Here is a 278,973-nt window from a genome sequence, read left to right as displayed (position 1 = left end):
GCTGGAGGGACTTGGTGGCCTTGGGCTCTACAGTAACCAGGAGCCCACCGAGAAGCCCCTTTCTCTGCTTGCGCCAACGTGCGTGGGTTTCTGCCCCCTGCAACTTCATCTATTAAGACTTTGCTCCAGAGCTTCCCACCTGCAGGGCCTCTCGCTGCCCCCAAAGAGTTGAGAGGCAATATCAGATGTGGAGCCCCACGTGTGCCCTTCCTCTCCCGCCACGGCAGACGACTCTCGGAGAGCCCCACGGTGAAGCTGTCAACCCAGAGGCGTCGCCGTCTTTCCTTTCCCTGGAGTTTCTTCTTCTGTGCGTACCAAAATGGTACCCCAGGATCTCCTGGATTCAATTTGTCATGGTGTCTGATGGCACATTGAGGCTCAGTGACGTTCTGGAGCTGCCGAATGGGTGTGGCAGGCACAAATGAGAAACTGGCCTTGGCTACTGAAGTCTAGTCCAAGCGTCTCCAATAAAAATAACTGGCGAATAAAAAATTGGTGGGAGGACAAGAGCCATCGGCCCAATGGCAACCACATTGGAATGAGTGAAGACGTGTGACCACGCGTGCCAGTCTGCTCTTCTGTAGAGCCGTGAGTGGCCCTTCCAGTCGCCCACCTTGGTTTCGAGAGAGCGCAGAGGGCTGGGGTGTCTCCCCGCCCCCCCCCCCCCCCCCCGGCCAGGCTGACCTTCACCGGGACCAGCAGGCGTTTTTCCTTGGTCTCAAACGCTCCATGATTTAGCATTTTCTTGGGCAGCAAACAGGATCCCTGGCTGGAATTTCCAAGAACACGGGTGGCCAGGCCCTTCCCTGGAGGACACGCAGGCAAAGAGCTCGGTCCTTTCCAACGCCGGACCTCCCAGGAGCCCTCGGAGCGCATGACACGCCACGTTATCCAAATGCAGATGTTATTGGGGCCGGTTTCAGGCACAGCTGGGTCCAGGGCCTCAGATGAGATGGCCCTCGCTCCCTCCCCTCCTGGCTCTGCCGGGCTCCCCTGTGACCACATGCCCTCCTGTTACTCCAAGAAGCAGAGAGCATGGCTTCTGGCCACTCGTGCAGCCCCTCCCGGCTCTGTGACCCATCTGGCCGGGCGCCTCCACCTGGCTGCAAACAGAGCCGCAGGCTCCCAGGGAGGATCTGGCTGGCACTGCCCGGCCCTCCTGCCCTCCTCACCCTCGTCTGCCCTGGCTCTCAGTGGCCGGCCCAGGCATTCCTTTGCCCGAGAGCTTCCTCTGGGCACGGAGCCCATGGCACACCAGGGACCGTATGGAGTTACACCCCCAGGTGCGGCCGTCAGCCAGGCTCTGCAGAGGCTCCAGCGCCTGAACGCCCCAGCTCCCTCCCCCCACTGTCCCCTGCCCCCACGTCCCCCGGGGCCTCGAGCTGCCCTCAGCAGGGGCTGGCCTCCTAGCCCACCCCTCTGACTCCCGCTCTTCCCGGCCTCGCTTCATCACTCTCCTACTGGAATTTTTGGGGATCATCTCCCAGATAAACTCCTCACACTCACATCCCTATCTTAGAGTCTGCTTTTGGGGGTACTCATGCCTAAATGGGGGAACACCTACCCATCGGATCAAGTCTGGGGTGTCCGGGGAGTGAGTCGGGATCACATGATTGAAGAGGGTGCCCCAGGGAAGGGGGGCTGAGCAGGGGGATGGCCAAAACCGAAGGCTCTGGAAGGAGGGCCCCGACCCGGGGCAGAGGGCAGCTGCTGCACAGCCTGGACGGGCGAAGCGGGGCGTGCAGGGGGCTGCAGGGCGGGAGCCTGCCGAGGGGCTTTGACCTGAGGGGAGAGCGACGAGGACTCCCCAGAAGGTGTGGGCAAGGGACGGGCACCTGAGGACGTCCAGTTCCAGCAGATCGTGGGGCGCCGCGGGGAGGAGCCAGGGGCACGGCTTTGGGGGCGCTCCTGGTCAGCCACATCCCCGAATCCACTGTTCCCTGAGCCCCCAGCGCCCAGGGACGGCCTCGCCCGCGGCTTCTCGCTGGGGGGCTTACCCGTCGGGGCAACGAGGTGGTCGGACGAGGCTACACTGTTGAATTCTTGGGTTAAAAAGCCCTGGGAAATGAGGGGAGGCCAGTGTGCTTTTAGCTTTTGCCACAGTCCTTGGGATGAAAAGGCTCTCATGGATTTGAAAAACAAACAATTATCCTGGAACAGTCACCACTCCTTCCTCCTAAGCCAAGAAGAGTGACGAGGCCGCCAAATCATCAATACCCAAAGTGACACGGTTTGGGGCCGCCTCGGGACCACAGTGCCAGCTTCTCAATTCCCCTCTCAGGGCTGGATCTTTTACCACCAAATTCTCCGGTGGCGGCACAGGCTGCTCAGCGACCCTCGTGATCGTTTTTCTCTCCTCTCCTTAGAGAATAAGAACCTGATTTCTAACTGAGGACACTGTCACTCAGCTAAAAGACTATTCCTAGCCTCCTTGCAATTTCTCTTGTCCACAGAAGTAAGTTTTAGCTAGTGAAACGTGAGTGCAAAAGTCGCCTGTGACTTCAAGGAAGTCTCCTTTAAGGGAGGGGGCATGCCGTTCATTGTTCTTCTTTCCTTCTTCCTGCCTAGAATGTGGGTAGGAGGGCTGGAGCATTGCAGCCATATTGGACAATGAGGTGCCTTGGGAACAGAAGCCATAGATGGTGGAGCACTAATTTAGAAGGCATCTCTGACATGATTGGCCTCTCTGCCACACCCCCTTCCTCTCCATTTGGGCCAGGGCTGGGGGTGGTGGTTTTGGCTACTCACAGTAACCAATCCCTACATAGCTTTAGTTTAAAAGTGAAAATGCATCTACTGTTAGAACAAAGGAAATATTTTCTCTCATTTCTTAGTTTTGTCTCCCTGAGGTCCTCTACCTGGCACCTGTTTATCCTCGCAGGAGTTGAGACAACGGAAGTGTGATGACACGTCAAGAAAGGGCGGGGGCGGGACGGTATTTCACCATTTTATTAGAGATGCCTTGCTCACACGGCTTTGTGATAAATAACCCCGGATGGCCAAAACCCGTATCTGAAATACACCTGGGAACCTGTCATCGCCGGGGCTTCCCGCCCCTTCTTGTCATCCGAGACCCAGTCACAGCTGTCAGACAGCGCCGTCACCGGGTGAGAAATTGCTCGGGAGCAGAACTTGGCTCCCTGCGTTCCACCCCGAGGACACTCGAGGCGGGCGAGCCCTGAGCGTTACGCCTGGGGGATGGTGTTTCAGGAAGAGCCCACACCTTTCCGGGGTCGGCCTGGGCAGAAGCCGAGCCTGCGGAGGCTGCTTGTGCTGTGGGTGTCTGCGGGTCAGACGCCCCATCAGCCTGGGGGCTGGGGCGAGGGGCGGGGCAGCCCGACCAAGGGACCCAGCAGGACACCCCCACCCCGTCAGGGCCAGGGGACCCTCATCACCCGGGCTTGGATCCTGGCTCCGCTGCTTTCTGGCTTGGGCCCCAGTGACTTTACATCTCTGCGCCTCAGTTTCCCTAGCTATGAAATGGGGACAATAAAGCCCACTTTATGATGCTGCCTCCAATGAGTTCACCCTGGAGGATTCTCAGCTGTGAGTACCAGCTCGTCTACCTCTGTCCTCCGTAAATACAGCCCCTGCCAAGCACAGTCCCCCGGGCACGGCCCTGTCACCCCAGCCCCTGGGAAAAATCAAACAAGGGCAGTTCCTGGTCAAAGTTTTGACGGAAAAGCATAAAATACGTGACGTGCTCAGGTGCATAGCAAATATTATTGTTACTAAGATTTTTAAAAGGGTTGGTGCCCCCTAGCACTCACCCAACGAGAGTGACACCATGACTGAGAGAGAGAATAACGGGGCTTGGGCAAGGCAACTTCTTGGCCACTTGGTGCTCGTGGCCGGGCTGGCACAGGAAGCTGTGCTGGTGGGGATGGGGGGAGGCCCCGGATGTCGCCCTGGAGAAGAGAGGATGCGAGCATCTACCCCCAGGTACCTGAGAGCTGGGCCACGGGGGAGGGGGCTCGAGGTTGGAACTGCCCGCCCCGCATCGAGCCCCTCTCCCACCCCTCCCCCAGTTCCAGAGGACAAGGTCGGAGCCCGTGGGGTGTGGACACCACGGCAGGGGCACGAGAGAAATGTCTGAAGCAGAGGCCGGTGCCAGGGCTGCCGTGGGAGGGAAGGGAGGCGTGGGGAGGGTCCCATAGAGCCCAGGCCACCAAGACCCTCCAGGACATGCAGCTGGTCCTGGAGAGGGGCCGGCCCTCTGCCTGAGCTCGCTGTCCCTCTCTCCCCTCTCTGCACGGGGGTCCCTTCCTCCTCTCGCAGCCAGGCCTTGCCCCCTCCCCTGGACAGGGCCATGCCCTTGGGGTTCACATCTGCTCTGTCCAGGGGCCAGCTCAGGCTGCGCCAAGGTCCTGGAGATAGACCCCGACTGGCCTGGTGGGAGCAGGCGCCCACCCCCGATCCAGTCAAGTAGACCGAGGGGGCATGGCCGGGCATTCGGGACGCGGTGGAGGAGCCGTGAACTGGGGGACACGCTCACAAGGCCACATGGAGGAGGGGATGGCGAGCAAAGCCCGAAAGAGACCTGGGGGGCCAGTGGGACAAGAGTGCTGGGTAAAGGACGCTACCTGTAGCCCTCACCCCTTCCCGTTGCTGTGCGCGCCACCCTGGCCTTCCACAGCCACACCTGCGTCTCGTCGGCGGGCTGCCCTCGACGTGGCCCGTGAGCCCCCCGGCCCCAAAGTGCCTGGGCTTTGCTGTCCCCTGGGTCAGCCCTTTGACAAGGGCTGACCGGGCGGGGCCGGGCACAGGTAGCCTGCGCTCTCGCTGGGTGAGGCTGCGCGGGTCGCAGGGTGTCCCACGAGAAGCCGGCGTGACGATGTCCGCTGGCCGCCTCCTTCCCTGCCCTGGGCCCCTAAGCCACCTCCTCCTGTGTTCCTCACACTTCTCAAATAAACCACATGCTCTCGAACCCTGGGCTTGGGGTGCGCCTCGAAGGAACCCAGCCAAGGCCAGGACCCCACGGGGGGCCCGGGAGTCACTGCCATTCACTTCAGCTGCCTGCGCCTTCCTCCCTTTAGCTGCTGAATGTCGGGGGAGCCTCTGTACACGCCGGTCAACGCGCTGGCAGATACAGCGAGAGAACACAGGGCCGGAGAAAGTGGCCAGAGCCATATAAAGAGAGGGGAGCCCTTCACGAGGAGATTCTGGGAAGCCAGAGGCTGCGCGGTGTCCTGTTTAGCGCTATAAAACTGTGACTCACTTAGCAAACGTGGACAGCAAATCCCAGAGTGGGCTGGAGAGGGGGTTGATGGCACATCCGAGGGGGCAACTCACTGATGGTGCGCAGCAAACGGAGCCACCACAAACAAACCCACGAGACGGACAGAGGCAGAAAACGCAGGGCGACTTTTCAAAATAAATTATAGCAGGGTCCTGAAACTGGGATTCATTTTTCACAGCAGTTGATGAAACTTCTTGAGGACTAGGCATGCTGGAAAAAAAAAAAAAGAGATGAGTAAGGAGGCAGGAAGCACAGCCTTTGATGGGGCAGACACTGCAACCCCACAGCCTTGTTTCACACGGAGTTATCCACATACGCAGACGTGGAATAAACAGGAAGGGGAAGGCTGTAACACTGCGAGCAACTCCAGCAGGGCTGGGGAGGGCTGTGTGGTCTTAGGAAACTCACTTTCACTCCTGCATTGCTATCCAGAATGTACCATGATGAGCTGGAAGTGAGCTGAGTTTCAGAAATTGTTGCTATGCCATGAATCCTTCCAGAGGATTCCCATTGCATTTTTCAAAACTTTATTATGTACATTTCATAATTGAAAATAGAAACAATAATTTAAAAAAACAACCACCATGGTTGAATTAAAACACATTTCTGAATAAATGTACTGGATATATAGAAATTCTTTTTTATCATACCTTATGATACACAATATATTTGAAGCATAATAACGCAATCACAGGGTATTTGTCCTTTTGTATCTGGCCTACTTCACTCCACATAATCTCTAGGCTCTTCCATGTTGTCATATACTTTACGCCTCATTTCTTCTTACGGCTGCGTACTATTCCATCTCGGGACTACACCGCACTTTGTGTATCCTTTCAGGTGATGGCATTCTGAGGCGGAATTTCTTCTTTTCTGGGAAACCTTGGTTTGAGCCCTTCAGGCCTTCAGCCGATGGGACGAGGCCCACCACGTGACCGAGGGCCAGCTCCTTTCCTCTAAGTCACCTGGCTGTAGATGCCAACCTGGTCCCCCAAAATACCTCCGCAGCCACACTTGGATTTGCGTTCGATTAAGTACCCGGGTGCCAACACCTAGCTGAGCCGATGCTCGCACTGGCCGTCTCGTGGTCCTTCTTTCTCACGCCCCCGCTTCCCTCTGGTACCCCTTTGGGCACCCCAGTCCTTAGGTCCTGGGGTGTCTTGTCGTGCCTGCTCACCACCGCAGAGCACAGGGGCTGCTGGCGGGGCACAGTGTCTTCTGCAGGAACCAGCCCCGTGAGGACGCACCCTCCCGCTCTTGGGTGCCAGCGCAGAGCAGGGTGTCACGGTGTGACTTGGCAGGGAGCACGGGGAGCCCCTCCGATTAGAAGTTTCAAAGGCGATTTCTCTTGCTCTGAGTGGATTTCTCTACTGACCTGCGCCCCTAGGCTTAGGGTGCCTAAGCGGGGAGCGCAGCGAGAGGAAGGTGCGAGCCCGGGGCTCCCTGTGCGGTCGGTGACAAGGGACACTCCCCGCCACCTCCTGTGACAATTTAATGGCATAATGGCTAGAGAGCCTCGGGGCGTGGGCTCGCCAGCCTCTTCACGGCCCCTCGAGTCCCCTTTCTCCACGCCGACAATGGGGTCTTCGGCTCGTGTGGCCGGGGTGCGCCGGGCAGAGACACCCTCCTGTGTCGCGCGCTGGTGGGAGCAGCCCTGATGTCACCTGGGGCGTCCCCGGAGGGCGCCGACCTGCGCCCGTTTTCGGGTTGCCACTCGCAGAGCTCGGGCCTCGGAGCTTTGCATCCCCCGACGGCCAGGCCTCGCCGGCGCCGGGCGCATCGCGAGCGCTCGACGAAACGACCCTTGTCTGGTCGCGCCGAGGACCCCGCGAGCGCCCCCTGCCCCGGCCTGCACTCGCGCCCGCGCCTCCTTCCGCGCGGACCGCCCACGGGGCGGGGCCTGGGCGGGGCCGGGGCGGCGCGGGCCTATCAGCGCCGCGGGGCGGGAGGGGGCGTGGCCTCCGCCCCCTCCCGGGCCTACAAGAGGCGGCGCGCGGGGCCCCCCCGACCCACTCGAGACCCGCTGGCCAGCGCTCGCTTCCCGCAGCGCCCCGAGGGTCCCGCGCCCCTGCGCAGCTGCCGCCACTCGACTCGGGAGACGCCGGCGACGGCGCGAGGGGAGCCGGGGTAAGCGCGCCGGGGGTCCCCGCCTGCGGGCGTCGCCTGCTCTGTGCAGGTCCCGACCCGCTTTGCAGGTCGCGATCCGCTTTCCGGGTCCCCTCTGCTCTCTGAGGGCGGCCGTCGGGGCAGAGGTAACCAGAGCAGTCCCCATTCCCCGGGCTTTACCGCGCGCGCCCCGGGACCGTGCCAACACCTCCGCGCCGCGCCGGGCGCCCCGGGACCCTGAGGCTCGCGGAGGACAAGGCGCAGCCGGCGACACGGGGCGGGCTGGGAGCCGCCTGCCCGCAGACGGGCTCCTGGGGGCCGGGCACGCGTGCGGTTGGCGCTCCTGGGTGCACGGCGGGCGTCACTCAGGGCCAGGCTGATGGCGTGGATGCGACAGGCGCCTGGGGCTTCTTCCCACGTGCGGAGGATGGGATGGTCACAGCAGCGCGTCTTTGCAAGGCCACGCCCCTTTATGCGTGTCCGCGACCAGCCTGCGGGGCAGCCTTCCCACCCCCAGGCTTTAGGTGAGGAAACCGAGGGCGAGGGAGGTGACGTCCAGGGGCGCAGCGGCTGGAACGGCCCTGCCTGACCCCAGAGCTCCAGGTGGAGGTGGCAGGGCGCTGGGGCATGTCAGAGGACCCCTGGGCTGGGGAAACGGGCTCCACCATCCCCTAGCCACCTGGGTGTCCTTGTCAACTCCTGTCGAGTGGGGAGGGGGTGCTGGGAGCTGAGGACTTGGCTCTGGGTCCCGGGGTGTCGCTGTGAGCCAGTCTACGTGGTGCCGACCCAGAAGCTCCCTCTCCAAGGCTGGGAGGGTCCAGCCGCGGGCTTAGCCGCCGCCTACTCACGGCAGCCTAGAAGCTCTTAAATTGGGTCTATTCAGCTCAAGGCCAAGTTGCTGCTCTGGCTGAGAAGCAGCCGGGAGTCTGCGCAAACACCCGGCGGCCTCCGCCCAGACCAGAGGTGTGAGTTTCCACCTCGAACCTTTGGTGGCCGGCCGGCCGGAACCGGGTGAGCCTACCTGCCCCACCTGGGTCAGAGGGGTGAGAGACGAGAGTCCTGCAGGAAAGACGGGGGCGGGGGGGTCATTTCCCCCAAAGGCAACGAGGGGGATCTGCCCCAGAGTCTGTGTGGCAGGCACCTGATTTCCTGCCCCTGCCCCTGATCTGGCTGTTACCACGTGGGGAGAGGAGCAGGAGGTGCGGGAGGCCACAGAGGCGGCGTGGCTGGCAGGGCAGGTGTGCCAGGAGCCACCCGCCTTATCTGCTTTATCGTCCCCGCCACACACCTGGGCAGAGGGCCTCTTGATCCCTATTTCACAGATGAGGAACCTGAGGCTAGAGAGGCATGCCCGCGGTAACACTGTGAGGCTGTCAAGCGCAGGTCGTCTGGCTCCCAGCCCCCCAGCCCGCCTCCTGGAAGACACTTCTCTGGCCAGCTGCTAACGCGGTCTCTGAACCTGACCTCCACATGGTGGTGTTTTGTCTGAGAGGGGCTGCAGATAAAACAGTTGGGCGATGCTCCCAGAGAGGGGAAATGAAGAGGGTGGTTGTGATTTGTGACGAGTCCTTTAAGTCAATCTTTATAATGCCAGCAGCTGGCATTTATCCCACACCCAGTTGGAGCTCGTTTACTCCTCTGTGAGGTGGGCACTGGACGACCCTCCTTTATTAGTCAGGGTTCTCTAGGGAAACAGAGTCAGCAAGAAATATCTGCCAATAGTATGCAATTCTATAAGAGTCTCTCATGCAGCCGTGGGGATGCATAAGTCCAGGTTCCACAGGCAGGCTGCAACAGGGGCTGCAGTGAAAGTCCAGGGAAGGTTCTCGATGAGTTCTGGGAGACGCTGGCTGTCCAAAGATGAGCTGGGAAATTCTCTCTCAATGCTGGAATCACTTCCCCTTTTAAGGCATTCAACTGATTGTGATAAGCATCACTCATTGCTGGTGGCAATCTCCCTGATGGATATAATTATGACCAGCTAGCTATGATTTACCACTGCAGTAAAGTCAATGGTGACTCAAGTCCATAAATGTCCTTGTATTACAGTTAGCCCAGGGCTTCCTTAACCAAACAACTGGGCACAGTTACCTGGCCGAGTTGACACAATAGCCTAACCATCACACCTCCTCTTAACAAAGGAGTAAATTGAGGCTCAGAGCCAAGGTGTCACAGCTAGCATGCCAGTAGAGCTGCCACCCCGCTGGGTTCTGGAAGGAGGTTCTCCTCCCAGGACTTCCCACGTGGCGGTCACAGCAGAGCTTGCTCCCAGCCAAGGTTCCTCGCGCACTGTGGGGGATTTCACGTTGGCAGGGACTGGGTGCTGGGCCAGGAGGGGGGGTGCTGACTCAGGCTCTTGAGGGCCACGCTGCGGGCAGGCACCCACGTCAGTGCACAGAGACCCAGACTCCAGGACCCCCATCCCCTCGGCTTGAGAGCTCTGCCTCCCACCTGAGGGCCTGGAGTCAAGTGGAAAGTACTGGAAGGAACGTGAGGTCTCTTAAACCCTCTCCCTCCATCCCTCAAAGACCCCAAATGGCATAGCTGGCCTTTGGCAGTTTCCATTTGGAAACTGGCTTTTAGCAGGACCCTGGGCACTGTCTGCTCTGGCCTTGCAGGAGCGGGGACGTTGCTTTTCTGTGTGTGAGGTGCTTCCGTGCCTGCCTGCTCCCCGCTCAAAGAAAAACTTTTCATGCAATTTAGGATCTCCTGGTTTTACTCATGAACGGGGCAGCATCCCAGCCAGAGAGTGGAAAGCTGCTCCATCGAGGGGGTGGAAAGGAGACGCTCACAGAGGGCGAAGGGGGAAGCAAGTGAGATGTTCTGCCTGGCCGGTGTTAAGCTTCTGTTTTCTTTGCGGGGGGGGGGGGGGGGGGGGGGGGTCTTGGCTTAGGAATGAGGAAGTCACCTGGAGATAACCGATGGGCAGCGCTTTGCAAATTGGGTTTTATGGGCAAACCAGGCCCAAGAAATAGAAACTATTTTGGGTTTTTGGCTCTGCTTATCTTTTTTTTCTTTGAAGAAAAGTTTTATTGGGGTAAAGTGCATATAAACATAAAAAACTTTAATCCATGTGTAAGCATATAATCCAGTGGCATTTACTACATTCTCAGTGTTTGTTGTGCAACCATCACGACTATCTAGTTCCGGAACATTTCTTCACCCCAAGGGAAAGCTCTGGGCCTGTTAATGGTCCCTCCCACCCCTCCCCCAGTCCCTGCAACCGCTGGTCTGCTTTCCGTCTTTATGGGTTTGCCTATGCTGGACGTGTCAGCACAGGGCCTCCTACAATATGGGGTCTTCTATGTCCAGCTTCTTTTATGCAGCATAAGGCCCTCAAGGTGTACCCGTATTGGAGCGTGTATCAGGCCTTCATTCCTTTTTTTGAGGTAATGGGGCTGGGGATTGAATCTGGGACCTTGTCTGTGGGAAGTGGGTGCTCAGCCACTGAGCCACATTGGCTCCCCAGGACTTCCTGCCTCTTGATGGTGGAATGCTCTGCCATCGTATGGAGGGACCACATTTTGTTTCTCCATTCAGGTGGACCAGGGGTAGTTTCCACCTTTTGGCTCTTGTGGCCATTGCTCCTATGATCATCAGTGACAAGAATGTTTGCGTGCCTGCCTTCATTTCTCTTGGCTATATTCCTACGAGTGGAATTGCCGGGTTATGGTAATTCTGCGTTTAACTTATTGGGGAACCCATGGCCTCTTTTCTTGATTTCCTTCTTAAAGAAGCATCACCCAGGTCGCTCATTCCAAAACACGCTGAGGTCCTTCTCCATGGGCACAGGGAGCTCCTGGCATCAGGGTGCTTGGTGGAAGGTGTTGGGTTTCCGCCCTGAGTCACGGCTGCCACTGGAATCCTGAGACCTTAGCCAGGTTTGTACCCTGCACTGTGTGATTGTGGGATTGCTGGACAGACGTGCCTCTTTGGAAAGGACAGAAGACTGTGTGGACAGGCGGATTGGCACAGTCTGGTCCAGGGAGATTTATCTTCTCTGATTGTCTCAAGTGCTGCATCAGCTTAGATCAAAACCACAGAGCCAGGAAAAAAGAAAAAGGGCCTCATCAGGGTTGTGCAACTTCTGGGCCATCATTTAAAAAAAAATAATATAAATTATGAAATCTCCCATGTTCGATCCAAATTTCTGGAACATGTCCTATACTGAGTGCCCAATGGCAAGATCCCAGAAGGAAAGAATGGGGCTTCCATTTGGCCTGCAGTCAAGTGGTCCCAGCATCGACCCTGCCTTAAGTGTTCTTTTGATTGGGAAGAACCACGTGCATTTCTTTTGGATTGTGACTCTGGAATGTAGCTGTCCCCTTCGGGTAAGGCCCCGAGCAGTTCTCCTAGAGCAGAGAGGAAGCATTTTGCAGGCAGGGAAGGGTGATGGTGGGTGAGTAGAGCGTTGGCATGAATGTATGGAGTCAAGGGACCATTTGTGTGCAAAAGCCTGGAGCTGGCCAAGCACCTGGGACCCTCAGAGAAGGGCAACGGGTTTGGCAGAGCTGGAGTCCCAGGGTGTGTGGAGGGGGCATGCTGACCCCACTGTGGTTTGTGCTGAGGGCGGAGGGGTGCCACCTGGCAGGGCGGCGGGGCACAGATTCACCCAGGACAGTAACGTGGCCGCGTTTGCACTTAGAACAGAGCACTCGGGAATAAGCAGTGTCCCCCCAAAGTGTGGTCCCCAAGGTACACAGACCCAGCAGCCAGTCCCCCCAAATCCAAGAGCTGTTCTTTTGATTCTCTCTTGGTCCTTCTGCATATGGCAAGTCTCAGGGGATGCCAGCCTGTCTAACTCCCCCCCCCTGCCCCGACACACACCCTCAACTCTTCACAGCAAAGAGAGAGAGGCTTTTCCACCAAAGGATTGGGGACTTTGGCAGGTAACGGCACCCAGCGGGGAGGTAAATTCCTGCTCTGTCTCCATCGTGTTTATTTTCACTCTCACCTTCTGCTGAGGGAAGAAGTAATCGGGTTCTCTGTGAGTGGAAGTGATACAAAGTTTCCTTTTAAATATAAATTCATTTGAGCCAAAAGAGTGTATCACTTAAATTATGAAATACGTATTAGTACAAGTAGGTGGTAGCAAGTAGGGCAAAAGTGGGGAAGGGGGTTATGGGAAGGGACGAAGTGTGGGAAGCAGAGTCTAAGGGACACCCAAGGGAGGCTGGAGAGGCTGTTCTCAAGTTGGGCCACAGCATCAGCATCATCTGGGAAGGTGTTAGAAACGCAGATTCTCGGGCCCTGCCCCAGACCCTCTGAATCGGAAGTTCTGGGCAGTGGACCCAGCAGTCTGTGTTTTAACAAGTCTTCCAGCACGTTCTGCTGCAGGCTTGCATGTAAGACCCGCTGCCCTAGGAAGCTGAGGAGGCTTGCCCCGGGGCCCTGGCTGGCTTGGAGGGGCGGGCTGGCCGGCTGGATGGGCAGCTGTGCAGAAGGCTCTGTTAACGGGGCCTGGCGGCCGGAAACAACTGGCCGCGCAGGGGTGGGTGTGAGCGGCTCGGGAGCTCAAATGATGGTCTCGCTCCAGAATCGAGCGGTTTCCTTTTCAAGGAGGCCCTTTGAGAACAAGGAGTGTGCGCGTTTATAAGCACGGGGAGACCGGCCTTTCTTCCAGAAGAATGCTCGGCTGGTTGGCCGCTCGGTGGTGAGGGCTGGGACTCCCCACGCTCTGGGGCCGGAGCACGTGTCCGGAAGATTCCAGCGTCTTCCCTCAGAACATGTTCAGGGCCCCGTGTGCCCGGGAGCCCGCTGGGTGTCTATTTATAACCCCTAAGCACCACCTCTGAAGGAATGAATTGTTTCCCCAGCTCCATTTAGGGTGGCTGTGAGAGTGTGGGTCATCTGCCCTCCCTCCTGCCAGCCCCAAACCAGCTCTCCCAACACAGCCGGTCTGTTCTCACTGGGAGGGAAGCACCCCTCCGCTGAAAACGCCGTTTATTCCTGGGAAGCTTCACGGCCTGGGCTTTGCCGGGTCGGGGAGGTATTTTCAGACGGGTTGGCGTGGCTGACGCGGTGCCTTTGGAGGAATTGGGTCCCGCCTGAGAGATGGGTGCGCTGGTCCCATGGGAGGCCTGGCCGGCGGCCAGACCCACCGGCCAGGTCCACCCGGAGGGGTTGTCTGAGACCAGGCTCCGGGCTGAGGCTCTCAAGGAGACCCTAGGGGCCTTTCTCCTGCAAAAACAGACAAATGGCATTTTTCTCCTGGCTCCCGCTTGTCCATTTCTCAAGTTGACTTCACACTTTTACTTTAAACTTGGCCTTGAGTAGAACGCACGAGAGAAGGGTGAGCACTCAGGGTACTGGCCTGAGTTTTTCCCAGGGGCACGTGTGGGGTCAGCCGGCTGCACGCAGAGCCCGAGCAGCCCCGAAGCCCCTTGTGCCCCTTCTAGGTGCCGCCCCACAGGGGTGACCGTTTCTGGGTGGCGGCGGCCGAGGGGGTTTGCCTGGTTTTGGACTCAGCCAGTGGGGCCAGCAGAGCGCACTCGGGGCCTCCTGCCTCTTTTGCCCCCAGTCGCGCCCGGGAGGCTCCTCTGCGCGGCCTGCTGCAGGGTTCCCAAAGTGGCGACTCACCCACCGCCCGCCTGCTGGTCTCCCCCCAGGCTCCCCTTTGCATCCGAAGTCAAACCGGTGCTCGCTGGCTCGGCCTTCAAGGCCCCTGGCCGCCCAGCCCTGCCCTGTGGCCTCCGCTGCCCAGTGGTGCCCTGGCTTCCCGCCGGCCCCTGGCCGCGCCCAGGCCACGGCCACCTGCGAGCCTTGGTCCTCGCTGTGCCTGCCTTCTGGAGTTCCTTCTCCTTGAGTGCCCAGCAGGACTGCCACAGTCCACCCCACCCGAGCAGCCCCATCTCCTACCCTGGGCCCACCCCCGCCCCGTCCCACCTTCCTGGTCCGTTTTCTTCACCCACTTTTGCTGTCTAAAGCTGTTTGCCTTGGCCTGTTTGCTGCGGCGTTTCTTCTCTGCCTCGCCCAGTTGCAGGGAGCAGACCCCGTCTGCCTTGGTCTCTGCATGGCCCAAGGACCCTCCGCCACCGAGGTTTGGGCCTGGGGTCGAAGCTCTGCAGCTGAGCGCCCCCCGTTTTCTTGAAGCTCATGCCTGTGCGTCTGGTTCAAAACCACGGCCGCACCTCGGCCTCGCTGCGTCCACCCCAGGCCAGGCAGGGAGGGTGTGCTGCTCGTGCAGGTGCCACCACCCTGGAGCTAGGGGCAGGAACCTGGTGGGACTCCTGAGCCCCCCAGGAGCAGAAGGACAGACGCGTGCACCCCACTCCCACTGCGTTCCTGGGACCCTGCTGCCGGGCTTCTCTGAACAGTGTCCCTCCTCCGGCCCCGGGAGAAATGCAGGCCCCACCGTGCGGGTGGGGGCCTGGAGGCCCCTGGAGGCCGAGGGGGCTTCTGGCCAGCACAGCTTTGAGCGATGGAGGCAAGATTCGCACCCAGGGCTGACCCCGACTTCCGTGCTTCCCCCACTCCTTTTGAGACGGCGCCTCCTCGCCATTTATCTAAACCTGGGCTAGCAACGTCATCTCCAGAGAAACATCTAAACATGGGCAAGAAGAGATACAGGGGCCCCCGGAGTTAGGTACCGGGTGTTTTAGGAAGATACTAATTTATCATCCGGTCACTTTAAAGTGGGTTTTCTTGTATAAGATCCTGGTTTACATTGAACAGACCTGGGTTTTAAGTAGATTAAATAAGTGTTTGTCAAGTGAGTTTTCTCCACTTACTGTCCAGAAATCTGTATATTCTTGGCATAGCATTAAAAAAACCAAATGGGCATGTATATCGTGCGTGTTATGTACAGTGTGTTGTCCTTGCTCAGATAAGAGCTGGTTGTGCTGTTTCCGCAATCTCCCACGCATGCTTTCTTTTTGCTGAGTGAGCAGGTGGAAAGCAGGCGCCCGCCAGGGGGGGACGCGGGGAGCCGCGGGGGCTGGCTGGCCGCACCTCGGCTGGGTAGAGAGCACTGGGCGAGGAGCAGCCTGTGCCCCGGTCGTCCCAGCTCTAATCCTGTCGGGAAGGGTTCAGGGAAAGCCGACCAGCTCCGCGGCCGCGGGGGAGACGGGCCGCCCCTGTCTGGTCTCGCCAGACGCTCCTGACGGGAGGCTCTGCCCGCGCTGGGCTGTCTCTCCTCCCAGCCACGACCTCATTCCTGGAATTTCTGGGTGGTTTGTGGGAACGGCTCTGAGCTCTCCTTGGCCTCTTGCTCCATTTCTGAGCCTCCGTTCTTCTGAGGAGGGGCAGAGCCGGGGAGCCCCCGGCTGGCAGGGCCGGCCGCCGTGGCGTGGCTGTGCGCCTGGGCCGACGCGGGCCTCCTGGCAGAACGCCCCTGGCGCTGGGACCCCTGTCTTCGGAAGTGCCGGCATGCTGAAATGGCTGGAGCCCGGTAAACAACCGGGCACTGTCCCCAGGCACTCTGCGTGACCAGGCGCAGGCTGGTTTCCCGGGCCTTGGTTTCCTCATCTGTAAATTGGGCTCATCATCGCAGTAACCCCAGCGTTTGTGGAAGGGATGATCTCCTCCGGGTGACAGGAATAAAGTGCCCGTCTCAGCTCCCACCGGGGGCAGCTCCTGCCTGTCACATGCCCTCGTCAAGTCACGGCCACGATATTGTTGACAAATGCTCGTGGAACAGTTTGTCATGCTGGGCTGTAAAGTGGAACGAGGCTCAGAACAGCCGGTGGGGGACTGGAGCCGGCCGGTACTGTTACATTTTTGGAAATTTTGCTAGCCAATGAAATACAGCCATCATGAAACATGAACTTCTAGAGAGACTCAGAATTAAATAAGTCGTGCTAAAAACAAAGGTGACAAATACTCCCAATTGTTTTACTGCGTCTCACTATGACTTCGTGGTTGCCTCTGTCTATTGAAGCTGCGCTGTTGCAGCTCTCGTCCCAGAAACCCCGGCGCCTCGGTGGGCTGAAATCGGCCATGCTGGGCGTATTATCCCGTGGAAATGGACAGAGGCTTCAAACCGGGGTTTCCTTCTTTTTGCTTCTGAGAGCTGGTTGTTAAGCACTTGCCAGCACACCACTGCCTCCGTCCTCGAGAAGCTGGTAGTCTGGTGGGCGAGGCACAGGCTGAGCAAACACAGCCCAGGGGGACGAGCGGGAGGGCAGGGGGATGCCCGCGGGCTGTCGGCGCAGCGGAGGTGGAACCCTGGCAGGCACCGGGCTTCTTTTTTTTTAAAGATTTATTTATTTATTTATTTCTCTCCCCTTCCCTCCCACCCCGGCTGTCTGTTCTTTGTGTCTATTTGCTGCATCTTCTTTGTCCTCTTCTGTTGTCAGCAGCATGGAAATCTGTGTCTCTTTTTGTTGCGTCATCTTGTTGTGTCAGCTCTCCGTGTGTGCGGCGCCATTCCCGGGCAGGCTGCACTTTCTTTCGCGCTGGGCGGCTCTCCTTACGGGGCGCACTCCTTGAACGTGGGGCTCCCCTATGCAGGGGACACACCTGTGTGGCAGAGCACTCCTTGCGTGCATCAGCACTGCACATGGGCCAGCTCCACACGGGTCAAGGAGGCCTGGGGTTTGAACCGCGGACCTCCCATGTGGTAGACAGATGCCCTAACCACTGGGCCAAGTCTGCTTCCCGGCACCGGGCTTCTTGATGGAAGTGGCATCTGGGGTGGCTAATTGTCGCTGGCGGGAATGACCAACTTCACTTGTATGAATGGCCCTTGGCACGGGGTCAACCCTGGCCTCCAGACCTGATGATGATGACATCTCAGAACCTCTGTTCTCAGAAAGCCAAGGCTCGAGGCACGTACCGAGTTAAAGTGCGTTTCAAATTTGGTGTCTTTTTCACTTAACATGAGACATTTAACAGGGTATTTTCTTTCAACTAGATTTTTTTCTCTAGGCAGAGGAGGGCTTTGAAATAACGTAGTGGAAGAGAATAGTCTCTTTGCTGTCGCTACATTCCATAGTCCTGATCTCAGGCTTCTAAAGTGCCTTCAGACAACACGTACGGGGAGCACTAAACAGGGAGCCCCGACGGAGTACCAGGCTTCTCTTCCTACCTGTCCGTCGCAGCCACAGGCCCTACAGTTTCCCGTGGATTCTCTGGGACCAGAGACTCCAAACGCTGTGCCAAGGCCGCAGTGTCAGGAATCGAGCCCTGGGCACCCATGCTAGAGTCCATAAAAAAGCCGCCAAAATCCTGTGTCGCCTTTACGTGGCGCTTCTGATCTAGCTGGCAGGAGGAGCGCCACATTGCCCAAGTGATTACGGAACCCCGAGTCGTGAGACCCGGGTGACTCTGCGGTGAGCAAGAGCGACAGGTTTCTGTGTGTGATTAAGCTCAGGAGGCTCCGGGAAGTGGTGACCCTTGAGCTGATTCTTAGCCCGTGAACAGGAACGAGTCTGCCTGGCGGGGGCCGGGGGAGAGGCGGGTCGGCGGCGGGGGATGAGCTGTGGGAACAGCATGTGCGGCGGCGCTGGCACCTCTCAGAGCCGCCGGCTGCAGGGCCTCTACGGGTCATCTTTCTGGCAGCCCTTCCCAAACACAAGGCAGATGCGGCCCAGGCGAGATGATGCAACCGGCTTACCCCGCGCGCTCGCGCCCCTGAGAGTCGAGCTGTTGGCAGATTCCCCCAGGAGGTAACCATCGGGAGACCCCCTTGCTAGATGGGGACGCCGCGGTTTGCCGGACCCCAGCTGTCCACAGAGTCTCTGCTGAGGTGTAGGCTGCAGGTCGGAGAGCGGATGCTGCAGCAGGGCTATGCTGAACGTCCCCCAAACGCCTGGAAAGCTGATCTCCAGTCTCCGTTCCATCTCAAACGGCCATGCAACCTTACAAATACCCATTGATGGTGACGGGACTCAGTTTTATTTTCTGTAAAATGGGTCTGAGAACCACTACTTCATTGGCAGAGTCAAAATACACTTGACTTCTCTGGGAAAGGCTGTAGAACTTGACTCCTCCTGCTTTCATGCGCCAGGCTTGGGTCTCACCACCCGCCCCGGGGCTTGACCGCGTGTCCGTTCCCATCCTCTTTCCCGCCTCGTGTCTCATCCGTTCTCATGAGATCTTAGAGCCCTTCCTTCCTTCCTTTCTTCCTTCCATCCTCCCTCCCTCCCTCCCTCCAAACTACTACGGTTCTATGGCCTTAAGGGCTTGGTTTTGCAACTCCAGGAAAGGAGAACAAGATCTTCCAGAAATCAGTTCTGCTCTGCTGTTCATTGAGACCTGGCCAGAGGCAATAGCGAGTCGAGGAGGGGTTTCCCCGGGCACGGTGCCTGGGTCTGCAGGGTGGGGAGCCTCGGGGAGCAGAGCTGATGACGGGGGCTTCGCTCGGCAGCTGGGGAGGTGGGCTTGGGTCGACCCACCGCAGGGTGACTCTTCCAAGATGTCAGGGAAGCAGTCGAGACCTCAGCAGCTGGGAACCGCCGCAGCGAGCATCCGTGGTCAGAGGTCAGGGCAAACGCGTCACCACTGAGTCCACGGTGCGGCGTCAGATGGGGGTTGGCTGCGTGCCAAGCCGGGGTGATGGGGCATGTTTGGGTGAAACGGCTCATCTCCCCCGGGCTGGCGCACTGGTGCGTTCTCGCCGACAGAGTCACTGACTGACCTGGGGGTCCGAAGCCTCAGGGCCACCGAAGCAGAGCTCTTAGTGCGAGGTGGGAGTGTCCTCTTTGTGGGGGTCCCCTCTCCCTGTGGATCTTGGTGCTCTGGGGTTTTTCTGGCCCAGAGGGAAGTCGGCTCCTGGGGGCGGCAGGGCGGCATTCGGAAGTGCCCCAGCCCCGGGTTTTCTGCTTGCCAGCTTGTATCCCGAGGCAGTTCCTGAAGCTCTGTGGGCTCAGTCTTCTCATCTGTAAAATGGAAACAGTGAACCCAAGGCAAAGTGCTCGTAGCACAAGCGGCCGGTCGTGGGCTTTCCTCCGCGCCAGGCCCCGTCTCCCTAAGTCTCCCTGCCCAGAGCCCCTTCTTGCCTCGGTAAGCCCCAGGCACCTTGGCCAGCCAAAAAGGGGCTGCTCTTCGGGTCAGTGGAAAAGGGGCAGGAGGGCTTTGGCCCCAGGTTCTGGTGGGGCCGTTGGGGCAGCAGGGCCGAGGGCACTGGACATTGTGCCCGTGAGGTGGGCCATGGCCGCCTGGCTTGTTCCTTTGGCCGGCAGCACTGACCGTCACCGCCCGGGTCCTGGCCGTGGCCTTGTCACCGGGATCCTTGCCTCACCTCCCAGCTGGTCTCGGTTTCCGTTTCCATACAGCGGCCGGCAGGGCGCCTGGAGCCCAGGCCCGTTCACCTCTTATGGTCTGATCCACTGGTTCTCTCTGTGCCAGGCTCGGAGCTGAGCTCCAAAACACAGACGTCCATTGTCTCCTACGACCCGACCTAGCCGGGCCTTGCCCCTCCCCAGCATCGCCCCCCCCCCCAGGTCCTTGAGCTCCAGCCAGGCCGGGCCACACGCAGGTGCAGCGTGCACCGCGGGAGCCGTCGGCACGCGCCGCCTACCGCTTGGCCGCCGTCGAGCCTGGCCCCCCTAGCAGTGACCCCCTGGAAGAGGGCATCAGGACAAGCTGCTCATCCCTGTCCCTGAGCTGTGGGGTCCTCTTTTGATGGGTTGACAGATGGTGGGTTGGGAAGTCCCTTTGATGCTCAGAAGGAAGGCAGCTTGTCGACTCTTCCAGAACAAGGTGGCACTTGCTCAGAACAGTGCCGGGGGAGGCTTTTGAACCAGCTTTTGTGTCCCTGTCCTTTCGTGCTTTGGCATTTTGTTTCATTTTATTAATTAATATTTGAGAAAACTGTAAAAATGGGCAAGTACAAAGGATGATATGCACCCACCATGTGAAGTGAAGAGATGTGGGCATTTCACTGACCTGTTACGATAGAAATAATAGAAAGATTAAGCCCTGAGTCCCTCCTGGTCTCCCCCCACTCCCCCCACCCCCCACCCCACCACAGAGTCAGCCACCGCCGTGAACTGAATTTGGTCCGGGTTCAGGTCCAGTTATTACACTTTGTACTTCTGCCATATACGTGTATGCCTGAACATTTGTGTTCGTGGTAGTTCTGTTCCATAAAGTGCTGGAAAACCCTGAGTTAGCGCATACGGAGCCTCGCCGCTTTGTGCCTGGGCACATCTGCCAATGACCCTGAAAGCACCGCGAGCATTTTCAGCAGACAGGCCAGTTCACAGCTATGCATGATCTGTGACTCATCAAGCGGCTATAAGATGCGTGCTGTGTATGACATACACGTACGCAAATAAGCATGTATCCAAGTAGAGTGTAGTATATCCATATGCTATACGAAGTATGGTTTACATGTTTTTAAATTTATTCTACAATTTGCTTTTTAAACTCAACATCATTCTTGAGATTTACTCCTGCTGACGCACACATGGATCTTGTTCATTTTTCCTGCCATCATCATATCCCACCCCGTGACCCTCCCCCAGTGTATTTCCATCCCCCTGGCGAGCCCCATCTGGATCGTGCCCGGCAGTGTCTTCAGTCAAGCCCGGGCTTTGCTCTAGCTGGCTCACGGCAGCGTCACAGACGTAATTCGTATTTCACGCCTGGGGATTCCCTGCCCCCCAGCTGCTTAAGAGCAGAGAAGAACAAACCCAGTGTCACTGAGACGCCGTGGCACGCCGCAGCGATGTCCCCTCCTGCTCTGCTCCATCTCGAGTCTCAGCCCATCATCCCATCTTTCGGCCTCTCCCCCGCCGCTGGGACATGCTCATATATGGTGCTGGGAGAAGCCGGAGAGGAACCAGGGGCTCTGAGAACTTCTGACGCTTGGTCTAGTTCCCAGCAGCGAACGAGGGAGCGCAGCGGTGCTTCCCGCCCCAAGGGACGCACCCTGAGAGCAGGGCGACCGCACCCAGCCCGCCGGGGGAAGCGCCCCTGGCCGTGGCTATTTTTATCTGAAGGGCAGCCTTGATCAGGACCCTGGACAGTTTCCAGGGGGTCGGGGATGGGAACCGCAGCGTTCCCAGAGCCCCTCGGCTCCCGCCTTCCGGGCCGGCGCTTCCCCACCCCACCCTCTGCCGCGCTCCGTGGGCGCCCGCCCTTGGCTGCCATTCTGCCATCCTGGCCAACCCGGGTGCTGAGACCCAGTTACTTGTCTTGAGTGAAGACCAGAGAAGACTTTGTGCTGAAGGACCGAGCCTCTGGGGGTGCTGGGTGGACCCGCGTTGATCCACGCCCCCGTCCAGGCAGGGGCCGGAGCCCTTCCCCCAGCACCCGTGCCCCTCGGCTCTCTGCGGTCACCCTCCTTCCCGCTGCTGGGCCCTGGGGTTCCTCGTTGTCTCCTGGACCGGTCTGGGAGCCCTGGAGGCCAGGGGGCAGACCTTCTCCCCGTTCCAGGGTCCTGCACAAATTAGGCACCCAGTCAATGTCCCTGGGCAACCGGCCAATTCTCCCTTGGGAGTCAAGAGTGTTGCTTCGTCCACGATGGGTGTATGGACACACACGGTCCGGCCCTACCTCGTCGCAGGGTCCTCGTCTCAGACCCTGCCCGTGTGTATATGGATAATCAGATGACTTTTAAGAGTTTTAGGTCTACAGAGGACCTGCAGAGAGCAGAGTTCCCACGTGCCCCCCCAGGTTCCCTGTTGGTAACCCCTGACATTGGCGCCGTGGTCTGCCTCGTGTCGCAGTGTCAGTGACGCTTGCTGCTCCCGATGGACCGGTATCGGCCCACTCCTGGTAACTGACGTCCACGGTCGCGTCAGGGCTCACTCCGTGTTGCCCGGGCCGGTGGGCTGGGACAGCGGCCTCATGTCATGGGCCCACCCTCACAGTGTCCTGGCCCCAAGGTGCCCGTGCCCCTGCCCAGCCCTCCCGCCCTGCCCCTGTTCTCATCGTTTTGCTGCAGACCATGTGTGTCCCAAGTGGCTGTGGTCTGTCACCCTGGAAGGGAGTGAGCCCACCGGCCTCCAGGGGGCTTGGCGCCGGGGTGGCGTGGGGGGCAAGGCCAGGCCTTTGGAACCCTCAGGCCTGGGTTTGGGGTGGCCTTGGCTCGTTTCACATCTAAGCCTCAGCTTCCCCATCTGTGAAATGGGCACGACGGGCCATCCTCCCGGGCTGTCGTGAGGCTTGGGAATAAGGTGGCAGCCCACGGGGAAGGTTTCCCAAAGGAATGAGAAAAGGTACGGCAGGAATTTGCCAGGTGACATTCCGGCCTTAAGGAAATGTTAACCTTCATAAAACCAAGGCAGCGTTTTCCTGAAACGCCTTCCGCGGAAGCTGCTTATTAAGAGGCAAAGGGCCTGGGACCTGAGGTCAGGGAAACAACTGGGTCGCACGACCGGGGAGGGTCTTTGCTAAGCCAGTGGCCCGCCGACTCTCACAGGGGAACCCGGAGGCGGCCCTGCCACCGGCGAGACCTTGGGTGGCGCCCGCTGCCCCACGGCCCCAGCAGTCTCCGGGTTAGGGGCCCCGGAACACGCTTTGGGAAGTGCAACTCCAAGGCGGGGAGGCCCAGGCCGCAGTCTTCCTGGGCCGTCCTGCTGTCGGCTTTATCACCCAAGGGTGACCTGGCCCAGTCTGCCAGATTAATCCTAACTGGGCACAGCCAGCCACAGGTGACCATCCAGAGGCGGTCCTGGGCCTCATCACCCACACAAGCCACCAACTTAGCAGCTGAAGGCTGAGCCCGGGCAGTGTCCGTAAGGGGCTCAGGTTGGACAGCGCTGCAGGGGGACGCATGTGGCCGGTTGGCTAATGGGCTCTCCAGGCCGAGGGGAGGGCGGTGCGGAAGCAGCCCTCGGAGGCTCTCTCCTCTTTCCACCGTCACTTTCTCCAAGGATCACATCAGCCATCAAGCCTTGCTCTGTGGGGCACACCATCTCGGGCTGGGAGCCAGACCTTCATGTGACAGTGTGTGACAAGCCAGCGGGAGGCCTGGGAGAGGCGGAACCTGGCCTTCTGCAATGGTGGAAGTGCTTCCGGGGGCTCCTTTTTGGTAAACTGAGTCTCACTTCTTGGGGATCAGTAAGTTTGTTATTGATGTCGGTCCATGCTGAATTCGTCTGTGATGGGAAACCCTTTTGGGGGTGTGTTACCAGACACGGCATAATTCATGCAGTAGACCCACCTGAGGCTTGTAGGAATAGCAATGCTGCTTCAAAATGAGAAGATACGGTCAAAAGAGACCTTGAGTCCAGGAGAAACAGCCCTCTTTGGAACTCTGAACGGCTTGTCTTGCTAGAAGCCCTTAGCTCATGTCCCAGCTCCGTGGCCTCCTGTCTGTGGGCTCGTGGAGGCTTGTGGAGCTCTGTGAGCCTCTGTCTCCGCGTCTGCAAAAGGGGGAGAATAACACCTGCTCTACCTGCAGCTCTAGCCGCCGCAGGAGCTGGCGAATCCTGACTCAACTTCTGCCCCCGTCCTCTGCTTCCTTTCAGAGCTCACCACCGTCCAGTACTGCCCCAGAAGCCAAAGACTTCCCGTCCCCCTCTCCAGGTGTGGAGCCATGAGCCGCGTCCGGGCCGGCGCCATCCCCTGGGGACTGCTCCTTCTTGTCCTCAGTGCCCAGGGCTTCCTGCTGCCCAATGCCACCCACCTGGAGAAGCTGCTCAGCAAGTACCAGCTGGACGAGCCTCACTCCCGGCTCCGGAGGGCCATCCCCGAGGCGGACAAGGAGGAGATCCTCCTGCTGCACAACAAGCTCCGGGGCCAGGTGCAGCCCCCCGCCTCCAACATGGAGTACATGGTGAGCCTGACTTCCGCTGCGAAGGCTGGCGTCGAGGGCTGGGGCTGCGGGGCTGCCCTCTTGGTTTGCTCCCTCAGGCAGTGGGCAATGGCCGGTTCGGGGGCTCTCTGGTCAGAGACACTCGTGAAACTCCCCGTCCAGCGGTGGCCTCTCGCTGCCAGTCCTCCGGGTTACCCCTTTGCCCCTCGACCCAAGGACCCAGACCTTGGCTACTTCCCCCCAGGCTCTCCAGGAGGCTGAGTAGGGTGTGAGGAGAGCCAGGCTTGCAGGTTCCTGTCCCGGCCTGCCACCTCTGGCTGTGTGACCTGGGCATCTCCTTAGCCAGGTGAGACTCGGCTTCCACCTGGAGAATGCCTTCCTCGAGTGGTTGTAGGGTAATGAGCAACTGCGCTCCCTGCTCGGGGACACTCATGCCTGGGCTCCTGTGTCACCACTGTGAGGATGTCAGCTTGGCTGTGGCTCTACCCCTGTGGCCTGGACTTCTTCTCTGAGTGGCCAGGGCAGCTGTGTCCAGAGGGTTGTCTATGGGAAAGGAGGAAGCAGGGATGGGGAGTGGATGGATCCCCCTGGCCCTGGAGAAACCCGGCATGTCAGAGCAGAGGGAAGCAGCCTCCCCAGCCTGGACCCCCAGCCTGCCGCCACTCTCCTAAATCCGGGGGTCCAGCGGGTCATCCACCTGGGTGCCCCGCGGTCGAAAGCCATGCTGACCTCAGAGCTTTCTGCGACGACAGAGAGTCCCACCAGCACGATTGCCACTATCCACACGTGCGACTGTGGCTGTTTAAAATTGCTTATTTACGTGGCCCTTGTCCCAGTAGCTACTATATTAACAGCGCGGCTCTACTGGGCCCAAGAGAAAGTGGTCCCACCCAAAAGTAATCTCCCCTTTTAACTCCCTGTTTCTGTCAGTACCATGTCCCGTATTTTTCCCATTTTGTAGATTTGGAAACTGAGGCCCAAGGTCAAAAACTAGAAGGGAAGAGTCAGATTCAAACCCACGTCTGCCTGGCTCCAGAGCCCGGGCTCTCTACCGACACTCTGTGCTCAATTTCCATCCCCCCTCCCCACCGCCAGGTGCCATGGACTCGTTCTCGTTCTCGTAGCATTCTCCATCCTCTCTTCCCACGCTGTCCCATCCCACCTTGATTAGCAGGGCAGCCTCTGCTCCGGGGAAATGACTGCCCCTCGTCTCTCCTGGCCCGTTCTGAATCCTGCCATCACAGCACGCGTCCTAAAGCTGCTTTCCCATCCAGCTGTTCAGGGCCCCTGATGGTCCCCCATGCCTGAGACGAGCCCGCATGCTCCTTGCCTGCCTGGAAACTTATGTCCCTCCCCGTGCACAGGGGTCTACTCGGTGTCCCCAGAAGGTACTCTGCAGGTGACAGCTGCTGAGCCCTCGTAAATGCTGGGGCCTCCCTGTGCCCCGCCCCTCCCCGTCGCTTTACCCAGCACCCCGCAGCCTCCATCCCAGCTCACGGGCCCTTTTCTCCTGTGGTCCCAGCTGGCACTTTCCACATTGCTGTCTGCTCTGACGTCCGTAGGCCCCGTGGTCGGGGACATCACCCCACGTGCCTGGGAGTCCCTCGTCGCTGCTCGTGTGTGCGCCCACGTTTTTCCGTCACCAACTAAGGGGTGAACGGCTCGTCCATCTGGCAGAGCCCAGAGTGAGGCTGTCCCTTGGAAATCGGTTTTGAAACCCTTTCTTTTCCCTCGAGAAAATTGTCCAGGCCTTTATTCCGAACGGGCCTTTCTAATTTTAGAAGGAAGTGCAGGCACTTTTCCAAAATGCTAATGCACTGGACAGCTGGTTGTAGTCATTTTTAGGGTTAAAATACAGAAAATGAGGGTGGACATCTTGGGGCTTGGGGGCAATGTCCCCTCCTCCCCCATCCTTCCCGGGACTGTGGTTGACGCTGGCGGGAGCCAGATGGGCCAGGGGCTGCCTGGTGGGGACCCACTCCCAGGGCCGGGGGCCAGCCCCTCGTGGCCGCCAGCTGCTCTAGTCGGTTCTTCGGCCTCCTCTGATCCCTGCCCTCGGCCAATGGGGAAGGAGCTAAGGAGCCCTGGGCGGCCTGCCCGGCCCTTGGGATGCCTTTCCTGTATGGCTGGGCAGTGCTGCCCCCTCCCTCCCCAGGCTCCAGGTAGAAGCTTCCTTCCCAGCTGGTGTTTCCGGGCCCCAGGGAGGCAGGTAGCAGCGCTCGGGCTGCTGCACGTGTTTACCTGTCGGCTCCAGGTAGCTTAAAAAGAGTCCATGTCTTTGCAGAGCCCGGGCATGTACCTCTTTGGGGATATAGTTAGGGAGAGTCCAAGAGGCTGTGTGCACACACGCATCTCTGGAACGGGCGCAGGCTCGCCAGCACCTTTAACATGATCGTCGTGTCCCTTTAGCCTGTGTCTCCCCCTTCTGGGAGCTGAGTTGACCTCTTGGTACCAGGTGCTGGGCTGAGCGTCCCCACCCGTGATGAAAGCGGTCAGCAGGGCTGAGCTCTGGGCATCTCTTCCCTATGAACTGCCCGAGAGGGTTGGAGTGTGGCCTCTTATTTGCCATTTACGTTGTCTACAATTTAATCCTGACAGTCATCCCCGGCAATGGAGAGTGTTAACCCCATTTTAAAGATGAGGAAACTGAGGCTCAGAGAGGTTAAAGGTCTGGCACCAATGGCATAGCTATAAATGGTGACGCTTTGGTTCATAGCAGCCCTCTTTGTCCCGAACAGCTGCACCTGGGCGGCACTTGATGAATATTAATAAATATTAATATACGTGGGTGGCTGCTTAATTCTTGTTTGGATTTGTTGCCTGCCTCCCTGTGTCTCCATAGGGCCTCCTCCCCGTGGGTGTCTGGGTGCAATAGTCCTTCCTCGTGTAAGGACGTGGTGAGATTGGGTTTAGGCCGCTCTAACCCAGGACCTTGTGTTACCCAATCCCACCTGCAGAGGCCCCGTTTCCAAGCGAGGCCCCATGGGGCAAGCCCTGGAGTTAGGGGTGAACCTACCTTGTTGGGGTGCACTATTCGACCCCCAGCAGCCGGGGTGTGGAGCCGGCATTTTATTTTCTAAGCAACAGGGTTTTGAGCAGCGAGGGTCTGCCGGTACTTGGAGTCAGCCCGTGGCGTGCGGGGCGGGGACGGGGCAGGGGAGGGGACAGGCCTGGCCGCCCACGGGAGGCGCAGGAAGCGGGCCGGGCGCTAGAAACCCGGGGGCGCCGCTCCCACCCGCCCCTCTCCCCTGCTTTGGTCCTCAAGCCGGGACGCCCACTGCCACGGCCGTGCCGGGGGCCCCTCTGCGGGGGCCGAGCCAGGCAGGATGCCCCGCTTCCCGGCCGCTCCTGCGGGGCCCGAGCGCACGCGCTCTCCTGACTGCTGGGTTTTTGGCCCTGAGTTCCTGCGCACAGACGGGCCTTGCTGGACGGTGCAAGAAGGAAAGGGAGAAAGGGCCGTGGGGGACAGACGAAACGTCCCGTCTGCCCAGACCCAGGGGCTTTGGCTTCAGTCGCTGCAGGCGAGGAGACCCTGCCCCCCTCCTACAGCAGGAATGTCCCTTGGCCGGGGCGCGGGGGTCCTCACGGGGCGCGAAGGCTCCCGCCTCCCCTGGGAACAGGCGGGTCTCTGCCGCGCTCCTCCTGGCTGAGCGCCGCCTTTCTAGGGGCTCCTGGAAGGTTTGTGCAAAGGAAAGGCGCTTACCCGGCCGAGGGGCTGGGCCATCGCTGGCCTTCTCGTCTTCCTGCTGAGTTATTTCAGCGTCTCTCAGGGCTGGACTCGGGGGTCCCTTGGCCTGAATGACCGCCCCCCCCCCACCCCGGGGCAGCTGAGCCTCAGATGTCGTCGGGCGCGTCGGCGTCCTCAGCCCGCTGCCCATCTGCTCTCGGGTCCATCCGAACGACCCTCACTCACAGAAGGTCTTGAAAGACAGCCCCAGCTCAGTGCTGCGGGCAGGGGTGTGGGCAGGGGTGGGGGCAAGGGTGCGGGCAGGGGTGTGGGCAGGGGTGTGGGCAGCGCTGCAGGCAGGGGTGCGGGCAGGGGTGCGGGCAGCACTGCGGGCAGGGGTGGGGGCAGGGGTGGGGACAGGGGTGCAGGCAGGGGTGGGGGCAGGGGTGCAGGCAGCACTGTGGGCAGGGGTGGGGGCAGGGGTGTGGGCAGCGCTGTGGGCAGGGGTGGGGGCAGGGGTGGGAACAGGGGTGCAGGCAGGGATGCAGGCAGGGGTGGGGCAGGGGTGCGGGCAGGGGTGCGGGCAGGGGTGGGGGCAGGGGTGGGGGCAGGGATGCGGGCAGGGGTGCGGGCAGGGGTGGGGGCAGGGGTGCAGGCAGGGATGCAGGCAGGGGTGGGGACAGGGGTGCGGGCAGGGGTGCGGCAGGTTCCTCCACGGTCCCTTCAGAGGGCTTCCGACTGGAAGGTAGATTTTAAAACTCCCAAGAGCCAAGGCCCCCCTCTGAGGTTTCGTGAGCACCGGGCTCTGCAGCAGCCCGCCAGCCCCCTGCTCGGCCCTCGCTGGCTGTGCCGCCTTGGGCAGATCACTTCCCTCTCTGGGTTTATGTTTCCTCATCTGCACAGTGGGGCCAAGAAAAGTCCTTTCCTTCCGGTGGTGTTGGGATGATGCCGTGAGATGACCTGAGAGGTGCTTTGTGATGTCGTGTTATCATTATTGCGAGCTTAGGTACTTCGGGTGGGACTGGCGCTTGGTGACAGCCCGTGGCGCGGGCAGGACCCGCTCAGCAGCCAAGCCGGCTTGTCGAAGTGTCGACTCCTCACTCCCTGGCTGTCTGCCTCAGGCCAGCTGCTTGCCCCCTCTGAGCCGCAAGTTTTTTGCTTTTTAATCTGCAACACTGGAAAAATAAAACACATCTCACGGGCTTGTGGGAATTAAATAAGAAAATGGCACCAACGTGCCTCAGACTTGCAAATGCAGGTGTCCAGATGATGGCAGGTCCGGGGGTAAAAGGCCCAGAGGTGCGCCAGGCACACAGTAGGTGCTCATGAAAGCTAGCCCACTGCCCCCCCTGGCTGGTTCACTGGCTCCTTCCTGCCGACCTGTGTGCGTCCTGGGGAGGCGGGAAGGGCTGGGGGACCCGCTTTCAGGTCCTTTGGCCCGAGCCCCCCGGAGAGGATGGGTGTGCGGGGAGGGGAGCGGGGCCGGGCGGGGGCAGGCGTTCTTGGTGCTGTCGTCGTTGTCGTCTTGTCCCGAAGGTCTTGGAAGCCGAAAGCTCCCCCCGCACGTGCACCGAGGGGCTGCCGGGATGAGGCGCTGCCCACCCCTGGGCCCTGGGCCGCACTCTCACGGGCCTCCATGAGAGCAAGGGGCAGGTCTGTCCACGTGCCGGTGCACAGGTGGGGAAACTGAGGCTCAGAGGGGGTGAAGACGGGCTGGGGTCCATGGCTGCACCCAGGCCTGCCCTCGGAGCCAGGGCCGGCGTCCCGCATCCCTGGCCTAGAAGGAGCATCGTGCCACCCACGTGGACGTGTGGCACTTCTCTTGGACGGAGGGCGGCCTCAGGTGCCTGCAGACCCGGTTCCACCCGTGGGGGCCCCGGGCACAGGCCGTGGCTCCTCCCAGCCTCGCTTTTCATGTCTGCAAAGTGGGGAAAAGGAGGTCTGCCCCGAGGGCCCGCTGTGAGAACGACCCGGAAGGCTGTGTAGGAGCCAGAAGGTTCCAGGCCTGCTAGCAAGAGTCCGTGAGGGCCACCCCTGGGTGTCCACCTCTTCTCCCACGCAGCCTTGTGACGTCACGCTTAGCGGCGCCCTAGGGCGGCATGACCGAGAAAGCAGAAGGGACCTGCCCAGGGGCCCCGGCTCCTGCACGACGGCGCGGGGCTGCGGGTCAGCCTTAGCGTTGGCCCTGCCGGCACCCACGTCCTTCCCTGGCCTGTGCTTCTGACCCGCCCGTTTGGGACCCCAGCCGCGATATGCACGGGACTCGGCGGCAGCGGGGGTGCTGCCCCATTTGGGGCTCTGAGACCCCCGCTTGGCCCTGACCTCCCGGCACCTGCTTTTCTCCCCCCGCAGACCTGGGATTACGAGCTGGAGAGGTCGGCGGCGGCGTGGGCGCACCAGTGCATCTGGGAGCACGGCCCCACGTCTCTGCTCGTGTCCATCGGGCAGAACCTGGCCGTCCACTGGGGCAGGTGAGTGCCCCCCACCCCGTGCTTCCTCGGCTCTGCCCCCATTTGCGAGCCGGCCGCCGTGCAAGCAGCTCCCGTGTGCCGGTATCACGTTTAGCCCTCGCTGTCACCGCTGAGAGGGACCACCCATCCCACGTACCAGTGGGGAAACTGAGGCTTGAGAGGTGTTGGAGGACTTTCGCAGGAACACATATGAGGAAGCGGCAAAATTGGGCTTTGAGCCTGGTGGGCCTGACTCCAGATACTGATTATTGGACTAGGGGGTATAGAGCCTGGGCTTGCCATTCCGTCTCTTCTAGAGAGTTCTGGAGCCCCCGTTGCTGCTGCCAGGAAGGATCTGGCTGGGTGAGCTGGGCAGAGTGGGAATGTTGGCTCTTCTGGTGTGCGCCATCTGCCTTCTCTGCCCCTAGCGTGCCTGGGCTCTGCCAAGCTAGGTCTCTTCCTCTGGGGACGGTGTCCCTCCCCTTCCCCTTGGGAACGCCTCTCAACGTCCCAGACTTCCTGCCCCCTTAGCCAGAGGAGGCACTTGACGGTGGCTGTCAGATGTCACGACCTGCCCTGCCCCCAAGTAACATGAGCTGCTCCCTGGACAGGGACCTGCCCCCAAGGAGGCTGGAGGTGGCTCCTCCCCGGGGGCTGAGGGCTGCTTTCATCTGAGGACGTGGAGAAAGGGCTTTGCCCCAGCCGGGATAAGGACTTAACGGCCAGCGGAAAGCTGGAGCTGAAGCCCTTCAGGTACCCGACCTGGCGGTCCGTCAGGACGTACGTAGCTGCAATCGTTTTGCCCTATTTGCGGAAAAGCTGGACTCGATTTTAAACATTCTCTCAAAATATGGGTTAGGGTTTGCTTTGCTTCAAACCCAGCTCTCCTCCAGCCTTTTAAGGTCTGGAATTTAACTGGCCACGAGCAGCGTGCTTAGCTGCAGAGCCACGTGTTCTCAGGACAAACCTGGGCAGGTGTTACGGCGGCGCTAAGTGCTGTGACTGCTTGGCAGCGAATCAATACGCTGTTTTCTCTTCTGTGAACTTTGCTTTTTAAGAAAGCGGTCTTACGACGATAACATTAAAGGAAAATGTCTGAAGGGGGAAAAAACCCATAATTCCACCACCCTGGTTCAGCTCTTCTCATTTTTCTGGGTTCTTTGTAGCACTGGGCTGTGTGCCGACATATTTTTACAGAGTTGTAACCGTAGCTTGGACAGATTTTAATTTTTTCCCCTTCTCATCCATTAGTAAGCATTTTTTTCTGTTACATAGTTGCCCTGATGATCGTTTTATAAAGGAGACTAGTGGCCTATCAGGATGACGGAGTGGAGATCCAGTCCACTCGCAGGGCTGGTTTTGTTGCGCACCTGGATTTTTCATTAGGATAACTTTGAGGGGTGGGATTGGTGGGTTAAAGGGCGTGAAGATTTCTTCCCGGTTCGAGGCACATTGCGCCCTGCTTCCCAAAGCGCTCCTGCGCCTGCGCCCACTAACTGCCCCGGCACCGGTTGTGTCGGGAGGCTGCGGCGGGGCTTGCGGCAGGGCGTGTGGCGGGGGCTTGCGGCAGCTGCGCGTGCCTCTTCGCCTCTTTGCCCAGCTGGCCCGGGAAGAGAGGGCGCTTCCGAGCAGCCGCAGCCGCTCCGGTGCCAGCAGTAATTGTTACAAGACCTCTAACTGCCTCGCTGGCCACACGCCGGAGGGCCGTGCCCCCGCGCTTCGCCTCTGTATCGAAACCACTCTGTTTACACTTGCTGGCTGCAGCCGGGCCTGCGTTTGCATCCCGTTTGTTTCCTTTCCTGTGATAATAATTGCTGGTGCCAGCCCGGCAGACGGGCCAAGCGAGGGTGGCTGGGGGGCCTCCCCAAAAGCATCCTGGGGACAGAGGAGATGTGGCGGCCACTGCCCCTGAGCGCCTGCCAGCCCCCCAGGTCTCCTCTGCCAGGCTGCTAAGGCAGATGGCATGCCGGGGGCTCACGTGACCCCGGGGATTTATCGGCCCACCTTTCGGAGGCTGGGAGGCTGGTGCCCCCCGCTTCCCCGGGGCCGTCGGCCTGCCGCGGTCCTTGGGGTGCCTGGGCCGTGGCGGTGTCCTGTGCTTTCTCTCCCGCCTTCCACTGACTTCCTTCTCGGCTGCGCCCCGTGGCTCCTCTCTGTGTCTCAGTAGCTTCTGCCCACGAGGGGCGCCGTAGCCTGGACGGGGAGCCGTGGCCGCGCCTTAAGCCAGACCCCGTGTTCCGTGGGCTCGCACCAGGGATGCCGTTGGGACCAAGGACCTGGCTAAACTGGGGGGTAGTCAATCCCCTGCACTTGAGGGGTCCCGGAGAGAAAATCTCAACAGGTGCTTCTTAAGCACTGCCCCCCGACTGCACAGCGCTGCCTCCCGGGGCTTCCGGGGCCTCGAGGGGGTCCGTGGCTCCCCCGAGCACCCGAGGGACGGAGCCAGGTACGACCTCACAGAGACGGCGGCGGGCACGCTCCGCCTGGCCCGTCGCCAGTGCTTCCCATCTTCAGACTCGCCCTGTCGCCACTGTGGCCAGTGTCTGCTTCGCCTTTTCAGTCACTTACTTAATGGCTTTCTCTAAATCGCCTTTAAAGGACCCACGTCTTAAACCAAGTGTGCCTGACACACGGGGTTATAACCTGAGCCCTGACACTCGGGGTTAGAACCTGAGCCCCGACACTGGGGTATCTCGGCTGCCTGTCCGTGTCCAAACGTGCAGCAAAATAAACCCGGAATGATGAAAACAAGAGACGTTCCTCGGGGACCAGCAAACAGTCTCTGGGGAGACGGTTCTGGAGCCCAGCGGCTCGTGGGGCATCAGGTGATCCGCTCGCCGCCCCTTGAGTGGGTGCTGGGTGGGGGTTGGGGGACGGGTGGCATGCGCGGTGTGACTGTCCCTGCAGGTACCGCTCGCCGGGATCCCACGTGCAGTCCTGGTACGACGAGGTGAAGGACTACACCTACCCCTACCCCCACGAGTGCAACCCCTGGTGTCCAGAGAGGTGCTCCGGGGCCATGTGCACCCACTACACACAGGTGAGGCTCGGCCCGGCGCCCCGACCCCGCCGCCCACCCGAAAGCCGCGTGGTCACCGCTGGGCCCGGGAGAGCCTGTGCCGGCGCTCCCTCACTCGGTTCTTTACGTTGGTGCGACTCAGAGCACAGCCGGGGCCGAGCGGCCCCAGGAAGAGAGGGCCAGGAAGTGGGAGTGAGCGCCGGAAACTTCCTCCTGCGGCGCGTTCGTGGTGTGTGGTCCTTCAGTTGTCGTGTTTGTTTTTACAAATCTGCAGGGGTCAAGGGAAGAAGTCTGGCCCTTCTCCCCTTCCCAGACAAGTCGAGAAACACTGCTTTAAGTCAATTCACTTTTTTCCCCCTCCTCTGAGATGGCTTCCTCTTGTCTGCTCGTTGCCTGCCGTCTTCTTTAGGAGGCACCCGGGTGGGAGCTGCTGTGTGGGAGGCAGGCACTCAACTGCCCGAGCCACATCTGCTCCCTCAATTCACTTTTTTTTTTTTTTAAGATTGATTTTATTTATTTCTCCCCACCCCCTTGTTGTTAGCACTTTCTGTGTGCCATGTCTTTAGGAGGCAATGGAACTGGACCCGGAACCTCTGATGTGTCGGGGAGGTGCCTAATGGCTTGAGCCACCTCTGTTCCCTGCTTTGTTGTGTCTCTCATTATGTTTTTCTTTCTGTGTCTCTTGTTGCGTTAGCTTGTTGTATCAACTTGCTGTGCCTGCCAGTGGTGCCAACTCCCTGTGTTCCTCAGGAGGCGCTGGGAACTGCGTCACGTACCTCCCGCGTAGGGAGGGATCTCAGTCGCCTGAGCCACATCCGCTTCCCTCAACTCACTTTTATTAAGAAGAGATTTATTTATGTATTTATCCAACTCCCCCCATTGTTTATTGTGCTTGCTGTCTGCTCTCTGTGCCCATTTGCTGTGTCTGCTTGTCTTCTCATAAGGTGGCTCTGAGAACTGATCCTGGGACCTTCTGGAGTGGCAGAGAGGTGTTCCATCTCTTGTGCCACCTCAGCTCCCTGGTCTGCTGCATCTTATTGTCTCTCCTCTGTGTCTCTTTTTGTTGTGTCGTCTTGCTGGGTCAGCTCTCTGTGTGGGCCAGCACTCTGCATGGACCGGCTTGCCTCACCAGGAGGCCCCGGGAATCGAACCCTGGACCTCCTATATGGTAGACGGGAGCCCAACCGCTTGAGCCAAATCCGCTTCCCTCCACTCGCTTTTAAACTTCAAAAAATGTCCTTGAAAAGGAAATTTTGTATCAGTTCCATAAAGGGCAAACCAATAGGGCTTGCTAGAAAGAAAAGTCTAATAAAAACAAAGCCAGGCTCAGCGTCGCTGGTTCCTGCTGCCTCCAGGACCTCTTAGCCTACCTCCTGTCTCACTGTCAACAAAGCCGCTCAGCCGCGGCTCGAGAGGCGCTCGACAGGAGTGGGACCAAGCAGAGGCTCCCCTGGGCGGGGCGGGCAGGACTGCGGCGCCTGGGAAGGGAGGCCTCTCGCCCTCCGTGTTGGCTAAGCCCTCCCAGGACCCCTGGGACCCTGCGTGTGCCCTCCCTTTGCCAGGGCCAGAGCCTCCCCGGGGGAGAAGGGACAGACAGAATCCTGGGGACATCAAGGACTGAGCCAGGAGGTAGCCGGGTCCCCCAGGCCAGACCTGGAGCAATGTTCTGGGGCCTCGACAGCAGGGGCTGGCTGCTTTGTCCCGGGTGTCCCTCTGTCCCCCCGTCCATGTGCCTCTCCTGCTGCCAGGCACCTGCTCGGCCTCCCTTCCGGCCGCTCTCCACCTTGGCTGCCCCTTGGCTCACCTGGGGGGCATTTAAAGGGGCCAGGGCAGCTGCTGCCCGGGCCAGCCGAGTCAGGCTTACTGGGCGGGGGGGAGCGGGCGCCAGCTTTAAACGCCCCCATTGGCTGAGGACCACAGTGACCCCCAGGGCGGCGGCCACCTCCTGGCCTTGCCCCCCCTCCCCCAGCCCGTCCCTCCGGGTCTCCCAGCCGCATCTACCTCCCTATCAGCCAGCGGAGCGGAGGGCACCACGCACGTGGCTCAGCTGCGCTGCTGGGGCCGCGGACTGGTGACGTCACAGGCCACAGAGGCTGTCCCGGGCGGGGCTGCGGGATGACGGCCACAGACTCCTTCTAGCCCTTGGAAAAGGCAGGGAAAGAAAGCAGAAGACATTTTTAAGGCGATGTTTTGCAACCATCCTCTGCTCGTTTGCTCTTCAGCGGGTTCTGGAGGGACTGTTGCCACTGCTTCAGCTCTCTGGGCCTCAGTTTCCCCCTCTGTAAAATGGGACCAAGGTGACAGGTGAATTCCTACCCCTTTCCTGTGTTAAAACAACTTGCTTTTTCAAAGATTTACTTATTTATTTCTCCCCCTATTGTCTGCTCTCTGTGTCCACTTGCTGTGTGTTCTTCTGTGCCTGCTTGTCTTCTCATTAGGCAGCTCCGGGAACCGATCCTGGGACCTTCTGGAGTGGGAGAGAGGCAATCATTCTGTTGTGCCACCTCAGCATCCTGGTCTGCTGTGTCTCTTATTGTCTCTCCTCTGTGTCTCTTTTTGTTGCATCGCCTTGCTGCGTCAGCTTTCCGCGTGGGCCAGCATGCCTGTGCGGGGCAGCACTCTGCATGGGCCAACTTGCCTTCAGCAGGAGGCCCTGGGTATCGAACCCCAGACCTCCTATTTGGTAGATGGGAGCCCAATTGCTTGAGCCACATCCGCTTCCCTACAGCTTTCCAAAGTAGTAGGTTAGATCAGCATCCCCTGGTGGGTTTTCCTAAAAATGTCAGCCCATTTCATCTCGTCTTTCACACCAGAGCCGACCATAGCGAAATGCTGGGTTTGGCCCTTTTCAGCGGCCCCCAACCCCTCCCTCCGGCTCTGCTTGACCTCCTGCCCCAGCATCAAGCTCCCTGTGAGAAGCTCCCCCAGCACCACGCGATGTGCTGAGTGTTTCCTGAGCTTGATCTTAGCGGGTTCCCTTTCACAACCGCCCTTGTCAGGCGAGCATCACGGGGAAGGCAAATAACCAGCCGAAGGTCCCACGCCCAGTGGGCAGCAGTGCTGGGGTTCGGGCCGGCCGTGTCCGGCCAGGAGCTGGGCCTCCTTCCCTGGCACGCCTCCTGTTTGCTCGTGGAGGCTGATACGGCAGGAGTGGGGAGGGTCGCAGAGAATGCTTGGACATCTCAGGTAGCGCCTCCCCCATTTCACAGCTCAGAGAGGGACCTGACTTGTCCCACGCAGCACAGCGAGCTAGCAGTGAAACCAGGGCACGAAAGAACTCTTGGGTTCCCAGGTGCAGTGCCAGTGTCTCCTAACCGGCCGACTCGATCGAGGGCAGCTGAAAGGACAAGTGATTTTAATCCCGGAGGAGTGGGTTGGTCGTGGTGGTTCTGGCAACGGCAGCTCTTGAGGGATGTTGCAGAGAGCACGAGGACCAGGAGCACAGGCTCAGCTGCCCGAGGCGTGTTCCGTCAGCACAGCCCCTCAGAGGGCCAGCCAGGTCCTCCCGTCCTGTGGTGGCTGTCACCTTGTTGTGGCTTGCCCCTTGCGCTCTGACACACGGTCTTGTCTTTTCAGATAGTTTGGGCCACCACCAATAAGGTCGGCTGTGCCGTGAACACCTGCCGGAGGATGAACGTCTGGGGAGACGTCTGGGAGAACGCAGTCTACCTCGTCTGCAATTACTCACCCAAGTGAGAACAAGGCGATGGGCTTGTATGGGTTGGGATGTGTGTGTGGGTTGGGACGTATTTGCTTGCCACGGAGGGCCCAACTAAACTGCCTTCCAGTGAAGTCTCTTTGTTCTCTCTCATAACAAAGAGTCTAGAGGAGGGTGCCCCCATGTTATCATAATAGCTCAGCAGTGTCAACGAAATCATAGGCCCTTTCTATGTTCCTGCTGTAACATCCCTCCTCATGGTGCCAATATGGCTGCAGAGCTCCAAACATTGTGTCCTCCCAAGCAGAAGGAAGGTGGACTGTAGAAAAGGGCTCTTTTCATAAGCCTTTCTCACCTGGGCACACTTTCCCCTTATGTTGGGGCCAGAACTAGACCCATTACAGACAAGGGGCAACGTGATCACCCCACTTGGCTTTGACCAAGAGACTTGCCACCTAAACCAAGTCAGAAGCTGAAACCAGCAGGCTGACCATAATGGTCTTTGTCTTTTCCCTGAAAACATGCGGCAGAGAACCTCCTAGAAAACGCGTTTTCATGCTAGGCTTGCTTCTTTTTTTTATTTTATTTTTTTGTTTTTTTAAAAAGATTTATTTATTTATTTATTTATCTCTCCCTCACCCCGGTTGTCTGTTCTGTGTCTATTTGCTGCGTCTTCTTTGTCCGCTTCTGTTGTTGTCAGCGGCACAGGAATCTGTGTTTCTCTTTGTTGCGTCATCTTGCTGCGTCAGCTCTCCGTGTGGGTGGCGCCATTCCTGGGCAGGCTGCACTTTCTTTCACGCTGGGCGGCTCTCCTTACAGGGCGCATTCCTTGTATGTGGGGCCCCCCTACATGGGGGATACCCGTGTGGCACAGCACTCCTTGCACACATCAGCACTGCGCGTGAACCAGCTCCACACGGGTCAGGAGGCCCTGGGTTCGAACTCTGAACCTCCCATGTGGTAGGCGGATGCCCTATCCATTGAGCCAAGTCCGCTTCCCCCAGCCTCTTTCTTAAAGAGGAAAGGGTGGGACCACCAGGCTGTGCAGGGGCTGGACCAGGCCCCGGGTGGGGGGAGCTGCCTTGAGGGGGCTCGGGGGCAGGTGCCTGGGCTCAGGTCCTTTAGGGCTCCCCCTCTGACCAGGAGCCTTCGCTCCTTGATGACCCAGCCCCTGTGGGGGGGATGGGGCGGTGCCCACTTCATGGGGCTGTTTGAGGAGCAAGGAGCACGCCCGTCTGTTAGGGCCTGGCACACAGCCGGCGCTCAATAAAGGCTAACCACGGGTATTGTTTTCCCAGGGGAGCAGAGGGGTGGTCCATCTAGGAGGAAATTCAGAACCCTAGATGTGAAGGAGAACTTGGCTGGGGGGGGGGGTAGATTTACCCACTGGGGGACCCAAACAGTCTGAAGAAATCCACTGAGCCCGGCGCCGGGACCCCCTGGCGAGCCCCGGGCCAGCCTGTAAACCTGAGCCGAGGTTGGCGCAGGAGGGGTTTTGTAGCGTGTTATTTTGCCAGCCAAGCTGTGGGAAGGTGAAAATGCCCGGTTTGAAGAAGGTCGTTTTTTATTTTCCAGTGGGCCTGCGGTGGGGGTGCGCTGCCGAGGAGAGCGGCACCTGCCAGTGCGCGGACTACCCCCTCCGGCTCCTCCCCACCCACCATCCTGGGGCTGGCACCCACGCACCCCATCGAGACGGTGCATGGAACAGAGTGTGTTTTCTGCCCTCTGTCTTCCAGCCAGTAGCCTCCCTGCAACGCTGTCAGAAAACGGCGCCCAGACAAGTTTATTTATTTGGCCAGAACTCACATAGTGTTTGGCCTTTACCAGGCACTGGTCTAAGCCTTCCCATGTTGTGACTCGTTTAATCCTCCCTGCCAGCCGGTGACCAGGTCCGATGGTCTTCCCGTTTTACAGAAAGAAGTGGGGCTCAGCTGGCTGAGCTGGGGTTCCACTCGGAGCATCGGCTCTTCCTGCCTGAGCGGCAAGGAGGCTGGCGTCCTGCTGGGCCCAGCAGCGGGGCCCAGGGCCTCTTCAGTGAATGAACAAGTAGCTGGATAGACAACCGTAAAGGAAGTTTCTAGAATGACTCATAGGGACTGGTCCCCAGTCACTTGTGGCACCAGCTCGTGCTTCCGAAGGCCCCGGCGCTGCAGAAAGGGCTTGGGAATCCCACCTGACACTTGCTTCTGGGCTTGGGAGAAATCGATGGAGCAGCCTCAGCTTCTCCTACCCTGGGAACTGCAGAGGGAGGTGCTGGCAGCCGAGACGCATGGCGTGACCTTGTCCCAGCCCCCAGAGCAGAGTAGTCTAAGGCTCTGAGCCCGTCAGCCTGGGTTCAAATCCTACCCATGCCCCATTCACTAGCTGTGTGACCTTGGACAAGCCGCTTCACCTCTCTGTGCCTGTTTCCTCCTATGCCAAAGCAGAGAGGATTCCAGCCCTGCCCTCCGTCCCTGCTGTGTGGTGAGGCCTCGGGCGCTGGTTGCTCTCCCTGCTCCTCTCTGCAGCACTCTGACGTGCACCCATTTGAGAAGCGGCTCAGAAGGGACCCTGCCAGCTTTTCTGTGCAAAGGCTTTGGGCTTGGGAGGGGCCGAGGGGCTTCTGGGGGCCACGGCGCTCCGTTGCCACGGGGTGAGGGCCCCAAGGAGGCTCCTCGTGGCCCCCACGGTTGGCCACGATTCTCCTGGGAGCCTCCAGGGTCTGCGAGTCCAGGAGGGCCCCTTATGTGGCCCACGCGTCCCTGACGGTGGGGCCTCTGCTCCGGGGCGCGGGGGGGCCGGGAAGCGGGCGGCGCCCCTGACGCGTGTTCCTGCTCCGTCCGCAGGGGGAACTGGATTGGGGAAGCCCCCTACAAGACCGGCCGGCCCTGCTCCGAGTGCCCCCCCAGCTACGGCGGCGGCTGCAGGAACAACCTGTGCTACCGAGGTAGGCGTGGCCCCAACGCCTGCGGGAGTGGGCTCTCCCCGCGGCCTCCGGGGCACGGGCTGATGGGACTCAGACAGGGTACGAGGCGTCCAGCCCCGCCCCTGCTGCCTCCCCCTGCCCCCCGCTGCCCCCCACTGCCCCCCACTGCCTTCCTCTCCTCCCCCTGCCTCCCCTCCCTCTCTCTACCCCCCACTGCCCCCCACTACCTCCCCCTGCCCCCTGCTGCCCCCACTGCCCCCCACTGCCTTCCTCTCCTCCCCCTGCCTCCCCTCCCTCTCTCTACCCCCCACTGCCCCCCACTACCTCCCCCTGCCCCCCGCTGCCTACCCCTGCCTCCCACTGCCCCCCACAGCCCCCCATTGCCTCCCTTGCCTCTCCTTGCCCCCACGGCCCCCCACTGCCCCCCATTGCCTCCACCTGCCTCCCCCTCCCCCCACTGCCTCCCCCTGCCCCCCACTGCTCCCCATTGTCCCCCATTGCCTCCCCCTGCCTCCCCTGCCTCCCCTTGCCTCCCCCTGCCTCCCTCTGCCTCCCCCAGCCTCCCCGCGCCCCCCCCCCCCCCCCCGCCGAGCAGGGCCAGCACAGAAAGCCTCGGCCCCAGGCACCTCAGCTCTGCTGACCCTGGGCCAGGCCGAGCTCCCCGGGTGCAGGTCGCAGCTGCCGGGACCAGGCCGGGCTGGTTTGCAGACAGACTTTGCAGACAGAGCACGGCGTGGCTGGGACGCTGGGGTCCTGGGGCGCCCCCTCCACGGGGCAGCTCCAGTTTCCCTGCCCCGAGCTGAGCTGGAACCCGGGACCTGGGGCCGGTGTCAAACCCAGGCGCCGTCCTCGCTCTCGAAAGCGCTCAGCGTGCTGCAAACAAGCACGGAAGTCACGAGTGGGCCTTTAACCAGAGCGCCTTCGAGGCCATTTCCAAATTCTTTCCTTGCCCATGCACTCTCCTCCTGACCACCCTGCCCCGGCAGCTTGCCGACGTTGTCGTCGGCCTGGCGCTGCCCCCTGCCCTCCGCGTCCCCTCCCGCCCGCATGCCAGCTGCTTACTGCGGGCCATCGCCGACGTGCCCGCTTTCCCAGCTCCCGGGATGAATGCGCGTCGCTCGGGCCGCAGCTTTCCTCCTATTTCGGATATTTCCCCCAGGCCCGGCCCAGAAGTGGCACAGCGGGCTCACAGGGGCTGGCCACGTTTCGTGGCTGAGGTTTGGTTTGTTTCACGTGGCGCTGGAAGGACCGGGAGGCTGGCCTCTCAGGAAGGCCGGGCGGCCGGGCAGGGGACAGCCGGGGGCTCTGGGTGACGACGCGGGGCCCATGTGGGCGTCCCAGCCCTTCCGAGCAGCCTGGGTGCTCCGCTCACCGCCGCTGCCGCCCACGGCCGAGCCACAGTCTGCTGCGCAGTTGGTCTGTGTAGAGGCCGTGTGTCCGGGCGGCTGTGTGTCCCTGGGGCAGAGGGGGCTGCACTGGAGCCTGGAGACGAGGCTTTGCATCCTGGGCGTGCAGAAAAGTCCCTGCAGGTTTTGGTTTGGGCGCACAAACCCCTGGACCTCCCTAGCCGCCAGCAAAATGGGCGCGGTAATGCCAGCCTTACCTGGCATGCCCCAGGGCTTGGAGGGGAGGGCGTGAGCTTTTGTGCCAGGATGGTGCCAGGTGAAGGTGACACCAGGGGGGCCGGACCACCGGGGCCCCACCCTCGCGAAACTGAGGTCTTGCCAGGTAACAGTGCATCTGCCAGGGGACGTTGTGGATGAGAGCAGGGACAGGTGTTTCCTGCAGGGGGATCTGCATGTGCAAAGGCTTGGAGGCATGAGGTAGCACGGTTGTGAGGGTGGACAGAGAGCCATGCCTGCACAGGCACACGGCTGTGCCTCCGGACAGACACCAGCTCTGTGCCCGCCTGGGCACACCTGCCACAGGCTGGGGCCTCGGCAGTGCGTGTTCCGTGGGGTTTCTCCCCATCGCCTGTGCCCGCTCCAGTGGCTCTTCTTGGTTTGCGCCGAGGCCGGGCTCTGCACCCCAGCTCTGGTGAAATCTCCCTGCACGTACCCCCAGTGCCTGACCGGGGACAAGCCTGGGCGTGGCGTCAGCGTTGCCCCTGCTGCAGGAATTGCAGCCCTGCCAGCTCGGGCCGCTCCGGGCCTCGGCCTTGTCCTCCCGGACGGGTGACGACGCCCGTCTCCCGGGGTCGGTGCAGGTCTAAAGGGGTAGGGCCGACGCTCCCCCCGCCGGTCCCTGCCCTGTGTTCTGGCCGCCCCCATCTGGGCCCTCGTCCCTGCCGTCGCGTCCCCCGGAGGAGTCAGATCCCCTGCCAGAGCCCGAGCGCTGACTCGGGGCGCGTAGGAGAGTGACGCCCCTGACGCCGCGGCCCGGCTGCCCCTGCTCTTTGTTCACATCGAATCGTGCCGCAGCGGAGCTTTCCGGGCGCGCCAGCCCCTCAGCGAGGGGTGCTCAGTATGTGTGCGTGCTAGATGGCGGAGAGGGTGGGGGCCTTGGAGTGGGCAGAGCGGGGTTGTCCCCCCACAGCGGGCTCTGTGTTCTTGGCACACTGCTCGCCCTCTCTGGGCCTCAGTTTCCCCAACTGTTACGGTGACAGTAACCTTCCTTACCGTAGAAGTGTTGCTGGGAGGGGGCGAGGAGGCCTCTGGCACAGCACATCGTGGGCGCCTGCGCACTGGCTCCTGGGAGAAGCGGGGGCGTGACCGCGCCTCCCCCTGGCATGGCGGTGCTTCGCCACCTGTGGGGCTGGCCGGCCCCCTGCCTGGAGGCCCTCTTCCATCCCAGGAACCTGACAGGTGCCTTCCCTTCCTTGGAAACCCAGCCCTGGCTCATGCCTCCTCCAGGGAGCCTTCCCTGCTTTGCTCGTCTTGCACCCAGACTCCCCTTGGGCCCTGGTCACCCTCTTGTTCCAGTGGCCAGTTCAGGCCAGGGCCTCGGGGGTGCGGACCAGGCGCGCGGTGCGTGTCCCCCAGTGTCCACGGAGGGTCCAGAGGACAATCGCCCACAAAGTGCCTGCTCTGTAGAGGAGCAGTTTACCCACCCAGCAAAGCCTCTGGGCTCGTTTCTTTATTTTTGGTGGAAAATACCCAACTTCACTTGGCAGGCTTCCCAGTGTTCGTAGTTAGCCATGCAGAACGTCTCCTCCAAAGCGGCTTACCCGCCTAAGCTACTTAGCAAGCCTTGTAAAGGCGTCCGGTGAGGCCTCGACTTACCATGGAGATGGGGCAGGAAAAAAGACGCTTCCTTCCCCACCCTTCCCGGGGTGTGGAGAAGCCTGTGAGACTCCCATCCTGCCTGCTTCCTGGCTGCGTGAGCTTGGGCAGGTGGCTTAGCCTCTCTGAGCCTCAGTTTCCCCACCTGTGAAATGGGGCCGATGGTGCCATGGGGGATTCTGGGAAAGGATGCCAGGGAAGGGGCGGGCCTTGTGTGTGACCATTTCACCTGCTCTCGGTGACCGTCACCTAGGAGCTCTGTCACCATGTCTAGAATGAGGGGGGTCCGCAGAGCCATAAACGGTGCCCCAAGACTCCCCGGCCTGAGCGACCCTGCAGCGAACTCCCGGAACTTCCCAGACTGGCACCAGTCACAGAGAGGATCGTAATTAGGACGCGCTCAAAGGCTGCTGGGTCAGCACTGCGCGTTTCCGCGTGTGGCCGAGGGCAAGGACCGTCTGCTGTTTTCTTAAACGGCAAGCACTCAAGTGCCGCAGCTGGCTTCCCCAGCACGTCAGGCTGAACAAAGCTGTGATTATGAGGTATGAAAGTCGTAACGACCAGTGGAAGAAAACCCGGCTTCTTTCAGAGACAGCTCCGGCTTTCAGTCAACAGCAAACCTGAATAGCCGCCTCCGAGGGCCGCAGGGACAGCGCTGGGCAGATGGCCGCAAACTCTGCGTCTTCGTAAGGTGCCGCCTGGAGCTTCAGGCTACAGCTGCTTTGAGGTCCCTCCTGTTGCTTTCAACTTTGTCACTGGGTCTCTGTATTTTTTCAGGTGACAGAATTCCTTGGGGACTTTGATTATTCATGCAGTGGATTTTATTGAGCAACTACTCTGTGCTGGGCGTACAGTGGGGCATGGAGCAGAGCTGGCTCCTGCCTCGTGGAGGTTACAGGCCTGCTGGGAAAGGCAGGCGTTGGTGAAGCCGTGGCCATGACCTACCACCGAGTGGCTGTGTGGTGACACGGGAGCACGTAGGAAAAGAGAACTGCCCCGAGCTTAGAGCCTGCCCGCCTCCTCGCGGTCGCCGGGACAGGGTAGCGCGGTGGTGGGGGAGGGGGTTGAGCCTGCCAGTGACTCAGACCCAGACTCTCACAGCCGCAAGAAGCAGGGAAGAAGCTCGTCTGGGGTTTGGTTTTGTGTTGACACAAGATGCCTGGTCTGCCCTTCAGAGAAGAGGGGCCTTGGCTGTGACGTGAGAACCGAGGAACGCGTGACGGGACGCACTTGAAATCCACAAGGAAGAGGCCTGGGCGATGCTGCATTCCTCCTCCTTGGGGCCACCACACGTGTATCAGCCGGGGGTCTCCCGAGGGGCAGAACGGACCGGAGGTGCACGTATCACGAGACGCTGCGGGAGCCGGCTCATGGCAGTGGCATCGGCGGGTCCACATTCTGCGGGCGAGCTGCAACTTGGGAACTCCAAAGAAGGTTTCGACAAATTCCCCAGGAGAAGCTGGCCGGCTGAAGTAGGCGTAGAAATTCTTTCTGACGGCTGAAATCCTCAGTTCCCCTCTACTATCTTGAGCTGATTGGATGAGAGCCCTCTCATTGCTGAGGGCGATCTCTTGTTGATAGTAGAGGCAATCAGCCATAGATGCCATCAACTGCCTAATGATTTAAATCCTCAAAATACCCCCGCAGTACTGGCCAGTGCCTGCCCAAACGACGGGATGCTATCACCAAGCCACGCCCTTAACCATCACAGCACCCGGCGCTCCGACCATCTTTTTCAAGGGCTTTCCCGCTGGCGTCCGCAGACCTCTGGGCTGGGGAGAGGGAAGGGCCGGCGGTGAATGTGCAGGGACTCCCAGCGCAGATGCACGCAGATGCAGCTTTCCTAAGGCCACTGGAGCAAACGAAATAGAGGTTTACGCCTTGGGACCTGGTGCTGTGATTACAGATTCTGGCAAGCAGTTGACAGTTGTCTTTCGTGATGGAAACCAGAAGGCAGAGCTTGTGCTTAGCAAATGTGATTTGCTCAGTTCATTAGAATAGTTCAAATCATGGGTCTGTGGCTGGAGGCATAACAAACGGTGTGCTTGGGGAAACTGGGACCCAGTGACTAAACTCTTCTTGTTTAACCAGGAGCTGAGCCTCTGGAGGTCCTACCAGATGGGTCCTAGTTCTCTGGAGAGCGATGCTCCAATGCAGAGAAAGGAAGTGAGCTGGTTAAAGGCTCCTCTGAGGGCAGAGTGGGGAGCAGGACTTGCTGGGCGGGGGGAGGGTGAGGTCAGCGGGTTCTTGGGGCAATCGCACGGGAAGGTTTGACTCCCCCCTGAAAAGTGTGGGGGCAGTGGGCCCCAGGGTGGCAGCTACCATTCAGGGCAGGTCACGGTGTGCAGGAGACGGTGGGCCAAGGGGTCGCCAGGCTACCCCGGCGTGGCGCTGGGGTCCTCTGGCCCCTGCTCGGCCCAGCCCCCCTTGGGCCCCGGGCAGACCCCGTGACCGGGAGGGCGGCCGGGGCACCTTGACCGCTGGAATTCCACCCGGCCGGGGTCTCTTAAACGCAGCTGTCTTTTTCTACCAACACGATTCCTTGCGGAGCCAAACCGAGGTTCGTTTTCAAATGGCTTTTTTTGCCTCAAGTGCGTTTTCGCTGAATCCCAGGGGTTGTTTTTCCTCTCTCCACCGTTAAGGAGAGTCCTACGGCCGGAAACCGGAAACTGACGAGATGAACGAGGTGGAGACGGCTCCGGTTCCTGAGGAAAGCCACGTCTGGGTGCGGCCCAGGGTGGACCGCCCCGCGACGCCCCGGAAGGCGCCGGCGGTCAGCTACATGAGTGAGTGGGCGCCGCCCCTGGGTGGGCGCGGGGGGCCGGTGGGTCGAGAGGGGTCCAGGTGGCACACAGCTGGCACAGGGCGGGGTGTCGGTCGCTCAAGTGCCACCCTAGGGCATCTTGGAAAATAAAGTCATTCCAAGCAGCAGGTTACAGGGGGTGCTCCTGGGGGTGCCCCTCCCCACCCCGGCAGGCATCTGAAGGGTGGACACTCCCCTGTCCTTTCAAAGGGGACTGGGGTGGGACGTGCGCCCCTTGTGCAAGGCCGTGGGGCAGCTCCCGTGTGCTCCTGCCCCACCCACGGGCCCTGAGACCTCGGGCCGGCTGCCTGGCTCTTTGGGACTCGGTTTGCTCAGCCCTGAAGAGGGGGCCGGAGGGCCTGCGCAGGGATGCGGCGAGGCGAGCTTGCAGGACCGCGGTCCCCCGTCAGCCGAGGCCGCCCCCGGCGCCCCGTGCCCGGTGCCTTCCCGCCGCCCGGCGCTGAGGGTCCCCCTGCCCCCCACCCCACCCCCTCACCTTCTAAGGGGCCTTCTGCCTGCCCTCCTTCCAATGGTCCCCAAGCAAGCTTTACTGGAGGCTTAGGGCTGGGACCGGATCAGGTGGAGGCTCTGTCCTCCCCTAAGCCTCAAAGTGCAAAACCAGCCCCCCCCACCCGGGGCAGGGGCACAGCCTGTGCTCACCCTTCGCTCTCATCCTCCTCCAAAACGCTCTTCTTTTTCAAACTTCTTCCCGTGTCCCCGTCGTTCTCTTCTCTTGTGCTTTCCATGATCTTCTTAACTTTCTGTTATTATTTTTTAAAAGATTTATTTTTATTTATTTGTTTATTTTATTTATTTGTTGTGCTCCCTGTCTGTTCTCTGTGTCCATTCGCTGTGTGTTTTCTGTGTCTGCTCATCTTCTCTTTAGGATGCACAGGGAACCGAACTCAGGACCTCCCAGGTGGGAGAGAGGCGCTCGATCACTGGAGCCACCTCCGCTCCCTGCTTTATTGTGTCTCTTGTGTTTCCTCTTTGTGTCTCCTTGTTGTGTCATCTCGTTGCATCAGCTCGCCGCTCCAGCCCGTCATGCCAGCCTATCACACCAGCTCTCTGTCTTGCTCATCTCTAGGAGGGAACTGAACCTGAGACCTACCATGTGGTAGACGGGGGCCCAAGTGCTTGAGCCACATCCGCCTCCCTTTCTACTGACTTTTAATCATTCTGTAGTTTTCTCTGACCAGGAGATATGCAGATGCTCTGTTCTATCCACAGGTTCAAAATAGTTCCTGTGAACAATACGAAATGATAACATACATCATTTTCCAAACAGTACCCTGAGATTCTGTGTCCCTCTGAAATAAACAAAAACATCAAACTTGGCAAAAATCTTCTTGGCTGGGGGCGGGGGGAGGCTCGGGTGAGCATGGCTGCACCCCAGGCCTGGGTCTGCTAAAGCGTCCCCCCTTCCCTCTCGTACGTCGTCCCTCCAGAAACCCTCTGTAGCTGGCGCCCTCTGCGTGGGGCTGCACGTCCCCAGGCTTGGTACGAGATGCCACTCGGCCCTCACACAACCCTCTAGAGACCCCCATATTCAAATGGGGAGACTGGGCCTCAGAGAGGGGAAGCGACTTGTCCGGGGTCACACAGCTGCTAACTGGGGCACCTGGGGTTGGAACCCCACAGCTGAGGCCTGCGGTGTTGTGGAATGTCCCGCTCTCCCCGTGGTGAGCATTCCAGAAGGCCTCGGGTCCCCAGCACGTCCCCCCGGTGGGTTTCTGGCTGTGATGTATTTTCCCACCTTTCTCTCCTAGCCCAGGTCATCAGGTGTGACACCAAGATGAAGGACAAGTGCAAGGGGTCCACGTGCAACAGGTAAGGTCTCGGCCGGACCCCGTCTTGCTGCTGCTCTTGGGGTCCTTTGAAGTGCCCGCTGGGGGGTTGTGATCCGTCGACTGCAACCCCAACCAAGCTGGGTGGAAAACACGGGAAAACGGTCTTCTCTCCCTTCCACACAAAAGGTGCTCCCGGCTTCACGGGGGGCCAAGTCGGTTTGCACCTGCCGTGGGTTCGGCCGGCCAGGCCCACCTGCGCTCCCTCGGCCTCCGCTTAGCAAGGGCGTGGCGCGGGGACCGTCGCTCCCGCCGTCCTCCAGCAGGGCCACGCGGCCTCAGCGCTCCTGACACCTGGGCTGGCTGACCGGCCGGTGGGGGCTGTTGTGTGCGTCGTGGGGCGCCGAGCAGCATCTCCCCACTAGATGACCGCAAATGTCTCCAGCCTTCGCCAAATGACACCAGAGTCACCCTCAGCCGAGCCCCACTGCCTTCGAGGGCCGAACCGCTTTTCCAGGAGGCGCGGCCTCCCTGCGGCAGACCTCACGGGCTAGCCCTGCGGTGCCTGCCCGGCCCGCGCCGCGACGTGGCTGACTCTCAGAAGAAAGGAACACACCCCAGCGACTGGCCTGCAGCATCTGCCAGTGCCCAGGGTGTAAGCGTGTGCGTCCCGGCCCACTTCAAGCCACGCACAGTGGCACTGCCAGCTTGCAGAGTTCCCGAATGTCTAACAAGCCGTGCATGCCAGCAGGAAGGAGCTGGCCCAGCACAGCCCTGGCTGTACATGAGCATCGTCTGGGGAGGGGCTTTTAAAAGGTCCCCACTCCAGGGCCCTGCACCCAGAGCTGCTGATTTAGTCTGGGAGGGGGTTCCAGCATCACCCCCTCCCCAGGTAGTTCTAACAGGCCCCCAGGGCTGCCAGTTCGAACCTGAGAACCTAGCAGAATCAGGTTGTGGGAAGTGGTTAGGTCGTCCATCTACCACATGGGAGGTCCGCGGTTCAAACCCCGGGCCTCCTTGACCCATGTGGAGCTGGCCCACGTGCAGTGCTGATGCGCGCAAGGAGTGCCGTGCCACGCAGGGGTGTCCCCCACGTAGGGGAGCCCCACGCACAAGGAGTGCACCCGTAAGGAGAGCCGCCCAGTGCGAAAGAAAGTGCAGCCTGCCCAGGAATGGTGCCGCCCACACGGAGAGCTGACACAACAAGATGACACAACAAAAAGAAACACAGATTCCCGTGCCACTGACAACAACAGAAGCGGACAAAGAAACAAGACGCAGCAAACAGACACAGAGAACAGACAACGGGGCGGGGGGGATTAAATAAATAAATCTTTAAGGGAAAAAAAAAAAGAAGAACCCACAGCGAATGGACACAGAGATGGACACAGAGAGCAGACAACTGGGGTGGGGGGAAGGGGAGAGAAAGAAATAAAAAATAAATCTTAAAAAAAAAAGACCATGTGTGCTGTAAGCATGACACCTGACCACATGTGTAAAGAGCACATGTGCTGTAAACATGACGCCTGACCTGAGAATGTGCTCGGGGACAGCCACCTTCCACGACTACATGAAGGACATCGGGGTACAGGGTGGCCCCGGGTTTCGTTCACGGCACGCCTAATGAGCGTTCGGGGCTGGGGAGATTGGGAGGAGGGCGTGTTTGCTGGCACTGCCGTGGCTGGCGACAGCCCCCCAGCCTGCTGTGGAGCAGAGCGCTGGGCCCCTCCGGGCGAACGAGCGTCCAAGCGTCCCCTCTGCTGAAGGAACCAGTCCAGCTGGCGGAATCTCTTCGTATTGTCCGCTCGGGTGTTGCAGATGCCTGCCACCAGGGAGTTTGGTTTTGGCAGCACGGCTGCTGCGTTGCTCTTTGGCAGCCAACGGCCAACAGGTGCGCCGCCTCGGACAGAGCCTCAGGTTCATGGTGGGGGGCCCGGGCCGTTCCCCGCCTTCCTGGGAATTCTGGCGTCCGCTCCTCTCAAGCTGGATCGAGGTGTTTAAAAGCACACGTTGGGAAGGGAAGGTGCCAGGTCCCGCCTCACACACCATGGGGATTTGTAGTTTGGCTTGCAGGAGCACCTGCCCTCCAGCTTCGGCAGGTGCGCTGTGAAATAGGCTGTGAACCTCCCGGGATGTGCGATGAGAATGTTCAGGGGGCCCCTACGCCACCCCTGGGAAGCCGGCGTTAGCTCGCCACGTACTGCAAAAGTGGGACCAGTTGCCTGAGGGTAAGATGAGCAGGACGTGGCCACGCTCGGCGGTGGGTGACTGTGCCCAGACTTCTCGGTCCCCTTGCACGGGGTCGAGGGACACGCTCAAGACTCTGTACCGGGGATTGGGAAGAAAGCAGACAGCGCCTGGCAGTGTCCACGCCACAGCTGAACAGGCCCGTGACTTTCTCTGGGGAGCTCAGGGGTTGCCTCCCGCGATGCCGTGCCTCCTACTCTAAGCTCCTGAGCTCGTCCCTCCCGTACCGGGTGGAGGGAAGTCAGCAAGCACCGGCAGCCCCTCTCCTCAGACGGCAGCGAGACAGGTTCAGAGCTGGGGCGGGGGGGATGTGCCCCGTGCCATGTGAGGGTGGAGGCGCCAAGGGGTGGCGCGGCTGCAAGCCCAGGATCACCGAAGATAGCTGGAAGAGGCCGGAGGCAGGTGCTGCCTGCAGGTTTCCGAGGAAGCCTGGCTTTGCCGCCAGCCTCATTGCAGGTTTATTGCTTCAGAATTGAAGGGCAATAAATAAGTGTTGTTTTAAAAATCAACTAACTTGTGGGACTTTGTTGTGGCAGCTGAGCAAACTAAGACATAGTCCATCGTTAGATTTTATCCTACTATGAAATCCTTGCAATTCAATGGAAAATGCGTCTTCTTGCAACTTGCACTGACTGTCGTTGGACTGCGTGTATGCCAGCGTGGGTGTTTGAAGCTGCTGGTATCTCTTCTGCCAGCTGTTTTTCATGTTTTGCCCTAGACGTCGGGCTTAAGCACGTGGGAACAGCCTGTGAGGAGGGCAAGGTGAACGTGTGGTTGTGTTCACGTGGACCTGGAGAAAGTAGAACACAGTCGATTCTAAGTAAACGAAGCCTTTTTATATTTAATCACTGGAAGTACGGAAGGAAAAAACCGACGAATTCGTGGTGAGATCTAATCGGCATGCTTAATGCTGAAAATGATTTTATCTCATCTCCCGCAGGTATCAGTGTCCAGCTGGCTGTGTGAGCAACAGGGCGAAGATTTTTGGAACTCTCTTCTATGAAAGCGTAAGTACGGCCCGTATTTCTTTACGTGGCTAGTGTGGCGTCCCGTAGTGTGTGTTTTTAAAAGGTCAGTGGTTTTCGTATGAAAAGGTGTTCTTTCCGCTTCTTAGTGAACCCTCCCGCTGGGAGAGCTGATCCGTGCGTCAAGGGCGCAAACTCACGAAGGCGTTGTCGGGAAACCAGGGCTGCCCCGCGCCGGGATCAGCCTCGCCTTTGGACTCTGGGGTTACATGCTCCGCTGCTCGGGGAGAAAGGGCCGCTTGTCCCTGTTGTTATTTGTAAAGCCACCCGGATGAGTGGTTGCAGATAAGCCACGGAGGGACAAAGCCGCGGTTACAGAGGTGTGGGGGCCGCGGTGGGGCCAGCCCCCGCCGTCCTCTCGGCTGCAGGCGGGTTGAACCCCTGACTGTTTCCGAGAATGACTAATGGCCCACGGGGTCCTGCAGAAGACGCTGACCCTCCTCCCTTCCCCCGCAGTCGTCCAGCATCTGCCGAGCCGCCATTCACTACGGGGTCATCGACGACAGGGGCGGGCTGGTGGACATCGTCCGCAACGGACGGGTGCCCTTCTTCGTGAAGTCGACGCGGCATGGCGTGGAGTCGCTGAGGTTAGTGCTCCGTGGCCAGGGCCACTTCCAACTTTTTTTTTCTGGTTGTGAAAGTATTGTCAAAATGTTGAAGATTGCCGAAAAATATAAAGCACGGGAAAAAAGAAATATACCCTTAATTCCCTAGTTCAGAAACGGGCCCCGCGGTCCTCGTAGCCTGTCGCACCCTTGCGGGTTTATTTCTGCGCGTGTGTGCTTTCAGTTTGGTGGAGGATCCCGCTCTTTTTCTCCTTCCTAGTGCCCTAGAACTCTTTAGATGCGTCACCGAAGGCGGCCGATGGATAATACCCATGAGTGTCTAGACTCGTTCCTCCCTAGCACGTGTCCTTACTTCTGGGACAGTGAGATTGTCACTTCTAAACATGCGTCCCTTCTGGCGAGGCGAGGGTTTCCACGTGCCGGGGGACGCGGGCAGGCCGGCCTCGCCGCTCTGCCTTCCTGCATCGTGGTGGACGAGGCCGCGGGGAGCCTCACGGGTCAGAGCTCTCGAGCGCCCTCGTCTGGGTTTCCTGTGAGCTCGGAAGGGCTGGTGGGTGGGGGCTGGTGGACCTCCCTGGGGGCTTGGGTCAGACCGGCCAGACCCCGCACTCACCTGACGTGGGACGTTGGACCAGTTGCTGCCCCTCCTCTGGTCAGCAGCGCCCGTGCCCGACGTCCAGGAGGTCTGCACGGGGACAGGGAGTTAATTGCTAAAAAATGGCAACACCCCACGGTGGTCAGAGCAGAGCTGTTTCCCCAAGTCCTCAGGCTGCCCCCTCACCCCACGCAGAAGCTTCTGCCCCCTTCTGGAAACCGGTGCCTGGCACGGCGGGGGGCGCTGGGGACCCTGCCCCAGCTCACAACCGGTAGCCAGCCTCTGGACTGGCCCGAGCCGGGGCCATCGTGGGTCCTGAGTGCTTGGAGCATCGCTGCTCATAGACCTTTTTCCTTGGGATCTACTTGTTCTCTGGGATATGGGCCTACAAGGGAAGTTCAGGGGGACACCCCACGCCCACCCCGCGTAAAATGCCCCACCCAGGGCTGGCACAAGGAAAACACTGAACAAAACCTGCTGTGACCGTTTCAAAGTGGCACATCCTGTCCGAAGCATGAGATCACTCAGAACGTTTCAAACACCAGAGGCTTACTTCCCCTTCAGGAAAGCCTACCTGTTCAGCTCATGCTTCTGCTCTTGTCGTGGACTTGGCACGCAGGGGTGCTAGTTAACAAAGAGGAAGGAGACTGAACGAAAACCTTGAGAAGCCTCGCTGAGCTACAGGCGTGGGGCTGCAGCGCCGGCTGGGAAAGCTTAGAAGCAGCGACGGCCAAGAACGCGTGTCTGCGCTGGTGGGCCGCTCGTGCGGGAGGCACTTCCGGTCCTGCCAACGGCCACCTTTGCAGAGCATGGGGTCTCTTCATGAGTCATTCAGGGGCCTGTGTCCTAAGAGCCTTCCGGCTGATGGGAAACAACTAGAAACATGTCACGTTGAGGCTGTGAATAAAATAAGTACAGGAGCGAGGAGACGCTGTCAGGAGCCATTCGGTGGTGGTGACGCGTCTCTCGTCTTTGCTTTACAGCAAATACAAGTCTTCCAGCTCCTTCACAGTGTCGACAGTAAAAGGTAAGCTGGCCTTTTATGTGACCATAATGCACGGGCTGTATTGGATTTCTCTGGGAAGTTCACCCCTTTAGCTACTGGTTTCAAGTCCCCGTGCCAGCATCGGGAAGGGGAGCCTTTCCAAGAGCTTCCCAAGGAGGCTGTTTCTTTACCCAGTTTCTGAACTTAGTCTTGGCCCTCGACTGCTGAGCTTGAAACACGGACTCAGGCTCCCAGCAGAGTGTGGGAATCTAACCGCCGGGTCTGGGTGGTCCCTGGGTTGTGTCAGGGTGTCTGTCTGCTGATGGGGTTACCTGGCACACGGAGCTGGGGAGGAGCCTGAGGCCTCAGGCTCAGCAGAAGGAAGCAGGGCTCGAGAGATTAGAAACGTCTGCCTCGCAGGAGAGGGAGACCTGGGTGGGCATGGCTGTGTCTGCCAGCTCCGGCCTCACTTCTATTAAATATATTGCGTAGAGTGTGCTCATCTGGGGGAGCGAGCTGTGGCCAGAAGGGGAGGCAGGGGCTGATTGCATCACCTCAGGCAGGCAGGGACGCAGCGGCCCTGGGCCCAGCACTCCCAGGACTGTGCCCACTGACCGCCTCTTTCCTTTGGGAAAGCAAGCCCTGGCATTCGCCCCAGCAACAAGAATATCTGGTCAGATGTCTTTATGAACATCTGTAATACATCACCTATTACAAAAATAATACCTGTTTATTCTGGGTCTTTTTAAAAATACAGAGGGGGAAAAAGACAAATTTTACCACTGTGAATATTTGGGGGCTATCTTACAACTGTTTTTTTCCTGTGCATTAAAAGTATATATGTTATTAGCGTTTACTTGATCTACCTTTAAAATTGAAATGGAATTAGTTTATGAACAGTTTAGTCACCTGATTTCTTTCCCAAATAACATTGTGTCAGGAATATACTTCTGTGCCTTTAAACGGTCTTCCGACTTGTACTTTAAATGACCTCCACAGTACTCTGTTGTGTAGCTACAGTAAGCCAACTCCCACTGTTGGAGAGGTGGGGAGAGCCATGAACGGCTGGCTGGGTAGCAAACTATGCCAGTGGGCCAAGTCCAGGCTGCCGCTAGTTTTTGTAAATGAGGTTTTATTGTACACAGCCACGCTCATTCACTTATGCGTTGTCTGCTTTGTGCGACAATGACAGAGCTGAGTAGTCACGACAAAAACCGGGTGGCCCACAAAGCCGAAAACATTTACTTTCTGGTCCATTAAGAAAAAGTTGCCAACTCCTGGACTAGAGGAAGAAACGCTATCGGTTACCACGAGTGGCCAGTTAGATACCTGTTTTCTTACATCTGTTTTTTAAACACAACATTTGACCTTCAAGAAGAGTCCCCTGTCCTTGGCAGGGATGAACGGGCGGTGAGTGGAAGTGGGTGGGAGGTGGGAGGGGGAAGGAGCTCTAGGCTGGGAGCCCCAAAGTGGAATCTCACCATGGGGTGCGAGGGCTCGAGGGGCTCGCTTAGGCCTTCTGAGCCTCAGTTTCCTCATCTACGTGATTAGAATAATGCCTGTCCTGAGGATGGAGTGGGATGAAGAAGGGACAGGCTGTAAAAGCAAAAAGCCAAATTCAAATAGGAAGCCCCTTGTCCAGGGAAGAAGCCCTGGGGGCCCTGGGTGAACCCCAGGAGCCTGGCACATGACACCTGCAGGGTTCTAGCCCCAGCTTTGCTCAAGTGTCCGGGGAGCCCGCCGGAGGCTGTGGCCCATTGCGCAGGTGGGCGGCACTGCCCCTCACCCGGCGTGTCTGTTCACAGAGCAGGACCTGGATTGCTACACCACCGTTGCTCAACTCTGTCCGTTTGAGAAGCCGGGGACTCACTGCCCGAGGTAAGGCAGGGGCTGGGGGGACCGCTGCCAAAGCTGGGTGGGCTCGGGGTCTCCACGAGGGGCCACTGCCGCTCACGGTGGGCCTGGCTTCCCACACGCGCCAAGAGAGAAGACGCTCTGCTGGGGGTGTCACCTCATGGTGGAGCAGGCACAGCCGTGGTCCTGGGCTGTGGCCCCCAGGCATGCACCCCAGCAGACGGCCGCTGCGTGCTCACAGGCGAGGACACGACGCCTCTCCTTAGACCAGTGGCTCGCAGCTCTGGCTGCACGCTGGAATCACTTGGGGAGCATCAAACCACCCCCACCCCCTGTAGTTAAACCTGATATAGGAATTCATTCCCTAGAAGCCTCTCGGTGATTCCAGTGGGCAGCTAGGACCCAGAATCTTGCTGAGAGAACTTAAAAGAGAAATTGACTTTGTCCCACCGGAAATTCCTGTGACTCACCTGAGAGAATCTTTTTGTTTACATAGACTTCATTGCTTCTGCACGCTTTTCCAACCCCTCGGGCCTCAAGATTTGTCCCTTAGGTCCGTGTGAGACTTTGAAAGCTGGGTTTGGCTTGTCCTCTTTCAGTTAGCGCATGGTTTCTTGGACCAGAAACCGTAACATTGCCTATGGGTCGTATCAGGAATCATTTTGTTGTTGATTTTGAAGAACAATTTGCATGCCATAAAATCCACCAATTTTAAGTAGATGATTTGGTGTGTTTGACAAAAGTAACTACCAGAAATTGTGATACAGAATGTTTTCATCACCCCAAAAAGTTTCCTTGTAGTCAGTCCCTCTCCCCCCACCCCTACCCAAACCCTTTGAATCAGTCATCTAAAGGGGTGATGATGCAAAATATCAGAAATCTGTTGGCTTTTATGAGGGCTATTTATTTGGGGTAGACGCTTACAGTTACCAGACCATAAAGCATAAGTTACTTCCCTCACCAAAGTCTCTTGCCACATGTTGGAGCAAGGTGGCTGCTAGTGTCTGCCAGGGTACAGCCTTCCTCTTCCTCTTTTTGGAATTTCATATAAATGGAGCTATCACAGCGTGGAGATGTCTGCATCTGGCTTCTCCTGCTCAGCACAAAGCTTTTGAGCTTCATCTGCATGCCCAGGGGACCAGTGGCTGCTTCTTTGTGCTGCTGAGTAGAGTTCTATTCTGTGGATAACAAGAACCAGGTTTTATGTGCACCTGCCAAGACCTTCTCAGTGGACTGATTCTTGGCAGGTGATGCATCACGCTAAAAAAGAAAGGGTAGCCTGGTGACATTTGTCTCTAAAGTATCTCTTAGATCATCTTGGATAGGGGAAAAAGAAAACTTTCTCCTTATCTGAATTGGCAGAGGGGCCTCCTTTGATTGAACAGGTTGTTAAGGCCCTTGGAATTACCCAATTGTCATGGAGAAATTTCTCAGCCTGCATAGAATACATCATAAATAAAGTTGCATTCAAGCAAAGCAAGCGTTCTGCCTTACCTCCACTGTCAAATTAGAAACACAGTGGATTTCCCTGGTACCCTACTTTGGAAAGTTCCCGGGATATAGATGGCCAACTGCGAGTCTGGGTGATGTAGCAGGCATCCCGTGGGCCCTTAACCTGGGCCCGGAGGCTTCTGGAATCTTTTAGGGAATGGCTGACCTTAAAAAGGTAGGTGGAAGCCCTGCGACCTGAGCAGAGGGCTGAGCTCTGGGAGGACGCCTCTGCCAGGGAGAGGAGGCTGGGCCGGCTTGCCCCGGGGCTGTGTGCCTGGCTCCCGCGGCCGACGCCTCCACGGTGCTGGTGCCCCTTGAACGTTCAAGTGGGGCAATGACCTTTCAGTGATTTTCCTGAATGTTAAAGAGAGGCAGAAGGAAATAACTTCAGAAGATACGACCAAAGGAAAGGAAAACTTGACATGGTACAAGTGTCCAATATGGAAGTTTCTGATGTGTCATTCCAGAAGTAGGAACATTCCTAGGCTCCCAAATCCACCTTAAAAAATTCACACACATGCCCAGCCAGCACTCTTTTCTCTCCTCGCCCCTCTCCCACCACAGGACTGCCCTCCTTCCCCTCCGGGAACCCTGCCTGTCTCAGAGCCGATGGCTGCCAGCCGCCATCTTGGTCTCTTGATCCCTGGGCTCTAGCCCCTGGTGTCCAGTTCCAGATAAACACAAAAGACCCTTTCTTGATGTAAAGCTCGTGTTTTCCCCTGGTGTGAACCTCTCAAACCTTCTAGGGGCCACCCGTTTCTGGTTTGGGGCGCTCTGCTCATCCTCTCTGGTGGTTTGGCAGGGCTGTGCTAACTGATGAAGCGGGTGATCTAACCTCTGGCTCGGGGTATCAGGGCCCCCTCCCGGGAATATTCTGTGACTCACTGAGGTGAGGCCCCTCCACCCCTTCCTCCCCCACACTAGGAAGTGGCCTTTAAAAAAGTCTATTGATCATAATCTCCTTAACGTACCCCATCAGCGTGAGCTGGCCAACACCCGAGAACGGGCCGCACCATGTTGCACAATTCCATGCTTTCCTCTCTTAGATTCTTATTCCCTCCTACCTTTTGGTTTGTGTGTTTTTGTATGGGGTTTTTACAATTCAATGTGCATTGTTTAAGAAAAGGAAAATATCTTTACCACTAGGGTGGGAGATAAACATTTTTTTCTTTTAGAGTAAAGCTGTACGGTAGTTGCTTCTCCCAGGGCCAAGGTCCTGAAATTCAGATAAAGAGAGCCAGCTCCTTCTCAGGGACTGCTGTCTTCTGCTGGTCATAACCACTGCGTGACTCCTTGTTTCCCAGAGTTCACTGTCCAGCGCACTGCAAAGATGAGCCGGCCTACTGGGCTCCCGTGTTCGGAACCAACATCTACGCAGACGTGAGTATGCTGGCGTTCTCCGTGACTACCTCGCAAAGCCCGTTCAGACCTCGGGAACCGTGTCCCAGAGTCTGGATGTGAGCCCCGAGTTCTCCTTGTGGCCCCTCCAGCTAAGTGCAGACCACACGTTTCTGCCCCCAGTTATTAGCTCTTCCACGCCTACGTGTGTGAATGCAAACGCAGGTGAGCCTCATCCCACCCAACCACGTTCAGAGTTTTACAAACTGAATTCTGTTTTTCCCTGGACGTGCAGTGACTATTTCAGAGGCTTTCGTGCTTTGCGGTGTTTGCTCCTCTATGGAATGATCTTTCCTGATGCATTCCTAGATCAAGTCCATCCTGCCCTCTGCATTTGGTTTTGGCTAGGAACAGCCTGGGCTAAGGGCACAGAAGAAAATACAGGGTACTCCTCCTTTACCCCCTGTTAGGGGAATTAGTGTCTGTTCTTCCGTTTTTCCTCCTAATTAGCAGGGACATTTGAGTCTGACTTTTCCTAAGTGACTCTCCAAGGCCTAGTCCATCCCCTCCAGGTTCCAGAAGCCGGGAACGTGCTCTCGGCTCTGCCAGCCGCTGTGCCCCTTGCCAAGTCGGTTGCTTCTCCATAGAGGATCCAAAGCTGGGGTTATCTAGTGCAGGGGCCCTGTGGGTCTAAAGGCCCGGGACGCGAGCAGCATCGTCATCTCCAGCTCACCTTTATTTCTGTGGTTCTCCCCGGCTCCCCGCTGCTGCCTTTGCCTCCGTGCACCTTGGTTCTTTTGGGTTTCCTATAAACACGGCTCGCAGAGGCTCTGACTTCCGCAGGGTCAAAGCAGCCTTCACGGATAAACTTTTTTTCCTTTCCTCTTAAGTGAGTCTTTTTTTCCTTCTTGAAAACTGTTCTGTCAAAATTTAGTTGTAAAAGTTTAATGGAGGGGTAATGTATATTAATTGTTACACTAAACACATGTAGAACATCATTTAAAAAACTTTTTTAAAGGGACGAGTAAAGCCGTTGTAGCCAAATACAAACAAACAAAGCAGGAGTGCCACTATTACAAGCTAATCAAGTGGAATTTAAAGTTAAAATGAACCGAATGGGACAAAATGATTCATTATGCATTGACACAAAAGGTACGATTTATGAAAAAGAAAGGCAAGTCAAACCTGTGTGCACCAAACCGCAGAGCAGCTAAATATATAAAACAACCCAAACGTTAGAAATGCAAGGAGAACTTGATAAAAACTTAATGATAATAAAACTACCTTCTAGTCAACTCCCATTACGTTTTAGGTTGGTTAAAAACACACCTTCGCCAGGTATTATCCCCATTTACGGAGGCAAAAACCGAGGCTCGGAGGAGGCGCGGCAAGTCACACACTGGCCTCGGCCCGGTTCCCTCCCGCCTCCGTGCTGCCGGGCTGGGATGTCCCTGCACTCCCGTGACGCTGACGTGAACGGGCACGTGGGGGCACGTGGGGGGACGTGCCGGAAGCGTCGGCTAAATTGCTCACCGGGGTTTGGAGCCTTTCAACCACAGTGCTCAAGAGAAGGCTTGGAGAACAGTAACTGCTCCAGGAACGGTAAATAAAGGTATTGCAGAATTCAGTGCCGGAATAGCTCTTCAAAATAAGGACGAGGAGAAGGAGAAGAAAGAGGAGGAGGAGGAGGAAGAGAAGGAGGAGAAAAAGAAGACAAGAAGGGAGGGAGAGGGAGGGAAGAAGGAAGGAAGGAAGGGGCAAGGCAACTCATTTCAGAGTTTCTCTTGGGCCCCGGTTTCTGGGTCGCTATCGTGGGCGGTGGCCGTGGCTTTTAGAGAACGTCTGTTTGTGAAGGATTTGTTTGGGAGAGTAATCCGGAGGTGCCCTCAGCCTCTGCCGCCCCACGAGGGGGGCTGCCTCAGCACCCCGCACGCTGGGGGGCGTCAGCTGAGGCCAAGTGCGGGGAGGCTCTCCCCCCAGGGGCACGGCTGCGGGACGCGGCAGCCTTTCCCTGCCTGCCTGTCCCGTTCCTCACCCGTCCTGCCTGTCTGGGGCATGCGGCGCTCCCCTGCGGGCTCGTCCCCGCGGGGCCCCGCCTCGCCGGCGCTTCTGATCCGCGGGTCTGGGCCAGCGCTGTGAACGCGGCATTTCTCCTGAGGTCCGGGTAACGCCGAGGCGGCTGCCCCAGTCCACGTGGTGAGGACCCCTGGGCTAGAGGAAGGGCCTCGAGGGCCTCTGACAGCGCTGGTGCGTCCGTGGGAGCCCGTGATCGTGTGCTGGTGTCCACACTGAGCACTGAGCGGTGAGTGTAGAGCCCTCCATCCACTGAGCCTTCGTGGTGGCCTTCGAGGGCCTAGGCCTGGCATCCACTCTGGAATACCGGATCGATGGCCGGCGCTGGGGCCGCCCTCCTGGCACCTTAGGCTCTTAAGAGGCACCAGTAATAACACCTCCCCCGCGGGACCCGTGGATTACGCAAGAAACAGAACAGGGCTTGGGATGGCGACTGTGCATTATTCTGATGCTTTCCACTTGACATTGAGAAACAGAGGCTGGAGGGGGCGGGGCAGTGGCTCAGCCAGGCCATCCCTGTCACAGGGCAGCAGGTGGTGGAGGCAGGACTGCTTCCCAGGCCATTGCTGCTCTGTTAATAAATATTTGGGTACTTTGCTGCATCAGGCCTGAGACTAGAAACAGACAGCTTGTACCTTGTCCAGAAGCACTAGGGAAGGAGTGGCCCAGGGAAGGGAGGAAGAGGAGGAAAAGCTTGCTGTGTTTTGACAGGCAGGCTCTATCAGATAAGAGGGAGCCTGCGGCCCTGCGCAGCAGCTGGGTGTCTCCACCAAGGTAACATCTCAAAGATGCGATCCGGGAAGCATCCCAGGATTCCTCCAGGGACGGTGGGCCAAGGGCTGTCCCCAAGGGTCGGCAGCTCTCCATCCCGGGACCCTCATCCCCAGTCTTGCCTGAAGAGCAGTAAGCATGCTTGTGCCCACCACGACACTCCCAAACTCCCTGCCCGCCGCGACTTCAGGGGGATTCTAAGGTGATCATAGCCCGCCGCCCCGCGTCTCTGAGATGGGTGCAATTCCATTGCTTCTTAACTTTTGGGGTGCACTGCTTCCTTTGAAAATCAGAAAGTCATGGACTCTTTCTCCAGGAAATAAAAACGCGTCTTTGTGCAGCTGTCCCTGCTGGTCCCTCGTGATGCGGGACTTTCAGTGGTGAAGCCGGGAAAGTTCTGGAAGGCCCTAGAGACAATCCCAGGCTTCTGGAGCCCACTTCAGACACGGGGAATGTCCTTGTCCATCTCATCTCGTTATTGAGGAGAACAAGATGTTTTCTTGTGGGGTTAAACTGGCCTTCAGTAAACCAGTCGTGGAAAGCAAGAAATCCAATCTGCAAGTTAAGTAAGAATTCATGGGCTGCCTTTATCGGCAGTGTCAGCCTTGCAGGGAAGAGGCGCGGGGCAGATCTTCCCTGCAGAGCGTTCTTCTTAGGCATGACCGGCGGCTCCGTCCTGGCTCCACCTGGCCGGCAGGTCCAGCCCCCCAAGAAGGAACACTGCGGTTTATGAACAGGTGCAGGCTCGGGCAACAGCGAGCACCTTCTCCAGGTGAATTCAGCTCCAAGTTTTCAGACTCTGTCTCAAACCCACCCCTCAGGTCAGGGGTCAGGAGCCTCCTAGCGGAGCTGCTTGTTCTCCTCCAGGGCAGTCCAAGGACACCTTCCCTGCAAAGTGTCCTCTCTCTGTAGATCCCGACACACTGGACCTCTTTAGTGTTAGAAATGCTTTGGGGGAAGTGGATTTGGCCCAGTGGTTAGGGCATCTGTCTACCACATGGGAGGTCCAGGGTTCAAACTCCGGGCCTCCTTGACCCATGTGGAGCTGGCCCATGTGCAGTGCTGATGCGCACAAGGAATGCCCTGTCACACAGGGGTGTCCCCCGCATAGGGGAGCCCCACGCGCAAGGAGTGCACCCCGTAAGGAGAGCTGCCCAGTGTGAAAAAAGTTCAGCCTGCCCAAGAGTGGAACCGCACACACGGAGAGCTGACGCAACAAGATGACGCAACAAAAAGAGATACAGATTCCTGGTGCTGCTGACAAGAACACAGGCAGACACAGAAGGACACACAACGAATGGACACAGAGAGCAGACAACTGGGCGGGGAAGGGGAGAGAAAGAAATAAAATAAATCTTAAAAAAAAAAAAAGGAAAAAAAAAGAAATGCTTCGAGGGTCCGCAGATGGCCTGGATGTAGACGTGGAAACAAACTTGGCGGCAGTGGCTGGAAACCGCAGCTGTGCTGACCAGAGCCCTCGAGGTTATGGATTCGGCGTGCTGATTGCTTCTGAAGCGTCTCCCTGGGCCGCGGTGGAACTCCGAGGCCTCTCCTGACCTCCCCGGAAGGCCCCGCAGGCTTGGCTAGCCGGCCCGCTGGGACTCGGTTCAAACACAGACGATTCCCGAGCCTGTGCGGAGGGGTCTAGAGACAGACCAGGCCCGGTGCTGCCCTCTCGCTGAACGTTGGGGTGCCTGGGCAGTGCCTTGTTGTCACACTCAGGCCATTGCTGACTGGTGGCCTCTGTCCTCCTCGGTCCTCTCCACGCCTCAGGAAGGGAGCGGAAAGCACAGTGGGTCCAGGCCCTGTCCCTCACTGCTCCCACCCTGGCCAGTGCCCGGGCCCTGGACCGAATCTGCACGTCCTTAGCTGGTGACTGAGGCAGGCCTGGAGGCCGGCTCCGCGTGCCGTAGTGGCAGGCTGCTGGACCCATCTCACCACTGGACCCGATTGGCAAGGGGTCCAAGCATCAGTAGGGCGATTCTCCCGGTGACTCCCTGTCCTGTGTAATTTCAAGTCATCAACTTTAAGGGGTCAAATAAATCCGCTTACTTACAGATAGGGATCTGAGTCCCCAGGCCCAGCCCCTGGATGGGGCATTTTTGTTATACAACAGTTTCCTGTTGCTGCTGTAACAAATGACTGCAAGCTTGGTGGCTAGCACAAATCCATCCTGGCACGGATCGGGAGGCCCGAAGCGCCACGTGGGTCCCCCAGGGCTGACGGGAAGGTGTCGGCAGGGCCGGCTCCTCTGGAGGCTGCAGGCAGAGTCTGCCCCGGCCTCATCCAGCTTCTAGAGGCCGCCATCCCCCTCGGCTGGTGGCGCCTTCCTCCATCCTCACAAGCAGCCACGGCCGACTGAGTTTCTCTCCTCCGTCGCTGGTAGTTTCTGCTGCCTCCTCTTCCACCCTGGTGGTTCCATCAGGCCACCAGATAGCCCAGGACAAGCTCCCGTCTCAAGATCCTTCACCAGCTCCCACTGAAAGTCCCTTTGGCCACGTAGGGCCTCGTGGTAAATGTTCGCCCTCAGCCGGACCTCAAGGCTCTACTCGGTGATTCGCTGCTGTGTGGCTGTGGCAGGCATTGAACCTCTCTGAGCCGGTGCTTTATGGCCCAATGGGAGGAGAGGAGCCACCGCCGTATCTGAAGAAGCCGTGGGATAAGAAGGGTGAGGCAGAGTCCTGCTCGCCCCGAGGAGACGGCTCAGCCCTGGAGGGAAGGCCGGCCGCGCCCGCAGCCCGAGCGGGGTTCCTGCGACCTCACCCCGCGCGGAGAATCCATCGGGGAGGGCTTGGGGACCGAGGCGTCACCACAGGAAGATTCCCTCGGAACTTTGGAGGCGCCGGAAGACCCGGGCCCGCAGCCGGGGACGGCGGTGGGTTTTAGCACAGGCGGATGCAGGGCCCCCCGGCGGGGACACGCGGTGCCTCTCAAGCCGGGTGGGTGTCACGCCCACCCGCCCTCGTCTGGCAGGTCGGGACGCCCCTTCAACAAGCACCACGGATGCCCTCCGCTTTGGAAAACGGGGATCCGCTATTCCCAGACCCCCCATCCTGCAGCCCCTCGTTCTAGCGGACAAGTTAAGGCCCCAGCGGAAAGTTTAACGCGCGGGTTTTATGCCCCAGGAAACCGATTACTTGATGACTTTAAAGAACAGCCCCCACCCCACCCTGTCCCTTGGACAGGAAAAGCTCACGCCTTCCCCAGGGCCTTTGCCCAGCTCTCCCCTCTGCCCGGAGTGGCTGCCTAGAGGATGCCCATGGCTGTGGCCGCTTCCTTTTGGCCTTGGGGGGTCACAGTGCAGCCTCCCCTGGCCAACCCTTCTCCAAAAAGCCCCCTCCACCCAGCCATGCTAGCTCACGATCTGGTTTTATTTTTACTTTCTTCCTAACACTTAGCAGCAGCGGCCGTCACCTCATTTGTCTGTTTCCTTGCTCAACTCCATGCGGGCAGGGTCTTTGTTTTCTTCCCTCTAGAATCCCCCCAGGCTGGGTACGGGGCCAGGTATGTGGCGGGTACTCAGGAAATATTGTTGAATGAATGGATGAGGCCAGGTGCTCTGGAGGGACTGTGGGGAATCAGGAAGGTGGCGATGGCTATTTACCGGGGGGCTGTGCCCGGCACCCACCAGCCAGGTGGCCCAGTGACAGCCGGCTCTGGAGGGGCTCGAGCCAGGAGCTGGGACCCGCTGGACACTGACTTCAACCTGTCCTGCTCTTTCAGACATCCAGCATCTGCAGGACAGCCGTGCACGCCGGGGCCATCAGCAACGAGAGCGGGGGCTACGTGGACGTGATGCCCGTGGACAAAAAGAAGACCTACGCGGGCTCGCTCAGGAACGGCGTGCAGTCGGAAAGGTAGGGCGGCCTCGCCGACTTGGCGCCCCTGAGGCCGCCTGCGGGGGGCTCCGGGCGCCTGGGAGGACCCTCGGCGACCTTTCCTTTACAGCCTTGCCCTCCTCCTTACCAGGACGCCCCGGGCCACGAGGTGCGCGCCTCTCTTCCTTTCTTTCTTTTAAACAAGAATTTTTTCTTTATATTCCTAATGCATGTAGAAAATTTGGAACGATAGATAAGCACAAAGAAATCCAGCCCTCCATAACTCATCACCCAGTGGAACGATGGCTGGATTTTTTTTTTTAAGATTTATTTATTTTTATTTCTTTCCCCTCCCCCCCCCCCCCCAGTTGTCTGCTCTCTGTGTCCATTCACTGTGTGCTCTTCTGTGTCTGCTTCTATTGCCAGTGGCACTGGGAATTTGTCTCTTTTTGTTGCGTCATCTTGTAGCGTCAGCTCTCCGTGTGTGTGGCCCCACTCCTGGGCAGGCTGTGTTTTTTTCACACTGGGCGACTCTCCTTACGGGGTGCAATCCTTGTGTGGGGGGCTCCCCTACATGGGGGACACCCCTGTGTGGCATGACACTCCTTATGTGCATCAGCACTACACATGGGCCAGCTGCACGTGGATCAAGGAGGCCCGGGGTTTGAACCCTGGACCTCCCACGTGGTAGGCGGATGCTCTATCCATTGAGCCACATCCGCTTCCCACAACTGCTAGATTTTTGCTGTGGATCCTTCTGGTCCTTTCTCTCCATCTATGTGGATGTGCATTTCTTTAAAAATCAGAGTGAATGGGATCAAATAAGAGTTACTACATAAGTAAGAACGGAGAGTCAGGAGACCCAGCCTCCCCTTCCTGCCAGCTGTGTAAACTTAAGCGACGTTTTAGTTTGCCAAAGGACTGCTGGTGCCAGAGAGATGTCGGGTGTTGTAAAGGGGATTTATTTGGGGGTAAAACCTTACAGTTCTGAGGCCATAAAATGTCCAAGTCAAGGCACCACCCAGGGTGCTTTCTTGACAAAGTCGGCTACTGTCGTCCTGTTGTCCAGTCACACGGCAAAACAAGGTGGCTGCCAGCCTCTGCCTTCCCTTCCGGAATGCCAGGGCTTGTCTCTTTCCGGGCCTCCTCCTCTCTCACTCTCGCTGCTCCGCTTTCTTCCCAACTTCAGCGGCAAGCCATCAGGCATACGGCTCTGCTCCCCAAAGGGCCTCAGCTCTTTGAGCCAATCGGGGGCTCCTCTCCTTGCAGTTCAGCTGTGGGTGACACGGGAGTCTCTTCTCTCACATGGCCAGGTCAGGTATGTGTCCCCATTTTCATCAGATGCACCAAGGGGCAGAGACTCAGTCTGAGTCACACCTCCCTGATGTGGTCAAATTGGAAGGGTCTCACACCCACAGGAATGGATTAATTCACAAACATACTTTCTCTTTTTGGGATTCATAAAACAATTTCAAACCGCCACAAGCGATGTCCCGGATTTCTTTGAGCCTCAGTTTTCTCATCTGTGGTGTGGGTGTGATAATAGTCCCTACCTCAGAGGGGTGTCAGGGGATTTTGGGGATACTCCTTCTCCAGTTAGCATGTGTGCAGTGAGGGCTAGGTTTATGAGTCTCTGTTTTCACTTCACAGATCATAAAGGTCCTCCCCTTGCTGTTAATCTACTCCCATAATGTCATTCTTAATGACTGCCTAGAATTACGTCAAATGAATGTTCCGTACTTCACTTAATTGCTGGACGTTTAGGTCCTTTTCCATCCTTTATTGGGTAAACCTTGCCATTTAGAACATCCTTTGCCCGCACACACCCATGATTGTTTCCTTAAATCCCTAGAAGTGTAGTTTCTGGGTAAACTTTGAGTATGACTTTCCAGAATGTTCTTCAGAGAGGGCCCCACCCTGGTTCGGGCTGCTGGCCCGTTTCCCAGCACACGCTGCGCATTCCCACACGTCTCAGTGTTGTCCATAGGAGCAAAAGTCCACCAAGAGGCCGCCTTCCGAGCCTCGGCCCCTCATCTGTGAAATGGGAATGGTTATCCCTCTCGCCCGGCAGATCCGGGATTAGCCCAGGCAGGGGAGAGTTCCACCTGCGGGGCCTGTCTTTTAAAAACAAGGAGCGTGAAATCAGAATTCCGAGGGCCCAGTCCCTGCAGTGGAGGCCCTGAAAGCTTCGGGCAGGGAGCAGCCCTGGGCCCCCTCCACCCTCCTGGGGTCGCTGCACCATGCGTGACCCCGAGAACCGAGTCGTGCGCGGCTGCCTCAGTTTCCCCCAAGGTGCCCTGCGGCAGCTCTGTGGCCCTCCTCGGACAGCTGGAGTTAACAGCTCGTGTGTGGTGCTCCTGGCAGGCTACAGAAAGCCTGAGGAAGGGAAATTCCATTGCTATCAGGGGAGGACGATGGAGCAGCGGATTCAGTGGAATTTCCTGGCTGTGCCGGAAAGAAATCCCAGGGCACCAATTTATGGGGCTCTTTGTACCCCCTTTAATAGGAAAACTGTTTTCCCGGGAAGTGCGCTCGGCCCGGTTTGCTCTCCTGTCCGCCCCATGGCCCCCTAGGGCCGGGGGACAGGGGCTCCATTGTGTGGCCATCACGGGCGGGTGTCTCGGGAGGGTGGGGGACCGAGGGGGGCCCCAAGGCTACTCCCCTCCCGCTACCACCCGTGGGACCCCATGCGCCTCATCATTCTAAGTGCCGCCCACATCTTGCAGGCGGCCTCACCCCGGGCGATTGTCAGAGGCTGGCTGCAGCCGAACTGGGAGAAGGTTCTAGCGCTTCTCCCCTAACCCGGCGTGAAGACGCGGCTTCCCTTCCTTCGTGGCTCTTTCTTCCTGAGTCCCGCGTGGGGAATGAAGGTCCCTCACTGAGGCATGGACGAGTGAATCCACCTTTCTTTGCCTCGATTTCCTTATCCATAAAGGCTAGTACCTGCCTCGTGGGGGCGCTGGTGAGGCTGTGGTTCTCAAAGTGGGGTCCCCGGACCCACAGCAGCCAAATCAACTGGGGACTTGTCAGAAATGCACATTCTCTGACCCCTGCCCCTGACCTCCAGCTGCGAAGGCTCTGGGGTGGGCTCAGCGGTCCGCCTGGACACACCCTCCCGGGGGTCCTGACGCCCCCTCAAGTAGCAGAGCTGTGATGGGAAGGGTGACACTAGGGGCCTCTGTATCTGCACAATATTTGGTTGTGACACTGTGTAGCTGAGTCCTTTGTTTCCTAAGTATGTGCAGCACCTCCCGTGAGCCAGGACTCAGGCTGGGACTCCTGGTACAGCGTCAAGCCCAAGTCCACACAAGAAGGGAAAACGGGCGAGCCCTTGAGCCCCACACGGGCTGGGCTGGGTGGGTCCTGGGAGCCGTCGGGGTGCAGGAGCCTGCCCCGCTGAGTGGCCTTGGGCAGGCCTGCTCTCTCGGAGCCTCGGCTGTTCCTCTGTCAAATGGGTGGCTCTAAGGAGTACATGAGATGCTGTGTCCAAAGCGCTTGCCCAGCGGCTCAGGGTACGTGTCGGTGGAGTCTGGTGGCCCTGGCTGCTGTGACAGAGCTTCTAAAGTCTGTTACAAACCTCAGGAGGCCAAGGTTCCTTTCAAAGAGGGTCAAGTGACTCCAGCGTACGAAATGGTCTGAATGAATGACGTTTCAGGACTAGGGACAAAGCCTCTTGCAGGAATTCCTTCCTCTGTCCCCGTATCCCTCGTACATTAGTGTCCTCTGGCCGTGAGCCCGGCCCCTGCCATCTTGCCATCCAGTGGGGCGACAGGCGGGGCAGACCTGAGGACCCCAGGAGTGGGGGTTATGGAGAGACGGGTTATGGAGGGAAGGGGCAGGGAGCTGGGAGAGCATCCAGCGGGGCCCAGTCTTACTATCAGGACCGGGCACGGTGACGTGGTTCCTTGCTGAGATGGGGCCTCGGCAAACCTCCCTGTGCCAGGCACTAGGCTAAGCAGTTCCCCCCCCTGCCTGCTGCCACTGGGGGCGGTGGGAACCGAGCGCTGGGGCCAGAGGGTGTCTCTGCCCCAAACCGATGCCGGGACCCTAGACGGACACAGCCAGCCCCGAGGGAGATGCGGGCGCTGCGTTCATGGCAAACCGCATTTTACATTAGGGAATCCTTCAGTCAAATTAACAAACCTAGTAGTAGTCTCTGCGTATGGGCCAAAGGTTGGTTCTGCTTCCAAAGTAGTTTTGGTTTAGCAACAATCTTTTTCAGAAAGAGGATTTCCTGCAGTTTCGAAAGGTGGCCATGCAGAATTGGGCAACATGAGACAACAGGCTGCAACTCTCTCTCACCCACCAAGGATGGCAAAGGGAGGACAAGGTGTCAGGAAGAGACTTGGTTGGGATTGGGGCTTGTCTAAGTATTCTCAGGAAAAAGCTGGACATCTGGGTGAATATCCATAAATACAGTATTACACAAGGACAATTTTTAAAGACAGATTTCATAAGGAGATTGGGAAATAGGTCAACAGTGACAGATAGCCTTCTTTGACAGATAACATTCCGGTCACTTGGTTTTAAAAAAAATGTTATCTATATTCAGAAGTATCTGTGGGTGGACTTTCATCTGAACAGGGAACTCATTCAGCTTGCATTAATGGACACTGTCCCACTTACTGGGGACACAGCAGGGAACAGAAGAGATAAAATTCCCTGTCTTCAGTAGAACTAGTCTGAGCCCCATGGAGTTTTGACGTGTCCAGTAGTCAAAGTAAAAGGGACAGAGAGGAAATTTTAGAATATATTTTTCTTTAACCCAGTATAACCAAGCTTTTATCATTTCCAAATATAATTAACGGAAAAAAATTTATAGGAATTTTACTTTTTAAAATTAAACCCTGAAGCTCTGGAGTGTATTTATACTACAGCACCTTCCAGTTTGGGCGAGCCCCATTTCAAGTGTTCGTTTGTCACCTGAGGCTGGTGGCTGCGGTACTGGACAGCCCAGCTCTGGGAACGGCAAGGGTTGGGTGTCTGGAAATCTCTCCATGCCCTTGCACTTCTGAGAAGCAGAAACTACTGTGCTCTCATTTCCAGACTGAATGGCTCTGTCCCGAGGTGGACTGACACAAAGCTGGGGTGGTATGTTCCCTCTCTGTGAGAGAAACCACTGATAGAAAATGACCTGTCTCCCTTCCTCCACCCACTTCCCCCTGTTGTAAGATCTGCACTCTTGTGGGTTCATCTAATCCCCACGACAGATCTGGGAGGGGGGACTATAATAACCCCTACTTTATTAGTAAGAAAAGGGAGGCACAGAGAGGTCAAGTGAGTCACTCAAGATCACCCAGCCAACAAGGGTCAGTGCTGGGACTTGAACCCTCGTCGCCTTTTCCAGCATCCATGCTCTCCTCTACCACACTCCAATCCTCACCCCAGGCAAATCGCTGTGCTTGGGGCACGGACCCCTTCCCGTGCATTGCCTTACAAGGCAAAGGTCCACTTGTTTCTCACTTTAAAAATACTCAATATAAAAGAAATAAACTCCTGTGGTTTAAATAAGAAGGCTAGAGAGTAGAAAATAAAAGAGTCCCCGGGTGCCCTGCCTGCTGGCTCGAGGTAGCCTCTGCTAATTGCTCTTTTATCTCTCTTCCAGACCTTCTCTTCCTGTGCACGTACAAACACATATAAAAATCAAAATCGAGCTCATATGATATGTGTTCTGCAACATTTTTTCCCTTGAAAACTACTGTATACGTCACGAAATGGGATGAAGGGGTTGGACAGCTCCCCAGGGCTTGGGATTTCGAGGGGATCATTCTTTCCTCTGTGTGCGCGTGCCCACGCGGGCTCTGGGCTGGTGCCAGAAAAGGGATTTCCGCCCCATGTCCTGGGGAGGGCAATGAGGCTCAGAGGAGCGCGGCTTCAAACTTCTAGGCCCTAACCATTGCGGGTGGCAGTGGTCGCAGCGTGGGTGCTGGGTGCTGTGCCAGATGCCCTCGCTTAGAGAAGCCCACTTACTTCCCACAAAGACCCTAAGAAGGAGGTACTTGATCAGCCCATTTTACATTGTGGAAACTGAGGCTGAGAGAAATGGATTAACCAGCCGCAGGTCCTAGAGCAGAGATCTGAACCCATGTTTGACTCTTGAATTTTCCTGCAAGTCTGGGTTGGAATCCCTTTTTAAAAAAGGATATAGAAGGAGCAGGTGTGACTCAAGTTGTTGAGCACCTGCTTCCCACATGGGAGGTCCCGGTTTGGTCTCCCGTGCCTCCTAAAAAAACCCAAACAACAACAAAAAGAGAATATATAGATATGCATGTATATGCATAATATATTTTTAATATATATGTAATAAAAATAAATTGCACTTTTTAAAAAGCCAGAAAATACGCAGATGTCCCTCTTCTGCTATTTTAGCGCTGGCCTCCAGGACTCCCGGCAACTTGCAGGAAACTCCTCTTCCCTCCGGCCCAGGTCAGAGCCGTGTTCCCTGAGATGGGTTAGCCTAGAGCTGGGCCGGAAATGTAAGGTCAACCCGGGGCCCTTGCCTGGAGGGCGGGGTCTCAAGAGGATGCCGGAGCATCAGCGGAGGGTCTGGGCTGGAAGAGACCAGACCCTATTTGCAGGTGGGGAAACTGAGGCATCAAGAGGGCCAGAGACATGCCCAAGGTGGTGCTGGGTCGGGGTGGCCTCTCCACCACCCCGGTTTTCTCCCTGACGGCGGGAGGCCCTGGGAGCCTCCCCGCTCCCTGTGGGAAGGAGGCCCACGGGCTCGGGGCGCTCCAGGCCCCCTTGTGTTTGGGCTGCATGGCTGGGTGCTACGCGGCCTCCCAGGGAAGGGGTGAGGCTTCGGGGCCTCCAGGAGCTGCCCTAGCTTGGGGGTGCCTGATGGGCCGTCCCTGAGCTCTGTGCTCTGGAGTGGGGAGCAGCTTCACCCCCAGGACTGGCCGGCCACAGTGGGGCCATTTGGGAGAACAGTTAGGAAGGCCCTGCCCAGAGCCGGGCCGCCTGGACACACGTCCCGGCTGTTCCCAGCGGCGCTGGGTGGTCGGGGCGAGCCCCCTCACCCCGGCGGTGTCCTTATCTGTAAGTGGGAAGAACGGCAAACCTCTCCCACGGTGACCGCGGCTTTTGCTATGACTCTGCAGTGAACATCTTTGCACAAGCCTGTCGCTTTCTTGACAGTGTCTTTAAACAACTTCCTTGCAGTGGAAAAGCCACAGAGGCCCCCCGCGGTCTTTCTTGCGCAGTGCAGTGGCCTCTCCTGTTTAGCACCCGCCCCCCCCACCTGCTTTCCACTGAATAAAACCCACCCTCCTTATCAGCAAGGCCACTGGCCCGCCCCACTTCCCCCTCCCCGGGGAGGGGGGCACTGCCCCCTCCTGGCCCTTCCTCCTTAGCCCTGCTCATTAGATCGAAATGCAAACACTGCCTCCGGGAGGAAGCTTCTCAGACCACCAAGTCCAAAGCCCTCCTGCCTGGACGTCTGCCCCAGCAGCCTGGGTTAGCTCTGAAATTGTTGCTTGTACATACTTAACCATTTTTCCGCCCCTCTGCCAGGCTGTAAGCGCCACAAAGGCACGGACGCGGCCGTGTGCTTAAAACCCCACGCCCTGCGCGGAGCCCAGGGCCCGGCACGAGGAGGGCCCAGTAAACGCTGGCTGAACGGCAGAAGAAAGGGCAGTCAAAGGCTTGGAGCTAGTGAGGGAGGTGTGAAACCTGTTTAGGATCCTTCATGCAGTCTGTTCAGTGCCCTTTCTGAAAATTGTTGAGTGCTTTGTATGGAATTGTCTGGAAATGCGATGCCAATTTATACTCCCATCAGACAAGTATGGAAATTACAGGCTAATCCAAAAAGAGTAATGGAGGGTAAGATTTGGAAAAAAGCGGTGAGAAGGTCATTTTAAAGTTTATCAAATCGCACTTCTTTAAAAAAAAAATAGTACTACTGTCAACTGGCCTAGAACGTAACTGGAGCTTAATAATAAATGCTTGAGGCATAAAGAAGCAGGGAGCCATCTGAAGGCCTTTTGAGCAACCCAGCCCTGCAGGACTTCTTCAGCGAGGCAGCAGGCGAGACCAGCGGCTGAGCTGACCGTGAGCGTCAGCGCCCTTGGCGTTGCCAGCCCGCTGATGTGCTAACGAAGAGGCACCCGGCGCTCAGCTCCCGGTGGACAGGCTGTGTAGTGGGGAGGCTTCCTGGGTCCAGGCAAGACGTCCACGTGCCTTGGAGTGGCAGGCCCCGCCTCGGGGGGCCGGCCCGGGGGACTCCCTGGTTCCTGGGTTGTTCGGGGTCCCTGTGGGTGGGAGAACCCCCAGCCCCATCCGCAGCACCTCCAGGCCCCTGGTGGGTCAGAGGAGACACAGTGACCAGGGCATCTCATGGCTCCGTGGGATTCTCCCGGGCTACACCTGGGCAGACCATCCAGGGAGGTCTCGCAGCCCCGCGGCCGGAGGAGGGTCCTGGGATCTGGGTTTCCAGAATCCAGCAGGGCAGCTGGGGCCCTGGGTGGACACTCTCTCCCCCCTGTTCGGCCCAGTGAGAAGCTGCTGACCAGGGCGGCCCCCGCGGCCGAGCGCCGTGCTCGTGGCTGGGCTCCTGGCTGGCCTCCATGGCGCCTTCTCTCCGTGAGCTCCCATCTGACACACGTTTCCGAAGGTCAATTCCAGTGTAGTCAAAAGCACGGAGCTGCCATGGGGAAAGGGAGAAAAGCAACCAGGAATTCCAAGCAGCCTGCTGTCAGAGGACGCCAGACTTACCAAGCGGTCAGCGAGGGTTCGAGTCATCTATCCAGCCAGGGTTTCCAATCTGGGGTCCCCGTTATCTGGGGAAAGGGGACACCCTAAAGGAAATTGTGGCTGGGCTGTTAAACCTATGCCCACATTCTTTCATAATAAGAGAAAGGCAAGTTGAAGTTACAGCGGGAGGACCTTGGCTGCCCTGGATCGGCTAAGAGCCCACTGGGTTGGCAAGCGTGTGAGGAACAGGCAGTTCATGCATCATGGACAAGGTGTTCAATGTCGGGGCGAGACAATTGGGACGTGGAGACCAGCGATTGCAGGCAAGGATTTACTGGGACGCTCTCCCGGTGCAGGGGGTCTGAAGAATAAACTCCAGCCCCCCCGCCAGCATCTATACAGTACGTGTATAGGTGAGAACATGCTGAGTCAGTGGGGGTGGGTTCGGGCTTAGGTGAGACCCGAGGGCCTATCGGGATGGCTGGGGGAGGTGGAAGGGGGGCAGAAAATTCTAGGGGTGTGGGAGGGGTTGGTGGGTCCTGTGGCTCCTTTGTCTATTCTTGCGAGGAAACGAGCTGTATCTGGATACGTCGGCTCGGGACGGGCTGTTCTGTCACGGGACGGGGCTCCCCCTGAGCAAGCGGCCGGTCACGCTTCCACAATGGGGCAGGTTAATAGAAAACTTGCAGCTCCTGCGAGTCGCGGCTGTTACGGGGGCTGGGGAGGGGGCCTAGTCCTGTCCTGCCTGGGTTTTGATTATAATAATAAAAAATAAAGCAGGTCCGGGAGTGGACAGCCAGGCTCGCACGAGAAGGGTGGAGGAGAGGGGGCGCTGGCCCCTTCTGGCTGCTTCCTGCTGTCGGGCGGAGGGGGCTTCCTTCCCGTGCGGCGCGGCTGGTGGGGTTTGCGTTCCGGGTGGTTACTGATCCTTGTTCTCGAAACAGGAAGGCCCCCTTGGCATGTTCTTGGGTGGTGGTTTGAGCAACTCGGCGGATGACTCCGGAGAGGAGCTGTAGGAGACCAGGGCCACGCATGAGAAGGAGAAAAATAATTAGTGGGCGTGTTAGGGGTGTTAGTATAGCTTTAGAGGTGAAGAAAATGATGAGAGCCATGTAAAAGCAAAAATATTGTGGGAGTTTTCATCTGGGGGGATTGTGGAAAAGGCCTCTTTGAGGTCTCTTACTGTGCAGTGTGTGGTTTGGGGAGGGGTATGTGGTAAGAGGCGTAGGCTCTGGGGACTGAGGGGCTATAGGCTGGGCTGCCTGGTTGACAGCTCTTAGGTCTTATACTAGACAATAACTGCCATCAGGTTTGTTTTTTAAAAGATTTATTTTATTTATTTCTCTCCCCTTCCCCGTCCAGTTGTCTGCTCTCTGTTTCCATTCCCTGTGTGTTCTTCTGTGTCCGCTTGTACTCCTGTCAACCACACCGGGAATCTGTGTTTCTTTTTGTCGTGTCATCTTGCTGTGTCAGCTCTCCGTGTGTGTGGCGCCATTCCTGGGCAGGCTGCACTTTCTTTCGGGCTGGGTGGCTCTCCTCATGGGGTGCACTCCTTGTGCGTGGGGCTCCCCTACGCGGGGGACACCCCCGCGTGGCACGGCACTCCTTGTGCGCATCAGCACTGCACGTGGGCCAGCTCCACACGAGTCAAGGAGGCCCGGGATTTGAAACGCGGACCTCCCATGTGGTAGACGGACGCCCTAACCACTGGGCCAAGTCCGCTTCCCACCAGCAGGTTTTTAACAGCTAGGATAGGTGTGTGGATGGAGAGTTGGTGGGACGTAACAGCCCTGCGGCACGAAGTATGTCAATGGTGTCCACACTTGGCACTGCAGGAGAGAGGACTGGGGATCGCTGATGAAAGGAGGGGCTGTCATCAGGGTGATTCTTACAGGGGAGAGGTGTGAGGCTACTGAGGGAGAGCCAGTGCTCCAGACTTGGGGGTTTCCTTCCTGTTGCAAGATAGGAGGGATGTGGTAGACGGGAAGCAGGAGTCCAGGCTGGGGCTGGGGAGGAAAGGAGAAGGAAGCTCGCCTGGGCAGAGGGTGGTGAGAAGGAGATGGAGGAGCGCAGCGTGGGTGGACTGTCTCTCCCTAAGAGCAGGGAGGGGCGTGATGTCTAACTAGGACCTGGGGTGAGAATGTGTGATTTTCTGTAGTGTAGGGAGGGGCTGTGTAATCAAGGAGAGGAAGGAATTCCATCAGCCCCACAGCAGAGACTGAGGCAGATGGTCAAGGTGCTGAATGTTCTGGAAGGACCAAAACGTGGCCCCTGTGTCAATGACAAAGGAGATGGACTCGCCTCCAGCCTTGATGGTAACCCTCAGTTTGGACTCACTGATGGAGACGCGGGGCCTCTCGCACCCGGGACCCGCCAGCCTTCTGCTGTGATTCCAGTGGGTCAGGAAGGGAAGGTGATCTAGGTTCTCGGCCTCTAAGGAATGTTGGAGGGACTTTCCCAGAAACTGGGTTTTCCAGACAATCCAACTCCAATGGCCTTTACGCCGGCACACTGGACAAGGCCCTGGCGGGGCTGGACTGGGGCGTGCGCGTGCCCAGTGTCCTTCCTTCCCACACGTCAAGCAGGGACCAGGCGGCGGCCGCAGGGGGAGGAGGGGTGGGGTTTTCGGGACTTGACTCTGAGGGCAGCAGCCAGGAGGGAGGCTTCAGCTTATCTCGGTTGTGCTTTTCTGATTTGGCTTCCTCTCTCTATTGTTAAAGACATTGAAGGCTGTTTAATCAGGTCTTTCTGAGGGGTTTGAGGGCCCCCCTCTGATTTCTGCAGTTTTTTCTGATATCTGGGTATGCCTGAGTGATAAAGTGGGTATGTAAGTATAGGCGTTCAGATTCAGAATCCAGGTCTAAATTAAAATATTTGAGGAGTGATTCAGTTAAGCTATTCATAAAGGCAGCAGGTTTTCATCTGATTTGGGGGAAATTTCTTTGGTTTTGTCATAATTTACTGCTTTGAGGGCTGCCTTTCCCATGCCTTCTGTTATGCAGGTTAGAAAGCGTGCCATGCGATCTCAGTCTCTGGGGCTGCCTGATATTCCCACGCAGGGGAGGCTGCGGGAGCTGTGTCAGTGCCAGGGGCGTGTCAGGAGGGTCCAGTGCGTGCAGGGAATCGGCCAAGGCAGTGGCCGCAGCCCAGATGCGGCTTTTTTCCAGGGGTGGTAGAAGAAGTGATCATGACATAGACACCCTGATATGTGAGATCGTAGGAGCGAGTGAGGGCTTGGAATTCCTTAATGTGCATAGCGGGGTTTTCTGAGGAGTCTAATGGTTCTTCTAAGATCTGAGAGTGAGAGAGTAACATGTGCTTGGATGATTCCTTCAGCTTCTGCCACTTCCCTAAGGGGAGGCAGGGGGGCTGAGAGGGGCTCAGTTTGTGGGGTGAGGGAGGCATTCCATGGGAACGAGTATGAGAAGGAGAAAAGAAGGTAGAAGCAGAGGGAGGGGACGAAGGTGGAGAGCCTGAGTCGGTGCGGTCAGAGGCTGGGAAGGGGACGCTGGCCGATGCTACAGGGGAGGGGGAGCGCGTTCAGATGGATCAAAACCGGAGGAGCCTTTAGGTGGGGGTGTCTTAGGAGAAGGTTTCTGATGGAGCAATAGGCCTTGGTAAGGGGACACAACTGACAGAGGGAAGGACGATTTTGGAGAAACGGGAAGGCCTGAGCGTAAGGGACCTCTCGCCACTTGCCATTGCATTGGATGGAGATTTCTAGACCTCTGTGGATCTGTGTGTCAAAGGTACCAGGTTCCAGCCATTGGCTTTCATGTTTCATTTGTACTGAGGCCAAATTGTAGTGGAGTAATAGGTAAGCCTCTTGGGTCTGGTGTGTCCTTCAGGATACGAGGTTTTCATGTCCTGAAGGAGGCAGCCCAGTGGTGTAGCTTTTGGAGGAGCCGAAGGAGTGTTTCCCACTGCCGGGAGCTGGGATGCGGTCAGGGCCTCTCAAAGGTGAACCGAGCCAGTTAACTCAGGCGCCCCCGAGTTAGTCAGAGAACCTTATCAGCAGGAGGCCCACACCCAGGACTCTGATTCCCGAGGGGCTCCTGTGGTCCCCAGAAACGGAGAGGATCACTGACCTAGCTAGGATTTGCCGAGTTGTCTGAAACAATGGGAGAACAGGATCCTCCAGAGGAGAACTCCCTCACCTCCCCCAGCTGGTAATGGCAGTCCGGTGTTGGACGGAGCTACAGCAGCGGCAAGGGAGGTCTCTCACCAATCTGCCGGTCCCAACGCAATCCCAAGTGTCTCTGGGGTTCGCTCAGGGGAGTTCTGGGATAGGGTGAAAAGGACCCAGAGTTGCACGATCAGGATCAAAGAGTAAGCCCGGGCGAGCTGCCGCTGCCCGTTGCTTCCTCTTTCCAAGATCAAGCAGCAAGCTCACCAGCCAGGATCTGGGAGTAAGCCCGAGCGAGCTGCTGCTGCTCACGGCTTCCCAGGTTGCAAGGTATGGTGGGGGGTGCCTCCTCTTCCCGGATCCCGGCTTTCCAGCACCATATGTTAGCTGCTGGGACACAGAGACCAGCGATTGCAGGCAAGGATTTATTGGGAAGCTCTCCCTACGGAGGGAATCTGAAGAATAAACTTCAGCCTCCCCGCCAGTGTGGCAGGGATCTGAAGAGAAACTTCAGCCCGCTTCTGGCAGAGCAGTTATGAATGTATACAGTCCATCTGTAGGCAGGAAACTGCTTTGAGTGAGACCTGAGGGCCTGTCAGGAGGGTGTATCAGTCAGGGTTCTCTAGGGAAACAGAATCAACATGGGATATCTATGGATAAGAGATTTATTAGAGTCTCTCACGCAGCCGTGGGGATGCACAAGTCCAGGTTCCGCAGGCAGGCCGCAGCCAGGGGCTCTGATTTCTGGGAGATGTTGGCTGTCCAAAGAAGAGCTGGGAAATTCTCTCCAATGCTGGAATCACTTCCCCTTTTCAGACATTCAACTGATTGGGTTAAGCGTCACTCATTGCTGATGGCAGTCTCCCTGACTGATGTAATTATAACCAGCTATCTATGATTTACCACTGTAGGAAAAGTCAATGGTGACTCAAGTCCATAAATGCCCTTGTATTACAATTAGCCCAGGGCTTGCTGGACCAAGCAACTGGGCACCATTACCTGGCCAAGCTGACACAATAGCCCGACCGTCACAGATGGCTGGGGGGTGGTGGGCTAGGGGCGGTGGATTGTAGGGGTGCAGGAGGGGTTGGTGGGTCCTGTGGCTCCTTTGTCTATTCTTGTGAGGAAACGAGCTGTATCTGGACACGTGGGCTCGGGACGGGCTGTTCTGTCACGGGGCGGGGCTCCCCCTGAGCAAGCGGCGGGTCGCGCTTCCACAATGGGGCAGGTTAATAGTAAACTTGCAGCTCCTGCGAGTCGCGGCTGGTGTGGGGGCTGGGGAGGGGGCAATTGGTATTTCCTTCTTGGAGGGCAGGCCAGCAAAGTTACAAATGCCTTTACCTTTGGTCCTGCAATTTCACTCCTAGGCACTGAGCCAGTGGTACTTTCATATACAGGAGAAAAGGCCCAAGGACAGGACAGGGGCATTCTTGGTAGCATTTTTGCAAGAGCAAAGATTAGAAACGACTAAATCTGCATCAATAGGGAACCAGTTGGATAGGTTATAGTACTTTTGCACAAGGGAACACTATGTAGCAGAATAAAAGAAGAAGCTCTTGATGTACAGAAAGGAAACGGATTCCAAGATATACTAGTAATGAAAAAAAAACAAGATGTGGAGTAGTGTATATATAGGACTTTTGTGAAAAATTGGTGGAGGAGAAAGGAAATGGAATTATTGAGATGCGCATAGAATACACCTGGTTGGAGAATTGGGTGAGGAAAGATAGGGATGAGTGGGGCAGCCTTCCCTCTACTGCCTTTTGTGCTTTTTAAATTTAGAACAGCAGGCAAGGGTTACCTTTATTAAAGGTGCAGAGACGATTATTTGCAGTTGTAATTTTGATTTAAAAAGAATGATCATAGCTGTACTTTTTTTATAGGAGGTGCTGGGAATTGAACCCGGGACCTCATACGTGGGAAGCAGGTGCTCAGCCATTGAGCTGCACCCATTCCCATAGCTGTACTTTCTGAATGCCTCCTTTGGTGTCTGGAAGGCACCGTGCTGCTCTCTTTCCTCACATTCTGGACCTCACCTGGAACATCCTCCTCGCACTCCCCCCATTCTGGGTGCTCCCCCCACACTTTGCACATCCAACAACACACTCAGGAAGGTGGTATTGTCATGCATGCCAGAAGACTTACGACTTACCCAAGGTCACACAGCTAGCAAGTGTTGGTGTAGGGGTTAAAAGCCAAATCAGAAAGAAATGCTCAAGAGGTGAGACTTCCAGAATGGTGAAGAGGGAAGCTTGGAAAATCCTCTTCCCAAAAACAATTGTCAAAACAGCTATTTCATGATTCTGGAAATACAACAAATTGCAAAAGCATACAACAAATTGAGATGCATTTACTCAAGAAAATCTATTGAAGCTCAGGTAAGAACAGAGGGACTCTCTGGTGCTTTAGCCTGGGGCTGCCCTAACCTTAACCACCTTCCCACCACCACTGCTCCATTGGCTGGTAGTTACACCAGGGCAGGGCGGGCTGACTTGATTTGGAACAGAACGTGGAAAAAACCTATACCCGGCCTTGCTAGAAACAATAGTGATCCTAGGGACAAACAGACAGGGAAGGCCGAACGTGGCAGATAGCCTGAGCTTGTGATTATCGTTTGGGGCCATCAGCAGACCAGAAGACGAGCTAGAAACGTATCGGGAGAACTAGGGAGTGAGACCGCCACGGTGGGCCTTGGTAAGCCACACATACATATCCCTGGTGGAGTGGAAGGCTGTGCGCGCGCAACGGCAAGAACGACGTTGGAGTACGTACACTTTCCCATTTCAAATGTCCTCTAGAGCTACAGAGATCAAGACAGTGCAGCCCTGGCATAAGGATAGGCAAACAGATTGCCCAGAAATAAACCCTCACATCTCCAGTCAATTGACTTTCAACGATGGTGCCAAGACCATTCAGTGGGGGAAAGAACAGTCTTTTTTTTAAATTTAAAAAAAATTTTTTAGATTATTTATTTATTTCTCACCCCTTCCTCCCCCCACCCTGGTTGTCTGTTCTCTGTGTCTGCTCACTGCGTCTTCTTTTGTCCACTTCTGTTGTTATCAGCAGCACGGGAATCTGTGTTTCTTTCTGTTGCGTCATCTTGTTGTGTCAGCTCTCTGTGTGTGCGGCGCCATTCCTGGGCAAGCTGCACCCTCCCTTGCGCTGGGTGGCTCTCCCTATGGGGCGCACTCCTTGCGCGTGGCGCTCCCCTATGCGGGGGACACCCCTGCGTGGCACGGCACTCCTTGCGTGCATCAGCACTGCGCATGGGCCAGACAGTCTTTTCAACAAATGGTGCTGGGACAACTGGATATCCACATTCAAAACTATGAAATTGGACCCTGACTTTGCACCATATACAAAAAGGAACTCGAAATGGATTAAAGACCTAAATGTAAGATCTAAAATGATAAAACTCTTCAAAGAAAACAGGTATAAATCATTGTGGGCTTGGATTGGACAATTGTTTCTTAGATATGACACCAAAAGCACAATCCATAAAAGAAAAAAAAAATTGATTAACTGGACTGTGTCAAATTTAAAAGTTTTGTGTTTCAAAAGACACCATGATGAAAGTGAATATTTACCCCACAAAATGGGAAAAAATATTTGCAGGTCATATATTTGATAAGAAGCTTCCTAAACTATACACATTTTTTAAAAACATTTTTTAAATTTTTAATTAATTTCTCTCCCCTTCTCCCCCGCCACCCCCCGCCCCCTGTTGTCTGCTCTCTGTGTCCATTTGCTCTGTATTCTTCTGTGTCCGCTTGTGTTCTTGTCAGTGGCACCCGGAATCTGTGTCTCTTTTTGTTGCATCATCTTGCTGTGTCAGTTCTCCGTGTGTGCAGCACCATTTCTGGGCCAGCTGCACTTCTTTTTTCACATTGGGCGGCTTTCCTTATGGGGCGCACTCCTTGCGCTTGGGGTTCCCCTATGTAGGGGACACCCCTGCGTGGCACAGCACTCCTTGTGCGCATCAGCACTGCGCGTGGGCCAGCTCACCACATGGGTCAGGACGCCTGGGGTTTGAACCTTGGACCTCCTGTGTGGTAGGTGGACGTTCTATCCATTGGACCAAATCTGCTTCCTCACACACAGTTTTTAAAGCTCTGCAACTCAGTAATAGGAAGACAAACAGCCTAATTAAAAACCAGGAAAAAGATCTGGATAGACTTTATACCTAATAAGCACATGAAAAGATGCTCAATGTCATTGATCGTTAAGGATATGCAAATTGAAACCACAATGAGATTCCACTTCACACCCACCGAATGGCTATAAGACAGACAATGGCAAACGTTGGAGGGTGTGGAGAAACTGGAAATCTCATACATTGCTGGCGTGGATATTAAATGGTACAGTCACTTTGGAATAGAGTTTGGCAGCTTTTAAAAAGTTGGACACAAGCTTAACGTATCATTAGCAATTCTGCTCCTGGGTATTTACCCAAAAGAAATGAAAACACATGTTCACACAAAGGCTTGTATGTGAGCATTCATAGTAGCATTATTTGTAATAGCCAAAAAAAGGAAAGAATCCCAATGTTCATCAACTGAGAAGTGGATGAACAGAATGTGGTCTATCGGTACAATGGAATCTTACTTGGCAGTGGAAGGAGTGAGGTTCTAATCTGTGCTACATCACGGGTGAACCCTGAGAACATGATGCTCAGGGAAAAAACCAGCTGTGGAAGGCCCCGCACTGGATGACTCCATTTATATGGAATGCCCAGAAAAGTCGTAACTATAGGGAGAGAATGTAGAGTAAACGTTGCAAGGGCTGAGGGGAGGGCAAGTGATTGTAGACGGGCAAGAGAGGTCTTTTAGGGGAGATGGAAATGATCTAAAACTGCAGATGGTTGCACCACCCTATAAAATGACCAAAACATCATTGAATTGTACCCTTGGAAAGGCTGAATTTCATGGTGTGCCTCAATAAAGCTATTCTTTTGTTAGTGTTCAGTTAGCAAATGATTTAGCTCTTATGGTGAGAGGGTAGATTTTCCTAGCTGTGTGACCTTGGTAAGTCGCTGAATTTCTCTATGCTTCTGTTTCCTCACCTGTAAGATTGGGATAATAGGGTAATAGCGGGCCCTACCTCAGGCGGAAGGTGAAAATGCAGACGGAAGATCTAGCATGGTGCTTGGCACATGATTCAAGCTCAGCCAATGCGTCCTGTTTTAATCGCAGCACCACATGCGTTTTCTCTGTAATACCGTGCTTATTAATGTATCCGCCAGATGGCCATGATTTGGATTGACAGGTGGTAGCAAAACCCAGGGAGAACTTTTGGAGGGTGAGTCAGCTTCAGACCGTCCCGGCCAGTAAATTCCAGAGTTAAAAGAAAATAACTGAATGGCGCTGACCTCAATTCCAGCCCGGGAGCTTTTGCAAAGACAACGGGGTTTGCCAGCGGGCTCGCCACGGCTCTTCAGCGGCCGGGGCTCAGGCCGGGCCCCCCAGCCCCGCCGGCCGCCCTTCCCAGGGAGAGGGGTCCCCGCGGAGGCCCACCCGCCCTCGCAGTCACACGCCCTCTCCTTCTCTTGCAGCCTGAGGACCCCTCGCGACGGGAAGGCCTTCCGGATCTTTGCCGTCGGGCAGTGACCTTCCAACGCCGGGGAGCAGGGGGCGTCCGAGGGGGGCTGCTGGGTTTTGCTTTTTGTTTTCACTTTGCCGTTTGGGGGGGTGGGGGTGGGAGGACGGCGCGTCCGGCAGCCTCCTCGGCGCGGTGCTCAGCGTCACGCCGGGACTCCCCGACGCGGCCTTCGGCGAGGACGGCGGCCCGGCTCGCCACGTGGAGGACGGCAGCCTCGGCCGCCCGCACAGCTGGTGGCACGTCCTGCCGAGGCCCGGGTCTCTCCACTCCGACGGGGACCCCTTCAGGGATCTGACCCATCTCTTAGCGGGAGCAGGTGCTCGCGGGCGTCCTCGCCCCGGTCCCTTTGCGGGCGGGGGGCGAAGGTGCCGAGCCCCCCGAGAGACCCCGACGCGGAGGCGCGGGCAGGGCCTGTGGGAAGAGCCACACCGAGCAAGGGGCGGGGAGTTTCAGGAAGGGAGTAGAAGGTAGTTATTTAAAAATTAAAAATACAGCCCGTCCTACCCAGGGAGAAAAATGGGGTCAGTGTTTGCTGGTCAAACGGGCAGGACCGGGGGGGCCGGGGCGGGGGCTCCTTATGTATACAGCAGTGCTGGTTTATTTAGAGTTCAGCAGTAACTCCAGAGATTTTTCTTGTCTCCGTCCTCCCCTTCGTTCCCGTGGCCCCTCCGTTCTCTGCCATGACTTTTGGTCCCGTCGTGGGACTAATGAACCAGGAGCCTTTTTTTGTCCCTCACCCCTCGCGGTCCCGCTGCCCTTGCCAGCCTCCCCAGCTGTTTATGTGCTGTGTTTCGCACCCAGCGCTCTGCTGGTTCTGTTTAAAGCATATGTTTTCCTCATCTTGGCTGGTTCCACGGCGACACCTGCGGCGCCGAGGCAAGGGCTACTTTGTCGCTGCCTCTTAAACCTGAGAGCTCAGCGGGCAGCCTCCCCGTCCACTGGACGACCTACTTTCTAGTGGCGGGAAGAACGGATTCCTCGGTGCATTTTTCCCGAGCTTGGCCGCCCCCCCCCCGGCTGTGGTCCTGCAACCCGCCCACGGCTGACCCTAGAAGGCTCGCTCTTCCTGTTTTTGTGGAACGCCTTTGGTGGAGCATTCCTGGGCCCGCGGGACTGGGGTGCGCTCTGGCTCCCCAGCTCTCTCTAAAGGTTCTTCAGGAGCCCAGACCAGAGACCCAGCGGTGAAGTGAAACGCCCTTTTGTCAATAATATTTCTTGGCAGAAGGAAAAATTCCATCCTCCTGCACCGGGCAGGCCAGTGTGTCACTTTTGGGAATGCCAAGTTCAAAGTTGATTTCACTTTCCGAGGGGAAATTTCTAAGGCCAAGGAACTAGCAGAAAGTAGAGAGCCGGGAGGCCGCGAGGGAGGAACGCTCCCTGGGGCTCGCGGGTGCGCTGTTGGGTCGCGTCCTGAGTGAAGGCGGCGTCGGGAGGCAAATCCCCCCCTCACCCTTCAAGAGTTTGTCAAAACCCTTAGCTTGACAGAAGCTGAAACGAGCAGAACGATTTTTTTAAGGGTTCATTGTGGGCTTTAGAAATTCGTAGGTGCTGACTATTCAGCCCCCCACGTCAGCCCTGATGGGTGTTGTCTCCAGTTAATGCCAATCATCGGAGCAGTTAGAACCTTCTGGATACTGCGGCTTGTGCTGCTGGACCGTTTGTGGCTGTGTTAAGACCGAATGGTAAATTGGATCCGCTAGTCAGGTTTCTAGAATTCGGCAACCCATTTCAGTGGGTTTTCTTTTGAAGCATCCCACCTAGCGGAAGAACCTGCGACCCCCACTGCGATTCACCCTGTGGCCTTAAAAGAAAGTTCCCAGGAAGCGCGATGCCTCCTTTACACTCCCTTCTAACACCGAAGAGAGGTCTAGCCCAGAACCGGATCTTGCAGGTGGTTTCATCGCCACGAACATTTCAAAAACTGGACCCGTTTTTCTTTTTGATCACTGGCCCTTAAAATGGAAACAAGACTACAAATTATAAGCCCTTCTCACCAGGCCCACCTCTAATACTGCGTGTTCAGCAAGGTCCGTTACCTCTCCTGCACTTACCAGTGCTTCATGACAAGATGCATGGAGCTGGGAGTGAGTTACTCGGGCCTCCTGCCCCCCGTGGAAAGTTCTGGCTTCTTTTGGATTTCTGCCCTGTCATGTGCTGAAGTATGTGCTGACTTTTCATAGTGTCTGTAGGCTTACTCAGCCCGCAGCTTCTGTGTGTGCTTTTTTCTATGAAAAATGATGTTACTACTTCCTCCGTGCAAAAGGTTATTGTAAATTTTTTGTGCTTTGCGTGAACAGGGGCCACATTGTTGCTGTTGGTTAAATAAAAAGAGTTTGATTTCTAAAGTGTTTCTGTAACATATCTTTTATGGACAGGTCTGAACAGTTTGTGAAATAAAACATTTAAAACCTCCTCACAGGCGTTTAGTGACTTTGTCGATGCCACTTCCACCAGGAAAGTTTGGTCTGCCCCAATATGCTAATTCTTCCTCCTTTTCCTGGAGCCTCCCCGAGACCTCCCCCAGCAAAGCACAAAGGGATGTGCAGTGAGTCACCTGGGGGCTTGTTAAAATGCAGGTTCTGGTTGGGCTGGGCTGGGCTGGGGCCTGAGACTCTGCATTCTAATGGGACCTCCCCCCCCAAGATGCTGGTTAACGCTCCTGGTCCCCCGGCCCCACTGTGAGTGGGGAGGGGGTCAAGTTAAGTCTGTCACCTCCTACCTGAGCATCAGCCCAGAAACAGCCCCTTTTCCCCGAGCTACTGAGCGAGCATCAGGTGTCTGCACATGGCCTGGGGCCCCTGGCTGCCCGGCTCAGTGCCCTCACGCTCAGTGCCCGACTCAACCTCCTACCTCCCTCTGTTTATGACAAGCCCTACTCTTCTCCATCTAAAGGGCCGAATTCATTTCCTCTTTCATAAAGGTATTTAAAGTTTTAAGCAGGGGTTATTTGAAAATATTAACCGCGGGCAGTGCCTCGAAAAGTTGAACACAGCATTATCATAGGGCCCAGCAATTCCACTCCAAAGGCTAACAGAGCTGACAGCAGGGATTGGAACAGACGGTGCGCTGCCCGTGCTCATGGCAGCGTCACGCACAGTCCTCAAAAGGTGGAGGCAACGCCAGTATCCATCAACGGACCAATGAGTAAACAACCCGTGGTCTCTCTGTGCAGTGGGATCTTAGTCGCAGAAAGCAATGACGTTGTGCCACCACAGGGGAGCCCTGAAGAGGGTATGCTCAGTGAAGGAGGCCAGAGCAAAAAGGACAAATACTGTGCATGTCCCCTTATAGGAAATATCTGGCATAAGCAAATCCATGCAAAGTGGGCTAGAGGTTAGCAGGATGGAGGGGAATGGGGGTGATTGCCTAACGTGTACAGAGTCTCCCTTTGGGTGATGGGGACGTTTCGGTAGTGGATTGTGGTGGTGGCAGCCCAGCCTTGTGACTATAATGCCACCGAACTGTACCTTCAAAATGGCTTAAATGGCAAATTTCATATTACGTATATTTTAGCACTATAAATTTTTTTGAAACAACTGAAAATGCATTTAGTAAGTAAATAACTGTGCAGGTGGGTAATAAGTTGGATAATAACGACGTGTTTGGGAAGTGCTATCAATCCCATAGAAAGACCACCCCAACCCATTGGCAGCAACCCAGGGTGCTGGGAAGCACCTCCTCACCCTCTGCTTCCCCCATCCTGCATCGTGACGTTCTCCTCTCCCAGGGACCAGCCACCCAGGGTCCCACTCTCCCCCCAAGACCTGCAGCAGGTGGAGGTAGTGGTGGCAGCTGCGGAGCGGAGGTGGGGAGAGGAAGGCGGTGCTTCCTCCTGCGGGCTGCCGCGGTTGCGTACCTCGGGGTTGAAAGCCGTAGCCCCTCACGGCCCAATCCGCCCTGGGGGCGCACCCGGCAGAGGGCCCGCCAACGCGAGCCTGTCAGCACGAGGGTGGCGGGCAAAGAGGCGGGAGTCCCTGGGTTGCCTCTAGCTCTTGCTGGCTGCGGGACCTCGGGCACGTCGTTTTACCTCCGAGAGCCTTGGGCTGCTCATCCACAAAATGGAAATTGATGGAAACCAGGTCACGTCACAGCAGAGAAGCAGGGTGGGTCCTTAATCCCGTTCCCAGAGGCCTTAGAGAGAAGCCACAGGGAGAGAGGCCACGGGAGAGAGGCCACAGGAGAGAGGCCACGGGAGAGAGGTCATGGGAGAGAGGCCACGGGGGAGAGGCCACAGGAGAGAGGCCACAGGATAGAGGTCATGGGGGAGAGGCCACGGGAGAGAGGCCACGGGAACAGCCGGAAGCCAGCAGGCAGAGAAAGGAGAAGATACCGCCATATGCATTGCCATGTGATGGAAAGGCCAAGGAACCCCAGAGATTGCTGATGCGCCAGACGATTCCCGCCCCAGCAGGGAGCCAGCCTTCCAGCCTCCAACACCGTGAGCCAATAAATTCCTGGGGGTAAGCCGACCTAGTGCCCATTGTATGGCGCTTGCTTTAGTAGCCAGGAAACTAATACAGGTGGTCTGGGGGCCCCAAGAAAGGAAAGCGAGAATCACCAAAGGCCAGCAGGGACCTCAAAAACCAGGGCATGGCGTAATCGCTTATCTGCTTTTCTTTTTTTAATAAGCAGAGTGACTTGAATTGATTCCACCAGATCTCTCAAAACCGCTTTGTACCGAGAGGCCAAGATGCACAGAGAATTAGGAAAATTTATCACTGGCTGTGACGCAAAACCGCTGGTTTGTGGATCAGTACCAGCCCAGAGAGCAGAGGGCTCTGTGCCTTGGCTCGGCGTGCTGACCTCTCCCAGCCCACGTTCTTATCAACCGCCCGGCCACTTTCATACACTCGTTCCCACTTCTGCTATGTTAGCTACAACTTGGGCCAGGGTTTTCCCTTAAATTGACTCACTTTAAAAAAAAAAACGTAAACAGGGTATATAAGAAGAAAATCCAGGCCTGAAGGACACCGGGTATCATCTGCCCTAAATTGAAGATGACTGTGGCAACAAACAAGACGAGCGCGTGGCTGCCACCCCAGCAGTCCACACCCGATGGCACCTCTCCTGATCTCCATTCTCCCTGGAGGCCTTTGTGCCTCCACTTGAGAACATGGAAAGGCTGCAGCTGAGATCAGACCAGGCCACGGGCTGCAGCCAAGCGGCCCCACTGGGAGAGGCGTGGGGGTGGAGGCTCTCACCAGCCACCACTGCCTAAAACCACCCCCACACCACCTGAGGTTTCTGTGCCTCTCTAGAGAGGGCGGCTCACTGAGTTTTCTCATGACCCAAAGCTGGGCACATTGCAGCCATTAATTGATACTGAACTTGAGATCCCAGAAAATGAGGGTGTGTTAAAAACATAGGCTCAAAAAAAAAAAAAAGATATTTCACTCATGTCTGCAAGGAAAACCAGATTGTTCTTTGGTTGTATTAATAGGAGTATAGTGACTAGAATAAAGGAGAAGTAGTTCATTCCTCTGGGCTGGCCCAGCTACACCTGAACAATGAATCCCTACCTTTCAAGATGGACATAGAGCAACTCGGGAACTTTCAGTAGAGAGGAAGCAATGGACTGAAAGCTCTAGAAATCCTGGCATAGGAGGAATTGGTGAAAGCACAGAAGGGTTTAGAGAAAGGGCACATGAGAGCTATCTTTAAGTATATAGAGCCCTTCCCTCAGAATCGGCAGCATGATGGAACGACTGAGAGCTGGGCTCAGTCCGTCCTGAGTTTGAATCCAGCTTGGCTACTCACCAGTGTCATGACCCTAGGTCAGTTACTTAACCTCTCTGACCATCAGTATCCTCATCGGAAAAGAGCAGCAATCACAGTTTCTCCTCCATGGGGCTGATTAGTAAGATTCTCTGGATCAGACACAGGGCCTTCTCAGCACCTGGTACACTCAACAGGCGCCACATATGGTTACTTCCGTATTCTGTGATATAGAACTAATTCTAATGGGCACATGCCATAGGGAATCTGATTTCAACCAAATGCCAGAAGGAATTTTCTAATTGGCAGAGTTGTCCCAAGATGAAACGGCCTGTGTGAAGAGGGAGTGAGCTCCCCATTCCTGGAAGCACACAAGCAGAAGCTAGAAGAACCTTTGGGCAATGGCAGAGTAGATGTGTTCTCAGATAGGTATGCCTTGGACTAGACTGACGCTAGGGCCCCTTTCCTGATTCTAATTCCCAGCTTAGACCCTCCTTTCTCTGCTCTGCCCCATCCAGAGTGCCCCGGGGAGCCAGTGAGGAAGTGAGGAGATGATAGGGGCCTGTGGAATCTTGGATCCTCAAATCATGGCAACTTCATTTTTAAATAGAAAAAAAAAACCTCTGCAGCTATGTGGGTGGTCCTGAAACCACTATGTTTTATTGGGTTGTTTTTTGTTATTGTTGTTTATCCACTTTCCTTTAAGTCTTTCACACCAAACCAAAACCTGTCCTAGACTGCTCCTGGGGCTTAAAAAAAGCTTCTAGAGCCTTAAAAAAATAAATTTGGTGCAGCAGTCACGGGTTTTGGAAACCTCACGACATTCCTTTCGCCCTTTCATCTCGGCCAACTGAACTGGTGGCAGCCTCCATCCAAGGCGCAGGGAGACAGGCCCTTACACCAGTCCCCTCTGTCAGCCCCTGGCGTGGCTCCGAGGTGGGAAACAAGGCTCCCTGTGTGCCCCTGGCTGCCCCCTCACTGCGGGGGAAGGGGTCGGGTTGTCAGCCAACAGCCCCAGACTGTCCTGCTTTCACCTTCTGAGAGCAGTGGTGGCTGCGGGCCAGAGGACGTGTCCTTTCCATCTCCCCATCTCCTGGAGTCCCAGGGCCTGGATCAAGAAGGCAGGGAAGGAATTCCCGTGGGCCACAGGCCTGCCGCACGCCAGGTAGTGAGGAGCCGGGCACTGCTGTCTCCTTCAATAAGCACATACCTCTCCCGACAACTTGCAGGTTCTCAGATGCTAATTCAATTAATCTCAGAATATCCATTAGGAATGCATTTGGCTGCACGTAACAGGAACCCAACCACGTGGCTTAGTCTTCTCACACAACAAGTCAAAGGTAGGCAGTCCAGGGCTGCAGAGCTCAGGGAAGTCATCAGCGACAGGTTCCTTTCCACCTCCTGCTCTGCCTTCCTCAGCACGTGGCATCTGCCCTCAGGGTACAAGATAACTGCCTCACCTCCAGCCCGCCATTTACACTCAGGGAAGGAAGAGGGCTGTGTTAGTCAACCAAAGGAGTGCTTATGCAAAATACCAGAAATTGGTTGGTTTTTCTAAAGGGTATTTATTTGGGGCAGGAGCTTACAGCTACCAGGCCCTGAAGCCTAAGTTACTTCCCTCAACAAAGTCTATTCTCACATGTCGAAGCAAGATGGCTGCCAACGTCTGCGAGGGTTCAGGCTTCCTGGGTTTTTCTGGGCTCAGCCCCTCTGTTTTCTCCACAAGGTCAGCTGTAGACTATGAGGCTCTCTAGGCCTTGCCTCTCTCCATAAGGCCAGCTGTAGACTACCAGGCAAATGGCTCTGTCTCTCTCCCCGGGACTCCAGCTTAAGACTTCAGCATCAAACTCCAACATCAAAACTCTAACATTAAAAGCCCCCTTTGCCATGCCTTTTATCTGTGAGTCTCCACCCACCAAGGGGCAGGGACTCAACATCCAACTGACATGGCCCAATCAAAGCCCTAATCATAACTCAGTCATACCCAGGTACAGACCAGATCACAAACATAGTCCAATATCTACTTTTGGAATTCATAACTATATCAAAGTGCTACAAGGGGGAAAAAGCATGTGCTAGCTAAGTCCATCTCTTCTATTTCAGATACATATTTTCCAATTCTAGAATGTCCACTTGGTTCTTTTTCTAGTTTCATAATTCCCTGTGAAATTTCCAGTTCGTTCATTTATTTTGAGCACCCTTTCCTTTATTACAGTGGCATAGATATAATAGGTAATTGCTCTATGTGGGCCAACAAGGGGTCAGTCGCCACTGGTTATCTTTTCTCTTGGGCAGGAACTGGTAAACGTTTTCTTAAAGTACCCAAGAGTAAATATTTTAGCATTGTGAGCCAGAAGGTCTCTGTTGCAACTACTTAACTCTACTTTTGTAGCATGAAAGCAGCCACAGACAACATGTAAGTGAATCGGTGTAACTGTCTTCCAATAAAACTGTTTATAAAACATCGACAACCTATGTGGGCCATAGTTTGCCAAACTCTGCTCTTGCCCCTTTATGTATCTAGTAATTTTAAGCTATATCATAGACATCGTAGTGTAAACTTCCAGCTGCTGTGGTAGCCTGACTCTGTCCTGTGGTTGTTCAAGAAAGCAGGTTCTGTTAGAGCTTTAGCCACCCTGCATGGCACTGATGTGGGTCTGTCTTCAGGGAAAAAACATTTAAAATCACAGGAAACTCACCCTGTGCTGCCCCTTTCTCCAAAGTTCAACTCTCCTGTGGTACCTGCCTGATGTTGGTTGCTCTCCAACACTGTCAGGTAGCTGTATTCTATATTTTGTCTAGAGTTATGGTTGTCATATGCAGAAGGGTTGGTCCAGTAGTAGTTACTCTGCCATTATTGGAAGCAGAACCCCTGAGTTGTATCTTTTAACCAGGAAACAGTGAAACAATAGCTTTCCCAGACACCTCAGCCAGTAAATTTCCACTCACACCTTGTTGGTTAGAACTGGGTCCCAACCAGTCCTAGCTGCAAGAGTGTGGAGACGTGAGTTTTCTTAACTGAGCGCATTGCAGATCCAACCAGAGTGGGGACATTCAGCAGGTAGTTGTACTTTTCTTGTGCACTTACCACAGGTGTATTGCTTTCCTTGGGCTGCTGTAACCAAATCCCACAAACTGGGAGGCTTAAGACAATAGACATTTGTTCTCTCACCGTTCTGGGGCCCACAAGTCTAAAGTCAAGGTATTGGCAGGAGGAGACTCCATCAGGAGGAGAACCTCTCCTTGCCTTTTCCAGCTTCTGGTGGCCCCAGGTGCCTCTTGGCTTTTGGCTACAGCACTCCAGTCTCTGCCTCCTCCTTCACATGGTCATCTCCTGGTGTGTCCATGTGTCGTCTCCTCTTCTCATAACACCAGTCATTGGATTTAGGGCTGTGTTAGTCAGCCAAAGGGGTGCTGATGCAAAGTACCAGAACTCTGTTGGCCTTTATAAAGAGTATTTATCTGGGGTAGACGCTTACAGTTGCAAAGCCCTAAAGAGTCCAACCCAGGGTACCATAAGAGGTGCTTGTTCACCAAAGTCATTGGCCACGTGTTGAAGCAAGATGGCGGGTGACATCTGAGAGGGTCCAGACGTCCTTCTTCCTCTTAAGGGCCCATAATCCCAGCTTCTTCCAATGTCAGCAGTAGGCTGGCATAGGGCTCGGCTCCCTCCACAGGGCTCATTTCTTTCTGGGCTCAGCTACTCTGTTCTTTTCACAAGGTCAGCTGTAGACCATCAGGCCTATCTCCCTTCCTGGGGCCTCTGCCCTGTCAAATGAGCTGTCTCTCTTCCTCTGCCCTGTCGTTTTCTGTGTGAGTGTCCACCCACCAAGGGGGTGGGGACTCAACGCCCTTCTGATGTGGCCCAATCAGAGCCCTAATCTTAATTTAATCAAGTAAACATAACCTTTGAATTCAATACATTTAAACTTCCACAAGGGCCCACCCTAAAATCTAGGATGATTTTATCTCCAGATCCTTAACTCAGTACATCTGCAAAGACCCTATTTCCAAATACGGCCACATCCTCAGGTTCTGGGTGGACATGATTTGGGGGGAACATTATTCAATCCAACAGGTGAACACCTACTCTGCAGGCTGTTGTGAGACCTTGGACAAATTATTCAGCTGCTCTGTGCCTCAGTTTCTTTGTATGTAAAATGGGGATAAGGATAGTGCCCACCTCAGGTTCACAGAGTTTTTCAAAGCATTCAGAAGGCTGGCACCTAATAAAAGCAACATACATGTCAGTTGCAACAGGTGTCATTATTGTAACAACAGGTTTTGGGGTCCCAGGAATCTCCTTTTTCCTCTAACACTGTCCCCGGGCAGCAACCCCAGCTGTTCTGGCTTCACCTCAGGGATGGTGGCCAGAGCAGAGGAACAAAAACAAAAAGGTTCATTTAGCTTTTGAGTTTTTAAACAGACTTTTTAATTTGTGTTTTAACTTTTTATTTTGCCCTAAGTTCAGGTTTGCAGAAGAGTTCCGAGAATAGTACAAAAAATTCCCTTCTACTCTTCCAGATTCCCCAGAGGTTAACGTTTTACGCATTTGCTCTATCATTTTCTTCCTCTCTCTAGTCTTCTCTACATGATTTAAGAGTAAATTGCACACATGGGACTGACCACTTTATCTCTAAATACTTCAGCATGCAGTTTCTAAGAAGAGGATACTCTCTTACTAAGAACGAGGCATTCTCTTACGTAACCACAGGGTACTTCCCTAAATCAGGAAATTGACTTTGATGCAATATTTTACCTAATCTGCAGACCTGATTCAGATTTTCCCAGTTGTCCTAATAATGTCTTTCATGGAGAAAGAAAACCCAACTCATGAGGCACACTTGGTTTTCAGGCCTCTTTAGTCTCCTGCAATCTGAAATAGTTCTTCTGTGTGTCTTTGCCCCAAAATGTCAACATTTTTAAAAGATTTTTGTAGAACGCCCTCAAATTGAGTTTGTCCACTGATTCCTCATTATTAGACCTCAGGGTATACCCTTTGGCAGGAACTCTTAGGAAATCACGTTGCACCCTTCTCTGTGCATCTGATCAGAGGGCACAGATAACTGTGCCCTCTCAGTCTGGGTGCTAGGACGCCTGCCGGATTCGCCAGTGTAAAGTAGCTTTTCTTTTGTACTGGATTCCTCTGTGGAGAGAGGTTGACTGTGGAAATAGCCTGCTCCTCGGAAAACCTTCCCCCAGCGTGATTCTTGCCTGGAACCAGTGTTTTATGATGACTGCTGTTAGAGAAAAATGGTGCTCCCTGGGACACGGAGACTGACTGCAGGCAGAAAGTCTATTGAGAAGCTCTCCCGGGGGGGGGGCCTGAAGAATAGACTTCAGCCCGCCCTTGGAAGGGGCGGTTAGGAATTTATACAGTGTTCCAGAAGGTGGGGGACTTGTTAGTTCACGAGGAGGGGTTTAGGAACCGAGCATAGCTCGGGGCCAATGAGGGACTGAAACAGCAAATTCCTCTTGCGTGGTTGCTGGGGTAGTGGGCTGGGAGTGACGGATTCTTGGACTGTAAGGGGGGCAGGAGGCAGTGGAGACTCTCCTCTCGCCCTGTTCTGTCGCCCTGTGGTTTCTTTGTCCGGATGGTTGGCTGTTTTCATGCACACCGAGGCCATGGTTTGCTCAGGCACGTGCTCCTGGGTGGGGCTGCCTTTCTTTGTGTCACAGTCTGTTAATCATACATTGTAAACCTTACAACAGGGAGCCCCTAACACCCGCCATTTGATAACTCTTTAAATTCTGCTGTTCCCTCCACAGTTTCTAGTTGGCAAGAGGTTTCTCTTCATCCCCATTTAGTTATTTGTTTATATGTGTGCCTGTATATATATATATATATATATATATATATATATATACTGATGTTAAAATATAAGCATATATATGGACATATAAATGTATATGTACACGTGTAATATATACGTAAAATCAGTTTGGACTTAGGAATTCTTGCTTTATGCACTGGGCTACAGCCCTCTCCCGTCCTTGTCTCTTTGGATGCTCAGATGGCCCCGGATCTGGCCCGGGGGAGCCCTTTCCAGCTGCCTTCTGTGCCCTTTGACCCGCCCCACCCTTTTCCGAGCACTTCCTTGAGTTTGGGCACAGGGTGTTCCAGGCTCATTTGTCCTTTCCTTGCCCAGTCCTGGAATCAGCCGTTTCTCCAAGGAGCGCTGGTTCTGATTAGTGGAGAAGGGTATCTAAATAGACTTGTAAAACTCCCTGGCAGAGAAAAGAGTTGGAGGGAAAGGATGCTGGACTCTCAGAAGCCAAATGTTACGGAACAAACAACAGATTGAGGAGAGCCTGCCTGCTCATCCCTTCCCCGACTTGAAGATGGGAGAGCAGAAGCATACAAGCAGGTGCGGGCGGTGGCCTGTGGGGACCTCAGGCCCCTGAGCACGGCCCCCTCCCCCTGCAGCCTTGGACAGATTCCCCGGAGAGGCCCTGTACAAGGAAGAGGCCTAGAACCTTCTCTCAGGGGAGCAGGAGCTGCTGGTAGGGAAATAGAGTTAGAGAAAAATCAGTAATAATTATAAACTATTGCATGGAATGTACCCTAAAATTATTTGTTGTTTACCTGAAATGTAAAGTTAACTGGGGGTCCTGTATTTTATCTGGCAACTCCAGGTGCCAGACTAACAGGAGGGCCAGGTCCCAGCCCCCTGGGGGAGCAGTTCCCAGGCTCAGCCGCCCCCTCTGCCAGTCCCCCTGGAACAGACCGTGGCGTGATCTCGGGGGTCGCTTCAGACAGCACAGCCCCCCGGGCTCCCCTGTGCTTCTGTGAGAACCTCAGCGTCCTTGCCCAAAAGCCCCTTTTTGTGAAACGAGCCAGGGTGCTGGGAAGGGCCTCCTGGCCCCAGCTCTCACCATGCTGAAAACCCAGACAGAGAAGCCCCAGGTCAGTCTGGAAAGTCTGAGAGGAGAAGGACCTCATGCCCTGCTCCCACCTGAACCTGCAGGACCCCCCAGGCCAGCAAGTCAAGGCGGCAGCCCAAGACAGGGGCCAGGAAGGGGTTCAGGCCAGAGCACGCCTGATGCGCCCCAATAGGCTGCGTCTTGGCGTGGCTTGAGGGCAGACAATGCATCTGGACCCCAAAAAGAGAGAGCCCAAAGGGGGATCTGGAACCAGCAGATGCCGTAGGGGAAATGGTATGGATGGAGACCCCAGCCCTGTCAGCAGATGCAGCATGGAGGCAAAACCATGCTCCTCAGCTGGCACTGTCATGGACAGATGGTACCCTACATGCCGGGTGTAACACATGCCCCACCCACCCACCCACCCTTCCACCCAACCCATCCGTCTATCATCCATCCATTCATCCGCTCACCCACCCACCCATCTGTCTAGCCACCCACCCATCCACCCATCATCCACTCATCCACCCATCCATATACCCACTCACCCATTCACCCACCTATCCGTCTATCTACCCACCCACCCATCCAATATTTAGTGAGCATCTACTCTGTCCCAAGTACTCTTCCAGGTCCTAGAGAAGAACAGGCATTAAAGCCTAGTGAGAGAGCAGGCAGTAGACAAGTGAGTGAGTGAAACATCCGCCAGGCGGTAAGAAGTGCTGTTGAGAGGAAAAAGCAAACAAACAGGGGAGGGGAGGGCTGTGCTAGTTTAGGTGGTCCTAGAGGGAGACGGGAGCTGTAGATGTCAGAGCCAGGGGAGTTCAGGCAGAGGAAGCAGCTAGAGCCGGGACGCTGGGTGGGCAAGTGCCTGGGCTGGGGGAGCCAAGGGCGTGGGGAGGACTTTGGTTTCTCCTCCAGGGAGGTGGGAGCCACAGGGGTCCTGAGCCAGGAGGCACAGTCCTTACCTTGGGTGTCAAGGTCAAAGGCCGAAGAGGGCAGAAGAACATCCGAATGGATGGATTTCACCCTAAAATAGCCTGCAAACTGGGGTTCTTCTCCCTGAGTGATGACACTGAGTGTGGTGGGGTGCAGGGGGCAGGACTCCAAATCCAGATGTCATTTCGTTATAGAAAAACAAAGCTGGGAAGTGGCTTTGACTCAACAGATAGAGCGTCCGCCTACCACATGGGAGGTCCAGGGTTCAAACCCAGGGCCTCCTGACCCATGTGGAGCTGGCCCATGCGCAGTGCTGATGCGCGCAAGGAGTGTCGTGCCATACAGGGGTGTCCCCCGTAGGGGAGCCCCATGTGCAAGGAGTGCACCCTGCAAGGAGAGCCACCCAGCGCGAAAGAAAGTGCAGCCTTCCCAGGAGGGGGGCCTCACACACGGAGAGCTGATGCAGCAAGATGATGCAACAAAAAGAGACACAGATTCCTGGTGCCGCTGCAAGAATCCAAGCGGACACAGAAGCACACACAGTAAATGGACACAGAGAGCAGGCAACGGCGGGTGGGGGGAGGGAGCGGGCAGAGGAGAGAGAAATAAAAATAAATTAATTAAAAAAAAGAAAAGAAAGAAAAAACTGCCCCTGCCTGTGTGCTTCACATACTCTGATCCTCACCAAGCTCCACGAGCAGGAGAGGAAACTGAGGCTCAGCAGGGCTAAGCAGTTTGCTCGAGGCCCAGTCACAGACCCTCACCCCAGCCCGAGTCGGCTCCCAGCTTGGCCTTCCTCGGGGACTGAGTGGGTCTCCAAGCTTCCATCCAGTCTGGTGGCCTCGAGCTGGCCTTTCACCTGTGTGGCTTTTAAACTCAAGACAGAGTTGCCAGTTTGAACGGCTTGCCCCGCCCCTGGCCTGCACCCTCCCCCTCCCCATGCATCTTGGCCTGGGAGCCCCCGTTCCAGCCAAGTGGGTCATTTGACATGGACACATTTGTTTATGGGCGTGCACCAGAGCTGACTTGGCTTTGCCAAAGAAACAAGTTGACCTTGTCACATGGGGTGGGTGGGGTGAGCACACATGAGCAAGGGCCATTTGAACGCCCCCGGGAGGCCCCAACTGGGGCCCTGCAAGTGCTGCCTTTCCTCCCTGGTGGGCCCAGAGCAGGCATGGCCTTCTAGAACAAACTTCTCCCCACTGCCAGGGCCTGGAGGTGATCTGCCAGGAGGCTGGCAGGGCCCCAAGATGCCAGGTCCCAAGTGGAAAGCTGAAACTGTGCTTCTCCATCACTGGCCAGCTGCCCCATGCTTCTCCATCATTGGCTAGCTGCCCCACACTTCTCCATCACTGACCAGCTGCCCCATATTTCTACATCACTGACCAGCTGCCCCATGCTTCTCCGTCACTGGCCAGCTGCCCCTGGACCAGGATGCATGAAGACAGCCTTGTGCCCGCCCTCCCGCCCCCTTCCTACCCTCCGCTCCTCCCCAGCTCACTTCAGGAGGGTCACAGACATGCAGGACATTGGAACGGAAGCGCCCTAACTGCCACTCCAGCGAATGGAGCCCGCTAAGGCATTGCATCTGTCTCCACCAGGAGCCCATGAGAACTAGTGTTATGTGCATTTCTCAACTGCAGAAACTGAGGCTGTGAATTAAATCATAAGGACGAGGTAATGCAGATACTATGGGGCAGAGCCCAGATCCCACCCGGCCCTTTCCCGTGAGCCCAGCCGCCCTTGAACGTGGCGATTATGCCCGGGGTGGCCGGCCCCGGCTCGCACGGCTGCCCACAGGTACCCTGCACCCCAGCCCAGCCCCTCTGGGAGCCCCGGTGGGATACCTGCCTTCCTCGAGGACTCGCCCAAGGCCACAGGACCAAGGTCCCGCGCCGTGGGGCTGCTCCGGCACCCTGCTTACCCCCCATCGCCCAGAGTCTCTGCACTTCCTCTTCTGAGGATGTCACAGGCCAGGCCACCGAGCGTGAGTCCTCAGGCCAGGCCGGAACACTTTGCCATCCCCAGCGCTGCCAGACGTTGAGGGTCTCGGCGCCGTCTCCTGGAGCTGTGTGGCCTTGGGAAAGGCAGCCACACTGAGCAGGGAGCCAGGCGCTGCCAGTGAGACTTCAAACCCCTCCCCTTCCCTGGCTCCAGGGGCTTTGGAAATCAATGGAGAAAATGCACTTGCGCTCTCGTGTTTCCTGTGTGTGTGTGTAAAGGGAACGGAAGTGGGGAGAGTCACGGCCCAATGTGGCATAACAGAGACACTGTGTCCCCATACCCCTAATTAGGGTGACTCAAGCTGGATCATCAAGATCTTAGCACTGAAACCAAACAGCCAGTTATTCCAAAAATGCCCCATTTTATATTTACCGGGCAATATTCTCAGCTCTTTACAAATATCACTCATTCACCCTTTAACCACCCGAGAGGTAAGTACAATGATTATCCGCAGTTTACAGACAAGAAAACTGAGGCAGAGAGAGGTGAAGTGACCTGCCTAAGCCCCACAGACGGTACGGAGCAGAGGCGGGATTTGAACCCGGGCAGTCAGGCTCAGAAGTGCCCTGAGGCCCACGAGTCGCCGCCACGCCGGGGCCTGGGCACGGCTGCCATGGGGCATTACGCTCCTAACACACTCGAGTCTCCAAACGTGGCCCACCAACGGCCCTTCACACTCACGTGTGAACAAGCAGCTCACTCTTCCAAGCTGCCAAGGGGACCGAGGAACGGGTCCCATCAAAGAAGGCCGAAGAGACGCGATAACCGGCGCAACTGGATCCTGGAGCCAGCGCGACTCTAAAGGGGTGACTGGAAGTGGCCTGAGGGTGAGATAACAGCACCTCAGTGTGCGGAGCGTACTGCAGCACACTTCCTGCACTGCACCCATGCAAGTACTGAGGGAGCGAGTGGGCTGGTGACCCGGCCCGCGGGTCAAAGGAACCGGCCCCTGAAAGAGGGAGCGGGGATTGGGGGACAAGAGGCGAGAGAAACGGAGACAAGACAGGATTCTGATCAAGTCTCCGTTTACTGAGGGTAGAGCATCAGAATGTATACTGAGGGGAGGGTATTAGCAGGGGGTGAGAGGCTGATGCAGCGGCTCTTCCGTATAAGGCAATAAAATGCTGTGACACCACTTGCTCTAGGTTGCGAGTCTTCAATGCTGGTCATGGCTTCAGCATCTTGTTGCGCAGGCGCGACACTTTTTGCCCAGGAAACGGGGGAAAGGGGAAGAAGAAGGCGGAAGCGCAGGGGTGGAGGAGGCGTACTTGTGAAAACCGCCGTGTTGCTGGAGAGCACAGATGCACGCCGCTCCGGGCGGCTCCCCTCAGGCTGGTGCCTGCGATTTACTCTCGAATTGTTCAGCACATACATGCCGAGATATGAGCATAAACACATAGAGAGTAAGAATGGGGAAGTGGATTTGACTCAACTGATAGAGCATCAGCCTACCACATGGGAGGCCCAGGTTCAAGCCCCGGGCCTCCTTGACCCGTGTGGAGCTGGCCCATGCGCAGTGCTGATGCGCGCAAGGAGTGCCGTGCCACGCAGGGGTGTCCCCCGCGTAGGGGAGCCCCACGCGCAAGGAGTGTGCCCCGTAAGGAGAGCCGCCCAGCGTGAAAAAAGTGCAGCCTGCCCATGAGTGGCACCGCACACACAGAGAGGTGACACAACAAGATGATGCAGCAAAAAAGAGACACAGTTTCCTAGTGCCGCTGACAAGAATACAAGTGGACACAGAAGAACACAGCGAGTGGACACAGAAGAACACAGCGAGTGGACACAGAGAGCAGACAACTGGGGGAGGGGGAAGGGTAAAGAAAAAGGAAAAAGGAAAAAGAGTAAGAATGACACAGCCAAGGAGACAAAGTGTAGACTAGTGGAGAATCTGGCTGAAGGGTTTACAGGAGTCCCTTACGTTATTCTTGGAATTTTTCTGTAAGTTTGAAATCATGCTGAAATTAAAAGGTACAAAAAATAACAACACGCCCATTTTAGTAACACCAATGCTATGACTTTACAAGCACAGCCTGGCCCACTTTCTCAGACCGTGGCCATTCCCGACGCTGAAACGCTCCCGGCCCTTCTCGCCACCCACCGCCTGCCAGGCCCGGCCCCTGCCGCCGTTTTGCCACTCGGGGACGGCCCATTGCCCCGACTGTCAGAGAGGCCGCAGCTGACCCAGAAATGCCCGCCTCTTCCTCCTCCGCTCCAGTGAGGACAGAAGCACCTACTGTGTGCCAGGCCCTGGCCTGGACCCCGATGGCCCAGCAGCCACTGGCAGAGCCCGCCCCCGCCCTCGTGGAGCTGACGAGCAGAGGGCAAGGGGAGCAGGGGACGGGAGCTGAGCTGCGGGCTGCGGAGGGACCCCTGGGCCTGGGTGGGTGGGGGCGGGAGGTTCTGGGAGGAAAGTGTCTTCACCTTGGCCCCAAGGAACAAAAGTAGCAAGGGAGAGAGGACGAGGGGGCAGGATGTTTCTCAACAGACCTGGAGGTAGGACGATTAGCCCTGTTGTACAGTTGGGGACACTGAGGTCCCAGGTGTGCACTGAGCTTGCCCACGGTCCCACGGCCAGGCTGTGACCGTGTTTGGCTTCAAGCCGGGACACGGCCACCCCCTGTAAGAAAGGATCGCTCATGACCAGGGTCCCCAGCCTTCACCTGCTCTTCTGCGCCTCTACCTGGGGTGCGGGCGGCGCCGCAGGTGCTGATGTGCAGGTGCAGCACGGCGCCTGTCAGCCCACGGGCCTTGGTCTAAGCCTCCCCCCACCGCGGGCCGCTGCAGGAGAGGCCCTAACACAGACACACGGCCAGCCCGCGGCGCTGCGCAGGTCAGCGCTGGATGCCCATCGTCCCAGCGGCCGTGTCAAAGCCGAAACGCTTCGTTCTCTCTCCTCCGGGCCCAGATGCTAAGGAATTAGGCCCAAACCTTAGCACTCAGCCAATCCCTCCCTCCAGACTGTGTGGGTTTATTTTTCCTCCTGTCGCTTTGCCAAAAGCAAGAGTCACAAACCTCACCACCAGCCACTTAGTAAGAGGAGAATTATTTTAACCGAAAGGACATGATGGCAACAGGAAAACCCTGAGGTGTGGGCAGGGATGGGTCCCGGCTTGGCGGGAGTCGAGGAAAGGGATTTGGAGGCTGGCTCAGAGGGGCGAGGTTTTCCTTTGGGGTGGATCTGGGGCCTCAGTTTACCTAGCCGGCCGTCGTTCAAAACGGCCCGGGAGCCCCTGCGTTGGAAGGTCTTCTCATGTGACACAGCGGCTTCTCCAAACGGCGGCAAGCAAGGGGGGAGGCGCGGTCGCCGCCGGCTGTGAGTCGGGGCGCTGAGAGCCCCGGGGTGGGCCGCCCCTCCCCGGGGCAGGGAGTCAGGGCGAGCAAAGGGGATGTGGGGGACGCGGCGCGGCGGGACTCCCGCGTTTGCTGAGCGATGCCCCGTCTGTCTTTGGACTAAGACCCGGGGCCGTTCCCCATAACGGCGCTGGAGGACTCACGCCATCCTCGCATCCGGGATCACAGACGCCCAAAGCCCTGAGTGTGCACTGAGGCACCACACCAGGGAACCCACACCCCAAATTCCAGCACAGAGCCACGGAGGAAGAGCCTCCGCCCGCGCCCAGCGCCGTCCCTCCTGCCGCCAGCTGCGGTTTAGGACACAGGCGCCCTGCTGAGCCCCGGGGGAGGGTGGTGGCCCTGGAGCACCAGGATTCCTGCTGTCCTGGGGTGCGCAGTTATGGGGGCTGGGCGGCAGGCAAAGTCACACAAGCAACTGGAAGATGACAGGTGGTGTGAGGTGCCACGCGATGGGAGGTTTAGTCCACGAAGGCAGGGAGGCTTCCTGGAGGAGGCATCTGTCTCGGGAACGCTGGGCCGCAGCCATGGAGAGGTTTTAATCCTGGATGTGATCAGGTTTGCATTTTGAAAGCTTGTTTTGGAGACAGGGTGGAAAACGGGCTGGTGGGGTCTTGGAAGTGAGGCCAGGCCAGAGGCTGTGTCCTGGTCCAGGTGAGGGGCAGCTTGGGCGGGGGTGGTGGCCCCGGGGTGGAGGGAAGCAGGGGGGTTAGGATGTTGTGGGAGCCAACCCTGAAAGCCTCAGGGAGACGGGGTGTCCGGCGCCCTGAAACTGGACAGACGGTGGCAACAGTCCCTCCAGGTCGGGGAAGGGGGTAGAAAGGAAAATGTTTGTCGTAGTAAGTTAAAAAAAAAAAAAAGGAATTTACCATAGGTTATCATTATTTAAAAATGTTCAGAAAAAAAAACTGAAAGGCAATTAACTAAAGATTAACAGAGGTTCTTTCTGAACGGGGGATTGTCTTCTTTCTACTTGTCTACGTTTCCAAAATTTCCATTAACGATCTGTGCTAACATTTAAGTAGGAAAACCACACAAAGGGTGTCTGAACGAGTCTGGGAAAATCCATGCTCCTAACGGAGGTAGTTTTTCAGCTTTTTCCAGAAACAGCTCTGGCTGGTGAGCAGGGCTCCGAGCGGGAAGGGGGATTCCCGGCCCTGGGCCTTGCTGACCCTTCCCTTTACCTCGCCCGTTTCCGCTAGGGAACGGAACAGTTCCACTCGTCCCTGAGACGTCTTTGAAAGAGATTTTTGCTCCTTTATTAAATCCTGATTTGTGTGTTATATTCTGAATTTTTAAAATCCATTGTAAAAAAATCTTTTTTTAACATTCAATGTTTTATTTTCTCCATTTCTCCAAAAGAGCCGTGCAAAGGGAGCTACAGCTAGATGCGGCTGACACTTCCCTGCAGTTCTTTGGTCTTCTAAAAAATCAGAGGCATTCCCTCCCCTGGTTTCCAAAAGGGCAGGGATGTTCTGTTTTGTTTCATTTCTAGCCCTGGAAAGATAGGCTGTGGGTGGGGAAGAAATGACTTTGAAGAAACCTCCACCGTAAATCCCAGCTGTCTGCTGGGACGGGCGAAGGACTGGCTGGCAGCCTCCAAAAACGTCAACCTGCGGGCCCAGCAGGGCGCCGCGGTGCCCGCCATGTGGGATCCATCAGGGAGAGAACGCAGACGCATTCCAGGGAGATAAACGAGCCCGGAGCGCCCTGCCTCCGAGCTGCTCGCGAAGGCGGGGGAAGCTGTCAGGCCTGGGGTGCTGGCCCGACCACGGAGCCCAAAGTGCGGGGTGCTTTAACTGGTTCCTGCTCCAATACCTCAGCGCAGTAGTGGGAGGAGAGGGGATGCTCCAGCCTGAAGAGGAGGTGGCTCGAGGGGTTAAGCGCCTGCTTCCCACACGGGAGGTCCTGGGTTCGGTGCCCAGCGCCTCCTAAGAACAAAACAAAAATAAAAAATAAAAACAAGGGAATGAACGAAAAATCCATGCAGGGGAGCCAATGTGGCTTGGTGGTTGAGCACCGGCTTCCTGCATACAAGGTCCTGGGGTCAATCCCCGGCCCCGGTACCTGAACATCAAAAAAAAGTGGCCAGGCCAGGATTCAGATCCACAGCTGTGTAATTGGGCCCCATCGCCAGGGACTTGGGTTCATTGAGCCCGGGTGGGGTGGGCTGGCTCTTCAAGCTCCCCAGGTGACTCCAGCATGCAGCCAGAGCTCAGCTCTCACCTTCGAGCATGCCTGCGAGGCCCCGAAAGGGCTTATAAACACGGAGTCAGCAGGCCTGGCGTGGGGCCCCCAAATCTACACTTCTAACAAGTTCCTGGTGACGCTGATGATGCTGGTCCAGGAACCCCACTTTGAGAACCATCGTGCTGCACCCACCTGTCCACGGCAGCAGAAAGCCTGTTCATGCAAGCGTTCATTCAACGAACATTTATTGAGCCCCTACTGTATGCCAGGCCCCATGCTAAGTGTTAGTGGGCGACCCAGCCAGACCCCCTTCCTTGCCCTTGTAGAGCTTAAATTCCCATCTTCTGCTCCCCTGTCCTCCACAACATAGAGCATTTGGGGGTGCTCAGGATAAAGTGGGGGGGGGCTAGGACAGGACGCTTGTGCTGGGGGCTGGAGGTGCCCCTCGGCCTGCAGCCCTGCCCAGTCTGGGGAACGCTCAGTTTGTTCTTGGCCTCTAAGCTAATCCTTCGTCCAAACTTCCTCCCTCCACACCGGTTATATAAGTGTTCCCTGAGGCCCGGAAACTTCCAGATGGCCCCACGGCCCACCCCGCCATCTGCTCTGGGAGGTCCGTGCCTTCTCTTCCCGGGCCCCGGAATTCCCAGAGCAGCTGCCGACACATCAGGGGGGCCCAGCATGCTGGTGTGACCCCCGCCCGGCGGCAGGCTCTGTGTCCCCGGCTCCCCAGAGGGCAGTGGGCCCACAGGACAGCCCCAGGGCTCCGGGGCCCACGACGGGGCCCCGGCACACACGCCACTGGCGACATGCTCCCTGCAGCCGGTGCGGTCTGGCCTGGGTCCCTCTCTCTGCTCGGGCGGATTTGGGTGCCTCTCGCTCGGCAGAATGTTCTCCCCGCTTCCGTGTCATCCTCACGGTGCGTCCAGGGAGCCGCCAGCTTCCCGACGGCACGGTACGTCAGGGTCGCCTGGAGAACACGCTTAGGCTGCCCCTCCGGGGACCCCAGAGTCTAATCCCACGGGAGCCCTTGTTCTTCACAAGGTTCCCAGGGGATTTGGACACAGCGGTTCCCCAGACCCCACTTTGGGAAACACTGATTCAGGTGCTACATCCTCGTTTTACGTGATTACACGGGAGGGCGGGTGGAGAGCTCGGCCTCACTTAGGTACTTCTCCGTACGCACACACGTGTGTATTCAGGAATCGAGACACTGGTACATAATCTATATCACAGGTGTGTGCGTGTGGACGGAGATCCCGGCAGACTGGCCTTCAAGCGAAAAGGACAGGAAAGAGGGGCTTGTGCCAGGGACACCGAGCGTGGCCCCCGAGAACCTGGGCCTCAGCTAAGCAGTTGGATTTGACCACAGCAAAGCAGTCAAACTGGATCTTTCCTTGCAGACCCCCGACTTTCCAGCTGACGTCACCTGTCTCCACTCACGCCTGGCTCCCCCCTTCTCCCCGGCTCTTTCCCAGGTCCCCTGTGACGGCCAGCCCTGGGTCTCCTGTCCTCCTGTCCTGCCCATCCTCTCTAGGAGAGCGGCCCCCGCCCCCTGCTTTAAATGCCACCCAGAGTGGGCAACGCCCTCCCACCCGCCTCGACTCTTGCCTCCCAGTTCAGAGCTCCAGACGCAGGGAGCCCTGGGGCCGCCGTCCGCCCCTGGGTGCCTTCCAGACGGCTGTGAAGGCAGCACACGTCCCAGCCTGTCTGAGCCCACGGCCCGGTCTATGGAACATGTGCCATCGTCACGGTGACCTCGGAGGCCCCCGCAACATGTGGTAAGACGCCTCGGAGAACCTGCACGGGGAGCGCAGGACCAGCTTACCATGCGGCAGGCAGAGTGCACCTGCCTCGCTGTGGTGAGCCCCCCGCCGGGTGGGGCGCCCAGGTAGGCCCCTCCATGTTCAAGGCCAGAGTTGACAATTTCTCTCCAAAGGCTCTTGGAAGCACCCTCCCTTCCTTCCCCCCGCGCATGAAGCTTAAGCCAAAGGCGCAAAGCCTCCCTGTCCTTCAGCGCTGAGCCAAGAGGTTTAAACGGAACTCTCCTCCCACCCCCACCCCCAGGAGAGAACCAAGACCTTGAACTTGCTCTTACTAAAGTGCAATTGGCTGCTTGCAGGTGCCAAGAGGAGGTTTTAGAAGTGAGGACCCTGTCCTGGAATCCAGAAAGCAGGTGACCTTTGCCCCACCCCAAGCTTCACTCAGCACTTAAGAGGTGAAGACCCCCCCCAAAGGAGACCCCCCGCTAGGGGGCAGCAGAGCACCAGGGACCAACACTCAAGTACAAATTGAGAGGTCCAGGGAAGACCTCAGCCCACCGTAAAACTCCCGGCCTCACCTGGGCAGCCCCTCTTCTCCTCTCCAGCCTCGGCGGACGTGCTCCACCCTGCGTCCTACGGGGATGCGGGTCGGGGGTCCAGGAGGGCCCGCGGGGAAGCAAGGACCTCGTTTCTCAGTTGGACCAGGCCGAGCTGGAAGCACTTTATCCAGAAGGTCCCCCGAGCCGCCGCGACACCGAGGGCGTCCCGGTGCCTCCAGATCGGAGGTTCTCCGGCGAGGTCCCCGAACCAGCAGCCTCAGCCTCACCTGAGGGCTTGTCAGAAATGCAGATTCTGGGGCCCCGGCCCAGACCTGCAGAATGGGGTCCCCGGGGCTTTCTGAACTCCCCAGGGGTTCTGGTCCAGGCCGAGGTGTCAGAACCACCGTTCTCAACAGACCTGGCACGACGAGAGTTTGGGCTCACGGGCACCCCTGACAGCTCCCCCGTCCCCAGGCCCGGGCAGCAGGGCGCCAAGTGCAGAGGCCTCCTCGGGCGCGGCTGCCCAGACTCACCTCCAAGAGGAAATGCCCCCAGCCTGTGCCAGAGTCAGCCCAGGAGGCGAAGGCTGGGGGAGCAAGACAGACGCGGAGGAGAAGGTGAGAGGGCGCGGACCGGGCCCCTGGCCTGAGCTTCCCGGGTGCCACAGGCCTGCTGCCACGTCCCCCCGTCACCTGCACACCGGCCTCTGGAGGCGGCCTCGGGCCCGTGGCGTGACCCTGGCCCACCTGCGCCCTTAGCCCAGGCCAAGCGCCCCACGCTCCATCAGACCCCGGGACCCGTGCGCAGGCTGTGTCCCCCGGGCTGGCCGTGCGCCCTCGGCCAGCCACTGCCCTCCGGGCCTCGTGCCCTCTCTTGTGAGGAGCCTCCTCCGGCTCTTTGTGAGGAGCCCCTGAGCCACAGCACAGGGGGCAGGCGTGGGCCCGCTGACCCCCGCCCTGCAGCCACCTGCCCAATGCCCTGCCAGCCTGGAGCCTCCCAACTGCGCCGCTCACTAGGCCTCCCGACCCTGCCGCAAGGTGACCGCGCACCTGGCAGCCCCGCTCCCCTGCTGCCCACCCCCGAAAGGCAGGGCTGGGTCTCGATCCCCTCGCACACCCCTCCAGCCGGGCCCCCCGGCCGACTCTGCGGAGGAGTTCCGTTTCCAAACAGTCTCCTTTGCCCCAGCCCACCGGTCCTCAAAGCCGCCGCCCGGAGGCAGGGGGCCTTTGGGGGGTGGAAACGGAGGCGCGGGCGCCGGGCTCCGGGCAGCCTTCTCCCCTCTTCGGCGTCACCGAGGCTCCAAGATGGCAGAGGAGGCCCGGCCGAGCAGTGAGCGGTGACGGGCACGGCCCACGCCTTTAAAGGAAGGCCCCCCACCCGGCCAGCGGGCCAGGTCGCAGCTCCTCGCGCCAGGAAGAACCTGCCCAGAGGGCCGGAGGCTGCTGAGTCACCGGGCCTGGCTCCCGAGCGGGGCCCGGGCAGGAGGGGCCGCCCCGCCCCCCCCCCGGCTCAGCTCCCGCCCCGCAGCCCCGGCTCGGTTTGTCGTCCCTTCCTGGGGAGGCCGAGGGCCACCCTTCTGGAAGAAAACGGGGACAAGCTGTTCAGGCCAGAGAGAGAAGCACTTGGGCTCTGCAGCCCGTTCCCGCCAAACGCCCAGGGACGGGCGACGGGGCAGACCAGAGACTTTGGTGCCAGACCAGACCTGGGTTCAAGTCCGACCCCTGGGCACCCGGCAGTGTGACCTTGGAAGGCTACTGGTCCTGTCCTTAGCTCTAAAAGGGGGGCGGGGGTGCGTAACCCTTGCCGTGTAACCATTCTGAAGGACGCCCATGAGGCTTAAAGGAGGTTGGAAAGTCCCTTCAAGTTTGAAAGCAAGCGTTTTAGGACAAATAAAAGTAAATTCAACTTTGAAAAAAATAAAAAAATTAAGGAGGTTGGAGGGCCCCTGGCAAAGGGCGCCCACAGGATAACCCCTCGGTGGCTGTCACTTATTTGTAAAAGGGCGACCGATTTGTAAAGTTCACGGGCGATCCTAAGGAAGAAGCAGAGCGAGAGAAAATCTACCTTTTCAGTGCGGCTGAGCCATGGGCACCCACCGGCAGAGGGGCCTGGCACGGGAGGGGGATCGGGGGGAGAAAGGCAGGAGGCCACGGGAGCCACAAGCCTGAGATGTTTTGGGGCGGGGAGAGCCTGGCCCGGCTGCACGAGCTGGTGGAGAGCAGAGGAGAGGGACGGGCGTGGGGACCGCACTGTGACGGCTGGCCTTGTCCACCCTGGTGACCTCTCCGTCCCCTGAGAGCAGCGAAGACCGGCTCCCTTGGGAAGTGCCAGCGCGGCTGGACGGTGTTTCCTGGAGGCCACCGCTTATCTGGGCGCCGTGTCACCGTCCCTGGCTGAGTCCCCGCCACGCCACCGCCACGTCCGCGCTTGCGGGAGGACGGGCCCGAGGGCCCCGGAAGCCTGGTCTAAGTCAGAGCTCAGGCCCCACACTCAGGCCCAGCCCGCGGGGCAGGCAGGAGCCCACGCTGGTTTCGACGCGTTTGCGAGTGGGAGGGACCCAACTGCGGTCAACGGGCCTGTTCGCTGCCCGCGGGAGCGCCCTGCTGCAGAGGGCTGCCCTGACGAGCCCCCGGGAACTGGGGGCTCATAGCAGCACCCCGTGCTGGAGGCCAAGGTGTTCCTCGGCAGGCGCTGGGGAGAAGCTACTTCCTTCATTCCCTGCTTCCAGAGGCCCCTGCGGTCCTCGGCTGGCTGCTTCCTCCAGCCTCAAAACCTTTGAGTCCTTCTCACTGCAAAGCTGGGGAGAGCTTCTCTCTGCTCTTAAGGACTCGTGAGATTAGACTGGGCCCGCTGGGAGAATCCGGGGAGAGCTGCACGATTCCTTTGGCCACGTCAGAAAACGTGATTAGCTTCTGGGGATGAGGATGGCGACGTCTTCGGGGACCGCCCATCTCCTGAGCACACCCCCATTCTCTGCACCTGCCCCGCGGGGGCAGCCAGCCTCCGGCCACTCTCCCCTTCTTCCTTTAATGATAGAATGCCTCGTTTTCATTGCACCTAGAACTGCCCAGGTGTGGGCTACATGTCCCAGCCTCCTTTGCAGTGAGGCATGAGCACATGACTCTGTTCTGACCAATGGAGCCTGAGGATGATATGTGCCTCTCCTAGGTTGTAGCCTTTAAGAAGAATGGGCATGGGTTTCTTTTGCCTTTTCCTCCTTCCCACTGTCTGGGATGTAGACATGATGGCAGGAGCTGAAGCAACCACTTTGGATCCAGAGATTAAAAACCAACCAACAAAGCTGTTGAAGCTAGCAGAGTTGCCCTATCAGCCCTAGACCACCCACCTCTTGACTGTGAAAGAGAAATGAGTGTCTATCTTATTTAAGCCAGCGTATTTGTTGCTGCAGCTGACACTGTGCCCTGAACGAGGCACCCCGGACTAGATGTCTCAGAGGTTGCCTTGTTCTTCACGCTGTCAGGGAACCCAGGGGCCTCCGCCTTTTCTCTCTTAATCCCGCTGAGCTTGTGGAAACTGCAGGCCAGGTCATCACGTTCTTCTGACTCACGCAGAGAGGGGAGGCTTGCCAAACGGGCGCGCTCTAGGCCCTGAACGCGGAGCTCTGGCCCTGCAGCAGCAGCACCTGGGAGCCCACTGGACCAGCAGAGGTTCCGGCTCAGACCCCCAAAAGCAGGCCCTGCCTTTTAACAAGCCCCCGGGGGGCTGCCGGAGACACTCTGGTCTCAGCTCTCCAGAGCTCCGCTCCTCTCCTTGGGCTACAGCTCCTCTCACTCCAAGCCCGTGGACTTCCCGCTGCCCCTGGACCCCTGGGGTTACCTCTGGACCCCGACGGAGGGGAGGGTGCTAGTGGGTCTAGTCTCTCCACCCCTGCTCTCAGGAAGGTGACACCACTTTTTGGTTGTCTTTAGAAGGTTGGGCATAAGACGATCTCGCTAGCACAGAGAAGGCTGGAGGCCCTGCTCCTGGGCTAGGTCACCTCCCTAATTTTGGGGGATGCTGGTGCACGCAGGGGGTGAGGCAGCAGAGGTGGCACTGCTGATGGGTCAGGAGCCCCAGCTCTCTCACACTGCCACACAGGACGTTCCCGATTCCCTTTGGAGGAGGCTATCTCCACGCATAAAAGTCCAGGAGTCTCGTTCCCAGGTGCCTTTGCGTAGTGAGACCATTATTTCTCTCGGCATTTTTTTTAGATAACCATCATTCATTTGCTTAGTAGATATTTAAGGGTCTACCAAGTGCCTGGAGACACAATGCTGATCAAAACCAACACCGTCCCTCATGGAGATTACATTTTAGTAAGTGCAATAGACAGTAAGCATAAGAAAGAAGCTATATGGATTGTTGAGTGCTGTGGGGGGAAACAAAACAAAGGGCGGGGGGGGGGGAGGAGAGGCGTGTCTTGGAGAAGAGGAGTAGCTGCGAGTGTCTGAGAAGGCCTCGTGGATACGGCCTCGTTTGAGACTTAAGCCATGTGGCTGTCTGGGGAAGAGATTGCCCGGCAATGGGGGAACAGCCAGTACAAAGGCCCTGGGGCTGAAGCTTGCCAGATGTGTTTTTGGAACATTCCGGATGGTGGCCAAGGTAGCTGGAGAGCCATGGTCCTGGAGGAAGAGGAGACAGGACGGTGGCAGGGAGGTGGGACAGAGGCGAGTTTATGGGAACGACTGGACCGGCAGCATCTGCGACCCCGCCCCTGTCCCCATAACTCGCCGTGTGGGTTTGTGCCAATGGCCCTGAGCTGCGGTGCTCGGCCCGAGGCCTCTCCCTGGCCCCAGGAGCAAGCTCGGCCTGCACGGGGCTGACAGGGGCCAGGGGCACGGTGGCCCCCTCCTCCAGGTTGGGCCAACCCTGCTGTCCCCAGAGCAGCCCTCGAGGGATGGACCAGCAGGGGTGGACAAAGCCTCAGCTCTGCCCCGCCTGGGACCCCGGTGTGGCATGTAGCGCCATGTCCCTGGGGTCCCCAGAGGACACGAGCCCGGGCCCCCACAGGTCTCCCGCTCAGCACCCTATGGACCTCCCTCTTTCCCGACTCTCCTCCGCCTCCCCCCACTCGGGCTTCGGGGAGCACGACCCCATAAACTATTTGCCCCAGAATCCTTGTCTCGGGCTCTGCTTCTGGGGGAGCCGACCTGGAATACAGGGGGTGGGGGAGACAGGCGGATATTGCGGGGGGACTGTCTCCCCTTTGAGCCATCCCTGACTTGTCAGGACTTGGGGGTCTCCCTGTTCCGGGGCCCCTCTGGGCCAGCGCTGAGTCCTAGCCGCGCATCAGAGCTCACATTATGGTCGGGGGGCCGGCGACGCAGGGCACGTCCCCAGAGCTTAGGTCACCCCAGATGCTCTGCCGTCACCAGCCACTCGGAAACCAAGCCGGCCCAGGTCACGGCCCTGTAGGACTGTCTGCGTCCTCAGGCGGCAGCCACGGCCTGCGTCACTGCTGGGAATGCCAGGCCGGGCGGCAGCTGCCCGCCCACTGCCGTGGCCGCTCAGCGGGTTGCGCCCACCCTGGCCGGCTGGCCGGGGCGGGGCCGACGGGCTGTCCTCATGGCTCCGGGTGGCGTCCAGGTGCTGGCCTGGCCTGCACTCGCTCGCTCTCCTCCTCCGGCTCCGCCGACGCTGACCTCAAATTGCCTCCTTGGCCTCCAGCTCCTGGCCTCTCTCTTGCCATTGCCACGGGCTGCCCAGACGTGTTGATGAACTTCCCAGGATGGCGTGAGCGCCCTGTCCTGGGCGCTGACCCAGCTGAGGCTGGGACCCGGCCGGCAGACTCGGCCCAGCGGGGCCGCCCCCAGCCAGCTGACCGGGGCCCTGGCCACGCGGTGCCACGCCCGGCCACCACTGCCGCTTGCCTCGGGAAATGGCACTGCTGGGCCCGCTCCAGAGAACGCAAGGACCGCGGCGAGGCAGCTGCGACCTGCCCTTCAGCAGCCCCCTCCCCACAGTCATGCCAAGTGTAAGCTTCCCCAGCAGGCAACGCTGACCCTGCAAGGAAACCCGCCCTGACCTCTAACTCCTACCTAACGAGCTTTCCGGAAAACCCTTTCTCAACACCCGAGTTCCATCCTGCCTCGTATCAGGTCACGGAAACTTTGCTCCTTCAAACAGCTTCACAGAATTGGTTAAAGGCTTTTTAAAATTTCTTTCTTTCTCTCTCTTTCTCTCTCTCTCGTTAAAGGCTTTCTTTCTTTTCTTTCTTTCTCTGTCTCTCTCTTTTTTTCTTCCTTTTTTTTTTTTATCACAGCCATAAAAGACTCCCTTGATTGTGAGGTTTACAAACTATTTCTTTCTCAAGTGGAGAGTTCCCTCTTCTTTTAGATGTAAAGATTCTTTTAGAATCAAAAAGCAACTTGGCCTTTAGTTATATCTGGGCCATTGAACAATTGAATGCCTTAGCCTTTTTTCTTTTTCTTTTTTTCTTGGAGGAGGTACCAGGGGTTGAACCCAGGCCCTCGTGCACAGGAAGCAGGTGCTCAACCACCGAGCCACTTCTGCAACCCGTCTTGATCCTTTCTTGAGCCTCAATTGTTTCATCTGTGTCAAGTCACTTCCTTGTCCAAATCTCTTATCATTTCCCTTTGGAGCCTCTGCAGTATGAACTGATTTATTAAGGAAAATGAAAACAGTCCTATCCCGTTCAGTGTTTCGGTTTTATGAGAATAACACCTGCTGCCCTCTCTAAGTGTATCTTGACCCATGCCCAATCTCAGTTAACCCTCAAACATCCTTATGATCTATCTCTGGTAGATAAAGACTCAGGGGCTCAGAAAGTTTAAGTAATTTGCCCAAGGGCACACAGCAGACTGGAATCTTGACCTCTCAGAGAGCCAGGGTTGCCGTGGGTGACTCATTCTGGAGTGTCTGAAGATTCCTCTTGGAATCAGCATTTATTTTGTCCTTCCATTTTCTTAGGGGCTTTGATTTTCAAATCAAAACCAGTCGTTTTTCCCTTGGTTGGGTCCCGGTAGGACCTCCCCAGAGTGGGGGCAGGTCCCTTTCCAGGGGGAATGGAATCTGTTTACACAATTGTTGTCAAATGCTTTAGCAGGAAATAAATCATATAGAATAAACACTTGAAAAGCCGAAAGGAGTCTGTGTGGGCAGCTGGGTTTAACCCCAAAATTGGTTCCAGCCTTTTCAAAACAATGTTTCAAAACAATGTTTGTTTGTTTCCTTTTGGTATTTTCCCCTTGTGCAAATGTTCCAGACCCAGCTTTCCCAGCGGTTGCTGATGGCTGCTCCTTCCGCCTCGCTCAATGCCGACAGGGGCCCCGGACTCACGATTATGGAACCGATTGTCTTCATTCAGGTGAAAGTCACCAAGGCGTGCGGGTGCGGGCGGGGTGGGGGCTCCCCAGGCTTCCCTTCCCAGCCTCCCATCGTCAGACAAGCCCCCCCTGTCAGGGCACCGGCCATGCCGCCTGAACCGGCCCCTGCCTTTTGACTCGTACCCCACTGAGACCCGCCGTTCTCCAAAGAAACCCAAGGCGAGGACCTACGGACCCCGATTCCCGAGAGCAAGGTGGGTCCTGGGGACGGCGGCTCAGGTCCGTGCCCCTGAGGGAAGAGTACCTTGGCGGGAGGTCGGACTCCAGCCACCCAGGCCAGTCCAGCCCCCCGGGCGGCCAGTCCAGTGCCGGACCCGGGGGACAGACTGCTGACGGCCTGCGACAGCTCAAGGGCCGCGGGGAAGCTCGGCCCCGACTTCCAAAGTCACCTGGACTTCGACAAGGGGCTGTTACTCATTTCTACTTCCCTTTCCACCCAAACAACAAAGACATATCAAGAAAGGTGAGGAATTCTGTGGCCCGCGGGTTCCTGGACCCACTGATATAAGGGGACACAGTGGAGACCACCCCTCGGCCAGGGCCTTCCCGAGAGCCACCAATGAACCCCCACTGCGCTTCTACCGCGGACGGGCAGACCCCACGGGAAGGAGACGGCCGTGGGCCTGCCCACCCCAGCACGAGGCGGTGAGACAGAGCCTGCGACCTATCACCCAACCCGGGGCTCGAGAGCCATGGGGACACTGGCAGGTTTGGGCGAACAGGGCTCTTTCCTGAGGCCCGAAGGCTGAGAAGGGGCTGGGGAGGCCCCGGGCTGGGTGGGCACTGCAGACGGGGGCTACCAACCAGGCAAGGCCCGGTGCCGGGGAGGGCCGCGGCCCACGTGAAGGAAACGGACCGCAGTGGTCAGGCGAGACGGCCGAACACGCGGCCGGTGCGCCACGTCGAAGGTTCCGGAAAGCCCTGCCCAGTGACCAGGCTTGACCATTCCTGGGCCTTCCGGCCTCCCCTCGGACAGGCCCGGGCGAGCGCGGCCTCTCGGCTAGTGGGGGCTGCCCCCCTCCTGGGCCCCCCAGAGCAGCGTCGCTGCCCCAGGCCTGAGGCGGTCGGAGGAGACTGGGCGACGGGGTAACGCTTTCCAGATGTGCGCGGCAAGCCCAGGCGCCGCCGCCAGGGCCTGCCGGCTTGGCTTTTCTGAAGTTTACAAACAGCGGGGTCGGGTCCCGCTCCTGCCGGGAAGACCCCCGTGAGGTGGTGAGCGCGAGGGGACCCCTGCCCGAGGGACACTGCCCGCCTGCAGGCCCGCGGTGCCTAGGGAGACTTGGGATTGTTCTGGAAGGATCCGGCGCCCTCTAGAGCTGCTCTCAGCCCGGGAGCCGAGGCGCAGGCACCCGGCGGCTTCCCCAGCGCGGGGCTGGGGGAGGGAGGTGACAGGGGGGTCTTTTGCCTCCGGCGTCCGCCCTCGGGGGTCCCTGAAGTGGGCCCGGGGCTGCTCACCGGGCCCCCCGGGGCACTGCCCCTGCCCTCGGTCTGTCCATGCACCCCTGAAATTACCCTCCCTGGAGGGGCCTGCCGGGACGTACCCGCACAGCCCCTTCCCTGAGAAGCGGCTGCGGCAATCGCGGGGCGTCCTCCCCCGAGCCACCGGGCTCCCTGCTCAGCTCCGGCGCGAGCCCAGGACCGGCCTTCGGATGTCACTGAAGCGCGCCCACTGCTGAGGTCCCCAAACCCAGCCATCTCCTTTAGGAGGGAACCTTCTAGAGTGTTGCAAAAGGTGTGTTATCAGAGGCTAAGCATGAAATAAAGAGAAGGGCCCGGGGTTTAAGGTCCACAGACCCCGCCCTGCCCTGATTACCCTGGTGGGGAAACTCTCAGGCCTCGGTTTCTTCCCCAGTAAAATGGGAAGAAGCGCTGTGACCCCGGAGGACTGTTTAGGTAAAGTGCAGGCACATCTGCATTATCCAAAATTCCTGCCTCCTGGAGGAATTTTCAGTTTCCCCCAATCACATTCTTTGTGTGTAAATGGTGCCTGGCACATCTCAATCCTCTCTTCTCCACCAGCACCTATTCCTTCTTCAAAATTGCACATGGGAACCGCTTATATTGTTTAATGTAATGTTTTTTGTGATCTATGTATCTTCAAAAAAAATGGAAGGAAGGAAGGGAGGGAGGGAGGGAGGAAGGAAGGACCTCAGGTCAGACTTCACCTCCAGGAAGGAAGGGAGGGAGGGAGAAGGGGAGGGGGGAGGGAGGGAGGGAGGGAGAGAGGACCGACCTCAGGTCAGATTTCACCTCCCCTAAATAAATAAGAACCCACGACTCCAGGCAGATGAAAAAGAAGGAAGGGGAGTGGAGGAAAGCACCTCCTCACGGCAGATGCCGGGGAACATGCATCAGGAAGAGCGCCGCGAGAAAATCATCAGTGTGCTAAGAACTAGTGAGTTACTATTTTTTTGAGCAACAAGCTATTTATACAGGCTTTTGATCATATACTTCTCACAAATTATTATTTACAAAGGAGCACATAATAACTTCCAAGTAGAGCAACCTGGCAGACACCACCTTAAACAAGGCATCAAAGTTAGCATCTTGTTGGAATAAACCAGTGGCATCGTGTGCCTCCTGATAAGTATGCTGAGAAGAGCACCGCTCCGCTTTTTTGTTATTCCTACCCAAAACTCATAACCTAAATGTAATCATGAGCAAATCCGACTCAAGGGCACACTATATAATAAGTGGCCCATAGGCTGCAAAAAAAGTCAGAATCACACACGCACAAATGGGCAAGAAACGATTCCAAATTAAAGGAGACTGACGAGACTTGACAACTAAATGCAAATACTTGATCCCGGATGGGATTTTAGACTAGGAAAAGAAAATACAGCTTATAAAATGCCTTCTTGGGACAATTGATGAAATCTGAATGGGAACTGTGGGTTAGACCTAGAGCTGTTATTTCCCTGGTTTTGATGGCTGTCCTGTGGTTATGCCTGCGGGAATCCACACTGAAGCATCTGTGGGTCAGGGGCCTGGTGGCTGCACCTGAGCTCAAGTGGCTTGGCAAGATACAGGTATATTTGCGCACATAGAGTCTGGGCTTGGAAGAGCTTGACTGAGGAAGCAAGTCAGGCAAAATCAAAGCAGTGACTCTGCATAAAGAGGCAGGACATTATATATCCTGCCATAACCCACTGAATGGACTGGGGGAGAATGTAAACTACAATGTAAGCTGTAATCCAGGCAGTGTAGCAGTACTCCAAAGTCTATTCATCAAATGCAATGAATGTGCCACACTGATGAAAGAGGTCGATGTGGCAGGAGTGGGGTGGGGTGGGGCATGGAGTATATGGGAACCTCTTATATTTTTTAAGTTAACATTTTGTGTGATCTATATATCTTGAAAACAAAAGACAATAAAAATAAAATATTTTAAAAAGAATTTATGGGATTCCAAGCATTATTCTTGCAACTTTTCTGTGAGTTTGAAACTAAATACAAATAAAAATTTACAAAGAAGAAAAACAAAACAAAAACCTTCGGCACTGGCCGCACCTAGCAAGCCTGTGGTCAAGGTGAACCCCCAGGCCACCAGGTTTCAGTATGTGGACTAGACTGCAAGCTCCACGAGGGCAGACCACGTCAGGGTCCGCCCCAAATCCCAGCGCGTGGGGCGGCATCTGGCCTCAAGTGGAAGCTCCCAACTAGTCCTGGGACAGAGAGAGTGAAACTGAAACAGGGGGGACAAAGAGGAGGCTCCCACAATAGTCCAGAGACTGGAATACAGGGAGTTGGAGCTCCCAGAATTCCTCCAGCTCCTGCCCCAGGGCCTTTGCACTTCCAGCTCCCTCGGCCTGGACTGCCCTCCCCAGGGCTCGCACTTCCTCACCTCCTCCTCAGGGAGCCCTTCCTGCCCTGGCCGCCCTGGCTAAGGTTCTGAGCACACTCCTCCTTATATGTGATATTTTCCTTGTTTATTTGTTTTCCTTGGCATTTTTCACTCACTTTTACTTTTATCACCCATCTCCCCATTAAAATGTAAGCACCACAAAGGCAGAATTGTTTTGTTCTTTTTATTCACTGCTGAATCCCCAGTGCTTATCAGAGTTTAGTAGAACAGAGTAGGTGTTTAATAGTTGGTGAAAGATAAAAGGAAAGAAAGAGGGAAGGAAAGGAAGTAAGAAAGCAAGAAAGAAAAGCAAACAAGAGAGAAAGGAAGCGAGGGAGAAGGACTCGCGCAACACGCCTCCCCTGGGCCGGGAGCGTCTAGATCGGCACCATCTGTGGCTCCTCAGGGCCCCGCTGACTTCCTAAGGCCACGTAGGAGTTCGTCTCCACTTCCGGTCAGGCCTCGAGGCTGCTGGCCAGTGAACGACGTGGCCCGTCCCCGTGGACTGTCTTCGTCTCGAAGCTAATGGACATTTCTACTTGAAAAGACCCCATCCAGCTCCCGAAGGCCTGCGCGTCCTTCCTGCCCGCTGCTTCCTCAGCTGTGGCCTGGACAGGGCCAGCTCGGGCTTTTCATCCTCCGTGTCCATTTAAGTAAGGGCCAGGCGCTTGCTCCGGCCCTTTTCAGCTGCCCCGGGCCTACCCGCATCTGCCCGTCCACTCCCCTCTGACCACCAGGAAGCCGAGCTGGAGGATGGGCTGCAGGGCAGATTTGGGGAGGGACCGGAAGAGCTGGGCGCAGTGCACGGGCTTGGCCAAAGGCTCACACTTGGTCCACCTCACCCCGACCGCGGTAACGCTGCAGACTGGCCCCCACACCAGCCAGCCAGAAGCTGACGGCCACGGGAGCCTTGCGTGGCGGCCGTGGATTTGGAGCGACCGCTGACGAGCCTCGTGCGTGCCATCCCCTGACACCCAGGGCAGGGCCAGCAGGCCAGCCCTTGGGTCGCCACCCTTTTACAAGAGAGGGGACGGAGGCACCCGGGGTCCTAGCCCGAGCTGAGCAAGGTGGCCCCGCGACGCCCTCGCCCGCCCCGCGCAGGACAAACTTGTCGAGATGTTTTCCTCCTCAAACACCCACGTGCCTGTCGTGTGGCCTGCGGGGACTCGTGGTGACCGCAGAGGTCCCCGCACACCCCATTGTAGCCTCGCGGCCCTGGGAGCTAACGACCCCCTGGGGGCCCCGAACCCTCGGCTGGAGGCTGCAGAGTCTGCGGGTCCAGCTCCTGGCCAGGGGCCTGCCCTCCCGAGGCCCGCGGGGCCAGGCCCCCCACCCCGCCCCGTGCCCCCCGGGGGCACTTCTGCAGCTGCTGCACACGAAGCTCTGGGGACCCCTGGGGACTGCCCCGGGGACGGCGGCCTAAGAGGCTGTGTGGTTTGGGTGCCCTGCTCCTGGCACGGGAGCACGTGATAGGCACCCCTGGTTTACCCCTGGTGGCCGGGCACTGTTCGAGGTGCTAAGGAGGTGTGTCCACGTGTGTGTGTGTCCCTCTGAGTCTCTCTGTGCGTGTCCATGTGTCTGTTTGGGTGTGTGTTTGACGTTTCCTCCAAGTGAGGAGCAGGTGGTGAGGGGCAGGCCTGGGGTCTGAGCCGAGTCTGCCCGGCCCACCTTTCACCCCTCCTGGCGGTGAGGACAACTGGGCTGCCACCTGGGTGGACAGTGTCCCCAGGCTGTCCCCCGGGACGAGCCTCTTTGGGCTGGGCCTTGCTCACAGCAGGCTGGGCTCTGGGGGCATCACAGAGGGGGACAAAGTGCTCCAAAAATGCGGGAGAGGCAGCTGGAAAACTCCTCCTGCCCTCAGCCTACTTGGAGGGGGCCAGAAGGCAGGCGTAGGGGCACGCTGGCAGAACATACCGGAACTTGTCCAGGAAGGACCAGGCCCGCTTCGGACGAGCCTGGGGGGCGGGGGTTGGGAGCAGGGCCTCTGGGCAGTGGGGATGCAGTGCCAGCCCCCCTCTGCTTTCCCTCACTCTGCGACCTCGGCACCTTCTGGAATCTTCCCAGGGCTCGTGCTCCTCACCTGGGAGATGGAGCCATCCTCACAGCTCCCTGCCTCGCAGGGGGCGGGGAGCGGGAGCGGACAGTGCCCTTCAGGCCACACGGCGCCCTGGGTGGAAACCTCTCGGCTGAGCCGAGCTGGCGCTTTGCACTTCTGGCCGTCCCGTAGGACAGAGGCCGGCAGAGCAACTCCAGGGCTGCGGAGAATCCAGGCCACTCGGGACGGTCGTGCTCACACGCCGTGGCACAGCCGGAAGGGTCCAGGCCACGGGCGGGTTGAGTGCCGCAGCCCCTGCCAGGGGCCACTGCTCAGGGCACAAACAGCACGAGGGCAGGGCCCGAAGCCCAGGCCATCCCCTCTTCCACTTAACAGATGCTCGCCAAGCTCCTGACGGACGTGCCACGCGCCGTGCCACGCACATCCGCTCAGGCAGGACGGCTGATAGGAACGCCCCGGGGCCCAGATCCACTGGCGATGCTGCGCGGAGGCCACGTGGGGACACTGTGACGCTCCCACCCCTGAGCCGTGCCTGCCAAGGTCATGGGAGAGGAGGGGACACGTGGGCGCCATGTGTGGTCGTCCCTGGCTCCGCCCCATGATCCCTCCCAGGGGGCACGTGGAGGGGGAGTGTAGAGCCTTGTTTTCAGCAGCTGCTCACGGGGTGAACAGAACAATTAACTAACAGCTCCAACCCAAAGCCGCAAATTCATGTGTGGCCAGATGCTGCTTCAAAGCCGTTTTGCTGCGATGTGTTCACCCACCAGGCAGTCCAGCCAAGGGTATAATCGATGGCTCCAGTGTAATCATAGAGTCATGCGTTCACCCCCACAGTCAATTTTAGGACATTTTCATCGCTCCAGAAAGAAAGACCCCAGACCCTGATGCGCCTACTGTTGACACTTGGTGGATACCGGGGCCGTAAGCGAAGGAAGAGCCTTAGCACCTTGCTGGAACGACGGTCCACAGCCTGCAGGAGGTGCCCGGGTGCTGCTTCTGGGCACCAGGCTATGCCAAGGTTTTCTTCCCTGACTCTCCCCCTTTCCATCGCTCCGTTTGGGAAGGAGCGGGGGCAGGCACACTGCTTCAGGAAGGCGTTTGGAGGGCAGACGTGGGCGCCTGTCCGCTGCCCGGGCTTGGCTTCCCCAAGCCTTCTGCCCAGCGAGCACAGCAGGATGGAGGCCGATGGCTCAGGCCAGCAGGGGCGGGGGTGCAGGGACCCCATCAAGCAAGGCCCGGGGACTCAGAGGTGCACAAGGTGCCACCAGGCCAGCCGGGGAAAGAGACAGAAGACAGGTCACGTCAGAATCAGGGCTTTACGTGCATCTGCAGCAAGTGCCGCCCAGGGGACACGTCCCGGCGTCCGGCGGACAGATGCCTCCTCGTTGGGGTGCTCTGGAAGCCTCCCTTTGGGACTGATGCTTTGGAGAGAACCTAAAGGACCGGTAGGAGTTTTCTAGGCCAAGCTGGGTGGACTCGCCCCCCAGAAGGGGGAAGAGCATGTGCCAAAGGCTGTGACCGCAGGAAGGCACTGCGAGAAGGCCAGCATGGCTGGAGCTGAGGCTGAGATGCAGCTGGAAGGGTCACGGCCCGGTCCGCCAGGGCCCCGTAAGCCGGCCTTAGGAATCTGACCTCTGTCCTGAGAGCCTTGGGGAGCCTCGGGGAGCCCGGGAAGGTTTTCGGCCGGGCAGCTGCGCTCGGCTTCTGATGGTGCCCTCTGGCGGCTGTGCAGGGAACATCACCTGTCCAGCAGGCACCGCTGCCGGGTCTGGACCTGCATGCGCGGACCTGGCCTTGACCTGAGACCCCTGCAGCGCCTCTGAGCCTGCCTCGCTGCCTCTGCGCTGGCCGGACACAGCTCCCGGGGCCAGCCGCTCCAGGACACGGTGTCCAGCCCGCAGGACGCGTCAGAGGTGGGGTGCCACCAAGCCACGCTCTCCGCGGGACCCAGCCCACGCCCGACGCTGCACAGAGCAGAGCCCGACCGTCTGGCCGGCCTGGGCTGGCTCCCCCGGGTGCCTGGTCCAGCCCGGACTTCAGAAGTGGAGTGGGGTCGGGGAGGGTCCTTCTTCCCAGACCTCAGAAAGACAGACAGACCTCACAGCTGCAGCCTCGCGGATGGGAGCTGAACCCCGGGCAGGCGGAGGCCGCGCAGCCCCCCAGAGCCCGCGCCGCGGCCGTCGCTGCTGGGAACTGCCGGAGCTTAGCCCGGGTGCTTCTCGACGCAGAGACCTCAGCCGAGAAACCTTTATCCGCTGCTTTTCTTCTTGATTTCAGACAAGGTGACTTGAGCCAGCTGAGGTTTTCTGCACGGACAGAAGAGAATGGAGTTTTTTTCCTCTTTCATTTTGAGAAAGTAATGCAGTCAACCAGCCAAAGATGTCAAAGGGGAAGTGGGGACACGAGTCTTTCTCTCCCCTCAAACCCCGTCCCCTCCCACCCTACCAGGAGAGACCAGGCATCCACCAGCAAACTTTAATCTGCTGGTTTCTAGAAAAAGTCTTGCTCCCAGGAGTAAGCTCTGGGCCCTGCTAGCGACCTGCCTCACTTCCCTGGGGGGGAATTTTAGGAAACAGCCCGGTGCTTTCCTCTGGGGTCCCTCTGGAACGAGGCTGATGGGCCAGGAATTGGAGAACAGACCCAAAGGCTCAGCACTCAGCTGGCAGAACACTTTCGAGGGTTTTCTAAGTCCTTGGTGAGACCGTGGTTTCGAAAGCCAGGCTTTAAGGGAGAGTGAGTTTCTGGAATTCCCAGAGCGGGCTGCTCTCTCACCAGGCACGGAGCCCCGAGCTCGGCGCACCTCAGGGTGGGACAAATGCAGGAGGCAGCCGAGGCGGGAAGCGCCGGGCAGCGGGCAGCAGCGGGGACGCTTCCGCCCGCGCCCTCTGGGTGGAGGACCTCACCGCGGGCCCTGGGGCCGCCGGGGTGGGCAGGGGCCAGAAGCCGCCCGGAGCACCTTCGGCCGAGGGCACTGAGTGCAGGCCTGGGATGGGCGCGGCGGGAGGGCCGGGTGGCCCCAGGAGCCCTGCGGTGACCGGGCCTCAGCAGCCGCAGGAGCGGCCTCCTGGGGGCGCTGGGGAGCCGGATGCCATCTCAGAGGCTCAGCCGGGGGCCACGCGGCCCACACGGAGGGGGCCCAGCACCCACCAGGCTGGTGCGGGGAGGCGGATCTGCTCTGCTGCCCCGTCACATCCCTCGGCCAGACGCCATCCAGCCGCAGGCGCGGGCGAGGGTCGGGGCAAGTGCTGATCCCCGACTGAGAGTGACCCCCTCCCACCCCCACTGAGCAACCCCCCTCCACCCCCCACTGAGCGACCCCCTCTGACCCCCACTGAGAGCATCTCAGTCCCCGAGACCAGCCCCTCAGCCAACCCCGCACTGAGCGTGCCCCCCCCAGCCCTCCCCCAAGTGGCCTCCCCCAGCGCAGTCTGGGCTTCCTGCTCCGCCCCCGCCCCCTCCAGCCCCCTCCCGCCCGCCCCGGCCCCGCCCTGACGGGGCGTCCAGGGGCCTCAGGCCTCAGCCCCCTCCGTCCTCTCCCGGCGCCTTCCTCCACCGCTCCCGCCCCTGGCTTCCCGGGCCCCCGCCCAGGGGCCCCTGCGCCCAAGGCTGGGCCTCAGGCTTCACTCTGGGGGCAACTAACCCAAGACCCCGCAAGAGCAGTGGTTCCGGGGAGAGGAGAGGACTGAGCGGACTTGGGAGAGATTCTGGAGGGAGAAAGGCCGGCTGGGACGAGGGGCTGAAGCGGGGAGGCGAGGAAGCTCCGGGTGTCGGGTCTGCGCCCGCACGGGGATGGCGGAGACAGCGAAGGGGGTACCGGGAGGGCTGGGAGCCCAGAGGGCACGGGGGGCACGTTAGGGGTGGGAGCCGGGGACCCCCAGCTGAGACGAGGAGTTACTGGGCTGCGTCTTCCCAGAGCAGTTCTGGTAGAATAACCCCCATCGCCCAACACAGCGCTGCGGTCAGCTCTGCAGGTGCCCCCTCCAGGCCCTGGCAGGACCCCTGGAGCACCCACTGTGCCTCCGAGCCCCGGGACAAGCACGGCTGCTGCCGGCTCTTGGCTTCCACTGGCCCAAAATGGGCTGAGAGGGAAGCAGACTTGGCCCAGTGGTTAGGGCGTCCGTCTACCACATGGGAGGTCCGCAGTTCAAACCCCGGGCCTCCTTGACCTGTGTGCAGCTGGCCCATGCGCAGTGCTGATGCGCACAAGGAGTGCCGTGCCATGCAGGGGTGTCCCCGCATAGGGGAGCCCCACGCGCAAGGAGTGCGCCCCGTAAGGAGAGCCGCCCAGCGTGAAAGAAAGTGCGGCCTGCCCAGGAATGGCGCCGCACACACGGAGAGCTGACACAAGATGACGCAACAAAAAGAGACACAGATTCCCGTGCCGCTGACAACAACAGAAGTGGACAAAGAGGAACATGCAGCAAATTGACACAGAGAACAGACAACGGGGTCGGGGAGGGGGAAGGGGAGAGAAATAAATAAATAAATCTTAAAAAACAAAACAAAAAACGGGCTGAGAGCAATGCCCATGCCGAGTGACCGCAAGGGCGCGACGGGCTGAGCGCGGGCCTCCATGGAGTACGGCACAAACACCTCCCTCATGACTATCGGCTGCCAGCTTCCCATGTCCTCGGAACATTCCAGAAGGGCAGGGAATCTGCCTTTCTCACCTACTTCTTCACCACCGGCACAAAGTTGACTTAATGAACATACCAAACATCGAATGAATGAGTGAGTGAATTCATGTGTCTTAGATTTCTAGGGCTGCAGCAAATTAGCATCACCAACCAGGTGGCTTAAAACAGCCAAAACGTCTTCCCTCACAGTTCCAGAGGCCAGGGGTCCCAAATCAAGGCACAGCCCCGCTCCCTGCAAAGGCTCTAGGAGACCCTGCTTCTGGACCCTTCCAGCCCCGGGCGGTCGTGGCAGTTCCGGTATTTCTTGGCTTGTAGCTGCCACGCTCCATTCCCTGCCTCTTCCTGTGTCCTCACGGCATCTGCCAAGACCTTCCTTCCAAGGTAAGGGCAGCTCCTCAGGGACCGGGCAGGCCTGGAGCCTATCTTTGCGGGGACACAATTCACCCCACTACAGAACGAATGTCGAGGATGCATGTCCCGGCAGGAGCTTGGAAAAAAGACAGGCCCTCGGCTGGAAGAGCAGGTGCAACCCAGCCAAGGCCCTCCCCCCCTTCCTCAGTTTCCCCATCAGGAAAGTGGGAACGATGCACTGGCGGGGGGGTGGGGGGAGTCGCCATGCTGATGTATGTCCTTGTAGACACGTTTGAAGTCCAAAGCCAACGCACTCCATCCACGCCAAAATCCCTTTTGTGAAAATAGGGATGGATCAAATGAAAAGTGGAAACACGGCAGGTGCTGGGGAAACTGGACTCGACGTGCCCAGCGCCGTTAGTGTGGAATATGCTTCCTTAGCGCACGCGAAGAAATTGAGTGCTGTTTTGAAGGTGATGAGGAACCCTAGAAGAATTTTAGCTGGGGCAGCATAGAAAGATTAAGTCCTTTTCAAGACGAGGACTGTCGAACTCTTTCCCAGGTTGATAATGCTGTTCTGGACAGGTCCTCTTTGTCTACAGGATGCCTTAGGCCTCTCTAATTTGGACAGGGCAAGAACAAACAAAATAAACACCCAAACAGCAAGAAAAGCCCTGTTCTCAGGACAGCGTGAAGCCTGGTGCACGTCTGCACAAGGAGCCCCGCTTGGTTTTGGATTTCAAGCAGGTCTGTGAGGGGAGGAAAGGGCCTGGTCCCGTGGAAATTTCCTAGGAGGGTTTATTTTGAAGCAAAGGGTTTGGCAGCCCCAGGCCAGTCTCCTTGGCTAGACAGTGCCTCTTTGAAAGAGTCAAAAACAGCAGCGAGCGGGAAATGGTTCTGCCGTGAGCTGGTTTTAGTGGGAGCCTCTTCTTCCAAAAAGAACTGCCAGAGACCAGCCCAGGTCGCCCCTGCTTCACGGAATTCAACTCAGCTCACCTGTGGTGGCGGCTGCTGCAGCCGCACCCCCACCCATGGAGGGCCTCGTCCTTACTCCCGGTGGATCGTTCCCTTCCGTGGCCAAAGGGATTTTGCAGACGGGATCAAGGAAGGACTTGAGAAGGGGAGTTCGCTTGGATTATCAGGTGGGCACAGTGTACTCACAGGCCACAGGTGCCCTTTAGAGCAGAGACCCTTTCCTGATGGGTCAGAGAAAGGTAGGACAACGAAGATCAGAGAGATGCTCAACTACCAGCTTTTTTTTTTAAACAACACAAATTTATTTTATTTTATTTATTTATTTTCTATTTATTTCTTCCCCCCCCCCCCCCCCAATTGTCTGCTCCCTGTGTCCATTCGCTATGTGTTCTTCTGTGGGAATCTGTGTCTCTTTCTGTTGTGTCATCTTGCTGCGTCAGCTCTCCGTGTGTATGCGGCGCCACTCCTGGGCAGGCTGTGTGGGGCGGCTCTCCTTACGGGGCGCACTCCTTGCACGTGGGGCTCCCCTACATGGGGGGACACCCCTGCGTGGCCTGGCACTCCTTGTGCGCATCAGCTCTGCACATGCGCCAGCTTCACCACACGGGTCAGGAGGCCCTGGGTTTGAACCCTGGACGTCCCATGTGGTAGACAGATGCTCTATCCGTTGGGCCAAATCCACTTCCCTCAACTACCAGCTTTGAGGATGGAAGAAGGGACCACAAGCCAAGGAATGTGGGCGGCCTCTAGGAGGTGGAAAAGGGTAGGAAATGGATTCGCCTGTGGAGCCACTAGAAGGAACCAGCCCTGCCGACACCGTGGTTGTGTCCCTTGTAGAACCATGTTGGACCTCTCACCTCCAGAACCATCAGAGAACAACGTGAGCTGTTTAAGGCATTGAGTTTGCAGTGATTTGCTAGAGCAACGATGGGAAACCAATCCCTTGCCTTCCTTGAGACCTGGGAGGCCATCCAAACCCTCATGACCATCTGTGAGCTCGGGCTTGTGGCCCCCATTTTACAGGTGACGCCACCGAGGCTTGGAGAGACGACCTGGCATCCCACGTGGGCCAGGGACCTGGGCTGGCTCCAGGTCATGCCAAGCCTGTGTGCCCCCAGGTTAGATGGCACCAGTTAGTCCTTCTCAGGGTGGGGGTGAGGCCTGACGATGGCACATACATGGGGCTCCTGGCACGCGGTGGGTGTCCTGTCAGTGTTTCTCGTCCCTGCTTTCCCAGAGCCCTGGTCTGACTGAGACCTGGGGTGGCCAAGTCTCCCTAATGCCACTAAATAACCATCATGGGAAGCGGATGTGCCTCAACGGATAGAGCGTCCACCTACCACATGGGGGGTCCAGGGTTCAAACCCCGGGCCTCCTGGTCTGGGTTAAGTCCTTCCTCTACTGTTTGGGGTTGAACTGCCCTTTTTGGAAGGGATGGTGGTCAGCGATGGCCATGGGGCTTCACCTGCCACTCCTTTGTTAGTTCCCCAAAGCATCTTGAGATTTTATGAAATTCCAAAGCCTGAGTGTCACAGGGTCATGGGACGAGGGCTTTGGAATCCAGAGACCCTGGACAGGGTGTTAGAGCTCCCAAAGTTCTGGAGGCGTCCTCAGGGTTGGCAGGAGGACAACTCTTGGCCATCTGTCAGGTCCCTTATAAATTGGTTCAGCACTGCAGCTTGCTCTCCCCGTCTCCCCTCTGTCCATCCCTGGAACCTGTATGGCACTGTTCTTGGACATACATATAGAGCAAAGTTCTTGTCTGCACTTCTCCCCTAGAAGCTTAAAAATCCACCCGGGGCCTGTGCTGTTGGAGCTCTCCCCGTCTTCCCCGTTGGTCCTCGATCTAGCAGGACTCCTGTGGTTGTCAGTGACAGGAAAAGCGGAGGAGGCGCCAGGCCCACAGCCGTCCCGAGAGCCCCCACGGCCATAGCCAGAGGCTTCAGTGTCACCAGCTCTCCCTCGCCTTGGCTGCTCTGGGGGCCTCATTTTCTCCTAGAGTGGACAGGGGTCCTCCTTGATGTGGGGAGCACGGTGAAGGCAGCCCCTTGGTGAAGAAAAAAGAGAAAAAAAGAAAAGAAAAGAAGAGAAGAGAAAAGAAAAGAGAAAAAAGAAAAGGAAAAGGAAAAGGAAAGAAAAAGAAAAGAAAAGAAAAGGAAAAGGAAAGAAAAGAAAAGGAAAGATAGTCTCTCAACTGGTTTCAGAACAGAAACACCTCAAGGAAGGCCTTGGTTTGCCCGACGGGGTCCCATGCCTGTGCCTTTGTCCTCTCACTGTGTTAGCAGTAGGGTGTCTATGATTGGCCAGGATGGGTCACATGTCTACTTCTAACCCTTATCATTATATTAGGAGTAGGGACTCTATGATTGGCCAGGATGGGTCACATGTCTGCTCCTTAGCCCTATCACTGTGGAGAGGGGGTGGGAGTCTATGATTGGCCAGACCAGGTCACATGTTCACTCAGGGAGGGGGCTTATGACTGAGCTAAGAGGGGAGCTGTGGGCAGGGGCGCAGGAGGGGCAGGGGCACCAGCCAGCCCCACCACACCCGCCCCCTCTCCTCTGCCCTCCGCCGCCCACCCTGGGGCACACAGGTTCTGGGCTGCTGGTCAGTGTTTTCCTCACTTCTCTCGCCCTCCGGACGGGTTTTCCAGTGAGCGTCCTTGGAAGTCGAGGCAGAGTTGCCCTGGCTGGAGCAGGAAGCGGTGGAGGGAAGGCAGGACGCGCCGAGGCCTGCGCGGGGCGCCTCGTGGAAGCCACGGCGCTCTCCTGCCCCCAGCAGCCTGTGGAAGTGAGAGCCCATTTTGCAGATGGGAAAGCTGTGAGGCTGTGCTCTGCTCTGTCCCCAGCAAAGGGAGGCAGGAGCAAAATCCACGGCCACATTCCCAGCCTCGCTGTGCCAGCTCCGTGGAAGCCGGCTGGCCTCCTTTTTGCCCAGATGTTGGACCAAGTCCTCCAATTTCCCGGCAAAAGGGAGAGGTCCACAAGAAATTGTGGAGCTAAAATTACTGCAGGTCGCTGTGGCTCTGTTACCTGGCTGTGGCCAGCTTGGGAAGGCACTCCGCGGTGCTGTGGGCTGGCGGGCCCCTCGGCCACGGCCGCTGGCGGCTGCTCCTGAGCAGAAGTGGCCCCCGGCCCTGTTGAGACAAATGGACTCCTGGGCTGAGGTTGTGCCCGCCGGCCCTTCTGAGCCCAGCAGCTCAGCCCAGCCCAGGACAGGCAGCCACCAAAAGCCACACCAGTCACCTCCCCTGCACTGCCAGCCCCTGTTCTCTGTGGTGTCCCCTCCTAGGAAGGAATCACATGGGGCACCTCTGTCCCCCATCCCTCCCCGGGACACCCCCAGGCCCACACCAGCTACCGTGAAGGCCCGTGGGGCTGCATCAGACGCAAGTTCCTGCTTCTCAGAGCTGCCGGGGCAGGCGGCCCTCGCCACGCATGAACAGCTGAGTCCCAAAGCCTCCTTGGAGCGCCCTGGACCCCACATTTCAGAAGGCCCCCTACTATGTGTGCAGGCCAGCCCTAACGACAGTGAGGCAGGGTGTGTCCTGAGGACAGGGCCCGCGGTGGGTGCACAGAAACTTTTAGGGCATGGATGGGGTGGAAAAAATGACTGGGTATACAAAGGACAGGGCAGGCTACCTGGCCCCAAAGGAACACCCAGGAGGTGTTCCTACCGCTATTTAGGTGGTGGTGGCTGTCTCTGGAGCTGCCCAGCAGAGAACTTGACCATGGCCATAGGGTCCTGCCTTAGGACAGAGCAGAGGGCATCAGTGAGAGGGAGAACGGTAGGCTCTGTGATCCATCAAGGAAGGGGTTAAGAGGTCTGGCTCTGACACAGACTTATTCTGGAACTTTGCACAGGTCCTCCCCACCCCCAGACCTCAGTTTCCCCATCTGTAAAAGGAATAAGAAGGTTGAACTACAGCAGTTTCTCTTAGGGGTCCCTGAAATCTGCCCAGAACAAGGGTTGGGGCCATCTGAGAAGTCCTACCAGCAAGACCACGTTTCAGTTTCCCAAGCTGATGCGAGCATGGAAACATCAATTCCCACCCCACTGACATCCCAAGGAATGCACACTGGGAAATGCTGGACTAGAAAATCCCTAATGTCCCCTCCAGATTGAAAATTTTATGGTTCCCAGTGTTGGAAGTCAAGCCATGAGATAAATGGAAGCTGGTATCTATAATTAAATCTTATTTTTGAAAACAGCCAAACGGTTTTTCCATTTTGTGGGAAGCAAAATCAGTCCAAGGCAGAATGATTGCAGCAGCTGACTAATCAGACACGGACTGCTTTAACAAATAGGAGCCTTAATCGGAGGTAAATCCGAGTGCGAAGGAGTAGGATTGTATTGCCGTGATTATTTCCTTAGGCTACATTCCTAGAAGTGGAGCTGCTGAATCAAAGGCTTTGCATTTCAAGACATTTGATCATATTGCCAAAGTGCCCTCCAGAAAGTTGTGCAGATTAAAACTTCCACTAACAAAGACTGACGTGCCCATTTCCCCACATCTGTGCCAACTCTGCGTGTTATTGCTTTTTACATCTTTAGATTGTCCAATGTGTTTATCAGGAAGGTGAAGAAGGGTTTTTATTGCGGTGTCTGCGTTTCCACTAACCTGTGCCTGAGCAGCCTCGCTCATAGCCCGGCCCTGCCAGTGGCAGTCTGCCAGTGACCTGGCAGCGGTGTCCTGAGGCCAGGCCAAACTTCAGACGAAACAGCAAAGCCCGCTCAGATTTGGCCCAAAATATTAAACTCTGAAAAAGAGATGATTCAGTGCCTTAGGCGCCTTCCCCAGGGGCAGAGCTGGCTGGAGAAGCGGGGCTGGCATTTGGAGGTGGGAACACCGGGAGCTTGTCCTGGGGCGGCCCCATGACCGCGGGCACCTCCCATGACCTCTTGCACCTCCGTCGCCTGATCTCCAACGGAGGACGATGACAGCCGATCTGTCCTAGAGGTGCCCGGGACGCGCTATTTCCTCGGCGTGCTTCGTGTGGCCCAGAGTGAGCCAGGGCCCCATGTGGCCCCTCTGCAGAGAAGGGGACATCAAGAAGCCCAGTCCAGGGAGGCGGACGTGGCTCAGCTGATAGGGCATCCACCTACCATGTGTGAGGGTCCAGGGTTCGATACCCAGGACCTCCTGGCCCGTGTGGAGCTGGCCCACGCACAGAGCTGCTGTGTGCAGGAAGTGCCCTCCCACCCAGGGGTGTCCCCCATGTAGGGGAGCCCCATGCTCAAGGAATGTGCCCCGCAAGGAGAGCCGCCCTGAGTGAAAAGAAGCGCAGCCTGCCCAGGAGTGTCTCTGCACACATGGAGAGCTGATGCAGCAAGATGGCACAACAAAAAGAGACGCAGTTTCCCGGTGCTACGAAGGGGGCAAGCAGACACAGAAGAACACAGAGAGCAGACAAGGGGCAGGGGAGAAAGGGGAGAGAAATAAATAAAATTTAATTTAATTTAAAAAAAAGAAGCAGCCCAGTCCAGCCACCAGAGAGTCAGGAAAGCACTTGAATTTTCCTGTGTGTTTCTCTAAGAACATTGAGAGGAACCCACTTTTTCACGCACACTCATGTTCTCAGCCCCATCCTCTCTCCCCGTGGAGTTCTATCCCGTGGCTGTGCCAGAAGCCCTCACCCGCCCCCATGCTCCCCGGCACCCCTCCCCGCTCCCCGCTTCTGCTCTTTGCCCTGCAGACGTGGTCCCGCTCCCCCTTCTCTCCGCCTCGCCCTCCTGTCTCTCTGGTCTTGTCTGCTTCCTCATGGCCCCCCCGGAGCCCAGATTCCCCACAACGAAGGGGCCACCCTCACCCGCTCCTTCCCGGCTCCTTCTCTCTACCTGAGACCAGCTCTTCCGCACAGGTGGGCCCAGGCTGGGCAAAGCAGACACTGTGGGCAAGCAGGGGACGAGGACGGCCGGGGGTGGGTAGTCTCCACTTGGAGGGGGCGCGGGCCCTGGGTGTATTTGTGAGGGTCGCTCTAAGCAGCCGGCCTGCCCCGCGCCGGCCAGAGCCTCCTCTTCCAGCTGAAGCCGCGTCAGCAGCTCTAGAGCTTTCGCTTCGGTGAACATGTTCTCTCCCTCCCAGCTCCCCAAAAGAGAGACGAAGGAGGGCAAATTATGACCGAGCCTTTGAGGCCAGACCCCTATGGTGGCCCGTACTCCTGGGGGGCGGATGTAGGCAGGGGGAGGGCCCCTCACCCCACCTTGGGGACCCCCCTTCCAGACTGGGCTCTGGGGCCCCGGGACCCAGACACGCAGACACACCGCCGCCAGAGCCGGGGCGCCTCTGCCTCTTGGAGTTGGGGTATGAGCCCCAGCCCTGGGGTGGGCCGTGGGGGCGGGAGGACAAAGCGCATTCTTGAGGACGGGGGCATCCGCATGTGTGGGCGCAGGCCCCCGTTTAGATGCAGGACAGAGTCAGAGGTGGGAGGACGGGGCCACTGGGCTGGGGTCTCCCGCTCCTGCCCTGGAAATGTCCGGTTCTGGTGGGGGCTGGCCCGGTCCCAGCTGACCAGCGCGTCCCCCAGAGGCTCAGCTGCTCCTGGGGTCTCCTCCTCGCTGCCCCCACTGCAAAGAACACGGGGCCACCTTGATGGACAGGTGGGCCGGCAGGTGCTTCAGAAACCCCGATGTGCCTCCAGTGTGAGCAGTGACGGCCGGCGCCCCTGCTGTCCCCCGAGCTGGGCCCTCCCCGGGGCTGCTCCTGCTTGCAGCCCACAGCTGCGTCTTGGTCACCGTCATCGTGTGTCCCCCTTCACCTCCTCGTCACTCTCGGCCCCTCCCCTTCCCAGGGACCCCTGGAGACATCCAAACCCCTCAGAGGAGAGGTCTCCCCTACTGTCCCCCCTTCAGCCAGAGGACGTGGGTCTAGAGGGGGTTGGGTGTGAGCTGCCGAGGGGCCCAGCCGGTGAGACGTCAGGCCAGGGCGAAAACCCAGGGCTGTGGGCTCCCTGCCTCTCCTGCAGGACGGCGCCCTCATGCCTTTTTTTTTCTACAACTGATGTACAAATATTGAAACATAACCAAGATCAGTAGTTTACATTATGGTTTACATTTTCGACCAAACATTTTTTTTTTAAGATTTATTTTCTTTCTTTCTCTCCCCTTCCCCCATCGTCTGCTCTCTGTGTCCATGTGCTGTGTGTTCTTCTGTGTCTGCTTGCTTTCTCAGCGGCACCGGGAAACTGCGTCTGTTTGTTGTTGTGGCGTCATCTTGCTGCGTCAGCTTTCAGTGTATGCGGCACCACTCCTGGGCGGGCTGTGCTTTTTTCACGGGGGGCGGCTCTCCTTGTGGGGCGCACTCCTTGCACATAGGGCTCCCCTACATGGGGGCGCCCCTGCGTGGCACGGCACTCCTTGTGCGGCAGGTCTGCGCGTGGGCCAGCTCACCACACGGGTCCTCATGTCTTAACGTAATTTTTGTGCGGCTGATTCTCATCGTCCCAACTCAGTTACAGGCTCCTTGAGAGCAGTGGCCCGTGTCCTCTCCTTCCGGGTGACTTTACTCACCTGACAAAAGGCAAGACCCGGAGCTGATGAGCAGTGCCAGCTAGATTCCAGGCTTAGAATTGTGTTAAAATGGCCCTCCAGGCTTCATCCTGGTTCTGCAAGAAATCGGGGCTGACTAGTGAGGTCTGCCGGGGGTGCATGTCTGGAGAGCAGCCATGTGTGCCGTCATCGTGGTAGGTGCTCGACAGCCAGGACTGGGGAGACCACGGAGGTCAAAAGAACGGCGCGTCCTCCTCGAGGCTCCCCGGTGATCCCTGGCGCTGGCGTGGGCGTCTTGCCCTCCAAGCCGTGCAGAATGGGTGGGCCCGGAGCAGCAGCTGCAGGTCAGGCTCCAAGCACGGGGTGCCGTGGCTGCACGGGTAGGAGACCCCGTCTCTGTTCAGCTTGGGGTGGGGAGGGCAGGGTGGAAGGAGGAAGGAACAGCAGGCAAGCATCTTCTGTCCGGAGACTGGCCCTTCCCGAGGTGGGGGATGGCCGCAGGGCCGGGTCTGTCTTCATCTCGGGCAGCAGCCAGCCAGGCCCTGGGGGCAGAGTCAGAGGCAGCCCGAGAGCGCCAGGGCTTTTTGACAAACCTGCCAACTTAATGTTAACAATGGTGCCGGGAGCACTGGACACCCACAACCAGAAGGAAGGAGGAGCCCTATGTCGCTCCCTCTACAAGAATCAGCTCAAAATGAATCAAAGGGGGAAACGGACTTTGGCCCAGTGGTTAGGGCGTCCGTCTACCACACGGGAGGTCCGCGGTTCAAGCCCCGGGCCTCCTTGACCCGTGTGGAGCTGGCCCATGCGCAGTGCTGATGCGCGCAAGGAGTGCCGTGCCACGCAGGGGTGTCCCCCGCGTAGGGGAGCCCCACACGCAAGGAGTGCGCCCCGTAAGGAGAGCTGCCCAGCGCGAAAGAAAGTGCAGCCTGCCCAGGAATGGCACCGCCCACACTTCCCGTGCCGCTGACAACAACAGAAGCGGACAAAGAAACAAGACGCAGCAAAAAGACACAGAAAACAGACAACCAGGGGAGGGGAGGGGAATTAAATAAATAAAAATAAATCTTTTAAAAAAAAAAAAAATGAATCAAAGGCCTAAATATAAAAGCCAGGACCAGGGAAGCGGACTTGGCCCAGTGGTTAGGGCGTCCGTCTACCACATGGGAGGTCCACGGTTCAAACCCCGGGCCTCCTTGACCCGTGTGGAGCTGGCCCATGCGCAGTGCTGATGTGTGCAAGGAGTGCCCTGCCACGCAGGGGTGTCCCCCACATAGGGGAGCCCCACGTGCAAGGAGTGCACCCTGTAAGAAGAGCCGCCCAGTGCGAAAGAAAGTGCAGCCTGCCCAGGAATGGCGCCGCACACACGGAGAAATGACACAGCAAGATGACGCAACAAAAAGAAACACAGATTCCTGTGCCGCTGACAACAACAGAAGTGGACAAAGAAGAACACGCAGCAGATACACACAGAGAACAGACAACTGGGGCAGCGGGGGCGGGGGGGAGAAATAAATAAAATAAATCTTTTTTTTAAAAAAAAAGCCAGGACCATAAAACCACTAGAAGAAAATGTAAATAGATAAAATGAGACCTCCTCAAAATTAAACCCGTTTGCATCTCACAGGACTTTGTCAAAAAGGTGAGAAGGCAGCTAAATCAATGGGAGAAAATACATGGAAATCACATGTCAGATAAGGGTTTAATATCCAGGATATATAATGAAATGTTACAACTCAACAATAAAAAGACATATGACCCAATTAAAAAATGGGCAAAAGACTTGAATAGACATCTGTCCAAAGAAGAAATACGTATGGCAAAAAAAACACATGAAGAAAAGCTCAACATCACTAATGACGAGTGAAATGCAAGTCAAAACTACAATGAGATATTGTGCCATACCTATCAGGATGTCCACTATTTAAAAGACAGAGAACTACAAGTGCTGGGGAGGATGTGGAGGGATAGGAACACTTATCCACGTTGGTGGCAATGCAGAATGGTAGAGCCACCGTGGAGGACTGTTCGGCAGCAAAGACGCTGAACATAGACTTGCCACGGGACCCTGCAATACCGCTACTGGATATATATACGTACAGAAGAGCTGAGAGCAGGGACACGAATAGCCGCCTGCACACCGCTGTTCAGAGCGGCATTATTCCCAATTGCCAAAAGTTGGAAACAACCCAGGTGTCCGTCAGCCGATGAATGGACAAACTGTGGTGTAGTCACACGATGGGATATGATGCAGCTGTAAGAAGCAATGAAGTCGTAAAGCATAGGACAACGTGGATGAACCTGGAGGATAAAATGTTGAGCGAAGCAAGGCAGACACAAAGGGACAGATACTGTATGATTGCGTTACTATGAAGCAAATATATTGTGTAATGTATGATTCGAAAAAAAATTCATAAGTACCCAGCACAATTGAGAAATGTATGTTTTTATTTAACTGTGTTTTCTTTTTAGTTATTATTTATACTTTCAATGATTAAATGTAGAAAATAAAGTTAAAAAAAAGAAGAGCACCAGGCCACCCAGGGAGGTGCCTTCCCCTCTCCGCTCATCCCAGACGTCCCCTAGTCACGTCCTAACCCCTAACAGCTGGGGGCTGCTGTGCCCCCACATGGATGGAGCTGGGGTCACGTGGGAGGAGCTGGAGGCGTGGGGGCAGCCGGGACAAGCCCTGCCCCCCTGAGGGGCTGCGCGGCCGAGCCTCGCAGGCCTCAGCTCCCCCTCTGTGAAATGGGCATGGTGGCACCTGCCGCCAGTAGGACCGGGTGGAATCTAGAGGGGCTTCAGATGTGGCATCAGCAAAGACGGAGGGGACTGCTCCTTCCCGCCCTTTCTCCGTGCTCGGCTTCACTCACTCTTCCCTCACTGTGCTGCGCCGGGAGTCGTGCTAGCTCCTGGGAAGCACCAGGGCACGTCGCCTGTCCATCACACAGTGGCTTCAGCGCTGTGGGGGACACGCAGGGCTTATGGGGCTCGGACGGGCCTAACCCAGGCTGGGTGACCAGGGAAGGCTCCCTGGAGGGGGTGTCTGAACTGAGCCTCAAACAACGAGAAGGTCGATCATTCATTCAATCCACCAGCACCTAGTCCACGTGCGCCCAGTTCCAACACTATCTTGGGTGTTGTGGAAACAAAAGCATAAAAAGTATCAGCCCTGCGGGGGCGCCAGATAAACAGAGACAGGAGCCTCTGACCTGCCTTCCCAGCCGGCGCAGGGGCGGGGCTGGCCCACTCGTCAGGGTCACAGAGCTGGGGGTCTGGGGCCTCATCCAGTGAGGCTGTGCAGAGGAGCAGGCTGTGAGGCTGGAAGCTGCTTGCACCCTAGGAAAGCTGCCCTTAGAGATACCCCTCTCCACGCCTGTGGCCCCGTGTGAGCAGGCCTTTGGGTGAGCGGGGTCTTGAGAAGGGCCCCACCTCGTTCAGGGGGTCTTCATCCTCTCAGCGGAGTCCTTTATAAGAGAATAAAATTCAGACAGAGAGAGGCAGCCTTGGAAGCCAGAAGCTGAAAGCAGGAAACCCAGAAGAGAAGGGAGGGCCCAGCAGTCGCCACCACGCGCCCTGCCGTGCGACAGGAGTCCCGGGTCGCTGCTGCCGGGCTTGGGGAGAGAGCGTCGCCTGGTGATGTCATGACTCCGACATTTTTCTCATCCTTGAAACAATAAGCTTGTAGGTTAATAAATCTCTAGTGCTCAAAGCCAACCCGTGTCGTGGTGTATGTTTTTGGCAGCTTAGAAAATTAAAACAGTATTGGAACACCAAAAAGATAGTGCTCTTTAAGGCCTGACACGGGATGATCTCCAAGTGAAAATAAAAGTGAATGCCAAACAGTGTTATGCTACCATTTGTGCAGTGAACGTGTTGTACGCGCACACACCATGTGTAGGTGCATATACACACGCACCCGGAGGTTTGGATGTGCCTGAGGATGGTGTGGGGATGGAGAGGGAGATGTTTTGCCTTTGGAAACTCTGAGATTCTGAACCTTGCCCATTCACCACCTACTCGAAACATAAATCCGTTATTTTCAAATACAATGAGGGAAAAAAAAAAAGCACAGGCCTTGGAGCCGGAGGGGCCCGGTTTGGAAGCTGAGTCTCGTTTCTCCAGCAGCCCCCACTTCACCGTGCAGCTGCGTGGTGTCAGCGCACGAGAGGGGCGGGCTGGAGCCGGGAGGGTGGAGGGTCTGCTCACTGGGCACGGCTGCCAGGCCCACCCCACGAGGGTGGGAAGGGGCTAAGGAAATCCCGGGTGTTCCAATGCATCCGGGGTGCCTCCCCCACTCCTCCGGGCTGTTTCCTATTGCAGGTGGGAAAGTGAGACTCAGACCTGCATCTGCAGTCTTGCTCCAGGTGCACACACACAACCACACACACAGCCACACACACACACAACCAGATACACACACAACCACACACACACACAACCAGATACACAACCACACACACAACCACACACACAGCCACACACACACAACCAGATACACACACAACCACACACACAGCCACACACACACAACCAGATACACAACCACACACACAGCCACACACACACAACCAGATACACAACCACACACACAACCACACACACAGCCACACACAACCACACACAGTCTCACAAAATCACACACATACACAGGTATCCACACACAAAGTCATTATCCCACATACATGCAATGACATAAAGTCACACGTGGATGCAAATTGCATGTTGACAATCACAAAATAACACACGCACAGACTCTCACAATTACGCACGCTCCTGCGCCCACAGCGCTGGAAGCCCGGCCCCTCAGGCTCTGCTCAGGTCTGGATGAAGAAGTGCACCCCGATTCCAGCCCCAGCTCCCCCACTGCCCGGGCAGCGGGGAGCGGATGCTGGGGAGGGCTGAGTATAGCGCCCCCCAAACGGCGTCGGTCCCAGCCCACATCCAGACTCCCCAAGGCTCAGAGCCCTTGCCCCAGCAGGGGCCCCCCCAGGGCTCCCCAACTCAGCAGGCCCCCCCACACACACTGGCCTCAGCCTCCCGGGGAGGGAGGGAGCCTGCGATGAGCTGGGACCTGAGGGGCCGACCCTGCCAGTGCCTCCTGCTGGGCAGATCCTCGGGCAGAGCAAATGCAGCAGCGGGCAGCGCTTCCACTGGCCCCTTCCTGAAACCGCCGGGAAGCGCCAGCTCCCTGCAGCAGCCAGGCGTTGGGCTGCTGCTGGACACAGCCACTGCCGGTTCTGCTGTCCACCCCGCAGGCGCTGTTCCCTCCTGGAAAGGAGCAGAGCGGGGCTTAAAGGCAGCTCACGGCACGGCAGGATTCTGTTCCTGAGAATCACCACCAGACAAACCCAAATTGGGAAACGTTCTACCAAAAAACTGAGCCGTGCTGTTTGAAAGTGTCCACGTCACGACGGCCGAGGAAGCGACCCTGCTGGGACCACCCAGGGCCGGCTGGGGTCCTGCAGGGGGCCCGGGCCAGGGAGAGGACATCAGCGGGCGGTGGGCACAGTCCACGAGACGTGTGCCCAGGTTGGCAGCGCTGTTCCAACGGGACCTTCTCGGTTTCCATAGTTGGATGTGGTTGTCTAAGACGTTAACATGTGGGGAAGTCGGCAAAGCCTAGCCTGGACCACTCTGTAGGCTTTTTGCAACCTTCTTGCAAGTCTGAAGTTATTTCAAAGTGAAAAGTTTTTTTAAAAGTACAAACACGTATTTTAAAATAAAACAGGGCCCAGCTAGGGAGGTGGGCGCGGGGGCTGCCCAGAGCGGGCACTCGCTAATGGGTCACCGGGGGCCGCCCGGAGACACTGGCAGGGCCGGGCACAGCTGCTGCCACCAACGCCAAAGCCAGGGAGGACGTCCCTCGCCGTGCCTCTGTGACCTCGCGCCCTTGCTCCTGGGGGCATCGGCCTCGCACCGGAGCAGCCGTGTGGGGCGGGGAGCCGGCGAGGCCCCGTGGGGCAGGGCAAGCCCAGAGCGGCAGAACGGGCTGGGCTTGGAAGCGCCTAGGGCCGAGTCAGGAGGTCACCCAGCCCCCAGGTGGCCGGAGGTCCACTCCCAGGTGCACGCCCCCAAGGGCTGACTGCAGGGACTCCAGCGGACACTTGTCCAGCGCGTGCCCAGCTGCACTGCTCACAGCAGACGGAAGGTGGACCATATACTTAAAAACGGTTAAAACGGGCATTTGGTGTCCTAGATGTCAGCACAAGAAGAATAAAAGGGCCCTGGCTGAGCGGGGGCTTGTGATCGGTCTTGAGCCGCCCTGCAGAGGGGCTGTGTGACCCAGACAGGTCTCTGTCTCTCTGGGCTTTCTTCACTTCTAAAGTGGGCGTTGCAACAAAAAGAGACACAGATTCCCATGCTGCCGACAACAACAGAAGCGGACAAATAAGAACACGCAGCAAAATGGACACAGAGAACAGACAACTGGGGGGGGAGGGGAATGGGAGAGAAATAAAAATAAAAATTAAAAAATCTTATAAAAAATAAATAAAGTCTTAGTAAACATTCTAAAAAAAATAAAGTGGGCGTTGCATTCATCCATTCATTCATTCACTCACTCATTCATTCATTCCTTCATCCCATCGCCTCTTCAACAAGGCCCGATTGCCACCTGGGGCTGGGGCACCAGATGGACAGCTGTGACATGGCCAAGGGGCTCCCGTTCTAACGGGCTAGGCAAGAAACAGGTGGACAGGTGAGCAGGCGCCCAGGCGTCAGGTGAGTGCTGTAAAGAAGAGTGAGGCGGGGAGAGGCGCAGGTGGTGTGGGTGAGAAAACTGGGGGCGGGGCCTGGCGGCAGGGGCTGGAGGTGGGGTCAGCTCCGGCTCCCCTGAGGAACCGCAGGGTGGTGAGCAGGGCTGGGGTGCAGGGAGGCGGGAGGCCCGGCCCCGGGGCCTCGCCAGCGGGGCCGAACTCGGAAGAGGCTGCCCGGCACGCGCTGTTCGCCTTCGATCTGGTTTGGAAACGGCGGGTCCCGTGTCCTGGCAGCCCCGGGAGTCCCCGCGAACAAGGCAGGAGCTCATCTCCCCAGACTCGGAGGCTGAGCAAGCCCAGCTCCAGCCAGCTCCGTGCAGCTTTGCCGGGCGAGCTGAGGATCTGGCTTCTGGGTGGAACCTCCTGAGCTGGGAATGTTGGCGACTGCAAGCCTCTCTTTTTACCACCATGCCAGCGGGTCCGGGTTCCCGTCACAGCGGGCAGCCTCTGCCGAGGAGCGCCCCCATGCCCAGCCCCTGCGAGACGGCCACCCCTCTCTCCCCGGGGCTTGGCTGGGCGAGGAGAAGTACCTTCTGGCCGAGAGAAGAGCCCCAAACACCGAGGCGGGGATGGTTTCTGAAGACTGAGAGCTGCAGCCTTTTGCGATTCCCTGGGCCTCTTCGCCCGGCTTTCCCCCGGGAGTGGGAATGTGTGCCCTGGTGCGACTTTGTTTTAAATGGACTTGGTTTTGTTTAATTGGCTATGTTTCTGTTTGGTTTAAGAAACAACAACTGCAGCTCCATCTTAGCTGTGGCCACCATGTGAGTCCAGGAAAAAAACAGAACAAAACAAGAAAAGGGTCAACAGCGTGGATGAGGAATTGCAGCGTTGGGTCTGGCTCAAGGTCCCCTCCTGGCCGTGGAGGAAAAGCCTGAGCCCACGCTGTTTGCAGGAGATGCCTCCCCACCCAGCCCAGCAACCCTGAGCCCTGGCGTTGGCCCGTTAGCCCTCAGAGGCTGTTGCAGCCCCCTCAGCCCTCGCCCGCCTCGGGGCCTTTGCACGAGCTGTGACCACTGCCTGAACCACTTTTCCCTTTCCTGAGTCTTCCTTTATCTGGAGTGACGGTCCTTCTCCTTGCCCCTCTTTCCATAGCACTAATCACAGTAAACAGTATGTGTCTAATTTCTTGTATTCGGATCTATTGTTTATCTCCTCTTTGAGGGCAGAGGCCATGACATACAGCAGCTCTTCAGAAAATATCTGGGGAACGACGGGATGCACCAGCCCATGGGGAACAAATTTGTTTCTGTGGCCTGAGCAGTGGGAGCATTTGCTGTCTCGTGGCGCCCTCTGGTGGCTGTTGTGCAGATACCAGGCTGAGGGGCCGACCCTTTGTCCTCTCCCTGCGGTGCTTGGCCCCAAACCTTGGCTGTGTGTGTGGTTGTGTGTGTGGTTGTGTGTGTGCACCTGGAGCAAGCCTGCAGAGTCAGGCCTCTGAGTCTTAGTTTCCCAACTGCAATGGGAAACATCTCGGAGAAGCGGGGGAGGCACCCTGGATCCCTGGGCACATCCGGGATTTCCTTGGCCCTTTTCTACCCCGGGGGGTGGCGCTGGCAGCCGTGACCAGTGAGCAGACTCCGCTCCCTCCCGGCTCCAGCCCGTCCTGCTCATGGGCTGGCGCTTTGTACCCCAAGGCCCTGGCAACCCCCAATCTGCTTTGCCTATGGAGCTGCCTGTTCTGATATTTCCTGTGAGTGGAATCTCACAGTCTTTGTCCTTTCGTGTTGTGAGGGCTTCGCTGTTTATCTGCACGGTGGCAGGTAGCAGGTGGCAGGTGGCAGGTGGCAGGACGCCGCCCCTTGTTAGGGCAGAGTCATACGCCACCGTGCGATGGAGCCCAGGGGTTTCTCCACTCTCCCCAGTGGACGTCTGGGCATCTCCATGTTCGGCCCCTGGGAACAGGGCTGCTGGGGGCTCAGGGCTCGCTGGAGCTCCTGCTTCACTGCTCTGGGCACGTCCCTAGCAGTGGGGTTGCTGGGTCGTGTGATAATTGTATGTCTGAGTTTGAGGGGCCCCCAGACTCTTTCCCACAGAGCGGCACCATTACACACACACACACACCCCAGCAATGCTGGCGGGTTCAGATGGCCCTGGCTTATTTTCCAACTCCCCAGTGGTGGAGACCCGCAGCTCACGCAGGCCCTCCACCCACACTGCGTGTCTCCACCCCGCGTCTCTCTCCTGTGCCCTTGAGAAAGACAGCCCGGTGTCTCCTCCTCTCGCTGAGTGATTGTGACGGTCAGTACCATTTACTGAGTACCACACAAGGAGTGTAAAGATGACAGCTGAGGCTCAGGGATACGGAGCGACTTGTCCAAGGTCTCACGCCTAATGAGTGGTCTGCTTCTGTTTTTGTTTTTATACTAAAATCGGTTTATTCCCATCAACACCTAGAGCAGCCCGCTCGTTTCCCTCGCAGCCGGCAGGAGGCGCTGCGGCACACACGCGGGGCCATCTGGTCCCGGCTCCGGGTGGGCAGGGCGCCGTGCGGGGCCAAGTCAGCTGTTTCTAAGGAGCCGTGTGGCCCCGGGGTCAGCCCCCCTCTCCCCGGCTGCAGGGCCAGCGCTGGCCGGGGGTGGCCTTCATGGTGCCGTTGGCTGAGCTGCCACGTGGCCTGGGCACTGCACGTGTCTCAGCTCGTCCTTCTCACAGCTCAAGAGGAAGGTACAGCGGTCATTCCCATCCTGTAGATGTGGAAACTGAGGCATCCAGGACTCCCAGCCTGCAGGGGCATGGCTCGGGCCCGAAGCGGGCCTCTGGCTGCAGCGCTGTGCCCCAGGCCCGCCTGCCGGCTCAGCAGGCCTGGGCGCGCCCAGGGGCGTGTCTAACCGGCTCCCAGGTGAGGCGGGCGCAGCCTGAGGACACTGCCGGCCGCGCCCCGGCCTCCCTCCGGGTCATGCTCGGGCCCGCGGGCACATCTTTGGAAGCTTCCAGACCACTCCAGCAAGAACCAGTGGGACTGTAAGCCACACAGACAGGGTCTGGGCTCCTGGTCCAGCTAGTTTGGGCGGGGCCAGCCAGGCCTGCTTTGCGAGGTTACTGGAACATTCGCGCAGGTGTGTCCGAAGAACAGCCTGTGACAGGAGGGCTGAGGCCGGCGGGCAGCGCTCCACCTTGAGCCCAGGGTGCCTCGGGCTTGCTCCGGACGCTTCCGCTGCCCCGCCTTGGGCAGTCCCGGGGGGTGTGGGGCCGCCTCTGGACAGCACCACGGGCCCTGTCCACTGCCCCAGCTGGAAGTCACGGGAATGGCCCCCAGGATCCTGGGCGCGCCGCTAAGACCCCGACCTGGGCAACCACGAGTACACCTCCCTCCCAGCTGACGCTCCCGCCCAGGGAGGGCAGAGGGTGGCGGGAGAGTGGACGCCAGCCCAGGCCGTTCCCACGCAGTCCCGGAACTCGCGGCTGCCCGCCCTCCACCCTGTCCTTGGCCGTTCTGCTGCCATCCTGACCCCTTCCCCGAGGTCCCCTGGAGCCTCGCTGCTGACTGGCCGGCAGTGACGCCTCCTGGGCTCACTAGAGTCCCAAAACGGGAGGGGCTTGCTTCCGAGCCCGCGGACGGCCCCCTCTGGGGTGGCTGGGATTGGGGAAAACAGCAGTGAGTCATGCGGAGACAAGTCGGGGGGAGGAGGGCCGGACAAAGCCAGGGCGCTGCCTGGGGGCAGTTCTGAGGAGACCCACCAGCTTCTGTGCAGGAAAATGAGCCTCCCTCATTCCTATGTGGATGCGATGCCCAGAGCCACCGCAGCCATCTTGTGAGCTGAGGACGCAGCAACTCTGAACAGAGAGACAGCGAGAGCCCGCGTGGAACCCACCCTCTTCGGGCAGATTCCCAGGCCTGGGACAGACATGCACCTTCACTGTACCAGCTGGTTAGACCAGCTTTTTTTACTTGCACTGAAAACACCCTGACAGCTTAAGCCATGCAGCACTGCCTCTGCCAGGCTCTTAAAACATTGGGCCGGTGCCTTGCCCATCTCAATGATCTATTTATTTTGAAATAATTTTAGGTTTACGAGACATCGCAAAGACAGTACAGAGTTCCCGTATCCCCTCACGCAGCTTCCCCCCACACTGGCGTTTTGCACAGCCTCCACGTCTTGACCTAAACCGAGAAATGAGCCGTCCCCCACCACGATGAACCGACGTCCACGCGTGCGGGCTCCCCGTTTGCTCCCCTCTCTTCCAGGAGGCCCGTTTCGCTGTCCCGCGCCGTCTCCTCCTCGCCTTGCCTGATGCTCTGGAGGAGCGGGTCAGGGCTCTGTGGACTGTCCCTCGGCCTGGGCCTGTCTGGGCTTTTCCCGTGATGAGACCAGGGCTCCGCGGGTGGCCAAGGACCCTGCGGGCGTGGTGCTGCGTCCGCCTCGTGGCTGGTCAGGGGCACCCCAGCTGGCGTGGCTCGTCGCCGGCCCGGCTGGCCTCGGGCCCTGGGTGAAGGTTTCGCCCCCTGGAAAGCTACTGTTTCTCACTTTGTAATGAATAAAGACTTGGGGGGGCACTTGGGGCCCCGTTTCCCCTTCACTTTTGCCCTCAGTTGTGGCAGCCGTGGCTGGCCTGGCCTGCGAGCTCACTGGGCCCCGGGGCCTTCCTCTCCTCCCCCCATTCCTTCATTCTTGCTGTCAGTCCTGTAAGGAGCCGTCCCTTCCCCCTTTGTTTACTTACGTCTGTATGGACTTAAGGATTTTTTCCATGGCGTACGATCCACTATGACATGGCTTCTTCTGTGGCTGCACCTCTGATTTTAGGGTGAGCACGAGGACGCAGTCAGCCACATTTCAAAAACAACTCGGAAAGCGTCCCTAAGAGTGCCCAACGCGGCTGAATGTACTGAGCGTTCGTTCGTGGTGGAAGCGACCTTGGACGTGGTCTCGTGTCTCGCTTAACCCTGTTCCCCGTTCATCGCCCCACTGCCCCCGCATATCTCACCTCCTCCCTGACTCCTTAAGGGGGGGGGGGCTCATCTTGAAATAGCCAGAAGCATCCTGCAAAAAAAAGGACGGGAGGCCCTGGGCTAAGCAGAACGGGCGTGGCTCTGGACGTGCATTTGGCCTGGGCTGGAATCCTGACTCTGCCCCGCGCGGGCCTTACCCTTGGGGAAATGGCCTCCCAGCTGCCCCCGTGAAGTGCGGAACCGCGAGCCCTGGAAGCTGCTGCTGCCGTGTAAGGTGGTGCATTGGTCCCCCAGGCCTGCGGGCACGGATCGCCCCGCGCTGGGGCTCGGCACCCTGTTCTCTGTTCTCGAGGCCAGACGCCTGAAGCCAGGGTGCTGCTGCAGCTGAGCTCCGCCTGAGGGCTCCAGGGGGCCCCTCCTGCTCGTCCAGCTTCTGGGGGCTCCAGTGATCCTTGGCTGCGGCCTGTCACTCCCAGTTTTGCCTCCGTGTTCCTGTCCCCTTCTCCCATGTCCATCAGATCTCCCTCCATTCTTCTAAGGCTCGTGTGGCAGCAGCCAGGGCCCACCTGGGCAGTCCAGGTTAACCTCCTCCTCTCGAGAGCCTTCCTTAACCGCACAGCAAACCCCCTTCGTCCTTCTAAGGTCCCCACCGCAGCTTCCGGGGGCTAGGACCTGCCTTCAGGGCCACGAAGAGTCAACAGTCAGGGTCGGTTTTTGTCCCACTGTGTCCTCACCCTCCTCCCTTAGAGAAGAGATGGTAGTGGGAAATGCAAGTCGAGGTAAAAGCGTGGCCTGCAGAAGTGAAGGGGGAGGGGGCTCCACGCAGGCCTGGGGGTCGCTGTCCACCCCTGGAGGCCCCTGGGGACAGCCCGACACTGGCCTGAGGCCGACTGCCCTCTCCAGCCTTTCCTCCCTCTACTGACAACTTTTCCCCAAAGGGTCTGTTTTAAGGTGAAAGTAAAGCCTTCCCCACCCCCTTCCCCTCCAGATTCTCCCCAAAACAAAGAGAAGGAAAAGTCAAAACAAACTCGACCTCCTGGCAGCCAAACCTCAGTCCAGAGAGACACCGCCTCGAGGACACACAACTCGAGAAAAGCCCAGGGCACGGGGCCCGGCCCCAGGGGAGGGCGGCAAGGGGTGGGCGGCAAGGGGTGGGCCCTGGCTCCAGCCGCGAGCTGTCCCACCCGAGGACCTCCTGGAAGCCAAGGGAGGGCAGGCTCGGTCCTGAGGTGTGGCACGAAGGCTCTGGGGCCAGGTGCCGGGGTGCAGCGGGGCACGGGGAGCAGGGGGAGGCGCCGGCCTCACACCCCGCCACAGGGGGGGCCCTCTGGGAGCCTGCGGGGTCTTCCTGGTGGCAGTCCTGCCGCTCAGAGCCGTCAGGGCGAGTCTCCAACAGGACAGCCAAGAACAAGGAAATAGGAAAAAAGGGGAGGCTGTGGGGAGCAAACACCTTACAGGAATTCATGACCAAACCAAAGCACAGTATGCCCGCGAGGGGAGAGGCAGTGTGGCCTCCGCAGAAGAAAACCAGGGTGCTGGCTCCTAAAAAGGACAAAGGAACAAAAAGCTCTTGGAAACTGACACTATCATGGCCTGGAAAACATATCCAGTGGAGGAGCTGGAAGACAAAGTAAAGGACATTTCCCAGAAAATAGAGTAGATGATGAGAAAGAAACCAGCAGACCAGACTGGGAGGGCCAACACCCGAATTGCAGGCGCTCGAGAACAGAGAACACAGAGGCCCAGTTCCCGCAGGCGGCTGCACGGGTGCCTCCGCCAGAGCCCACGCTGTGCCTCCGCGGGAAGGGTCCCTGGCACTGCCCGAGGGCGGAACCAGCCATCCCCGTTACATCTGAGCATGTGGGGGCCTGAGAGGCCAGAAGGGATCCTGGATTTTTATTTTACTTTTTATTTTGTTAAGCTAGGCCACATACAAGGCAAGGCTCCGGGAGGGCATGGGCCTCTCAAAGCCGGAGCCTGGGTGACGCTTTCAACCTCCCGCCCCCACGCCCGCCGAGCCGCCAGCCTCGGGCGGGGCTGCTTCACCTTTCCTGTTTCACGGCCTCTTTGCCCATCAGGTGAAAACCATGGGCCCTTACTGTCCCCACTGTCCTGGGTACTCTTTAATTAATGTATCGCACCTGCACCAACACATCGCCACGAGAATGACGATTTTTTGAATTTCAACTCAAACTCAGGGACCCCTAGCCAAGGGCCCCTGGCCTAAGGCGAGGGCGGAACGACGGTATTTCCAGCCAGGCTAAAATCGTGGGACCCTCACACAAGACCCCCTTCCGAAGGCCCTGCGGAGAGCCTGGCCCCAAATAAAGAATGTGGGCGCTGCGGGACCGGGACATGGGCAGCCGCGCCAGCCTGGAGGGCGGCGAGGAGGTCCCGGGGCCTGGTGGCATGGGCAAGGACATGGGGCGTCAAGGGCAGAGGAAGGCAGTGACCGGTGGCGGGGCATCGACAGACCAGAAAGGCACGCGGGCCCGTCGCCCACACAGGCGTGTGGAAGCCGCTGAGAACATCCAGCACGGAATGCTGAGAACTGTCAATTGGTTACTTTATTTCATATAAAAGTTACATTGAAAGAAGAGGTCAAAGTCAAGTATACTTGATTTGCACATACTTGCCAAGTCTCACAATTCAACCACTTGGATGATTATTTTATTGATAAACAGGATTTACATATGAAACGCCTCATATGAGCCCAATGTGCATGTCCAACCCAGACAACGCTGTGCAAATGAATATGCAAAACCCCCTCTGGAGGCGCAGCCCCGGGTCGCCCCGAGTGTGTGTCCTCTGGCAGGGAGCTTCTGCAGTGACTGATTCAAAACGTCACAGTTTTGTTCACTTGGCTACTGACTGCGGATCAAGTACGTCCCTTTGATTTTGCATCAACAGTGGTAAAAGCCCTGATTAGGAGAGGGGACAGATTTAAAAAAAAAGTTCACAGATAAACAGGAGGGCGTAACGACCAGGAGGGAAACACCAACACTTTTCTTGGTGTGGGAGGTAAAATTAAACGAAGATCTTGAGGATCTTTATAGATTGTTTCTTGATGCATCTGGCAAAAAATAGACAAACCAGGCAAGTTTAAGGCAAGGGGAGCTGTTGGCTTCTGGCCTAATTTTAAGCTCTGCACCAAGGTCCTGTGTCATCACTTGGGGCGTGGGTAGAGAAATGAAATCCAAAAATCAACCCAGCTGTTGTCCTCGGGAATATTCGTCTCTGCTCCAGTGTTTCACAACCTGCCTCTTGTCACCTGTAACTGACGTGCAGAGTCGCCCCTGCTGGAGGGCCTGTGGTCCCTGTACCATCCCAGTGACCTCAGAAGGCAAACACCTAGTTTCCTCTTGTGTTCACTGCTGGGTGGGCTGCAGCGAAGTATTAGGGCCACAGAGAGATTCCGTCTTCTTTTATACACTGCTCATTTGGCTGGCACAACAAAAAAATCAGTGCTGAGGACCTCGTGCACCCGAGATTTTAAAAAGAAACTAAAACAGAGGGCCACAGAGGACCACGTGGGAATGGTTGTTCTTTGGATCAAGACGCTCTCCGACCTGCAATACATTCATGGCAGCCCACCGGAGGCGGAGGCTGTAGCGGCTCTCCCCTCTTCCCTGAAACATCGGTTCCTAAAAAATAGCTTGTTTGCTGAACACAGCCATTAAATGTTCTATCGTCTAAACAACACTGCCGATTTTAAAACACACATGCACGCACACGCACATACACGCACGCAAACGAGACTTGCCGAAAGGGTCGAGGGGCACCTCCCTGGCATTGGGGAGTGGGCCTGGGTCCTGGGACCCGCCGCGCTGTTCGGTGCCCAGACCTTTTGCAACTTCAGTGCAAAGTCAGCCTAAGAGCTAATCAAGACCAAAATGCACTTCTAAGTGAACGCCCCTTCTGTGATGCAAGGGGAGCACTAATGAATCATGGGTAAACAGGAACTCCCTGGAGCAGGAGTCTGAGAATTCTTGTTCACGACATTGATTTTTTTTTCCTTCACGACTGAAAAATGCAGCTCAGTACACAGGATGTTAATAACCCATGTAATATACCCAACAACTTTTTATAAAATGCAAAGTATCCTTAACAAAAATCCTAACTGTGCAGGAAGATAATGACATTTGGCTTCTTCGTGTGGCCGCACCCCTTTATTAGTTGTCCAGGTGAAAACTGATTAGAGCATCGTCCAGTTATTAGCTTGGAAAATCTGCCATCTGTGACTATAAATATATAAAACTCTGCTTGCTGCAAGCAACTGGCTTGTGTAGGTTCAGTTTGCCCTATTGGTCACAGATGAGCCAACGACACCCGTTCAGACCCCACATAAATAATTCAAGCCCGTCGGCAAGTTCCGGCACGATGGGAGGAGCTCACACGGAGAACTCCGGGCCTCCCTTCCGCGTTCGCATTTGCAGCCGCCTGAACCGGAACCCGACGAAGGGGTTCATCCAGAGGAGGGAAGGGGGTCCCCCAAAGACAGACTCCATCCCTTCCCACCGCAGCCTCCGCTCCCACGTTGGCTTCTCACTTTTCAGTCTCTCAATCTCCTGGAAGAAAAAGAAAAGCAAGTGGTTGGCAGCATCAGCCAACACCAGACAGACACAGGGCAGGCTGGGTGGCTAAAATGGCGCAACCCCCCACCAAACCTGAGAACCCCCTACCACTCAGGACGAGGAGTTCAAGTGCAGGGCGGGCTCCCCGCCCCGGCTCCAGCAGCGCGTCCTGGCCAGGCAGCGCAGGGCGGCTGCTCGCCACTGCTGCTGCTCTGAAGCTGTGCGCTGCTTAGGGCTGTCCCAGCTCCTCCCTCATTAGAAGAGGTGTGCTCCAGAAGAGACAGCAGCACAGAGCACAGCTGGGGAAGTGGACGCTCTGGGGGGCCCGTGAGGAGGGGACAGGTCCAGGACGGTGAGCGCCCCAGGCCTGCTGTCGCTGCGGGCAGCGCAGTGAACTGTCTGCACCACGGAAGTCCACGGCCGGGACCCGGCAGAAAGACAGAACAAGACCACCTGCTGCCGAGGCCCAGGAGGCGGCGAGGCCGGCCGTGAGCTCTGTGGGCAAGCAGCCGCGCTGCCCACTGCTCCTCAAGACCTGGCCTCGCCTGGCTGCCTGCACGGCCTGAGAGGCTGCCAGCACGAGTGCTTTGTCTCAAATGGAGAGATCCCCGCTGGTCAGCCCTGCTTCCCAAGCAATGTCCTGTGCCACAGTGTGGGAGGTGCTACAAAGATCGGACTCATAAGCGTCCTCCCGGGCGCAGCACTAGTTCTCAGCTGACGTCTGCTGGCCACCGGCACTCTCACATGACCTGTAGTCTGACAGGTTCCTGGACATTCTTGTCCGAGAGCACCAGGGACAAAAGCATTTGACCCCACGTGGACCGTGAGCCACCTCCCAGCTGGCAGCAAGCTGGTTTAAACAGGAGCCTGCCCTTTTCTAGGGAAGGTCTATGTTCCTCCTCAGATATGCACCCACGAAGGTTAACGACAACCGCACTCAACAGTAAAGTCTGCGCTTAATTTTACCATTTCCAAGTGATGTCTGCTTAAATTTAGAAGCTATGTTCACACGCAGAGCACAAGGGATGTCACATTGTAACAAAAATACTGTCACACCCCAAAAAGAATAAATAGAGGCCACGTACGGCCTTCGGGTGAGGAGATGGTTAGGATTAAAATCAAACAAGCGCGCGCCGGGCGTGGGCTCTGGAGGGCGAGTCAGGCACCTGCGCCCCAGGCTATTCCTCCTGCGTCACCCTGCTGGGGGTCGGGCCCTCTCCCCACGAACAGGAGAGGAGGGGCACAGTCCACGAGAGCACGGCCAGGGTCTGCGTGGTTTCCACAGTACGGACTCCGAGGAGGAGCGCCGCACAAACCCATCTTGGCTGGTGGGTCGTGCCAAAGGCAGAGCCCTGCGATGCCCCCGGCTGGTGCTGCGGATGCCAAGCATCCAAGGAACTCAAGACATGCTGACGCCCGGGACCTGTGCGCAGAGATCCAGAGTCGACCGGTCCAGGTCTTTAAAAAGATTCCCACGTGAGTGACTGTGTTGCCAAATGGAAACGCGCCTCCCTATAGGGCCGCAGTCCCAACACTGCCTCAGAGGGTTATTACCGGAGCTCCTGGGGCTGGAGAGGAAAGCCTGCTGGAGGCCCCCAGCCAGATGGCCAGGTGTCAACCCAGACTGGCCACCCACGACCTGCGTGCCCTTGGACAAGTGACTGAGCCTCTCTGTGCCTGTTTCCTCATCTGTAAAATGGGAAGACAAGGGGCACCGATAGGCATTAAGTGCAACGACGGTCCCAGGCAAAACAAACACCCAACAAGCGCTGGGCATCGCCGGTCCTTGCTGGCCTCGTCCCCGTCCATCTCCTCTCTGAGCCAGTCCCCAACCTGCCAAAGCACTACCTGAGGGGAAGCGGCAGCGCCCAGATGACCACACACCAGGCGGTGGAACCCTCTTGCTTTTGAACATCAGGGTTGAGTCCCTTCTTGCTGAACTGCACAAGGGATTTTCAACTTGCTGTCTAACTCGATCATATTGGGGCAGTGCTTCAATCAAGAGAGTGTTCTGGAAGCAGCTGCCCTGTGCCTTGGCTGCTCTCCACCCTGGGGTGGCCTGATACAAATGAGCAAGAGCAAACCCAGCGCCCACGCCCCCCGAGGGTCTTCTCTCAACAGGCGCCTTGATGCTCACACCAAGGGCGGGTGGAGGGGAGTTCCAGGGCGTGCTCTGGGAAGCACCCCGCGGCACTCGGCAAGCACCCCGCACCGCAGACCCCTGGGGCCTTTCGTGACATGTTACGATAAATATTTGAGATGTGCATTTTGTTCCAGACTCGGGGTGGAAGAGATGATATTTATCAGTTCTCCCCCACAACCCAAATAAAGAGCAGGGAAGAAGGTGGAAAGAGGTAACTGGAAAAAATAAGTTTAAGTATCAAGGTTAATGTGCCAAGATACCAGAATAAATTTCAGAATATAAATCCGGTACCTTTACCTGAGTGAGGTAACTACTCACTCATCATGGTTGGAATCAGAGGAACTGAGAACTGAAAACAGAGACAGCTCTCGTGGCCTCAAGAGCACGACCAGGCCGTGGCTGACTGGCCAGAGCAGGAGAGTCAGGAGGGCGGCAGGGGCAGAAAGGACGACGGGACACAGGCCCCCGGGGGGAGGGAGGGGCTGGCACCCTGAGCTGGGCACCAACACTTTCACCCACTCATTACTTCTTGCGAATATCTACTCAGTACCTTCTCTTGACGAGCACGAAGGGCATGAAGGCAATCCATTCTCTGGAACTATTTATCTGTTCTGCGGGCTGGGTCTCCTAGAATCTGGGAATCTGCCTGCTCTATTTGCCTGGCTCCACTGACTTTCAAATCATACTGATACGTAACACGTGCACTGCGCAGAATGAAAGCGATCACGGAGGCAGGGAGCTGGTCTAAGTTGTTAAGGCTGCTCAAGTGACCTCCCCGAGTTAATACACAGGCACCTGCTGTTGACATCAGGACTTCCCACGTCTGCATGCTTTGACCAAGCATGAAGCAAACTGAGCATACCGTTTCATCGTTGCATATGGAGTGGATCTGGGTGCCAAACATAACTGCCGTGAACGTGAAAAACAGGAGGCCCTCAAGGCACAAGAAGATCAACAGGATTACAGTTACCGGTGGTGAAAAGTCACTGCATTCTGCAAACAAGAGAAAGCTGGTTGTGACGGATGTTGGGGCACGAGCAGCACCCCCAACAGAGGAGGTTGGGGCGCTGCCCCTGAGAGCGCACTCCTTCACACACAGGCACCTTTGCGGTTCACCAAAATGAGCCAAAGCTCCTGGTCGCCTCTCCTGGGCAGTAGTCTCCAAAGACTCCTTGACATCTGAGATTTCTAGCAACACTGTATTTCATCAAAATGCAGCTAAAACCAGGGACAGGCCAGAGACACACGTCTTCACTTGCAGGGAGATGTGGGCCAGGGCCCTGTGAACCCGCATGCAGCTATCTCCAGGCCCACGGCTGGCCAGTTCGTTCTTGTTTGGCCTATACCTTGGGTATAGTGAGTAACGCAAAGGACTGCCACGAATGGTGGGCAGCCAGCTAACCACAAACCAGCGGCAAGGTTTGGTAGGCATAACATTTGTTGAAAATCTGCAAGATGCAAATAAAACTACTGAGCAGAAATTAAAACAGTTGGCTAAGGAAAAATAATTATCTGGCTTCATTATACTACTAAAAGAACAGTGTTAAAACTTAACCATATCCTCTTCTAAAATAAAAATTCAATTCCTAAAGTAACCATAAAGGTTTCTTTCGAAAATGTTCAGAAATGACTTCTTCCTTTAAAGCTTTTTCCCCCTTTTCACCCAAGAGCATGCACTTCTGGGAATGTTTCACAGAATATCCACTCACCAGTCCACTGCCCTCGGACACAGGAAATAAACTGAAATCCACAGAGAATTAGAGCATGGACCGAAGACAGAGCTATGTACATCTAGAAGGAGGAAAAACTCAGTTAGTGATGTCCAGCAATTGTTACCAGGTGCAACGACTGCTCAGTGTTATGTCCACTCCTCCTCCACTTTGTTTGTCAGGAAAAACAAATGAGGGAAGGAATAAGCTGCAGCAGTTAACACCTGCCTACCCTGGACCATACTAGACCCAGAAAAACAACTTCATAAAACAGAGTAGGGAACTAAGGTATAAAATATTTCAGGAAGACCCTGTAAGGGAAGCGAATGTGGCTCAAGTGATAGAGCTTCCGCCTACCATATGGGAGGCCCTGGGTTCATTCCCTGGGGCCTCCTGGTGAAAAAGAAGAGAAAGCGTGCCCATGCGAATGCCCACGTGGTGAGCCAGCACCGCGTGCACTGAGTCATGCAGCAAGTTGATGATGCATCGAGAGAGACAAAGAGAGAGTCAAGGTGAAGCGCAGCAGAGACCAGGAACTGAGGTGGCGCAATTGACAGGGAACCTCTCTCCCCATCAGGGGTCTCCAGGATTGAAACCCAGTGAATCCTAGAGGAGAGAAAATGAGAAGAGAAGACAACACAGACAGCAAAAACAGCAGGGTGGGAGGAGGGGAAGGGGGGAAATAAATAAATAAATAAATCTTAAAAAAAAAAAAGATCCCATTAACAGAGACGACTTAAAGCACTTGAGAGAATCACAGCACAGCCAGTACCTAAGCCAATACAAGCAGTGCTCATTTATCTGGTAGATTCCTCTCCTTTGTGCCAAGGACAGCACGGTACCCTAATTTGTGTTCTGGTGAAAAGATTGGAGAGGAAACTGGGCTGAGGTTAGGATAAACTGACATGTTCCAGGCAAGAGTTGAGAGAGTTTCAAATTCAATATATATCTCTACACAAATGTTTTTACTCACAGTAAAGAGCACAAAAAACCTCTGGTTCTTTTCTCCCACACAATTGTTCACCCACGGGCAGTGATGATCCATTTTCCGAATACATCTTTTGCAAATACTGAAAGGGAGAGGTTTGATGTTTAGTAGTCCATCCTCTGAGGAAAACAGAGTAACACAACTAAATAAAATCAAAGGTAGGGAAAATGAGAAGAAATGAGAAATGTCAATAATACATATTTACTACATTCCCTAAAAGTGTCTACTTTTGAATTAATCTGAATGTATCATGTTTCCTAAGGAAAAGAGTCGATGGACAAACAAGTTCAGAGCCAAAAAGGTCCACAGAGCCAGGGCACACAACCCAGAGAAGGGGAGGGTTCTCAGCCTTTCTGCTGGGCTCAAGGATGTGCCCTCAATGCCAGGCAGAAAAACACCAGCCCGAGACGACCGCGCTGGGAAAACGGGGGTGCCCAGAGTGTCCTCAGGCTCCTGCCACAGCGAGTCACCCTGGCTGAGAGGGTTCCAGTAAGACCCCGAGGCATTCAGCGGGCGCTGGCCTGTGGGCTTACCTCTACGACACCAACAGGTCACAAGCCCACCCCAAGTTCCTGCTTCCACGACATGTACTGCCATGCCACCCAACACCTCACACATGCGCCAGCGTGGTCAAGCCGGCAGAGGCTGCCCAGCGCCAGCGGCCCCCGCACAGCACGTACCTGCAGTGGTGAGCACGCTCAGGCTTGATGCAGCAGCACTTGGGGCACTTGTAGATCACCTCGCCGGGTTTCAGCTGCAGACTCTCCATGTATTCTTTTGTAGCATTTCCTTTGGGTACTGCTCCCTACAGTTTAATGAGAATGTATTTTAGCTGGGGAGAAGGAAAGGTTAACAAAAATATTCACTATAAGAGTTCATCTTAAGAGGTTTTAGATATAAAAAAAAGATATCATACAATAAAAATAATGTAAAATTTAAGTGGCTATAGCTGCCACTTAAAGCATAACAAATATGTAAAGGAACTCTATTACTCAGGACTATAAGGTTTCTTTTCCATAAAAAAAGAACCTAGATATTAAACTTAAATGCTGCCTTAGCCTTCATAAACCGAGAAGCCACCTGAGTTTGTCCTGGCTTGATGCAGGCTACGCCAGGGGCAAGGGTGCTGGTTAAGTTGTTCCGACTCAAGGGCAGCTGATTATCAAGGCTGCCAGCTGTGTCTGTCAACACCATTTCCCTATCACCCTATTCCAGTGGGAATAGTTTTTCACATCAGCTGCAGTTGGGGAACAATGAACAAAACAGTCTAGAAAGGGACTTTATCTCAAGGTTCTTAAGTTATGTAATGCTCGTATCTCCTTACCAACTTAACACCATTCACACACAAACTGGGCAATGTGCCCAGTGCCGCCTGCCCTAGCTCAGTGTGCCAAGGAGAGGAGGAGCCCCAGGAGGTGCCACAGTGCTTTGGCTCGCGCCTCCAAGTTGTTGAGCTGGAGATGAGCGACGGGGGTAAAAGACAGACGCGTGAGGGAGAGTGAAGTGATGGCAAGAGGCAGAGAGCAGGTGGCAAGGAGGCACTCCACACAGGACAGTGTAACCTTCAGACCAGGTGCGCCCACCTGCAGGCTGAGAAGCCCTCTGCCCAGCCCGCCCACCAGCAGCAGGCCCACTGGCTTGGCCAGGCGCAGAGGGGTCTTGCCAGAACACCCAGATGAGAGAGCGGCAGGGTAAACACCCCAGTTCCTCGGGCACCCTCCTCTTCATACCATCAAAGCAAACCTTCCAAGTAAGTGCAGCATATTCCTTTAGATCTTATTTTAACCATTTCAGGGCGTGTTTTTTCTAAAATGCTTCTCCACTGTTTCATACCCCATCTTCCCGGTGAATCGGGCACCAGACCAGGGCGATGCCTTCAGGCTCCGCATTCCTACTTCACATGGTCAGACAAGGTCCACCTTGTACAGGGTCCTCTAAATGCTTTTAGAGGTACTGCTGCCTCTTCCAGCAAAACTCTCCCCCCACCTGCCCACATTCCGCCTTGGCTCTGCTCTGCAGCGGCAAACAAACTAGGTAGCCGAGCTTAGCAAAGTGCACCCAGCAGGTCACACTTCAGAGGGTGATATTTCGCAAAAGTCCGTTCTCTTCATGTTCCTTTCTCCCCCTGCCTTTCCGTCTTGACGCCCAACTCCCCCTCCCGTGCCCTGGGTCCCAAGGAGTGGGGCGCTGCCTCCTGCTCTACCTAAAGGGCTGGGGAGCCCACTACGACATGGTACAGGGAGACAGGCCTACACCTCTTCAAGTGCCATGTTTCAAGGGAAAAAGAGCTAGAGCTAGAGGAGGACCACACAAAGAGATGGGAGACCTAGAAACCAATGTCACCATGTGGGCCCCCTCGGGGCCTGATCCAAACGAGACCCGACTGCAGAGACCTGAACTCACTGGCTAGGTGGTACCAAGGAAGTACTGAATTGTTTCATGTAAGATGTCAGTTCTATGGTTAGGTTTTTGGGAAGGAAGAGTGCCTACTTTTACAAATCACACAGGCACATTTACCGATGAATAGCACAATGACTGGGGCTTACTTCAGAATAATCTAGGGCGGGGGAGAGAAGTGCAGGAGGATGTAGTGACAGGAGACTGAGCCCTGTCTGAGCCTAATGGACCCTGGTTGGTAAGCAGGGTCCATTAGACTGTCTTCTCCATTTTTGCATATGTCTGACATTTTCTATAAGAAGTTAACAAAAAAGCAGTGGCTTGGGGACAACCAGATGTGGTTCAAATCTGGGCAGGTCACTAACCCGCTCATTCTCCTCCCTGGACCCATCTACCTGCTCACCTCCTAGCACCGTTGTAAGGATGATAGAAGCACGCATCAGTGGAGACCTGGGGCAGCAGCCGTATCCCAGAGTGGGCACCCTTTCTAAGCACCTGTCAAAGGTCCGCTGAGGAGACTCTCTGATGAGCGCGGACGATCAAGCTCGGAGAACACCGTCTCCCCTCCCGCTGCTGAGGCCGAGGACCCCAGTAAGCCCCCTAAACGAATGCTCGCCGCTCGCCAGGCGGGGCTTGTCCAGCCTGACGGGCCTGACGGGCCACCTCAGCTCTGTGGGAGGCTGTCATACAGCACCTTGCCACACTCGGGACGCTGGCCTGTCTCCTCAGCCTAACGGAAAAGCGCTCCGAGAGCGAGCAGCCCAACACACCTTTCTCGCTCCCAGGTACCTGGGTCAACTCTCAGTGCACACCAGAAGTGAACTCTATTTTGCAGTCTTCCTCCAGAGCACCAACTCGCCCCTGATGAGACAAGTAACTGGTGAATTCTTCCTCTCTGCTCTTTACCTCTGCCCAGCTAGCTGACAGAGATGATGACTACAGCCTTTAGCCAAGACAAAAAATGCGAGCACTACAGAGCTAGAGAGAACTTAGAGATAACATCCAACCCGTGGCTCAAAGAAGTTAAATTAACTGCTTATGGTCAAAAGACAATTTCAAAGATTAGGAAAGTGGCAAAATCTAAAACCCAGGTCTTCCAGCTTTCAGTCTCTTTCTAGCGAAACAAGCTATTTACGTTAGAAGGGATTTTAGAGATTATCGAGCACAATCTCTTCATTTGGACAAACAACAGGCTGGTGAAGGATAATATTTTCCATTAATTTACCAAATGTCACTTCTATTTCAATGTTTCTTCTCCACTTGAGACGAGAAAGCTGCTACCTGCCTACACCAAGAATTAATACAAACCTGAGTTTATATGAGCAAGAAGCCCTTTCCCCAAGAGTCTACGTGTACCCTCAGACTGGCTGAAAGGCCAGTGACTCGGCGATACTCACGGGGTCGGTGAGCATGGTTCTCAGGTGGGAGGACAGGGCGAGGATGGCCAGGCAGTTGAAAAGGACCCCGTTGATCATGGAGTACCAGAAGTCTTTGGAAGGCAGCAGCATGACGAAGGTCACCACGAAGTCTGCGTAGACGACCAGCAGCCACGTCATGACGGCGCACACCATGCCGCAGCCGTCCCGGATGAACCAGACCCTGTCGGCCGCGTCGGCCTCGGAGGAAGAGGAGGACGAGGAAGAGTCATAGTTGTCACCGTCGGCCAGGAGCGGGTGGTGTTCGACGTCTCGGAGCCTATGTCCTGATGACTGCATGATTCCCGGACTCGCCCTGGAGAGGGATTCCACAGCCAGCGGATTAGACTGCGGGAGAGTACATGCTCAGCTGCACCCTCGCTCTGCCCACGGCCATTTTATAACGATAACCTCAGTACACCGAGCGGAGAAGAACACAAGCACTTACCTAGCGAGGATCTGCATTCCCAGGCCGTTCGCCCTGCTGACTCGGCACAGTGACCTCACGTGGCAGGCCTACACGCACAGGGCCATCGCCTCAACTGGCCACGGTCCCGAGGACACAGAACACACCACACAGGAAAGCCTGGCCCAGGTTCCGAGCGCGGGCAGCAATGAGCCTTGCTGCGCCCCTGCTACTCTCCTCTGCTGGGACCCCCGTGCCCGGCCTGCCTGTGCCGCACCAGCAGCTCCACCCCAGCCCACGGGAGCGGAATGACCAGCACACGGCGAAGTCCGCAGGATCCCGAAGAACGAGCCATGGGGGCTTCTCTCCTCGTTGCCCACTGGCTCCTGAAAGGTGAGCCCCTGGGTCTTCCTGGATTTCCCTTCTCGCTTGGCGTGGTGGTGACTCTCATTTCTCCCGCATTTAGCTCTATAAGCATTTAGCTCTGTGAGCCATGTTCTGGTGGCAGCCTCCCCTTCCGTCTCTACAATCCCTGACGCCCTACTCTGGGCCATGATGTCCTCCCTCTCCGTTTCATCTCCTTAAGGTTCCTTTCATTTATTAAGCCCTTCTTTTGAAATGTTGCTCATGTTTCCTATAGCGCTTGATATCCTAGAATACTGAAGGATCCAAAAAAACCAAAGAAAAAGGTGTATTTTTCCAAATGTTTTGACTGCTTCTTTAAATTTATAACCTTTTCTTATCAGTGTGAACACTCGTAATAAACAAAGAATAAAGGAAATTAACAGAAATGAGTTTTGACTTCACTGTCTTACAAGAGGTAGAAAAACGGTGTCAAACATTTTAATGAAATGATCCAAGTGCCTACCTTCTCCGAGCAAATGTTCTGCTCTGCTTTTAAGTAAACACAGCACAAAGAATGTGGTTCCAGGTGGAAAAATGGGAGACTCCCAAGAATGCCCTTGGGGTTCAGATCTGCGTCAACTGATTAGCAGCTCAGTCTTTCTAATGTGGGTAACACTTTTTATTTTCTTAAACATGACTGGGACACTGTAATTATGAAAGAGCTTCAGTGAAACTTGCTGATGAGAGTTCATTCTGCCAGTAATTTGCAGAACTCCCCCTCAGTCCGAAAATATTGACAGGCAGAAGAGAAAAACGAAATTGCTTCCCAGTCAGTAAAACAGCCCTGCTATTAGATCAGACCCCCCCCCCCAAAAATGGACATGAAATAGAAGAAACTACAGATGAAAAGAACTTAGATGAGCCCTGCTCGCCCTTCTTTGCCAGCTCAGCGGCTCCCTCAGCAGGCTCTGCCAACCCTCCCGCGTGCAGCTGCGCCTGCGAACCCCTTCGCCGACCTGCTCCTGCTACGCACACCCCACTCGCTCCACCCCACTCGCGCCCTACTACTGGCTGGCTTCTCTCGCTCTTCCAGGTCAGCCGTCCTGAAAAGCTAGTTCCCCTCCCCTGAAGGGCACTTTGAGAAGAATCTCTGAACCTGATACTGACCACCTGGGGAAGGTGGCAACGGTTCTCTCCTCCTCTGGGAAGTCTGACTCCCTCCGGGGGCCTGAAAAGGGCTCCCCCTCGCCCGCCTGCCTTTCTGACTTCTCAGGCTCGTTCCTCAGTTCCACTTCCAGAGCACGTACCACTCCCCACCCTGAGGGAGCCTCTGTGCACCCAGCACCTGCCTCCCTGCCTGACAGCTCCACATGGCGGGGGCTGCGCCTCCAGTCCCTCCTGCTCCCTTTCTCAGAGTCGAACCATTTCCTGGTGATTTCCACAACTGTGGCTCTCCAAGGAGCCTTGGGGCCAAGGACATCAAGGCCTTAAGCTGAAAACTTCCCCGAGCAGAAGCACTTTGCTCCATGCTATTCCTCAAGTAGGCCGCCCTCTGGGAGAAATGGGTGCCTGCCCCGCAGGCAGGAGGGCCACATGACTGCATGGCCACAGGTGTGGCGGCAGCCTAGCCTCTCTTCAGAGCTCGGTGTTTGTGCAGTTCCCGTCATGCAACTCCTCTAAAGGCACACGCCGCTGAACACCTGGGCCAGTGTGGCGTAAAGTGCCTGGTTCAGGGGCTGGTGAGAACTGGCAGAGAGCAGGCCGCAGCCCCGTGCGGTCTGCCTTTACCTGGGGTGCAGGTGGGAAGGGTGAGCGCAAAGATGCCCAGTGTGGGTTGTTAGAACATGCCCCGGGGTGAACACTGGGATGCTGGCACACGATGCTAAAGTGCTTCTGAGCTGAAGGTGTAAAACCCACAGGAAGTCAAGAGGAAAATAATCTGATAGCCAAGTCACAATTTTCAAGAAAGCAATCAATGAACAAAGCAGAGTTAAACTGGACAAATTCGGTTATCTGTAACAAGGGCATTAGCATTCGCTGAGTCACTGTATTTATACTTCACAAGTGCTACAGGAAGGGAGGGGCGGAAATGAAGAAATAATTCCTTTACATGGAGCCTAATCTAAAAATACTGGAACCACAAGAGCAAATGGCACAGCAATTTGTGAGACAACGCTGAACTGCACATGCTCGCTGGAGTAAGGGTGCAGTGTAGAACCCACACAATACCAAAACCATTCCTGCTGAATATTCCTCATGACCACTTTTGAGAGCAACCAGAAAGCTCTATGCGTCGACTTATTGTCAAACAGCCGTCACATCATCATTTTTCTACCTTACTGGCCGATTTAATGGGCCTTTGTCTACATTCCTGAACCTCGGCTCTTTATCATCTTGTTAAATAAAGCCCTGTTTTCTAGAACGCTAAAAGCTATACCACAGACTTCCATTATATAAGGGTCAACCACACAGGCCAAAACTTTCCACTACATTTACACTTGAGTACTTACCTTTCAGGTGTCCCTTCATCTTGTAATACCTGCTAGTAACCTATCAATTCCCAGAATTCTCCTTGTCAGACACACTTTTCGGGTAGGTAGTACACAATCCAAAGACAACAGGTGAAAAGCAAGATTACTTGTCACCGTTGAGCTTCGTACTGATTCTGTATCTCACCAAATGCACATACTACAAGAGTCAACATCAGCTGCTAAAAAGGAAGCAGTAGTCATACACCTACGTGAAAAATTGCTTACCTCATAAATTATTTCTAAACATTATTTGAGCATTTTGCGCCTTTTCTTCAGGGTCTTAAGGTGCATGCTGTCCTATGTGATAGGACCTGAAAGATAAGAAAACCTAATTAGATAAATGTATATTAGGACAGAAGGAATATAAAATCTCTTAGGGAATGATTCATTTTGGGAGCATACCTAAGCAACACCACATTTCATGCATGAAGTTCCGTCATTCAGAACTAAGGCCCTGCTCTAACTCCAGGTTTCATTACTAAATTGACGGGCACTCCAGGAAGTTAATTTATTTTAAGTCTGTCCATTTTACCCCCTGCCAATTTACCCCAGTGTTAAAAACAAATCTACAAGCCAAACTCCCTCTCCAGAGCCTCCTAGCCTGCACGTCAACAGCCAACAGACGGTGAGCAGCGGCAGCAAGGGCGCAAGGCCAAGGGGGGGACCGGCGGCCTGAGTGGGAGCCACCTCCTGCGGGGGAGACCCCAGCACTGGCTGCTGGACAAATGGAGGGATTCTCCCTAGAAAGACCAATCTAGCCCAAGAGAAAAGGCCTAAAACCCCCAGACTTGTCATATTGCATTCTTAAACAGGAATGGCAGCCGAGGGTCAGATGTGGTGAAGCCCCGAGCATGTCGCAGGGAAACAGCCCAAAAAAGAAACGGGGAGAGATGAATGCAGGACAGGCATAAATGCACAGAGAACAGTTAAACAAAGCACAACTATGATTAATATTCTCAGAAATCAGAGATGAGATTGTATCTATGAAACAAAAAGAGGAACATTCAGAGAACTTCCTAGTTATTGAAAAATAAAAATACAATGGCAGAACTTTAAAACTTTTAAAATAGCGTTGAACAACAGAGGTGAGGAAATCTCCCAGAAAGGAGAACTATATGACAAAGGGGAAGACCTTAGGAGAAAAAATAAAATGGAATTGGAAGATCAATCCATGATCTAAACAATAAAGGGCTCTATCAAGGAGGGAAGCCTCGATAAAAACAACAAGTGTGTTTTCTTAAAAGTACTGCCCCGTTTTCTCTCAGAGCCAAGCAGTGAGTGTGTAAAATTTCTGGGCAAAAATTTAGGAAGTCCAAGATAGGAGTACCTTTTCAGCAATAAGTTACAAGTCTCTGACATTTTAACAAAGGCATTTACTAAATGACAACACGCTGTTTTACTCATCATTCATTGTTTTTATTTACTTTGTTCACTATCGTAATAGTTTTTCTGTTTTGTTTATTTTTAAGCAAACCTTTCTAAACATCTGAAATAACTTTAATGAAACATTTTTAGACCAGCTTCCCTCGATGTCGGTCTGAACGCAGTGTCTCGTGTACAGTGTATAAAACCTCCTCCAGCCCGGCCCTCTGCCCCTCGGGTGCCAAGCTCTTCCTGCGTCTTCCCCCAAGCTCCATGCAGTGCCACCATGATCAGGGCCTGGCCCTGAGCCCTGCACAGCGTGCGGCACCACGCAGCCACGGCTTTGGCCTCTGACGTCTCTAAGAGGCCCCGCAGGACCAAGCTGGACAGTGGTCATGGAAAGAAGACAAAACTGTTTCAAAGTGACATGCCACTGGGGTGAGGCTGCTTAGTAAATGGATCCATTCCAGCTTTCTTTAGGCATAAATGACAAATAAATAAACCACCCCTACGTAAAAAGCACAAGTGGTACGTTTGGAAAGCCCCGCACTTGTGACAGCGCCCCACAAGCAAGATGATGAGCGCATTATCACCCCCAAACCTCGGCTGTGCTGTGTGGTAAGCCCTCCTTCCAGCTCCCGCCCACACCCCAGCTCCAGACCCCTGGTTTTCGACCACTCCAGATCAGCTGGCATTTTCTAGACATGGATGTAAAGGGACTCAGACAGTATGTCCTGTTTTGTCTGGCTTCCCTCGGCATGCTGCTGGGTGTTTCGCTAGTTCATTCATTTATTGCTGAGGACGAGACGGAGGCACCACCATCTGCTGAGTAACTTGCCTGCTGACAGACATGTGGGCTGCCTCCAGTTTTGGGAGCTTGCACCCGAGGCTGTTATGAACATCTCCATACAAGTCTCGGCATGGACACACGCTCGCGTTCCTCTTGGGTAGATGCCTAGGAATGGAATGACTGGATTGTAGGGTAGGGGCTGGCTTAACTTTTCACAAAGCTTCCAGGCTGTTTTCCAAAGTGGTCATATCATTTTACATTCCCACCAGTGGTACAGAAGAGTTCCAGTTCCTCCACTGATGGCACTTCACAACTAAGCTCCCTGTTTCCCTCTGGGCAGGCCAGGCTCGTGGCTCGGACGCCTTGAATGTGGAGAGGTGGTCTGCCCTCACGCCCTTCCCCCCACTGAACCCAGCAGGCCGGGAGGGGGAGGCACTCTAAGTTGGCTCTGGGAAGGGAAACAGGACAGGAAGAAAGTGCCTGGTGAGGGGCCGCCTCTCAGCCGACCCTGCCTGTTCTTGGTTTCCTCGGTGGTGGTGGTTTCTCCAGTGGGTTGGTTCCCGTGTATACAGAGTGATGCTTCCTTAGGACACATTTCCACTTCCTCCCACACCCCTGCATCACTAGACCCCTCTTCACAGAGGGGCAGCTCTCCTACAGCACACACAGAAGGCCCCAGCCCTCTTCCTGGGTTGGTATTACCCCAAGCTCCCTCATGAAGCCCCGAGAGCCGCCAAGACCTTCCTCCCCACTCCCTGAAACAGAGGGTGACCCCCTCCTTCCCAGCACACTTCACCCTGGTTCACGTTCTCCCTGGAAGCGTGCGCCAATCAGCCTACAATTCAACAGTTTCCGGGTAAGAAGTGGATAAAGGTTTCTGGGCATATTTCTCAAACCTCTGGAACCATGCCTGGAATTCCTCGCCACCTTCCAGGGCTGCAAGCAATCAAGTCCAGAATTGAGTGACCATCCTGCCGGTGGAGGTCAGGGATGGTTTCTCAGAAGTGATGCCCAAGAAGGAATCTAATGAGTGAGTGAGCAGACAGGGTGACGATGAAGGTCAAAGGAGGCCACTTCAAGCAGAGGTAAGAACGGGTGCAAGTGCGCTCCCGGGGTCTCTGCCCAGCTCGGCTTTTCTGCAGCACCAGCTTGGATTGGGCAGGAAGGCAAGAGGAATCTGGAGGTGAACTGGAGAGATGGGCCTTGGCCATGGCCATGACGGCACGCAGTGAACGACACAGTCGGGTGTGGTGAGGTCTCTTACCCACATGGTCTGGAGAGCAGCTCTGATGGCATAAAACTCAACAGCACAACCCAAGTGAGGCCAGCAAAGGGGATGTTCACTGGCTGCTCAGCATCTGAACCACCTTCCTATGTTTGGGGAATCTTCCCCATAAACCTGGAGGAGGGCAGGGCCTCCGTCCTCTCACCAGAAGCCACGGGGCTTGGCTGTGTCTGTGAGCCTTCAGAGGGCGGATCCTCAAGAAGCAGGATGCACCCACCAGGCCCAGTGGAGGCAAGAGAGGTGGCTGGGTCTTCAGACACCTCATGTTGGGGCTCTGCTTTCCATGCAGGCGGCCCGACTCCACGTCTCCTTACAGCTTCTATCCGCTGTCCTTCCAGTATGTTGTTTGTCTGCTTACACGAGCCCTCAGTTGGTTTCTGTCGTTAGAAACCAAGAACTCTGACTAGCACACCCCCATAGATTAGAGCCGAAGAGGGCGGAGGGGAAAAGGGTTCTGGTTGGGGATCAAGAGGTGAGCAGGGAAGTTTCCAGTTTCTGCCATGAAACATGCTCCGGTGTTCCTCCTGAGAACCCACCCATGTCTCTAGTATCTCCATGCCCTGCCAGGGCCCTGCTGCTGCTCTCCTCTGCCCGCCCAGCCATGGCCAGCGTTCCTCAGGAGTCCACCCCCACGGCACTTCCCTGGACAATGCACACCAAGAGTTCCAAATACATTTCCAACTCTGAGTCCCTACTCAACTCATTCATAACAGATATGGCCAGGAATCCCAAGCTACTCAAAGTAATGGAGACGATTTTTTCTTTTCCTTTTTGATTAGAGAAGTTGTAGGTTTACAGAGAAGTCATGCATAAAATACATAAAATACAGAGTTCCCAAATAAGACCCAGACAGAGTTCCCATATAAGACCTATATTTAATGTTTGCATTTGTGAGGTTTGCTAAAATTCATGAAAGAACATTTTTATAATTGTACTATTAACTATAGTCCATCATTTGTTGTAGAATCCTATGTTTTGTTTTGTTTTTTCAAATTGGCGGTGACTTTTTAAATACAGTGTTAATAAATAGTAACTTTATTAAAATATCTATTTAATAGCCAACAACTTTAAATGCTTCATAATATTTTGAGCTGTTTTTCAACGAGTTTATGTTAGCAACGTTCTAAAATTTAAAACTGGTTTTGCAAAATAAAGGACTTTCAGTTACAGGCATGAGGTATACAACAGAATTTCTACAATGAGGCTAAATCCCTAATTACTTCTAAAAAATTTATTTTAAAGTAACCGACTCAACAATCACTTTAGAAAGAGGTCTGACATTTTCTCAAAGTTTAACAAACTCTGACTCTATGACTCAACAATTCCATTTCTAGGTATGTATCCAAGAAAAATGAATATGAACAAAACAAAAATATGTACAACAATTTTTCATTCCTAAAAGTCCTCAAATAGAAACAACTCAATCCATCAGCAGGAGATGCATAAACAGTTTGTAGTATATTCATAAGATGGCACACCTCTCAGAAAAAAACAGGAACAAATGATTGCTCCATGCACCAACACGGATAACTCTCCTAGACACTATGCTAAGTGAAAGAAGCCACAAAAAGCATGCATGGAGTGACCCCAATCGCGGTACTCAGAAACAAGCAAAATGAATTTACATGGAAAGAAATTCAAATAGGGCTTTGAATGCCAGAGAGGAAATGCTTGGAGCAGCCCAAGGTACCTTCTGGAGGTGGCACGGAAGCTGGTAACAAATGGATGTGTTTGTCACACACACACAAAAACAACCAATGAACTATACACTTAAAATGTGTGTATTTCATTGTGTATTTGTACATAAATTATACCTCGATAAAAAAATCGAGGAAAACAATAATTAACACAAGTGCGTGTGGCAGGCGCGGAGAGGACAGAACAAGTCCAGCCCAGCCATTTCCTAAGACAGCATTCTCCTCACAGAAACTGCTTTTAGGAGCCAAGACCCCACTTAGGTCCTGACTTAGGATACTTTTATCTGGAACTCCAATCAAGTTTCTTAATTTCTTCCCCTAACTCTGCTCCTTGGCTATAAATCAGAAAATGGTATTTCTTATGAATAAATAAGTAAACGAAAGACATTAGTATCCTTTGGTAAGCAGCTATGATGAAAAAGAATCAAGATAAAATTAACTTCACTGGGTAAATGATAAGAATGTCCACCCTTGTATCTGGTATGCATGTTTATATAAAAACACTATTGAAACTCATCATTGCTTTATACCCACTGGTGACCTATAAAAAAGAGAAGTAAGCAAATCTCTGCTTCAGGCACAGATGTACAGGAAGCAAATTGAAATCCTGTCCTGAGAGACTAATTAATTCAACAAACAAGGAGAAGGGGGGAGGGGAGGAGACACGCCCATGCAAGGCCCCAGGCTCCCACAAACCAACAGAGGTAGGAGGTAAGTGTTATCTCCAAAGTAGCAGGAGATGGAGGGAGCAGGTGGCAACTGCTAGTTCTGTCTGGAGTGCCAGAGAAAGTGTCAATAAAGAGGGAACCTAGGAGGCCCTGGGGGTATGCAGGAGAGAAGTGTGAGCTCCCCAGGGGGGCGAGGGGGTAGGCCCAGCGGCTGAACTGGGGGGTCTTTGTAGAGTACCCTGAAGGCCAGGAGAAGAAGGAGGGGATTCTGGGCGATATGCTGCTGGGCTGGGGGGCACCCGGCTTAGGGGACCTGGCCATAGGCAGGAGAAGCAATGGAAGAGAGGATCTCCCAGGACTGAACAGAGGGGATTCCAGGGTGAGATGAAAGCTTGCGGTGCGCTCAGGTTAGGGCCCCTGGACACGAGGTGCGCCCCCTCCAGCCCTGCCTGGGGTATGAAGATGGGTACCGAGAGGGGCTCTGAGAGCAGCACAGGGTCACGGGGCCAGAGCAGCGGGAGGCTGACCACTGGGTCAGCCTGACCGCTGGGGAAGACCAAGGAGCAGGGGGTCAAGGGAGGCAGGAAGGAAAGGCCTGAGAGTCAGGATAAGTCCAAAGGGAAGGGGGGGTCCTCCGTCAACAGAGGGGCTAGGGAGATGAGGCCGGGTGTGACAATCAGGTCACCCGCGGCCCTTTCCGTGGCTACTCGGGCAATGTGCGAAGAGCATGGGAGACTATGGGGTGAGAAAGTGGAAGAAGCCAATTTTGTAAACTGCATTAAAGCAAGGGACACCTGTAGCCAGAGGGTACATGTCCCCTCTCGCATATTATCTCATGTGCAATCCTAAAGTAGCACTTGGTCTCCCGTTTTACCAACGGCCGCCTTGGGCCCAGGGTTATTGTCAGGGAGGGAATGGAGTCTTGACCCAGGTTCCCTCAATTCCACGCGATTCACACCAAGCCACCTTTTGTTTTCACCAGGCTACACCTTTAAAAGCCACAGAAGGGATTTAATAGGAATTGAATAAAGAAGAATATATGTGTAGCTAAGCCAATTAAGCTATTAGACTAAGGGAACATAAACTCCAGTTTCTTTTTGCTTTCTAATTTTGTACTAATTTCATTATTATTTTTTGCAACTAAAAAAGCAATATAGACTCACTGCAGGTTTGTTTTTAAAGAATACAGGTTCAAGTTTGAAGACTCAAGGAATGCAGTCACTGAGAACAGAAAAATACGATAGAACTGTTTTAAGAACCAAAAGACAAGACCAGACTGGAAAAAAATATTTGCAAAGTATCAAACTTTCAAAACTTTTAAAACTCAATAATAAGAAAAGACAACTAAAAAATGGGCAAAAGATCTGAACAGACACCTCACCAAAGAACATATACAAATGGTGAGTAAGGATATGAGAAGAAATGCTCAACATCATCTGTCATTAGGAAAATGCAAACTAAAACCACAATGAGATATTAACCACACATTTATTAGAATGCTAAATTAAAAAACAAACAAACCCAGACAATACCAACTGCTGGTGAGGATACAGAGCAACAAGCACTCTTCTCATTCTTTGCTGGTGGGAATGCAAAATGCTAGAGTCGCTTTGGAAAACAACCTGGCAGTTTCTTACAAAGCCTAAACATACAATCCAGCAATCTTGTCCCTAGGTATTTACCCAACTGATTCAAAACCTTATAGCCACACAAAAACCTGTAAGCAAATGTTTATAGCAGCTTTTTTCATAATCGCCAAAAACTGGAAACAGCCAAGATGTCCTTCAATAGGTAAATAAACTGTACTACGTTTATACAGGGCAATACTATTCAACAAAAGGGAACGATCAATTAATTCATGCAACGGCATGCATGGATCTTAAATGCACACTGCTAAGCGAAAGAAGTCAGTCTGAAAAGGCTACATAATTTAAGACATCAATTGAATGACCCTCCGGAAAAGGCAAAACTATAGAGATGGTCAACAACAGACCAGTGGTTGCAAACATGACACTATGCATTTGTCAATATCCACAGAACTTTATAGCTCCAAGAGTGAACCTTAATGCATGCAAATTTTTCAAACGTGATTTAGGAGGTGGGGGGAGTGGATCCAGGATGAGAGGCAGTGTGTGACAAAAGAATCTAACTGTATTACAAATGTGTGAAATAATCTCCCTGGAAGGGGAGGAAAAGGTGCTGACCTAAGTAACTTTGGAAATGAGGGTAGTCTGTAAGACTAAAGACAAAAAGGACCTGACCAGAACGCGGTGCTCTAGTGGATCAAGTGTTTTCCCATGGGGGTATGAGGAATGAGTCTGAAACCACCATACACGTGCTGGAGTTGAACGTGAAGTAAATGCACGGCAGAGGGCAGGAGCCGGGTTCTGCATCGTCGGTCGGTGTGGAAAGTACACACAGGGAAAGGGAGGAGGTGGGAACAATCCAGGTGGTAATGGATGGAGACACTGGTATAAACTCGTGTTTAGCTTCACACAGGTACAGAGAGTTACATGTAAAATTACTTATAGATATGCACATACACACGAGTTAGTATACATACATATATTTCCTTGCTCTGTCAGCTGTGAGAGCGTAGAAGAAACACACCCAATAGCAACCAGCATACCTGGTGCTCTGATTTTGGTTTCTAATATCTTTCTCTAATAAAAAGAACCAGGGCTTCTTGAGAAATGACTGATTCTAGGACTGGGCGAGAAAATATGCAAGATGTGCCTGGAACATCTTGTAACACCAGAAAGTTAGAAAGTCCCTTCCCCCTCAAAGAAAAGCACAATGATGGATGTATGTCAAAGGGGCACAGGAGCCAACTGAAAGAGTTCCAATGGCCAAAGCTGAATCAATTTGAGCAAACAAAATAGAGAAGAATTAGATTATAAACCAAAGTATAAAATCCATGAGTCCATACTGGTATAAACAAATGGAGGACAATAAAACAAATCTGTGCAGAATTCCAAGTAATTTGTGTAGGTACCCCGCCCTCAAGGTGGTGAGGCATAACTCCCCCCTCCTCAAGCACGGGCTCCCCTAGTGACTTCCTCCAAAGAGTACAGAATAGAAAGGTAGGGAGCAACTTTACACTGGAGACGCCTGAGAAACCCGACCTCGGTCAGGTGGTCAAGGTCAACCTCAACGGTGATAAGTCCTCAACAGTGATGAGTCAAGTTATAGCCTGTATCCTTGACATGATGTGATGAGAAGGGCACTTTACCTCTGTGGGCTTCCTTCCAAAATCCTATAACTCTAGTTGAATCATGAGGAAAACATCAGACACATCTCAGTTGAGGGGCATCCTGCAAAATACCTGCCAGGACTCCTCAAAACTGTCAAGGCTATTGAAAACGAGGAAACTGTCACAGTCAAGAGGAGGCTAAGGAGACGATGTGAACCAAGCACGCACTTCAGTTAAAAGCGGAGTGGCTGTCAAAGCAAACCGGCCCTTCTTCCTGAGGCTGACAGCAGAACTAGGGGCTCCGGAGAAGTGTGCTGGGCAGAAGCTAAAGCAGTTCACACGCCAGAAAACCGTCTTCTCAGGGGAATGTAAGGAGGTGGGTCGCGAGCTTCAGGAGGGCAGGAAAGCGTCACAAGCACTCCTGGTGCCGGAAGAAGGAAGCAGGTGGGGAGCAGGGAGGAGGAAAGGAATGAAAAGCAGCACCCAGGGCCAGAGCTGAAGGGACTAACCCCGGGGTCCAGGGGGAACAGGGGGGCAGCCTGGTAAAGCAGAGACAGAAAGCTTCCAGAAACAGAGGTCTTCCCAAGGCTGGGAGGCGGATTTAGGGAAGGGGAAGGGTAGTCGCACGGAGGCTGGCTCAGCCGGGGAACTGTAAGAATTCAGAAGAGGTGCCGTGGGGACAATGGCAAGATCCTGCAAGAGGCTGGGCAAATGGGCTGCTAAAGGAGAGCGGGGGGAAAGAAGACGAAGCATTTGTGTCCCAGGGAGGTCATGAGCCTGGATGCTACAGTGAGCCAGGACGGGGGCGGAGCTAGAGGAGGGAAGACAGTGACGAGAAAGCCAAAGTCCTCAGCAAGCCGGGGAGAGCGTGGCATTGGCAGGTGCGTGGCCGCAGCACCCACAGACCATCCCAAGCGTACTTACTGCAACTGCCTTCCGAAAAGTTCTTCCCATCAATTTGCAGCCACGCAATATTTAGCTTGTCCTTTCAAAGACTACCGATAATGTATGCCATATGAAACCACTATTTTCCTCTCAAGTGACTCAATCTAAAGAGCAGAGTATCAACCTTTGAGATATAAAACCTCAGGATATTAACTGAACTAAAGCCAAATTTCGATTATATGCTGACAGATGATCCATACTGTGAATGTCAACCTTATTTGCACTTTCTAGAAAGGTCTTTTATATTAAAATACTTAATTACTCTAAAAGAGCACTTGGGCACTACAGATCAAAAAGATGACAAACAGAGAGAACGCAGCAAGGAGACGAGGCCAGGAGGGGAGGAGCCTGTCAACTGGGAGGAGGGACAGAGAAAAGTGGCCACATCCCAAGCGTAGGATGCCTAGATGTCTAGAAAACACCAATCCTAGATTTTCTCCTGTTTACAGCCTCCATCTAAATGACCTCATGGGATCTTGCTGCCATGTCTTTAAAAGCTATTTACATTGGAAATATCCCAAATTGATCAGGCACCCAACTGGGCTACGCAGCACAGGAGAGGCAACGCAGAACTCACCATTCCGAACACCAAATAGTTCCGACCCCATTCTCCCCATCTCAGCAAGCGGCACCACCATCTCCGGGCTGATGTCAGAAAACTAGCACTCGCTCCTCATGCACCTCATTTCCTCACCTATCCGCCCAGCCCGTCTGTAAGTTCTACCTCCAAAACCTGTCTCCAGGGGGCCATTTCCTTGACCTCCGCACCCCGCCCTAAAGGGAGGCACCATGAGCTCCCCCCTGCAGAGCTGACAGCTCTAAGCAGCCCTCCACACTTAATGCCGCTCCTCTCTCCACAATCCCTTCTCTTGTCAGCACCCACAGCAATCTCTCAAAGCTACAAATCAGATCCTGCACCGTCCTGCTCAAAACCAGACTGGCCTTCACTGGTGCAGGCCTCAGCGTGGCCTGCCTCCCGCCCACTCCCTGCCTGGTCCCATGCATCGGAACGTTCCCGCGGGTCCCAGCCTCACCTAGCACACGCCACGCGGATTTGCTCAATGAACGAGCGAATCAGGAGAGGGCTTGAATGCGACCAGAAAACGCCAACAGGAGAACCACAGGAACACAAGAGGAAGAAGGGAAGAGTATCGAGGTGTGAGATGGGGGGTGGTCCAAGGGAGCCCTGGAGAGAAGGCGCATTAAGGGGAGAGAGGGAGAAAAGGATGAAGAGTGACACAGCCACACTTCCAAGGGCTTTTCTGGAGAAGTCTCAACTGCAGGTGCAGAAAACACATGCGCGGTAACTCACCGAGTGCACGCCAGCTGGCAAGGAGGTCTCCCGGCTGCTTACGCAACTCACCCAAGGGCTTCACTCGTACCCTTCCCAGAGCCACGACCGAGATGTGAAGGTCAAATACAGCAGTTTGCTGTCTTTTTTAAAAATTCCAGCATGGTAAGTAAACCCTTAAAAATTATAAATCAACAAATAAAAAGAACTCTAGAGTCCCAAATCTCTTTACTGCCCTGTCCTGTAAGCCTGACTTAGGTTGGTGAAATCCAACCTTTTTCTATCTCTTCCTAAACAGTTTTTTTCTTGAATGCAAAGCAGCCTTTTAAAATATCAGACTCACCCAAATCGCAAATACCATGAAAATTTAAATTGCTAATATACTTACCTCAGTTACAAGTGAATGACAATGTAAAATATTTGAAAGTAAAGGGGAAGGTCATTTACTGAACACTTACTATGTGTCAGGAGCGTTATAGACATTATCACATTTAATCCTGCCACCACCCTAAAAGCTGGATACTATGATTAGCTCATTTGAGGAAAGAGGAAATTGAGTCTTAGAGAAAAATTAAGAAACTGGCCCAAGTTTCCAGCCAGTGAAGGGTGGAGCCAGTTTTGACTCCAGAGCCCATGTTCTTACATTAAAATACACTTCCTCCCAGAGTACTTGATTTTAGAAAGTGTATTCTGTAACGAATAAATCAAATATATGAAATATGGAATCTAAGAATTCAAACCATTTCAACAAAGAAATGATACTGCAGAAGCCTGGCTTAAAAGAGACCGACAGTGTCTCCAGCCTGACTGCCCCCTGCACCTTCCAGAAAGACCCAACACACCTGCTGAACACTTTCTAAACAGATACCTCTGCTCCAGCAAGCAGTAGCTTTGGACTCCCCGTCCTTCCTCATCCCGGCGTCCCTGAGGCCACTGCTCCATCGCAGCTCTGCTCCTTCCCCTTCCTGCCTTCCCCACAAGCCAAGCTGAAGCCCCCGCATCTCTGGCCTATGCCTCTGCAGAATCCTAACCTCAAGCTGTCTCCAGTGTCCTCTACCTGCTCACAGGAGTCACGGTTCAAAACCATGGTGCAGATGATATACCAAATGAAGGACTTCTATCTAGAATATATAAAGAATTCTTACACCACAACAATAAAAAGACAAATAACAATGTTAAAAAGGGCAAATGATTTTAATAGACATTTCTCCAAGGAAAACATATAAATGGGCAGTAAGCACAAGAAAAAATGCTCAACATCGTTAGTCATCAGGGAAATGCTAATCAAAACCACAGGAGATAGCACTTCACACCCCCTCGGCTGGCTAGCACTTCACACCCCCTCTGCCGGCTAGCACTTCACACCCCCTCTGCTGGCTAGCACTTCACACCCCCTCGGCTGGCTAGCATCAAAAAAATGGATAACTAGCATAGGTGACGATGTGGAGCCTTCACACACTCACTGCTGGTGGGAATGTAATATAGTGCAGCCACTTGGAAACCACTCTGGCAGCCCCTCAAACAATTAAACACAGTTATCTATGACTCAGCAATTCCACTCCTAGGAAGACAGGCAAGAAAACAGAAAATACAATGACCACATAAAACCTTGTACAAGAATGCTTTTAGCAGTATTCACAATAGCCCCAAATGCAAACAACCCAAACGACCAGCAACTGATGACTGATACACAAATCGTGCCATATCCATGCAGCAGAATATTATTTGGCCATGAAAAGGGGTGAAGGACTGATTACATGGATCGATCTTGAAAACATGCTTTGTGAAAGAAGCCTGACACAAAAGACCTCACACGATACGATTCCATTCATAAGGAGGTCCAGAAGAGGGTACTCTTTAGAGATGGGAGGTGGACTAGAGTTTGCTGAGGGCTGGGGGTTGAGGCTGTGGTACTAACAGGTATGGTTTTTCTTTTCTTTGAGATGATAAAAATGTTTATAATGGATTGTAGTGATGGCTGCCCAACTCTGTGAATGTACTAAAATCCACTGAACTGTCCACTTCAAATGGGTGAGTTGCTGGGTATGTGAAGTACATCTCAATGAAGCTGGAAAAGAAGAATCACAGCAGAGGTCACAAAATCAACCTAGTCAAGCACCGTCTAACGTTGGCCACAGCATTCAAAGCTCCACCGGCTCTGGCTCGCTTTCCAAGCTCAATTTTCACCAATCTCAGACAGTGAGATCTTCACCCAGTGCCAAGGAATTTCACACCTCTGTGCTTTTGCTTCTGCTATTTCCTCCAATTAAAATACTCTTTCACTCTCTGTGCCTAGCCAAATTATTCATTAATCAAACATTTCTCAAGCACTCACTATGTACAAGGTACTGTAGGATAACAGTATTTTCAAAACTATAAGGTGCTATTTCAGTGTAAGGCCTAAATTGTCCCCACAAGGAATCTGGATTATAGTATTTGATAAATAATAGGGTTCTAGTGAAGGTTTCAGAAGGGAATGAAACCTAGTAATAGGCGGGGCCAAGATTAGCAGGCATTGGTTTGTAGACAGAGGCAAAAAAAAAAACTGGTGAAATAGAAAATAGTTAATTCAGTAAATGGTGAATTCATGGTCCCATAACAGGCAGACCAGCAAGACACTAGGAAGGAGGGACTGTCTCTTCTTCAGAGACAAGGGCAAGAAAAAGACTGATGTAATTCAGATCTAGTTTAGCCAGAAAGTTGAGAGGACTCTCCCCAATGGTCTTTGTCTCCATGACCACAAAGGATAGTAGTTTGTCACTGGTAAAGCAAAGAAGTATGTTTTCAGTAGGAAGGGGCCAACAGAGAAGGAAGGACGCTGGAGTGGAGGCTCACACGGCAAGGTGCGAACACTGACCCTCAAGACTGGCTTCAGAGGGGGTGAAAGTGGGAGTTCTGACTTTTTACTTTATGCTCTGCTCTCATGTTCATACTTCTTATATAAAGTTCTTATTCGTGGTGCACTCTCCCTGTTGGCCATTCCGTTCATGCTGATACTTCTCTTTTCTTAAAGAGGATTCCTGCTTATCCAGTCCATTGATTAGCATGGCTGTAAAGTTCCAGTTCATTCATCTGTCAATTCAACAATTTGACAAACATTAGCCAAAGCAACAAAGGCGGGCTGGGGCCAGAAAGTCATTGGTAACCAAATACTTCTAGACACACTTTACCCATTTTATCTAGAGATGAGACATCTGCATAAATAGTTCCAACTATTTTTTTTTTAAGATTTATTTATTTATTTATCTCCCCACCCCCACCCCTTTGTCTGTTCTCTGTGTCTATTTGCTGAGTCTTCTGAGTCCACTTCTGTTTTTGTTAGCGGCACGGGAATCTGTGTTTCTTTTTGTTGCGTCATCTTGTGTCAGCTCTCCGTATGTGCGGCACCATTCCTGGGCAGACTGCACTTTCTTTCGCGCTGGGCGGCTCTCCTTATGGGTGCACTCCTTGTGCGTGGGGCTCCCCTAAGTGGGGACACCCCTGCATGGCAGGGCACTCCTTGCGCGCATCAGCACTGCGCGTGGGCCAGCTCCACACGGGTCAGGGAGGCCCGGGGTTTGAACCGTGGACCTCCCATGTGGTAGACGGACGCCCTAACCACTGGGCCAAGTCCGCTTCCTACATTGGCTTCTGAGTGAGAGATGGAGAAGCTGACAATTGGAAAATGTAGTTTTCTAAAGAATTCATTAAACAACAGTTGGAATGGGAAGCGGACTTGGCACTCAACCACCAAGCAACATCCGCTCCCCCAAGGTGACTTTTTAAAACGGACTTCAAGCAAGTAACAGCTATAAAGCAACATAAAAAGACTAACTTCATAATATGAAAATAAGAGTTTAGGAAGAAATGTATTCTGACAAGATTTCTACACCATCTAAGACAGTAACAGTACTCTGGCTAAACATTGGTGCCTTAAGTACATACACTAAGCACAATGCAAGTGAAGTAAGTGGCACTGATTTGGACAACACTGTATACAACCTAGACAGTGAAACAAACTATAAGGCAACTCCATCAACATTCCAATTTAATTACCATAATAACCTAGTTATTCATAAGCTAGTAAAGTTTGTCCATGAAACAGCAAAAGGGACTTCGCTGCAGGAGCAATGGCTTCTCAGGAGAGACGAGCCTTGGTTGCTGCAAGAAAAGATGCAAACGTTGCCCTAAAGACTGATATGATTGTTCCAGATGCAGATGTCGAGCAGCTACACCCCCTCCCCCCGACGTTAGGATAACAAGGAGGAAGATGGGCAAAGAATAAAAGAAAAGTTAAAAATAAGTAAATAAATAAAAGGGAGAAAAGAACAGTGGAAGCCACACGCGATGTGCGGGAAAGCCCATTGCAACACATGCCTGCAAAAGCTCTTCACAGCTTACTAAAGGATTTATAGTCAGCCTCTGCTGGGCCTAACAACCCCCGTTATTAGTCACCTGAATCTTAAGCACACAGAAGAAAACCGTGGCCCGGAGGGCTGAGACTCACGCCCAAGGTCAGGCGAAAAGCTGGAGTTGTATGCCATTCAGGCCCTATCCCGAGAGAGCCACTAAAGAGTGACAAGGAGACACCTAGAAGGGAAGTCACGCGCAGGACAGAGGCGGCCCGGAGGATCTCCGGAAGGTCGCGGATGCGCGGCAGCGGGGAGGGGAGGGAGGAGCCGGGCCGAGGGAAGGCGGCCGGGGGCCGGGAGCGGCTGGAACCAGGGCGTGAGCAGCTGGAACCAGGGCGTGAGCAGCCGGCCCAGCCTGGCCCGCCTCACTCACCCGAGGCCCGGGCGGGGTCGCCGGCGCTGCGGCTCCTCCCGGCCTGCGGCGACGGCGGCGGCGACTGAAGCGACCGAGGCAGGGATGCATCATGCGACCGCGCTCATGGCCGGACCGGAGCGGGCCCCGCGGCTCGGCTCGATCTCGCACCGCCGGTCGCAGAGAGCAGCCGCCGAGCAGATGCCGGAACCCAGATCCCTGAGGGGAGAGCGCGGCCGCTCGACCCCCGGAAGTGGACGCGCGAGGTCAGCGGCGACGCGCCTGCGCAGTCCGGCCGTGCCGCTCGCCACCTTGGAGCGTGAGCGCTTGAGGCGGTTTCCGGAGCCGAGGTTGGGGGCACTTGGGACCCAGGGGCTTGAAGATTGACAGCTATTTGAGAAAAGACAGCTCTTAGCTGCTGACTCTCCTCGTAAAAAAGAGATCCAGCCAAAAATGAGGTCCGGGAGAGATAGGACGGGGACTACGGGCTGCAGCAAGGCCCAAGCCGCGCCGTTAGGCTGTCAAACTAGGGCGGGAATTCTCCAGGCGGAGTTGCCTGGAGCCGGCAGAGCCTTCCCATTGCCAGTTTTAGACTGGGCCTGTAAGTTGTGCAGAAATGAAAACCAGGAACTTGAGAACGCAAAAGAGTGGGAGTGAAAACGACTGAGCGGGAAAACACAAAGCGCAAAGAGAAAGCACACTGGACTAGGGGTTGGAGGCTGAGCCTGGGGTCCGCTGAGCTTCTGGCCCCCTCTCCGAGGGACTTGAACAGTGGAGGAGCTCCACGATCTCTTCCAGGTGACACGTCCTCTGTTTTTGGAAGGTATACTCGTACTTTTTATTTCTTTGTATTCCTTATGTAATTTTGGTACAGTTTTCCCACGACTGGAAAGTGGTGCTCAATTATTGTTTGTTAAACTGGCAAGTGGTCACTAAGTTGTAAGAAAGCAATAATGACAGCTCAGGGATCTCTCAGAATCTCCGTCTGCAAGCCACCTCTTACTATGTACCGTTCTTGCTCCCAGAAACTCTAATTCTAGCTAAACTTTGCGAAATAAGGGTTGCACTAAATTAGTCATCAAAATCCCAGTTTTAAAACTTTAAAATTATGTGACTGTACCGTATGCATCTGTATATTCATTACTATGTCAACCACCTTGGGACTCTCATCTCTTGCAATCTTTGTTTCCAAATTTGGTTCTCCATAGAGAAAGGTGAGGTAGGCTTCTGTCAATGGTCAGTTCTTTTTATATAGGTGGAAAGAAAGGATGGTTATCTTTGGGTACCACCAAGACTGCAAGCAGCCAGTACATTTGGGGTATACTTGCTGTGAACATTGTTAAAGTACAAACTTTTAAAAAAATTGCGAAAGAAATTAAAGAAGATTTAAACAAATGGAAAGACATTTTGTGTTCATGGATTGGAGGACTTAATATTGTTAAGATGTCAATATTACCTATAATGATTAACACATTCAGCACAATCCTGATCAAAATTCCAGCAGCTTTTTTTGCAAAATGAAAAAGCCAATCAAATTCATATGGAGTTCAGGGGGCCCAAATAGCCAAAACCATTTTGAAAAAGAAGAATAAGTTTGGAGCACTCACACTTTTTGGTTTCAAAACGTATTACAAAGCTACATTAATCACAATAGTGTGGTACTGGCATAAGGATAGGCAAATAGACCGAAAGTCTAAAATTAAAAGTCCAGAAATAAATCCACGCATCTATGGCTAATTGATTTTCAACAAGGATGCCAAGTATAGGCAGTGGGGAAAGAACAGTCTTTTCAACAAATGGTGCTAGAAGAAATGGATATCTACATACAAAAGATTGAAATTGGGCCCCTATCTCACATCATATATAAAAATTAGCACAAAATGGATCAACGACCTAATTGTAAGAGCTGACACCGTAAAACTCTTAAATGAAAACATAGGGAAAAGCGTCAGGACCTTGTCTTAGGTAATGGATTCTTAGATGTGACACCAAAAGCCCAAGAAAAAAAAGAAGAAAAAAATATAAATGTAATTTCATCAAACTTTGAAACTTTTATATATCAAAGGACATTATCAAGAAAGTGGAAAGACAATCTAGAGAATAGGAAAAATATGTGGAAACCATATATCTAATAAACATACTAAAATACATAATGAACTCCTACAACCCAACAACAAAACAACCCAAAAAGGACTTGAGTAGACATTTCTCCAAAGAAAGTGTACAGATGGCCAATAAGCACATGAAAAGATGCTCAACACCATTAGTCACTAGGGAAATGCAAATCAAAATCACAATGAGATACCATTTCACCCCCACTAAGATGTCTAGTATTAAACAACAACAACCTCCCCCACCACACACACACACAGAAAATAACAATAGTTGGTGAGAAATGTGGAGAAATAGAGCCCATCTTACGTTGGTGGTGGGAATGTAAAATGTTGTAACCACTGTGGAAAACAGTTTGGGGTGTTCTCGCTTACCAAAGGGTTGTCAATGCAAAGTACCAGAAATGGGTTGCCTTTTATAAAGGGGATTTATTTGGGGTAAAAGCTTATAGTTCCAAGGCTGTGAAAAGTCAAAACCAAGGCACTGTCAGCGATGCTTTCTCACCAGAGTCAACTGCCACATGTTGAAGCAAGATGGCCTCCAATCTCTACCGAGATCTCTGCCTTCCCTTCCAGAATCTACTGTCTCTTGGAGTCCAGCTCCCAGAGCTCAGTTGTCAGCTGTCAGGGATAGTTCTTGTCTTTTCTTGAGCTGCTCCGTGGACCCAGCGGTTACTACCTAAGCCATCCTGTAGTCCTCTCTCACGTGGCAGGATCAAATATGGTGGTTTCCTTTTTTTTGTCTGTGCCTGTGGGTCTCTCTCTGTCTTCACTTATTTCAGACATAGCAAGAGGATGGAGACTCAACCTGAGTCATACCTCACTGACAGTCCAATCAAAATGGTGTCACACTCACAAGAATGGATTAACTCACAAATATAATCTTTCTCTTTTTCGGATTCATAATCTCAAATTGCAGCACTCTTCCCTCCACCCAAAAAGACATGTCTTCCCATATGCAAAATACATTGATTACATCACAATATTCTAAAAATCTTAAATAATTTCAATAGCAATGCTAAGTACAAAATTTCATATAAATCAGTTATGGGCATGCAGTTTGTCTTGGAGCGGAAATTCCCCTCTGGCTATATACCTATAAAACTTAAAAAACAAGTTTTCCACTTCCATTATGGAACGGAGGGACAAACATAGGATAAACACTTGCATTACCATAGGAGAATTTGGGAGGAAATCCGGCATTGTGGGCCCCAAACAGTTCTAAAAACCTGCAGGGCATATTCCATTAAATTTAAGTCTGAGAGTCATTCTTAGAATGACACCATCTTCTCCTTGGGACCTCATGGGAACCCACCCCTTCCACAGTCTTTCCCAATGGGTATACTTTTGGTTCTGCCCTCTTCATGCATCTGGGTGGCAACCAAGCTCCAGACCTCACCCTCCAAGCCACACTTTCCCCCATCTCTGGGGTACAGTCCCAACTCCCTTAGTGCAGTGAGGTAGTGGCAACATTTTTCCTAATCTCCTGCATACAGACCCAACCCCCTCAGAACAGTGGGGTAGTGACCTGACTCTCCCTAATCCACAGGGACTAGGCCCAACCCTCAGAGCAGTGGGATGGTGACCTAACTCTCCCCAACCACCAGGAAATATGCTCCAACTTCTCTCTACACCAGGGCAGCCAAGCTTACCCTGAACAAAGGGCTGGAAGATCCACCCTCTTCCTGTTCCAGGGCAAACTCCTCCTTTCAGCACATATGGGTGGGGTCCCTCTTTTGGCCTGAGGAGAGGTCTTAATTCCAGACCTCAGCTTCCATGGTTTTTGTCTTGAAGCCATTTTTTCTTCAATGTCTCTCCTCCCTGTCCCTTTTAGTTGAGGCTGACAGTGGTTTTGTTCATACTGATCTCATAAGAAGCTTGTTGTTTCACATGCCAGTAAACAAAGGCCCAAGCCATCAGACAGTAAAACTTTCTACAAGGCCTTCCTGGATAACTGCATTTCCAATCCTGACTTACAAGTTCCAGGTTTAAGGCTTCACCTGGGGAATTATCCTCTGGGGGATTGTTTTCCAGAAGCTTGGAATTTCCCAAATCATCAGTCTCTGGTTTCTTTGTGCCCAGCATTTGAGCTATCATCTTTTCTTCTTGCATTTTGCTATAAACTGCAAGGGGAAACCAGCCTGCATTTTCCACATTTATTTTGGAAATCTCAGCTAAATATCCAAGCTCACCATTTTCAAATTCTGCCTTCTATCTAACATCAGGAGTCAATTTTGCCAAGTTTGCTGCAACTTTAAAACAAGGACCACCTCTCCTCCAGTTTCCAGTAATAGTTTCATCATTTCCTTCTAAGGCCTCACTGGAATTAACTTTAGGCTCCATATTCCTACCAACAGTCTCTTCAGAGAAATCTAGGCCTCTTCTATCAAGCATCTCACAATTACTCCAAAAAATGCCCCTTACCCGTTTATAAAACCATTCCAGCATTTTGGTAATTGTAAGCAGCATGACCTCAATCTCTCAGTACTAATTTCTGTTCTAGTTTGCCAAAGAGCTGCCAACGCAAAGTATCAGAAATGGGTTGACTTTTATAAAGGGGATTTATTTCGGGTAGAAGCTTCCAGTTCCAAGGCTGTGAAAAGTGAAAACCGAGGCACCATCAGAGATACTTTCTCACCAAAGTCAACTGCCACATGTTGAAGCAAGATGGCCACCAGTCTCTACCTAGGTCTCTGCCTTCCCTTCCAGAATCTACCATCTCTTGGAGCCCAGCTCCCGGAGCTCAGCTGTTGGCTATCAGGCATAGTTCTTGTCTCTTCTTGAGCTTCTCTTGGACCCAAGACTTCCTACTTAAGCAGTCTTCTAGTCCTCTCTCACAAACATGGTGGCTTCCTTTTTTCTCTGTGTCTGTGGGTCTCTCTTTGTGTCTGTGCTTATATCAGACCCTGCAAGAGGGTGGAAACTCAACCTGAGTCACACCTCACTGACATAGGCCAATCGAAAGGTTCTCACACCTAGAGAAATGGATTAGCTCACAAATACAATCTTTCTCTTTTTGGGATTCATAAAATAATCTCAGACTACCACAGCAGGTTCTTCAGAAAGTTAAACATAGCATTACCATATGACCTGGCAATTCTACTCCTCAGTACACATCCCCCAAAATTGAAAACAAGGAAGCAAACAGATACTTGCATGAACCAATGTTCATAGCAGCATTATTCACAATAGCCCTCAAAGGTGGAAGCAATCCAAGTGTCCATCAACAGATGAATGATAAATAAGATGTGATATATACATATAATGGAATATTATTCAGCCACAAAAAGGAATGACGTTCTGATACATGCTACAGGGGGGATGACCTTGGACATAATGTTGAATGAAGGGAGCCAGACACAAAAAAACAAGTATTGCATGATTCACTTGTATGAATTACCTAGAATAAACAAATTCATAGAGACAGAAAGTAGATTATAGGTTATGGGAGCTAGAAAGGGGGAATGGGGAGTTATTTCTGAATGGCTACTGAGTTTCTGTTTAGGGTATTAAAATGTTTATTTATTTTTAAAGATTTATTTTTTATTTATTACCCCCCCCCCCCGTTGTCTGCTCTCTGTGTTCATTCACTGTGCATTATTCCATGTCTGTTGCATCATCTTGCTGCATCAGCTCTCCGTGTGTGTGGCGCCTCTCCTGGGCAGGCTGTGCTTTTTTCATGCAAGGCAGCTCTCCTTGTGGGGCACATTCCTTGCACGTGGGGCTCCCCTACATAGGGGACACCCCTGTGTGGCAGGGCACTCCTTGCGCACATCAGCTCTGTGTGTGAGCCAGCTCACCACATGGGTCAGGAGGCCTTGGGTTTGAACCCTGGGCCTCCCATATGGTAGGTGAATGCTCTATCTGTTGAGCCAAATCCGCTTCCCTGTATTAAAAGGTTTAGTATGAAAGGTAGTACTAGTGGCGCAACATATGAATGTAATATCACTGAATTTTACACATGAAAGGGCTAAAGCGGGAAATTTTGTGTTGTATATATATTACCACAATAAACAGGTTTTTTTTTAAAAAAAGAAACTTAAAAAATTCATGAATCATGAACTCATGTCAAGATTTCATGTAATTCACTAATTAGCAAAGGAGTCAATAAAGAGCCGCAGTGGGTCCAAAGGGGATTCCAAAGAGCAGACACAGAGGCAGGCATTGAGATGGATTTGCTTAACTGATGCAAAACTGGCTTCCTCCACAGTGGGGAAGGAAAATCAATTGAACTTCCACCAGACAATATCATTTGTGTATCTGATAGCTCTGAGTGAGGAGAGGATCGGTTGCTTTGCTCTCAGTTCTCTACTAAGATTTACTGAGTTCTAAAGAGCTTAAAGATATGAAGAGTCATGGAATCAGATAACCCAGAAGGACATACCCAGCAACGCCTAGTTACCCAGTGGCGTGGCTGGCCCATTTCAGAATCATCCTTGGTGACGGGTGGAGCAGTCCTGCCCACACAGTGCTCCCAGGCCCATGCTTGTCGGTGCTGCCAGTGTTTCTACTTCCTAGTATAGCTCATTGTTTGGAACTTTAAAATTACCCTTTAGCAGGAAAGAGCACAATAAATCATCCACAAAATATTTAACAGAGATGTCAGGCATTGACAAAAACATCTTATCAAGGGTCAGCCCTTAACGGAATTGACATGGTCTTCTGCAAGTCATTTCCCCTCACTAAGCCTCAGCTTTCTTTTTTTTTTTTTTTTTTTTTAATCTCTGAAATTTGAGATTACACTTGATTTCTAAGGTTTCTTCCTGCCTTAAGACTGTGGTTCAACACAGAGTTTTTGCTTCTCCCTGATTTCATTGAGAGCCCAAGAACAGAAAACCTAGCCGTGGCGGCCCTGCAGGAATGAAGAACGTCCCTTCTCCAGGGTTTAATCTGTTTACCCCTCAGGCAAAAAAGCAGCCCTTTAGTGCCGCATTTCCAGCTAAACACTCATCCCAAAAAATAGCCCTTTTGAATTGGAGTCTCCATTCAAATAGGTAAGAAGAAAAAGGAATGAATGGAAATTAAGAATAGAAGGAGATACCATGTTTCACCTAATAGATTTGCAAAGTGTAGAAGTTTGGTATTATTTATGAACTGCAAAAAGACAGAGATTACGTTTGTAAACCAGTTAGTTCCTCTGGCATAACCCTTTGATTGTATCAGATTCAGCTGAGATGTCTGATTAAATTATATTTCTATTAGGGCTCTGATCCAACCATACTGACTGTATCTCAGCGTCGAGTCTCAGTCCCCTTGGGGATAAAAGAGACACAGAAGTAAACACAGAGAGAAGAACACAGAGGAAGAGAAACAGCTCATTAGACACGGCAGAGGCCCTGGGAAGAGAGATGAGCCTGATAGTCTGCAACTGACCTTGTGAAGAGACCTGGCAGCTGAGCCAGGAAAGAAATGAGCCCCAGGGAGAGAGCTGAGCCTTATATCAGCCTACAGCTGAGACTGGAAGAAGTTGGGACCATAAAGCCTTAAGAGGAAGAAGGAAGGCTGAACCCTCCCAGACATTGCCTGCCATCTTGCTCCAACACATGGCCAATGACTTTGGGTGAGAAAGTACCTCTATGGTACCTTGAGTTGGACTCTTTAGGGCCTTATGACTGTCAGCTTCTACCCCAAATAAATATCCTTTATAAAAGCCAACAGAGGGAAGCAGATGTGGCTCAAGCAACTGAGCTCCTGCCTACCATATGGGAAGTCTGTGGTTCAGTTCCTGGTGCCTCCTAAAGAAGTGAGTGAGCCAGCATGATGGCAGGCATGACAAGCTGACACAACAAGATGACGCAACAAGAGACACATGGAGAAAAACATAATGAGAGATACGGCAAAGCAGGAAATGGCAGTGGCTCAAACAATTAGTGCCTCCCTCCCAAATCGGAGGTCCCAGGTTCAGTTCCTGCCGCCTCCTAAGGAAGCAAGACAACAGGCACATAAGTGCAAACAGTGAGTGTGTAGGGAGAAATAAATCTTAAAATATATGTATATTAAAAAAAAGCCAACAGAGTTCTGGTACCCATTTGGCTGACTAATACACAAAGATAAAAAAGATTGCTAGTGCCCTTTGTTGGCAAGGCAGACCAAATTGGTGCAATTGTAAATTGGTCCCACTCTTTGTAGAACAAATTAGCAATAGGAATCACAAAAATATAAGTACATGTACCCTTTGACCCAGCAATTCCATTCCTAGGAATTTATTCTACATATAGACTCACCCCTATATGCAATATGATATTTACAGTGGCATGTTTGGAGAGTGAAAGACTGGCAACGCCCTGTATGCCCATCAATTTATTAAAGTGTGTTTTACTCACAATTGGAATACTGTGCTATGCAAATACAAAAAAAGAATGAGGCAATTTTTAAAGTATTGATATGAAAGCTTTTCAGGTATATTAAGTCTATTGTGTAAAACAGTATGTATTTGTATAAAAAAGAAAATGGGGGAGGGGACTTTATGTTTATATGTACATAGAGTATTCCTGGAAAGAATATTCAAGAAACCAGAATGTAACTTATTAATTTTTTCAACCATGAGCATGTATCCATTTTTAAATACTTAAAAATGTAATTAAAAATATGTAAGATAACCCAATAGAAAAATGGATGAAATACTTGAATAGGAACTCCACAAAAGAGAATATCCAAAACATGAAAAAGTACTCATTTTCATTAGTCTTCAGGGAACTGTAATTTCAAACCACAATGAAATTCTATTTACACATCCATTGGAATGACACCATGAAAAAAACCCACCAAATATTAGCAAGCCTATGGAGAACTTTCTTCCACTACCGGTGGTAATGTAATTGTTAAACCATCTTGGAAAACTGTTGAGATTATCTGTTAGAGTTGAATATACACCTACCTATGTTTACCAAAAAAACATGTACAAGAAGTTCATACAGCGCAGTGCATGAGAACCCCAGGCTGGAAATAACCTAACTGTCCATGAACAACAGGATGGATAAATTGTGGTATATTCATTCAATAAAATACTATACAAGATTGGGAATGAAAGAATTTCAAGTACCTGCAATAATATAGATGAATCTTGTAAATGTAATGTTGAATAAAAGAAACAAGACATGAGATTATATGCCTTGTGATTCCATTATAAGAAGTTCAAAAACAGGCTGCACTGGGTTGGATAGTGCTCACCCCAAATTCATGTCCACCCAGAACCTGTGAGGAGAACTTATTTGGAAATAGGGTCTTTGCAGATGCCATCAAGTTAAGATGAGGTCATCCTGTATTTGGGGGGAGCTTTAAATCCAATATGACTGGTGTCCTTATAGGAAGAGGGAAATTTGGGCACACAGAGAAAACAAATGAGCTGTAAAGGCAGAGGCAGGGATGGGGGCGATGCTACCACGAGCCAAGGGATGCCAAGGACTGCCAGCCAACACCAGACTGGAAGGGACCAGGACCCTCCCCAGAGCCTTCAGAGGGAGCAGGGCCCTGCTGGCACCTGGGTTTCGGACGACTGGCCTCCAGAACTGGGAGAGAAGAAATGGCCCCTGTGTTATGCCCCGCATTGGAGGGTGCTGGTTAGGACCGCCCCAGGAAATGAAGACAGGGCAATGGTCACCACTGAGGGGCGGAACATGGGGGCAGGGGGCTGGAGTGCTATGCGGGGTTATCCTTGGTGAAGATTCAGCCACCTGTGTGCATGTATGACTTCGGTCCTTTTCAGCAAGTCTGCTCCACTTCAAGTAAATGCTGGGGGGACAGGGAGGTGTCCAAAAACTGTGCAGTCGAAAATGGGATTTGTCCAGAAGGGCGTTTGGTTGGTTGTCATTTTTTCCCCTGATAGGGAAGTCAGAAGACTGAAACCTCACCACCCAGGAGGCTAGACAAGGCCTGTGAAGTCTAAACAACTCAAAGTAGAATGAGGTGTCTCTGAGTTCCTTTTCCCGGGGGCCAGCTCTCTTCCCGCTGTGCGTGCAGCCTGCGGGGGCGCCAGGCCTGCGCCTGCTGGGGAAGGTGCCCGGCCAGGGGCGTGAGGGAGCACTGGCGGGCCCCAGCAGCAGGCTGGGCACTTGACATCCACGGTGCCCACGCCCTCATGCCTTTCAGGCCTTGATCCCGGAGGCGTCTTCCTTGCTGGCACCCCATCTGAGGTGCGTCCCTCCCTCCCATTCCTGCGACATTTCATTTCCTCTTCCCTGCTTTGAGCTGCTCTCCTTCCTACCTCACATCCTCTATCATCCTGTGTGTCCCGTGGCAGAAGGCAGGCTCAACAAGGGTGTGGATTTGTGCTGGTCTTGTTCCTTCTTGTCTCCCCATTCCCTGTCAAAAAGTAGACTCACACACACACACAAAAGGCTTAGTAAATATGCACTGACTGGATGAACTCACTAGCGTTGGCCCCTTTAATAGCCAGGGTGAGCAGTTTGCTCAAGGTCACACAGCAAGAAGGTGGAGAGCCAGGTCTCAGCCTGGGTCTGTCTTGGCCTCCGTGTCATGCTGCCTTGCAGGTTCCCTCCATCCTAAGTTCCCCATGAAGTCGGTATTTTCCCTTTGCAGGGCTGAGGAAACTGAGGCTCAGAGTTAAGCCATTGCCCAAAAGAAGCACAAGAGCAGAGCTAACCTGCAGACCCGATCTGCCTGGTTGAAGACGCTGCCCTTCCCTCTGCAGGACACTCCCTCCCCGTGGAGCCTGAGCCACTGCCCCGTCCCAAGTCAGTCTTCCCCAGGCCTGGCCTTTGACCTAGTTCCCCGGTGCAGGTGCAGGACAGGATCCAGCAAGTCACCGGTGAGCAGGTCCCTGCCCACTTGCGCTCTGGCTGCACCTACTCAGTGCCGTTCCCTTCACCGGCTGATCTTGAGCTCATCTGTTCATTCAGTAGCCAGTGCTTGGCACTGCACAGCTGCTGGAACCACTTGGGTGAGCGAAACCAGAATTCCTGTCCTTGCAGAGCACAGAGTCAAGTTGCACAGATAAATGTCTAATTACAAACTGGTGCATTCTTACAAAGGAAAAGGCCAGCTTGTGGTAAGAGGCTCCTCCCGGGGATCTGACCTAGCCTGGAAGGTCACGCAGAAGGCGTCCTTTACGATGTGATACCTGAAGGTCACATGGCTAAGCAAAGGGTGGGGGTAGGGGTGGAGGAAGAGGGTTCAAGGCAGAGGGGTAGGTGGGAAGGCCCCAAGGGGCTTGTGACGGGTCAGTGTGTAGAGAGCTGTTTGGGAGGTAAATGGGGGTGATTAAGTGGCTGAGGAGAGGGGTAGTGTAACTGTCTTCAAGGATTAGAAAAGGGAAGCGGACTTGGCCCAGTGGTTAGGGCGTCCACCTACCACATGGGAGGTCCAGGGTTCAAACCCCAGGCCTCCTTGACCCGTGTGCAGCTGGCCCACACGCAGTGCTGATGCATGCAAGGAGTGCCGTGCCACGCAGGGGTGTCCCCTGCGTAGGGGAGCCCCACGCACAAGGAGTGCGCACCCTAAGGAAAGCTGCCTAGCGCAAAAGAAAGTGCAGCCTGCCCAGGAATGGCACTGCACACACGGAGAAGCTGACACAACAAGATGACACAACAAAAAGAAACACAGATTCCCGTGCCGCTGATAACAACAGAAGCGGACAAAGAAGAACACACAGCAAATAGACACAGAGAACAGACAACTGGGTAGGTGAGGGGGGGAAGGGGAGAGGAAAAAAAAAGGATTAGGAAGACTGTTATCGTAAGGTTTCATATGAGTCAAAGTCATCAAAGATAGAAGGCTGCTTTGGTCCATAATAAAATCCCAGTTCATAAAGACACTCATCAAGCAGCGGCTGGGCAAACATTTGGTCCCAGTGTTTCGAGAGAACAGTGGATTAGACAACAGTCTGAAAATTTGATTTTATGATTCAAGGAAGGGTGTGCTTTGTATCAATCTAGAGCCAATCCTTGGGAAATTTTTAAATTTCTTCCACCTAGACATCCCTAGTTCCTTTAGCTGTTCTCCATCAGACTCACTGTGGGTCCCGTTGTCAGCTGGATTACTGACCGAGGAAGGTGTCTACTGAAGCCCTAACCTGTTTTCTCAGGCAGCTCTGTCCCCCCTCACCATGTGGTGGGGCAGGAGGCCTCTGGCAGATCACAGTCACCACTTTGCCATTTAGCCACCCCATAGGAAGAGGGCTTCTTCCTTCTCCCAGCATCTGTTCGTCGACTTTAGAGAAGGACTGGTTGGCTTTGCTGGGGCCATGTGTCTCTCCCTGCACTCATCTCTATAGCCAGGATGCTACAGTAATGGCGTCCCCTCCTGGGAGTAGGCAAGGGCTGCGTTCCCTAAGAGGGTGCGGTGGCTGAGTAGTGGTTCCCAGAGATGGGCAGTCCTAACCCCCAAAATGTTGAATATGTTCATGGCAAAAAGGACTTCACAGGTGGGATTCAGTAAAGGACCCTGAGAGGGGAGGCCAGTATTGTGAGAAAGAAATCTTCTGGAAGAAAATAAGGCTCATCTGATTGTGGAGAAGAAAAGAATTTATTCTCAAACTTGCAAGAAGAGGCACACAACCAGAAAATGTGGCTGGAGCGCTGAACAAAAGAAAATGATACAATTTATACCCCTAAGCCTAGCAAGCAAGCCCTTCCTCTGTTTCTCCATAGATTGGATAGTTAAGAGGTTGCAGCCTATCTGAGAAGTCTAACTTTCCTGCGCACGTCTTCCAGTTTAAAATTAACAGCCCCCCCCCATCATATTCCAACCGTTTTGGCTTTTACCTGCTCCTTTTGCCACATAAGGAGTGGAATGTAGTGCTGAATTGGTATTAACTTAGCTCTTTCTTGTGCATCTTTTTTTTTCTGGCTATAGGACTGGCTTAAGCTGGTTTCTTTTATTCCTGCTTAATCTGGGGGTGGGAGACTGAGGCAGTAGACTGCCAGGTTACATTAATATTTTCTTCCTTCCTGCTTTATATTGCCTTTATGTGAAAACTAAACTGATCCCTGTCTCTTACAGTCTAGGGTACCCAGATGGGCCCAATGCCATCTCAATGGTCCTGCAAGAGGGAAGGAGGGAGGTCTATGCTGCTGGCTTTGAAGATGGGAGAGGGGGCTGCAAGCTAAGGAATGCAGGCGGCCTCTAGAGACTGGAAAACGGAAACGGATTCTCCCCTTGAGCCTCCAGAAGGAGTACAGCTCTACCGGTACCTTGAATTTAGGACTTCCAGAATGATAAGATGTTCATTTGAGCCGTGTTAATCAATTAAATTTGTGGTAATTTGTTGCAGCAGTGCTAGGAAGCTAATTCAAAGGGAAGGAAAAAAATAGTCCCAGTTGGAAAGCAGAAACCTGGTACTGATGCTGAGTCCCACCCCCTGCTTTATCTTATATGATTGTTTTTTGGACTCATCCTCTAATCAAAGCATTTTTGAAACCTGGTTTGGCTGTCCAAGGGAGTTACTTTTTCTCCCAACCTTTTTTTTTTAAGGATTTATTTATTTATTTCTCTCCCCTCCCCCCCCCCACCCTTGTTCTCTGTGTCTATTTGCTGCGTCTTCTTTGTCCACTTCTGTTGTTGTCAGCGGCACTGGAATCTGTGGTTTTTTTTGTTGCATCATCTTGCTGTGTCAGCGCTCCATGTGTGTGGCGCCACCCCTGGGCAGGCTGCACTTTCTCACTGGGCAGCTCTCCTTATGGGGTGCGCTTCTTGCGCGTGGGGCTCCCCTACACGGGTCAAGGAGGCCCGGGGTTTGAACGCGGACCTCCCATGTGGTAGACGGACGCCCTAACCACTGGGCCAAGTCCGCCGCCCCAACTTCTTTTCATGTGCTTTACGTACCATCATGAGATTCCTAAGTGAAAGCTTTGTCCTGGGAATCTCGCTTTTCCCTACCTGCCCCAATTCTATTCCCCTTATCCTGGCAAGAGCATCTTAACTTTCGGTGGGAAACCACTCTTCCCTGTTCTCCACCCAAGCTCCCCACCCCTGTCCAGGTCTGGCCAATTCACTGTTCCAGCAAGCTGGCCACAGAGGATGAGCATGTGAGTGCTTTGGTCCATTCACTCAAAATCCTGGGCCTTTTGCTGGACATACTGAACAAAATAAGCCCTTTTTCCACTGGGGCTGCTGTGCTGGGAGAAGATAAGCCTGAGGGTGCTGAAGCCACGCTGTAAAAAGAACCTGAGAATGAGGTCAGCTGGGGGAGGCAGTTAAGAGGTGGAGAGAGACCGAGTTTTGATGACGTTGTTTGCACCCCTGGATCCTGCTGGGCGAACACCAGAACTTTTCAGTTATGTAAGACAATGTATTCCCTTTTTTTTTTCCTTTCAAAAACCAGTTGTATTGCAATTCTATCACTAAAAATGGAAAGAATCCTGAAAAAATACATCTGCCAAGTCCAGATAAACTATTTCTACTGTATTTCCTTGATTTACCAGTCTGACATTTCACGGGGGAATAAGGCTAACCTAGCATGACTTGGTCTTTGTCATCAGTGCTTCCTCTTCTAAGGGTTCACAGATATTTTTCATAAGAAATCTGACCTGAATAGTTCTCAGGCCCAAAATCAAGTTCACTGTCTGGTCCATAGTTTGCAGGCTCACTTAATTCCCCTTTTTGAAAATGGGCATGATATCTTCCTCTCTCCAACCTTCTGGCAAGATTAGAAAACTTTTAAAAAAAAAAATAACTTTATTTCAAATTTTTAAAAAATGAAATAACAGAAAAAGGCAACTCAACAAGTTATGGGAACATTACTCCTAAAAAGTTCTTTCCAGGCACTTTTATCTCATGTAATTTCAACTGCTAACTTATTTGTTCCTCTCGTGTTCAGAAAAATACACAGATGAAAATAGATTGGTTAAATGACAATAGCAAGGTCTCATTCCTAATGAAAAAAATGAAGAAAAAAATCTTAGTCATATTATTATCTCAAAAAACCAAATCTATATTCTCTTTTTACCTATAGCATCAATATAGTACCAACTTCCCTTTTGCTACAAAAACATTACAGTGTTGTTACCAATAGTCTATAAATTACATTAGTTATATTTTCCCCATGTATCACCATTCTTAACATGCTGTAGTAGAAAATAATTCCTGTATTAACTACAATCCTTATCTGCCAAAATCATTTTTATACATTCCCAATGTTCCAGCTGACCTCTGGCTAATATTCCTTTTTTTATTTATAGTTTTTTATTTTATTTGTTTTTGTTTTCCTCCAGCTAATATTAATCTTCATAGACTACTTGTTTCAACTACAATCACATCCATAGTCAACAGTATTTGTTACATTCATTATAATGTATTACCAACAAGTCCAAAATTACATATGACCTTTTCAAACATTCTACATCCATCCAGCATTGTCTCCCCTTCTCATCCCACATTCCATTTCCCACCAACCTACACTTCATAGTCAACTCCAAGTCTCCTCCTCGTATTTAGTTCATATCAGTGAGACCATGAAATATTCATCCTTTTGTGTCTAGTTTATTTTACTCAACATAATATGTTCAAGGTTCCTCCCTGTTACGCATTTCCCCAATTGATTTCTTCTTACAGCTGAATAATATTCCATGAGGAGGAGAAGACTTTTCATGAGGAAGGGAGAGGGAGGATCTGTACTAATCCCTTGAGGAGACATATTTCCCTAAAACGGCATCTTACCCAGAATGATCTCTCATTTTTCAATTTTCTCAATAGTTGATATTGCTCACGAGTCAATGCATTGTGGTAGGTTGACTCCCTGAACCAGGGAGGATTTCTTCCACCCTTGGATATGATCATCCTCCATTTCCATAAATTCTGCAAGATGGCCCTCATGTGCTGCAGGACACAGCGCAAGATCCTACAGGGACCACGTGGCCTGCGCACCTATCTACAGTGTCCACATAAAAGGAATGAAGCTACCTTACACTCCTTCCCTTCATGGGTTCATAGCAATCTTAAAACACCCAGAGATCCTGTTACTGTAAGGATGGCTATTTCCAAAAGATAGGCCTACCCCCTCCTGCGCTACAAGGGACAAACCTGTCTTTTAGCAAGAAGGTGATTTATTGCAAGTGCACAAGCAAGGCACTGGGGGAATCTTCCCAAAACCAACTCAAAATGAGAATGGGAACTAGGGTTTTTAAAAGCAAAGGAGAGGGAAGGGGGAGAAGAAAAACAAGTTAAAAAACAAGTGATGCCATAGGTCTTGTGAGGAGGGTACAAGCAATTTCTCAGTCCTGTGTTATCTCAGGTACATCCAGCTTGCCCTTGATTTCAGCAGCTAATAAACCACAGTTTAGATATAGCTCTGCAGGTGCTTCTTCATGGCTCTTTTCACAACCACTCAAGGATATCAAAATTTTTGTCTGGAAAAAGTTACAGATTTATACTATACTGTATGGTTTTGCTTTGAGATGTTTTCTTATTCCTATAAGCAAAACTGAGAAGGTCTGGTTAATATCCTTCAGGGAACTAAGTGCAAAGAATAAACTTCTAAAATTAGATTACTAGAAAACCAGTACAATTAGTTTTAGAATTTTCAAAGCTGCATAAGTGAAGAAATTTTAATAAGCACATTTTCCAGCTGTCAATCCAGCTTCTCATACCTGGCAACCCTGCCAGGTTGGCCAAGCCAACCTGGGCTGGACCGCAAACAGCTACGGCACTGCCCACCCCATATAACGCTTGTGGAGCTGCAGCTCCCGGATATTTTCTTGGTGCCGTTCCTTTAACCTTTTCCAAACAAGTCCACAATTCATTAGGTCTTCTTCCCAGGGTCAAGTAGCTCTGCTTGTAGCACAGGACAGGGCTTTCTCAGCAAGCCATGCCATCTTTTTCTCCTAAGTGGCAGAACTTCATTCCTCCTGCATAACATAATTCGCATGACTACAGAAAAGACAGTTTTATTAAATTGACATCAATCCTATTTCAGACACTATTGCAGTTATTTTAAAGTAACAGAGCTGTATTAATTCACGCCAGCAGCCATCAGCAAGAGCACCGCAGCTCTGCAGTGTAGCTGTGGAATTCCTTTGGAAAATCTCAGCTGTCAGAGCGACACTGTGAAATCAGATTCACAATTGTGATAGTGGCTGTAACCAAGTTTGACATAATCAAAATTTTTCTGCGGAGGGGGTAGTGATGTCACTTTATATTCTAGGTAACTAAAAAAGCTTCTATAGCAGGCACTCTTCAGGCACTTTTTTAAAAAAAGAGATATGAAAGAAACGGAATGACCTGAAAGATGAGTTTATTGTATTTTGTGAAAAGGTGTCAACAGCCTAGAATTTTTGAAGAGTTGAGCTGGAGTCTGTTAATCTTCAGGACGCCTCTTAACAATTAAATCGGCCTCAAATTGCCCTTCTACACTGTTGTATACTTGTCTAATTTTGAAAAAATTATTTCCACTCGGCTGTAAAGCACGGCGGGCAGGGAATGGCGTGGGCTCAGGGCCGGGAAGCCAGCAGAACCGCGTCCCGCTCTCCACGCGCGTCCCAAGCGCGCGGGGGCCGGGCGGGCGGCCAAGCCCGCAGCACGTGACCGGCGCCGCCGCGGGGGCGGGGCGTGCCGCCGGCGCGCCTGCGCAGTCGGGCGGGGGCGCGGACGGGCGGCGCGCGGGGCCCGGGAAGGACCCGGCTGCTGGCGGCCGCGCAGTCGGCGCAGCTGTGGAGCCCGGCGGCGCTCGCCCTCCCGCTCCGCGCGCGCCTGCGGTGAGAGGGGCCGGGGCTCGAGAGGGGAGGGCGTGCCCTCGCGAGCGGCAGCGTGGGGAGCCGCGGGGTCGGGACGGGACCCCGGGGGGCGTGCGGACGCGCGGGGTTCCCCAGGGGGCGACAGGATGGGGGTCTCCGGGCCGTGGCGGGGGGCGGGGGCTTTGGGGTAACGGATGGGGGCCGTGCGGGAGGAAGGGTCCGAGGGACAGGGCTGCGGGTCTTCGTGGGGTCAGGGATGGAGGTCGCGGGGTCGGGGGCCGCCCGGGGTGTGCGTGGAAGACGAGGACTTCGGGACCGGCAGCCGGGAGGCCGCGGGTGGGAGCAGGGCGGACGCCGGGAGGGAAGGTGCCCGGCTGGCAGAAGTCGTCAGTGGCTTTGGGTGGAATGGGTCTCAGCCTCGGGTGGGAAGAAGGAGCCCCAGACCCCGGGGAGGGCATGCTGGGGGCGGGGCCAGGTGCGGGACCCGCGTGGGACAGACATTGGTCAAGTCGTGCGTGCGCCTTTGGTTTTAAGCCCCTCGGGCTGGCAGATGGCGAGGGGTGGGGTTCCGCCCCGCCAGCTCTGCCTGGGCTTCTTGGCCGGGCTGGTTCTCTGCTCGTGACCCGTCGATGGGAAAGGGGGTTCGCGGAGAGGACCGCCGCCCCAGTGCAGTTTTAAAGGCCGCGTTGGGCCGCCGGGGCGGCGCAGACTCTGAAGGACAGGAGCTGCTGCTGCTCCTGAAGCTGCAGTACTTTTTCCTCCCCGGCACTGGGTTTGTGCTCCCTTAGGGTGTAGGCTGACGGGATTTGGGAAAAAGGAAAAGGGATGAGGAAAACGCCTGCGCAGCGGACATCTGTCAGCTCCTCTTCCTCCTCGGTTAAGCGCTAGGCAGGGGTGCCAGCTGCAGAGTGAGCAGCTCCCGGCCTCTGAGCCGGCCCAGGTGCAGCGCTCCTGACGTGGAGGTTGTGGCTGGATGAGTCAGTGTTAGAGGCACAGGCTGCGAGCCAGGCCATTGAAACCTAATGCTGACGTGCCCTCAACATAAAAGCCTGCCGGCCAAGACACCTAACACCGAGTTAAGCAAAGGAAATGAAAAGGGTTGGACCGCGTTGCGCAGAAACATGCCTTCGGAGTCTTCTCGCGTTCCTGTTTGAAAGTGTGTGTGCTCCGCGGTCCGCGCTCTCCCCTCCAGCTGTCACTCGGTTTTTACTTGCACTCTGTTCAGAAACAGACTGTTCACCCATTTGAAGTACAGGGTCACAGGCTACTGAGATCAGCCACAATGAGAAAGTTGACTCCTGAGGTTTTCTTTTTCTGTTAAAGAAATGAAGATGCCCAGGGCTCGCCCAGGGGCCCTCCCAGTGAACGTCAGACACCTCTTGCCTCTCGTATTTGCTTCTGGAACACATTCGGACGTTTTTCGAGCATTTGTCTTTTTAGGGTTTGTGTCGATTAATGTGGAGATCAGTTTGTGTTGTCTGAGAACATAACCGCTGAGGGCAGTGGAAAGCCACCCAGTGACAGGAATAAGTCACAAGCCTTCACGGGTTTGCGACAGCCCCAGCATGTGGAAAACACAGCTACCCGATGTGGTTTTCTTTTAATGGCCGTGATGGTAACCTCGAATGGCTCTGAGGGCGCTTCTTTTAGGGTGAGATCTAAGAAAGGATTAGGCCAGGGAGGGTGCCTCCCTCTCTCTGCTTCCTTCCCCCGAAAGAAAATCCCATTAGAAGAAACAGCAAAAGCAACTCTGGGGGGAACAGATGGGGCTCAAGTCGTTGAGCGCCTGCTTCCCATGTATGAGGTCCTGGGTTCAACCCCTGGATCCTCCCCACAACAAAAACAAACGGAAAAACCAACGCTCATTGGGGAGCGGCTGTAGCTCAGTGGTTGAGCCCCTGCTTCCCATGTACACATTCTGGGTTCAATCCCTGGTACCCCCTAAAAAACAAACAACAGCAACAAAACATTTTTGAAAGATTTTAAAAAGTTATAAAAAATGTCAGTGGGCAGCAGGAAAGATAGACAAAAGTGATGAGGGAAATCGTATTGCCAATAACAACCCTCATTTCTGTCTGGCAAAGTACTTTGCAATGTGCTTTCACAATCAAAACCATATTTAATCTTCATAATAACCATTTGAGGGATGGGTGGTGGTATTATTTCTGTGTCACAGGTGCAGAAACAGGCTCAGTGACTTACCCAAGGTCACTTGGCTGCTAGGGGCCAGCGTGAAGCCTTGAACTTGTCCGACGCTAGAGGCAGTAGCATGTCCCCTCTCGGCGGACTGGGCTGTGGGAAGGGGCCAAGCTGAGGCTCTTTACATCCCAGGGGCTCCTCTTTCCCAGCGTCCTGGTAGCAGAGCATCCTCTCCCACCACCTGCCCCACTTACTCAGCCAGCTTAGCTAGCTGCTCTAGCTGTGCTTTCACCACATCCTCTGACCCCGGGCTTGAGATAGCCCGTGTCTACTCAGATTTGTTTATAAGCCCTTGCGAAATCTAGTAGGAAGTGTGATTGCGAGGAGTGCCTTTTGCTCAAGTGCTCAGTGTTTCCAAATAGTCCAGGTGTCTTCAGATGCGTGGTGCAAGAGAGCAAGTCCGAGGCCGGTCAAGGGAAACTTGCCGTAATAGCTTTCCTTGTCCTCCGCCCACAGGAGAAATTTTGTGACTGTGAAACCTAAGGAGCTCACCCAGTAGTTTTATTTTAGCCATTTTTCTGTATGTGTCATTGGGTTATGGTGACTTTTTTTTTAAACAGGACACAGCTGTTTTCATCAGGGAACAACAAACTTTAATCGTGCTTTCTAGATCTAGGTATCACAGAAAAGAACCTCAGAGAGATGGTTCTGCAAGTTAGTGGTGCAGAACAGAATGAAAAGTCAAGGCATTCTTGGGACACGTCAGCAGAAGTATAGGTCTGGCATGAGAAAGGTGATAGTTCCTCTCTGTCCCTGCTTAAAATAGTGTGTTTTTTTTCTGGACATCACATTTAATGAAGGGCATAGGGAAAAGATCAAGCATATTCATTGGAAACTGCTAGAATGGTGAATGGGTAAGAGCTGGTGAGCCTGGAGACTCTTGGGAGCCACAACTTGAGAAAGGACAGGAATGTCACTTAGTAAACTTGTCTTGCAGAGGCCCAAGATTCAAGAACCAAAGGACAAAAGCTGTAGTGAGAGAGATTTCAGTGTTCAAACGTCATCCCTCCAGGGGGGTCTTTTAAAGCCCAGGAGCCAGGCCATGTCTTCCCAGTGACATTCCCAGTGACATCGCACCTCACCTCCTTCCCCGCCTGGTGGCCGTGCGGTCGCTGACCTCGCCTGTCTCTGCAGCTTCATCCCTAAAGTCCAGCCTTCTCTCTGTTCCTTGAGCATGCCTAGTTCTCTCTGCCCCAGGGCCTTTGCACTGACTGTGCCTCCTGCCCGGACCGTTCCTCTGCCAGATTTTCCTGTGGCCGGTGCCCTGTTATTGAGGTCACTGTTCCAGTGTCACATCCCTGACTATCTAAGATAATGTTCCTTTGCCTCCTGATCCCCATCCCACTCTGTCATAGTACACAGTCTCCACCCGCCCCCCCAACATCAGAAGCTATCTTGTTTCCTTCATAATGCTTTTGTCTGTTCCCCCTACCACTTTCCACTGCATCAGCAGACCCCAGAACTGCCTGGCATATCATAGATGCTCAATAAATATTTGTAGAATGAATGATTTTTATGACTGTCAGATCTTTTCAAAGATAGGGGGTGAGTACCGCCTTTGAAAATACTAAATTAGACTAAATATGGTCAAACAGGCCAGCTAGCTGGCCATTGGAGGGAGAGTCAATGACTTTTTAGAGGGAAAAATTGACAGCTGGTGTTGTGGTGTTTTTAGGGATGTTGGCATGGGTTATCAGATGTTTTTAAAGCACCGGTAATCCTCACAGCTTGCAAGGTAAGTGGTGGCATGTACGTGCACTCAGGGCTCCGTAAGAAGGTTTTCCAAGGTCGGAGAGAGCAAGGGTCCAGCGATCGTGTGATCTGCCCAAGGTCGTGCAGCGGTGAGCGGCAGGACCCAATGACCCTGCTGTCTCTCTGACTGCTGCACCTGCGTCCTTCCCGCCCCCTCCCTGCAGCTGCTCGGGCCTGGAAGCGGCTTCCGCCGATGTCCCTGGAGTGGAGGGATGGCTCTTCGGCATCTGACGGTGCCACCGAACCTGGCACTCCAGCTTCTACGCAGCAGCCATGATGGGGGCAGGCGGCACTGGGAGGGGTGGGCTTCCCCGCCGAGCTTGTCCAGCGAGTCTAAGGGCCTCTTGCGAAGGTTTTGTGAGTCCGGGGCTTCCGTGTCTCCGTTTTTGCCCCTAAGAAGTATTGCTGATGAGCCACCCAGGGGTGCAGAGAGCAGCTTTCCTCGTTTCAGGGCATGTTGGGGGAGTAGCGGGCGGGGGACAGCAGGCTGCCAGCAAAACTACCTGATGTGATGTGCACCTGTGCCTCAGATACCATCTCGTCACCCAGATACCCAGTATCCTTCCCCTTCCGTTTTGTTTTGCTTTATATTTCATTTCATATTTTACTTTATTTTATTATTTTTATTATTTCCCTTCCCTTTGACTAGGTGATACATATGGATGGTACAAAATTCAAAAGATACAATATTATATCCAGTGAAAGGAAGTCTCTTCCTCTCCACTCTCCCCAGCTTCCAGTTCCCCTCCCCAGCAGCACCCCTTATTGCCATTTTCTTGTGTCTCCGTCCACAGATCCAGGGTCTTTTCAGTGCCCCCGGGGGCCAGCAGCCCTCCATCACACCCCACGGGCCAGGCTTGCCCTCCCTGCTGTCAGTTCTTCCTTCTCCTGCCACCCAACATCCTCTTCCGTTGTGCCGGGAGAAGCTGATTTGCCCGCATGTCACGAGCTGATAACAGTACCCCTGCCAAACAGGGCAACGTCTGCAAGGAAGGTGCAGAGAAGAAACGAGCCTTGGTGGTATAATTGGAGGCTTTCGGCAAGAGTGGGGAAAGTGCTTTCAGTTACAGGATGGTTTTCAGCCAAGAACCTTGAACTTCATGAGGCAGGCAGGCCCAGAGTGATTACAGGAGAGGAGAGGGAGTGGGGCGGTGTGGCTTGTGTTCCTGGGCCCACAGCTGCTGAGCTGCTGTAGCTAATGTTAGCCCGGCTTCCCCCGAACCAGCCCAGCAGCGCGCCGAGAGCTTGCAGGGCTCGTCCCCTCGCACAGACACCAGGACGAGCTGCCCTTGTCCTGCCCTTTTCACAGATGGGCGCTCAGACCCCTCCGTCCGGGCACACCAGGCGCACGCGCTAGCGAGCCGGGTGTGGTCTTGTCGCCTGCCCGGAGTCTGAACGTCTACCTGCCTGTGTACCTGTACCGTCCTGCCTCCATACCTTTCCCCGTTGCTGTCCTCTCTCGTGTCCTCTCCTCTCTGAGCTCAGCCTGACTCTCAGAGCCCAGGCAGGTCCCTCTGTACCCTGTGCCCCCAGCCAATGGCGAGCCCTGTCCCCCCACCGCCCCCTCCCGTCAAGCCGCCTCTGCTCCCAGGCTTGGCGTGCACGTGTCACCTCTCCCGTCTTCCTGACTAGATCGGAGGAAACCCCTGGAGACCTGAGTCTCGTCTTCCTCACCCTTACGTCCCCATGAGCCTGGCCGGCTGCCTCGCGCACTGGAGAAGACTGGTAAATGCTGGAGGGCACAGGGCAGCTGGCGGTGGATTAGGGAGGAGCCCTGCCCTCCCGTCCTGGCTTTGCTGCTCACTCGTTGCGTGATTCAGGCAAGACCCTCACCTCTTCCTGGGCTGTAGTTTCTTAAACAAAAGGGGGCGCTTCCCCTCCCCTGTCTTCAGCTTTCGAGCCTCTCAGACTGTGCTTAGAGGTGGTGTTCTTAGGAGGTGCTGGCCACTGAACCCCGTGCTTCGTCTGTGGGAAGCAGGCGCTCAGCCAGAGCTTCATCCGCTCCCCAGTGAGAGCTGGTTTTTTTGTTTGTTTGTTTTTGAAAGGTACTGGGGATCAGACCTGGGACCTCATACATGGGAAGCAGGCGCCCAACCACTTCAGCTGTATCCGCTCACTAAAGCTTAGAATTTTTAAAGAGCTCTTTCTTCCTCTCTCTTCTCTTTCCCTCCCTCCCTCCCTTCCAACAGCTTTCTTGAGATATGTTTTACATAGAGTTCATCCATTTCAAGTGGACGGTGCAGTTGTTTTTAGGAACTTTACCTGGTGGTATAGCCACCACCTTCATCTAATTTTAGAACATGGTTACCAGCCCTGAAAGAAACCCTGTCCCTGTCAGCAGTCATTCCACAGCCCCACAGCCCCTGGCAACTGTCAGTCAGCTCTCTGTCCCTGGATATCCTGTTCTGGACATTTCGTAGATGTGGAATCCTGTGACGTGTGGTCTTCTGTGGTTGGCTTCTCCCACTTGAACGACCTGCAGAGGCGGTTCCCGGCTGTAGGGTGCGTCGGCGCTGCTGCCTTTTTACTGTCCTTTTAGTTACTGTTGAGTCCTGAGAAAGACTGGCAGAACTTCTGGCCACAGGCTCCTCTAGCCCCATCAGCCCTCTAAACAGGCCTCACCTGTGGAGCGGAGTGGACTGTGCCTGCTCAGCCTCACCTGTGGAGTGGAGTGGACTGTGCCTGCTCACAGCCTCACCTGTGGAGTGGACTGTGCCTGCTCAGCCTCGCTTGTGAAGTGGACTACACCTGCTCACAGCCTCACCTGTGGAGTGGAGTGGACCATACCTGCTCACAGCCTCACCTGTGGAGTGGACTGTGCCTGCTCAGCCTCGCTTGTGAAGTGGACTACACCTGCTCACAGCCTCACCTGTGGAGTGGAGTGGACTGTGCCTGCTCACAGCCTCACCTGTGGCATGGACTGCGCTTGCTCGCAGTCTGGGAGTCCTCCGTGCTGGCTGAAGCTTGGTTAGTGTCTCACCAGGTTTCCCTCACCTGCTTCTGGTTCAGGCTGTCCTCCAGGTACCGTGCTGCTTCAGCTGCCACGTGCCCCGGCTTCTCTGAGTGGGGGCAGTTCCTCATCGTCGCTTGTTTGAGGAGCTCAGCGCGGCGGCCCCCGCGTGAGACAGGGCCTTCCCAGCTCTCGAGGAAGAGCCACCCAAGCAGCCTGCCTGTGAAGGTCCAGGTTGCACACGGAGGAGCTTTCTGGGCTCAACCAGAGCCTCTTCCCCTGCCTCAAAATATCGGAAATGAGTAGCCAAGACGCACTCTCCCCTAGGAATTATTTTCCAACAGATGCTGAGAGAGATGGTAAATTGGGGAGGAAAAAAAAAGGAAGAAAAGGGGATTACTTTTTCTCTTAACTCCTGAGTCCACCAAGGACAGATGTGCCTGGTCCAGCCTGTATTCCCAGTGCCATCCCTTTCTAACCCAGGGCAGGCCAAGATGCTTTTCTGGCCTGCACGTCATGGCCAGGGGTGACTCAGAGCAAATGACTCAACAGTGCAAAAAGGACCCAGGACTAGGAAGAGACAGCAAAGCAAGTGGCAAGCGGAAAAATGCCACAGTTAATGAGTTGAGATGACTGCTGTTAAGCTGACATCCAGGAGAAGCTAAAAGGCAAAACAGGGCCCAGTAAATAGGTGTGAAAGCTTCATGGAGTAAAAGGAAAGCAAATGTTGAGTTATTGGTAAATGAAGTAAAAGAATTAAATGAGATCAGAACAATGTCAAACCCGAGAACCACCCCCCCTTCCAGGGTTATTTTTAGCTTAATTGAGTACTCCAAAGCAAATAGAAAGCCAGATAATAAAGTAAAGCTAGTTTAATTCTCTCTACTCTGAGGAGGCAGATTAGGGAGACGTTTATTAAGCAGCAAGATTGTTCTTAGACTCCTTAGGCTCAATTTGGATAATTAAAAAAACAGCTCACTTAGCTGCTCTTGTGGGGGAAGAGGTCTTCCACATCATTACAGTTTTAATGCCAGTAGAATTTAAATTAACAAGCCGCTTTGGGAAAGAGATAGCACCTCTGCTTCCATCTCCCCCTTCCCTGAGGCTCACGCCTCCTGCCCCGGGTTCAGCTGCTTGCTTGCCTGCTGGGTCACTCCCCACACAGCAGCCGGGCGCAGCATCTGTTCCACACCCAGAGGCGACCGTGCCAGCCTCTGCCGCAGGCGCGCCAGGACCGTCCCGCTCCTCTCGGGATGAACTCCCACCTCCCCGGCCGGCCCTCCCCACCCTGGGCTCCTCGCGACCTGCCCTTGGTTCCTTCCCCGGGCTGGGCCGTTTCCTCCAGGCCTGGACCATGAGCCCTTGGCGCAGCCTTCCCGTGTCCTCGGGCTCAGGCGGCTGCGCACCCAGCTGCTCTCTGACCCGCACAGGCCAGGAGAGAGATGCCGCGACCCCACGTGGGACGTTCCGTGTCCAGAGGCCGAGGTGTCCCAGCAAAGGAAGCAAGTGAAACTAATTTTGACAGTATATTTTATTTAACCCAGCATATCCAAAATATTACCATTTCCACACGTAATCAATATAAAACATTATTAATAAGATTTTTTACATTCTCTTGTGCTGTCTTTGAACTCTGGTGCGGCCACATAACTCATTTCAGACAAGCCACATGTCGGAGGCCCTCTTGCCACAGGTGTGAGTGGCTCTGTATTAGATGGTCTAGTCCTGGGCACACTTTTTATTTTATTCATAGTGCTTTTGACTGTTAAAGTGATTTGCTTACGTCTTTGTTCTCCAAGTAGAATGTGAGCTTCCCTTTTGTCTGGCTCGTTCACCTGGGACGTTCTGACACCCTGCACTTGCTCAATAATATTTGATAAACGACTGAACGAACAAATGACGAAAGAAATAAAGCACCCAACTATCCTTTTCCCGTCCTAGAGGCAGCTGGGTAGACAGTGCCATTCAGAGCCTGTTTTAGTCAGCATCATTTAATGTAGGTTTTTTATAAACAAAAATATTAAGTGTTTTGTTTAGGGACTTGTGTATTATCACAGGCCCCTTATGGCAGCTCTATTGGGTTCATTTTTTAGGGGACCGTGTTATGATACAATAGGAAGCAATTAAAATGATTGAGAGTCTTTGGCGTTGTTACTGCTTGGAATTAATTTAGTACAAGGATTTTTATCGGGGGGTGATTTTACCCCTCCGGGGAGGGGCTTCTAGCACCGTCTGGGGATACACTTGGTTGTCACAGTGGGGAGGGTGCCTCTGGCATCGGGCTAGAGGCTGGGGGTGCTGCTGAGCTCCCGGAGGCGCAGGACAGCCCCGGCTCTAGATCACACAGCGCCGCGCGGTGGCGGTCGCAGGCTTGCCTCCGATGAGATCGGAAGGTTATTAGTCTCCAGAAGCTTGAAGGATTCTGTGCAGGCGCCATCTTTCCATCCCCATCTGGCCTGCCTTCTGCCCCAGTTTAACCCCCCACCCCGTTATTGCTTCCTTTCCAGAATGGACAGGCTGAGAGGAGCTGCCTCAGCTTAGGCTTTTGAGAGGAAAGAAAACTGGCTCCAATTTCAAACCACCAATTAGAATTCTGCAGAGAGGGCGTGGAGAGCAGCCTCGGCCGTGAGGTGGGGACCAGGACACTTCCAGCAGTCCCTCTGAGGCTGTTTAGATTCCTTTGAAGCAAAACAACAGAAGGAACCTATTTCTTTTCATGTAGACACCACCATTTTTAGGTTTTTTTGAACGACACGTATTCTCTAAAGTGGCATTAGCGTGCAGAGTTATATGTATTTAAATTCTTGCTATATATTAAGACCAAGAAAAAATAAGGTAATACTGCTTCCATGTTTGTGTGGGCAGGAAAGTGTTTCAATGTTAAGGTTTTTGGGAATGCTTTCGGATGTAAACTGGTTACGCTGGACTTGGCAGTATTTCCTAGCCTTGCCAACCCTCGGAGCAGGTCTGGCGGGCTCCTGCGCTGTCAGGCCCCCGCAGGCCTGCCTCTGCCCCCGCCGTGGTCTCTGCCCGCAGTGTCCCTCCTTCCCATCCGACCCACAGGATGCCATCTTTTAACCTTCTCCCAGGCAGTGTATGCTCCCACCAGCGCCCGCCCTGGCGTCATGTCTTGTCATGTTGCTGTGGCCATTTCCTTTGTCCCCGCCTGGCTTGTCATCAGGAACCATGGGGCCATATCTGGCTCATCCTTGTGTCCCAGGATTTCTCACAGGTCCCGGTACATGGTTGGAGCCTCATAAATGCTTTGTCAGGTGAACACCCAGAACTCGACAAAACGGCATCGCTTGTTCTTCCAAGCTGTTAGTGCCTCCGTCAGAGGACAGAAGAAATGGCGGTGAAGCAGCGACTCTGCCTTGTGGGGTGGGATTCCAGGACTTGGCCCTGGGCAGATCTGTGGCTAGAGTTGTCTTGCATTTTTCCCGGGTCTCCGTTTTACCCAGGTGGAGGTACTGCAGGGGGACGGCGCGTGGGCTGGATGTGGCTCCATGTGCACATACCACGTGGGTCCCTGATGTGACCCTGCTGGCCTCTTCGCTGCTCCGGTCTCAGCATCCTGGGAGAAGCCCGTTTCTACGAGCCTGCGCCCCCTTCTGTCTTCCTTCTCCCTGCCTCTTTGTGATCTGTCTGCCAGCCCCCCACTTATCATTTAGAAGTCTAAAGGCTCACCTTCCCGTAAAGCCTTGGGGTTTTATTTGAGTGAAACAAAGTATCAAATGATTTCATACATAGCTGCTCCCCCCCATTTTCAGTTTTATTTAACCCATGTTCCAAATATTATTTCAACATACAATCAGTATAAAGTTTAATGAGATATTTTACATTCTTGTTTTCATACGAAGTTTTCAAAATCCAGCATGTATCTTACCCCACAGAACGTCTCAATTCAGACCAGCCACATTCCGTGCTTATTAGCCACGTGTGGCTCTCCAGAGAGGCTCTTGGTCCCCGGGGCAGCCCTGAAAGGGCTGCGGGGGGAGAGCTGTTTCCCAGCTGGCACTCCAGGGCTGTGGAAGTGCTGCCTCCGAATTCCGCTCTTTCCCTCGAAGGATGGCCCAGCAGGAAAAAAGCCAAAATGCTGCCCCTCCCTGGTGTGTGCTGGGCCTGGAGCTGGAATGCGCCATCCTCAGCACCAGCCGCCCCCCCCCACGCACACTCCTTTGCAAGCATCTCCTTTATTCTTTCATTATCTCATTTTTTAATCATTCGGTTTCTTCCTGTAAGTCCTGAGGAACTTCTTCGAAGACCCAGCATTTCTGGGTGGAGAGCACGAAGGCCTCCCTGTCGGCTAGTCTCTGCTGAACTGGGAATTAGAAAACTCCTGCCCGTGCTTTGGACCGAGTAGGAACTTGCCAGCTCCAAGTTGCCTGCGTCACATCTGAAAGGGAGTGCCTGCAGAGTGTGTCTCTCCCCACAGATATTGGCAGAGGGAGTTCCAGTCCTGCAGGTCTGCTGCACCCCCAAATCAGCACCCCGCTCCCTGTTTGCATCCTTGCGAGGCTGTGGATTCCGCCCTCTTCCACTGTGACTGTGTGGCCCGAGACAAGCTACCTACCCTTGCTGAGCCTTGAGCTTTTTTCATGGGAGTAATAATAGTACTTAGCTCATATTTTACTGAGAATTAACTCAGATTATAAAGCATTAGCTTAGTGCCTGTGTGTACTGAGAATGCAGTGACTGTCAGCTGTAATTATTATTTAGTTATTATAAAGTACTTAATACTAGTAATAAGTAGCATTTGGGGAACAGCCCAAGCTTGCTTGGCTTTCTGGCACCGCTGGCGTTAAGGGAAGCCGTGGTCGGAAGCAGCCAGCCTTGCCCTGGAGTAGGGCGTTTGATCCAACGTGTGTCAGCAGCACTCGGCTGCCCCAGTGTTTCAGGCGTGTGAGAGGTAGGAGTAGTGGCTTTTTTGAGATGTCTGAAAATGCCATCCTTTTATGCAAATGTGAATTTGTAAAGGGAGAACAGTCTTAGGATAATGACGGCACAGTATCCGCGGACTGTTTAAGGAGCCCGCTGTGTCACCTGGGCCCCGTGGGTCGTGCAGCACCCGCCTCGCTGATGGCTGGAACGGCCTAGAGGGCTTAGCTTAGAGAGGGCACTCTCGCCATGTCAGGGTTTTGGGGAGTTTGAGCTCCGAAAGAAGAGTCTGAAATAAGATTTTGGAAAATACTTACATTTCCACAAATAGAGGAGGCAGCAGTAGGGAAGCTGGGGTAAGTGATTCCAAGAAAAGAACGAGAAAAAACCCAAGCCCTTGACGTAGTTGGGAATGGAAAGCGGGTTCTCTGATGTAGTCGCGGTCTTGGCAGAGGACTAGAGCCACTGACACTGGGTTTCCCAAACCTGGGCCGGCACTCGTCTCCGAGGACCAGCGGGAGGCCAGGTCAGGCCTTGCCGCGCGGGCGGAGGGGGTGCTTCTGTCCCTCCGTGTCCGCCCTCCACAGACCAGGCTGCCCCGCCCCACCCGCCTGGCTATTTTCAGTTCCTTTCTCCGAGGGCTCTGCTCCAGTTGAGGTGGCGTGTAACTGTCGTTGAAATGCTTTACGTGGACCCTTGTGGCTTTCTCACACTTTCCCATCTTGGTTTCGTAAAACCACAGTGGATCTGGAAGAGGGAGCCCTGTTAGGTCAGGTTCTCCGCGGCTCCGCCCCTCGGGTCCCGTCAGTAGCAGAGAGCTGAGAGGAACACGTGGGCCTGGAAGGTGGGCGGGAGCCGTCCCTGCTTCTGGAGCAGGTGGCGGCCTTCAGGGAGTTGCGCGGAAGCCACAGCCCTCCACAGAGGCCCGCCGACGAGAGCTTCACGTGTGCAGCCAGGGGTGAGGGCCCTGCTTTCCTGAAAACTCTCGAGACAGCCTTTCTCCTTCCACCACCAAGAAGTAACGCCTCTCTTAAAGAAGTCCCAGGGAGCCCTCGTCGTGTCCGTGGTCCGTGGAGGTATGATGCGTTTCTGTGGCGTGGAGAGTAGCCGGAGGGGGCAGGGGGCCCTCGCGCCCCGCCCCGGCACGGGCAGGGCTGGTCGTGGCAGAGCTCGGCGTCCTGCTCTTGGACGCTCAGGCGGAGGCCCAGGGGCCTTGCTGTAAGAGTGATGGAGGGTTCTTAACCCTTCCCTTTCTAGGAGTCGGGCTCGGCGGTGCCCTCTGCTGCAGACGCGCCAGCTCCCCGGGCTCGCCAGCGCCTCGGGGTGACCCGCCTCGATCCCCGCGTCTAGCCTGGACTTTCTGTACTTGTCTTAGCCGCTCGGCTGTGCTCCTAAAGGGCAAGGCAGGTGAAGACAACTGATAAGGCACGTGGTAAAGCGGCCTTCCCCCATGAGGAAGGGGGTCACAGAGAAACTGGCGGCAGGTGGCGGGGAGTTTCCTCACAGCCCTCTCCAGGGAGCCAGGGCGCTGCATTTCAAAGGGCTGCCCTGGGCTCCGCTTCAGTTCCTTCAGCCTGTGCTGCTGGAGCTTCACGGAGAGACTCTGGGAGGAGCATTTCTGTGACTGTTCTCTCTTTGAATCTTTCTTATCTGAGTGCGTTTCTCCACGGTGCCCTTGCACCTTTTACATGCAGGCTCTTCTCATAGCTGTTCCTCCTCCTGTTTAGCTGGAAAAAAACAAAAACAGAATTGACCCAGGGTACTTTTTGCGTGCACCATACCTTCCTTGTAGACGAAGGGTGAGAAATCAGAAAAATGAGGGACTTCGGTGTTGTAACTCCGCAAATTCCCCCACTCCCCCTCCCACATCACCCGGCCCTCAGCTCCTCTGAGAGAAGTGCAGCGCGCGGCGGCGGCCTTCTCCCTGCTTGTCACCTCCCACCCCGCTCTGCCTGCCTGATCCTTGGTTGTGTTTGGTTTTTCTCATAGGCAAGAGAAACGTTTCCTTGCCCAAGGGAGTCGCTGTTGGCAAGAGGCCGGAGAAGGGGCGCCCGAGCAGGCTGTGCTGGCCGCTGACTGAGAGGGGGCCGATCTGGTTCCCGTCCTCTCGAGGGCTCCAGGCTCAGAGCCCACTCAGCAGGGGTGCGCTGCGGGCACGTGGACCCGAGGTGCCTCCAAGCCAGGAAGCCCGGTGCCCACACATGCCACCTGGCCTGCCACCCCCGACCTGAGCAGGGGGCTCCCTGGACACCCCCACTTTGTTAAGGAAAGGAAACTGCCATTACCTTAGCCCCACTGTGTGCTGGGCATTTGACTGGCTGCTTTCGCCTCTTTTTATACATATTCGTACATATAAAATATATATGTGTGTGTGTGTGTGTGTATCAATTAAATGTAGATTCACCACAGTCAGTCAGGAAGCGGGACATTCCCACCACTCCCGAAACCAGCTTTGGGCTTTCCCCTCGCCGCTGTGCCCGCCCCCTCCCCACCACACACTCTGTCCTAAGCGCCGCAGGCCTCCTTTCCGTCTTCTGGAGAATGTGGCCTTTTCAAGGTGGTTTCTTTCCCCTGGCATAATGCCTGAGTCAGGCAGGTCACAAGTAGTGGCGTTTTCTCGCTGCGCGGTAGTAGGGATCGGTTTATTTATCCCTCCGCCTGGTGAAGGGTATTTTGAATTGTATCCAGTTTTGGGTGATTGTGGATAGAGTTGCTTTGACCAATTGTGTTCAGATTTTTGTGTGAATATGTTTTTGTTTCTTTTGGGTACATACCCAGGAGTAGAATTTCTGGGTTATATGGTAAGTTTATTTAACTTTGTATGAATCTTCTCAAATTACCCCTGCCCTCCAGGAGATGGTGCATAACTCCCCCCTCAAGTGTGGGCTGCACAGAGTCCAGGATGAAAAGGGATAAAAAATAGTAGCTTAACGGTGGAGAAACCTGACAAAGATAACTTCAGCCTATAGGTTTTTTCTTTTTCTTTTTTTTTTTTAAAGATTCCTTGGGATTTTCTGCGTAGACAATTACATTATCCGTGAATAGGGACACAGATGTCCTTTTAACTTTAATTTCCTTGTAATTTCCTTGTCTTGCCTTACTGCATTGGAGAGGACTTCTGGTTCCGTGTTGAACAGGAGTGGTGAGAGCTGACATTTTTGCAGGGAAAGCTTCCAGCCTTTGCCATTATGTATGACTGCTAGATATTGTTTTTTTAATAGATGTTCTTTATCAGTTTGAGGACGTTTCCTTCAATTCCTAGTTTGCTGAAGTTTTTTTTTTTTAAATTTTTTATCATGAATGGGGGTTGAATTTTGTCATTTGCTTTATAGTGCATCTATTGATGATGGGTGTAGTTTTTCTTCTTTAGATTGTTAATATGGGGGATTGCTTTGTTTGGTTTTTGGATATTGAACCAGCCTCCGTTCCCAGAATAAACTCCACTTGGTCATAGTATTTCATTTTTCTTTCATATAGCTGGATTCAGTTTGCCAGTCTTTTGTTTAAAATATTTGCATCTATGTTCATGAGGGATGTTGGCCCGTAGTATTCTTTTCTTGTACTGTCTTTGACCTGGTACAGAGTAATATTGGCCTCATAAATTGAGTCGGAAGGTACTCCCTCCTCTTAAATTTTTCAGGAAGAGATAGTAGAGAATTGGTGTTATTTCTCATTTAAATGCTTGGTAGAATTTGCCCTCTGGGTCTAGAGATGTCTTTTTTAAAGGTTTACTACAATCAATTTAATTTATTTAATAGTTACGGAACCATTTAGGTTTCCATTATATCTTGGCTGAGTTTTGGTAGTACGTGGTTTTCAAAGAAATAGTCCATTTCATCTCACGTGTTAAATTTATGCGTACAGAGTTGTTTCTAGTGTACGCTTGTTGTTCTTCAAATGTCTGCAGGTTCTGCAATAATGTTCCTTCCTTTCACTTCTGATATTGGTTATTTGTGTCTTCTCTTTTTTGATAGTCTTGTTAGAGTTTTATCAAGTTTAATGATATTCTCAAAGAATGTTGATTCATTGGTTTTTCTCTATTGTTTCTCTGTTTTAAATTTCATTGCTTTCTGCACTTATTTAGTTTCTTCTTATTTGAGTTATTTTGCTCTTTTTCTAGCGTTTTAAGGCACAAACCTTTCTTCTTTTTAAATATCAGCGTTTAATGCCATAGATATCTTTCTAAGCACTTTTACCTCCATCATACAGATTGTGTTTTCATTTTCATTCAGATCAGTATATTTCTAATTTCACTTGAGACTTCCTCTTTGACGAATGAATTATGTAGAAATGTGTTGTTTAATTTACAAGTGTTTTGAGATTTCACTGTTACATTCCTGTTAATGATTTCTAGTCTAATTCCATTATCATCAGAGAACATACTTTATATGATTTCAGTTGTTTTAAATTGGCTATGATTTGTTTACAACCCAGGATATGGTCCATCTTGGTGAATATTTTATGTGCACTTGAAAAGGATGTTTATTCTGCTCTTGTTTGGTAGAATGTTCTGTAAAATGTCAGTTAAATCCAGTTGGTTGGTGGTATTCTTTAACTCTCCTTTATCCTTTTTGATTTTCTTTCTACTGGTTCTATAGATTACTGAGGAAGAAGTGTTAAAGTCTCCAACTGTAATTATGGATTTGTCTCTTTTCCCTTTTAGTTCTGTCAATTTTTGCTTCATGTGTTTTGAAACTCTCTTGTTAGGTGCATGCATGTTTAGGATTGTTATGTATATATATTCTTGATGACCTAACACTCTTATTGTTAAATAATGTCTCTTTTTCTCCATGTTAATTTTCTTAGTTTTGATGTCTATATTGTCCAGTATTAATGTAGCACTCCAGCTTTCTTTTGATTAGTGTTTGCCTGATATATATCTTTACCCCTTTTTTTTTTACTTTTAACCTACTTCTATCATTATATTTGAAGTTAGTTTCTTATAGACAATGTATGGCTGAGTCATGTCTTTTTATTCATTCTGACAATCTATCTTATCATTGGTGTATTTCTATCAGTTATGTGAAATTTAATCATTGAAAGGCTTAGATTTAGTTCTGTCTTTTTATTAATTGTTTTGTTTGTTCTCTTTCCCTTTTTCTGTATTCTTTAGGATTATTTGGATTTTTTTAGCATTCCATTAAATTTATCTGTTGAGCTTTTGATAATGTGTATAGGTGTTTTGTTTTTTATTTTAGTTTTGCTCTAGGGATTATAACACACACTTACCTTTTCTAGTCTACTTATAATTAATATTTTACCACTTCAAGTGGAATAGAGAACTCTTACTACCACATAGGTCCCCCTTATTCTCCCACCTTTATGTTGTGATTTTCATATGTGTTACATCTATATACATTGAAAACATCCTCAGCCAATATTACAGTTTTTTGCTTTCAATGGTCAAAACATATTTTAAAAAATTCAGGAAGAGGAGAATAGTTTATTGTATTTTCCCGTATTTTTTACCACTTATTTTGCTCTTCATTCCTAACTGTCCATGTTTCTTTCTGATATAATTTCCCTTTTGTCTGAAAAAAATTCCTTTAGGCATTATTTTAAAGCATGTCGGCTGGTAACTGCTTTTCTTAGTTTTCCTTCATTTGGCATATCTTCGTTTCCTCTTGATCCCTGGAGGATTTCTTTTTGCTGGATTTAGAATTTAGGACTGATAGGGTTTTTTGGTTTTTTTTTCTTTCAGCACTTAAAACTATTGTTTCACTTTCTGCTGCCTCCATGATTTTTGTTGAGAATTCCATGGTCATTGCTATCCTTATCTTATTCCACTCTAAGTAGTATGTCATTTTTCTCTGGTTTCTTTCAAGAATTTTTTTTTTGTCTTTTATTTTTAAGTGATTTGATTGTGATTGTATGTCAGTGTGGATTTCTTTGGGTTTATCCTGTTTTGGGGTTTGTTGAGCAGCTTGAATCTGTAGGTTTATGTCTTTCAACAAATTTGGGACATTTTCAGCTATTAACCTTTAAAAATATGCACATTTTTGCACTGCACTCTTTTCTCTCTTCTTCTGGGATTCTGATGACATGAATGTTGGATCTTTAGTATTGTCCCACAGATCCCCAAGGCTCTGTTAATTTATCTTTAAAATATTTTTTCTCTCTGATATTCAGATTAGATCATTTCTATTGATCTAGCTTTGTGTTCACTGACTCTTTCCTTTGCTATATCCATCCACTATTGAGCCTATCCAGTGGTTTTAAAAATTTCTAAAATTCCCATTTGATTCTTCTTTCTATCTTCTTTTTCTTTGTTGAGGCTTTTTTATCTTTCCCTTCATTTCCAGAATGTTCCTCTTCCTGGAGTATTTTCTATAATAGCTGCTTTCAAGTCTTTGTCAGCTAACACCAATATCTGTGCCATCTTGGCATTGGCATGCGTTGATTATCTTTTCCCACATGAACTGAGGATTTTCATGGTTCTTCGGATGCCAAGGAATTTTGGATTGTATCCTGGGCATTTTGAGTATTATGAGACTCTGGGTCTCGTTTGAAGTCTATGGAGAATGTTGTGCTTTTGTTATAGGGGGCAGTCGATCAGTTTGGGTTCAGGCTTTCTGTCCTGTCTGCCCTCTGTAGGGTCCATTGTCAGTTGGGTTTGCAGCCTTTGGGTGCTATTCAGATCTGCCCTGTGTGGGTGCCATGCCATGGCCAGTCTGGGGCCTGGGTGGTCTCCATCCTGCGCGTCAGTCCTCCAAGTCTGTGCTGTGCTGTTTAGGGCGACATCCACATGCAGAGCTCAGGCTGAGCCCAGCGGTCATGAGCCGCCCCGTGGGGCTGTTGCCTAACTCTTGCCTCTCTGCAGTCTGCCCAGTACTTTCCTGGGCCCTCTGCGGTCCTTCGACGAGAAAGGAGAGGCTTCATTTATCCTGCTCTGCTGTGCTCTTACTGCAGCTGGACTTAATCCATGACCAAGCAACAGGAGGCCAGAGGAAAAAAACCAAGAGGGTTTGCGGCTCTGTCTCTGGATCCCAGCTCCTCCAGCTGAAAAGGAAGCTCCCCTCCTCTGGAGTGTCAGGCACCCATGAGCCCCCTCTGCTGCCCCCTGTTGCTACCACTGCCACTGAGAATAGCCTGGAGCTGCAGGGCATGAGAGAGAAGAAACAAAAAACGACAGATGTTCCCCCGCTGGCTCCAGGTGTTAGGCAACCTGCGTCCTGCGCCTCAGGCTGGGCCTCGAGGCTTCTCCTGGAGCTGCCTCCCTCTACACTGGCACCCATTCTGGGTGCTGGGTGGTAGTTAGTCCCAGCCAGGAGATCCCCGCGGGGGAGCATGGTAGAATCACCGCCAGGTGGATAGTACTTTAAATTATGTTGTTTTTTCCCCTTATCTACCTGCTTCTTTTTACTTTTGGGAGTTCTCCAGTAGCTGCTGTGTGCATTCTTTCCAGGTTTTATAGCTGCATTCCGTGGGTGAGAGAGTAGCCTTTCCTTATTCCATCTTACTCCAAACCATGAGGAAACTGGAATTCAGGTGTTTTAGAGGGATTAAACAAAAAAATGAGGAGTAAGCATGTAGCTGACCCAGGAAATTTGTGGTTTGTATGGGGGAAGAGGAAAATAAAGTTTGAATGATCAAGTAAATAACAACAGAAATGACGGAAGTGAACGCAGGGCCATATGAAGGACATCTGGGACCCTTTTCCCCCACCTTTACAGATACGCCCTTGCATAGTCAGGGCTGCGTGCCCCTGGGGCTTCGGCTGAAGGTGAGTGGCATGACCACAGCTAAATGAACTTCACTCCTTTCCACGGGGATATTAGAGGAGGCATATGTGGGAACGTGGAGAAGGAGCTCTTTGAGAGTGAGAGTGTAGTTTAGGGCATCACGTGTCTGTGTCCAGGTCATCACCGATGCCTGTAGCCCCGTGTTGCAGGATCCGATCTGGGCTTGATAGAGAAGTGGTATCTTAGAGTAGACAGATCTCTCTCTTCCCACTTCTGCTTCTCTCTCTCTCTGTCACCCTCATCCTCGCTCTTTCTCTCATCTCTTTCTCTCTCAAATAAAGGAGAGCTTTATTGCAAGAGTAGTTCTTGCTTTGTTAAAAGACTTTCTCAACGAGTGGACGTAGATGCTGCTAACTGCATCACTGATTTCCACCTGTGCCCAGGGACCTTGATGCAAACAACGACAGTCTCTAGTCCACTGCCTTAGCCTCTCGGCCACAACTCCATCAAACACTGACAACCTGAAAGTGCTGGAGCAGAACTTTTGAAGTGGCCGGTTCCTCCAGGGGCCTCTAATAGTGATGTGATCTTCAGAGTTTACATTTTTCCCTGTTGATTCATGTGCTGCACCTGCAGTCTTCAAATTCCTAATAGCAATAACATTTAAAAAGCAGAGTCTTTAGCTATTTGACAAATTTTGTCTTTTCGCTTTATCGCCTCGCTTGATCCTTGCAGCGACAGCACAGCAGAGGAGAGAGCTGCAGCACTGCCCTCCATTGTTTTCACACCCCAGTAAGTGTGTAACTGTGCGTCCTGGTCAGTCGCGTAGCAGCAGCCGTTTCTCCTGATGCCATGTTGTCACTCTTGTGCTGTGTACTATCTCAGTGAAATACCAGCATGTGTGTAACCCCAGGCTTTTGATTGATCATTCAGGTGTTAAGCATTTTTTGCTTTAATAAATAATGCTACATATAGGGTTTTTTTGGTCTGTGTTTTGGGTTATTTCCTTAGACTAGATTAAAATATTGTTAGACATGTTTCAAGAACATCAGGGAGGATTTCAAGAAAGACCACAAGTTACCCATAGAAAACGCCCCCCTAACTCAACATTCCTTTCGGCTCTCTCCACCTTGAGCAGGCTTTGACTGGCTGTGGGAGCAGGCCAGAGGGAAGCGGGTACAGTGTGTAGGCAAATGGAGAAGGCATTAGCCAGGGCACAGTGTACACGTGCTCGCACGTGCGCGAGGAAAGCGGGCTGATGAAAGCAGAAGCTCTGTCTTCAAGAAACCGGAACGGTGCTTTGCAGTTGTGGCAGGGGCCCCGCGCCGGGCCGCTAGAGGGCTGGGGGCGCGCCAGGCGGCGAAGCACCTCGGCCAGCAGCCAGAGAAGACGGGCGCCCTGGCCACAGGGCTGAGCCCCAGGGGCTTCAGCGGAGCGTCTGCCGCAGCCTGCCAGGGGGTGCCTGCGCCCAGGGCCTTCTCCCACAGAGACCCCGCTGTCCTCTGCGCACGGCTCTTGGCTCTGGCCCTTTCTCAGGCCAGGAGGAGCAGAGCACCAGGCCCGGAGCGGGTGGGCGTTGGTTCGCTTCCGGCCCTAACCGAGACCCAAGTGCCAAGTCCTCCAGGAGCTGCCGTGACAAATCACAATAAACCGGGTGGCTTTAAACAACAGAAGTGTGTGCTCTCCCAGGTGTGGAAGCCGGAAGTCCAAAGTCGCCGTGCGGGGGCCGAGCGCCCTGCGCACCCTCGGGAGGCTCCCTGCTTGGCTCTTCCAGCTCGTGGGGCTCCAGTGGTCCTTGGCTCGTGGCCGCCTCGCTCTTCCCTGCCTCCCTCTTTTCCTCCTGTGCTGTGTCCCTGTGTCCATCTGACCTCACCTTTTTTTTTTTTTTTTTAGTTAGGTTGTAGGTTTACAGAAAAATCATGCAGAAAATACAAGGTTTCTGTAGACCTCCCCCACTGTTATCAACACCTTGCCTCAGGGTGGTACCGTCGCTACACTAAACGGAAGAATTTCATATTTGTATTATTAACTATAGTCCATGGTCTGCGTTAGGTGTGCCTGTTGGTAAATTCCAGCAGTTGGTTATAGGGGAACCAACTCAGTAGGTTAATGGTAAAAATGAATGGAAAATAGCCACCACCAAATTCCGCCTCGGTGCCTGAAACGTGAGGGCTCGGAAATTCACCCGAGGAGTGCCTGTAAGAAATCAGTAAAACACAAGCTGTCATCCAGATGTGCGTGTGCGAGAGGACTTGTGAGTGGGACATGGAGCTGCTTCTGAAAACTAAGATATTTCAAAGCGTTGGCCTGGGAGGGGCTGCTGAGGTTTTCCTCCTTAGTATTCATTTTCCTTCCTTCCTAACCCACTCGGGACTCTGGAACTACTGGACCTTTCTCTTTTTGGCAACTTGGTGAGATCGGGTTTGCCCTGGAGCTTCCTGACGGTTGCTGCCGCAGGGAGGCAGGAGCAGGAGACTATCTCCTGGGGGATTTGCTCCTCCCTGCTGTGCCCCAGCGCCTGGTCCGCCCGTCGCAGCCCCGCTCGGCAGTCCTTACAGGGGACGTAGCCCCGTTTATTCCCTCCTGTGCAGGGCCCAGCTGCTGGTCCCTTATCTCTCTTTCCTATACCAAGAACCTAGTGGTTTCCTCCTTCCTGGAGCCATAAAATAGGCGTAATCTTTGGATGTAAACATTAGGGGAGTTGCAACGGGAGGAACCCTGTACTAGGCCTCGTAAAATGTGAAAAACACCGAGAGGTGGCCTGAACCAGGGCCCTGCCTCGAAAACCTGCTGGTGAGCAGACACCCCTCGCTTCCGGCGCACCCAAAAGCCCTGAGTCTGTCCTGCTCGGGGAGGCTGCTCTCTGCCCAAGACTCGGGGTTCCCTCCAGAGCCACTTAGGACAGCCTGATCCCACTCCCCACGACGCCTCCTCGCATCGGAGGGTGCTGCCTTCTCTCCCGGGGGAAGGGTCCTGCTGGTCAGTGTGATCCCCAGGCCCCCCAGCGCTGCTTCCTGGTGGTCCCCCCTCCATCCTCCTGCCTGCCCTCTCCCCAGTCAGTAGCCCTCACCTTTGTCCTTTTGTTCTCTGCTTTTTCTTTCTTTTAAAGTTTTACAGGCATTTCTCAACTCCGAATTCCTTTGCAAGTCTCTTATTTTTTCCAAAATGACGAATCCCAGTGGCTGCTTTGGATTTTGGGTGGTTCTGGGCTTTTTTTTTTTTTCAAAAACAGCTCCTCCCGCTTTGCTTCCCATCCCTGATGGGGTTCCTGTCCTCCTGGACTTCCCTTGCCCTCTCTAAAGCCTCTGTGCTTGGAGTGTGCTTCTGGCTCAGACTCCCTCACCCGTGTCACCCCAGGGGCTACGGGCACCCAGCTTCACCCTTGTCACCCCAGGGGCTACGGGCACCCAGCTTCACCCTTGTCACCCCAGGGGCTATGGGCACCCAGCTTCACCCTTGTCACCCCAGGGGCTACGGGCACCCAGCTTCACCCTTGTCACCCCAGGGGCTACGGGCACCCAGCTTCACCCTAGTCAGCCCCAGGGGCTAAAGGCACCCAGCTTCACCCTTGTCACCCCCGTGGGCTACAGGCACCCAGCATCACCCTTGTCACCCCCGTGGGCTACAGGCACCCAGCTTCACCCGTGTCACCCCAGGGGCTAAAGGCACCCAGCTTCACCCGTGTCACCCCAGGGGCTAAAGGCACCCAGCTTCACCCTTGTCACCCCAGGGGCTACGGGCACCCAGCTTCACCCTTGTCACCCCAGGGGCTACGGGCACCCAGCTTCACCCTTGTCACCCCAGGGGCTACGGGCACCCAGCTTCACCCTTGTCACCCCAGGGGCTACAGGCACCCAGCTTCACCCTTGTCACCCCAGGGGCTACGGGCACCCAGCTTCACCCTTGTCACCCCAGGGGCTAAAGGCACCCAGCTTCACCCTTGTCACCCCAGGGGCTACGGGCACCCAGCTTCACCCTTGTCACCCCAGGGGCTACGGGCACCCAGCTTCACCCTTGTCACCCCAGGGGCTACGGGCACCCAGCTTCACCCTTGTCACCCCAGGGGCTACGGGCACCCAGCTTCACCCTTGTCACCCCAGGGGCTACGGGCACCCAGCTTCACCCTTGTCACCCCCAGGGGCTACGGGCACCCAGCTTCACCCTTGTCACCCCAGGGGCTACGGGCACCCAGCTTCACCCTTGTCGCCCCAGGGGCTACGGGCACCCAGCTTCACCCTTGTCACCCCAGGGGCTAAAGGCACCCAGCTTCACCCTTGTCACCCCAGGGGCTACGGGCACCCAGCTTCACCCTTGTCACCCCAGGGGCTACAGGCACCCAGCTTCACCCTTGTCACCCCAGGGGCTACGGGCACCCAGCTTCACCCTTGTCACCCCAGGGGCTACGGGCACCCAGCTTCACCCTTGTCACCCCAGGGGCTAAAGGCACCCAGCTTCACCCTTGTCACCCCGTGGGCTACAGGCACCCAGCTTCACCCTTGTCACCCCCGTGGGCTACAGGCACCCAGCTTCACCCGTGTCACCCCAGGGGCTACAGGCACCCAGCATCATCCTTGTCACCCCCGTGGGCTACAGGCACCCAGCTTCACCCGTGTCACCCCAGGGGCTTCGGGCTCCCAGCTTCACCTCGTCAACCCCCAGTTGCTACGGGCATCTGGTGTCACCCTTCCACGAGCCGGTATGCCCCAGCAGGTGCCTCTTGCTCAGTGGCGCTGGGATGGTGTAGCATTGGTGCAGGGGCCCCCAGTGAGGGCCCAGGTCCCTGGGCATGGATGCCACGCTGCCTCATCCGCCCTCGCCCCTCCCTTTGCTCCTTCTGCCCTCTTGGGGCCACGTCGCCGTGGGGCGCACAGCTCCTGTTTGAGGCCCCTCAGAAGTCTTCTGAAGACTTCAGAAACCTCCGGAGCAGTTCGGGAGGAGCCAATAATTAAGTTAATGGCAAGGCCACACTGCCGGGCTTGCTCGTGACAGCCCTGGAGCCTTCGCCTCCTCTCCCATCTCTATTCACCAGGGTTGACCCAGCCTCCCGTCCACTCTTCATGAAGTCCTCCTGGGGGATCGCTTTGCCTTTGGGGTGCTCCCATCGTCCTCTGGGCCCCCGCCCTCCCGTTGCCCTTCGTGCCCCTCACGGCGCTGCTCTCTTTCTGCCTGGTCCTGGTTATTCGTGGACGTGTCTCATTCTCCCTGCTCTGCCTTCTTTGAAGACTGGGCCTATGAATCCCCTTCTTTGTCTGGGGTGCTGCGACAGTACCTACGCAGAAGCACGGGTGTTTGTTCTTTAGTTGTTGCTGAACGCATCTTCCTTTCGCCTCCTGGGCTCGCTGTCAGCCTGCTGAGTCGGGAATCACGTGGTCCCTTTCATGCAGCCAGTAGGACACCATACAGTTAGGGCTTACACATTTTATTGATGGCAAGATCAATAAACAACCCTATAGCTTTTTCTCCTTTCAGCCATAAAATAAATTCTCAGCAGAGTATTTATCTGACAGTCTTTTTAAGCACTTTTTTCTCCCTTCACGGAGTGCAAAGGCCAGTGGGAGGAAGCGTGCGGGGCGATTAAAACCCAGGCAAGCAGACGGGCGGGTGGGCTGATTTTGCAAAGGCAGAAGACGCAGCGAAGCAAGTGCAGCCTGCTGCTAAGAGATCACCTTTTCACCCAGAGCTGTGAGTTCTCAGCAACAGCAGCAGTTCTCTGAGCGTTGAAATGTGCCTGGTGGGGAAGAGGAGACAGGGCTCCAGCCCTGCAGGCCAGGCCACCGGGGAGTGTCTTCCCACCACCTGGAGGTGCAGGCAGCTGAACAGGGTAGCGCCGACGTTCAGAGGTCAGAAGGCCCCGCACAGTGTCGTCCCCTTGTCCGGCGTCGCCTCCTTCAAGCTGCCGGCCAGTGCCTGCACACCACAGTGGAGGGAGAGGCCCGAGCAGCTCAGCTGCCCTCCCGCGGCCTCTACCCTGCAAGAGGAGCCCTGCTCTCATGGAAGACGCTGCTGCCGGCGGTGGCAAGGATGCCAGCTGGCCTCTGGAATGAACGTTCGCAGCAGCCTGAGGGCTCTCCTGCCCTTGGGTAGCCTGGGCTGCCAGAGCAGGGTATGGGCACCTCAGGCACCCTTCCGAGAACTCAGCCGTGAGCACCTGTGATCCGGTGCTTGCCGGTGGCCTTTTGGACACCAGGTGTTGGAGCAGAGACTCCTAGGGACATGTTCACTGACCGCCCACGTGTCCGCGCTCGGCCCCGGGTCAGGCACGTCCCACCTGCTCCAGACAGATGCAAGTGCGGCCTGACTGCACGTGTGCCCTCCGATTTTTGGAGAGATCATTTGAAGAAACGTGTGCTTTAACATCTCTGTATCTCTCCAGAACCTTGCCAGAGACCTTTTTCATTACATTAGTGTCTTTTCATGTGGGGTCCTTCTTGGCATATTTATTTCTGAATTCAGTGTCTGGAAAAAAATTACTCTAAAGATGAATGAGAATGAAAAGTTTGGTGTTTTTTTTTTTTTAGGCGGTACCAGGGATTGAACCCAGGACCTCATACATGGGAAGCAGACACTCAAACCACTGAGCTACACCTGCTCCTAAGAATGAAAATAACTTTATGGCCCAGCCTGCTTCCCTTTTTGACTTTGACAGCCAAGAAACTGAACTGAATTCATTGTTCAGCTGAAGTGGCAGGTTCATTTGAGTCCACGGGCAGCTTCCTGGGCCATCTTGCCACATTGGCTGGGTATGAAACTCGTGCCTGAACAGCAGCCCAAACCCAGCACATAGCCAAATGGACCTCAGTGACGTCACTACTTGACGTGTAATTCATCCGTTGGAATGACTTTGGCCTCATAGCCCCAAACAGCCAGAAATCCCTTCTTGGTTCCTAGGCAAGTCAGTTCTCACCCAACCAGAAAGTGACGAGCTGCTTGATTTGTTAGGAGCTTTAGGGTTGAGTCAGTCGGCTTCTGAGAGAGGCAGATGAAAGTCCTTGCTGTGGTCTCAGGTGCAGAGGTTCTGAGCAGCAGGAGGTGGATTTTGCGCACTGCACCTGATGGCTGTGGTCTGGTGGCTGCAGCTCCAGGGCCGGGGTGTGCAGCCTGGTCCCGGGGCTTCACCAGGCTCGTTGTACTCCCAGCCTGAGCCCAGGGCCAGCTCACTGGGAGCGGGGGAAGGGGAATGTGGGGGGACATCGTTGGTGGGGCTGAGAACTGAGTGTGTTGAACGAATGCAGATGGGAGCCGCAGGAAGAGCTGGCTGTGCTGCTGAGACTAATTATTCATGGCAGGCCGGGGGAGGTGTGGAAACAATTCCACGCCTCCCCCACCTGCAGCCCATGACTCAGAGACTGCCAGGGCAGAGGCTGGTGCACAGGGGAGGCGGACACGGCTTCTGTGGCACCTGCTGATTTACCTTCCATCCATCGGGTCCCCAAGGGTGTGTTTCCTACAGAGTGGCGCATCTGGCAGCGTGCTCGAGGAGGACCAGTATCCTCCTCCTCCTCGGGTTTTTCGTCCTCCTCCCTCCACGCTCCTCCAGCTATTTCCGTGAAGCACAGTTTTCCTGCCAACTGTTTATTGTTATAGCTGTTTAAGAGCTGAACATAAACAAATAATCTAATAATAGACCCATTCCACTTATCTAAAGACAGCTGCAGAAACTAGAACCCTAAGCTAGGAGTCTCTCTGCCCCCATTCATGCGTCAAAACTCAGGCAGTACCTCTGCCCTTCTGGTCGGTCAGCTTACAAGGAGGCGCTCGCTGTTCCAGGGGCAGGGAAGACTCTTCACACTGAGTCACCTGTGTGTCCGTGAAGGCCACGAGGGAGAGGCCACGCTGTGTCACTGCTGTCAGCCTTGAGGGGAAAACGTCCGCCTGCCGACAGTCTAGGAGGGAATACAGAAACGCATGCGGGGTGAAGAGGGTTTGTTCTCTCCTATTTTCCACCCTTTCTGTAATGAAATGTTCATGATAAAGGGGAATAAAAACCAGCCTTGAGTGGGTGCTGGGAAGAAATCACTGACGGGTGAGTGCCAGGTCCTGCGTCAGGTTGAGGCGCCTGAGCGGCAGAGAAGGGGGCTGGCCCTACGCTGTACCAGGCTGGCCCTGGTCTGCTCTGTGGCCAGAGTGCCCCAGCCTTCACACACCTAGTGTCCCTGCAGTTTTCTTCCTGGCACCCTTGGGCCAAACAAAGCCTCACAGCTGGCACAGCCTAAGTGTTTTGCCCTAACATCATATTAGCCGTTCGTATTGGTTTCCTACTGCTCTGGAACAGATTACCACAAACCTAAGTGACTTAAAACAGCACAGATGTGCTGCTTACAGTTGTGGAGGCCAGAAGCCTGAAATGGGTCTACCTGGACTTAAGTCAGGGTGACAGCAGGGCTGGTCTGGCCTTTAGCTCTAGGGACGGTCTGTTTTCTTGTCTTTTCCATCTTCGAGAGGCCCCAGCATTCTTCGGCTCACAGCGTCTTCCTCCATCTCAAAGCCGGCCGCCGAGCAGCTTCACGTCCCTCTCCTCTTCCTCTGCAGCCAGCCTCACGCCGCTGCCACTTCCTCCCCCTCCTCCCCCTCCTCCCCCTCCCCCTCCCACCCCCTCTCCTGAGGACCCTGTGATGACACTGGGCCACCTGGATTGCACAGGGTGACGTCCCATCTCAAGGTCCTTGATGAATCCCACCTGCACGGTCCCTTTGCTGGGTTAGGTCACGTGCTCACAGGCTCCAGGGAGCAGGTGTGGGCGTTTTGGGGGGCCATTGTTTAGCCAGCTGCCCCATTTGAAAAATAGTTAACATAAATTGAAAAAAATATTTTTGTTTCATTCTTAAGCATGGCTCCCACTAACGGGATGTGTGCTGTTGTCATCTGCACAACTTCTTAACCCCTGGAATCTGGTGGGACGCTGCCCCCACCCCGCTCCACGGCGCCTTTTGAGCAGTCCTTGCTTTTCACCACGTAAATGACTGAAAATCCAGCTTCGCAAAGACGTGACGCCATCGAAAAGAACACAGCGTGATCTCCTGTTGAAGTTGTGAACTCCTTCGAGCTAGGAATTGGCTTTGAGACCCGGAGCCGTGGAGTACGTGTCCCTCAAATGCTTGCTGTGTCCTTGGCGCCCTTCTGAGCTGGCTCAGGTGTCCTGCGCTGCCCCGGCCCAGCGTGGGAACCCCGGCTCCAGGTTCATCCTTAGCGCTTGGGCGCTGCCTCGTGGCGAGGAGTGTGGGTCCCTCACACCGGCTTCTCCTCTGGCGGTGGCAGTGTGCGGCAGAGAAGGCGGTGCGGAAGGTGCCGGCAGGCCCAGAGCCTGGTCGGAGGTGGTGTCGCCCGAGCTGGCCCCGCTCGGGGCCGGGGGGCTCAGGCTCAGGGAGGTGCCTTGCCTTGCTCCTTCCCTCCCCCCCAGGGAGAGCTGAGGCCGCGGTGACCCAGGAAGGAAGGACTGGCCTTTCTTTGGGTCTTTGGGTTTATTTTTTGAAAGACCTGGAGCAGCTGGAAGCCCCACGGCCTTCACGGGGAGAGGGCCCCACCGGCGGGGTGCAGAGCCCACCCCTGGGCAGCCAGCTGCCTGTCCCACGGCCCATCCCTGTCTATCCCTCTACCATGAAGTGACCGCGACCGCGTGGGGGGTGAGCCGTGCTCTGCCGCTGCCCAGGCGTCCCTCTGCCGTGTGGACACCACCTCCGCCTGGTGGTGCAGGTGAAGGCTCCTGGGCTGGGGTACGGCGTGGAGTGCTCCAGGAAAGGGTGGGACAGTGCCTCGCGGGGGAGCTCGGTCCCGCCTCACGGTTTTCCATGCCGTCCGCAACGTGTGGGCAAACAAGGGACAGTAGGTTTCCTAGGGGAAGACTGACAGGGGCCCTGGCAGGTGGGGTCCAGCGGGGGCTGGAGACGGGTCAGGCCAGAGCAGCAGGTACCGCGGCACCTGCCGGGGCCTCTGGTCCTGAGCAGGAGGTGCCTGGCCCCCCCGCCATCCGCCGGTGACGCGCACAGGCCACCTGGCCCTTCCCAGCCCCCGCGTCCTCTCTGCAGTGAGGGGACACGATCACACTGCTCCTGCGGCCCGCTGGAACTGCCAGTGATTAAATGTCTTACATAAACATTCCTGTTTAGGCCTCGAGAAGCATGGCCTGCTCCAACTGTCAGCTTGGATGTGTGTCCAGCTGTCCACGCTGCCTTGGCCAGGGGACGTATTAAGTCCCCCACGCGCCGCGAGAACCACAGCTCCTCTCTATAAGGTGTTTCTCTTAGAGCCTTCAGGTATTACCTCATTTGTTTTCTAATAATCCTACGGATTAGGAAGGACAAAAATCAAATTCGTGTCTTTTACCGGCAGGAACAGAGTTGATGATTTTCCCAGTCTGAGAGTGTGGTGGAGCCCAGCCTCCTGGAGGGAAGACGAGCTGTCCTTTGTTTCGGCTAGCCCCTGGGTGGTGCGATCAGGTCAGCGCCACCGAAAAGGGGAAGTGGTTTCCCCGAGGCGGGGCGTTGGGGTGGGAAGTTGTGGCTTGATCACGTGATGACACAGACAGCCTGTCTGTCCCAGCTCACTCGTCCGCAAGATGACCCTGCCGCTTCCCTGTGCAGTGCTCAGTCGTGAAGCCGAGTGAAGCAAACCGAGGGCAGCCCTGCGTGTGGAGTTGAGTGGTTTGTGGACTTTACGCCTGAAACGAAGGTGTAGACGTGGAAGCGGCCAAGTGGGTGTTGCCACCGTGCGGACTCCGGGGAAGGCGTTTGGCAACACATATCACGAGCTCAAAAGCCTGTGACCCCTTCGACCGAGCAATTCCGCTTTCAGAAATGACCCTTAGGAGAGCATTGAGGTGGCCGTGGGGGGCGGGGGCAGCACGGGGCTGGAGAGCCGGCCTGGCCGCTGGCCGCCTAGGGATGCACCGTGCTCGGCCACCTCCAGCTGTGTGGCCGGGGCCACTGCCTCGCCCTCCCGGCCGCGGGCTCTGATTTGCCGGGGTGAGAAGATGACCCAGATGAGGGTACCATGACCAGTGCGCGGCAGGGGGGCTGGCCTTGCTGGCTCCTGTATGTGGGGGGGGCATCAACAGCTTAGGGACACCAGAGCGACGGCCAGGGGCCGAGCTTCAGCAGGTCGGCCGACGTCGCCCTGCTCTAGAAGCCCCTCCCGGGCTCTCTGGTGTGCTGGTGGCAGAGGAGGCCTGCGGGGATGTGGCTGCACAGCTACCCGAAGGTCGCGGGGCTGGAGGCCCCCGCATGGGAAGGGCCTGTGGGGAAGCGCGGGCAAGGGAGGTGCCAGGATCAGGAAGCCCCAGCCTCCCGCACGCCTAAAACAGCCCCCTGCTCGAGGCATGCCCCTTCCAGGCCCCCTCCAAGCCCTCCAACCCCCCACCTCCCTGCCCTGCGCAGCTGTGCACCGTGTCCTGCAAGGGCAGGTCTGTCGGTCTTGGCCGCCTGAGCACAGGTGGGCTTGGTGCTGGCTCTTCCAAGCCCCAAAGACCCCCAGGCACGCGCAGCATCCCTCTCTGCCCCTCTACCGCCCTCCCAGCGCGCTCAAGGGCGTCGCCCGGCATCAGTGCTAGCTCAAGTTCTTGGTCATGTTTGTGTTTTCTTAACTGAGGTGAAATTCACATAATATAAAATTAACCGTCTTAAAGCATACAGTTGGGTGGCTTTTAGTACATTCCCACTGTTGTGCAACCACCACCCCATGTAATTCCAGAACATTTCATCACTCCCAGGTGACCCCGTACCACCAGCAGCTCTCCCACCGCCCCCCCAGCCTGGCCCTGGAAGGCAGCAACCTGCTTTCTGGGTCGACTCTGGACCTCCAGGGCTGGCTCCTTCCCCAGAGCAGCCTCTTCTGCGCTCCGCGCTGCCGCGTGGCCAGCACTTCCTTCTCACGGGCGCCTGGCCCCATGCCGCTTCTCCAGTCAGCAGGCGCCGGGCCCTGGGGCTGTGTCCGGGGTTCGGCTCCCGTGAACAGGGCTGTGTGAACACTGGCGTGCACGTGTGGGGGCCCTGCCTCCACTCTTCCGGGTGTCCTCCTGGGGTGGAGTCCCTGCCTCATGTGGAAGCTTGACCTTTAGCGTTTCCAGGACCCACCAAACTCCTGTCCACAGCACCTGCACCGTTCACCCCAGCAGGTTGGAGGGCTCCAGTTTCTCCACATCCTAGACCGCTCCTGTGATTTTCTGTTTTTTTGTTGTTGTTAATACCGTCCTTCTGGGTGGGAAGGAAGAGCTCGTGTGGTTTTGATTACATTCCCCTGGTGACCTCTTTTCAGGTGCTTTTGCCCATTTGTGTATCTTCTTTGGAGAAATGTGTCTTCTAGTCCTTTGCCCATATCTTAATTTTGTTGTTTGTCTTTTGGTTGTTGAGTTGTGGTTCTTTATATATTCTGGATATTAGACTGTTATCGGATAATTGATTTGCAGATGTCTTCTCCCGTTCTTTAGTGTTTGCTTTTTATTTGTATTTACTGTGTCTCTGTTCCCTGACGTGTTACACACACACATACACACACACAGGGTGGGTGCTCCCCAGGTCTTACGTTTCTAAGTGTTTCTAGCTCCCTGCGCAGTGCTGATCGGTGGTAGAAGCTCCTAGTACTATTTGTCGAGTGCAGCGTGCACGGGCTCCACCTCCCGCCCTCCGTCCCGCAGTAGATGGGGGTCCTGGGCCACGGCCCGCAGTGGGCGAGCTGGGGCCTGCCGGGGCGGGTGGCACCAGTGCCCGCCTTGCGCCAGGGCCTGGGCCAGCACCCAGCTCAGGGTGCCCAGAGCTGCGTCTCCTTCCCTCCTGCTGCCTCCCTGACAGCGCAAGACCAGCCCTGTCCCCTGGTGCCCACCCCCGCTGTCACCCCCTCCCTGAGCCGCCGTGGAGGGAGAGGATGACTCACGCAGTCACGCGTTCCCACCCCAGGGACGCTTGGGATCCTCGCGCCCTCCGCCTGCGCCGGTGCCCCAGGCCACTCCAGAAATAGCCGCTCACGCGGTGGGATGGCAGCCTGGAGCGGGGCTCCACTCTGCTCGCCAGCCTCAGCCCTTCGCGCCCCTGAAAACCTGTGAGGACAATGTGTTTCCTTTTCTCCTCTGAATTTCTGTTTTATCGTGCAGACTGCATTGTTACCATAATGAAGAAAATAAAAAGGAGGACATTACCTCTGTCCCACTACCACGTATATTCTATATTCTTTTTCATAATTTACATAATTGTAATTATAGTAAAATGAAGTATAATTCACTTCAGAATTCCCAGCACCCAGAACAGAGCCTGGCATCCTGAGGCATTCAGTAAAATAGTTGCTGGCTGTAGAGTATTTTGATTACTTCACTCCAGAAAGCAAACATTTTCCTACTTGGCGTCTATACACTGATTAATGTTGCATCAAGTTTTTGGAATTTATCTGCCATTTTACTATATTTAGATATTTTGTTTTTTTCCTCAATTTTTCAGGATTAAAAACATTGGTGCAACAGGCCTTTTTCTCCTCATAACTGTTTCTGAAGGCTTGGAATTATTTTCTTAGCATAAATTCCAAGGGTCTTGAATCCTGGATCAGAGGAGGTAAACAGAAGAATTGCCTAATTACTTTCTAAAAGTCTTACTTATCCTGATTGCCCACAACATTTCAGAATATTATGGGAAACGGACTTGGCCCAGTGGTTAGGGCATCCGTCTACCACATGGGAGGTCTGCGGTTCAAAACCCGGGCCTCCTTGACCCGTGTGGAGCTGGCCCATGCGCAGTGCTGACGCGCGCAAGGAGTGCCCTGCCATGCAGGGGTGTCCCCCGCGTAGGGGAGCCCCACACGCAAGGAGTGCGCCCGTAAGGAGAGCCGCCCAGCACGAAAGAAAGTGCAGCCTGCCCAGGAATGGCGCCGCCCACATTTCCCATGCCGTGACGACAACAGAAGCGGACAAAGAAACAAGACGCAGCAAATAGATACAGAGAACAGACAACCGGGGGAGGGGGGGAATTAAATAAATAAGTAAATCTTTTAAAAAAAAAAACCTTTCAGAATATTAGTTTTGCCCTAGCCTCAACAGTATCTGGATTATAATTTTGAATTTTTGGCTAATTTGGTGTTGTTTAATTTGCATATGCATATGTATGGTTGTTAGTGTGGGTTGAAGAATTGCCTGGCACTGGATAATGGTGTTTCCTCTTGCGTGCCTGCCTGTTTGAGTGGTCTGGGCGTCTCTTAGAATATAGATTTTTTTATTGGATCTCGGTGGATTTACGGTAATCCAGATAGGACCAACTCTTCCTGCCGTGTTCCCTGAACATGTTGTCCAAGCCCGAGGCCCTCCGTTTCTAATGGCAGGTGCGCTGCTCCTGGCATGACCTCCTGGTTGTCGGAGAGTCCCAGGCCGTGGTGGCCAGAGGCCCTGGGGGCTGAGGCCCAGCTGGGTGCCGGGCCAGGAGGACCTGCGGGCCAGGCCCAGCTCAGGGCCACAGCTCTCCCCGCCGGCCACCCCGAAGCCGGCGCTCCTGGCCTGGAACGCGCCTGTGCAACGGGCTTACCCCTCCTTGTCTTGGACCCCGGCGAGCCTTTGGGCTCTGCTGAAGGCCACCTCGGCCTGTCAGGTGAACAGGCCAGCGGTTCCATCTTCCTGGCTCGGGCATTTAAAATACCAGGGCTGGGCAAGTGCAAGGATCCGTCCCTGCTCCGACCATGGTGTGCCCGTGTCAGCAGCCGCCTCCCTGCCAGATGCTGTCCCAGGTATTTGGGGCCTGGAGAGGGCAGCGAGAGGGCCACGGGCGCGGCCCGAGCTGGTGCCCTCCTCTCGGGAGCTGGCGCGCTCAGGGGCCCTGCGCTTTCTGCGCGGCTGGAGGCACTGCTTCTCCTCGCTCCCCGCACCCCTCTTCTGGTGGAAGAGGCTCCCCGCAGCTGGCAGCCTGGAGCCCCAGTTTGAAGGGAAGATTCTAGCCCCAGCTCTGCCACTGGGTGGCCGAGACAACTTCCCCTCAGCGAGCCTGGCCACCGTCCGGTCTCTCCATCCCTTTGGCAGGCATGCCAAGTGCACTTGGGGTGCTAGCATCGCTGCTCAGGGGGCCGGGAGGCTTACACTTCAGGGGCATCAATGGAAGTGCAGTGTCATCCGTAAAGCAAGTAGAATAATAGTGGGTGTGGAGGAAATGCGGAGAGGCCACCGGGGGATGGAATGAAGCGTCTCCGAGGGGGTATGGAGGCCGAGCTGGGAAGGATACCTGGAATTCTGGAGTGGGGAGGAGAAGGAGAGGCCCAGGAAGGAGCAGAAGCCAGAAGGGGCCGGGAGGCGGGGAGGAGAGGTGGGTGCAGGGGCAAGGGCCAGGCGGGGAAGCCACTCGGGGCTTGGAGGGGGATAAGGAGAAGGGCCGGGCACTGGACAGCCTGGGAAGCTTCTGGGTCTTGAGCAGAAGAACAGTGGGGCAGGAACATGGAGCTTGGCTGGGGAAGCGAGAGATGGGCCTGCCGGCTGCGAGACGCCCCCTTCACTTGGTAGAAGTGGCTCCTTCCAGCCAGCGGATCCCGTCGGAGATTCCAGGGGCAGAGAGCGAGGGGCTTTGGTTTCCGGTTTCCGACCAGGGCCTGGCCTCTCTCCCCGCTGGCCAGTGCGTGTGGTCTGGCAGGGTGGCGTGGGGAGGGGGCCAGCAGACACAACCCTGTACACCCTTTCAGCTGGGAAATCTCGATGGTCAGCCCGTGTTCACTGAGTGCCTGCACGTACCGTGACTGCAGCCAAGTGGACGGTAGGAGAATGGCCCAGGTACAGGAGCCTCCAGGGGTCGGGCTGGAGATGGTTCTTCTTCAGGCAATGGTAGCCCGAGTCATCCCTTTGTGACATCTGGATGCTGGTGGCAGGGTTCCCTGGTGGTGATCATGCATTTGTTTGTTTCCATTCCAGATGCGTTAGGGCCACGAACAGCTCCCGGGGCGCCTTCTCGGTCGCCAGCGCTCCCAAGTGGCACAGCTGGGAAACTGCCGCCTCCCACCCGGCGACCCGCTCAGCAGCCACCTGAGCCATGGAGGCCCCGGAGGGCCCCGGGGGGCCACTGATCGGCTTCGGGACTGAGCTGCCCGCCCCCAGTCCCCGAGAGGCACTTCCGCCAAGGCTGCCGGACGGCGACAGCTCCCTGGGCGACGGCGCCTCAGAGAGCGAGAGCACCGAGTCGGCCGACAGTGATGACTACGATGCGGGCGGGTCGCCCTCCCACCCGTCCTGGGACCGGTACCGCCGCTCCTCCTCCAGCGACTCCTTCTCGTCCAGCCAGAGCGCCGGCTCAGCCGCGGACGCCGAGGCGCTGGAGCTGCGCGAGTTCATGCGCCGCTACGTGAGCAAGGTCTTCTCCGGAGGGTAAGAGGCACGGCCTCCCCAGGGGTGCTCTGGGGCCAGGGCTTCCGCCAACTCGGCAGTAACGTCAGGCCGCCCCCTGAGTCCAGACTCACACGGGGGCCGCATCCAGACAATTAAAGCAGACCCTCTGGGGGCAGCCCAGCACCCGAACGACGTGCAGTGCCCAGGTGGCCCTAAAGTGTGGCCAGTGTTGGGACCTCCGGGGTGGCTCACCCGGCTGCCCTAGCTGTGGGGTCTGTCCCGGGCGAGAATCGGAGCCAAGGACGGAGCAGGACCCTTCAGCCAGGGGCACAGCGTGATTGCCTTCAGCACCGTCAGGCTGCAGCGCTTACGCCACGTACAGAGAAAGCAGAGGGGACAAAGGTCACAAGTGATCCCGCTGAGCGCCGTCCAGTTTCAATGTAGATTGTTCCAAAATTCTGTCTACGCATTCTTTTTTTAAAAATTTTTTATCTGGGTAACATATACAACACGAAATTTCCTATTTAACCCTCACATGTGTACGGCTCAACAGCATTCAGCACATCCCCAACGTTGTGCCCTCACCACCAAGACTTCTCTTATCGCCCCAAACAGAAACTCTGCACCCCTTAAGCAGTAACCGCCCACCCACCCCCAGCCACCGCTACCTATGTCCGTTTCTGTAGATGTGCCTTTCTCAGCCCTTCTGGTAGTGGGCCCGTATAGCACATGCCCTCTGTCTGGCAGCTTTCTCATGTCTGTACAGCCTGCGGGCAGGTTCGCGAGGAGCTGTCTCCACCCTCTCACCACTTCCTGCCCTCCCACTCGCGCCCCGACCACTGCACCGAAGTTTCTCTTGCCCCATCATTGCTGCATCTGAGGACACTTGCTCTGCTTCAGTGGTGTTGAGGATTTTCAGGTGGTTCTGGCTGGGTATTAATTTATTAATCTGAAATAAATTTAGGTAAATGTCAGGTCTTAGCCACCCCTCCTCCTTGTGAAGCTCATCAGCAGCTGCGTCGGGGCAGCTGTCTGGGGGGCACCTTCCTTCTCCCCCTTTCTGGCCTTTCTTCTGCGGCGGGTGCAGGGGTCCGTGAGCCGTGGTGACGGGCTCAGCAGGAAGCACACATCTGGGTCTAGGACGTGCATGGAGAGGCAGGGGCCTGAGGGGCCCTCGCTGCCCGCCCTTGCTTCCCTGCTTGTCGGTGTCAGCCAGGGCAGAAGGAAGCACTGAGAGCCAGCCAGTCTGTCACCTTCCCGCAGCGCGCTCGGTGCTCGCAGTCTGGCCCCTGAGACTGCCGACTACAGCAGTGGCAGCCGCTTCCCCAGGGCTTGTTGGAGAGGCGGGACTTGCGCACCCGCACCTCCAGGTCCCAGGTTGGCGAAGCGCGGGCTCAAACCATCGTTTTCCAGGCTCATTAAAGCAATAACAAGAACTTGTGCCCTCTCGTCGTTTCTATCACAGTTTAGACCCGTTGTTTGTAAGCTGGGAAGAGTTGATTTCTACCTTTATCAGGTGTGTGCTTCTCAGGCAGGGACTGTCCTCAGTGTCCCGTGCAGGTAGAAGAGGGACGAGTTATATGGCGATCCAAATATTTGGTATCCAAAAGTGCATTCATATTTAATTTTGAGTGCATCTGGGGGGGAGCAGTAGATTGTGCTGCTAATTATTTTGTTGCACTAAGGCTGAAATAGGCAGCTTTCTCTCAGCACACAGCAGCTCACGAAAAGGGAGAAAGCCCAGATGCAGGCTCATTCACCAGTCAGGCCATCTCTGTTCGAGGCAGCCTGTCAGCGGTGTGGACGCGGACAAGTGAGTTGGATGCATCTTCAAGAGCATTAAAAAAAATCCCTGCAGCTGGTTGGCAAATTCTCACATTTCATCGGTGGTGGTGTTTTTGGATAACTGAGATGGAGGTGTTTTCCCCATCACCCACCTCAACTAAGCGAAACTCGGACAAGCCAGTGGGTCACCAGCCTTCAGCTTCGCTTGTGCGCCTTCCAGCCTGGGGAGGGTGTTGGTCCCCTCACGGAGTGGTGAGGGGTGGTGTGGGATGGGCGGCTCCCCGTCTTCACCACCCACAGAGCGGAAACCTTGGGGAGCCGGGCAGGCCAGCCCCCCAGAGGTCCCTCTGGTGGGGGGCGGCTTCCTACTGCCACTTGATCCGCTTCTGCGTCCTTTCCCGGTGCTTGCTGCCCCCAGTGTGCGCTGCCGAGACAGCACCTTCAGGAACTCTTGAGTTGACTCTGTGGTTTCCTGCCCACGGCAGTAACCAAGCCTCGTGGTTCACTGAGCGGGGAAACAAAACCCTGAGGGTGCCGGTACCTTCCAGTGTGGGGAGCTCCCGGGAAGGCGGGAGGGAAGGGAGCAAGGACATGGGTGCTGGGACCAGACAGCGGGGGGGCTCCAACTCGCCGCTGTCCAGCTGCAGCTGCTTCCCTGAGCCAGGGTCCTCGTCCTGGAACAGGATGCAGCATCTCCTGGCAGGGTTCCCGGCAGGCCGGGTGGCCGCACCCCGGGGGAGCTGTGCTCTGCCGCCCCCTCTCTTCTCCCTTCCTCCCATTAGAACCTCTTCTGCTCCCGAGGACTAAAAAGGCTTGTGTTTCTTCCCCTGCGCTCTGTTTTCAGGGAGGACTTGGACCAGGAGGAGAAAGCCAAGTTTGGAGAGTACTGCAGCAGCGAGAACGGCAAGGGCCGGGAGTGGTTTGCTCGCTATGTGAGCGCCCAGGTAAAGGGGGAGGGGAGGGGAGGGAGAGGAGGGGAGGGCGGCCCCCCTTAGGGAAGCTTCTGGCAATATGTAACAACTCCTTAGCTGACCCTGTGATCCGACTTGGGAAAATAGTCCCGTGGAGTGACCCAGCAGAAAGCGGTAAAATCCCCCCCAGGGTGTTCTGGAAAGGGCTGCTGAGAACAGCTGTCCTGGGCCCCCTGCCAGCTGTGTGTGGACCTTCTCAGTGTGGCCACCCCAAGCCCAGAGAGCCCCGTGGGTGTGGGTGTCGTGGAGCCGTGCCGTGACTGTGCCTGCCTCTCCCTGGACAGCGCTGCAATTCCAAGTGTGTGTCGGAGCCCACCTTCTACCGCCTGGTGCAGTCCTTCGCTGTGGTGCTGTTCGAGTAAGTGACGCCGCACCCCAGCACTCGCCCCGCTCCCTCTCCCCCGGCGGGAAGCACCCCCACCCATCACCAGCCCACGACGGCCCCAGCGCGTTGGCACCCACTAACAGGAGGTCATGACCAGTGGGTCACAGAAGTGGCACCCGTGGACCTCGCCCAGCAGTAGACACCAGGCAGTGGTTCCACCCTCGTCCCCCTGCCCCCGGGAGTGCGGCGGCCCCACCGTGGCTGCACTCGGGGGCCAGGCAGTGGTTCCACCCTCCTCTGCCTGCCCCCCATTGCACCGCCCACCCGACACCCTTCCAGGCCAGGCAACTGATGGCCTTGGCACACTTCCTCCACAAAAGGCCCTGCGAGGCCGGCTGGGGGCAGGGGGCGGGGACCCTCCCTGCCTGTGTGCTGTCACATCGGGTCCCAGATGACGGGGTTCACGCGGGCCTTGCTCTTCTGAGGCCCCAGGGAGCTGTGGTCCCAAGGCCGCGTCGTGCTTTCTGGACCTGAATCCCAGCCGGTGCTGTGCGCTCGGCTGTAGGAAATGGGGGCTCTTCTCTGCCCCCGTCCAGCCCTACGATGGCCTCAGTGATGTGGCATCTCACTCCACAGCCGGTAGAAAAGGGACTGTCAGTGGGACGCGCGCCCGAGCGGGACCATATGCTTCAAAGCCGCCCCCGGCCGGGCCCTGCACGCCCTCCGGTCCCTGTGCTTGTCCCACCACCACCACCCTGTGTCCCACACTGTCCTGTCCTTCTGGCCCGGAAAAGGGCCCCTTACCTCGCCGTCCCCTTCTCGACACAAAAGGAGCTGCTTTCTGGAATCTGAGTTCTGCCCTTTCTAAATACCTCCTTGCCTTTACCTGTCCCCCTTGAACGTGGGGGATATCCTGGTGGGAAAGACCAAGAAGGAGAGGCGCCCTCTTTCCCCGCATAGCTCAGGGTCCCCTGGTGCGGGATCCTCTTCCCTCCCACCCTGGAAGCCGGTGGCGCTGGCAAGGGTGGGTCCAAAACCAGCCCCAGGAGCTGGCGCTCGGCCCAGAGGGTGCCGGGAGCTCAGGAGCTCGGGTCGTTCTGTGGGAGCCGTGCTCCCTGCGCTTCAGACGCCTCCCTCCAGATGTTTGCATCTGTTGAAATTTACATGAGCCTGTATTTGCATTAATTATACCTGTCTAATGCTCAGCTTTCCTTCAGATAAATAAAATGGAGGGAGACATATCAGTTTAAGTTTCAACCCTGCCAAAACACAAAGCTTTCCGTGGCTTTGTTCATGAACAGTTTTTGTATGGTTGCAAAAAACAAAAACCTAATATTTTAAAAATATCGATTTTTTAAATTGGCGTTTTATAATTATTAATTTCTTAGTTTTTAAAATAATTTTCTCAGTTCTTTAAATTTATTAGTTTTTTTTTTATATGAAAAGATAAACTAGAATGGCCCAGAATCTTACTGTCTAGATAATTTCTGTTGACTTAAAAAAAAATCCTTGCCTAAGGTTAAAGTTGAATAGAAAAGCAAAGCGTGAAAGGGGAGCAGGACAGAGAGGCCCGAAGTCAGAAATGGAAAGGAAAACCTCATGCGCGCCCTCACTCTCGATTTTGCTTCACCGCCTGCCAAGGTTGCACGTGCAGGCAGATGCTCTCGGTGTCCACAGAAAGGGCTAACTCGTCCCACTGCAGCTTCCGTGGCTGTGTGGTGCGCTCCCAGGTGGGTGGCCGTAGTCCATTCAGCTCCCCTCCTGGTGGCGTTTTCTTCTATCAACGTGAGTATCACGGTGCTTGGGCAACGTTCATGGTCTAAATACCTAGAGGGAGAAGCGCCCCCTTGTCTGCTGCGTTGTGTGGGTTTACGTGTGTGTCACAGTGTTACTACCCCGCAGCGCAGAACAAGTTTAGTACATGTGAGGTTTCTGTAATGTGGTCATTTCCTTTGATCCTCACCAAGGGGCACAGGGCAGGTAGGTGTCTCTGTCCCCAGTTTTGTAATCCAAAGCTGTGCTGCTTCAAACGGGCCCTGGACTGGCCGCACCAGCCTCAAAAGGGAACTAGAAAGACACGGCATTCCCGGGCCCCGGCCAGACCCACCAAATTGGAGAGCCTGGGGGGACCTAGTTAGAATTAGAGGGTCCACTGCTGCTATAGTCTGAGACATCGATTTGAAGCACATCACAGAATCCGCTGCTCCTTCCTGTTGTCAGCTGGAGGGCGCGTGGCTTGGGGCCTGTGGGCGGGCCTGCAGAGCCCGAAGCTTCTAGGCCCAGCCCGCGGCCCACCCTGCTCCCAGCCTGGGTCTCTGCACCTTTTGGGTGAAATGGGTCTCGCTGACGGCGAACTCCTCCTGCCCCGTCAGGCACCCGTCCCAGCCGAGTGCAGTGGGCGACTCAGTGGACCAAGAGGATCAGTTCTGTGGTTCTCCAGTGCCGTGGGAGTGAGGGTGGAGATGTGTCTGTCGAGTGTTCCGGTCTTGTTTCAACCAGCTGGCAGCGAGGCGCTTGGGTGGAACGTGTCCTCAGCCAGCAGACCCGCTTCTCTTTTCAGGTGTCACCAGATGGACGACTTTGGGCCGGCCAAGAACCTCATGACCATGTGCTTCACCTACTACCACGTGGGTAAGAGCCGGCGCTCGGCGCAGAGAAGGGGCCAAACAGCTCCCTGTGGGGTCGAAGGCAAAACGGTGCCACCTCCAGAGGACGCAGGAAGCTGGCGAGGGGAGGGAAGAGCAGAGAGAGGCTCTGAAGGGAGGAGGTTATCCCTGCCTCCTGGGTCGAGAGGAAATCGCCGTGCTCAGGAAATGAGAAAATCGACACGGCAGGCAGGACGTTGCGCGGAGACAGGAGTTGCCGGGTAGGACGGCGCCGGTTTTGCTTTGGCGAGGCGTGAACCAGGCCGGCTGCTGCGGTGGGGTGGGGCAGTCTAGAACTGAGGCTGGACGCTCCCCCAGGCCTGGGCTGAAGGCGCCCCTGCTAGGAGGCTGCCGCCACGCGGGCCCCTCCGGCCCCTTTCCTGGGCACCTGCTGTTGTGGTGGCCTGCAGGGCCCCCTGCCTTAAGTGCTCGAGCCTGCACATGGCCTGAGCGAGGGGTGGGCAGCACACAGCACCCGCTTCCCTACGGCCACTGTGGCCCTGCAGCGCGACTCCTTCCCTCTGCAGTGGCTTCCTTTTACCATGCCCTTGGCCTTCGCCCATGGTCTGCTCTGTGGCCTTGGCCTTCGCCCATGGCCTGCTCTGGGATAGGCTGTCCACACTGGGCACTCATTGCTGCTTCGGGGTCAGGTGGAACCCCTGGTCCAACTGTGCTCCTTGTTCCCAAAGATGAATTCACACTCCTTGCCTGGGACAGGTCTGAGCGCAGAGCTGCTTAAAGTAATAGAGGACGCTCTGCCCTTGACCTGTAGAGGGTGCCCTGACCTGCCCATGACCTGTGGGACCCCCATGCTGTCTTCACCACTCCTCCTCCTCCTCCTCTCCCCTGCCCCAGGTGGCCTCCTGCCGCCCTCGTCCCCATGCTCACCTGCTCGTCAGCCCAGCCCCATTGAGCCTGACTTGAACCCGCACCGCCCCCAGTAGGTGCTTAGTGACCACTTTTAGGAGGGAAGGGCCCCAGCTCTCGATGGTCTACCCTGTGGCCGTCAGGCCTCTCCCTGCCAGCAGCCTTGACCTTGGGGTGGAGGCAGGAGCGTTTTCCACGAGCCCAGTGCTGCCTCAGTGTGTCCCGGGTGGCCTCCCTTTGCCACCCGCTGGGTGCTCCGCAGGGGCAGTGCTCACTCCCCCCTCTCTCTCCAGGTAAACCCCCGCTGCTCCGCTCCGAGTCCAGGGAGAAGCCCGCGGGGGGCGTCGACTCCTACTTGAAGTCCGCCAACAGCTGGCTGGCAGAGAAGAAGGACATCGCCGAGCGGCTCCTGAGGACCACGTCGGCGAGGACAGAGAACGTGAAGGGCTTCTTCGGGGGGCTGGAGACCAAGCTGAAGGGGCCCCTCGTCAAGAGAAACGAGTGGGTGCCGCTGTGCGCCCGGGTGACCCGACTGCCGGGGAGCGGCCGCGGTGGAGCGCACCGTGGTGACGGGGGGTCCGCAGGGACGCGGGGGGCCATGAGAGGACGGCTGCCGCTCCAGCCCGGCGCCCGGCCCCGCGCAGCCTTCTGTGGTCTCCGCGTGCCGTCCCGCTCGTTGGCACGCAGGGAATTGCCCGCGGTGTGCGTGCTTCTCCTGGCTTGTGTGGAGCGTCTGGAAGGCGCCCGCGCTGCCTTTCCCTCCCCGGGGGGTGTCAGTGTCTGGCGTAAGGGAGAGGCGCACGGACCCCACGTCTCCAGGAGAGCGGGTGTCAGAGGAAATTCAAGGGGCCTTTCGGGGTGGTCGTGTTAGAAGCAGTAAAGCGGGCGGCTGTGCCGGCAAGAGCTGACAGCCCAGGGCCACCTGCTCGCCCGAGGCCACGTTAGAGGCACACAGTGCTGATGAGACGCTGGTGACATCCAGAAACGAGCGGAGAAGGGGGGCGCTTGAGCCTGTCGGCGACGGTTTGTCGTGACTGTGATCTCTCCCCTAAGGGAAGACGAAGGCAGACCCAGGGAAAAGCAGCAGAGGACGGGTGAGTGGGCCGCTCGCCAGCTCGCACTGGCTGTCGTGGAGGGACCGCGGGAGCCCTTGTCGCTGCCCCGGGGCCTTTTGCTGCCACCAGCAGCATGGGCGCGCAGGGCAGGCAGTGGCGGGCCTTTGGGCTGCACCTTCTCCACAACACGGGGTGTCACGTTAGATGATTGCCAAGCTGCTGTCCAGAAACTCCGGTCTGTGTTTCCTTAACCGTATTTCCTCGAAGAGCCACTTTTCTGAGGAGGGCATGCAGCAGCCAGGCTCCGTTGGCCCCAGGAAGTTAAGGCCCCTCTCCTCGGGGGTGGGAGTTAGCCGTCCCCCACAGCTGTCCCTCAGAAGGGGGCCCTCGCGGCACTTGGCGAGTAGCAGAGAAGCCACCACAGGCGTTCAGTGCCGTGCTCTTATACGTGGTAGAAGAAATAGACGGGTTTGCTAGCGTGTGGGAACACAACCAGAGCCACCTCAGTCTTTGTCTCTCACCCCGCAGTGCCTGTGTGCAGCCCAGAGGGGGAGAAGATGTACCTGTACACTCACCTGAAGCAGCAGCCCATCTGGTAAGCTCTGGCCCGCGGCTTCCTGCCACCCTCTCACTGCAGAGCAGCGAATGCTGCCCCCAGGTTTGCTTCCCAGCTGCTCTTGTTTCCATCGAAAATGAAGGTAATTCACACCCAACAGGGTGGCTGACATTAAACAGACAGTAACAGGTGCTGGCAAGGCTGTGCAGAAGCCGGAGCCCTTATACGCTGCGGTGGAATGTGCAGTGGTTCAGCAGCTGAGGAAAACAGTCTGGCCGTTCTTTAAAAGGGTAAACCTAGAGTTAACGTATGGCCCTACAATTCCACTCCAAGAGACTTGAAAACTTAAGTCCACACAAAAACTCTCCCATGAATGTGCACGGCTGCGTTACTCATGATAGCCCGATGCCCACCAGTGTAAGTGGAGAAGCGGTGCGGCCCACGTACAGTGGACTGCTCCTTAGCTGTAAAAAGGAATGAGGTTCTGGTCCATGCTGCAACGGAGATGAACCCCAAAACAGTGTGCTAAGTGAAAGAAGCACATGCCATATGACCCCGTTTATGTGAAAGTCCAGAATAGGCAAATCCATGGAGACAGGACATAGCAGCACGGGTACAGGGGCCGCGCGCTAGAGCAGAAGTGGAGGGACTGCTGGTGGCTAAAGGGTTTCTTTCTGGGGTGGTAAAAGCGTTCTGGGATTATTAGCGGTGACGATTGCGCAACTCAATATATTAAAAACCACCGGCTCGTATACTTAAACAGGCAAATGTTGTGGTACGTGAATTAGATCTTAGTTATGGTGCGATGGAAAAAGATGGGCAAGACGGTCCTGGTGGCCGTGCCCCAGGGAGCCCTGCCCCGTCCTGCCCCGCAGGCAGCCCTTCGTGCTCTTCTCGTACTTCTGAGCTCTCGGGCCGTATTTTATCTGTATCTACTCACCATTAAGGTGGTGCATTAGCACCTGGAACCCCAAAGGCGTGTCAGACAAGGCCCCTCCCTGAAGGGGAAGAAACACCCAGAACCCAGGGCAGGCCTTTGCACAGGGCAGCAGGGAAAGCTGCCGGCGTCCCAAGGGAGAGGCCGGAGCGGTCAGGGTGACGCCATGAAGAGGCAGGACTTGAACCTAGTGGGGCCCAGCAGTAGCTGAGACGGGACCATCCGCCGACTGAGCTCGGCTCCTCTCGGCTAAGTTTTCTGTAAAGGACCAGATGATGTTTCAGGCTTGAACGCAGTGTGGTCTCTGTTGCAGTACTTAACCCTGCCATGGTAGTATGAAAGCAGCCATCAACAACATGTGAATGACTGGGCGGGCTGGTGCCAATAAAACTTTATTGACAGGCCGTGCTTTGCTGCCTGCTGATCCTTAAGAGTTTCTCTTGGTTGAGTGTCCCTGTCAACTTGTTTGTGGAGTGTCCTTGCCAGGTTTCCATTTTGGTTCTGTTCTAGAAAAGCAGGCTTCCCGGAAGGCTGTCCATCCTTTGGGAGCCTCCGTGGGGAATGGAGAAGCAGGAAACAGCCTGCCTCTGCCTAGTCCAGGTGGTGGCCTCCACCTGGCCCTGCTGAATCCCAGGATTTACCCGGCTTCGTCATCACCTTGTGTGTGTCGCAGCTTAGGTCTGACTCCACGTCCACCTTCCCTCGTAAGAGACACACGTGGCTGCTAGTCGTGGCACTTTGCATCTTTACTTGGAAAAAGTTTTTCCTTCTCGGCTGTCCCTCTCTGAGACTCTTCCTAAGTTCATGCAGAGCGTGTGCCCGCGGCCTGCTCTTGGCTGCCGGGTTTCCGTGGAGAGCCGTGACGCTGCCTCTGTCCCGCAGGCACACGCTGAGGTTCTGGAACGCAGCCTTCTTCGACGCCGTCCACTGCGAGCGGAGGAAGCGGTCCCCCCCCACCAGGTAGGGGCCACGCACTGTCCTGCTCCGCCCCGGGGTGGCTCTGCTGACCTGGGTCTGAGGAGAGCAGGAGGCCGGCCGAACTGCTGCTTGCGTGCTTTTCCCTCAGCCCCTCCCGGCCCCCGCGCCGTGCAAGCTGCTGAAGGGGCCTGGGGTACACGGCTTCGGGGGGCTCCTCAGCTTGCATGAGCGCTTTCTGCCCTGGGGCTCTGGCATGACTTGGCCTGACCTTCCTGGGATGTGCACATCCCCTTGAATGAAGCCCTCGGGACCCCCTCGGCCCCACCCTGCCTCCACGGCAGGGGCGATCGGAATCCCCAGGCAGGGTCCACGGGGCCAGCCCAGGCTCGCGCCTGCGGGCGCACTGCAGCGCCAACGCACCGGCTCCTTGGAACGTCCTCCGCCGGTCTCTCCGGCCTCCACAAGGGCAGGCCTGCCCCTTCACGCTGCCCCTTCATGCTGCCCCTTTAGTTGACCGTCTCCAGAATGCACATGGTGGCAGGGAGTGGGTGGCGCTAACGCCCGTGGGGGCTATGCTTGGTCCTGTCTGGCTGCGGTGGTGGGATTGCCCCCACGGCACAACGCCGCCCGACAGCGAAGGGCGAAGGGGCAGCAGCCCCGGGGCATCTGTGGCCACAAGGGCTTCGTTTCCTCGTTAGTGCGGTGAGCTCCCCTCCCTCTCGGGGGAGCCCCTCAACCTTCCTCCCTGGCAGGAGAGAAAGCAGACGCTGCTTTCTGGTGAAGACGGTAGCGCCTTGCATTCGGGAGTATCGGGAGAGCTTCCTCTTAGGCGGGCGCTGAAACCCCAGCCGGGGAGGAGCAGCCTGCGGGGCCTCGGGTCTGCTGCGGTGGCATCGGCAGGGGGGGCGGCAGAGGGGGAGGACGCGGAAACTTCCAGGGGATTCTAGAGAGAATTTCACACTCTGCCGGGGAAAAGTAAACGAAGGAAACACTTAGATGCATCAAGGGAAATGGGTTTTTTCCTCTTGTTTCATTCTCAAACTTCTAGAAAATACGTTTGTTTCAGGTACCCTGTCTCTTTCTCTCCCCTTTCAGCCTATAATAACTCATTCTTTCACTGTTCTCTTTTTTCCATCCACATGTCTTGCATGACTCTGACATGTTCCTCTGTTTACCTGTTTCTGCTGCCGCTCCAGACGGGATGCTGGAGAGGAGGAGGAGAAGAGGTGTGTGTCCGTGTGCCTCTGTCCCGGTCCCCAGCGCTGGGCTGTCGAGGGCTGTGAAGGAGGGGTGCATTTTGTACTGCTGCAATGGCCCGAGCCCAGGTGCCGGTGCAGCTGGGAGCCGGCGTCGCTGGGAGGCTCTCCCGGGGTTGCCAGGCAGCCAACGAGCTGGTCCTTAGTCCCTGAACTGGCCGGGGTGGGAGCTTACCAAGGACAGGGCGCCCTGAAATCGTCAGAAAGCAAATGGAACCCCTGGAGTGTGCGCTCCACACTTCAAGGGAAGAGAGCAGGGCCATCAGGACAGTGGGCCCTGGTTTTGAGTGAGTCGAGCTGTCAGCCAGCCGCTCCGACCCTCCCGAGCAGCCCCGAGACCTGCCCGCAGTGCGGTTCTGTACGCTTGGTGAGGCCGGCCTGCTCGGTAGCTGTGGAGCAGCCGGGCTGTGGAGCAGCTGTCTTCTTTGCCACAGTGCACCCCCTGAGGCATACCAGGGCTGCAGGTGCCTCCTGCCGCGATGAAGCGAGGCCCCCTGCTCTCTCCCTTTCCCAGCCTCTGTGTCTGTGCGTGAGGTGGGGGTCTCCTGCAAGCAAAGGCCCTCCAGGCCCTGGGGGTTTCCTGGGAGCCCGCAGGGGCCCAGGGCTGCTGGTGGCCTGGGAGTGGTGGACTTTTCTGAATCACGTTGAGGGATGCATTTGCCCAAGTAGACCAAGTAAACTGTCAAAGATACGATGGAAGTGAGGCGAGAACAGCCTGTTCCCAGGTACTTTGGAATCACTCATGTTTAAAGATTAAGAGCTGGCAAGAAACGAATAAGGGAAACAGGAAAAAGCTCAAGCCGTGCACATATATATGCTTCGCAACACCTTGTAAAAGCAGCTTTCTCACTGTCTCCTCTTTGCCCTCAACCCACTCCCCCAAAACCCACACACTTGAGGCACCTGACAGTGGCCACCAGGGAGCCCACACTGATGCTTGGAAAGGACAGGGAGACGGCGGGGTTTCAGGCTCGGCCTATTGGTGGGCAGGGGCAGCCCCCTCGTCCCCGCTGGCAGACGAGGCGGTCAGCAGCCTGGCCCGGGCTTGCTGGGAAGCACGGGCGCCCGGCTGCCAGGCCCTGACAGCAGAGCACGTCTGCTTCCCAGAGGGGCCGAAAACACGATTCCATCCCCGTCAGGCAAGAGAGTCCTCTTCTGAGTGGGAGAAGAAAGTCATTCTCTACTGCTCTAGGGAGACCTCGGCTGGCCTTTCTGATGGTTTAAAAGACATCTCTTGTAATCTGTTTTTATGGCTAAAGATCTGCCCACTGAAAAAATAGTTTCTAATACGATGTGTTTTTTTGTAGTGGAAATTTCATGAGGCCTGTTTCCTTTAATCAGTGATTTAAATGTAGTGCCTGTTGTTTTTTGAGCTATCTGACCTCTTACGAAGGCTTTTCTTTTTAGGAGGTACTGGGGATTGAACCCAGGACCTTCGTACATGGGGAGCAGGCGCTCAACCACTTGAACCACATCTGCTTTCCAAAAGCTTATTTCTAAAGGAGGTGTTGAATCCAGGTCCCCAGACAAACACGAACCTACAGCATTGTTTCCCTTCTCTGGTAACCTTTGCAGACAGCAAGATGCCATCCGCATCCTCTTGCTCACAGGGACAGAGGAGTCGGCTTCGTCCAGCTTCCCTTTTATCAAGCCATCGGTGTGCCCACTTCCTGCTTCGGGCTCGCCCGCCCGCTGTGGTGTGCACTGCGAGCAGCTTCGGCTGTCGAGCTCAGCGCTGGGGAAGGGCTTGGGCCGTAGCCCACGCTAATGGCTAATCTTCCCTACCTCCTTCTTCAGGAGGTCCTGGGAAACGTCCCCCTTAGAGTTCTAGCCACAGCAAGGAAGACTCGTCTCCTCGTCCAGGCCAGGACAGTGCACGCCTCCCGGGGGGCCGTTCCCCCAGCGGCCGGGGTTGTGCAGTGCCCAGCCTGCGCAGCTGTACACGGCGCCCCCGGTGGTGCCGGGGGTTCAGGTGCCAGGACCGTCCAGAGGGGACGTCCTGCTGGGGGAAGAGGATGGGAGGGGAGAGCAGCGTACCTGGATGTCTAGCTTGGGGCCCTCGCCGTGTTAGGATGACGCGACGAAGGGCCACCCCTGCCGCGGTGTCGCCCTGGGTGGCGTGGCCCCGGCTAAGCAGCAGTGCCAAGGACGTCCTGCGACCGGAGGGCGGAGCCGAGCGAGAGGCCACCCTCTCCGTGGTCTCGTTCCTTCTCCTCGGCCCCTCCGCTCCCCTGGCTCCTGCACACTCACGCTCCTCCCTTTTCGTTTACCTTTCTCTTAACCTTTTTTTAGTCAGGCTCATCCATCCAGAGTTGGATTTTCAGGGGGAAAATGGGCTAAAACGACCTTCCCCCAACACCCGCAGCGGCTCCTGAAGCATCCTCCTCCTCTGCTAGACAGAGCAGTGAGGAAAGGGCTGCCCCTGGCCCCCCAGGATGAGGGCGCTGCTGCAGGGAGGGGGACACGTGGACACGGACAGCGCCCGCCCCCCCCGCAGTGAGCAGTGGCGGGGGGCTTTCCGTGCAGAGCCGCGTGCGTTCCTCCCCGAGACGCGGCCGTAGGGTCCCTGCCCCGAGCGTGTGGCGTGAGCACTCAGGAGCACCCCAGCTCCCATGCTGCCGTGTTTGTCCCAGAGAACCTGAGGAGCCCCTCGGAGCTCCCCACAACGAGGCTCCAACCCTGGCAGCTCGCAGACCTCACTGGCTTCTCAGTTAGGGTCCCCGGCGCAGGGTCACTACCCAGCAGGACGAGTGTACGCCATCCCCTCGCGGGGGCGGGTGGAGGGAAGCCGCGGCCACTGCTCTGGGCAGGGCTGGGCCCCACGCAGGAGGGAGGACACACTCAGCCGCTGGCCACCCTCCCTGCTCCCAGTGCCCTCCCCAGAGCCGCCCCGGCAGCCCGGGCCTCAAGCCACAGCCCGGAGCCCGTGCAGCTCCCTGTGGGCGTGGGTTCCAGAACCTTCTCCCGTGGGGGTCCCCCAGCACCAGGCGATGCCAGGCTTCTCACAGGCGTCACCCCTCCTACCCTCTAGCCTACAGCTAAGGCGAGGGGGCCGGTCTCGTTTCCTAAAGAACGTTCTGGGCAGCCTGGGAATGGAAACGCCCTCCAGGCCCGCGGGAAGTGTGTGCAGCCTCATCTTGGGAAGAATGAAATAAGCTTGTGCAGCCTCATCTTGGGAAGAATGAAATAAGCTTGTGCTCCGGGCCCATCGGGCAAGACACGGGTGGAGCCCACAGGCCTCTTCTGCTGCCCACCCCTCCCCGTGTGGTGCCAGGGGCCCCTTGGTGGGCACAGGGCGGGGGCGCGTGGCTAGGCACGCGGCGGTGGTCCCTCACCCCTCCTTCCTGTTGCCTCCTGTGCCCGCAGGGAGAAGTGGTGCCACATGACGCAGGAGGAGCGGGACGACAGCCTACGGGTGGACGAGAACATCGCCTTCGGGCAGCTGGGGTGAGGCGCGGGGGCAGGGCGCTGGGGCAGGGCGCCAGGGACCCGGGCCTGCGCCCCGCATCGCCCTTCCTGGAAGGGCCCGGGTGGGGCCTGGGGGCGGAGCAGCCCAGCCCGGCCCCCCACCAACTGGGAGAGGCACGCTGTGCCCACGTTCTCCCTCCCCAGCCACCCCTTCTCCCGCCGCAGGCCGGCGACTCACCAGGAGACCCCCATGGCCCTAAACTGCTCGAGAGCGTGGCGTTAGTTCCACGCCCCCGACTCCAGTTCCTCGTGAATCCAGCCGCCTCCTGTAGCGCCTGGCGGCCGGCAGGAAGCTGGTCCCGCTTACGGCTGTTTTCTGCCGGCCTTTCCAGGCAGGCCTCGCGCGGGCCCAGGAGGCCGGAGCGGGGAGGCTCACGGGGGTTTCTCCCTCCAGCACCTTCACGCACAACATGCTGGCCTTCGGGCTGACCAAGAAGCTGTGCAACGACTTCCTGAAGAAGCAGGCCGTGATCGGCAACCTGGACGAAGGTGAGGCTGCCGCAGGGGCCCGGGGCGCCGGCCGCTTCCCGCGGCGGGGGGCGGCGGGGGTTTTAGGAGCCAGTGCCCTGCAGGCCGGAGGGTCTCAGCCTGCTGGAGGGAAAGCTCCTGTGCACATGAGCCGTGCCGTGCCAACTCCGCCCTCACTCCCCAGCTCACATGCGCAGGACCCTTGCTCTGTTTTTAAAGCCATTTCTGCCAGATGGGGAGTGCCAGGCTGGCTGGGGCAGGGGTGCACTTGCTAGCTCAGTGTGCACAGATGAGCCCGAACCTGTAAAGGTCAGGCTCTGCCACGAGCTGCCCCCTGTGGCCCGGCCCTTTTATCCTTGAACCACTGTCAGGAGAGCCATGGGGGAGGGGCGAGAGCAGGAGAGCAGAGAGGGGGTCTTTTCTAGAAGGAGTACGTTACTGCTATGAGCTTTTCCCGTCCACTACTAGGCCAGCCACGGGGTGTTATTCCATCTGCTACCAAAAGATTTTTTCCTTGAGGCCTGAAAAGATTCCCATGGCGCGCTGACGGCCAAGTTAAAGGGCGTCCAGGGGGCGTGAGTCCATTAGGGGCGGCCTGGACAGCTCAAGGTGTTGTCAGCTGACTCTGCACGCGGGCAGAGGGCGCGGAGAACGCCGCCACGCCCAGCACGCCTGTGTGTGGCCTCAGAGCCTGGGCTTCGGGGGAACTCTGTGCCCCCCTTCTGTACGGAGCCCACGTGCAAGTCCATTTCCGTGCCCAGTGCCCGCCATGTAGGTGACGGAGGGCTCCGAGCCCCTGGGAGACACAGCCCTGCCCTTGGGCTTGGCACCAGGCGTTCGTGGAAGGCAGACACCACCTCCCCTGTCCTTGGAAGGTCCTGACTTGCCATCGCCCGTGCGAGACAGGCAGGGCAGCCCTGGCCGCGCCGCCTCGTCTTCCCATAGGTAACGTGGTTTTCTCTTGCAGAGCAATACAAGCTGCTTAGGGACCACATCGAGCAGATGGCCACGGAGTAGGCCCCCGGAGGCCGCCGCCAGCCCCACCGGGGAGCACCGCGGTGCCCGGGACCAGCGCCTGCTGCCCCCACCCGCGACCCGCATGACACCTGCGCCCCAGAGCCCCCGCACCCCCAGACCGCAGCTAGAAGACATCGGCTGCCGTCCCCCCGAACTCCCCTCTGCCCGTGTCTGCTGCCCCTCCGCCTGCCGACATGCCCCTTGGGTCATGCAGCTGAACCGCCGTGACAGTCTGTGCCCAAGTACCAAGCTTGCGAGCTGACAACCGAGAGGAAGGGGGTGGGGACCACGTCTGCCACAGCCCCTGCTCACGGCCGGCGGGGGCTGGCGTCGCCCTGACTGTGCTGGAGAGGAAGGACCGGGGTGGGCGCAGGGACGTGGGTAAGGGCAGCTGTGCGGTGTGGGGCGGGAGCTGCGGCCAGCCACGCCCACGACAGGGAGGGCAGGCGCTGCCTCTCGGGCTCGAAGCTCCAAGCCCTTCCCTGGCCGGCGGGGCGAGGGGCGCCCCAGCAATGGAGCTCCAGCTGGGGAGCAGCCGTGGGGAGGGGGCGCGAGCCCTGTCAGCGTTGCTGCTGCTGGCTCTTTTCCCCGTCTCTCTCCCCCACGTGATGGGAACTGGGAGTCATGGGCTCGAGGAAGAGAGAGTCACCTGCCTTTTCAGAGGGGACGGCGGCAGAGGGCGTTCTCCTGCCCGTAGCCAGGCCAGCCCCCATCGGAGGGATGCTGGGTCCCTGGACGTCGCAGGGCCCCGGCAGCTACGCTCGAGTCACCATGTCAGCAGGTGGGAGCGGGGTCCTGGGCTGCTGGCAGCTCCCTTTGGAAGCAGAGAAGGTTCCACCTGTCCCCCTGGCAGCGGCCATGTGTCTTCTGACCCACGCACGAAGTGCAGGAAACAGGAGCTTCCCAAGGAGCTGCAAGACAACTGCCCCTCCTAAAGGCAAACAGTGCTGCTCGGTTTCAAAACAGGAAACCCAAGTTCAGTGTTACGGGCATGGAAGCAGGACGGGGAAGGGGTGGCTTCAGGTAGTGATTGCTAAGCGGCGTGGATTCTGCATCTCCAAGCTCTGCGAAGTGGGCACCTCCACCCCCAGCGTTCTCCAGAAGGGGCTTTGACCTTCTGCAGCCCAAGCCTTTTTCCCTCTTTCCGTCACTCTGTGAACACCCCCTCCACCTTGGGCCAGGCCCCGAACAAGGCTGACCCTCAGCTACCCAGCCTGCGTGCCCTGCTGCGCCACTCTCCCTCGTGCCAGTATTTCTGGGTGGCGGGGATCCCTTGCCCCCTGCCCTAGCTGGCCAGTCCCTGGCCTTGAGTTAGACCCCAGGGTCTCTCCTTCTAGCTCCACCCTCTTTTCCCTCACCAGCTCCTCCCACACTCAGTGAAGTTCAATTACGGTTCCCCCCGTGAGCACAGCAAACATGGCAGCTAGTGCCCGGTAGGCTGCCCACCCCGAGCCCACTGAATGTGCGGCAGGGGTGGGCGGCCACCAGCTGAGCCTAAGGACGCAGGTCTTGGGCAGTCGGTGGCCAGAGGGCGTGAAATGCAGCGGGATCTGGGTGCATCCATGGAAAATGTTGCCACCCAAAGAGCAGGGGCTTCCAGAAACTCGGCTCTTTTTCCACCAGTGGGAGAGTGTGTGTGCGTGCTTGCTCCAGCACCCAGCGGCGTGCCCAAGCAAAGCACAGCACCTTGCCAGCCCGCGGGTCGCGTGGTGGGCCGTGCCTGTGGGGGGACCCTCCCCGGCACCAGGCCTAGCAGCAGTGTGCACCTCAGTTGAGTTGGACGCAGTGTCAGATGAAAGGGCGCGCGCCCCTGGCGCCCGGGCACCCCATCAAGTAACGCGGTCCCTCCTGCGATGACCCGCCGCCACCCCTCGGCGTCCTGTGCCAACTTCCCTTCTCTGTGGAGCCCGAGGAGCGCCCTGGCCCTTGCAGAGCCGACGTGGGGGCTCTGTTTCGCCCACTCCTTGTCTGGTGTTTTCTTCATTGTGGTTCCTTGAAATGCGTCAGGCTTTCTGGTGCCCAAAAGAGTTATCCTCATATGTGTTAAGATTTTTGTGTAGAAGGGTGGGTTTGATCTCATTCCTGGAAAAGAAGTAGAGACTTTTCCCAGGGCAGCTAGGAAGTCCCTGGCTCCTGCCTTGCTTCCGGCACGGGGCAGGTGGGTGCTCCCCAGGGCCTGGGAGCAGCTGTGGCTCTGACTTCTCTTGACGTTTCCAAGCACTTTAAGGCACTTCCTGACCTTCACAAATGATCCCGATACTCTATTTTCTTTTCCTAGACAGGCTCTTGAAATGGGAAAAAAAAAATTGTTTTCTCCCCCTCATTCATTGCTTTTACAGATCTAGCTCCTGAAAATTGGAATGAATTTGGCTCCTAGCAGTGTTATCTGTTTTGCTAAGCCCTAAGTGGAAATGCTGCCAGGAGAACTCGGGGTCCCCCAGGGGGAAGGGTGCTGGGAGAACTCGGGGTCCCCTAGGTGGGAGGAGTGCTGGGAGAACACGGGGCCCCCAGGGAGAAGGGAGCCGGCGGTGGCCTCTGCCTTGGCTGCGCTGCTGCTGTGGGCTCCCCTGGCCTGCACCCAGGTGGGGACGGTGTGAGGCCCTAAAGAAGCCCGGCAGGGGCCACCCAGCTCCTGTCCTCCCTGGGCCTGGCCTGGCCTCTGCAGAACCCCGGCCTGAGCGGCGGCCAGGGGCCTCCGGTGGTGAGCAGAAAGCCACACACACCCCTCAGCCGGCCCTGGCCCAGGGATTGCTCACAGGGACAGCTTGTAGAAAAGAGCTCTGTCATAGATGAAAACAGCTCTCCCTGTAAAGCTGATGACTCCTGCAGGAGGCATCAGATAACATCCAAGAAGAAATAGTGCAGTCCTGCGGGAGCGCGCAGGGCCTGTCATTAGCAGTGGCAGGTCAGACCTGCTCCCGCCGACCTCCCGGCTGGGCCAAGCGCTGCGAGCCCGAGCGGCTCCTCGCTAATAGAAGCTCCTGCCCGAGGTGCAGCTGTGGATGGCTCTGGCCTTTGTTTTGATTCTAACAATATTTCTCGACATTTAAGAGGGGCCGTGTGAACCTCCAATGTCATCTGCTGTGTGGGCACATGCACGTAGCCCACGTGTGTGCATTCAACCAGGTGTGGGGGAACCGAGCTCTGCCACTGGAGGTTATTCGTGCAGTGACGTGGCTAGTGCCCAAAGAGAGAAGCAGGTTGAGCTGTGGAGCGTCACAGAGGCAGGTGGGAGGTGGTCCAGCTCCTGCACGCTGCGCCGAGACCAGAAGCCAGACGAGCGGGCCAGCCCCGGCAGCTCACCGCGGGCTCGGCCAGTGCAGCCGCCCAGAGCAGCAGCGCCCAGCCCCCAGGACCCGAGCCAGGGCCAGTGTTCTTTTCTCCTTTCCTTGAGTTGAGACCGAGTGGATCCTCTGCTCCCCCCACTTAGACTGGAGTCCCCATGGGTGGAGGCGATGGCTTTGGGATTTCCCTTTCCATGGACTGTCATGTAGGGTCGTTTATCACCTGGGGAACACCTGGCATTCCAGATTCCTGATGTGAGAATGTGCCCAGAGTTGACAATGCAAAGAAGTTTCCAGAAGGTTCCCGTCTAACCTGGGTGACCTTTCCCCAAGGTCAGAGCCCTAAGCGCCACGCCTGACCTTCCGGTCAGCGTGCTGGCAGGTTGCCGCTTCCCACAGGGAGCATCCGGGAAGACACTGGGGCAGGGTCAGCTCTACTGTCCACCCCCCCCCCCCCCCCCCCCGAGCTGCAGGTGAGCCAGGAAGCCGAGAGCAGCCAGAGCTCAGCCCAAGAGGACTTGGAAAGCAGGGGCCTCTCGCCACAGAGGGGAGAAGGAGGGCAGCCTCTTTCTGCTCTGGGCAGAAGGGCAGTAGGGAGGCAAGTGTCCTCTCTCCAGCGGCTGGGTGGGCCCTCCAGCTCCGGGGCTGCTGCTTCTCGGCTCCCTCTGCTCCCCCCACCCGGCCTTTGGGTTCTGCGGAAGCTTTGGTCTTAGACTCCGTGGTCTCACCTCCTTTTCCTGGAAATTGCTGGTTGATTTTATGCTCCTGGGAGACATGGCTCACTTGCAAAGCTGTCAGCTGAACTTCCCAGCAAAGGCGGCTCGCACTGGCTGCAGACAGCCCTAAGGGACACTCCTCACTGTCCAAACCTCAGGCCCATGGCACTTACTCGCCAAGTGACTGCACGTGGACGTTCCCGGCACGTGCTCCTTGTCACGTGGCCGGCGTGGGCTGGTTCACCAGCTGTGAAATGGATGGGTGGCTTCCAGGCCGTGCACACGCAGCCAAGGCCACTCCATGCTACAGCCACCTCCGCCCGACTGGCCCGCGACCGGGAGGCCAGAGGCCCTTGCAGGGCCCTCATTCTGCGCGGGGGCTCCCTCGCCATGCCTGGGCCTGGCGGTCTGTCCTCGGGGGGCCTCCTTGGAGCCTCAGGAAGGAGAGGCACCATGGGCCAGGCTGCTTTGTTCCCTGGGGAACCCGGAGCCCCCCATGCTGCCGCTGGGTGAGCCCCTGATTCAGCCGGACTGTGGGGACCCTGGAGAGCGAGATGGGTAAGAGGATTCGGGAGTGGGGCCTGGCCCCGCAGGCAAGGGGCAGCGTCCCTGGGGGGGGGGTGTGTCTTGGCCACCACTGGAAAGACGCTCCTTCCAGGAGAGAGTGAGGCCCCTTGGGGCTGCCCTCCCGCAGGGCGGCGTGGGACGTGGTGGGTGGCAGGCTCCGGCCTGCCCGTACCTGCCCCCACCTCCAGGTTTGACGGGGCAGGGGCGGGGCCTCCTGAGCTGTGCCTGAAGGGGGGGCGCTTGTACCAGAAAGAGGGTTTCTGTTGTGAGAGCGCACTTGGCACTAAACTAGAATTGGGGGGCCGTGCCTGTCCCTCTGTGGTCCTGGACAGATGTGCTTATGAGAAAGAGAAAAAGGGGAGATCCCCAGAGCCCCATTTCCACACAGGAAGCGTGGGCGGGGGGCCTGCCGCCACGGGGGAAAGCTTGGGAACCAGTGGACTCCTGATTCTTCTGCCCTGTGAGAGCGTCACACTAAATCCCCCTGCGGGGAGGAGCCCAGTGAGGTGAGGAGCAAAGCCGGGGACTGTCCCCTGGGGTCTTCCAGGAGGACAGCAGGAGAAAGACGAGTGGACATCCGGACATGAGGAAGTGCCCGGAGTGCAACCACAGCACTTGCCTCGGTAAGGCTGCGGGCGGGAGGCGGTTACCGGCTCCCTTAAGAACTGCAGGAGCCTAGTGCTGTTTTGCATATATTTGCATATACCTGTTTTCTCTTTCACCTGAGTTTGTCTGGGACTTAAACTCGCCATTGTCACATTCAAGCATTGCCTCTTTAGTAGCCTAGAAATAGAGTTCCGTGATGGAGGCGTTTCGTGTATTATAGTTACGCAACTCACACCCACTAAGAGAAGTTCTATAGACTGTATTTTAAGACTGAGAGAGCCTCAAGGTTGAAGATCTCAAAACAGTGCTAAAGCCAAATCTGTTTCCTGTGATGAAAAGAGATAGATATGCATATATATTACACCTCAGATTGGCAGAAGTGGGAACTCAAATAAATTATCTTTTTTTAAAAGACTGGCTGATTTTTGTTGTAACGTATCTATGAGGACTTTGTACAGACTTTCCAAACATCTCGGCTTCGCCAGTGACTTTTCAGAAGAAAACGTTTTTCCTAGAGTCCAATGGATGTCCTCCCACTTGAGCGGAGCGCATCCGCATTTGTTCAGACGCGTAGCTCATGGCGCTGTGATGTCATGAGGCCTCTGTGACAGTGCCACAGACGTGGCTTAAAACAGCAGACATTTATTCCCAGTGCTGGAGCCAGAAGTCCGAAGTCAGGGTGTCGGCAGGGCCACGCGCCCCGAAACCGTGAGAGAGGCCCCCGGTGGTCGCCAGCCAGCCTTGGCACTCCTGGGCCTGCGGCGGCTCCACTCCAGCCTCTGCTCTTGCCCCGGGGCCACCTCCCTCGTCCGCCTGTGCCCGTGTCCACCTGTCCCCCTCTGCCGAGGGCGGCGGTCAGACTAGACCAGAGCCCGCCCACACCAGACGGGCCTCGCCAATCACATCTGCAAAGACCCTGTTTCCAAGTAGAGCCCCCTCACAGGACCGGCCGTCGTAGCTCACACGTGACTCGGGCAGGTGAGGGAAGGGGGCTGGCTCTGTCCGCTCCTGGGGCCCGCTGGCTCGAGCTTCTGGCCTCTGGGGATAGAGATCAGGGAATGGGGTGACGCCCCCGACGTGGGTCGCGTGTGCCACCGTTAGGCTCGATCCCTTCCAGCTGGAATCCCAGCCCTCCTTTTCCGTCTGCTCCTCTGCCGAGGCCCCTTCCTTCTGGCATTTGGTACGGGGAACCCAACCGTGCCTCCTGCCCTTGCACCAGCAGACACACTTTGAGAAACGGTTTTTCTGAGCGTAGGGAGCCTGTAGATGTGCGCTCCCGCCTCAGCCTGCACGGTGGCAGGTGGGTCTCCTGCGTCATGGCAGGGCCTGGGAGGGGGCAGGGCAAGGCCTCAGCACCCAAGGGCTGGAACCAGCGGGGCGCCGTGCGGCCCAGAGGCAGGTGCACGCAGCCAGCCCCCTCCCCGCTCCAGCTGCCTGGGTGGGCTGGCACGCACCCTGCCCCTTAGGTGCTCCCCGGGCCCGGCTCAGGCTGGCACCAACAAGCTCCCCTCGCAGCCAAACTCGGAGGCAGGCCTGGGTGGTGAGGCGAGCTTTTGGACATTTCTCTGGTGCAGGACACACGCGGAGGTGGGCACCAAGGAAGGGGCGACACCTCTGCAGCAGCAAGAGCCCCAAGAGCAGGTGGCACGGCTGCCACCTGGCACTCTCCTGGAAGGGGTGGGACACTCCTGATCCCCCAAAGCCAACATTTGGAGCAAGAATCTCACTCACGAAGTCATTTTTATTTCACTGAAAGTAACAATAGGGGGAAGTGGATTCAACTCAATGGATCGAGCGTCCGTCTACCACATGGGAGGTCCAGGTTTCAAACCCCGGGCCTCCTGACCCGTGTGGAGCTAGCCCATGTGCAGTGCTGATGCGCGCAAGGAGTGCTGTGCCACGCAGGGGTGTCCCCCTATGAGCCCCATGTGCAAGGAGTGCGCCCCTCAAGGAGAGCCACCCCACGTGAAAAAAGTGCAGCCTGCCCAGGAGTGGCACCGCACACACGGAGAGCTGATGCAGCAAGATGATGCAACAAAAAGAGACACAGATGCCCAATGCCACCTGATGAGAATGCGAGCGGACACCGAAGAACACACAGCAAATGGACAGAGAGCAGACAGTGGGCAGGGGGGAGGGAGAGAAATAAATTTTTTAAAAAAGAAAGTAACAATAGGCATGCTGTTTTCTCCCCATCATGATCTTTTGCACAGATCAACAGCTCCGTGTCTCTTTCTATATCTACACTATAGGTATCATCTGTCTACACCTATCATCTACCTTTATCTTTATAGTATCTATCTGATCCTACCATCGTCTATCTCTATCATCTGTCCATGTCTACTCCTACCTACATACCTGCCTACTTACCTGCCTCCTACTTACCTGCCTCCTACCTACCAGCCTCCTACCTGCCTCCCACCTGCCTCCCCTACCTGCCTCCTGCCTATGTGAGTTTCTCTGGGGGCAGTGGATGAGCTCAGAGCTTGTCCTCAGTAACTAGGAGAGGAAAAGCAGGAGGAACCCCCACCCAGCAGCTCGCCCTGGCTCAGGAGACCCGTGGAACGTCACCCGCATGCCCCTTCTGTCCCGGGGCACCCCCTCCTGGCCCCCGGGGGCCCACTTGGCCGACAAGGACTCCCAGGGCGGGGCCTCGTCCACACCTCGTCCTGGGGCTTCGGGGGTCCAGGCAGTGGGCGCAGCAGAGGCGCGCTGGGACCGGCAACCCAGAGCACAGATGCCGCCCCAGTTTAAAACCCCACGGCCCCTCTAAACGAGTCTGCAGCCCGGGGAGCCCCCCACAGCAGGGGGCCGTGACCCAGCCGAGGAAGTGGGGTGGGAGAGAAGTTTCTATTCTGTTCCATCCACCGGGGGCCGTTCCCTGGCCTTCCAGCGTCACACGGAAGTGCAGGTGGCGTCCAGCGTGGCGGTGCTGGGAGGAGGCTCCGCTCGGGGGGCAGGAGCTGGAAACCAAGGTGCTGGCAGGGCGGTGCCCCCCGAGGCCCAGGACGCGCGCCCCGCCCTCCGCAGCCTGCGGCGCCTCTCCCCAGTGCCCGGGCCGCCTGCACAGGCCTCTCCCGGTGTCTTCTCCTCTTGGGACGGTCGTGGGGCCTGGCCCACCCCACCCCAGCCTGAGCAATCACCCCTGCAGCCGCCACGGGCCCCAGCAAGGCTGCGCCCTGTGGTCCGGGGGTGGGGGCTTTAGCCTATCTTTTGGGGGACACATTTCAGCCCACAAGACTGGGCAGCCTGGGGCTTCCCCCAGAGACGGGCGGACCTGTTTCCAGGAAGCTGCCTCCTCAGGTCCGCAGGGCGGGACAGGACAACCCGGCTGCACACCAGACAGGGTGGCAGCGGGGGCACGCCCTCCCCAGGGGAGCGGACCCCTACCCCGTCTTCACCCCCCCGATCCCCCACCCTGCACGCCACGTCCCTGCTGCCACATCGACCCAGGTTTAAACTCGCCCGGAGCTCCAGGTCCCAAGGCACGCAACGAGGCAGAGCACATGCGGGTGTTTATTGAGCACCTACTGTGCGCAGGCCCCAGGAGGCACCCTGACCCCTGAGCGTCCTGGCGGTGAGGCGGAGGGGCCCGCCTGACGGAGGAGGAGACCGAGGCTCGGAGGTCACGTGACCTGCCCGGGGCCACACAGCGCGGCCCCCCGGGTGCAGAGCCAGTCCCGGTCCGCCGACGGCCATGGGGTCCCTTCCTACTGCTGGGGTCCCTGTCCCCGTCCCTTGAGCTCCTCCACCTGGTCCTCCTCCGGGCAGTCCTCCTCGCTTGCCTCCTCTTCCTTCCTCTGGGTCTGTGTGGTGCTCTGAGCGCTCTAAACAATAGCAAAAACCAGAGGATAATAATTACGCCAGCGCCAGCAGCAACCGCGCCGGTGACGTGTTGTCTCCTGCGTGACGGTTCCGAGGGCCTCGTGTCAATTTGCTCCCCACCGCCCTGCGCTAAGGTTCCTGTGATTAGCCCCACTTTGCAGGTGAGGAACCGAAGGCTCAGAGAGGTTAAGGAACTTTGCCGTGGTCACACAGCTCGTGAGCAGTGGGTTTGGGACCAGGAAGTCTAGCTCAGGCGCCATACTTAAAAAGGAATTATCCAGAAGGCCATGAAGCCTCCCTCGCCCCCCTCCCCCGCCCCAGCCTGCCACGGATTCCCGGGCAGTCTATTCTGCTTGGTGGGACACCCGTCTAGTTCCCCGCAGAAATAGCGACGCGTTTGCTCAGCGGGCTGCCCCAGGCCCTGCTGGTCGTGCAGGAGCGAGGAGCACGGCCGCTGATGGCCTCCCGAAAACCTGACCAGCCCTGAGTTCCGTGGCCGCCGCCGCACGGTTGCCCCCCAGGCCTGCGTCTACGAGGAGCCCCGCAGGCGGCCGCGCGGGGGTGCTGGGCACAGCGGGGTGCCCGGCGTGTCGCGCGGGCAGGACAGCGCGGGGTCCCGGGCGGTGCTGGTTCCGGTCCACGGCAGAGCCCGGGTGAGACCCTGGGCCAGCCGCCCCGCCCAGGCACAGCCTCGCCCCAAATCGCCCCACATCCGAGCCCGCAGGCGGCCTCTCCCCTGACCTCGGGATCCCCAGGGCCCAGCCTCTCCCTGGCCCTTCACCTCGTTGGGGTCTCAGTCCCCGCCGCCCCGACCCCAGACCCCCGCCCCGTGCCCACCTGGCCGGGGAGCGCCCACGGGAGCGGTGCGGAGCGAGTGGTGTCGCCGAGTGGCCGCGCGTCGCCGTGCCCGTGGGCTCTGCGCATCTGGGCTCGGAAGTCCTGTGGGGGAGAGGCCAGTGCTGGTGGGGGGCCGTTGGGGACCGCGGGGGTGGGGGTGGGGGCAAGGTCCGGGGTGGGGTAGGGGTGGGGGGATGGGGGCGAGGGCCGGGTGCTGACCCCAGCGGGCCCCACCCGGGCAGGCGCTGACCGGTGCTTCCCATCCCTCGTTTCACGTCTTCCTTCCAACTGCCCGAGGCGGGTGTGATCACCCACTTTACAGACGGAAACACGGAGGCCCAGAGACGAGTCACGCGAGGAAATGGAGGGACGAGCGAGTACCCGCCCGAAAGGAGAGAGGAGGCGCCCGCCAGCGCGCCCCGGCGTCGCTCGAGCCCACGTGGTGTGGTTGGCGTTAATTGTCTGGTGGTGAGACACCTGTAACATATTTGCCATTTTAACCTTTTTTTTTTTGAGGTGCTGGGGACTAACCCAGGACCTTGTACGTGGGAAACAGGTGCTCAACTGAGCTGCATCCACTCCCCAATGGGACTTGGCTTTTTCTTTTTTTGTTTGCTTGTTTGTTTTTTGTTTTAGGAGGTATGGTGGATCAAACCCAAGACCTCATACGTGGGAAGCAGGCGCTCAACCACTTGACCTACATCTCTGCACCCCTTTTACCGTTTTTTTTTGCACACTGATCATTACTTTATTTAAAAATTAGCAAACGATACTGTAAAAACATTGATATGTAAATTTCTAAAATGCTGCATCTTAAATTTAGTTTGATAAAGACCACATTTAGCTACAAGCATGAGTTTAGTCTTCCATTTAGAAACCAGGCACTAAACTGTAAAAAAAAAGAGAAAGTCTTCCTATCATCTGACAATACCAGTTTAAGGAAAAGTTTGCAAAAATGCCTAGATCTTTAATAAAAGAATTGGCTGTACAAGAGCACTCCCCTTTCCCAGGATTCCTTTTTACTTCACATGCGAGTTACTGGTTATGCTGTTCGATTTAACTGTTACAGCACTAAAAAGCAACTATTTAGGGAAGAGGCAGAAAAAGGAAAAAGGCATGTATGTAAGGCAATATTCCTTTTAGGTCCAATAGCATAATAGTGTTTTAGGAAGACAAGATAAAAATTACTCAGGGTAGCTTGGTTCTCACGGAGTAAGACCTGGACTAAGTACTGCGCTCTCCTCTGTCGCGAGTCTGACCATCAGTGCCTTGGTCCCCGTACTGGCGCTCTCCGGGGTAGTCCTCTTGGTCCTCGCCGTGAGAAGCGTTGGGGTGTCCTGCCTGATCGTCGCTGTCACTGATTTCTGACCCATTTGCTCCTGTTCCTTGGCTTCTGCTGGGAATGACGGGTTCTGTTGGAGCAGCACAGTGTTTGGGATCGTATACTTGCCGCCCAAGCCCGTACGCACTCATTCCTTTCTGGGAAGCAACTTTGTTGGTCCCCATCTGCAGAGAAATCGCCGCGTCGTCCACTGGCTGTGGTGTCAGCTTCTGATCGAAGCCGTCCCTCCTGGTACCTGGGCTAACTTTCCTGCCTGGCTGCTCCTTGGTTAGTGCCCGTCTGCAGGCTCACTGTGGTCTGATCACGAGGTTCGTCAGTTTGCGTCTTGGGATCATAAAGATGTCTCCTAGGCCCACAGGCTGTCACACCTGCTTGGCTGGCACACTTGTTGGTTCCCATCTGCAAGCCAATGACACTTTGACCAGCTTTTAATTTTCCCTCATCAAAACGTCTTGCCTGTTTTTCTGCATCCCTCACGCCGATGTCGATGGTTGTATGGAATCCTTCCGTTTCAGCCAGACCCGCAAGAGCCACCAGTGCCATCTGAACCTGCGTCATGTTTCCATTCTCAAAAAGATCATTTGCTTCAAATATGTCACGTGGCTTCGTTCCATAAGCCTGAAGAGCTTCAGTAAAGTTGCCAGTGTTCTCCAGCTGAGGCCGGTGTAATGAGGACTCACGGACCTTCACTGAACCCAGCTGTAGTTTACGAGCTCGCAGAGGATTGTGCCGCCTTTCAGGCCCAGCTGAAAGCTGGTGCCGATGCGCAGACCCGTCTCCTCTTCCTCTGCCTGGTGGTCGTACTTGGACGCAATCTTGTTCTTGACCTCGGCCGAGAGTCCGTAGGAAGGACCCTTGCTGAAGTGGGTCGTGGTGGCTCGGGCGGCGGGCGGCGGCGCGACGGTCTGCGAGGCTCTCGCACTCGGCCTCCTCGCTCCTGGCCCCGAGGGGTGGCCGCAGCGGGACATGCCCGGAGCTCGCTCCTCTGCGGTGCAGGACACGACCGCGCGGCGGAGCAGAGGCCTGCCCGGAACCGCGGAGGCGGAAGGCCAGCGGCGCTCGTCACGCCCCGGTGTGAGGCAGGAGCCGCAGCTCCCCCGAGCCGCGCCTTCTGGATTTTAATCAGGAGGGATGAGGAGAGCGGGAAATCCGCCTGGAGGCACTTTCTGTTGTTGCTCGTTTGCTTTTTAAAATTAATTAATTAATTAATTTCTCTCCCCTCCCCCCACCCCAGTTGTCTGTTCTCTGTGTCTATTTGCTGCGTGTTCCTCTTCGTCTGCTTCTGTTGTTGTCAGCGGCACGGGAATCTGTGTTTCTTTTTGTTGCGTCATCTTGTTGTGTCAGCTCTCCGTGTGTGGGGCACCATTCCTGGGCAGGCTGCGCTTTCCTTCGCACTGGGCGGCTCTCCTTATGGGTGCACTCCTTGTGCGTGGGGCTCCCCTACGCGGGGGACACCCCTGCGTGGCACTGCACTCCTTGCGCGCATCAGCTCTGCACATGGGCCAGCTCCACACGGGTAAAGGAGGCCCGGGGTTTGAACCGCGGACCTCCCATGTGGTAGACGGACGCCCTAACCACTGGGCCAAGTCTGCTTCCCTCTCGTTTGCTTTTAAATATCCAGATGGCGACGTGCTCGTTGACATCGCAGGGGCACAGCGTGGGCCAAGACCCTCCACCTGTAGGCTTGGCCCCCAGGGGCAGATATTTAAAACAGTTCATCGGACCAAGTTTTCAAAATTAGAAAAGTTACAAAGTGTTACCGATAAAAAACTGTGCGTCAAAGTGGACAGAAATCGAATTTATCCTGCAACCTAAAAGCACGATGCCAAATGAGAGAAGCCGACACCAAGGACCAGTGTGGTGTGAGCCCACTTAGAGGAAATTCCCGGCTAAGCAAATGCACGGACAGAAAGCAGAGTAGGGGTGCCAGGGGCTGGCGAGGAAGGGTGGGGAGTCAGCGCTGAGCAGGGGCAGTCTCTGCTTGGGGCCGTGGAAGATTCTGGCAACTCACGGGGGTGATGGAGCACAGCATTTATTGTAATTAAAGCCACTGAATTGTACGCCTGAAAATTATTCAAATGGCAGATTTTATGCTACGTGTGTTTCCACAATAAAAAAAATTAATTAAAAAAGTAAATCAAGGCCCACCCAGCACCACGTTGGAAACGAATCGGGCCCCCGTGGCCTACCTCCAGGTCTCGCTCCGGGTCGTAGCTCTCCAGGGCGCGGTAGGCGCTGGAATACACCTCCACCGCCTTGGCGTGGAAGACCATCTCGATGGTGACAAAGTCCAAGAAAATTTTCTGTGGGGAGAGAAACCCAAATCACCCAGGCAGCGCGGCCAGAAGAGGCGGGCTGGCGCGAGCTGTGCCGACCAGCTGGAGGAAGGACGGTCCCCTCGAGAGACGCGTCCTAGGTGGGGTGTCAGCGTTTGATTTTCAGTTTACTTTCGTTCAAACAGATAAGGCGTTCGCCTGGCTCCAAAGTCAGATCTATGCCCAGGTAGATGCCGAGGGGTCGTGCTGCAGCCCCGCTTCCTTCTTTCCCCTTCCTCCCTCCCTTTTGAGGTAACCCCTTCCAGAAGCATCCTGCGTGTCCCTCCACTCTTTCTTTTCTTTTTTTTCGGTTCCCTGGGCCAGAGATTGAACCCGGGACCTCGTACGTGGGAAACCAGTGCTCAACCACTGAGCCGCGTCGGCTTCCCTGAGTTGGTTATAGCGTTTGTTTGCTAGTTTGTTTTTGCTTTTTTCAGGAGGCACCGGGAACCAAATGTGGGACCTCCCGTGTGGGAGGCGGGTGCTCAACTGCTTGAGCCACATCCATTCCAACCTCCACTGTTTCTTTAATGGATGTGTATTTGTACTTCCTCCCTCTGTCTGGTCCTCACTGTTATTCAGCAAAGCGCCAGTCCCGGCAATCTTCCCATGGGAAGCCTCCTTGTCCTCTGGGCTTGTTTTGCTTAGCTTTGCATCTGCACAGTGTCTCTTTGTGGGGAGGTACTGTAATTTATTTAAAAGCCCAGGCAGGTGGACGCTTGGGTTGTTTTCAGTGGTGAAGAACCTCGTATTCCAACCCTGGACCGCTGGAGCTGTGGGATAAGTTCTGGCACAGAATTGCTGGTTGAAGGTCAAATGCGTTTGTAACTCTGACAAATGTTCAGCCCTGGCCCTCTGCGGGGATTGCATCAAGAACGTGTGAAGGGGAAAAGTAGATGTGGCTCAAGCAGTTGGGCACCCGCCTATCACCTGGGAGGTCCCGGGTTCAGTTCCCAGTGCCTCCTAAAGAAGATGAGCAAGACAGCGAGCTGATGTGATGGGCTGGCAAGGTGAGCAGATGCAACAAGATGATGCAATGGGATGATGCACGAGGAGACACGATGTGGAAACACAAGGAGAGACACAACAAGCAGGGAGCGGAGGTGGCTCGAGTGACTGTGTGCCTCCCTCCCAAACCTGGGTTTGGTTCCAGTGCCTCTTAAAAAAAAGAAGACAAGGGAAGCAGATGTGATTTAAGTGATAGAGCTTCCGCCTACCATATGGAAGGACCTGGGTTCAATCCCTGGGGCCTCCTGGTGAAAAAGAAGATGAGAAAGTGTGCCCGCATGGTAAGCCAGTGCCCGTGTGAGTGCCCACGTGATAAGCCAGTGCCCTGCACAAATGAGTCACGCATCAAGATGATGCATCAAAAGAGAGACACAGGGAGAGTCAAGGTGAAGCGCAGCAGAAACCAGAAACTGAGGTGGCACAGCTGACAGGGAACCTCTCGTCCCATCAGAGGTCTCTAGGATCGAATCCTGGCGAATACTAGAGGAGAAAAATGAGAAGAGAGGACAACGTGGACAGCAAAAACAGCAGGGTGGGAGGAGGGGAAGGGGGAACAATAAATAAATCTTTAAAAAAAAAGATGAGCAGACACAGAGAGCACACAACGAACAAACACAGTGAGGGCAAATCGTGAGGGGCAGGGGAGAAATAGAGAAAGTAAATATTTTTTTAAAAAGTGTGAGGGCTCGTGACTACGTGGGGACTCTCCTCTGTCAACCTGGCTCCTCCCTCCCCTTTGCAGGTTGGCAGTCACTGGTAGACAGGACTTGGCTCTTTGCAGAGGCCCCTCAACCTGCCTGGATCCCACTGTTGAAATGCGATTCATGGAAGCGGATATGGCTCAAGCAGTTGGGCGCCCGCCTCCCACACAGGAGGCCCTGGGTTCAGTCCCCCTTGCCTCCTAAAGAAGAAGAGCAAGGCAGCGAGCTGACACCATGGGCTGGCATGGTGAGCTGACACAAGATGATGCAACAAGGAGACGCAACGAGGAAACACAATGAGAGACACAACAAGCAGGAAGCAGACATGGCTCAAGCAGTTCGGTGCCTTCCTCCCACATGGGAGGTCCTGGGTTCTGTTCCTGGTGCCTCCTAAAAAGAAGATGAGCAGACACAGAGAGCACACAACGAACAGACACAGACAGCTGGCAGTGAGTGCAAACAATGGGGGAATAAATAAATAAATATTTTTTTAAATGTGATTCTTTTTTAAAATGTGATTCATGATAACAGGAGGAGACGAAGATGACTAGTGAGGGCTCCTCTTGACCAGATGGTTTTGCTCTTACTGAGCTCCTGCTCCTGCCTGGGCCCCAGCGGGGCTCCATGGTATGCCAGCTGCAGCAGAAGATCTTACTGTGTGCCAGCCTCAGCAGAAGGTCCTACTGTGTGCCAGCTGCATCAGAAGGTCCTACTGTGTGGAGTCAAGAGGCCAGTCCTCGAGGCCTCCTGCTTCCAGGGGCATGTGGCCCTGGGATGCTGCGTGCCTCCCTGAGCCTCAGCTTCCTCGCCGCTCAGTTCACAAAGCCCCCCGAGATTCCAAGCAGCCGTTCTCAGAGTGGGGTTCCCATATCAGCCTCACCCAGGAGCAAATTCTCAGGCCCACAGCATCGGGGACCCCAGGGTGGGGCCTGGCCATCTGCATTTTAGTGCACACCCCAGAGAACTGCCTTGTGAATACAATTATTGTGTTAGAAATGCGGGTAAAGCTGACATGATGATAATCACTAACGGTTCCAGTCCTTCTTTTTATCTTTTGGAAGCCGTGGAGGCGCAGGAGGTGGTTTGAGCGCGTGTCCTTTGCAGATTGAATCCCAGAAGCAACCAGGGCTGGCATCTGCTGGCCCCCGGCCGAGCTCCTGGAGGTCGGGAGACCGGAACCTTGTACTGCCCTCCGGCCGCCCCTCGCCCAGAGCTCCAGCCCGAGCGCCCCTACACAGCAGGCGCTTAATAATGGCTGCTGTTGGCTTTAGGTCCTGCCAGCAACACAGAGAGCTCGAGCACTTGAACTGTGCTTCACTCTCTTGCCCATTCGTTTGCTCACTCGTTCACTCGTTCCTTTGTCTCATAAATATTTACCGAGCACCAAGCACATGTCCAGTGCTGGTCTGTGCCAGGGTCCCGGCAGGGACAGGCTCGGCAAGTGTCCGTCCCGTGTCACTGACACCGTGTGGGAGGCAGGCGTCCAACTTCTGGCGCGTCCTCCCCCCTCTCCCCCCCCCATGCAGCTGTGTGCATTTCAGGCTTATTTGTGATTTGTCTCTGTGGCTGTAGAATGTCAGCCCTTGAGGGCTGGGACCTCCCTTTGCTCCCCCCACATCAAGCACAAAGTAGGAGCTTATTAAACATTTGCTAAATTAATGAGTGAATTAAATACACAATCAGCCCTCTGCCCCTGGGCTAAAGCCCCGAAGAGAGCAGTGCAGATTCACATGGGCCTGGCCTGGTCTGGGGGAGGGGACAGGGGAGGTTGCCCCAAGGATTAAGTTCTGAGCCGGGGTTGAAGGATGAGGAGGCTCTGCCTAGATGGAGAGCAAGGACAGAACGCTCCAGGACAGCTGTGCAAAGGCCCTGCGGTAGGAAAGGGCTCGGTGCCCTTGAGCTTGGGAAGTGCCTGCAGGATGGGGCTGGAGGGCAGGGCAGGGCCTCCTGAGCCACGGGAAAGATTTGAATTTACCCTTAGCAGACGGGAAGCCGTGGCTGGATGTGACCCCCGGAAAGGACCGGTCAGACCTGCCTTTCAAGACAGCCCTGAGGCTGCAACTTGGCCAATGGACGGGAGGGGATCCCGAGGCAGGCCAGGGGTCTCTGTGTGACTCTCAAGACCCTCTTGCAAGAGCTGGGGCTCTGGGCACGGGTTCGGGGTCTTTGGGCCAGGGGGAAGCAGACACCCACACCCGTCCCCCGTGCTGGCCCGCAGGGCGCTCAGGGCCGCAGGGAGGGAAAGGAGGGAGGCGGGCAAGGCTGGGTGGCTGTGTTCTCCCGGCAGGAAAGGGTGTGGGAAAAGGGCGAGAGCTGCGCGGTGTGCGGGGAGAGGACGACTCTGCCCGGTCCTCCTCTGCCGGGGGTCCCGGGGTGGAGGGCGCGGGCCCGTGCCCGCTCCCCACAGGCAGCTGTGCCCGGGACAGCTGCCCCAAGCAGCTGGGCGCCCCCGCGCCCCGGGACAGGGATTAGCTGTACCCGGAGCCCGCTGCCAGGAGCACATGCTCACACGCCCACGCAGGCACCCCAGGCACCTGCTCACCCCCACACACAAACCTACGCACGTGCACACACGCAGAGGCTTGCACGCTCACAGAGAACCTGCAAGTCACCCTCGCAGTCCGCGTGCTTGCACACGCCTCAACACAGGTGCCCACACCCCTGCACCCGCAGCCTCCCACCCCCACGCGTCCACGGACCTGTGCAAGCGGGAGCACACACACGCTCGCACACGTGAACACACGCACGCGCTCACTGAGCACCGGCACCGGCGCGCCCGCACGCGGACTCCCGGGGAAACCGCACAGCCGTGCCCCGAGCGCGCCGCGGGGGATACTACCTGGAGGTCCCTCAGCTTCTGCTCCTGGAAGGCGTCGATGGTGTCCTCCAGCTGGTGGGTGACGCGGCTGGCGTCCCCCGCGGCCCTCTGGGCGCTCGTCTCCGCCTGGCCCCAGGGAAACGGGAGGCCGAGGGTCATGGCGGGGCTTCCGGCCCTAGCATAGCGTTCTGGATCCTGCTTGGTCCCCTTGTGCAGACTCTCGAGCCAGGACTGCTGCCCCATGGGGCATCTCCTGCCAATTCGGCCAGTGAGGGCACGGGGAGGGGGATGGGACTACGGCTGAGGGGGCAAGCCTGGGTGCAGCCCGGGCTCGCTGGCTGTGTGACCTCAGGCAAGTCACTTGCCCTCTCTGAGCCTCAGCTTCCTTTCTGTAAACTGGGGGCGGCAAGAAGCCCTGCTTTGCAGAGTCACGAGAAGTAAGTGGCGGGCGCTCGTGGAGAGATTATTGTGACAGGGGACCCGCAGTCAAAGGTAATTGGTCTTTGCACGCGGAACGTTGTCAGGAATTGGCTCATGCGTGTTTCTCTGACCGCCACCGGCAGGACGCCTTCCCCAGCCAGGCCCATGACAGGCCTCGATTCGGGGTTTGCCGCTCACCCGCCTGCGCGGCCTCGGGAACGCTCCCTTCCTCAGCTTCCGGCCCATCTTTAAAAGGGGGCCTCGGGTCTGACCCCATATTTGAGAAACGCCTGGCCGGGAGTGGGGGCGAGGTGGCGGCGGGGGGAGCTGGCATCCAGGGAAGTAAAGAAGGGGCAGCTGGCGGCCTCCCCGGCAGGAGGCTGGCAAAGCCAGTGGCCAGGGCGCAGCCGGGGCGCCGAGCTCCCACCCTCGAGACGCCGCGTCGTGGGTGGGGTGGTGGCCCCGGAACGTTCCTCCACGTGGCCGAGGGCAATCGGGGCGGCAGGTGGGGTCAAGGCCACTCGCCTGCTGACCCTAAGGTACCTGGGGACAGCACCCCGGACTCTGCAGTGTGACAAGGGTCCTCGGAGGCGGAGGGGGAGCGGAGGAGACGGAGGCCAGGTGCATGTGGAGCTGCTGGCCATGGGGACGGGGCTCCCCGGGGGGCCTAGAGGGGCAGGCGGCCCCTAAGGCAGGAAAGGCCGGGAGCGGCTGCCCCCCGAGCGCCGACCCCGTGCTTTCCAGCCCTGGCAGCCGGGGGAGCCGCGTGGGGGCAGCTGCCGGCCCGGGGGTGCTGTTACTGCAGCAGCGGAAACTGGACGTGCCCGTAGCCCCCCGCCCGAGTGGGACAAATTGCCCGGGCGAGACGTCCCGATGGGGACCCCCGAGGGGCCTTGGGACAGGCTCTCCCCCTGTTACGAACCCCACCAACGGGGCGTCCTCCACGGCGCTCTCCGCGCCTCGGTCTCCTCCCTCGACGGCGGGGTGCTGCCAGCCGAGCTTGCACGTGGGAGCACGGGCACCGCGCGGCCCCAAGGGCACGTTGAGAATGAGAAAGCCTCACCTCGTGGGGGCGTCCCTTGGCCACGGCGCCCTGGCCGGAGAGCGTGGCGACAGGACACTCCCGGGGTCCCGGCCCCAGTGAGGGCCCAGCCTGAGCCCAGCGCCCGGCAGGCACCTGCCTCTGCCCCGGACGGCGCTCCTGGCGGTGCTGCGAGGCCGCTCCTTACCTGAGGGCAGGGCTGCGCTCCCCAGACAGGTGACACTCACCTGGGACTGGAAAAGCCACCGTTAAGGAAAGCACAAGCCCAGCCGGCCCCCGTGGGGGTCTGCCCTTTGCGGCCCCTGCCCAGCTGGCCCCAGAGAAGCCCCAGAGGGCGCCGAGCCCCGGCCCAACTTCGAGGGGTGGATACGATCATTTGCCGATCCGAGGGCGACTTCTGCCTCAGTTTCTCCAGCTTTTCCAGTTGCTTGAGCTCGTGATTTCGGACGCGCTTGAATTTCTTGATCTCGGCCTGAAAGAAAGAGGGGGGCTGGCTCTGGGGGCCCTGGCGGGGCGGCCCTGCGCGCTGCCCGCCCTGGCGCCCCCGCGCGCTGCCCGCCCTGGCGCCCCCGCTCACCCGGGTCTGCTTTATCTGCGCCCCGTAGAGCTTCAGGGGGCTCAGCACCTTGGTCTCCAGCCGCTCGACCTGGAGGGCGGGACGGGCCGAGGATCAGGGCGGACCGAGGCCGGGGACGCCAGGCCTCCGCGGCTGCAGCCTCCAGCCAGCATTTATAATGCACCATCTGTATACCCAGGGCTCAGGCCGTGGGAGGGGCGGGGGAAGCATCAGACACCCCCCCTCCCCTTGAAAGCGCGAGCGGTGCCTCCAATCTCGCTAAACCTGTTTCCTCCCCCACCAAACGGGGACCCCGCTTGCGCCGGTCAGGCCTTCATGACCCCCCAGTGGGGCGCAGACAGCCCCCCCAGGAGGACGGTGCAGGAGGAGCTCTGCGAGCAGCAGCGGGCAGTGGGCCGGGCCCCTTCCAGGGCAGCCCTCGCCCTTCCAGCCGCCACGCCAGGTGGGAGCGGACACGCCAGCCTCGCTCTAGAGACGGGACTTGGGGTGAAAGCCATGGCAGGGCAAGGACATCCGGTCCCGGCGCTCCCTCCGGGGCCCGCCGCTCTTTCCAGCTCACCAAACTGTCTTGGGGTCCAGCTGGGGAGGCGGGGTTGGGGCTGGACGCACAGGCTGGACAGGGGCAGTCAGGGACGCCCGGGCAGGACCCTGGGCTGGCGAGGGGCCGCCGGGGACGCCCGGGCTGGACCCTGGGCTGGCGAGGGGCCGCTGGGGACGCCCGGGCTGGACCCTGGGCTGAACAGGGGCAGTCGGGGACGCCCAGGCTGGACCCTGGGCTGGCGAGGGGCCGCCGGGGACGCCCGGGCTGGACCCTGGGCTGGCGAGGGGCCGCCGGGGACACCCGGGCTGGACCCTGGGCTGGCGAGGGGCAGTCGGGGATGCCCGGGCTGGACCCTGGGCTGGACAGGGGCAGTTGGGGACGCCCAGGCTGGACCCTGGGCTGGAGAGGGGCAGTCGGGGACGCCCGGGCTGGACCCTGGGCTGGCGAGGGGCCGCGGGGGGAGGCGGGCCGCTGCTCGGGCCTCCTTCAGCACCGCCTCGTAGGAGGAGGAAGGCAGGAAGGGAAGTGCCTTGCCGGGGGCGGGCGGAAGCAGCGGCGCGAGCAGTGAACGCTGGCGCTTGCTCAGTGGCCTGGCTCCACACCAGGGTTCTCAGGGGACCCGCGGGAGGCTGCTTAGCACCCTGATCCCTGGGCCCCACTCCACAGTTTTGGTTCTAAGGAGCCTGGGAGAGGCCCGGGAATCTGCATTTCTAGCTGGTTCCCAGGTGGGGCTGGCCCTGCGGGTTCCAGGACCACACCTGAGAGCCGATGGTTTAAATGCTAGTTACTAGAGGGGAGGGGGCACGCTCCCTATCCTCACTGACGGATGGGGAAACCAAGGCGCAGAGCGCTTTTACCTGTCCAGGACCTCGCTGGAGCCTGCAGGCCTTCGGGAGAGGGCCTACTGCACCCCGGAAACCACCCCAGCTCAGCAATTTTAGGGTCTCGCTCCCTGCTGGGGTGGGCGGTGCAGACACACGATCCCCCCGAGGCCCGCCAGCGCCCTCGAAGCCCTCCCGGGGCCCGGGGCCCAGGACGTCCAAGGCGGGGACCTGCCGCCCCGAGGAAGCTGGGTCTGTCTTGCCGTCTCCTGGCGCCTTCAGGACCAGGTCCCCAGAAGCCTGGCCGCGCCCTTGGTGGGGCATCTAGAAGCCCCGAAGCCCCTCATTTCTCCTTTGCCAAATGCCTAGGACCCTTGTAAGGGGAAATGCAAACGGAAAAATAACACTCCCTGGTGCTTCAAAGGACGCCCCGTCTTCCTAGGGCATTTCCTTGAGAAAACTCGTCCTGGAGCAGCCTCTGTCCTTTGAGATGTCTGCAAACCTTCTTAGAAGCCAAAATAAGCCTCTGGCCAGTTTGACAACCCGGGAAGGCTTTTCTCAGAGCCTCCGAGCCATCTCTTTGACATGAAAGGCAGGTAGCCTGCTGGGCCTGCTCCCGGGAGCTCAGCCTCGCTGGGCTCTCAGCGGCCACCACCTGCCTGCAGTCCAGGTACAAGCTGTCCTCCCCCCGCGGCGCCAGGCAGTCAGCTGCCTCGGAGGGTCCCCCATCGCCAGGTGATTTGGGGGTGACCCCTGCAGCGCACGGGCAGTGCAGCCCTCCTTCCCGAGGACCAGGCGGCGTTTACCTGGAGAACAGGCCGGCGGCGGCTGCTGGCTGCTAGGAGGGTGGAGGTTCCGGCTTCGCAACCTCTAAAGCAGATGGCGGGGGATTCGCAGCCCAGGTGGGGCGAGCGATTCACCCAATGCCAAAACCGCTTCTTTCCTGTCCCTAAGGTGCGGGCAGGCCGTCTCCGGCTTGGCGGGAGATTTTATCTTTTATTTCTCTCTAACCCCTTGCAGCCTCCCCCGAGGTTCTCCCCCTCCTCTGGCTCTTCACGGACCCTGCCTGGGATTCAGGGAGACCCCGAGAGCAGCCCCCAGGACGTGCTTCCTGGGTCCCCCTTCGGGGGAGACACGTCCGCTTGGCCCTGGCCGCCGCCGGGCGTCCCCAGCCTGGACCCGACCTCGGCGACGGCGCCCCGGGCCCCTGGGCGCTGGCTCACCTCGGCCTGCCGGTAGTCCTGCACCTTGGCCAGGTCCTCGGCCAGGTCCCTCACGGTGGCGCGCAGCTCGGGCTGCTCCGTGCTGGCAAAGTCCAGGAGCTGCCTGACCAGCTCGTCGGCCTTGTCGCGCAGCCGGGCCGTCTTGCGGGTGTAAGCGGCCAGCAGCGCGCAGAACCGCCCGAAGTACTTGTCGGCGTTGGCCACCGCGCGCTCCATGCCCCGCAGCTGGCTGTCCCTGGGGGCGGCCGAGGCCCAGCGGGGTCAGGACGGCGCACGGGCGTCCCCGTGGCAGGGACGTGGCAGGGGTGCCCGCGGAGACCGGCACGCCCGGGGCTGGTCCTAGCGGGCAGACCCCCCCCCACCTACCCCGCGGCCCCCGGGGTAACGCTGCCAGGGCCATCGCCATGCCCGTTGAGGACGGGGTGGGGGCTCGGATGGTGGCACCGACATGCCCGGGGCGCCCAGCTGGCCTGTGGCCGGGCAGGGATGGAAATGTGAGTTTGGCCCTGTTTTGGGGCTCTTCCTCTTCCGGGGACCCCTTTCATGGTCTTTCTACCTTCCTGGCCCAGTTAGTTGTCTCGTGGCAGCCCCCACATCCCTCTGACGTCCCCCTGTTCTACCTTTGTCCCCAAGCTCTGGCGTTCTCCATCACTTGTCACCTCACGCCTGGGGCAGGATCTGGCCACCTCGTCCTGCCGAGCTCAGTCCCGGGCCCCCAGGGGCCAGGGAGAGGCTGCCTCTGGTTCTCTGGATGACAAAGGAGGCCCCGCCGGGCCCCCGCCCCACCCCCGGCCCTCTGCCCCTCTCCTCTCCCTGGCCCCCAGCTCGCTGCACACACCCCAGCAGCCCCGGACCTAAGGCTGGAGCCTCTCCGAGGGGCAGCCTGTGTCCCCCAACAAGTCAGCCCGAAACCCCTGTGTGGATTCCTTGGTAAGAAAGCTCTTATCACCACCATGTGCTGTGCTTGTGTAACCAAGGCCCAGAGAGGTGAAGCATCAGGCCACTGGCCACACAGCTGCCTCGGTTTCCCAGGCAGGGTCCTCAAGTTAAAAATGCACATTTTCAGGCCCACTCCCCCCAGCCTCGTAAACCAGAATCCCCGGGAGCTGGGCAAGGCCCAGGCATTTTCACCTCGTGCCCCAGGTGCTTGTGAGGCACCTTGAGCTGTGAACCTCGAAACGGACCTGTAGACAGACAGGTGAGAGGCGGGCAGCGGGGATGGGGCCGTCAGGGCGAGTCCGAGGAAGAGGGGCTGCGGGGCAGGTTTGAGGCCTGAAGGGGGGCTTCCCAGGTGGAGGGGAGGGAGGGAAGGAGAGGGCGGACCCCGGGAATCTGGCTCCCCCGGGAGTTGTGGCAAAGATGCTGGAGACGCAGGCAGAGGCCAGGTTCTGGAAGCCTCCACGGCTCCGAAGCCTGGGCCTCCCCTGACCTGGAAAGGGGCAGGTGAGCAGGGCCTCCTGCCCAGAGCGGTCCCAGGCTGCCCTCCCCTTCCTCGGCACCCCCGGGCCCCGAGCCCACCGCCCTCCTCGCCTCCCCGCCGGGGCCGCCGCTCACCTGGAGAGGAGGAGGCTCATTGTGGCGGGAGCCCCGGCCGTCCGGGTCTCGGGGACGTGGGCAGGGCCCCGGGGGTCCCTTGGGCCCGGGGCAGGGCGGGCAGGGCCAGGCGCCAGCTGCGTGGCCCTGGCTCAGGGGACGCGGCCACCTGGTTGCCCGGCGACGGGGCCGCCCGCGGCAGGCCTGGGAGGAGCCGCCTGCCGGTCGCCCCGGCAACCCCTCCCTGAGGCCCCGGGAGCTGCCTCGCCCGGCTCGCAGGTGCTGGGGCCCCTGGCCTCTCAGGATTGGGCTCCCAAGAGCGCCCACGCCCGCTCTGAGCTGAGGTCCCCAGAAAGGGGCGGAGAGGGGCTTTAGGGCAGCTCGTTGGGCTCGGCCCAGACTGGGGCTTGTGTGTGGCCTTGAGCGCCCAGGCTCCTGCAACAGGGGGGCTGCCCACCCCCCCGCACCCTGGTCCCCGCCTGCCCCCACCTGCCCCCCCGCCTGCCCCCCACACCTGCTGCACCTGCCCCCCCCCCGCCTGCCTCCATGCTGGCCCCCACCCCCTGCTCCCACCCCCCCCCAGCCCCCTCCCCACCCTGTCGGCCTTCCCCAGTGACCTGATCCTTGGGAGGCAGAGTGAAAAGTCCTGGAGTAAATCTGGGGGATCCTCGGCCTCAAAGCTCCACCCCTCCAGGCCCCAGAAATGCTCTTTGGCTGGCTGGGTGGGGTGGGGTGGCAGGTAGCAAGCAGTTCAAAGGATCATCTTTAACATTTTAATCAGAATTTTATTGCTTTTCCCCCTTATTAGAAAACGGTACCCGTCCCTTTTGGAAAAGTAAGAAAATAAAAATAACAACAGGGAGAAAACAGCCTATCATCCATAAAACCGTACAGATTTGAGCAGAAGGAAATTCACGGACCGTAAGCCTTGTGCATTTCGTTGTGTATAAATTTTACCTTAAAAATAACTGTAAAATGACAAGGCGGGCAGTAGCGAGGGACTGGGGCGGGCCGTGGGCGGAGGCACGAGCGGAAGGAGGGTGGCAGAAGGCGGTGGCTGCTGGCCCAGGGGAGCGGTACCTGCGCTTCCGTGGACCCTTCTGCTTATTTTGTGTTTGAAAGTTTTCATAATGCAGCAGTTGTTTGGTTTTGCTTGTTCTGTTTTATTTTCAGTGCACAGGAAAATATAGGCTCTAGAGTCAGTTAAACCAAGTCTAAGCCTGCCCGGCTGTGTGACCTGGGACAAGCCGCCTGACCTCTCTGAGCTTCAGTTTTCTCCTCCACAGTGCCCACTTACCGCTGTTGGAGGAGTGAAGGGACAGGGCAGGGGCCAGCGGTCATGCAGTTCCTTAGGACTAAAGAGGCGCCGGCTCCGGATGCCAGAGCCCCTGCTGGCTGCCTCCTGCCCAGCGCCCGGCAGCGGCCAGCCTACTGACCTGTGGGTTTTCTCTTTTCCCGGCTCGCTGCCGTCCTAAGGGGACCCTGGCGCCTCCTCACTGGCCTCCCGCCTTCCCTCTCCCCCACCCCTCTGTCCTCCCTGCGCCTGCGGCCACACGTGTCAGAGCCACGTGGACCTCCCGTGGGGCGTAAGGGGCAGCCCGTCCCCAGGCTGCGGCCTGGTGGAGCTGACACCAAGCAGCTGTCACCAGGTCATGACACAGAGCCCTCGCCGTCTCTCTCGGAGTTCACTTTAGCTCGGGGCACTCTGACTCCAGCACCCTCTCTGGCTCCCTATTGCCCAGCTCGAGCCGTGTGTGAGCGTTCCCTGAGGATCGTCTCAAACGTCGGGGCCCGGCACAGCCTTCCCTCTGAGGCATTAGAGCCCTGCTGGTTTTGGGGTGACTCTGACTCAGCAGGTTTGGGGCACCAGCAGTTCTCGGCTGTCCCTGGACCAGCAGCAGCGTCCCCTGGGCCCTGGTGCAAATTCTCCGGCCCCACCAAGACCCAGAAGCTCGGGGGGTGGGCTCAGGAATCCGGGTCCCCACACGCGCCCCGGGGGCTGCTGCCGCAGGACCCGCTCCTCTCCCGTGCTCACCCCTGCCGCCCCCCTCGCGCTGCCCCTTTGGGGCGCCACCGAAGGCCCCTTCCAGGATGCCTTTCCGGGCCGCTGCGGCTGGTCGGGGCCTCTCCACACCCGAGCGCCCGTAGCGTGGCGCCGCGCCGACTCCCAGGGGGCCCCAGCTCCAGGAGGCGGGGAGGGCAGCCAGGGTGCCTGGCAGACGCGGGTCCCGGCCTCCAGGAGACGGACGGTCAGCTCCTGACGTCCTAATCGGCAAAGCCGCTGGGCAGAGCGGGGACACACTGTGGACGGGCAAGTCGCCTGCCTCCCACGGCCGCGGCCGCCTCCCAGGCCGGGCTCACGGCAGCCCCTCCTGCTGGGCTGGCACCCCGAAGGGACCCAGGCCCGGGCCAGGACCCTGCTCAGGTGAGCCCGGGCCAGGACCCTGCTCAGGTGAGCTCAGGGGGCCTTCGGAGGGGGGTGAGGGCTGCTGTGGAAGCTGGCTTTTGGGGTGACGCTGGCTCTCGGGGTGACGCTGGCTCGTTTTGGAAGCACGGTCTCGGGAGCCAGCTGTCCCTGACCGGCCGCGAGGGTCTGGTGGGCGCCGCTGGCTGCTCGTTCCCGCGGCTGCAGCACGGCCGGCCTCTTCCTAGGGGCGCTGGCCCCTTCTATCCTCACCCAAGAGGCTGGCCTTGTGGCTTGGGCTCCTGGGGGGCTGCTAATGGGAAATGCTGCGGGGGGGCAGGCGAGGGGCTGGGGCGATCCTCCCCGCCCCCCTCAGGTTGGCCGAGGTGGGGCTCCCCCCCGCCCCGCAGGCTCGGCCCCTGTCAGAGGACCCCCCAGTGACAGTGGTTTCCTCTCCTCCCTCTTCGCTGCGCAGGGAGGTGGCAGCTTTCCACGGTGGCACCCCTCCTCGCACTCAGAGCCCTGCCCTCGCCAGCCGTCCCTCCGCCTGCACCCCGTCTTCCCCGGGGACCTGGCCAGGGCTACCCCGGCCACCCACGCTCTCCCACTGGGGCCCGATGTCCCCCGGACACGCAGCCTCCCGCAGCCTGGCCGTCAGCGCGTCCCCTCCCTCCGGGGCTGGGGGCAGTGGTCTCCAGGGCGAGGGGGCACGGGAGCCTGGAGGGGCCGTGCCGGGACCAGCCCACATCGGGGCTCAGCTCCCCCGAAGCAGCGCACAGGAGGCCTCTGGGACGGGGTGAGCTTGGGGGAAGCAGCGGGGGCCGCGGGGGCCGAGCAGCGGGCCGTGGGCTCTGGACACCGGGGCGGGGGCCGCGGCTCAAGGAGAAGGCGGGCTCGCGTGCGGTCAAGGGCAGGCGGTTCCGGCTGACGCAGGAGCGCACGGCCTCGGGCTCTTCACGTGTGCGGGTCCCCAGCAGCGCGGGTCTAGCGACCACACTGTCACCTCTGTGGAAAAATGCTCCCCAACCAGGGCGCTCCTCGCTCCCCTCTCGACTTCCCTCCGGGTAAAAGGCTGCAAACCAGCGGCCTTCCCCCCGTGTCCCTTCCCTCCGGCCCACTCCCCTTCCCCCCCACCCCCCACCCCTGCTTCTGGCTTCCAGGGACCTCCCTGTCCTAGGCGCAATGGCCCTGCTGTCCGGCTTTTCTGTCCTGCTCCCTGGCAGCATCGGGGACTCTCGGACCTTCTGGAACCCTCTCCCCCACCCCCCACCCCGCTTTCTTCTTTCCCTTCCCCCTACTTGCTCCCCCTCCCTTCTTGCCCCCCTCAGGGGGGGTCTCCACTGACCAGCTGACCCCACCCAGACCCCCTGCCCCCGGCCTCTCTGCAAATGTCCCAGGGACGCACCACCTGGCCCTCCCCACTGCCCGGGCTCCCCGCCTCGGCCCGGACCAGAACCCCGAGGCCTGTCCTGACGCCTTGCGCGTCCTCTTGCCCTGAAACGGATGCCCTCCCCGCCAGTGCTTGCCAAGCACGCCGGCAGAGAATTCCAAATAATATAATAAAAACCACCGCCACCTCGGCAACACCTAGCCGGGGCCGGCCGCCGCGGCTCCTGGCCTCTGAGCCTGACCCCTCTCTTCCAGGGGTGACCCTGGAGGCCAGCGCGGCCGAGGCGGGCCCTCCGGGGACAGGAGGGTCAGGTTCAGGCCGCGCAGCCCGAGCGCGGCGGCGCAGCCCGCGGCCACCAGAGGGCGGCAGAGCCCGCGGAACGGGGCGGCGGGTCGGGGTGAAGCACCGCCCCGGGGGAGCCCTCTCTAGAAAACACGGCCTTGACACAGGGTGGGGGACGGAGACGGGGTCGCGGAGAAGGGACCAAGGTCTAATTCACCATTTTAGAAACTTTAAGGACCTTTAGCTGATTAAAGCCTCCTCCTGGTTCAGTGACACAGAGCCACCTGGTGGCCAGAGGAGGCAAGGCAACGCCGGGCGCAGAGGGGAGGATGGGGGCGCAGGGGCTGGAGCAGGGGTGGGGGGCTTGGGGGCGCAGAGGCTGGGGGGGAGGAGGCCGGCGCCCCCAGCCTCGCCCACCCCCTTCGCCCTTGGCCGGGGTCTTGGCTCCTTGAGAAAGGGGAAGGGTCCTGGTGCAGGTGCCGCTGGCCTCCCGCGGCTTCCTCTCTTCCCACAGCCACCAGGCCCTCCGCCCCCAAGTCCAGCGGGCGCCCCCCGAGGAGCAGGGACCCCCTCCTCCAAGACTGCACCCCCTGGGGCCCGGCCTGTGAGACCCTGCCCTGCTCTCCCCTGGTGTCCCTGAGTGCTGCTCTGCCCGCTGACCCAGGACGCTGGCAAGGGCCACCCGTGTCTCCCGACTTTCTTCTTTATATTGTTGTGGCTTTTTATTCTGAGATCGTTCCAGCTTTGCCCAAATAGCACAAGAAATCCCTCGCCCAGGTTCCCAGCTGCGAACCCGCTGCCACGTTTGTGTGTGCTTCCCTGTTGGGTACATCTGGGCACATCTGCCTGTGTTTTTTTTTTTCATGAACCACTTGAGAGCAAGTTGCAGTCCTGATACGCCTTTACCCAAATGCTCCACGCACCTATTAGAAGAACACAAATAGCAAAATCAGGAAGTCAACGCTGTGACTTTCTGTTATCTAATCTCCAGACATTACGCAAATTCCGATTGTCCCAATAAGTCCCTTTGTAGGAAATCAATGCGTAAGTTCTTTTTTCCTGGTCCAGGATCCAATCCAGGGTCACCGTAGCCTCTGGCCGGCATAACACTGACATTTTTGAGGACTCCAGGCTGGTTGTTTTGGGGCAAGTCCCTCTGTTTCCTCGAACCTCAATTCGGGCTAAAGGCTCTGGCCCAGCACCCAGTGGCGGCCGCCCTGTTTATGGAAATGTCCTCCCCAGACACCTCCTCTCCAGGTTAAACATCCCTCGTTCCCTGCACTGCTTCCCGGGTGACATAACTTCCAGCTCTCCCACTGGCCCCTCTGCAGCGTGGTGACTGACAGCTCCCGGCTCAGCGCGGCTCTGTCCCCCCTGGCTGCCAGCTGAGCTCCCGGGCAGGCGGTGCGATTTGTCGGCCCACGGCTGGGCCTTGGGGAGGCCAGGACGCCGCTCTCAACCTCGGTTTTCTCATCTGCGAAATGGGCGTGAGGGGTCACGGTGAAGAGCGGGGTGCAGCGAGGAAGCCTGTGTCCCGCCTCGGGACCCCCGGCGGGGTGCTGGGTCCAGGCTCCAGTGCCCAGCGTCTCCAGGTGGGGTCCGGCTGTGCCGGGCTCAGGACGCGCTGCCCTCCTTGGGCCTGCGCCCCCGGGCACGGGTCTAGGGTTTTCTTACACACGCGCTGGTGTCAGCAATGCTCAGTCAAGCTCTTCTCTCAGCTTTGCCCCAGCTCCTTGCACACCCCCGTAGCAAATGGCTGCAACTCCCAGAAAAGATGGTGCATTAGCTAGGACTGGCGTTGGCCGCGAGTCAAAGAAAACCTCATAATCCCAGCTTTTAAAAGATGGAGATGTATTTCTCTCTTGGGTGAGACTTCATGATTTGGGGCCCAGGTTTCTCCTGTCTTATTCTCCACTGTGTGGGCGTCTACGTCTAAAGTCATTTCATGGTCCAAAGTAGCTGCCAGAACTCCAGCCATCACATCCACCACTTTGTCAACAAGAAGGAGGGAGGGGCAAAGAAGGGCATGCTCCTTCCTGGACTTAGGTTGTGCACACCACTTTCTGCTCACATTCCATTGGCCCAAACTTAGCCACATCTAGCTGCAAGGGAGGCTGGGAAATGCAGCCTAAGCTGCCTGTGCTCAGCTGAAAAGAGGGGATTCTGCCCCAGGATAACCCGCGCCGCAGGCCTCACTTCTGCTGGGCCCACATCTACTCGCTGCTCCCCCGGGGCGCAGTCAGTGCTCACGGCCCCCGAGGCTGATTCCCTCAGCCCTTCCCACGGGGGCCCAGCTCCAAGGCTGGGAAACACCCTTGTTCCCTAGAACTTGAGCTCGTGCTCCAGCCAAGCCCCAGCGGCCGGCTCCCTCCCTCCAGCGGTCGCTCTGGCCTCTCAGGCTTAGGCCGTGTTTACGGCGTCCCTCGCCGCCTGTCCCCAGTCTTGACCAGTTAGAAAGGGCTCTCGGATTTCTTCAAGGGAGCAGAAAAAAAGAAAAAGGAAAAACAGGGACGCGGACTTGGCCCAGTGGGTTGAGCGTCCACCTACCACATGGGAGGTCCAGGGTTCAAACCCCGGGCCTCCTTGACCCGTGTGGAGCTGGCCCACGTGCAGTGCTGATGCGCGCAAGGAGTGCCGTGCCACGCAAGGGTGTCCCCCGCGTAGGGGAGCCCCACGCGCAAGGAGTGCACCCCATAAGGAGAGCCGCCCAGCGTGAAAGAAGGTGCAGCCTACCCAGGAATGGCGCTGCACACACGGAGAGCTGACACAAGATGACGCAACAAAAAGAGACACAGATTCCCGGTGCCGCTGACAAGAATATAAGCAGACACAGAAGGACAACAGTGAATGGACAGAGAGAGCAGACAACTGGGGCGGGGAGGATAAATAAATTAAAAATCTTAAAAAAACAGAAACAAAAAAACCATGTGTTTCTCTTTGGAAAGCCGGTGGCGACTTCAAACGCTGGGGGTGCACAAAATCAGAACGGTGGTCCAGTTGCTGCCACTGGTGTCCAACAGACAGAGAAAAAAGAATCCGAGGTGGCTGTGCCGGGAGGGTGGGGGAAGGGGGGACGGACCGGGCGGGAGGTCAGGCTCCGGGCCCCGGCGTCTGGGTGACTGTGGGCAGGCCTGTCCCCCGCTCTGAATGCCTTTTCTGATGTGAGGGGCTGGGGGAGAGCTCAGGTGCCCCCAGCTCTGAGTGCCACGCTGTCGCCTCCCTGTACGCGGCCTCTGCTGCAGAGAAGGGACCCTGCCAGCTGCCAGGCCCAGCCTTCAAGGTCCCACGTGGGCCCCCGTCACTTCCCTCTCCTCCTGCAGCTCCAGCGTCTCGTGGGACATGAAGAGTTTTCCTTCCAGCACCAAGAGAAGCTGGAGCAGGAGCCCTCCGCTGCCCCCGCCTGCTGGCCCTAGGATGCGCCCTGGGGGACCCCAGCCCAGAGGCCCGAGTGCCCACCGCCCACCCCCTCCACAGCCCACCCCCCACAGCCCACCGTGAATTGAGAACACAGCAAGCGCAAGGATTTATCCACCGGCTCGGGTTCATTCCATTTTTAAAAGACCCTTCCTTCATGCTAGGAGCCCAGCGCCCCTTTAGGGGGTACAAAATGGTCATGGGTGTCGGCGGCCTTTTTTCTTAATGTCCTAATTTGGCAAAACAAAAATTTGGCAACACCACGTTGATCCCCAAAACAGAAAAAGAGGAACACGAACCCACACCATCTCGAAGTGGGCCCGCCTCCTGCGCCACGGAGGAAGGACGCCCGCTGAGGCCGGCAGGCTGCGGAGGCCGCGGCGCCCGGCTCCTGGTTTCCATCCGGAAGCCGCCTCTCCTGCCCGTCAGAGCATGGGCACACCCGAAGCCGGCCTTCAGCCCCTCCCCGGTGCCCGGGGCCCAGGCCGAGGGGGTGGGGGTTCTCACCTGGAGACAGGCAGCTCGTGGAGGCCGGTGCAGGGGGCTTAAGGCAGCGCTCAGCGCGACGTGGGCATCTTTGCTCCCAGTCCTCTGAATGGGGAAACTGAGGCCCAGGGAGGTTTGTGCTCTGTGCCCGTGGAGCTCAGCGTTTGGCACGGGCCCCACGCCTTCCACTCCAGAGCGGAGGCTCCCAGATGCTGCATTCCAT

The 278,973-nt window shown here is 56.0% G+C and overlaps 4 protein-coding genes, 1 long non-coding RNA gene and 1 pseudogene across 13 annotated transcripts; 3 read left to right on the top strand and 3 right to left on the bottom strand.

Moving 5' to 3' along the window:
• The first annotated feature begins 7,255 nt into the window (after window positions 1–7,255).
• CRISPLD2 (cysteine rich secretory protein LCCL domain containing 2) lies at window positions 7,256–85,094 on the top strand. Its single transcript, XM_058279636.2, has 15 exons — window positions 7,256–7,366; window positions 23,707–24,014; window positions 30,013–30,131; window positions 33,018–33,150; window positions 36,706–36,821; window positions 39,613–39,713; window positions 45,556–45,699; window positions 47,486–47,546; window positions 50,691–50,757; window positions 51,232–51,362; window positions 52,920–52,963; window positions 54,727–54,799; window positions 57,571–57,646; window positions 64,172–64,305; window positions 82,635–85,094. Exons 2-15 carry the CDS (start codon window positions 23,775–23,777, stop codon window positions 82,687–82,689), a joined length of 1,494 nt encoding a protein of 497 aa, XP_058135619.1. The 5' UTR covers window positions 7,256–7,366; window positions 23,707–23,774; the 3' UTR covers window positions 82,690–85,094.
• Window positions 85,095–113,243: 28,149 nt separating this feature from the next.
• Window positions 113,244–116,786, top strand: LOC111766198 (uncharacterized). 3 transcript variants are annotated; one of them, XR_002798303.2, is made up of 3 exons: window positions 113,244–113,583; window positions 113,839–115,121; window positions 115,658–116,786. It is a non-coding gene; the product is annotated as an uncharacterized lncRNA (long non-coding RNA). The 3 variants fall into 3 exon arrangements; XR_009181492.1 differs by having other exon boundaries at window positions 113,244–115,121; window positions 115,673–116,786; XR_009181491.1 differs by having other exon boundaries at window positions 113,244–115,121.
• Window positions 116,787–146,935: 30,149 nt separating this feature from the next.
• On the bottom strand, window positions 146,936–177,132 carry ZDHHC7 (zinc finger DHHC-type palmitoyltransferase 7). Of its 2 annotated transcripts, none has more exons than XM_004466984.4 (8): window positions 176,890–177,132; window positions 161,120–161,205; window positions 157,595–157,928; window positions 154,481–154,605; window positions 153,786–153,882; window positions 152,813–152,894; window positions 151,966–152,096; window positions 146,936–148,954 (listed from the first exon to the last, which is right to left on the bottom strand). In XM_004466984.4, the coding sequence occupies exons 2-8, from the start codon at window positions 161,122–161,124 to the stop codon at window positions 148,778–148,780; spliced, it is 951 nt and encodes a 316-aa protein (XP_004467041.1). In that variant the 5' UTR covers window positions 161,125–161,205; window positions 176,890–177,132; the 3' UTR covers window positions 146,936–148,777. The 2 variants fall into 2 exon arrangements, with proteins under 2 accessions (XP_004467041.1, XP_023447060.1); XM_023591292.3 differs by lacking the exon at window positions 176,890–177,132 and adding an exon at window positions 176,560–176,714.
• KIAA0513 (KIAA0513 ortholog) lies at window positions 177,132–252,183 on the top strand. Of its 6 annotated transcripts, XM_058279628.2 has the most exons (14): window positions 177,132–177,691; window positions 189,939–190,125; window positions 229,920–230,369; window positions 232,960–233,059; window positions 233,371–233,444; window positions 235,972–236,042; window positions 237,217–237,424; window positions 237,977–238,017; window positions 238,507–238,573; window positions 240,354–240,431; window positions 241,586–241,615; window positions 245,012–245,092; window positions 245,508–245,602; window positions 246,549–252,183. In XM_058279628.2, exons 3-14 carry the CDS (start codon window positions 230,038–230,040, stop codon window positions 246,596–246,598), a joined length of 1,227 nt encoding a protein of 408 aa, XP_058135611.1. In that variant the 5' UTR covers window positions 177,132–177,691; window positions 189,939–190,125; window positions 229,920–230,037; the 3' UTR covers window positions 246,599–252,183. The 6 variants fall into 6 exon arrangements, with proteins under 6 accessions (XP_058135611.1, XP_058135613.1, XP_058135615.1 ...); XM_058279630.2 differs by lacking the exon at window positions 189,939–190,125 and having other exon boundaries at window positions 177,139–177,691; XM_071209040.1 differs by lacking the exon at window positions 177,132–177,691 and having other exon boundaries at window positions 189,921–190,125.
• A 3,090-nt stretch (window positions 252,184–255,273) lies between these two features.
• Window positions 255,274–270,939, bottom strand: CIBAR2 (CBY1 interacting BAR domain containing 2). Its single transcript, XM_058279635.2, has 9 exons — window positions 270,796–270,939; window positions 269,242–269,476; window positions 266,657–266,725; window positions 266,450–266,551; window positions 266,307–266,312; window positions 264,639–264,743; window positions 259,965–260,078; window positions 256,434–256,535; window positions 255,274–255,598 (listed from the first exon to the last, which is right to left on the bottom strand). Exons 1-9 carry the CDS (start codon window positions 270,813–270,815, stop codon window positions 255,482–255,484), a joined length of 870 nt encoding a protein of 289 aa, XP_058135618.1. The 5' UTR covers window positions 270,816–270,939; the 3' UTR covers window positions 255,274–255,481.
• Window positions 256,546–259,114, bottom strand: LOC105746950 (calponin-3 pseudogene; annotated as a pseudogene).
• Window positions 270,940–278,973: the final 8,034 nt, after the last annotated feature.

Source organism: Dasypus novemcinctus, chromosome 18, assembly GCF_030445035.2.
Source record: "Dasypus novemcinctus isolate mDasNov1 chromosome 18, mDasNov1.1.hap2, whole genome shotgun sequence".
NCBI classification, from domain to species: domain Eukaryota; kingdom Metazoa; phylum Chordata; class Mammalia; order Cingulata; family Dasypodidae; genus Dasypus; species Dasypus novemcinctus.
This window is presented reverse-complemented; position numbering and strand designations above follow the sequence as displayed.

Excerpts from the sequence above, each read along its gene's own strand:
- CRISPLD2 (XM_058279636.2), top strand. The coding sequence starts at position 23,775 with ATGAGCCGCGTCCGGGCCGGCGCCATCCCCTGGGGACTGCTCCTTCTT. Across the intron at positions 30,132-33,017 it reads CTGGCCGTCCACTGGGGCAG|GTACCGCTCGCCGGGATCCC; the intron begins GTGAGTGCCCCC and ends CTGTCCCTGCAG. Across the intron at positions 50,758-51,231 it reads GAACTCTCTTCTATGAAAGC|TCGTCCAGCATCTGCCGAGC; the intron begins GTAAGTACGGCC and ends CTTCCCCCGCAG.
- ZDHHC7 (XM_004466984.4), bottom strand. Across the intron at positions 153,883-154,480 it reads GAGCGTGCTCACCACTGCAG|TATTTGCAAAAGATGTATTC; the intron begins GTACGTGCTGTG and ends TCTCCCTTTCAG. Across the intron at positions 148,955-151,965 it reads CCATATGCAACGATGAAACG|GAGATTGAGAGACTGAAAAG; the intron begins GTATGCTCAGTT and ends TTTTTCTTCCAG.
- KIAA0513 (XM_058279628.2), top strand. The coding sequence starts at position 230,038 with ATGGAGGCCCCGGAGGGCCCCGGGGGGCCACTGATCGGCTTCGGGACT. Across the intron at positions 233,445-235,971 it reads TTCGCTGTGGTGCTGTTCGA|GTGTCACCAGATGGACGACT; the intron begins GTAAGTGACGCC and ends TTCTCTTTTCAG. Across the intron at positions 238,018-238,506 it reads GGAAAAGCAGCAGAGGACGG|TGCCTGTGTGCAGCCCAGAG; the intron begins GTGAGTGGGCCG and ends CTCACCCCGCAG.
- CIBAR2 (XM_058279635.2), bottom strand. The coding sequence starts at position 270,815 with ATGAGCCTCCTCCTCTCCAG. Across the intron at positions 266,552-266,656 it reads CGCAGATAAAGCAGACCCGG|GCCGAGATCAAGAAATTCAA; the intron begins GTGAGCGGGGGC and ends TCTTTCTTTCAG. Across the intron at positions 260,079-264,638 it reads AGAAGCTGAGGGACCTCCAG|AAAATTTTCTTGGACTTTGT; the intron begins GTAGTATCCCCC and ends CTCTCCCCACAG.